General features: G+C 40.1%; 4 protein-coding genes and 2 long non-coding RNA genes across 55 annotated transcripts; 3 read left to right on the top strand and 3 right to left on the bottom strand.

Annotated features, from left to right (window-relative positions):
- The first annotated feature begins 49,459 nt into the window (after positions 1 to 49,459).
- Positions 49,460 to 75,760, top strand: NMU (neuromedin U). 2 transcript variants are annotated; one of them, XR_014811897.1, is made up of 11 exons: positions 49,460 to 49,709; positions 56,365 to 56,423; positions 61,467 to 61,514; positions 64,371 to 64,430; positions 64,831 to 64,860; positions 64,950 to 65,000; positions 66,538 to 66,612; positions 68,905 to 68,958; positions 69,544 to 69,583; positions 73,808 to 73,866; positions 75,507 to 75,696. XR_014811897.1 is itself a non-coding variant. In NM_001444702.1 (10 exon segments), coding segments are annotated over 9 exon segments (522 nt in total). In that variant the 5' UTR covers positions 49,511 to 49,600; the 3' UTR covers positions 69,580 to 69,583; positions 75,507 to 75,760.
- LOC102166140 (uncharacterized) lies at positions 64,750 to 77,973 on the bottom strand. Of its 2 annotated transcripts, none has more exons than XR_002346669.2 (3): positions 77,921 to 77,973; positions 73,834 to 73,928; positions 64,750 to 66,576 (listed from the first exon to the last, which is right to left on the bottom strand). It is a non-coding gene; the product is annotated as an uncharacterized LOC102166140 (long non-coding RNA). The 2 variants fall into 2 exon arrangements; XR_014813765.1 differs by lacking the exon at positions 64,750 to 66,576 and adding an exon at positions 70,212 to 73,382.
- A 43-nt stretch (positions 77,974 to 78,016) lies between these two features.
- Positions 78,017 to 110,264, top strand: PDCL2 (phosducin like 2). The gene is made up of 6 exons (XM_005666708.4): positions 78,017 to 78,203; positions 83,096 to 83,216; positions 84,382 to 84,472; positions 97,268 to 97,411; positions 106,572 to 106,780; positions 110,079 to 110,264. Exons 1-6 carry the CDS (start codon positions 78,156 to 78,158, stop codon positions 110,231 to 110,233), a joined length of 768 nt encoding a protein of 255 aa, XP_005666765.1. The 5' UTR covers positions 78,017 to 78,155; the 3' UTR covers positions 110,234 to 110,264.
- A 7,809-nt stretch (positions 110,265 to 118,073) lies between these two features.
- Positions 118,074 to 239,437, top strand: CLOCK (clock circadian regulator). 48 transcript variants are annotated; one of them, XM_084972278.1, is made up of 25 exons: positions 118,074 to 118,192; positions 119,231 to 119,314; positions 150,453 to 150,540; positions 173,136 to 173,227; positions 179,442 to 179,531; positions 182,010 to 182,069; positions 186,293 to 186,441; positions 189,237 to 189,328; positions 191,024 to 191,239; positions 195,461 to 195,550; positions 201,847 to 201,967; positions 205,865 to 205,978; positions 206,109 to 206,227; positions 208,162 to 208,244; positions 208,487 to 208,593; positions 210,968 to 211,115; positions 211,904 to 211,979; positions 215,832 to 215,973; positions 218,399 to 218,499; positions 218,978 to 219,067; positions 221,845 to 221,997; positions 222,835 to 223,044; positions 223,836 to 224,041; positions 228,468 to 228,777; positions 231,941 to 239,437. In XM_084972278.1, the coding sequence occupies exons 10-25, from the start codon at positions 195,488 to 195,490 to the stop codon at positions 232,103 to 232,105; spliced, it is 2,208 nt and encodes a 735-aa protein (XP_084828404.1). In that variant the 5' UTR covers positions 118,074 to 118,192; positions 119,231 to 119,314; positions 150,453 to 150,540; positions 173,136 to 173,227; positions 179,442 to 179,531; positions 182,010 to 182,069; positions 186,293 to 186,441; positions 189,237 to 189,328; positions 191,024 to 191,239; positions 195,461 to 195,487; the 3' UTR covers positions 232,106 to 239,437. The 48 variants fall into 48 exon arrangements, with proteins under 48 accessions (XP_084828404.1, XP_084828400.1, XP_084828397.1 ...); XM_084972274.1 differs by having other exon boundaries at positions 195,483 to 195,550; positions 223,839 to 224,041; positions 231,941 to 234,038; XM_084972271.1 differs by lacking the exon at positions 150,453 to 150,540 and having other exon boundaries at positions 195,483 to 195,550.
- Positions 227,319 to 229,602, bottom strand: LOC146400810 (uncharacterized). Its single transcript, XR_014812545.1, has 2 exons — positions 228,410 to 229,602; positions 227,319 to 228,356 (listed from the first exon to the last, which is right to left on the bottom strand). It is a non-coding gene; the product is annotated as an uncharacterized LOC146400810 (long non-coding RNA).
- A 969-nt stretch (positions 239,438 to 240,406) lies between the features above and the next one.
- On the bottom strand, positions 240,407 to 276,678 carry TMEM165 (transmembrane protein 165). Its single transcript, XM_021101337.2, has 6 exons — positions 276,275 to 276,678; positions 266,520 to 266,745; positions 246,072 to 246,247; positions 245,104 to 245,286; positions 241,763 to 241,868; positions 240,407 to 241,189 (listed from the first exon to the last, which is right to left on the bottom strand). The coding sequence occupies exons 1-6, from the start codon at positions 276,485 to 276,487 to the stop codon at positions 241,113 to 241,115; spliced, it is 981 nt and encodes a 326-aa protein (XP_020956996.1). The 5' UTR covers positions 276,488 to 276,678; the 3' UTR covers positions 240,407 to 241,112.
- Between the last annotated feature and the right edge of the window lie 11,680 nt (positions 276,679 to 288,358).

Below are 288,358 nucleotides of genomic sequence, written 5' to 3'. Positions count from 1 at the left end.
AGAGATTCAAAAAACAATAGAGAAAATTAATAAAACCAAGAGCTGGTTCTTTGAGAAGGTAAATAAAATTGGACAAACCTCTGGCTAGACTCACTACGAAGAGGAGAGAAAGAACCCAAATAAACACAATTATAAATGAAAAAGGAGAAATCACAAAGGATACTGCAGAAATACAAAAAACCACAAGAGAATACTATGAACAACTATACGCCAACAAATTTGACAATCTGGAAGAAATGGACAACTTTCTAGACTCTTACATCCTGCAAAAACTGAATCAAGAAGAAATAGACCAACTGAACAGACCAATCACTAGAAATGAAATTGAATACATCATAAAAATACTCCCTACAAATAAAAGCCCAGGACCAGATGGCTTCATAGGCAAATTATACCAAACATACAAAGAGGACCTGGTGCCCATTCTCCTTAAACTTTTTCAAAAGTTTGAAGAAGAAGGAACACTCCCAAAGATATTCTATGATGTCACCGTCACCGTAATTCCAAAACCAGACAAAGATACCACCAAAAAAGAAAACTATCAGCCAATATCTTTGATAAACAGCAATGCAAAAATTCTCAACAAAATTCTAGCCAACCAAATCCAACAATATATCAAAAAGATCATACACCATGACCAGGTGGGATTCATCCCAGGTTTATAAGGATGGTTCAACATACACAAATCAGTCAACGTCATACACCACATTAACAAAAAGTAAAAAACCATATGATCATCTCAATAGATGCAGAAAAAGCATTTGAGAAAGGCCAACATCCATTTATAATAAAAACTCTCATGAAAGTGGGTATAGCGGGAACATTCCTCAACATAATCAAAGCCATTTATGACAAACCCACAGCAAATATAATACTCAATGGAGAAAAATTGAAAGCCTTCTCACTCAAATCTGGAACAAGACAGGGATGCCCACTCTCACCACTGTTATTCAACATAGTACTGGAAGTCCTAGCCACAGCAATTAGACAAACAAATAAAAGGCATCCACATTGGAAGAGAAGAGATGAAACTGTCACTGTATGCAGATGACATGATACTATACATAGAAAGCCCTAAGGACTCAACCCAAAAACTACTTGAACTGATTAACAAATCCAGCAAAGTAGCAGGATATAAGATTAACATTAAGAAATCAGTTGCATTTCTGTATACTAGCAATGAAATATTAGAAAAGGAACACAGAAACACAATACCTTTTAAAATTGCACCCCCCAAAATCAAATACCTGGGAATACACCTGACCAAGGAGGTAAAGGACTTATATGCTGAGAACTATAAAACATTAATCAAGGAAGTTAAAGAAGACATAAAGAAACGGAAAGATATTCCATGTTTCTGGATTGGAAAAATCAATACTGTAAAAATGGCCATACTACCCAAAGCAATCTACAGATTCCATGCAATCCCTATCAAATTACCCATGACTTTTTTCACAGAACTAGAACAAACAATCCAAAAATTTATGTGGAACCACAAAAGACCCAGAATTGCCAAAGCAATCCTGAGAAACAAAAGTAAAGCAGGAGGTATAACTCTTCCAGACTTCAGGCAACATTACAAAGCTACAGTCATCAAGAGAGTGTGGTACTAGTACCGAAACAGACATACAGACCAATGGAACAGAATAGAGAACCCAGAAATAAACCCTGACACCTATGGTCAATTAATCTTTGACAAAGGAGGAAAGAACATAAAATGGGAAAAAGAAAGTCTATTCAGCAAGAATTGCTGGGAAAATTGGACACATGCAAATCAGTGAAACTAGAATACATCCTCACACTATGCACAAAAATAAACTCAAAATGGCTGAAAGGGAGTTCCCATCATGGCTCAGTGGTTAATGAATCCGACTAGGAACTATGACGTTGCAGGTTTGATCCCTGGCCTTGCTCAGTGCTATGAGCTATGGTGTAGGTCGCAGACGTGGCTCGGATCCCACGTTGCTGTGGCTCTGGCATAGGCCGGTGGTTACAGCTCCGATTAGACCCCTAGCCTGGGAACCTCCATGTGCCGCAGGTGTGGCCTAGAAAAGACAAAAAAAAAAATGACTGAGAGACTTAAATATTAGACAAGACCCCATCAAACTCCTAGAAGAGAACCTAGGCAAAACATTCTCTGACATCAACCTCATGAATATTTTCTCAGGTCATTCTCCCAAGGCTACAGAAGTAAGAGCAAAAATAAACCAATGGGACCTAATCAAACTGACAAGCTTTTGCACAGCAAAGGAAACCAAAAAGAAAACAAAAAGACAACTTACAGAATGGGAGGAAATAGTTTCAAATGATGCAACCGACAAGGGCTTAATCTCTAGAATATAGAAGCAACTTATACAACTCAATAGCAAAAAAGCCAACCACCCAATGGAAAAATGGGCAAAAGACCTAACAGACTGTTCTCCAAGGAAGATGTACAGATGGCCAACAAGTACTTGAAAAAATGCTCTACATCGCTGATTATTAGAGAAATGCAAGTCAAAACTACCATGAGATACCACCTCACACCAGTCAGAATGGCCATCATTAACAAGTCCACAAATAACAAGTGCTGGAGGGGATGTGGAGAAAAGGTGGGAATGTAAGTTGGTATAGCCACTATGGAGAACAGTATGGAGGTACCTTAGAAATCTATACATAGAACTACCATATGACCCAGCAGTCCTACTCTTGAGCATATATCCAGACAAAACTTTTCTTAAAAAAGACACATGCACCCGGATGTTCATTGCAACACTATTCACAATAGCCAAGACATGGAAACAACCCACATGTCCATCGACAGATGATTGGATTCAGAAGATGTGGTATATATACACAATGGAATACTACTCAGCCATAAAAAGAATGACATGATGCCATTTGCAGCAACATGGATGGAACTAGAGACTCTCATACTGAGTGAAATGAGTCAGAAAGAGAAAGACGAATACCGTATGATATCACATAACTGGAATCTAATATAAAACACAAATGAACGTTTCCAAAGAAAAGAAAATCATAGACTTGGAGAATAGACTTGTGGCTGCCCAGGGGGAGAGGGAGGGAGTGGGAGGGATCAGGAGCTTGGGGTTAATGGATGCAAACTATTGCTCTTGGAATGGATGTACAATGAGATCCTGCTGTGTAACATTGAGAACAATGTCTAGATACTTACATTGCAACACAACAGTGGGAGGAAAAAGTATGTATACATGTATGTGTAACTTGGTCCCCATGCTGTATAGTGGAAAAATAAAAAATAAAAAAATAAATAAAAGAGTAATACATTTAAACTTTTGAGTCTTTTAAAATAGGTGGATAAAGCTAATTTGATTCTTTCAACACATTTAATTGGCTTTGTTTCCTAATACTCCTGTTTTGTCTCATTTATGAAAGATTTCATTAAAATTCAGTACAAGCGCCATATAATTTCATTAACAAAGACTTCGTATTAATGTCATCCATATCCAGGCACTTACAACCATTTGCAAATTCCTCTTTCAAATTCTCTCACAATGACCTCTTTCCTCCTGCTTTCCCTTGGGCCATCCCAGTGACAGTGAAAATATCATGAACATCAGACCCAGGGACAGTGGCCTGTGCTGACTTCTTGGGATTGTCACTCTCTAGTTATATGTCCTTCAAGGCACTTCACCTGCATGAGCTTCAACTTTCTTAACACAAAATGAGAAGAACTCCATCCACTTCATGGCATTTGGTGAGGCTGAGGTGAGACCTGCAGTGTCTGATGCATGTCAGGTGTGAAAACGTGCCAGTTCCCTCCTTCCACGAACTCAGTTCATTACCAAAAAAAGTTGTATTTTTCAAAATGCAGTTAGATCATTTCAAAGAGTGAATCTTGTCTTCCAAAGCTGACAAAGTTACTTCAGAGCAGAGAGCGTTTGTCATTTATCTTTTCCACAGTCTCTCTCGCCTTCTAGAGAAATGTGCCTGACTGCTAATCCTTTTTATCAGGCATGTGTGTTTATAAAATATTCCTCAGAAGCTTTTATGGGTTATCACTGACTCTATACCTCAAGCAAAGCAGAGATTTTTCCTGGAACTTTGGGGGTCACCAAGGAAGTCAGGTGTTTATTATGGCCTTTGAGTGCTATCACCTTATGCCACACCTGTATGGACAGGGCCCAGGCAGAGAATCAGAAACAAAGCCCATCTGACCTCACGTTATCTGGCTTTGGACACGGACTTCCATTCCTGATGAGCTCTGGAGGGATGAGGCTTCCGATTCAATGACAGTCTTCTCAGAGCCCGCTATTCCGAGGCTGATCTATGCAGTATTTAATCTTTAGTTTGCATATATGTCATTAAAACAATCATTTTCAAACCAATGGTTAGGAGTCCAGACAACTGTAATTTTCAGATTGAGGCTGTCTGCGCTTCCTCCTACAAAAGGGAAATTCTCTCATTTGTTGAGCAGGAATGCTGCATTTGGGATTTCATATATGTTTCCTCATTTGATCCTTACAAAAACCCTGTAAGTTAGTTATTATCCCTATTTTATGTATTAGAAAAACAGAACAAAGCTGGTCTCCATGAAGTTTGAAAGACTTGGCCCAGGGTCCCTTAGTTACTAAGTTGCAGAACCAGGAATCTATCTAGCAGATTCCCTGACTCCTATTCTTATAATGATACCAATATTTTCCAATGATGAGGCAAATGGGCCGCAATGAGAAGAATAAACTTAGTAAGAACAGGCTCATGGGTGGTATAAAACACCACCTGGTTCAGATACATAATCTAGAAAATTGCAATATTCTATGTGGACAGAATTATTATAAAATGTTCTTTTTGGCTAAACCTGCATTTGATCAGAAAAATATTTCAAAAATAAATTTAAATGGTTGAGGAAGGCCAAAATATTTTAATTAATAATAGTTGTATTAAACCAGACAAACTATTCCATAACCACAGAGCATGCTTTGAAAAGTTCTATTTTTGCCTCTGTATTCATTTGCTTCAGAGAGGTCAGGGACCCCTACTTTGAGGGGCTGTCTCCTCAGCCTGGCTTTTGGGTTCCTCCTTATTTCAGATGTTTGCTTCCTGGGTGGAAGTGAGAGCTCGGTGTTGACCTGGCTGTTTACCAATAAGTGGTCCGGTTGCAGGTTCCATAACTTAAGAGAAAGGTGTGAAAACCTCATGAGTTAAGGAACGGGGGTCCTGTTTGGGGTAATAAGACTCGTGCAGAGTTACTAAGTAAATGCGAGTCAACTGAGTAAATGCGAGTCAACTGAGATCATCTGTGTCCTGAGTGAAACCCCTTATGTCCTGCAAGATCCAGCCTAAGTCCTACTAACTTTTTAAGTTAGTAATAATCATTCATTTTTGGTGTTAGGAAGACTTACTTAAAGCTTAATAAAAATAGATTAGCTGCTTTGGATGAGTGGAGTTTTGATTGGTGAGGTGACTCAGTCCTGGTAAGTATATGGCTCTCAGCTTGATGTGGCTTTTAGGATATTGTGAACACAGTTTAGATTCCCATTTTATTCAACTCTTAAAGAACCATGCGTAGGTTTGTTGTTGCAGAAGTGGTAAAAAAGGTCCATGTTTTGGATTTGACTCTTCTTGTCTGTTGCTTAATTCAATTGATAAAGAGTCACCTTAGATTTCAGTGACTGGGTTCCCTTACCATTTGGGGCATGGCCAAAATAGCAGGCAGTTCATGTAATCTCATCTGTGTCCAGCGAGAATGCATGCTCTTTCCAATGTGGTCTCTGAATCCTTCTCAGAAAAGTCCCATGCTTTGTCCCCCTGGTCAGCTCCCAGGAACCCACAGAGAAGATAGAATTCTAGCAGCGTCCCATAATACAGAATCCAAAGAGGAGGCTGACCTCGTGGGGACCAAAAACGTCAGCTTCAGAATTACGGGAACAATTTAAATAGAATGAATTTTTTTTTAATTTCCTTGGAATTTTATTTGATCTTACTCCCCCCCCCCCCCGCCAAGAATAAATACCTTTCTTTGAGCTGCCGTTTTCCACATCAACAGAAGCGTTTCTACTGGGACAGAGGATCAACTCGAGGAGAAAAGGCCCTTAGATAATAAGAGTCTGCATTCCAGGCATATCCAACCCAGGAGGTTCTTTCCTCCTCTTTGAAAAACTTAGAGGATTATAATTCATTCCCACCCTGCTACGGAAATTATTTAAGAGGCCCTAATTTCTGATACATTGGCACTGGGGAATAGCAATTTTAAAAAAGAATGAAAATGGCTGAACCTAAAGAAATAACCCTGCTGAACCTTGAGAGTGACAAAATGTTTGAGTAATTGAAGAATGAAACTAATATGAGAAAGTGATGGGTCTCATATTAGTTTCACAATTCTCTCCGTGGCACACAGGGACCTTCTAGACTGTAGACGTGTACACAGAGGTCAGAGGTGTGGGATCTGACCCCAGAGGAGAAAACAAAGACCTGGGCTAGGACCAGAACAGAGGCCCAGGACCCTAGTCCCTGAGGAAGGGTGAATAGTCACCATCAGACCCACACGCAAACTGCTCCAGAAGTGCCTCTCTTCCACGGAGGCCGTGTATGGCTGGTCCCAAGGGGTTCATATTTTCTTAACTGATCCTTTTCTATTCCTTACACAGAATCCCTTATGGTGTTGCTAAGAGAGATGTCAGGACTAGCTGGGCCCATCCTGTTTCCCCGAGGCAGACCAGCCAGCAGCTCCACACACACAGCACATCGTGTTGATTGATTAGGCCCTGGGGTCGTGGTGGGGACATTAACTCTTTCACTTCTATGTTTGATCCTGAACTATATTTCTTTTGTGTATTAAACAACCAAACATCTCTGTGTCCATTTCTCCTAGATGAGCGAGGGAGCAGAATGCATTTTTATTCCCCCAGACTTGCTTCAGCAGAGGCCAGCTCTGAGCTCAGGAGGACTGCTTTGGGGTTGTTCCACAGACAGGCATCAGGGAGCATCTGGTCAGACAGCAGGTGTGGAACAGGTACAAGGCCAGACTCAGCTCAGCAGTTGAATAGAGTGCTCAGCTGGTTTTTATTTTTAATGAAAAATCTTAGCAGAGGTTGACAAGCACGACTGGAAGTTTCTTTCAGTCTGTACTTTGAAGTGCTTCCGCTGAGGTCAGGACATGGGGTTTATTTGTGTGGCTAAATAAGTGGTGTGGTGCCCTCACTTGCTCAAAGCTTCGAGGGCTGACTTCCTCATTCCCAAACACATCATTGAAGCCTCGTAGGATATATTGTTCTTCATTGAATGGTGTGTTTAAGATTTAGTTATTAAATCCATATCAATTCACGTTAGAAATTGCTGTCAATATATTTTTTAGTGATAAAAGCAGTCAGGAAACTATGACTAATATGATTTCAATAAAAATGTGTATTTATTTTTATAGCATATTAAAAGGCCCACAATTTTAACAGTGGTAATCTGTCAATGGTACATTTGTGTGGTGGTTTTAACTTTTCTTCTTTGGGTATTTTTATAATTTCAAATATATTTTTAATAACAGAATTTACTTTTTTTGGTCCACACCTGCAGCATGTAGAAGTTCCTGTGCCAGGGACTGAACCCGTGTTGCAGCAGTGACTCAAGCCACAGAAGTGACAATGCTAGATCCTTAACCCACTGAGCCACCAGGGAACTCCCAGAGATTGCTTTCTTAATCAGAAAAGGGTCTTAAAATTTCCAATTCTGGCTAAGTTCACACTTCTGTGAGACAAACTTAGCAGATTCTGAAAGACTGACATAGTCAACACGAGGGAAAAGCTCCTAAGTAGAGCTTCAGCTGAATGGAAACTGTCTTGTCCCGGAGAAGTTAAAGGTGGTGTTATCGTGAAATACTTTAGCAGAGGATTTTGGGTGCCTCTCCCCTCCCCCCCCATGTGCTCTCAGCATGGCAGTGACTTCATCTGTTAGCTTTGATGTCCACAGTGTCCACCTCCTGTCTCCGCTCTGAAACTGGTGTTTTGTGGCTGACTTCCTCCGCCTCCCAGTGTTTCTGCGGTATATTGACGCAGTGCTCAAAGGGTCCTAGGCTAGTTGCCCATGGGACTAGTGAGCTCTGGCCTGGTGGTTTAGAATAACAAAGATTTCTTGTTTCTCAGAGTCTGTGGGTCAGGAAGCAGGGAGCAGCTTAGCCAGCTGGTTCTGGCTCTGGTGGGTTCCTCACAAGGTCAATCAGGTGTCAGCCGAGACTGTGGTCATCAGAGGTGTGACGGGATGTGAAGGATGCGCTTCCAACTCCCTCACGTGCCTGGGGTTAGGAGGGTTCCCCAGCTAGGTCTCTCACAATGTGGCTTCCCCAGAGATGGGGAAGAGGGCCTGTGCTCAGTGGAGGCTTGTCTTTTCTATGAGCTGATCTCAGATGACATATTGAGATCATACTGTGCTGGGGGGTGTCTGGAGGGACATTGTTTGATAATAAAGAGGTAGGGACCACTGGGACCATCCTGGAGCCTGGCCACCCCTGGTCCCCACAGGAAGAGGGAGCCATGGTGCACTCTTGGTTGTCTTTGTCTTCTTCCTTGTGTCACTGTCCCCATCCCCTCACTTCCTCTTCCTGCCATGACCCTCCCCCGTCCCCTCCCAACTGACCTCAACCTGAGCCTGACTTAGGTTCTCATTTCAGAGGGACCCACAAGAAGAGCAATCCTGGCCCATTGTGCAAAATGTCAGTCAGTCTTTCTTGAGAAAAAAAAAAAGGACCCACTTCAAATTTTTACCTTTTTATTTGGAAATAGCTTAAAACATAAAGTTGTAATAATACTGTAAAGAACTCCTATACACCTTTGCACAGAGTCACCAATTTTTAATGTTTTGCTGCATTTACTTTCATTCTCAAAGGCCTGGATTCCCAACCTACTTAAAATAGCAAGTTTCATTCAGGCTTTGCATTTATTCTATATTCACAATGTCATTTAGTTTGATTTCATTTTCATTGAATTTGTATCTTTCTTTGGGGAAATCTGTCAATCTATTTAACCTTGTTTTCTCTCCTGAAATGTGAAGATACTATGGTTTCAGGTTGTTATAAAGATTAGATGAGAACATGCAGGCAAAGCATTTAGCCCAGGGCCTGGCACACATGAAGTACTCAATAAATAGTAGCCTTTTTTTCATTCATTATGTCAACAAATATTTATTGAGAGATTGATGTTGTTATCTGTTCTTGATGACTGATAACCAATTCATCCCAGGACGTGAGCATTAATATAATAGTTAGAATTGTAGTACACAGACATGGAGGAAATAAAATGACATCTAAGCTTGGCTTCAAAATAATTTGCAAGGAGAACGGGTGATGGGTACATGAAGTTCCACTATACAATCTTTTTTTGCACATGTTTAAAAATTTCCATAATACAAAGTTTAAAAAAGTACAAAGATACACATACCAAATGAATCATTCTCAAATGCCTGATAAATGTCACATTTTCCCAGAACTGGATCATTTAATTGGCTTGAAAAATATTAAAATGAAACAATGAGCCTTGAGAGTCTGATAACCACAGAAGTCAGCTTCCTGTACTTTCACCATTAACTTGACAACTACTTTTCCTTTTTTTTTTTTAGCATTGAGCCTTGACACGAATTGTGTCCAGGTAATTACCCATTGGCTATGACTGGCTAGCACATTTTTTATTTATATCTTGAGTATTCTGTTTAGGCATTCAGAAGACTGCATTTATAAATGTGATTCTCAAATCTACCAATCAGTCCAATTAATAGGAACCCAAACAATTTCAAAGCAATGAAGCCAATATAGTTTAAATTTGTATTACAAATGGCTGTATTCTAAAAGCAGAATGGCAACATTTTGAATTATTATCATTTCACTATGTTGCTTCGATAAGAAGAACCACATACCAGCAGTAGAGGAGTGTGAACTTGCGGGCTCTCACTCAGAGCAGGCCTTTGGAAATCAGCCTTAGAGTGACTTTTCAGGTGGGTGGGCGTCTGTTAGCTCCCTCCCTCCTCCTCCAAAGTCTTGCTCCATTAATTAGTTCTCTCCCAATTGTATCTTCAGTCTTTCTCTACATTCTTACTTTTTCTGGGGTTTGTGGACAAGTCTGATGTGATATTTCTGATCTTAAAATACAACAAAACTCTTCCCAGGCACAAACCTCTTGCAGCTGCACAGGAAGGAAACAGGAGCCCATGCTCCGGGTATCGAGACACCTGGACAGAGAAAGCGGTGACTGTTGAGTGTCTCAAGGGCAGGGGCTGTGGATGGTGGCACTAATTTGCCTTCAAGCTGCTTTCCGTGGCCATGTCCAGGCAGCATGTTCCAGCATAAATGAGAGCAGATATGTATTTAATAACAATAGATGTGTCTCCCAAGACTAGACCAGTGAGTAAAGAATAAAATAACAAATTGCACAGAGAAAGAAATGGGCAGAGGATTCATTTGTTCTCTTTAAGACCAGCATCAGCCCTGGACTGCTCCTTCATGATCCTCTGTTCCTCCATCATCAGGATTTCCTCCGCTCACTGCTCCTGATGGCAGGAGCCAGAAGTCTGGTCAATCTGCCATCAGGGGTATAGTTTTAGGGTGGGAAAGTTACATTTTGAAAAGCATTGGATCCTTTTTTCTTTATTTTAGTGGCTGCTGTGCCACAGTGGAAACTCCCTAAAAGCAATGGATTCTAAACGGAGGCTTTCATTGCTGGCAACATCCCGGTAAAGGGGAATTTGGATTTTTTTCTTTTTCTTTTTCTTTTTTTTTTGGTTTTTAGGGCTGCACCTGTGGCATATAGAGGTTCCCAGGCCAAGGGTCGAGTTGGAGCTACAGCCTCCAGTCTACACCACAGCTCACGGCAACGCCGGATCCTTTACCCACTGAGCAAGGCCAGAGATCGAACCCACAAACTCAGGATACTAGGTGGATCCTTAACCCACTGAGTGACAAAGGGAACTCCTGAATTTTTTTCTCATGTCTGTCCGTACATATTCAAACTCCGTAGAAGGACCCAGTGGAAACAAACTCCGTTAGGCTTTGTTTATTCATGTCCTCAGTGGTTACTAAGAAAGGTTAGTCTGAATCATTGAGATGCTTCCTTACTTTAGTTCTCGCAGTTGCTTTCCACAAGATAGTAACTTAATTCCTCCTCTCCCACTCTCTGTTGATTGTGGCTCTGGCTCCCCAAAGAGGAGCAATTCCAATAATCCAGGTCCAGAATGTGTAGTTAATGAAGTTGGATGTGACTGTTTTTGGGATGAAACCTGGTGCCCAATATAGATATATTTTCTGTTTTTTTTTTTTTTTTTCCTTGCTTTTTCTGTCTTACGGTATTAAATGGAGTTGTTACATGGAATCACCAGCTCTTAGAACTGAAAGTTCTCTTATCCACCAGTGCAGGAATCCATTCAGAACTGCCTCCTCCACACTTACCACCTGGAACACAGCACATGTTTAGCTAATATTTACTGACTCCCCTGAGCTGCTTCAGACATGCCACCCGGCCCAGGAGTGTTTTCAACCTTTGCCTTGAAAGATGGTCCTTCACATATTCTACCTGAACTTTCCAGTCCAGGGAGGCTCTTTGTCACTCCCCGCCTTGCTCAGTAGGCCTGTTGCTGAGAGGGTCCATGTGGGTGCTGTGCTGGGCTGTGGGATGCTGAGCGTAACCATACGTGCCCTGCCCTCTGCAGTTACAGCTTAGCAGGGAGACCACCAGTAGTCAAAGGGCCAGACAAGGTGGGCGAAGCCACACTCTGACAAGTGCTAACCAGGGGGCCACAGGGGGCAAAACAATCTCCCCCAGGAGGTAGGAAGGGTTCCATGAAGATGGCAAAACTGAGATGTGAGGGGTGCATTGGAACTGGTTTGGTGTCAAACAGAAGGACCACTCAGGCAGAGGCACCTACATGGGCAAGAGTGGGAGGGAGAAGGGGCCTGTTGAGCTGCAGGGACTAAGGAGGGTCAGGTGCAGCTGCAGCAGCGGCCAGAGGGGTGGGCACAAGTGGGGGCTAGACACCAGCCCAAGGGCCCGTCCTCAAAGGGCTCGTAAATGCGGCTCAGGAACATGGACGTTGTCTGAGAGCACAGGAGGTGGGCAGAGGTGTTTACGGGGGCGACATGACCAGATATGCAGCCTACTCACTGTTAGACGTGTGTGTGTATGTGTATGTGCATGTGCATGTGTGTGCGCGTCTGCATAAGGTAGAACCTTTTTCCTTCCACTGACTTAAACTGCACTCATGTAATGTCTGTCCCTGGACTCGCTTCTGTCTGTCTTCTGGAGCAAGTCGCCTCCCTCTTCTCAGTGAGAGCTTTTCGAACTCCTGTTTCACCTTCTTAATGTCCTGATCATTTCCTCTGTACTTCCTATGTCATCAATCTTTCTAGTAAAATGTGGTTCATAGAGTTGAACATCCTGGAGAACAGAATGTTCTCCTCCAGTACATTCTGGAGAATAGATATGTTATTTTCTGTGATCCAGACCCTATACTTAAGTGACATACATGATCAACAGTTTCAGGCTAAGTTTGCAGTCTGTGAAACAACCCTAACCCCCAACTTCTTCAGGTGGAATGCTAAGAAACCAGGATGTCTCCATTATTCTGGTTTTGCTCCATTTTTTTTAAAAAATCAAACAGCTCTGGCTTTCAGCCCTTATGCTGCCAGCAACTCGCCATACAATCCTGGAAAGGCCGCTCATCCTGCTGGGCTTCTGTGCTTTACAGAGGGCAGACGTCTTCGCCAAACCTGCTGCTTCCCTCTTGGGGCTGGGAGCCCCATTCCTGAGCCAGCCCAGGGTCTCTGCACTCCTCTCACTCAGCCTACACAGAGGAGGAGTGACTTCATCCAATGGGGGTTTGGAAGGAGAAAGCAGACCTCCTTGGTGTAATGCCTTTCTCCCTCTTCTTCCCCGGGAGTGAGCCAGCCCACAGAAAGCCCCTGCTCTGGCCTGGCTCCCTGTGCTGTGCCTTCTGCAGGGGGTTTCAGCCCCAGGGAGACAGCAGACATTGGGGGCTCTGTATGGGAGGCCCATTTGCCTGCAGATTTGAGTCCGTTTCTTCATTATGGTCTTCTGCCATTGTCTTGTTTCTCAATTGGTCCAACTCAAGGCTATTTATTGGGCTCTTCTTAATGGTGAGAGGATGACCAAGGATCATTTTCCAAAATTCTTTGTCCCTAGGAGTATGACTTTACATTTATCCCATGAAATGTCTTTAGCTTGGGTCAATCCATTCTTCATTAGAGCCCAAATTAGTGCTAACTGGTATGCAAGGGTCTGGAGGAGTTAGCTCGTGTCCTTAACCAATTAGTTAATTCTGAGGAAGTGATATTAGCCCTGGAATCCATTCTAGAAAAAGAATTCAGTATGCTGGAATGTTGCCATAGCATTATTCTCAATGCAATATTACAATTTTATGAGAGCCCCATTAGTGAAATGTCCTTTCAAAATCAGATCTGCTCCATATTCACTTCTACTTGATTATAACTAATGTCCCATCAAGACCGAATGCTGCCCATTTGATGGATCTTTGAAAAGTTTGCCCACGGTGCCTGTCGTGTAATGGATGCGGAAGTAATGACACATCGATGAAGGTGGTGCTTCATGGTATTTATGAGTGGTTTCTGTTTGCCATGTGCTTTGTGTGGCTTAGAGAACATTCATGGACAATATTGCCCTGAAGCTTCCCAGCTGCCCTGTGCAGCAGACAGGGTGCGAAGTATGGTCTGCATCTTACAGGTGAGGAAACAGTCTCAGAGGAGGTGAGGAACATCACCCAAATCACGTGGAGGCAGAGCCAGAACACAAGCCTGCAAATATTGTCTAAAATTTGCCTCTAAATCCGGTACCTACTCCAATGGTCTATTACCTTCCACCCTGAATGGGTTCTTATTTATGGCCTTGATCTAGGCATAAATGTCACACATTCATCACTAGACTCGGTGCTCCTAGTAAGTTGCATCTTTGTGTGTTTCACTGGTGTCCATGGCACAGTGCCTGTCTGTATTAGACCCCAGGGTCCTCAGGCCGGGGGACACCTGCGTCTGTTCTTTCAACACCATACTTAATGTAGAAGAGGCAAAAGCATGTCTGACTTTTTAAAAGATCTGGGAGGAAATGTGTCTGCTCTCCACCTTTTCTTTTTCCTCTTTCGACTTGGGTTTATGGAGGTGTGAACATTAATGCAGAGTGGGGAATGTCTCCAAGACCATAAGTGCTAGAAACAGATGGTTTAGATTCCAGACCTTGGCTTAGGGCAAGTGACTGAAACTCCTTGCCTTATTTGGGGTTCTCCTGAGACAAGAACTTGGGCAAATTAATTTGCTTCAGAGGTGGCCCAGGAAGCAGAACTGGGGAAAGTGGGACTTGGAAGAAAGAAAAGCCAATAAAGGGGGTAGTCATGATTTGGTGCTTTGGGGGAAACTGAGACTCCGTTGTGCTGGGGACCCTCTGAGGACGTGGGTAGAACTGCCCTGTCACAAGTTGGGATGCTGGTGCATTTACCTCTGATTCCTGCCCCAGTTGGTTGAGAGCAACACTTTGAGCCCTCCTCTCCTCAACCTCTTCCACATGGCTGTATGGCCGAGCAGCTTCCCCAGGCTTCCAAGAAACTCCCGAGGCAGCAAGGTAGGGCGATGCTGAGGTCCAGAATTAATGTGGGACAGCAGCCACAGGCCTGGAGCTACACCCAGGACGTGCTACAGTCAGGTGTGGCTTCTCCACAAACATGCGCTATAGTCCTTAGGCTTCGCTTGTTGCACCTGCACTAAGCAGGTACTGTATTTCGCTTCCTAGAGTAACGATGAATAAATGACATATTCCTGGCATATTTGATAGACATTTTACATGTTAGTTATAATAGGTCAGTTATTTATCTTAAATTCATAGTAATTCCAACTAAATTACAGTCAACAGGCAGGTCATATTTTTGCCATTTCTATGTGATTGTATTATTGGTCTGATTCTAACTAATCTGGAACGATCTATCCTGCCCTGGCTGTGTGCTATATTGTTGCATTAAAGACTGCGTCTCCTTTTAAGTTAAGTAATCACTAAAAAAAGTAAAAATAGCAAGTGATATGGTGTGTATGTATGCCACCATATAATTGAAAAGAATGAATGTATAAGAGTACAGAAACCTAAGGATTGGGATGTACCTGTGTTTCTAATTTTAGTAATTCATGAAAGATGTAATCCCCCTACTCCCCTGTCCTCCAGTTAATGAAACACTGCGTCTTGTTTTGTGGCTGCCACTGCTGAGATTTCTTATTTATTTATCTTTTCTAAGGCCACACCCGCGGCATATAGAGATTCCCGGGCTAGGGGTCTAATCAGAGCTATACCTGTCAGCCTATGCCTCAGCCACAGCAACATGGGATCCGAGCTGTGTCTGCAACCTACACTGTAGTTCAAGGCGATGCTGGATCCTTAAGCCACTGATCGAGCCAGGAATCGAACCTGCAACCTCATCGTTCCTAGTTGGATTCGTTAACCACTGAGCCATGAGGGGAACTCCCAGCTGCTGAGGTTTCTGTTTTACATCAGTCTCAACTTGCATTTTGGTCATTTTGACAAAGAATAAGCCTAAAGGACAGACTTTAAGTCTTGAATAAAAAAAAAATCAGAAAACAACTAGAAATTCATGGATTGGAGAAAATGTTAAACTTTCATATAAAGACCGTGTAATAGAAAATAACAGTTTCTCATATTTTATACCAATGAAAAATGATGAAAATTATGATTTGTGTCATGCCTATTCACCATGACACTTCTTTTTTTATTTAAGATGGCCACACCTGCAGCATATGGCAGTTCCTGAGTCAGGGATTGAATCACTGCGACAACACTGGATCCTTTAACCCACAATGCTGAACCTGGGATCAAACCTGCGCCTCAGCAGCAACCCAAGCCGATGCAGGTGGATTCTTAACCCACTGCACCACAGCAGGAACTCCACCATGACCCTTCTTACATGACATAGTGATGGTTTAAGTAGTCTATTGTTGAACATCCTCTATGGAGGAAGACTTGGGTTGTTATTTCCGCACAAAAGGAAATGAATAACCTATAGTTGCACTTGAGAGATTTAACTGGTCTCTAACTTGGACATATCTGTGTTATTGGAACTACTCTGCACCCCAGAATACTGTTGCTAGTGAAAAGACCCATTTTCTTGATCCAGACCTTTATCCTTTTGATCATTTTGTTTCTTTTTGAAAAGAACGTTTGAATGATCTATAAGAGTACCAGGTCCAGAGCCCAGCTCTAGTGCTAAGTGTTCATTATTTTCTAGTTTCTGGTAGTAAAAGTCCAAGAAATATCTTTTAGTCTATTTGCAAAGTTTCCTATGTAGAAGCGTGAATTTCATCTCTTTAGCCTAAAAACCTCCAGTGAGCACCTACCTTGCACAAGGAGACTGTCGGGAGTTCTGCAGAGGGGTGGGCCCAGCTCCTAGCTCTCGGAGGTGAGGCTTCCAGGTGTAACTGCTGTAGGAATAATGAACATTATGAGAATGGAGGCATCAGGGCACGAGTAATGTCTTTCAAGTAGGGTAAGGCTTATGCTGGCCTTGAAAACCAGAAACCTGAGATTATGGCTTTTCAGAAAGTAGTACAAGCATGAGCAAAATCAAAGGACATTAAGCCAAATGTCTGAGGAACAGGACAGTTCCAACATGACCAGATGGTAAAGCAAAGAGACCAAAGAGCTAAGTGAGTGACTAGGTTCGCAGAGGAGGGACCAACATCAAAGACTATGTGAATGAGGCAGGTGGAGCCAGGGAAGTGTTTGAATCCGAGAAATCACACAGTTAGAATTGGGAAGGCTGGTATTGATACTAAAATTTTGTGCCCTGAAGTCAGATTTTTTTGGCTCTAGTCCTTACTCCATTACTCTTTAGGGGTATGACTTTAGATAAGTTACTTTAACTTTCAGGGTCTCACTTTCCCATCTGTAAAATGGAGTGATAAGAGGGCCTTTTTAGGGTCTGCTTAAGTGGAAATGAACAGTGTCTGACACTCAGTAAATGTTCAATAAAAGTTAGCAATGATGATGATGTTGACAGTGGTATTTTTGAAAGGATTCTGCATTAAGCGGGGTGAGAAGGGTAGGCTGGATATGAAAGCATGAAAGCAGAGAGAATAGTGAGGGGAATATTGGCGATACCAGATGAGACCTGAGGAGGACCTGAGTCACACAAATGTATTTTACATGAGTGTCCCCATAACACAGCTCCCTGCCAGCAGATGATTACCTGAGAGTTCAGCCCTTTGGGAGGAATGGAAAGGTAATGTGGCAAATTGAATTTTCTGAGAAGACTGCAACAAGCTCTCCCAGACCCTGTGCTCCTCTGAGAATGTGATGGTGATGGTGGTCCATCCAAAGGTGGGGTCTGTGTTCCCTCCCCTAGATTCTGGGAGGGCCTGTGGATACGGAGGTGACACTAGAAGACTTCCCAAGCCAGGTCATAAAAGGGATAAAGTTTCTGCCTGGCCCTCTTAGGATACTCATTCTTAGAACCAAGCCACCACGCTGTGAGGATGAAGAGTCGTCACCCTGAAAGAATGCATGTAGATGTTCCAACCAACAGCCAGCATCATTCACCAGATGCGTGAGGGATCAAGCCTTCTGTGAATTCCAGACCCAGCCGTTGGGCCATCTCTACCCTTAAAGTCTTCCCAGACAAAACTCCAGACATCATGAGCCAGAGATAAGTAAGTTGTCCCCACTGAGCCTTTACCAAATTCCTGACCAGGGAAAACTTGAGGAAAAACAATGACTGTTGTTTTAAGGACTAAGTTTCGAGGAAGTTCCCATTGTGGTGCAGCAGAAATGAATCCAACTAGGAACCATGAGGTTGGGGGTTCGATCCCTGGCCTCACTTAGTGGGTTAAGGATCCAGCGTTGTTGTGAGCTGTGGTGTAAGTCGTAGACTTGGCTCAGATCTGTGGTGTAGGGTGGTGGCTGTAGCTCCAATTAGACCCCTAGCCTAGGAATGTCCATATGCCCTGGGTGCAGCCCTACAAAGCAAAAAAAAAAAAAAAGAAAAAATATTTTAAAGATACTAAGCCATGGGATGATTAAATTTGCCCAGTGAAAGAGTATCAGGTGAAAAGAAGTTGAAAGCCAGAACTCTGGGAAAGCCCGTATTCAAGGAAAAAGAATCAGAATAGATTGAGGTGTCATCAGAAAGAAGGAAAGCAGAAGAAAGGCTTGGCATAGATACCAAGAGAGGTGCATCAGGAGGAGCTTGTCCTTGGGCACGATGCTCAGAGTAGCAGGTGCCATGTGAGGCGCTCTTGAGTCTGGCTTGTGGAAAGTCACCGGTGGTCTTTGATGAGGGGACATAGGAGATAGACGACTGGAGGTCAAGCTCTCGAAGGTGAGTAATCATGGAGGAACGAGGAAGCATAAATGCAAACCACTCTTTGTAGGGTTTTCGGCAGGTAAAGTACAGCTGGAGCTAGTGAAACTCCTCCGAGCTGTGGGCTGCATCAGGGAGCTGGGGAGTCTGAATGACCGTTGCTGTCCTAGCGCTGTAGGATGGCTCGCATGGGTGATCAGACAGGGCAAAGCTGGCTTTTATTGAGAACTGAGGTGTGACCCTGGTACAGGAGGCAGTGTTTGGTGGCCTGTAAAATGGCTCTGAGGGAAAATTCCAACATAAAGTTCCAAAAAAGTGTTTTGAACAGTAACTTTTGGGGGAAGAACATGGAGATTCTTAGGATGAATTTGTCTGTCTAAGTTCTGGTGCTCTGTCAGAAGCAGATAGTGCCATTATTTCCATTTTCCAGGTGAAAGTAATGGTTCAGAGTGTCCTGGCTCCGCTCCCTCCGAGGTCTGGCCTCTTCACGCTTTGTGTACACTGAGAAAGTTCTCTTTGGGTGTGTTTTTCCACATTTACTACCAGTTGTTCGGTCCGAAGGTACAGAGGTCTCCTGGGCTGGGGGCTGCCTGAGGCGTGTCCAGGAGGGTGTCTTGGAGTGGCCTGACCTTGGTGAGGGCACCCCTCTCCTGAGTGTGGTTCTCAGCTTTGGGACCCAGGGACGTCATGATCTCATCCTACCAAAGTCATCTGACCCAAGTGGTCTGACTTAAACCAAACTCACTCTATTACCAAACATTAACGCTGAACCAAACTGTTGGTCTGTGACAAGGGCCATTGTTTCCCTATGACCAGCGCCTTCTGCCCCCCAGGAAGCTCTTGCTGGTTTCATAATATCTTTAAGCCTGATGGACACAAATCAGTTAGTTGGTTGCTCTGTAACCATGAAGACAGAGCAGAAGGAGTTTGATAGCATGGCCGGATCTCTCAGGAAGCTGAGTGGTCTCTAACTCAGAGCGGGGTATTGCCCTTTAATAAGCCGATTTATTTTCCTTAGGGTCAGTGTTTTCTCTGGGAACACTACAGGATGGATAAACACTGCTAATGTTAGCTGTTCTCACTTCCATTTCCTTCTTTCAGGGTAGACTGCACTCTCATATTGCAACGTTCTTTACCGAAATATCTTTATATCACACAGATAAATTCTCTCTTTCTGTTTTTTGAGACAGAATGCTTTTGTTGTTTTTAATTGGCTACCTTCAGCACATATGTTGATTTTTTACTTTACAATCAAATCTTTTCTTTACCCCCTTCAGCTCCATACACTGGACTGCCCCCACAGACATGGCTTGGTCTGAACGGAGTAACTCACACAGCTTCTTATAAGAAGTTACTTTTAAAACTTGCATTTTGCTTACTAAGATAGCTGTGAAAACACTGCTTGGGGAAATTAAAGAAATAACATAGCACTATTCCCCATAAGCTATTATCAGAGATTCTAGCCATTTATATTTTGCTCCTTTATTGGTTTTTTCTCCATAAAACGTCCTTATGAAAACCTAGAGATTGTTGGACCACAGGCACACTTGCACCATATGGCTATTCAGGTTCTTAATACCTTTTTTCCTTTGAGGTGGACCCTCCCAGATCCTATCTGCTGACTTCTTTATTAACTTGATCTTTAAATGTCTTTCTACTTATCTTGCTTCTCTGTGACTGAAAGCCATGCTCTTCATTTGCAGTTTGTGCTCATCTTGTCTTGACTAACACATTTTTTAAAAATGTCTTGGTGTGTAGTGGATATTCACCTATTCCTTGAAGTTCTAACCTCATCTATAATGCAGACATAATCCTGGTACCAATTTATATTAGATTTCATCCATGGGTTCAATCTCATACCCCTTTCGGGCATCTAACCATGTATGTTCTTTAAACAAGAACAGGGAATTTTTGCTGTGATCTAGGAGTTAAGAAACCCTACTATCAAATGAGAAAGACTGGACACTTCCTCCTCCACAGCTGTGGGGGATTTCTTTTTTAAAATAATTTTTTGGAGTTCCCTTGTGGCACAGCAGGTTAAGGATCTGGCATTGTCATTGTAAGTGGCTCAGGTCGCTGCTGTGGCACCGGTTTGATCCCTGGCCTAGTAATTTTCATATGCTGTGGGTGCAGCCAAAAATTTTTAGTAAAGTTTTTAAAGTTTATACTTCATTTACTGTTATTACAAAATATTGATTATATGCCGAGGTCCAGCCCCAGCAGCCAGGGAGTGCCGAAGGAGAGGATGGGCTACAAACGGCGCGGAAAGAATTGGAGCCAACTCCTCAGCTGCATGCTGCAGATGACCCAATTTATTAAATGAAAAGCATCAGCTTTTATACCATTTCACAATCAGATTTCGTGTAAGATTTAACATTAACATTTGATTTAAAGCCCTTTTGTTCCCTCCACCCGAGATACAAAAAAGAAGGTTAGTTAAAACATGTTCCTTTCAACTTCAGATTTTCCGACAAGATTACAAACTTAAAGTTTCACACTGTATTTTTCGTAAAAGGTCAACAACAGTAGCTATTCTATTCTATATTAAGAACAAAGCTTTAATAAGTAATAAACTATGATACCTAACGTTCTTTAACTAAAGGTGTATGTGGTTAACAAAACGCATGAAAGCTTTGGGCTCATGGCATTCTTAAAACCACGATTTATTTGGCGCCAGCAAGCTAAGCATTTAACCTATTGTACTGATTTACGTAAGTTCCAAACCACCAATTTCAATAGAAAGGAGTATTATACCCAAAAATTAACAAATGCCCCCACAAGGGATGAAAGCTACAAGTGACACTGTTAAAAAATATATCTATTATAGAAAATAGCAATTTATAGGCCAAACAACATTTTCCCAGTCTCAAACTTCTTTTTAAGTAAAGGGACTGAAATCATAAGTTTCCCCTGAATACTCTCACAAAATAGGTGCCATAAATTGTTACTCCAAAACAAAGGCTTTTTCCATTACATTGTTTAAACAACTTCATTCTGTTTTGGTTCAAGTGTTTTACGTACCCAGGGCAAATCTTTAGCAGTAAGAAAGCTGTGAATAGAGATAGAAAAGGAAAGATAAACACAGAAAAATAGATTAACATATTTTTAGGGGATATCATTTTTATTTTCCTGGAACCGATGTCTTTCAAGGGATTGCTCTGCAATCCTTCTTCTTTCTTCAGCTTGTCTGTAGCTCTGCTAACCAGACAAGCCTCATGCAGGTGCTGACTGTGGCTTTGCTTTCTTTACTGGAGCAGCCCTATGGCTCCCGACAATTATATTCCCCATGTTGTAGCCTATCTCATACCCAGCAGTTCGTAGCTCCCACTCCCTCACCTCTATCTTACCCCTTGCCCCACTGCTAACCACTGGTTTGTTGTCTGTTTCTGTGAGTCTGCTTCCTTTTTGTTATATTCACTAGTTTGTTGTATTTTTTAGATTCTACGTATAAGTGTTGTCATACAGTATCTGTCTTCTGCTTTCTGACTTATTTCCCTTAGCATAATGCCCTGAAGTCCACTCATGTTTTGGCAAATGACAAAATTTTGTTCTTTTTTATTGCTGAGTAGTATTCCATCATGTATATATACCACAGCTTTTTAATCTACTCATCTGTTGATGGACACTTCAGTTGCTTCCGTATCTTGGAAATTGTAAATATTGCTGCTATGAACACTGGGGTGCATGTATCTTTTTGAATTGGTGTTTTTGTTTTTCTCGGATATGTATCCTGGAGTGGAACAGCTGGGTCATGTGATGGTTCTAGTTGTAGTTTTTTAAGCAGCCCCCACACTGTTTACCTCAGCAGCTGCACAGTTTACATTCCCACCAATGGTGTGTGTGGGTCCCTTTCCTCCACATCCAGATGTTGTCAGTGCTTCACCAGATTCCTCTCCTGCTCTAGCCCATTAGCTGCCAGGATATGCACCTCCTGGCCTGCGGGCTTTTCCAGAGCCCTGTGCCCCTCTCGGATGTAAAGGGTAGGCTAGAAAAGGGAGGAGTGGGAAATTAATATTCCTAAGCATCCTCAAGCAAGGCCTGATGGGACATGGTGTGAAAACACCCAGCAGCCTTTCCTCTGGGATAGACACTCAGTGTATATGATACCATCCCCATGTTTCTAGCAGCACTGAGCTCCAGTTGCCCACAGTGACAACTGGCTTGATAACTCACCCTTACTGCTTCCTTCCTTTCCCTGTCCCACTTCCTCGTCCCCTGCCAGTGCTTCCTGCACTTTGCAAATAAATTACTTTCACCAGAATCCTTATCTCAGAATTTGCTTCTGAGCCCAAACTGAGACATGATAGATGGAGAGATGCTACTGCCTAGCCAAAGGACCAATCAAATGGATATCCAGGAGTTACAGCTGATGACAGAGGCCTGGTACTTAACAATAATTGTTTTTCGAATGCTCTCCAAATAACCATTGCTTGTGGCCCTCCTCTCAGGAGTGCCTGATCCAGTGGGAGAGGTTGACATATAAACCTCGGGACTTTAAAACCTTGGAGTTAGTGTTACGGGGAGGTGGGAGAGACTTGCTGTGGGAGAAGGAAGGGGAGGCGACAGTTCAGCAGGATGGCACTAGGGGCTAAGAGGGGGTTTGGAAACGCTTTCTTGATGGAGTGATATTAGGTAGGGAAGCTGGAAAAGAGCATTTCAAAAGGAGGAACATGAAATACACACACATACACACCCCCCAAGGGAGGAGCAGTGACTGGGCTGAGATGGTAAGAGACCTCAAATGCCATGCTAAGGAGTGTTGGCCTCACCCTACAAGTGTGAGTAACGTGATCAGATCTTTGTACCAGAAAATCTTGTTTCCAGACATGTGCAAAGTAACTACAAGGTACTTAAGGCTATTCTTAGAACTCAGTTTACATAGATGGGATGCTGGAAAGTAAGTTGTTAAGTGCATGGGATGCCTTTATTTGAATCCCAGTCCTGCCATGTACTAATTGTGTGATTAAAATCACTAACATTAAAATTTATTTTTTCTTTTTTTGTATTTTATTTATTTATTATTAAATTATAGTTGATTTATAATTCTGTCATTTTCTGCTATACAGCAAAGTGACCCCATCACCATATATATATCCTTTTTTCTCATATTATCCTCCATCATGTTCCATCACCAGTGGCTAGATATAGTTCCCTGGCTATACAGCAGAAACTCATTGCTTATCCACTCCAAATGTACTAGTTTGCCTCTATTAACCCCAGACTCCCAGTCTATCCCACTCCCTCCCCCTTGGCAACCACAAGTCTGTTCTCCATGTCCATGAGTTTGTGTCTTTTCTGTAGATAGATTCATTTGTGCCGCATATTAGATTCTAGATACGTAATATCATATGGTATTCATCCTTCTCTTTCTGACTTACTTTACTTAGTTTGAGAATCTCTAGTTCCATCCATGTTGCTGTAAATGGCATTAGTTTGTTTTTTTATGGCTGAGTAGTATTCCATTTTGTATATATACCACATCTTCTTCATCCAATCATCTGTTGATGGACATTTAGGTTGTTTCCATGTCTTGACTATTGTGAATAGTGCTGCAATGAACATATGGGTGCATGTGTCTTTTTCAAGGAAAGTTTTGTCTGGATATATGCCCAAGAGTGGGACTGCTGGGTCATATGGTAGTTCTATGTATACTTTTCTGAGGTTCCTCCATAGTGTTTTCCATAGTGGCTTTACCAATTTATATTCCTACCAACAGTGAAGGAGGGTTCCCTTTTCTCCATACCTTCTCCAGCATTTGTTATTTATAAACTTACTAATGATGGCCATTCTGACCAGTGTGAGGTGGTACCTCACTGTAGCTTTGATTTGCATTTCTGATAATTAGTGATGTTGAGCATTTTCATGTTTGGCCATCCAGTGTCTTCTTTGGAGAAATGTCTATTCAGGTCTTCTGCCCCATTTTCAATTGGGTTGTCTGTTTTTTTGTGGCTAAGTTTTTCATATATTTTGGAGATTAAGCCCTTGTCAATTATATTTGACATAAATATTATATTAGTTTCAGATGTACAACGTAGTGATTCAACATTTGTGTACATTGTAAAATTATCATCACAATAAGTATGGTTACCATCTGTCACTGTACAAGGTTAATACAATATTATTGAATGTATTACCCATGTTGTATGTTACATCCCCATGACCTATTTATTTTATGACTGGAAGTTTGTACTTCTGGATCCCCTTCACCCACTTGTCTCCCCACAACTCCCTCTGCTCTGGCAAACACCATTCTGTGTTCTGTATATATGAGTATGGGTTTTGTTTGTTTGCTTTGTTTTTTAGATTCTACATATAAGTAAAATTATGTGGTATTTGTCTTTGGCCTATTCACTTAGCATAGCTTCATTAATGTCATTGTAAATGGCAAGATTTCCTTTTTTATGGCTGAGTATTGTATCTTTCTTTGTATCTGTCATATTTTTTCATTCATCTCTCAATGACTTAGGTGATTTTCATATCTCAGCTATTATAAATAATGATGTAATAAACATAGGGTTTCATATATCTTTTTGAAATAGTGCTTTTGTTTTCTTTGAATAGATACCTAGAAGTGAATTGCTGGATCATATGGTAGCTATATTTTTTAAATTTATTGAGGAAACTCCACACTGTTTTCTATAGTGGTTGTTCCAATTATATTTCCTCCAACAGTGCATGAGTGTTCCCTTTGCTCCACATCCTCACCAACACTTCTTATTTCTTGTCTTTTTTATATCTATCCTGGAGAATGCTCCATGTGCACTTGAGAAGAATATATATTCTGCTACTTCTGGATGTAATATTTTCCCTTTATCTGTTAATTTCATCTGCTCTAATGTGTCTTTAAGGCCAATGTTTACTTATTGATTTTCTGTCTGGAAGATCTATCCATTGATATTAAAGTCCCCTACTATTGTTACATTGCTGATAGTTTCTCCCTTTAAACGTGTTAATATTTGCTTTACATATTTTGGTGCTCCTATGTTGGGTGCAGGTATATTTGTAAATGTTATATTTTTTGCTGCATTGACTCCTTTATCATTATATAAACCCTTTTGTCTTTTATCACAATCTTCGTTTTAAAGTCTATTTTGTCTGATATAAGTATACCTACACCAGCTTTCTTTCTCTTTCTATTTTCATGAAATATCTTTCTCCATCCCTTCACTTTCAATCTGTTTGTGTCTTTACTTCTGAAATGAGTCTCTTGTAGACAGCATATAGATGTCTGTATTTTTTTAAATCTCTTCAATCACTCTAAGATGTTTGATTGGAGAATTTTGTCCATTTACATCTAAAGTAATTATTGAAATGTATGAATTTATTGGAATTTTATTGTTTTCTGAATGTTTTTATCATTCTTCTCCGGTCCTTTAGTCTTTCTTTCTCTCTTCCCCTGTAGTCTGATGACTTTCTTTAGTGAAAAATAATTAATTGAGTCTACTATGCACCTGGCATAGTTTACAGGTACTCAATTGTTAAGTCACTTGCCCTTCAGGTTCCCCATCTGCACAATGGAGATAATGTTATTTTATGTAAGAAAATATTATTTTGCGACAATAGTTTATGTAGCTGCCTTGCAGAATTGTTTATTTGTCTAAACTTGTTAAAATGGTTCCTGTTACATAGCAGATAACAGGTGCTGGGTTAATGTTATTATTATTACACTGCCTCTCTGCTCTCAGGACAGCTCATATGAAGGGGAATCTGGGGCTTTGCCTAGGTTCCCCTACCTCTGATCTCAGACATTACTGAATAGCGTTTCTGGCAGGCATCTGCCCTAGGTGAAGGACCGATAGGAAGCTGATATGGTACAATACTGGATGGCCTTATTTCCCTTATACAGCTCTAAGAATTTTTGTCCACTGAGAAAGCTGTTCAACTTAGACCAGAGCCTATGTCCTTTGGTGGAGGTGCTGAAGGAGTTAGGATAAGTTCTTCAGCTGCCAATGCACCTGAGCCATGTTCTGGGTCTTGGAATCTAGGAGGGGGGGAAAAAAGCATAAAACAGGCAGTGAGTTTCAGGATCAGGATTTGGAACAGCATCTGTCGGATGTACCTGACCCCAAGGAAGTTCTGCTCTGCTGTTTAAGGGGCTGTCTGTGAGTCTTCCAGTGAGCAGCTAAGAAGTGGCCTAGCCCAGGGAGGAGGTTTGTTCAGCTTTGATTGTCTGAGAAAAGGGTTCCCGAGTTTCCTTCTGGAAGACTTCTCCTGAGGCTTCAAGTTCTAGTTATGAACATCCCACTTGAAGTTATGACATCTTGAGTAACAGCGGGGACTGTGGAGTAAGTTATCCAGCTTCTTATCATCCAGCATCTTATGACACTGCAGACTCAGAATTAGGATTGTGGGCTGAGGCATCCATGAAAATCTTGGATTAGAAATCAACTTTGAATTTTCAGGAAACAAATGAGGTCTGGAAAGAGAGAGGTGCACTGATAATTGTGATTTGATTTTTATATTCATAGTTTGAACTAATTGTAACTTTTTCAGAAAAATGTTGCATGACCATACTTCTTGCCTCTATGTATCGTTTCTGATTTTTGTACTTTTCACCAAATCTTCCACCCTGAGGCAAGCAGAAGATGAGGAACTCAACTTTCTCAATAAAACATGGTGAGCTTAGGTCTTCAGGAGTTTCATGTTCACAAAGAACACTGAGTTTTTAAAACAATGGGAGAAGACTACCTACCTTGAATTGTACCCATATATAACTACTGATAATCTCAATAGTTCTCATGTTTTTGTCTTTTTCCTTTGGGTATATGTATGCCTCTGTGGGTGTGTGTGTGTGTGTGCACACATGCATGCGTATGTACTATTGACATCAATTTATATATGCTGGTCTGAAACCTGTTCACGTTCTTTTTTGAATAAGACATCATGTTATAAATACCTTTGACATTGTCCTAACTGTAAAATTTAAAAGGCTAGGGGTGAGGTATCATTTTGCAATCTGTGATCCATTGTGCCATGTAGGCAATAAATAATATTTTTGATCCCCATTCTCTTGTCTACTTTTTAAATCTAAACTTCAGCATCTTTTCAAAATAACGTATATAAAATATTTTTATTGGCTATTTCACTATGACAGAGTTCAATAAAAGAGAATTCACTTGTGTTTACAGTAATTTAATTTTTAAATTAAATTACTGTTTTTTATTACCCATCTGATTAATGTAAATTAATGTAAAATATGAACCAATCAGATTAAGTATCAACTAAGGAAATGACAATTATTTTGGACATAGCAATTATTATCAGTGAGGTAAGAAACATACTTCAGTACCTTCATGCTAAACATATCACTGCTACCAAATCACAAGAATAAAAAAGGTTGATATTCTTGCCACACAGCATCAGAAGCCATCCCACTCTCCCTTCACACCTCCAGGGAGCATTTCCAAGTCAGTTAGATAGAGGAGCCTCACAGACTTTTAGAATGAATTGCTTGTTACAAAATCTATTTAACAAGACATGAAGGTGTGAGTTTATGCATTAAAAAGTATATTTATCCATCCTGTGGTCTTGCTACTCAAAGTGTGGGCCCTGGACCAGAAACACTGACATTACCTGGGGGCTTGTCAGAAATGCAGTCTTGGGCCTCATCTAGATAGTCTGAGTCGGAATCCGCATTTTAAAAAAGATCTTTGGAGTTCCCGTCGTGGCGCAGTGGTTAATGAATCCGACTAGGAACCATGAGGTTGCGGGTTCGGTCCTTACCCTTGCTCAGTGGGTTAAGGATCCGACGTTGCCGTGAGCTGTGGTGTAGGTTGCAGATGCGGCTCGGATCCCGCATTGCTGTGGCTCTGGCGTAGGCCAGTGGCTACAGCTCCAATTTGACCCCTAGCCTGGGAACCTCCATATGCCGCGGGAGTGGCCCAAAGAAATAGCAAAAAGACAAAAAAATAAAAATAAAAAAAATAAAAAAGACCTTTGACTCGTTTGTATGCTCATTAAAGTTTGAAAGGTGTTGCACTGAGAAGACAAAATATTCCTGAAGGAAGATTTTAAAGTCCGCACCTGTCCAATGTTTGAGAGCTTAGAACTACCCCGCTGCTGAGTGCAAGAGAGGGGCCATGGTTTTCCCTTTCCATGGCATGTGGAAGTTTTCAGGCCAGGGATTGAACCCGTGCCACAGCAGTGACCTAAGCTGCTGCAGTGACATTGCAGGATCCTGCTGAGCCACAAGGGAACATTTTCCTGTATTCCTTCTCCACCTAGTGAGGTCTCCTGCCTTGGCTTGGAGGTATCAGGCCACCTCAACCTGAGCCCTGCTTTACCATTTGTGTAACTTCTGTGTCTCGGATTTCCCACCTGTATAAAAAGAATAATAATAGTACTTTGAGTAGTACTGGTGAGGATTAAATGAATTAATATTTTTAAGGCTCTTTGAACAAAGCTTAACATGTAATAATCACCCAACAAATGTTTCATTCCTCATTATCAAAGTCTGAGTCTTGTGAGCCATTATCTTAAAATCTCAAGTCTTCCTCTAAGTCTTCTGCTGGAAGAACTGTCTAGAGACAAGGCTGGTCAGCTCAGAGAATCTTGGGTAGATGGATTTGTCTGAAACTCTGTTTAGGTAGGTCTAGGCCTGGCCTAGAACTGCCATTTAGTAGCTTAGTACCCAAGTGTTATGACCATAGAGTATTAATTACTGACTTCTCTTTCCATAAATTCCACTGATTAAAAATCATAGAAGCTTTTTAGCCAATTCCCTCAAACCTTATTATCTTTGCTTTGTAAATAAGCCCCTTGAGTACAGCAGAGACCCACTGTGTATACATCTCATCACGTAAACTGATACCATTGATGGAATAGTTCTGGCATCTCCCCGTTCCTCTCTTTACCTCCTGCAAATACCTGTAAGTGGAGTTAAAATTATAGACCGAGAGAGATGGACACAGCAGGAACCTGATTCCATCCTTCACCCACCATCTCCAGGAAGAATGTGCCAGGCCAAGGAAAAATGATCAGCTAGAGATCTGGCCTCTAATTCCAAGCTGGGCCTTAGGGTACTAGGAAGATTCCTGATGCCCAGGTCACTGCTTCTGAAATTTTAATATACAAATAAATCACCTATTCTGAGTTAATCTAGCTGTGGAGGGCCTGATAGTCTGCATTTCTAAGAAGCTCCCACATGGAGTCAAAGCTTCAGATCCATAGACTATGTTTTTAGTGAGGCCTTAGCTGTAACAAGGTCAAAAGATTTCTTCTGCACCTGTCTGCCTTGAGCCCTTTAACCAACCGGTCCCCAGCCCTAGCTCCGCATTATACCACCTGGGGTACTAGTCACCGACTCCAAATATCCTGATTTAATTGGTTTGGGGTTATGGAAGAGACCCAAAATGGAAGAATCAGGAAGAGATAATTGATATGTAAAGTGGATAAACAAGGTCCCACTGTATGGCACAGGGAACTGTATTCAGTAAATCCTGTAATAAACTATAACGGAAAAATATGAAAAACAAAGTATCACTTTGCTGTATACCAGAAACTAACACATTATGAATTAACTATACTTCAATTTAAAAAAAAAAAAAAAAAGATGATTCTGGGAAAGCTTGGACTTTTCACCCCTTGGTATTAACAGTGAAATTCCTTCTGGGCACTGTGATCTGATAAAGAAAACCCTGCCCTTGATGCTGATCCAGATTTAGAGTAGAGGGTCAAGAGGATCCTTGAGCCTTTCATGGAGGTGAAGAATAGCTGCATGCCATCAACATGGGTGTCTAACCATCTGTAGAGCAGTTCCAGCGTCCTTTTCAAAATGTAATACTGAAACGTGCTCTGGGGAGAAAACTAGGTTCAGGAATTTTGGAAAGCTGATTTGCTCTGACTATGGCAAAGGGTCAGCCAAATATGTATTCACTTGGGATAAAACTGTATAAAATGTGATCTCCTTCTTTGAGGACCTCATGCTTTAGTTAGGAAAATAAGACCAATACATGCATGTGTGCAGTGAAAGGTTCACTTAGCACAGCTGAGTTTCCCAAAGCCTGTGCATTGCAAAGAAAGCCTGTCTCTTTGGGCCTGGTCCTTGGCTATAGCTCCTAGGAGATAACCTGCAAGCCCTCAGAATATCCTGACTGATAAGAGCATTATGCTAGGCTTCAGACCCGGCCCCATGTTAAATCCAAGCCGGAGCCCTCACGATGGTGACTGGCCATGATCTCTGCAGAAGACTAAGTCAGGGCAGTTAATGGCACAAGCTACAGCCTGGCTCTTGCAAATGGTCTCAAGGCTATAGTTGGTATTTATTTTCTGCCTCCTTCATTCATGCTAGACCCCCTTCACCCTAGGCCTGAACCTCGGCCAAAAAACTACAAGCTACGAGAAGTAAACATCTAGGACATTAAAAGGAAATATCAAAATTGTTAGAGGTCTATTAATACCCAAACTGATACACTGTATGGTTCTGTTGGACTCCAGGCATGGGAGTGGTTTCTGGTTGTGTAAATAAGAATTTATTTCATGACTTGCTATTACAAAAGGGACTATGCTGTATCCCCATGTGCTGTGAGGCACAAAAAGAAGATTGAAAGCTACTGATCCAGAAAACAGCTCATATTTGAAACTTGATTTAAATTTAAAATTTTCTAGAGAGTAAAGAAATATCTTGAATAATATGTACAACTCATCATCCATATTTATGAGACAAAAACATTTTTTATGCTTATATGAGAATTCTAGCCTGACATTTTCTTACTATCTGCTGAAATCCTATTTCACCACACTAATCGCTAAGGCTCTTAACTTATTACAATAGTCAAATTATATTAAGACAAGTAAATAAAAATTTAATACCATCCCTCTATTTCCAATTTGAACTAATTTCCATTTTTGGAAGTTAAAAGTCAGTTTGATGTCACATCTACATTTGACCAAGAGGGTTCAGAAGTCAGGAATTTCGTCATTTTTTTTCTTCCCTCTAAAAAGGACAAAGGACAAACCTATTCAAAGAAGTTAGGAAATGTTCACCTTATGATGACAAATGCAATAAAAATATATATGAAATTATTTTATAAAAAACAGCGATGAGATAAAACTATAGAACTTTTACTATCCTGGTTGCTACTGTTGCTGTGGTTGGTTTTCAGGCCTGTAATTCCTGGTCTAAATCCCTTGGAGCTAGATGTGTGTCCGAATTCAAAATTCTTTTGTTTTTGAAAAATAATGCCCTACATTTCCCACGTATTATAAAACAACTCCCATTTGGTCTGGGGACAATCCAATAATGAACAATAAATACCAATGCAGCAAAATGTTGAATATTCAAGTAGCTAGTATAAATAAGGGCTCTGAGAAGTTTTTATATTTCAGGCCAACTTTTGCCACCAAATTAATTCAGATCATGTCTGAAAGTTTGGGCTTCTATGACTTAAAAAATGCAGTTATGGGTTTGTGAACTGTGTTATTATTTTCATTATATAGCTCAAACTTGGATTTAAAGGGACAAATATCACCTGTGCCCAGAATGTTTGTTCGGTGTCAGTGCTTACAAGGCCCCAGTCACGGAGGAAGGAAATAAGCTTTCCTGGCAGGCACATCCGGGGATGAATCAGACCTGAGGATAAGCACTTACCGTCCCTGACTTTTTCTCATCTATAAAGTATGTATTTTAATTCTGTGGACCCTTGACCTGCTAGGCTATATCTTGAGAGCTTACGAAACTACAAACTTGTGAGTATCTCTAGATAATATAAATCTCCTCAAGAGATGTAGTTTATTGTTGCTGAACTCAGTGCTTATCCACTAGCTAAGTTGTGGCTGTTCACAAGTGGTGGGATGGTCTGGATGGTAGAGCTCATAGAACTTAACTTTTGCTGCATCATTGTTATCATTTTTGTTACTGTTGAGCTCATAAGAAATGATTATTCAAAAAGCAGTTGGGGAGTTCCCGTCGTGGCGCAGTGGTTAACGAATCCGACTAGGAACCATGAGGTTGCGGGTTCGGTCCCTGCCCTTGCTCAGTGGGTTAACGATCCGGCGTTGCCGTGAGCTGTGGTGTAGGTTGCAGACGCGGCTCGGATCCCGCGTTGCTGTGGCTCTGGCGTAGGCCGGTGGCTACAGCTCCGATTCAACCCCTAGCCTGGGAACCTCCATGTGCCGCGGGAGCGGCCCAAGAAATAGCAACAACAACAACAACAACAACAAAAAAGACAAAAGACAAAAAAGCAGTTGGAATAAAACTGACTTTTGTTGGTTTGTTTTGCCGCCTCAAATGCAATGTCTCTTTATCACTTCTGCAGAGGCACGTGTTGGTCTTTGTATGCAGCTAAATCTTGCCACAAGAAACATCCAAATATGAAAATAAAATATGAGGCTTAGCTTTGACTTTTTAGATCATGAAAGAAAATGCTTTTTGAAGATCTCTACTTGAAAAAAATCTGCGTAGAAAATGTTGAAAACAGTAGTCATTTATGTCGAATAACTCATGTCAAATAATTTGAACTGAAATTTCTCTAAGAGATTGAGGGGAAAATGGCAAATATATTTCAGATAATGGCTGCCAAAGCAAGGGAACTTTAAATACTTAAATCTGCAGAAAGTTTGTTCATAAAACAAACTTGTATAAACTTAAAATTTTTACTTTTTCTGTTACTTGTATTCTTATACCAAAAAAAGGCATTTGGAAATAGACATTTCACTGCCATTATTTTTACTGCAATATAATGTTATGATAAACACTATGACAGGTGCTTTTGTGATGTTTAATAATCCTTCACTTGGGGCGATACATGATGTAGGGCTGTCGTGGGCCAGTTCCATTTACCATGATCACTTACAATCCTGCTGAGTTTCATGAATCTAGTGTGGAACAGGGTAGTTACATAATTCAGGATGCCTGGAGTGTGTCCTTTTTTGGTGGGTAAGATTCAAAAGCAAGTCAAATGAATTTTAAGATTAGTGACACAAGAAAGTAACCCTTCAGTTCTATCTTAGGGAATTAAAAGGACCCTCGTGAAATCATATTCTTACAGAGAGGAAAGTCAAAGAACGAACTCATCAATCAAACCTTGGAGAAGAAAGGAGGTATTATCCAGTTGATCTCTATATAAGTTTTATGACTACTGTGTGTGCTTAGAAATGAAATTCCGGCTGTCAGAGCTGCTGACACACAACAAGAGCCTTCTTTGCTCTGTCCCAAAAGAATGTTAGTAAGTCTTAAATATGATGTTTAGAATGAGCTGTTTTCTCTGAGCTGTCCTTTGACATAAGAGTGATCAGTTATTTTTGTGTGACGGGATCTAGATGGTGACCTTTTTGGGGTGTCCTTACTGTTGTTTTGAAAAATGGCCATCATTATAAATGAGAATGCTAATGTTTGGCAGCTTTGATATCACTCATAAATGTAAAAAATAACTTCTAACAAATAATAACAGTATTTCTGTAGTCTGGCAGCCTCATCTTGGATTGGACCCCTAGCCTGGGAACTTCCATATGCCGCAGATGCAGCCCTAAAAAGAAGAAGAAAAAAAAATTGGTCATGATGAAAACCTAAGATCTGTTCATTTTATTCTGGGCAAATCATACATTCATTAAAACCAGAACAATAGTTCCCTTAATACTATAAAATATGAAGTTCTGAATCCCCTAATTGTTTACTTTTATGTAATTGATTTGTTTGGATTAGTATCTAAATAAATTCCATACGTTGCCCTGAATTGGTATGTCTCTCAAATGTTTTTTTTTTTCCTTAAGAAAAATAACAAAATTGATGTATAGGTAATGTATGTTTTGCCCATGCATTTCCTTCACTCCCTTTTTTAGTACTTTTTTGAGAAATAATTTACATATAATAAAATGCAAATTGTTCAGTGTATACCTTGATGATCTGTCGAATATGAAAATGTATTTCTAATTTAAAAGATAATTTGGCCACGTTATAAAACCTGTGAAAATGAGAGAAAATAAAAACCACCACGGGAGTTCCCATTCTGGCTCAGCAGAAACAAACCCAGCTAGTATCCATGAGGACATGAGTCTATCCCTGACCCCAGTCAATGGGTTAAGGATCTGGTGTTGCTATGGCTGTAGTGTAGGCCAGCAGATTTCCTTTTTTTTTTTTTTTTTTTTTTTTTTTTTTTGGTCTTTTTGTCTTTTTAGGGCTGAACCTGTGGCATATGGAGGTTCCCAGGCTAGGGGTCCAATTGGAGCTGTAGCTGCCAGCCTACACCGTAGCTCACAGCAATGCCAGATCCCCAACTCACTGAGTGGGTAGGAATCAAACCCATGTCCTCATGGATGCAAGTTGGTTTTGCTAACTGCTGAGCCACGATGGGAACTCCCAGATTTTTTAAATCTTTTTATCTTTTTTTTTTTTTTTTTGCAAATGCCTCTTAGTGAAATACTGTATACTTTATATATAAAGTGCTATTCTTCTTCTTTATTATTATTCTCATTATTCTACAGGCATATATTGCTGAGGAAACGGTCAAATTTGCAGCTATAAATCTTAGTAAGTCGACCATATTGAATCTTGAAGCCCAAGCCTGCTGGCTGATACTGTTCTACCGTGTTCCATTGTAAGCCACAGTTAGAGATAAAGGGAATACACGCGTGCAGAGCAGCTGGCATTCCCATCTCCTCATGGACTGATTTCTTTCTCTAGAGTCTTCACACACCTGTTCAGATTTTCCTGAGGATTGTCAGGTCTTTGTGTTGGATGCAGAGGAAAAGATACTGTGTTTTTCCTTCCATCCACAAACCCATACTCATTTTCCAGTATTGTTTTCCAGTTGACAAAAGAGTTAACAGTTCTTTCCTTTGACATTTTCAAGGTCTAAACGGAGTATATTTTCTTGAAAATGAAGTCGTGTCCAGCAGGGGTTTTGATCTGCCCTTGTTGTAGACTGACATACTCCTTACAGGGGCTTTTGGAAAACACTTCCATGTAATGCTTGAGGTGTTGATTTTTCTTGCTGTCTCATTAACTCCCACGTAAACATAAATGCCAGGTTTTGTTGAGGAAGAAGAATCTATGTTAAATGATGGGAACCTTGGGGCCTGGATATTATTTTTACAAGCAGCATTTTCCTCTGGTCTGGAAAAGGTCACAGCATTTCTGTTTTTTTAGGGGGGCTGATGTTCGCTTCCCTGAGATGTAATGAGATGCAATTGATCTGTCAGCAAACATGACTTTCAGAGGCTGCAGATACAGCAAAATCAAATCAAAGCAAATGAGATTATCCTAAAGTGACTTTTGAATAAAAAGTGGTTATCCCATTTTCTGAACAGCTTTGAAAATAATACCAAAAGGATGAAAATACAATCAAAGGCAACTTAATGTTCTTACAAGTTTATAAGAACCTTTTTCAAAAATGTGCTGGAGCAATTGGACATCCATAGGTCCAAAAATAAAAAAAAAATTAAAAAAAAGAAAGAGAGAGAGAAAGAAAGAAAGAAAAGAAAAAGAAAAATCAAAGACACTTTATACTTTATGTAAAAATTAACTTAAAAATAATCACAGACTTAATTAAGTATAAAATATAAAACTTTTAGGAAAAACATGAGAAAATCTTCAGAATCTAGATCTAGATGAGACACTTTCAGACTTGACACCAAAAGTATGATTCATTAAAAAAATTTTTTTGATAAGTTGGATCTCATCAAAATTAAAAATTTTGCAGTGTATGGTATCACTTGTGGAATCTAAAAACTAAAACAAATTAGTGAATATAACAAAAAAGACAGACTCACAGATACAAAGGACAAACTGTTGGTTACCTGTGGGGAGAGAGAAGGGGAGAGGCAAGACGGGGTCGGGGACTAAGAATCCAAACCGCGATATGTAAAATAAGCTACAGGATGTACTGTACAACCAGAGAATGTAGCCAACATTGTATAATAGCTACAAATGAAATATGATCTTTAAAAATTGGGTATCACTATGTTGTACACCAGAAACTTATGTAGTTATACATTAACTATACCTCAATACAAATTTTTAATAAAAATTGAAATATTCTAGGGAGTTCCCACTGTGGCTCAGTGGGTTAAGAACCTGACTAGTATCCATGAGGATGCAGGTTGAATCTCTGGCCTTGCTCAGTGGGTTAAGGACCTGGTGTTGCCATGAGCTGTGCTGTAGGTCACCGACACGATTTGGATCTTGAGTTGTGGCTGTGGTGTAGGCCGGCAGCTGAAGCTCCAGTTTGACTGCTAGCCTGGGGACTTCCATATGCCACAGGAGCAGTCCTAAAAATAAAGTAAAATAAAATAAAATAAAATATTGTCGATTTCCAAAAAAATTAAAAATTTTTCTCTTTATGAGGAGGATGAAAAGCCAAGCTACAAGCTGGAAGAAAAAATATTTGTGAATTGCATATTCAACACAAGGGCTTGTATCAAGAGTACATAAAGAGCTCTCAAAACTCAACCTAGGATTTCCCATCATGGTGCAGCATAAACGAATCTGACTAGGAACCAGGAGGTTGTGGGTTCAATCCCTGGCCCTGCTCAGCAGGTTAAGGATCCAGCGTTGCCATAAGCTGTGGTGTAAGTCACAGACATGGGTTGGCTCCCCTGTTGCTGTGGCTGTGGTGTAGGCCAGCAGCTGTAGCTCTGATTCAACCCCTAGTCTGATCTTCCAAATGATGTGAGTTCGGCCCTAAAAAGCAAAACAACAACAACAACAAACAAAACATTTCAATCTAATTAGGAAATGGGCACAAAACATTAACACATTTTATTGAAGAGAACAAACAGATGGCAAATAAGCAAATGAAAAGATGCATAACATGAATATCTATTAGAGAAATACAAATTAAACCCACAACAAGATATCATATACACGCATCAGAATGGCTAAGGTAAAAAAGTGATAATATCAAATGCTGGAAAGTGTACAGAAAACCTGGATCACTCTTTGCTGAAGGGACAGTAATATGATACCGACACTCTAGAAAACAGTTCGTCAATCTCATAAAATTAAAGAAGCACTTACCATATGACCCAGCAATTGCTCTCTAGGGCATTTAGCCCAGAGAAGGGAGAACTTGTGTCAACACAAAAACGGTTCACAAATATTCGTAGCAACTTTATTCTTAGTAGCTGAAAACTGGATACCCTTCTGTAGGTGAATGGTTAAATATAACATAATAAAGAGGAACAATCAATTGATATGTATACAATTTGAACTGATCTCAAGGGAATTATGCTGAGTAAAAAAAGTAATTCTGGAGTTCCCGTCGTGGCGCAGTGGTTAACGAATCCGACTAGGAACCATGAGGTTGCGGGTTCGGTCCCTGCCCTTGCTCAGTGGGTTAACGATCCGGCGTTGCCGTGAGCTGTGGTGTAGGTTGCAGACGCGGCTCAGATCCTGCGTTGCTGTGGCTCTGGAGTAGGCCGGTGGCTACAGCTCCGATTCAACCCCTAGCCTGGGAACCTCCATATGCCACGGGAGCGGCCCAAGAAATAGCAACAACAACAACAACAACAAAAGACAAAAAGACCAAAAAAAAAAAAAAAAAGTAATTCTCCTAAGGTAACCTATTATATGATTCCACATTTATATAATATTCTTTAATATTTTTATATAATATTCTTAAAATTAAAAAAAAACAATAGGAAAAACAGATGGCTGCTGGGGTTGGGAATGAGGAAGATAGGACCCTCTTAAAGGATAGTACAAGGGAGCTTCATGGTGATGAAATTGCTCCGTGTCTTCACTGTGGTGGTTATAAGAGTCTGTGCATTTAATAAAATTACATAGAACCACACACACACACACACACACACACACACATTCATGTAAAACTGATGAAATCTGAATAAGCTCTCTGGATTGTACCTATGTCACTTTCCTGATTTTGATATTATTCTATAGTTATGCAAGATATTACCTTTGGGAGAAACTAAGCAAAGGACACATAGGACTTTTGTGTGAGTTGTTCGGTAACTTCTTGTGAATCTATAATTATTTCAAATAAGACGTTTTAAAAGTTTATGAGAGCTTGAGCTGCATGCTTGGTGGAAAGCCTGGACAGTGAAGCCCACGGTAGTAATTGGTCCCATCTCCTTTTGCCTTCCTGAAACACTACTGGGTCTAGATATTGAAAGTTTCACTGAAGAAGTGAATTCTCCTCTTTCATGTGTCTGTTCCTCCTACTCCAGGCAGTGCCAGTCCTCATTGTGAAGTACACAAAAATGGAGTAAAACTTTAGAAGGTTTCAGAACCCTCTCTTCTAGTTAACAATTTCTCTTCCTCGTCCATTTGTTAATCATCACCAACATAGTAAAACTTACTGAGCACTTACTTTGTGCCTATCACTGTTGCAAATTTTAGAAACCCAACTTGAAGGAAAATGGGAATTTTTTTTTTTTTTGGTCTTTTTGCCATTTCTTGGGCTGCTCCCCCGGCACATGGAGGTTCCCAGGCTAGGGGTCTAATCGGAGCTGTAGCTGCCAGCCTATGCCAGAGCCACAGCAACGCGGGATCCGAGCCGCATCTGCGACCTACACCACAACTCACGGCAATGCCGGATCGTTAACCCACTGAGCAAGGGCAGCGACCGAACCCGCAACCTCATGGTTCCTAGTCGGATTCGTTAACCACTGCGCCACAATGGGAACTCCGGAATTTTTGATTTACTTAACTCTGAACACCAAAGAATGGACCTGGCTTCAGGCGTGACCAAATGCAGCATGCGTGACAATTTCCATGTCTCTCTCCTCCATCTCTCCACTTCTCATGGCTACTTAGTGTCATTCTGAGACCACGTGCTAGCCCACAAGGTCCTGAGATGTCGGACTCGGAGAAAGGCTTTGTCATAGCTCAAGGAAAATTCAGGGATCAATCCTTGAATCAGGTGAGATTCTGACAAAGAAAGAGGGGTTTTCCAAAGAAAGGGAGGTTATGCAGGCAAAAACAATCAGACACTCTTTTTATAAATGCTAAAAACTGGAGTTCCCGTCGTGGCGCAGTGGTTAACGAATCCGACTAGGAACCATGAGGTTGCGGGTTCGGCCCCTGCCCTTGCTCAGTGGGTTAACGATCCGGCGTTGCCGTGAGCTGTGGTGTAGGTTGCAGACTCGGCTTGGATCCCGCGTTGCTGTGGCTCTGGCGTAGGCCGGTGGCTACAGCTCCGATTCAACCCCTAGCCTGGGAACCTCCATATGCCGCGGGAGCGGCCCAAGAAATAGCAACAACAACAACAACAACAACAACAAAAAGACAAAAGACAAAAAAAAAAAAAAAAAAGCTAAAAACTGTGTCTTTAAAGGTAGATGATTATCCCTAATCTTCCAGCTAGTATGTGGTGCTGTATCCCTCAGAGGCAGACAGTCCAGTCCCACTTCCACTGCCCAAGTTCTCAGTCATGAGGTCATCCTGCCTCCAAGAACCTTTGCTCTCCTGGTTGGATAATTCCCCTTTCTAACAATGTTTCTATATTTATTTTTATTTTCTACCATATGTTTAATGACTCTTCTCTTTATAAATTCCTGGTTCTCAAGTCTCCCAGACTGACTAGAACAGAATAGAAAATAGGACTTAGGAGGATCCTGGAGTTTCCATTGTGGCTCAGTGGATTAAGGACCTGACCAGTGTCCACTAGTATCCACGAGGATGCGGGTTCAATCCCTGGCCTCATTCAATGGGTTAAGGATCTGGCATTGCTGCAAGCTGCAGCCTAGGTCACAGTTGCATCTTGGATCCAGCATTGCTGTGGCTGTGGCGCAGGTCACAGATGGAGCTCCTAGCCCAAACCTTCTGTATGCTGCAGGTGTGGCCGTAAAAAGGAAAAAAAAAAAAAAAACCTCAGGAAGATTCTAAGCAATATTTAGTGAAAGATCGCTTCATAGTTCTGATATAATTATAGGATGTATCATCACTTATATAGTGATGATATGCCAGAGTTGTATGCTATTATAAGTAAAAGTTTTGTAAATCAGTTACTTATTTTCCTTGTATATATATGTGTGTGTGTGTATGTATATAGATATATGTATATATATACATGTGTGTGTATGTATATAGATATATGCCTACTGTATGCCAACTACTCTTAACACCAAGAACTTGTCATAGAATATGAGAGTGCATATAAAATAAGTGTTTTTTTTTTTAAAGATAACAGGGTTAAAAACCTGAGTTGGAGTTCTCAGTCCAGTGAGGGGATACAAGTAAAAAGCTAACACCTGTATAGATAGAGATATCTAGTATGATAAGTCAGGTGGTAGTAAGTGCCACTGGGAAAAAGCTGTGAAGGAGCCCGGAAGTGCTTAGGAGGAGGTGCTTTTACTGTCAAGTGATCAGGGAAGAAATGTATATGTCATAACAGGGTAACATGCTTGCCTTGGATGCTTTGCCCAATATGGAATTAACTCACTGATCTTAAAGTCTCTCTTACATGCTGCAGCATGAAGTGGTGGGATAGGAAAGGAGTTGAAGGCAATTCTTTGATATTTTGGGGCACGTATTTTTTTTCATTTTATTAAGATTGATTGAAATATAGTTGATTTACAGTGTTGTGATATTTCCGCTGGACAACACAATGATTCAGTTCTGCGTATACACACATCCACTCTCCTTAGAGTCTTTCCCCACCTGGATGATCACAGAACACCGGACAGAGTTCCCTGTGCTGTACTGCAGGTCCCTGTTGGCCAGTCGTTCCATATACCTCAGTGTGCACGGGCCAATCCCCAATCCCCCGTCCATCCCTCCCCCTCACCTCATCCCCTTTGGAAAGAAAAATAAAAATCCAAAAGGACAGAAGGATGAGAAAAAGCAGCTCAACTTAGTTACAGATTGATCAACTACAATGGCCACAATCAAGTGCTGGTAGTTGAGCCATGAAACATATGATGTCATGATGAAACTATCAGGGGCAGAACAGCCTGGGAACATACCAAGTTAAGGCAATGATTGCCTAATTTTATTTTCCAGTGTTCTTTAAGAAGTAAATACCTTATCTGGAGTTCCCGTCGTGGCGCAGTGGTTAACGAATCCGACTAGGAACCATGAGGTTGCGGGTTCGGTCCCTGCCCTTGCTCAGTGGGTTAACGATTCGGCGTTGCCGTCAGCTGTGGTGTAGGTTGCAGACGCGGCTCGGATCCTGCCGTTGCTGTGCCTCTGGCGTAGGCCGGTGGCTACAGCTCCGATTCAACCCCTAGCCTGGGAACCTCCATATGCCACGGGAGCGGCCCAAGAAATAGCAACAACAACAACAACAACAACGACAAAAAGACAAAAGACAAAAAAAAAAAAAAAAAAAAAAGAAGAAGTAAATACCTTACCTTGTCTACTTCTGCATTTTCCTTTTAAACTGTCTGAAAACTCCTAACTTAGGGTTGAAACGAAAGATGGAAAGTAGCTTATGTCTGTACTAAGGGGTGAAAACATAGAAAAATAACTTGTGATTAATCTTTGAGAAAAAGGGATTTATTCCTTCACAGATGAACTACTCAATACTGACTAATTTTATTCTTCTCAGAAATGTCTTAAATTTCTCAAAATAATATCATCTAGTATTTAATTTAGAGCAACATGACATAGATAGATATAGAACTTTGACTACTTCATATCCGTGTGATCCAGTTAAAAAATCAGAGATAAAAAGATTTGAGATGCTAGAGATAAAATGAGTAGTGATTACTCCTTTTACGATACTAACTGAAACATCACTTACTTTTATATTCAGAAACTCATTCCAGGGCTCTTTTGATTATTTTATTTTAGCATTTTAAAAAATATTGAATAATACCAATTTTTTCTTTTCTTTCAATTACCTTTGGCAAAAAAATTATAACCCACCTATATAAAGAAATTATGTATTTTTCATAAATATCAAATGTCTTTTAAAAATACAATAATGTTTTGACTCTTTTTGTGTATGTGTCTTTTTTTTTTTTTTTTTTTTTTAGGGCTGCACCCATGGAGGTTCCCAGGCTAGCGGTCAAATTGGAGCTGTAGCTACTGGCCTACACCAGAACCAGAGCAGCACGGGATTCAAGCAGGCGCGTCTGCAACCTACACCACAGCTCACAGCAACACCAGATCCTTAACCCACTGAGCGAGGCCAGAGATCAAACCCGGCTCCTCATGGATACCAGTCAGATTTGCTTCTGCTGAGCCATAATGGGAACTCCTCTTTTGATTCAATTTTAAATATATTGAAAAACCCATGAAGTAATTTTTTTTAAATGACTGTACAACTCGTGCATAAATAATAAATTTTACTTCATCCTTGTATTTTTATAGCAGTCATTTAATTTGAGATTCCGTTTTTATAAAAATTTCATATGCTAGGAGTTCCCATTGTGGCTCAGTGGAAATGAATCTGACTAGTATCCATGAGGACACAGCTTTGATCCCTGGCCTTACTTAGTGGGTTAAGGATCTGGTGTTGCCATGAGCTATGGTGTAGGTAACAGACACAGCTTGGATCTGGTGTTGCTGTGGCTGTGGTGTAGGCCAGCGACTGCTGCTCCGATTCAACCCCTAGCCTGGAAACTTCCATATGCTACAGATGCGGCCATAAAAAGGCAAAAAATAAAAATAAAAAAATTTTAAAATCAAACTTGATATGTCTAAAAGTATCTTTTTTGCTTCCAGCTTTGTCACAATGTGATTCAATAAGCATGTCAAGAATATCTAATACATTTTTCATTACCACATATTAATATTTTAATTGCAGAGTTCCCATCGTGGCACAGCGGAAACAAATCCGACTAGGAAACCATGAGGTTTTGGGTTCGATCCCTGGCCTTGCTCAGTGGGTTGAGGATCTGGCATTGCTGTGAACTGTGGTGTAGGTTGCAGACGTGGTTCAGATCTGGTGTGGTGGTGGCTGTGGCTGTGGCTGTAGCTGTGGCCGGCAGCAACAGCTCCATTTAGACCCCTAGCCTGGGAACCTCCATGTGCTGCGGGTGCAGCCCTAAAAAGACAAAAAAAAATTTTTTTAATTGCAATTTAAGGAACAAAGATTCTGCATTCAATGAATTGGAATTTTTTTTTTTTTTTTTTTTTTTTAGCATCATGTTTCAAATTAGCAGTAATGGTGTTGCTTTTCTCTAACGGCTTTATCCTCTGATCATCTATCATGTGAAAATCTAGCCTTGCGGGCATCGATGTAACTGCAGAAAGTTATTGACTTTTTGCTTTTTAAAAAATTCTGTTATTACTTTTCTCGAAAGGAATTTATCTCTAAAGGCTCTCTGAGATAAATCTGGGCTGCTTTCTGGCCTGTCCTCAGAGAATTCGCCGACAGCACCTCCACCCACTTCCTCCTGCACAAAAGATTGAAGAGATGAAAGCTTGCTCCTTTTGCAAAAATATTAGTAAGAATGTCTCTTGGACATACAAATCTTTTATTCATTATTACTCCACATCACTGTCACTCTGTGATGAATCTGAAAACAACCTCAAGAGGAAGCACTTTTAATAACGGTGCTCATTATTCCTGTGAACTGTTTAAAATAAACTTAATCAAGTAATTAGAGAAAATAAAAGCTTTCCTCTCCTGTAAAGGATGTTTTATTTCTTAAATCTTGTGAGCTGCTATGTCATTATCAAGGCAAAGTTAGTTATCCTCCAATAGAAAGTCTGAAGAAATGTAGATGCATTTTGTCTGTGGTCTTCCATGTCTTTATTCATTATTCTTTTGTTGTCTTTTAGAAGAGTGTTTCTCTGGTGTTGATTTCTCAGTACAGTGTAGTTCATCCAAAAGTCTTTCTGGGTCCAAAGAGAAAGACAAATGACATATGATATCAAGTATATCTGGAATCTAGTATATGGCACAAATGAACATTTCCACAGAAAAGAAACTCAAGGACTTGGAGAATAGACTTGTGGTTGCCAAGGGGGAGGGGGAGAAGGAGTGGGATGGACCGGGAATTAGATGCAAACCATTGCATTTGAAGTAGATAAGCAATGGATCCTGCTGTATAGCTCTGGGAACTCTATCCAGTCACTGGTGGCGGAACATGATGGAGGATAATGTGAGAAAAAGAATATGGGTGTATATATATATATATATATATACTGGGTCCTATGCTGTACAGTAGAAATTGACAGAACACTGTTAAATCAACTATAATGGAACAAAATAAAAATCTTAAAAAGACAGAATTGTGAGGAACAAAAAAGTCCAGAGGTTTCCCTCAAAGCAGAGAGGTTGGTATATACCTAGTTTGAAGACACAGCTGTGAAAAGGAATAATTAGGATTACTGGAATTACTATAAAATGTATGACATATTAGTATTCAAAGAGAAGGCAAACTTAGTTATAAGCTGGGAATTCAACCAAATGCCAAAAGTGATTGTGGAAAGAGTTGAAACATATCCTTGTCACTAAATAATAGACACCCATCTTCAGAAGCAAATAGACCCCCACTCATTTGATCATTTTCTTGTAATTGCTACAAGTGACCATCTCCCCTTGAGCCTGACCTCTGTAGCTCCACAGCTGGCTTCTACCCTGAATTCTGTAGAGACCATGGGCTAAATTGAGCTTTTGGAGTCTCAAGTCTTTAAACTTGCTTTTAACTTCCATAATCTCAGCAAAATCTTTACTCTTCAGGATTAGATACCCTTCAGCAAAACTTTTCTCTAAATTTCAAATTTTAAATTAGGGTGGTATTTCAAAATGAATTAGCCTGCATGAACATAAGCAGTACATAACAGAAACATGGGAGATGCATGACAGGGTGCCGGTAGTCTCAGAAAAGTTTAAAAAAAAGACACAGGACTTTTACTATTTTGTTAGTCTATAAATCTTACAGGTGACACTGGCTTAATAAATACTTGCTGAATGAATGGATGAGTGTCCTATAAAACATTTAGAACAGGTCATTATTATTTCACAAATAGTCCACTAGCCATTTTTATATAATGATGCTATTCATAGTTTACAGTTATATCAAAGTGACTGTAAAGCCCAACATTCTCCAGCTGGGTTTTATGAAGTATTTTCTGCCCTGAAAATATTACAGTTAGTGGCAATAGTGTGGCGGTTGATACAGACACGTCCTAGGTGAATGCCTTCACAAAGTGCGAACGGAGGATTTCAGTTCCCAAGAACATCCAGGAATTAGCAAAATTTGGATATTTCATACCAAAAATAGACAAATTTTTCTTGCACTAGATCGCAGGGACTGCCACCATCCTCTGCAATGCCACCATCCTCTGCAATAGGTCATCATCATTGTTATCTAGCCTGGAATTCTTTCTTTTTTAAAAATTGAGTGAATAATGCACCATAAAGCTCATCCCCAATTCAATGATTTTTCTTTCATATCACCACTAATTCCAGAACATTTTCACTACTTTAAAAGGAAACTCTGTCTTTATTAGCAGTCACTCTTCTCTCTCCCAAGCCTCTAAAAGCTACTGTTTTCTGCCTGTGAGGAGTTGCCTCTTCTGGGTGTTAAGCATGAATTGAATCATACCATGTGAAGCCTTTGGTGTCTGACTCCTTTCACTTAGCAGAATGTTGCTGATGTTCCTCTGAGTTGCAGCATCAGTCTTTGGCTCTAGTGCAGACATCGCAGTGTTCTCCCTCTTCAGCTGCTGCTGCCTACTCTCCACTGAAGTCACGGTCATGTTTTTCAAGTGTAAATTGAATCATCTCACTCCTCTACGTAAAATCCTCCAAGCATTTCCCATTTTACTTAGAGAAGAATTTGAATTCCTTCCCATGGTGTTTCAGTGATGGGCTCCCTTCCTGCCTATTTCCCCAGCCTCAGGTCCCCACACTCACTTATTCAAGCTGTACCAAGTCTGGGCCAGTTACCCTGGCTTCCTTCTGCTACTGGAACTCTTCAGGCTTGGTGTTTCTTTCACTTTCTGCCTCAGGGCCTTTGCAAGTGATGGTCCCTTTATCTGGGGCTCTTTTTTTCACAGATCTTGCTGGGACTGGCTTCTTCTCACCTTGCAGACCTCTTGTATCATCCACCTCATTGTCTTGTATCAACCCGAGATAATCCTGAGTCAGGTGTCTTTCCTCCAACCCCAGTCGCTTTCTGTTGTTTCATTACCCTGTTCTAATTTCTCTGTTGCATTTCCTACTCTCTGAAATTGTTCTTTTTTTTTGTTTTTTGTTTTTTTTTTTTTTACATGTGCTTATTATCTGCCTCCCCTTGAAAATCTGTCAACTGACTTGGTCCCTGCTGTATTCCAAGCTTTTAGAGTGGAACCTAGAAGGTGACCAATCAACATTTGAAGGAACGCATGGTTGTCCTGCCTGGAATGACTAAATCTTCCACACCTTGTCCCTAAAAGCTTGGTGTCTACCTATTACTAGATTTTGCTATTGCCAACTGCTACCGGACTGCTTTTCCATCTCCTGCTGACTCTCATTCTGCTGACATTCCACCCTTCTCCCCTTCCTAAAGTTCCCCATGATGACTTTGCTGGGCATCCCGTCACAGGCTAGCAGGTCTCACAAATCTAGTCCATGACCTAGTTGAGCCTTCATTCTTATAGGTTATAAACAGAAAGCAAAGTCCTGTTGCCAATTTTCAAGAGATAAGCAGGTGAGAGGAACCAGCATGATACCAAGAATCAACGTTTTAGTCTTTTTTTACTTTCTTTGTTTTTAGGGCCACACCTGCAGCATATGGAGGTTCCCAGGCTAGGGGTCAAATCAGAGCTGTAGCTGCCGGCCTATACCACAGCCACAGCAATGCCGGATCTTTAACCCACTGAGCAAGGCCAGGGATTGAACCCACAACCTCACGGTTCCTAGTTGGATTCATTTCTGTTGCACCACGACGGGAACTCCAAAATTTTCATCTTGAAGAGGGTAAGTGGTGTTCTGTAAATGCTGCACCACACCTGCTGGTGTGTTACAGAAGTATAAGCTCCATTTAAATGAACGTGAATTTCTAAACACAGATTGGACTGTTTCTAACCAAACTGTTAAGCTTCCACTGCAGAGACCTGGGATCTAGCTTCTTTGGAATATTTGCACAAAAGAAAACTTTTGAAATCAGTCTTTCCTTCCATTTAGTCATTCGTAGAATTCCCCAACCTCACCTCCTATGTAGGTAAAGTGTCTATTTTCTCTCATTCTTCCATCCATCTTCTCTTATCATCCAAGGCACATAATAGCATGACCATTCATTTGCAAGTCTTTTCTTAAGCATCTTTTTTCAAAAATAACAACTCATATAGACTGAGTGAAGGAAAAGCCATAAATAGGGAGAAAATTGTTGCCACACATTTAGCCCACAAACGCTCCAGGTGCATAAAGCATTTCTATCACGTGGGTAAGGAAAAAACTGACAACCCAAAGGGGAAGAATGGGCAAAAGAGATAAATGAACTTTTCTCTAAAGAGAAAACAATAATGGCCAACAGATTTGTGAAAAGACACTTGATCTCATTAATAATGGGAATTGCAAAGTAAATCCACAATGAGATTCCACTCCCATCAGAATGGTGTCACTGCTGGTGGTGGCGTGGACAACACATAGGAAACAATATCAAGTTTCACTAGATTATCCCTTGTGACCCAATAAGTCTACTCCTAGGTGTATAACTCAGAAAACTCTTGCATATGTGCACCAAAGGCCATGTACTAGACCATCCAGAGCAGCCTGATTCATGCAGGAAAAACCTCGTAATACAGGAGTCATTTCTCCTCCTGACCTGAGGGTGGGTAGAAAAAGCACTGGCCCTGACCTCTCAGTGCACAGGGGGCAGAGACACAAGGAGGGCCGTGCGAGGCCAGAGGCACCCCCCCCCCATTCCACCGACATCGTTTGCATGGCTTTTTTTTTTTTCTTACTATTTTGAAAATAATCAAAGCAAAAGTAATCTTGACCCAAATTTCTTCTCATCCATCACTGAGCCTGGACCAGACTCTCTAACCTGGCCTTTCTCACATACTTCCTGGATATGAACAACTTTAAAGTGGTAGCCATCAGGGTTTTGTTTGTTTGTTTGTTTGTTTCACTTTATCTGTGAGGATTATTTTCTTGCCTCTCTCTGTTTCTGACACTATTCCAATGGACCTTTATAGTGCAGCTCCTTGAGTATGGGTTTGGGGTCCTTTATCAATTGTAATTTCCTGTAGGAAGATGGCTAAATGTTGCATCCTTAAGGACACGCCTTGCCTGTGGTGGATCACAGAGCGCAGGTCTGATACAGTAAAATCCCTGACTTAGAGGAGAAGCATCTTCCAGAATAGAATGGCCAGCAGCTCCCCACATGCTGATACCCTTGGGCAGGTTGTTTGAGTATCTCTAAGCATCATCAAATGAGAGTCAAGATAATTTTAGATCCCAGAAATGCCATGAATAGTAAAGGAAGTAGCATGGGAAGTGCCTGATATGAGAATGTCCCTTAAGAAATGTTAATGTCCTTTCTTCCCACCCTTTCCTCAGCGCTCCTTTCAAAAGGGGGTCAACAAGATCCCTCATGTCTTTTTGGAGAAGGAAATTAGACCCATTTCAGCCAGGGACCTGGAAGAGACTGTTCCCTGGATGTTTCCACTTTGGAAGGAGAGTTTGGGGAGGGATATCGAAAGTCAGGTCCCTCTGGAAATCAGAATACAACAGCCAGAGAGAGACAGCAGGGGAAGTGCATAGAAAAAGGAATTACCTTAGTCTTGGAATTCCGCGGGACCAGAGACCTCCCTGAATTGTTAGAAATGTGTGTGGTCAAGTCCCGGCAGGACAGCTTTTTCACCTTGACTTTAACAAACAACTGCTTTCTCTAAAGGGTCTTAGACCTTGCAGGAGTTGGGGGCACAATAACAACAACACAGAACCAGCACCGCTCTGATATTCTCGGGCGCTGAGCCCGGAGCTGGGGAGGAAGAGGAAACAGGAGAGGCGCTTGGCTCCTGGAGCTCTGGGCGGGTGAAGCAGGGGCGTCCGAACAGAGCATCGCTACCACCAAGTTTAAAACCCGGGATCCCAGCCTGCGCGGCCTCCTGGCTTGTCATCCCCTCCAGCTTCCCCTCCCTCCCTCTCTCCGGAGAAGGGAATAGATGTTCCGTTCTCCTTTGTTCCAGAGCCCCTCGGCGGGAAGGTGAAAGTGCGCGGTACCCTGAGTCAGAAACCTGTGCGGGGGGCGCGGGTCCAGCCGCTGGATGGAGCGGGAGCCCGCAGCGGGCTGGGAGTGACGCGTGGGAGGCCGAGGGCAGCGAGGTGACGCGCGAGGACCTCGCCGCCTCAGCCCACGTGTCCTCGAGATTTAAAAGTTGGCAGCGCGCGGAGTCGCCAGTCTGGCAGCGGAGCCGGGCGAACAGCAGGCCGAGGACGCAGACACGCGGCGAGAGCATCGCCTGGAGCGCAGGGTCCCGGGCCCCCAGCCGCCCTCAGGCGCCGAGATGCAGGGAGTCGCGAACCGCCGCCTCGGGCAGTCCCCCGCACAGGTGACCGCGGCGCCCCCGCTCCTGCTGCTGCTCCTGCTCTCCTGTTGCACGGAGCCTGGCCGAGGTGAGTCGACCCAGCGCCCCCCAGGCAACCGCGCCGCTTCCCCCTGCTGCGATCGCCGCGCTCCCTTCCCTTCCTTTCTCGCCTCTTCTCTGGTCTCTGGGATTCGCCACCCCTCGTGCCGCAGGCCTCCCCAGGCTCTCGCTCTGAACGCAGGTGCAAGTCCTCAGGCCCTGAGGCAGCCAGCGGCGCAGGTGCCAGTGGCCCGACTGGCTTGGCGTAGGTCCCCCTCGGACTTGGGATGTCCAGCCCCCCGTGTCCCCTGGGTAACGGGAGTTAGAATAGTGAACATTAAAGTGAACATCCTTTGATGGCAAGACTGGTGGGTTTGGTACCTTGCCTACTGAGGAAAGTGCTCAGCTTCCTTGGTGAGTGAGCTGTTCTGTTCAGATAACCTGAGCCCTAACCAGGCCCCATTCCAGACGCGTCTGAGGGGAAGGAGTGGACTCTGTGCCTCATTAGTTTTGAGGCACCAGGACAAGAGAAGAGACTTTCTCATGACGCAGAGCCAGGCTTTCAGTTAGTGCTACTGCCAGAGCCAGTGAAGGCAGGTGCCAGTAGCTAATGGGGACTTCCTGAGCTTGGCTTAGAGAAAACAGGCGGGCAAAGCAAACGCAATGTTGGGAAAGGGTGTCTGAGGCTTGGGAGACAGGGAGGGCAGATGCCAGAAGCTCCAATGGAGCGGTCACTCCCTGTTCTCTTAAGAGTACCTTTTCAGGGGACCAGCCTTCATCTTGCGTCTCTGAGCCAGGGCCCCTCCAGCACTAGCCACTGCCCTGCTAGGATCAGGAATTTTCCAGCTTTGCAACAGGTTCTCTTCAATTCCCTCTGCTCCCCTGTCAATAAGATAAAGGAGGGCCGACTGTTAGAGAATGTTAGAGACTTGAAACTAACTGCAGGGATGTTCCTTAGCCTGCAGTCTAGCCCTCAGTCAGAGGCAGGGGCGTGTGTGTATTTTTGTTGTTGTCATCTCATTGTTTTCCACCTTTCCTTGAGGCACTGGAGAGTGGGGAGGTGGGGACACCTCTGCCTGAAAAGCAAGGTAATTGGCTATGAATTCTAAGCAGTCAGAAGCTAGGAGCACTAAACCTTCTCCATCATCTATTCAGCAGTGATACCACAGGGCTACTGCAAAGTCATGTTCATCTTTTTCTATTTTTAAATTTTTATTGGTGAAATTAGGATGGTAATCTTCATCTACCTTATTAAGGAAGCAGATAACCATAGTTTAATTTTTCCCTCTGTAAAGCAAATGTATTTTCCATGTATATTATGTACAATATGCTTGCAGTGATTTTTGCACCATTGGGCAATAACTTCTTTTTGGGGCGGCAGGGGCATTTTCAGGCTTCTGGTGATTGCGTAGAAACTATAGAAAGTAGCAGCTGAATTTTTTTTTGTTTTTAAAGACAAGTCTTGGGTTTTATTGCCAAAAGACCTTATCTACTGATTGACCCACCTCTCATAAATACCCTCAATATTTCTCAGGTAAAGAGATGAGATACCACTTTTCCTACAGAGACCCCCCTAGACTACCCTTTTGTGTCTTCTTTCCCTTTCAGACCTGCTCTTGCTACTAAAGCATTAATGTTATCACTCTAAATATGTGAGGGGGCGGGAAGGGGATGAATTTTCCCTAGTTATCAGCCTTCATCTTCATCATCCCTAGTCACCTGTCCTGGTGACCTGCCCTCGTCCTGAGCCCCCAAGGATAGCACTGGAGGGGAAGCATGACATGCTGAAGCCAAAACTGAGGGATAATCACCAAGATTAATCATTATGCAAGGGACAAGTGCATGTACGGAAAACAACAAAGCAGCTGCCACAAAGCCAGAGGAAAGGAAATGTAAGTGCCACCTCCTTGGCAAAAATGAGTGAGCAGATCGCACAATAGCAAGGAGAAGATAAGGAGCCAGGCACAGATTCAGTAGCTGGAAACAGTTTACTCTTCTTTCTTAAAATAAAGAAGGAAATTTCCTAAAAGAGGGTCACATTTGGACACCTGCAATAAACTGGCACCCAGTGGAGCCTGTGACAATATGTGATCAAGTGCCTAAGACTAAGAAGTATCTTTTCCTACTAGGCCGCTGCTCATGGGATGGTTCTTAAAATGCAGTTAGCAATAGCTATGTCTCACTTCCAAATGCAGCACTCGGTAAATCCTAGCAGTGAGAAAAAAAAAAATCGGCACCACTGCTTTTTGGTTGTACCTGTGGCATGTGGAAGTTCCCAGGCCAGGGATCAAACCCATGCCACAGCAACAGCCCCAGCCACAGCAATGACAACACCAGATCTTTAACCCCCTGTACCACAAGGGAACTCCTGGCACCCCTTTAGATTAAGCGAATCTGGGTTTTTTCCTCTTACACATTGTATATTTATAGAGATACATGAGTTGCCTAGCTATTTTATTCGCATCAGTTAGTTAGATTGTACGCTATAAAACTAAAGATTTCACTTCACCAGGTAGTATGAAGTATAAATATCTTGAAACTGACTGCTGTTTTTATGATGTTAAAGATAGTGGCTTTGTCTCTGAAAGTATTTGGAAAAATAGCCTAGTGCTGCTCTTTGCCCACATCTGGAGTATCTTGAGAGGAAATCATATCAACTTTAGTTAACAAATAGACAAAGGGGGAAATTTTTTTCCCTTATGTTTGGGTTTGGTCATAGGATATTAATGGTTTTCTATAAATTATAAACTTGACGTAGTTTTGGTTTCTCTAACTTTTGCCCTGGGTCTGTGTTTACATGTTTGTGTAAGAGCCACAAGAGCCCCTTTCTGATTATATGAGTGCCTGGGACTGAGTTTGGCATAACAGCAGTTCTGGTGTGGCCCCTGCAAAGCCTGGGGACGTCAAGGAGGCCAACTCTCCATGGCCTTGGTGAGCAGTGGGGAGGTGGGAGCTTCCACTCTTCCTGAGGTTAGGGAATGGGCAGGAGAAGGAAGGGCATGAAGCTGTATTCTTTAAACAGGGATATGCCCTGTCAGAGATGAGCAATGACTCGTTTGATGAACGGAGGAATTAGAAGTATAGGCAGTGGAGATGGAATCCAGCACGTAGTGTTCCTTGTGTTTTTCCTTGTATCTCGCCTGACTTTGGTTCTCTTCTTCCAAATCCTGCTCTCTCCCTCCAATTCTCTTTGTGTTACCTTCCTTTTTTCAAAGCTGTTCACTCTTAGTAACAACAGATGAGTAAAGTGCCTCCAAGTTGTAAGGAAGCGGCCCATGGCCTTTTTTCATGAGAACATTCATATCCCCCTTTAAAGACATTCAGACTTGTTGAAAAGCCCAGACCTGAAATATCTGTTCGAGCTTCCTGGTCCTGTCGAATAAGAGGCATTGAGCATTTAGGCATTTTGCATTTCTTTCTGCCCTGCACTGCTCACTCATCTGGCCTGTCAGCATTATCCATGGACCAGCCGCGTCAGGATCAGCAGCAGCTTGCTAGAAAGGCAGGCTCCCAGGCCTGTCCCCCAGACTGAATCAGAACCTCGTTTAGAAGATCATTGGGTGTTCTGTATGAAATTTCCCTTCCTGAAAACAGAATCAGCTCAGACGACAGTGACTTTGGGATCTATGTTTGTGTTGGTGAGAAATACATTCTTGAGAATGTGTGAGGTCGTAGGTCCATTGTGCACAGTTGCCCGTGGGAGGGGTTCACAGACAGCAGCCCTCCGCCAGGGACTGCGGGACCCAGCAAATCACTTCCGATTTGGGTACAGGAAAGATAGTTAAGTATTCTTCCTTTTGATAGAACTTAGATTAAATAATAGTATAAATGTGTGCGAATGCAAGACAAGCCTTGACTGAAAAGTGGTAGAGTTAGTTGGGAAAAAAATCCATCAGAATTTGGAGTCAGCCAGACCCGGTTTGAAATCTGCTCCCGCTATGTATGTATTTCAATAACCTGAGACAAATTACTTAATCCTGCCTTCCTTCAGTTTCCTCATCTTGAAATGGAAATAAGTAGAATAGCTATCTTAAGAGCTTGGGATGGAGGTTAAATGCTTAACCTGGTGCCTGGCATCAAGTAAATGCTCCATCAGTTTTACTAGGTGCTGTCTTTCTTTTCAGAAAGTCCTTTTCTCCATTTTTTAAAGTATTTGATTTTAGTATGTTTGAAATCTTAGGCAAATTAATACTCTTCTACTAAGGGATGTTTTCTGGATTTTAGTAAATGTATACATATGAAAAATGAACAGTAACTACATTCAATATTTTCAATTTACATAGCATGAATTAGAAAATTAAACTTATGGAAAAAGTATTATTTTATAGGATGTGAGCTAGTTCACATTTTAATAATAATTAAGTCCTTAACAAGTAAGTCTTTTTTTTTTTTGTCTTTTTAGGGTTGCACCTGTGCATATGGAGGTTCCCAGGCTAGGGGCCTCATTGGAGATGCAGCCACCGTCCTACACCACAGCCACAGCCATGCCAGAGCTGAGCCTCACCTGTGACCTACACCACAGCTCATGGCAATGCCAGATCCTTAACCCACTGAGGCCAGGGATCAAACCTGCATCCTCATGGATACTACTCAGGTTTATCACTGCTGAGCCATGATGGGAACTCAAGTTAAGTCTTTTTTTTAAAGAACTTTATTGAGATATAGTTTATGTACCCTAAAATGTCTCTGTTTTAAGTATACAAAGAGTGATTTTTTTAAGTAGACTTAAAGAGTTGGGCAGCCATTTGCTTATTAATGTTTTCTTTTTTGTATTGATCTGAAGGAGTTCTACATTATAAGGAAGTTTACTATCACCTCTTATGGACTATGTTTCATACATATCAGGAAATTTTTTTTGCCATGCTTGATGGCACTCTCAGTTCCCAGACCAGGGACAGAACCCAGGCTGTAGCAACCAAAGCTCCAAATCCTAAACACTGCACCACTAGGGAACTCTGTACATTTTGGGAATTTTTTGTTTGTCTTTTAATTTAAATTAATCTGTGATTTATGGCATAAATAAATTTGGATGAAGGTGGTCAAAAGGAACAAACTTCCAATTATAAGATAAATAAGTACTAGAGATGTGACTACAACGTAATGACTAGTGAACGATGCTATGTGCTATATTTGAAAGTTAAGACAGAAGATCTTCTAAAACAAAAACAAAGACAGTAGATTCTGAGAGTTCTCATCACAAAGAAAAAAATTTTTTTCCTGTTTTGTTTTGCACCTATATGAGATAATGGGTATTAACTACGTTTATCGTGATAATCATTTCACAATATATGTAAGTCAAGTCATTATGCTGTATACATTGAACTTATACAGTGCTGTATGCCAATTGCATCTCATAAAACTGGGAAGAAAAAAACAGAAGAAAAAAAGATCTTCACTCATCATAGTTAATGTGCTATAACATCATACCATTTAAATGAATTTTATCTGATACTCATCATCCAAATTCTGTATTCAATATTAGGAATACCCTGGAGGCACTGTCTTATTTGAGAAATGTTATTTCAATTAGTTCAATGTTAGTTCAGTTAGTTCAGTTCTTTATAGGGTTTAGGTTAAACAAGGGCAACGCTAGATCCACACCAACAAGTATGTGTCCGGAATTAATTTCTGTTCCTGCATTATTCACACACAGTGGCATAGGTGACTCTTCAAGCATTCTATTAAGTAGAATTGATTTCTCCCTTTTTTTGCACTGCTGTGCAAGCCTTTTTATGTTTCTACTTCTCCTTGACAAATACAGTATTGAGCCATCTCCAAAAAAAAAACCAAAAAAAGGCGTTGTGCAGCCCTCATAGCAACACAGTCCGCATTACCCCCATGAGGGCTCTGTGTGAGATTGCAGTCAGCCCCCATCCTGCTCCCACCCCCAAGCACCACCGGTCTTTCTGTCACTATATATGTGCCTTCTCTGGACTTTCCAGCCAATTCCAGCTAAGTGGATTCATACAGTATGAATTCATACCTTTTTTTTGCATCCGGCTTATTTGATTTAGCACAATATGTTTGAGATTTAGCCAGTGCAGCAATATCAGCATTCCTTTTTATGGCATATTCCTTTTGTTTGTTTGTTTTTGTCTTTTTAGGGCCATCCCCCCAGCATATAGAGGTTCCCAGGCTGGGGGTCAAATCAGAGCTACAGTTGCTGGCCTGCATTACAGCCACAGCTTCATGGAATCTAAGTCATGTCTTCGACCTATACCACGGCTCATGGCAATGCCCACTGAGCAAGGCCAGGGTTCAAACCTGCATTCTTATGGATACTAGTCGGGTTCATTAACTGCTGAGCCATCACGAGAACTTTCCTGGCATATTCCTCTTTATGGCCAACAATATTCTGTTGTGTGGATGTACCAGATTTTGTTTATCTATTTACCAGACGATGGCCATTTGGATTGGTTCCTCTTTGGTGCTTTTTTGAATAATGCTATGCACATTCTACGAGTTTCTATGTAGACATATAAGTAATTCCCTTTTGAGAGTAATGTCTCTGTGATGCTATTATGGTTTATTTAATAATTATGTCACCTTATACTAAGTCAAATTCTGAAATATCTAGTTGAAATAGGAGGGTAGTGATGCACAATGAAAAATGAAAAATGTAATTGAAAAATGAATGATATATAAATATTTAATTTCAGAAGAAATACTATAACATTAACATGTGAGTATAACTTTGTTTTTAGGTGCTCCAGTATTGCCTCAAGGATTACAGCCTGAACAAGAGCTACAGTTATGGAATGAGGTAAAGAATTAGCCTTACACAAATTAGTGGAAACTTTACCTTTTTTAAAATTATCATGATAAAGTGAAACAATGTAGTTGAGCTTTGGGACCACTATGATTTTACTAACAGAAGTATTTGTTTTATTAAATGAAAGAAGGGAAGATGATAAGAAAGAAAAAAACACAGTAAGTGATAATGTTAGATAGCAGAAATAAATCCCAATAGTAGAATAATTATAGTAAATAGAAATGTGCTAACATACACCACTTAAAAGAGTCTCAGACTGGATTTTCAAAACAGATTCTTCAATATAGTCCCTCTAAGAGTCACACTTAAAGCTGAACACAAAAATGTGGGCTCTGACAGGGCCTGGGGGCAAATGCCCCACCACTGAGAACAGCCATCAGTTGGTGACCCAGAGGAGCTGGTACCTTAGCTGCCTCTCCCTCAGGTGGACAACTCTGAAGTCTGTTCTGCCTGGGCTCCTAGAGTCCACAGGCAGATTGAGTCCAGTTACTAATAGCGGTAACCTGCTTGATTGAAAAAAAATCTTTTTTTTTTTTTGTCTTTTTGCTATTTCTTGGGCCACTCCCACGGCATATGGAGGTTCCCAGGCTAGGGGTCTAATCGGAGCTGTAGCCGCCAGCCTACGCCAGAGCCACAGCAACTCGGGATCCAAGCCGTGTCTGCAACCTACATACACCACAGCTCACGGCAACGCCGGATCCTTAACCCACTGAGCAAGGGCAGGGGCCGAACCCGCAACCTCATGGTTCCTAGTCAGATTCGTTAACCACTGCGCCACGACGGGAACTCCTGAAAAAATCTTAATTGCAGTTTTCATCATGGCTCAGCAGTAACACACTTGACTAGTATCCATGAAGATTCAGGTTCGATCCCTGGCCTCACTCAGTGGGTTAAGGATCTGGCATTGCGATGAGCTATGATGTAGGTCACAGTCAAAGCTCCAATCCTGCGTTGCTGTGGCTATGGTGTAGGCTGGCAGCTGTAGCTCCGATCCAACCCCTAGCCTGGGAACCTCCACATGACACAGTACAGCCCTAAAAAGTCAAAAAAAAAAAAAAAAAAAAAACCCAAGTGAAGATTTCTTTCAACAAAGAACTCCATTGGGACTCCCTGTAGTTCAGCAGGTTAAGGATCTGTCATTGTCACTGCTGTGACTCTGGTTACTACTGTGGCACTAGTTTGATCCCTGGCCCAGGAACTTCCTCAAGCCATGGGCATGGCCAAAAACAAAACAAAAACAAACAAAAAACAAAGGACTCCCCTGAAAAGGTAAGACCTTTTGAAAGAAGATACTGACAATGTCTAAAACTGATAAGGGATTAGTTTCTAGAATGTCTAATAAATTTTACCTAACCAATCAGATAAAGACAGAAATCCAAAGGGAAAATAGGCAAAATGTAGAACAATTTACAAAGTGGAAACCCAAAAACCAACAAGCATGTATGAGATGCTCAAATTCATTAGTAACAATGACATTAAGACAACAATGACGGGAGTTCCTGTCGTGGCGCAGTGGTTAACGAATCCGACTGGGAACCATGAGGTTGCGGGTTCAGTCCCTGCCCTTGCTCAGTGGGTTAAGGATCCGGCGTTGCCGTGAGCTGTGGTGTAGGTTGCAGACACGGCTCGGATCCCGCGTTGCTGTGGCTCTGGCGTAGGCCGGTGGCTACAGCTCCGATTCGACCCCTAGCCTGGGAACCTCCATATGCCACGGGAGCGGCCCAGGAAATAGCAGCAACAACAACAACAACAACAACAAAAAGACAAAAAAAAAAAAAAAAAAAAAAAAAAGACAACAATGTCAATTTACACCCATTACCCATGACAGTGGCAACAAACTGAAGTTTATATAATGGCAAATGTTAGCAAGGTTGTGGGGTGTATGGGCCCTCATGCACTGCTGATGAGACTGCCAACTGGTGGAGCCATCTGGAAAACCACCTAGGTATCCTCATGGCCTAGCATCCCCTCTCGTGGGTCTAGAGCCTGAACATGTTCTCCCTCAAGACCATACACTGAGGACAGATGCAAGGAGCTTATGGGAGAAGTGGAGGGAACACAGCTGTCCATCACTGGGGAGCAGGTAGGCAACCTGAGCCGAGTATACATCAGAGAGTACCTATGGCAATTAGAGCAACACACTAGGTGTATCCAGAAACACGGAGAGCTCTCAAAGTACAGTGTTAAGTAAGAAAATACTGCACATTCACACAAAGCAACAGTACAGATCCGACAAGAATGTAAACAGAGGCTACATGTCAAATACATTAGAAAAGTCTGTGGGAGAATGAAATAGGAAATGGAAATATAAAATATAGAAGAATAGTTTGGGGTTAGTAGATGCAAACTATTCCATTTAGAATGGATAAGTAATAAGGTCCTACTGCACAGCACAGGGAACTCTATCCAGTCTCTTGGGGTAGACCATGATGAAAGATAATATAAGAAGAGGAATATATATAAAAGAATAGAGTCCCATCATGATACTGATTAGGAACTGAGAAGAATACACTTTATAACTAAGCCACCTCTAACATAATTCATAAAGGAAAAGGTAAGATCAATGATAAGGGCCAAAAACTAAAGAGTCCTTAATAGCACAGTCTATTTTAAGGGTCTCTGCCTTAGTATATCATAATACAACTAGAAATCTATAAACAAGATGAAGAATAATTTAAATGACAGATATTAATGTAGAATATAGAAACATTTATTTTAGCTTGAAATTCTCTATACTTCTGTGGGAAATCTTTTTTAAAAACTTTTAGGTGATAATGCTGGGAAAAAACTCAAAGATATTTAAGGAAGCATTGAGAACCTACAAGTTAAGCTTTCTGCTGGAGGTTTTAAAAATTACAGAGCTATTCAGACACAGGAAAAACAGTTTTCAAACCTTATATACGGAGACTTAACCACTTTCTAATGGATTCACCAATGGACTCTACAGAGTTCTCAAAAGCAATTAGTGGCACTTGAAACCATTAGGGCCATAAGCTAAGTAAAACAAACAAATGCTTTACCCAGAGGGAAGGTAGGCAAGCAGTGCTTCCTTGCCTTTCAAAGAAAGGAGGACAAAGACCAAAAGGCTTTGCAGTCAGCTCCTAATTTGATTAATTGTTGTTTGTTCTTATTCTGATGTTTTTACTCAAGCAATACTGATGCACCTGCTAGGTTCCAGGCTCCCTGTCCGTGGACATGGCCCCTCACACAGATGGGCAGCCTGGCCTGGGCACCCACCGCTTTCCCCTTGGGTGTGTAAAGTCTTCAGATACCTAAACATCACAACAATTTCAGGAGAGACCACTTCCTCCTACTCTGCTAAGGCAAACTAAGTCGTATTTGGAGGCAGTAAATTAAGCATTGGTAGCCATTCAGAACTTAAAAACATATCTTTTTAGCTTTCCCCTCTTAATTGATTTCTTTTTCACTATTTTTCCTGCAAGCTGAGTGCAATTTAATTAAAAAATATTGATTGAACATTTATTTGGGCATGTTAGTCCTGTCCTTAAGAAGTTTTCCGTGTGTGAGTGTGTGTGTGTGTGTGTGTGTGTTTGTGTATGTGTGAGTGTGCCTTGTGTGAGTGAATTGTGAGTGTGTGTGTGTATTTGTACCCGTGATTCTGGGCTTGTGTGGTCTAGAAAAGAGAGGAGGTGGTTGGACACAAGGACAAGTAGAATAAACCAAATTCCCCAATATTTGTGATACATCAAGAAGATGACAAGTTCTGTGAACATAAAAAGGAGACATATATTTTCTATAATACTCTATACCTTTCTTATTCTCAAAGTAGAGAATCATACATTTTAGTTCCTGTTCAGCTTGAAAACAATAAGGAGCTTGAGAAATTATGGCTGAAGGGTGTAATTATCCCTGCCTCAGTTTAGTGTGAAAATGGAAATTCAATTCAATTCAACACAGAATGCTGGAACTAGCAGAAGCCCCCTGAGGTGATATGCCATTAATAGGACTCAGCCTAAATCACCCCAGACAGGAATCAGTACTGTCTTTTTCAGTCCCATTTTAAAAGGCCACCAAAGAAATAAATGCCATAAATAATTCCAGACACCCAGCTTAGTGCTCAACTCCTCAGCACAGCTTCTTTAATGGTTAGTATAAATCTCTTACACTACAGTTCAAAGTCTTCTGAGTTTTCTTCCTAGGATGAAGGCCAAGAACAGCAAGTTGCTATCTGCAGTTCAATGAACCTTCATGGTAAAATAGAACCATTTTCAGAGTTCCCGTCATGGCTCAGTGGTTAATGAATCCAACTAGGAACCAGGAGGTTGCGGGTTCAATCCCTGGCCTTGCTCAGTGGGTTAAGGATCCAGCGTTGCCGTGAGTTGTGGTGAAGGTCGCAGACATGGCTCGGATCTTGTGTTGCTGTGGCTGTGGTGTAGGCTGGCAGCTACAGCTCTGATTAGACCCCTAGCCTGGGAACCTCCATATGCCGGGGGAGCGGCCCAAGAAATAGCAAAAAGACAAAAAAAAAAACCAAAAAAAAAAACCCAAAAAAATCATTTTCTAATTCTGTCTCCTTGGTAAAGAGGCAGAAGATGGCCTGTGTTGTGTAAGAGTTTTATCGTGTATTCTTTATCATTTAGCCTGTATGCTAATGTCATGTTAATCTAGATGCTAATATTAGATTTATCTGTGGTAAAGGACCACATGATAGCAGGATGCCTCTTACTCTTGAGGCCATTCTTTAGTCACTATTCCTGTTTCTCAGGCTGAATAATAACAGAAGTTTTTTCCTTCAATATTTGAAGCATCTTTATATCTAATGATCCCTACTGACTATTAACGGGAATGTGTACCTCTGTGGCTGGGGGTGAATCTTGGGGAAATTCCAGTTCTAGGATTTAGGAAGTTTAAAAGGTTCAAAAAAAGTTTATAAGACTCCAAAGTTCAGCATCCTTAATGGTCATGCATCTTCAGTTAATACTACAGAGGTAACTTGACTTTATAAAATCTGCTTTTCATTTTTTGCTATTTCTTCTGTTTCCAAGATGTAACTGGCATTTTTGCTTTCTCCAGATAGATGATGCTTGCTCATCTTTCTTGTCCATGAATTCTCAGCCCCAGGTAAGGCATTAGGTGGTAAAGCAAGACCAGGATCACAACAGATAACATTTATGAATGATAACTCAAATTGCTCGAGGAGCATTGATGGGTGTATAACTTGTGATGGATATTAATCAGCATACCAGCTTTTGCACTGTGTTTAAAAGTCAGGAACAATAGAAAAGAAACTCATGGACCTGGAGAACAGACTTATGGTTGCCAAAGGGGAGAGGGAGAAGGAGTGGGATGGACTGGGAGTCTGGGGTTAATAGATGCAAACTATTGCATTTGGAGTGGATAAGCAATGAGATCCTTCTGTATAGCACTGGGAACTATATCCAGTCACTGGTGATAGAACATGATGGAGGATAATGTGAGAAAAAGAATGTAGATATAAGTGTGACTGGGTCAATTTGCTATATAGTAGAAGATTGACAGAACACTAAACCAACTATAATGGAAAAAATAAAAATCATTAACAAAAAAATTAGGGGTGTTCCTGACATGGCTTAGCAGTTCCTGAACCCGACTAGCATCCATGAGAATGCGGGTTCAATCCCTGGCCTCACTCAGTGGGTGAAGGATCCGGTGTTGCCGTGAACTGTGGGGTAGGTCGCAGATGAGGCTTGGATCCTGCTTTGCTGTGGTTGTGGTTTAGGCCCAGAGGCTACATCTCTGATTGGACCCCTAGCCTGGGATCATCCATATGCCATGCGTGCAGACCTAAAAAGACAAAAAAAAAAAAAAAATTAGGAATCACTTTTATGTCTGCAATACTAACAGGATGAATTTTAAAACTCCCATATAAATACCATCAGGATAAAACTAAGCTTTTATTGGTTGTGGAAACTATGTACCTTTAGAGGAGGGCTTGGTAAATTTACTATGAAATCTTTTACACTGATTCCATTTTTTTAGAAATCATTAATTATTATTTTATAATGTGTATGACTGTCTGAGTAGTTCTTCAAAACATTTTTACCAAATAGAAAATAAAGGCTCTTTAAAAGGCCCACAAATAAAAAATAAAAATATTAAAGATATTGTCTGAGAAAAATCCTTCAAGAATAGCAGTAGCTCAGTGAATAATGGCCTCATGTAACCAGTTACTGAAGAAAATGCCATTTGTTTGGAAAGGTTTTCTGGCAGACCTCAGCCTTGCTGCCTCTTCTATATTTAGCTTAGAAGCTATTTTCTAAGGAGATACTCATAGATCTGAATTTACTCTTCTTTCAATTAAGAGATACATGACATCACTAGATTTTTTTTTTTTTTTTTTGGACTGTTTTGTGTTTTGCAGCATTTCTAGGTGGACCATAACAGGAAGTTTCAGGGATTTATTTCCAGATTTTTATGGGGTGACCTGTTTACCCTGAAAGGAAAAAGTGAGAAAAGCTGTATCAGTGTTTACTGTCTACTTTTTCTCTCATCCAACTCCCAGCCATAGGCTTGACAGTCAATACCAGTGCGATGCAGACATACCTATAGTCAGACGACCCAGCTGTGTCAGATGCTGGACCAATGACAGTCTCACAGAACCTTTTTTTATCCATGAGAATAAACAGTTCCCATCCTGTGTGTGTCAAGCTGTGTTTTCAAGATGAAATGTGAGTTATGTGTATGAAAGTGTTTTATGATTTATTGAAATACTATATAATCCTTCACATATGAAGGTCGAGCCGTTTACTATTTACTAATAAGTATCCCAGCTATTTGCCTGGAGGGCGAACAAATAGAGGAGAACAGAGCAGGCCTCTGCTGTGCTAGGATGTTCAGAGAAGCCGCTTCATGACCCCAAACTGTACCTCTAAACTATAACCAACAAGGCTGAGGACAGTGGTGTCCCCAATCCTTTATGACACTTCTTCTGAATTAGCAGAAACTGCAGTTGTAAATCAAGCTTTACAGGTCACACATTTTTAATGCTCCTATTGTGAACTAATTGCTCTGGATGCGGCACTATGCTAAGAGTTTTGCCTGCAGGTAATCCTTCCAAGAATTCTCCATCTATGTTTTCATCCCCTGATTTACAGCTAAAGAAACTGAAGTTTAGGGAGGTTGGGTAACCAGCCCAAGGTAACACAGCTGAGAGAAAGGGGCAATGGAATTGCACTGCTTTGGAGTTGCAGGTAGCTCAAATGCCCAGCCCCCACCCCCTCGACACTGTTTCAGCTCCTCATTCTTTCCCATATGTATTTATTAAGTACTCGGTTGTTCCGGGTACGACTGGGCTGAATTCTGTGCAAACAGGTTTCGCCCCTGCTTGTCCATTTGTGCTCCTCCTTACCGCACCCAGCTGGCTGCTAACCACAGAGCCCTGCCCTGCTTCTGGGCTCAGAGGCTTTGAAAAACCTGATCCTGGGGTGTGCATTCAGCAGCCTGGAAGGGTGGGAACTCACATTAGGTGCACCGTGCATGGCTTCTTGCCCTCCAAACCCCATTGTTTGCAAGCAATTGCAGGACTTTCAAATTGGCCAGTAGTGAGTAATATTCAGCATAGATCACAGCTTTGGCATGTGGATTCGGATGTGGCTACAAGCTGGGAAGAATAATCCCTCTTTTGGCCCTGCCCTCATTACTCTCAGTCACAGAAGTCGATAGGATTTCAGCAACAGTGGGAATCTTATATCTGGATCCACAGTGGAAGCTTAGTCAGGCACACACACAATGCACAGTTTTTCTTTCCTGGTTGGAAAGAAGGTTTTATTTTTAGGATCCAAGCTTTTGTCATGAGAGACCTCAAGAGTCCACGGCCATGGTAAGGACTCATTCTGGGGAGCTGGAATACCCTTGTGACCCTAACACTTTATGTCATTTCTCCTGCATAAATGGTGTTAAAGCAGAAGCCTCACCTGAGTATCTTCTCATTCCCATCAGGCATCCAGTGCACTGGAGGAGCTTTGTCTCACAATTCTGGGGACTCTAGCAAAGCCCCAGGTAAGGTTCAAATAGTATTTAATTTGTAGGAAAAAAAAAAAATTTGCTCAGCGCAACCCTGGAATTCCTCCTAGAAGAAAACATACCCGATTTAGGAAGCATACCAAGAGAAGCTAGAGGAGCATAAGCTGATTTTGGATGAGACAAATACTTTAGTTTCTCTGACACCTGAGAATTTAGGGTCATGTTCATGGAGTTTGCAGTCATTTAATTGAAAATCATATGTGTTTAACCCATTTGTCTTATTTTTATATGTAACATGTGTCATATGTTTTTAAAATTATGTAATCTTATAATAAATTATAAATTTTATACTGTATATTTGTAACATACATATTTATTATGATTGTATAATATAATTGAATGATATTGATATTTACGTATCTCCCCTTTTCAATAGGAAATAGATGAAAAAGATAACACCAAAAGGGTAAGATTATTTCCATAAATATAGACATGAAAAATAATAAAGGAAAGCACTATTCACCTATAGTAAAGCTCACTACTTTTTTTTGACAGTTCTTATTTCATTATTCAAAGACACGAAAGTTGGGCAATTCAAATGTTGTGGTAAGTTGTAGAATTACTTATTAGTAGTCACTAGTAGCTTTAAAAAAGTTTTTGCTGTTTATCTCATAGAGCTACATCAAAGTTCATATTTTTTTCTTTAAAAGTTTATACATGAATGGACAAATGGAATGCAGTATTTATTATACATTTATTTTATACCTCAATAGCTACAAGAACACTAAATTCATTCATTTATTCATTCACAGTTATTTACTGAGTAGCTACTGTGTGCCAAGCACAATTCTAGGTACTAGAAATATAGCAGTGAATGTCATGGAACTTAGATTTTAGAGGCAAAAAAAGCAAATGAGAAAACATATTGTTTTAGATGATGCTTAGTACAAGGGAAAAATAGATTTATCGAAAGTCATTTTAAGAATTATTTTAAAAGATGACTGTCAAAAATATAGGTAAATATAAGCAGACATATCCACTTGTATTTAATTTGAGAATTTACTAAGATTAGCCAGATACCAGTAACTTGAATTCAGTTCACTTATGAATTGTGTGGTTTTAGTGGTAGTTTTTCTTTTTGTATGCATGGATTTAAAAACTGCTAGCCAACCTACTTTGGTGTTTCAATCTAGAATGCTTAATTACTTGACTGTAATATTCTTTCTAAGCTTGTAACTCTCTACCAATTTATGGAATAAGGAGTGTAGTATATTTTAAATGTGTTTACCTGTGGGAAAGTAACTGTACACATGAACTCAGTTTTAAATGTTTATCCTGTTGAATATTCTTACATGTTAGGAGTTGAAAGATATATATACTTGCTTTAAGCCAAATACAACTTGAATTGATTAACATATAACCATTATATGGGGCTTAAAGTTATCCATTTGATGAATGACTTCAATATTTGTGAGAAGGTTCAGTTGAGGCCATGCCTTTAAAAGGAAACAGTATTGGGCAGCCACATGTCTCAAATGTGCTTTTTCCTTTTCTTCTGCTTTGGCATCTTTACATCTTGAGAAAATGTATCTTAGTCACATTTTTTCACTATCAATGACGCATTTTTTTTGTGTGTGTCCCCTGTTGTCCTGTTCCACATGTCTAGTTTTAAATGAAATATGTATTTTATAAAGGAGATTACTAGATGTGTGTACAGTATAATCTTCCAGATAGACATGTTCATGATGGAAAACTAATTCTCACAGAGTTGGTTTCATCTGTCCCAAACCATCCTGAGTTAGGTCTGAAAGCAGACAGATGGCTTGTTGCCTGTCAGAGATGCAGGCAGGAAGTGTTCTTGCTGGCAACTGATGGTGGAGCTCAGGTCCTCAGGAAAGAGCTTTGTCAACAGAATGACCAAGAAAGATCCCAGCATAGAAGGGCCGACTTTTATTCCATCTTGTGGCTTCTTCTCCATAGCTCTTTGAGATGCTCTCAAAGGACTGTCTTAGGTCAAAAGTTCTTGTTCTTTTTTGTCTGGAGCAAGAATAGTGGGTTAAAAACAAAACCACATAGGAATCCATCTTTATGCCCAATGCCAAGAAGCCTCTGTGCTCATTGTGTGTGTGTTCGTGTCTCTCAGTCATCTGTCCTGCATCCGCTGCTGCAGCTCGTTCCACAACTGCATGAGAGAAGAACGAAGAGATTCAAAGTGGACGTATGTAACACCAACTGCATGCTCGCTTTGCCACTCTGTGTGGGGCAGCCCTTTCTGCTAGTGCCCAGTGGTGGTGCTTTGTAAGATCTTCTGAATAAGCCCATGGAACACCCAGGTAGCCCTCAGGAGAGCATTTGTTTGCAGAACTGTTTTTACACTCAGGAAGAAGAGAACTGTTCCCTCCCCAGAGCAGTGTCGCCCTCCTCTTCTAGCTCAAGCTGTGGCCCTGAGGAAAGTGGGATTTGACTCCCTTCCCAGGGCCACAACCCTCCCAGTGGGGAGACCTACTCATTCTTGGTTTAAGAAGGGTCATGGCAGTGTGCCCAGTCTTTAGTAGAAACAGGAGGAAAGATAAAGGACTGTTTACTTCTCGTCTTATACAGGTAAGCAGATGGCTGGGATGACAAGCTTTCTATCCCGGTATTAAAGCATTAGTTAAGAGTAAGGCTCACAAAGAAAATATACCAGAAGTTAAATGTAGGTATTTTGTTTTTTCTACAATTAATGAAAATATAGCCCAAATTCAGTATCTCTTTTTAAGATGAATATAACCGAGTTAACACATTTTTAATCTAGAAATTGTGGGTTTCATTGTCCTTTGAAAAGACTCCTAACTCCTTCAATGATGAAAGTCTCTATGCATTATTTTTAAGTGATAATGTTGTTATGCATTATAGTTTTCAGTCTTATATGATCTCATTTTATTCTTTTGACAACTCCATTGGTATTTGTACAAATAAGTTTACAAAAAGGAAACAACTCAGAATAGTTAAAGGAGTTTCTCAATTTCACAGTAGTAAGTGAGATTAGAGATTACAATAGTCTCTTGACTTCCAGCCTAGGCAAACTTTTTTTTCACTATGTTTTTCCCTTTATAATCTAATCTTGAATACTTCTGTTATTTTAATTGTTAAATTTTTTCCTCATTTAGATACTATATTAATTTTATTCTTCTACTACCAAAAGTTTTTAAAATACTTTTTAAAATGCAGAGTTTAGGCAAATAAATTTCTCAAAATGTATTTGAATGGTCATTATTTCCTCCTAAATTCTTCACAGTCCTTTTATTTTTAAAATTATATATATCTTTTTTTTCCTTTTTTTTTTTCTTTTTTTTCTTTTTAGGGCTGCAAGTGCAGCATATGGAAGTTCCCAGGCTAGGGGTTGAATCGGAGCTACAGCTGCAGGCCTACACCACACCCACAGCCACGCCAGATCCAAGCCGCATCTGCAGCCTACACCACAGCTCCGGGCAATGCCGGATCATTAATCTGCTGAGGGAGGCCAGGGATCAAACCTGTGTCCTCATGGACATTAGTCTGTTTCATTTCCACTGAGCCACAATGGGAACTCCCTAAATTCTTTGCGTTCTTAAACCAAGCTTCCATCAAGGAAGACAGTACTGCTGCCAACAGTGAGAAATGTAAGAGGAACTGTAGTAGCCCCTTAAAATTTTAGAATTTCCAATTTAAAAAATCAGATTAGTTGTTATTGAACTTTCTAAAAATAATATATGCTTTTTTGAATTTACTTTTACTTTCTAGAGTTTGCTTGACTTACGAATGGTGTAAGAGTTCAATTTAAAGATTTGGTTTCTTAAAATACATCAACAAATTATTAGTTTACTGCAACACTTTGCTGTTATTACTTTCAAAACTGAAACTACTTAGTACTGTGGCCATCTTGGTGAATATTCCACCTTCAGCGAGAACTGTATTTCCAGGTCACATGAAACTGTAAACTCTGACTTGGTAATAATATCTTGTTGGACAAATGATAACTCCTACAAGTATTTTGCAGCATATGGAGGTTTCCAGGCTAGGGGTCAAATTGGAGCTATAGCCATTGGCCTACACCACAGCTCACTGCAACGCCAGATCTGTAACCCACTGAGCCAGGTCAGGGATCAAACCTGTGTCCTCAGATTCATTTCCTCTGAGCCACGATGGGAACTCCCTGAAGGGAGATTTTAAATATAGCTGATTATCTATGAAATGTCCTCTGCCTACTTATAGATAAATGTATGTACAACTGACAACCTTTCTGAAAATAGAATCTGTTAGACTGATAAGGAAATTACCTTAAAATACAACACTCTGATGATACTGTTAACATCATTGAAAACTCTTCAGATCTAAATATAAAAATTACTTATTGATATAAATGATATATTCAAGTCCTTGATTCTCTCTGTATTTAATTATGATAGTTGACAATAACTATACTCCCAAGAAGCATTTGCACTTATTTTTACTGTTGTTTGATTTGTCATGACTTCATTTTCTCTTCCAGGAAGAATTCCAAGGTCCTATTGTAAGCCAAAATCGAAGATATTTTTTATTCAGGGTATGCAATACTATCTCTTTTAAAAAAATCAATCAATATCAACATTAAAAATACTTTCACTGTGATTTATTTACATTAACTCATAAGTTCTAATTAAGTTTTAAAGTTTATCTAAGGATATTTGACATCAGGTGACATAGTCTGGGATTTGCTTCTGTAACCCCTTTATTGCTTTAATTTTATGGCATCGCTGATCTCTCTAATCCACTGCTCATGTTTATAAATACCCCAAATGACAGTCATCTGTTTCAGAGTTTGGTCCTATAACATTTCATGTGCAGGAAATGAGTGTCTTAGAGACGCATCACTCCTTCAGTTCCAGTGAAATATTTAGCTAAAGAAATATTATATGATGAAATATTTAGCTAAGGAATTTCAACTTTATTATAAAGTCTAAGGAGAGCTATGTGGTAAGGTTTGTATTTTGGAAACTAATTCTTACAGCAAATTGGAAAATGGATTGAAGGAAAGAGGAAGACTCTATAAGGAAGAAATGATACGACTCATCAAGATCATTAGGCTGTTTTTTATGAAAATTAACTTTCCCCTTTAGTTACACTGATTTGTTTTTAACTTATTTTCTAGCCGCGCAATGGAAGAAGATCAGAAGGTTACATTTAAAATGGTATGTGCTTTATAATTCAACCCAGTTTGAAAACCTCTGTCATTTTCAGATCTTCCGAAATCAAACTAATGCTCAGTATGTTCTATTATTTGATCACATGTGTACATTAATATTCTATAGAAATATAGGGACTGTGAGGACTTCATGTAATGGAAAATGCTATTTATTTTAGGGCCAGATTTGCTTTGTCCATGTCAAGTATTCTTCACACTATGTCACAATGGTGATCAGTTTTGCAGATGACCTAATAATCACCATTTATTTTGCAAGTAATGTGTCAGGGATCATCTTCTTTATTGTGGTCATCAGTGTCCACCACAGCGGGCTGGAACTCACAGACTGAATGCATTTCTGTCTTCCAAATGACCTGTATTCAAAGATTCTTTATAAGGGCTATGACTTACCATTTCTAGAGAACTAGGAAAATGTGGAAAGACATGGAAGGGTGACTTCTACTTTGGGACTCCCAGAATTTCCACCTCAGTACTGGAGATACAATAGACACTGAGCTGCTATCGAATGGCCCTCCATGTTTAATAAGTATGTTCATCTTAATATCTTCTTAGACTATGAATTTTGAAGTTAAACACAAATGTATGATGATAAATTTACACCACAGAAATGAAAGTATATTCTACTAACTTCATTTAATTCTAAATGCAGATTCTATGCTGAACATTTTTTGCAGATATTTCATTCATATCATTTATCTCAACCCTTAAGTACGTATTTAGCTTAAGAATGTTAAAATTCTTTTCTCATAGAAGCAAAAGTCAAAACACACTATTTCTAACTAAGGAAGATAACACCCAAATTATACAATATCTAGAAAATGAAGATAATGAAAACACAGCATATTAAAACTTATAACAAACTCTGACAAAGCCATATTCAGTGGAAAATCAAGGCTTTAAACATTATCAGGCAAGAACATGAATTAAGAATTTAAGTCAATAACTTAAAAAGAACAGCAAGGTGAACCTTAGGAAAGTAGGGGAAGAAAATTATAAAATGAAAAGTGAAATTAATTAATTATAAAATAGTAAAATAGAAGAATTGGTAAGTAAACCAAAAATCTGATTCTTTGCAAAGAATGAAATAAACTAGCCTAATTTTCCTAGCCTAATCAATAAAAAGGGAAAAACCATAAATATACAAAAATACAAATAAAGAGGGAAATTAAAACATACAGAAAAAGTAAGAAATATGAGTGCCTTGCAAATTCCTGTGCCTGTCAGTTTGAAAACCTAGATAAAATGGAGGATTATATATTTTGGTAGCAGTTTTGGTGATACAAAAATTAATCTCTAGTAAAGAAAAAAATCTAAATAAACTGACAGCCATGGGGAAAAAATTAAGGGCGTTATCTAGAAACTCTCCCCTCAAAAAGTACTAGGCCAAGAGATTTTGGGTTTTTTCAGCTCAAAGAAGGAAAAAAAATCTAAAGTGTTTTTTATGAAGTCAGCAAATACCAGTACCAAAATCCTACAAAGTTAGTATAAGAAAGGAAACTGTAGGTCAATCCTGTTTATGAATATCAATGCAAACATTTAAAAGAAACACTAATAAATAGTATTCAGCAATATAGTGAAAGAATTATATGATCCCACAAAGTGAAGTTCATTCCAGCAACTAAGATGATTCAACGTTAGGAAGTCTATTAAGGTATTGTCACCATTAGAAGGAAAATATAGAATCAACGCAATACAGGCATACCTCTCTTTTATTGCAGTTTGCTTTGATGAGCCTCATAGATATTAGATTTTTCACAGTTTGAGGGTTTGTGGCAACTCTGCATCTAGCACGTCTATAGGCCCCATTTTTTCAATAGCATTTGCTCCCTTCATGTCTTATGTCACATTTTGGTAATTCTTGAAATATTTTCATTATCATTATATTTGATATGGTGATCTGTGTGATCAGTGATTGTTTATGTTACTATTACAATTGTTTTGGGGCGCCATGATCTGCACCCATGTGAGACAGCAACCTTAATTGGTACACACTGCGTGTGTTCTGAGTGCTCCAGTGATCAGTCATTCCCGTGGCCTTTTCTTCTCTCCTCCGGCCTCCCTATTCCCTGAGACACCACAGTATTTAAATTAGGCCAGTTAAGAACCCTGCAGTAGTCTCTAAATTCTCAAGTGAAGGAAGAGCTGTCCTCTCTCATTTTAAATCAAAAGCTAGAAGCTTTCTGAGGAAGGGATGTCAAAAGCTGAGACAGGTCAAAAGCTGGGCCTCTTGTACCAAACAGTTAACCAAGGCGTGCTGTAAAAGAAAATGTCTTGAAGGAAATTGAAAGTGCACCTCCAGTGAACATGTGAATGACAAAAAGCCTTATCACTGGTATGGAGAAAGTTTCTGTGGAGAGGATCACACCAGACTCAGCAGTCCTTTAAGCCAAAGTCTAATCCAGAGCAAGGTCCTAACTCTCTTCAATTCAGTGGAGGTTAAGAGAGGTGGGGAAGCTGTAGAAGAAAAGTTTGATGCTAGCAGAGGATGGTTCCTGAGGTTCAAGGAAAGAAGCTGTCTGCATAGTAGAAATGTTCAAGTTGAAGCAGGAAGTACTGATGAAGAAGCTGCAGCAAGATCCAGAAGATCCAGCCAAGATCATTAGAAGGTGACTATACTCAAAAGCAAATTTTCAAAGTAGGCAAAAGAACCTTCTATTGGAAAAAGATGCCATCTGGGACTTTGAAAGCTTGAGAGAGTTCGGTGCCTGGCTTCCCAACGTCAAAGGACAGGCTGACAGTCTTGCTAGGAGCTAGGGCAGCTGGTAACTCAAGTTTGAAACCAATTCTCGTTTACCCTTCTGAAAATCCTTGGGCCCCTAAGAATTATGTTGAATCTACTGAGCCTGTGCTCTGTAAATGGAACAACAAAGCCTGAATGGCAGCACATCTCATGCAACAATGTTTACTGACTATTTTAAGTTCAGTGTTGAGACTTGCTGCTCAGAAAAAAGGATTCCTTTCAAAATATTCCTGCTCACTGACAGTGTGCCCAAGGGCCTGATGGAGATGCACAGAAGGGTTGTTTTCAAGCCTCCTAACACAATATCCCATGGCTTGAGAAACAGGAATAATTTTGATTTTAAGAAGGTGATAGCTACCATAGGTGGTTCCTTTGGCAAAGTAAATTGAAAAACCTTTGGACAGGATTCATCATTCTGGATTCCATTAAGAATATTTGTGATTCATGGGAAAAGGTCAAAAATCAACATTACTGGAGCTTGAAAGAGCTGATTCCAAACCTCATGGATGACATTGATGGGTTCAAAACTCCAGTGGAGAAAGTAACTATACATGTGGTGGAAATATCAAGAGAGCTAGAATTAGAAGTGGAGCCTGAAGATGTGACCCAAATTGCTGCAATCTCATTATAAAATTTGGATCAATCATGAGGAGTTGCTTCTTACGGCTGAGCAAAAAAAAAAAAAAAAAGTAGTTTCTTGGAATGGAATCTATACCTGGTGAAGATGCTATGAAAATTGCTGAAATGATAACACTTTGAATGATGGTGATTTAGTATATTAAACTTAGTTGATGGGCAACAGTGGTTTTGAGAGGATTGACGCCAATTGTGAAAGAAGTTCTATAGGAAAATGCCATCAAATACCATCGAATGCCTCAGAAAAACTGCTCCTGAAAGGAAGAGTCAGTCAATGCAGCAAACTTCATTGTTATCTTCTTTTAAGAACTTGCCACAGCCATCACAGCCTTCAGTGATTAAAACTCTGATCTCTCAGCAGCATCCACATCAAGGCAAGACTCTCAAGCAGCAAAGAGATTACAATTAGCTGAAAGCGCAGATAATGGTTAGCAATTTTTAGCAATAAAAGTTGGGGTTTTTTTGTTTTTTGTTTTGTTTTGTTTTTGCTTTTTAGGGCCTCACATGTGGCATATGGAAGTTCCCAGGCTAGGGATCCACTGGAGGTGCAGCTGCCGGCCTACACCACAGCCACAGCCATGTAAGATCTGAGTCCTGTCTGCAACCTACACCGTAGCTAATGGCAATGCTGGATCCTTGACCTACTGAGCAAGGCCAGGGATCTAACCCACATCCTCATGGATACTAGTCAGGTTCATTATCACTGAGCCACAATGGGAACTCCAAAATAAAGTCTATTTTAATTAAGATATGCACATTGGTTTTTTAGACATAATGCTATTGCACAATTAATAAACTATTGTATAGGATAAACATAACTTTTATGTGTAACAGGACACCAAGAAGTTTTTGTGACTTACTTTATTGAGATATTTGCTGGCACTGAAGCTGAGGTATGCTTTTAGATGCTTTTGGTAAAGTTCCATGTCACTTTTTGATTTTTTAAAGGAAGATCCTACAAAAAGAGATGAGTCTTTATTTATTTATTTATTTTTATTTATCTGTCTTTTTGTCTTTTCTAGGGCTACACCTGGGGCATATGGAGGTTCCCAGGCTAGGGGTCTAATTGGAGCTGTAGCTGCCAGCCTATGCCAGAGCCATAGCAACATGGGATCCGAGCCGTGTCTGCGACCCATACCAGATCCTTAACCCACTGAGAGAGGCCGGGGATCGAACCCGCAACCTCATGGTTCCTAGTTGGATTCGTTAACCACTGAGCCATGACGGGAACTCCAGGATGAGTCTTTCTTAACAGTAGTTATATATTCAGAGAGATATCAATATTTTCTTGCTATTTCCATCACATGATGGTCTCAGACAAAGTCAGTAGAAGACTTGATAGTAAAACACTTTGGAGCATCTCTGTTAATCTCAGGAAGAAAACGGGGATGTTCTGTCCACTTTTTTTCGTGTGGGTCTTATGCTGATTCAGTAAGACAAAGAAATAAGAGATACAAATATTGGAGAAGTGAACAAAAATTTAATGTGCTCATGGGGCATAATTAGGAACTAGAATTTTCAAACTTATATTTGTTATTAACTCTTTTCAATAAAGCCTTGTATGTTCACAACAAGAATATGAGCAAACATATTCCTATTTTTTCTTGTTTCAAGGAACTAAGAACAAAAAGTTAGTGGGAAAGAAACTATCTTTTATAATATTACTAATGTAGAGGTATTTACAAAACATGAACAAAAAATAGTTTAATACTAAATGAAAAAAAAATGTCAGTGATTTTAATGCCAAACTAAGTGTTAGAGTGCTCATAAATGTGAAATGGAATTTAATCCAAGATTTGATCAGGTTAGTAAAAAATTCTATTTGAAATTGAGAAAAAAGACTTTACTTGGATTGTTTCCAAGATTGGGGTCTACATATACTAATTCTTTCAGGATTTCATTTTAGGTCCTCAATAGAGAAACAGTCTAATAATCATCTTTCTTTGTTTTTCTTATCTGATTATCTGAGGTCTTACTCTGTTATAATGACTTTATTTAGAATGTGGACTAAATTCTACAATGACTTTATTGTAGATTTTAGATATAAAATAGGGTGATTTTATTACAAATACACAAGGAATAACTGTAACTCTTCCTTTCTCTTTCTTTTTTTTTGGGGGGGGGGCACATCCACAGCATGTGGAAGTTTCTGGGCTCGGGATCAAACCTGCACTATAGCAGTGACAACACCAGATCCTTTAACTGCTAGGCCACCTAACAGCAACATTTAATTCATAAGTCTTGTTAGCATCAGTGAGCTTTAGTAAATCTTTGGAAAATATTGGCATGCATGCAGAATAAATGTTTAATCAGAGAGAGATTAAAGATAGTTTAAAATGTGCAGATTGAAGAAGAGCTGAGAAACATCTTAGGTATCAATTTTATCATACATGACAAAATATTTATAGAAATGTCTATATGCAAAGGGAGTGTATATAGACTTGTGTAGATACTTTATATATATATGTATATACACACACAGTCACATACCCACTTATACTTGAGTCTAAATTCATTTTTTCTTTTTTTACAGAATGCCACCCATTTTTTGCAGGAGCAATGCCATGGAATACAAAATATACTGACTTCTTTTTTTCTTCTTAAAAGCAGTCCTTGCTAAGTTTACAAGTTTGAGAATCTCTGTATTGTAAAAGTTTTCAGTAAAAGCTGATTGATATTGTAAATGTTTAATTTGTTGAAAATTAAAAAAGCATCTTAAAATATTTTTTCCTTAGTGTTGTAATGAGAAATAGTGTATAATAAAGCTGTTAATAATGATGTTCCTTAGGGCTCTGAAGCCACTGATGGTACTCATATACAGTGTTCTTTTGTTATTTTATTAAACACATTTAGTAGAGACTTGAGTTTTAATTAGCTACTTTAGTTTATCCTATTTGGATTTCATCAATGACAAAAATCACCAGCTCTTATAAGATACCAGAAGGCACAATAGGTAACAATCTTAGAATGAGAATACCAACTAAAACTATCCTAATGTGGCCATGATCAGCCAATAATCCAATAAAGTTCTGATTTATATAGTAAAATAGATATCTGATTGCTAGAAACATATCAGGAGGCCAGCTTTTCCTACAAAATGTTAGTATATATTTTTTTTGTCTTTTTGTCTCTTTAAGGCCACACCCTCAGCATATGGAGGTTCCCAGGCTAGGGGTCGAATCGGAGCTGTAACCGCTGGCCTACACCACAGCTACAGCAACGCGGGCTCTGAGCCACATCTGCGACCTTGATGATATGGGGATTTGAGACAGAGACTATTGCCTGTTCCAGGTCTTTGTTCAAAACCCAGCAATGCCCACCTTTAGCATGGTTAACATAAATAGTTAAATATAAAGAGAAAAAAAGGAAGCAACCAGCTGGGACCAATATAGCAAGGAATCTAACCTCCAGTAGACCCTAAGTCTCATTATACTCTGATTTTACTAAATTAGTATATCAAATAACATACCTCCCAATAGCCAAAGCCAGATATTAAGGTTCAAAAAAGGATAAAACAAAAGAAAAAAAGGGGGTGGCACCCCACTCCCTGGAAAAAGCCCTGCTCCTTCCCTGGGGGACTAATGCACAGGGCTCCCCAACACCAGCCTCACCCCTCCTCCCTTTACTCTTTAAAATTAAATCCCTCTTGCCACGTGGAATTCACCTGTGGACTTGGTTCCCATTTCTCCAGTCTTTGGCCACTGCACATTCTTTGGCCTGTGTTGTATTGATCTCAGCCACCAACCAGATGAATCATGAGCCCTTCTGCACCAAGACAGAGAGCTTTGGCTACAATTGGGCTTCAACAGGGACCAAACGATTAACTTGGGAACCAGAGGGCTTCAAAGCCATACATGCCTAGAGCAACATTAGCCAGTGCTAGCCATGGTAATTCAACTAGCCTGATTAGGGATGATCAAAATAAGAAAGGGAGTTGACCACTAATTTAAGCAGCAGTTCCCAGGGCCTCCCAGAAACCTAGAGAGATTTAGGTCACTTACATTTGGGGGTCCCCACGATATTAAAAGGAAGAAGAAGAGAAGGAGGAGGGGAAAGAGAAAGGAAGAGGGGGAGGAAGGGAAGGAGGAAAAGTTGAAAATAAAACAGGGTTACAAAACTTGTAATATTTTAATACATTAATACCTTACACAAAAATACAGCAGAACAAAAAGGCTATTAGGAGGGTAGGATTTGTGTGACCTGGGCCCTACAGAGGGGGTTGCCCAAGTTTAAGCTGTGTCACTAAAAAGCGTTTTTTTTTTTCTTCTTTTTTACAAATCCTTTCATGTCTTTGCGACCACGGGTATAACCTTATTTGGCAAGAACATCAAATGCTTTCCTCATGTTCCTGTCAGCTCCCAGTAAACATCCTTTCCTTAACTTATGCACCAAGGAACCAAACTGTCTTGGCTTCCTTGGGAGCGCCTGTCTTCGGAGGTTTTTAGGACGGGGGAGGGGAACCGTTTGAGAATCTGACGAAAGCTCTGGTCCCTAAATCGCACCCAAAATATGTGTGCACTGAGGGCTGGGGGCTTGGCAGCCCCTAAAATCCATCCAAACACAGGCTATGGGCTCCGGGTTTAGAAATCCTCGGCTGAGAGGTTCTCTCCCCACGACTTTGTTCCTTGTCATGAAGACAGGGGACTAAAGGGAACCAGAGGCTCGGAAAACACGCCTTGACTTGGTGGTGGTGGAGGGAAGGTGAGAAGATGGGCAGCACCTGTGTCAGTACCAGGAGCAGGGGAGGCACCGCTTGGGACCTGTTCCAGGTCTTTGTTCAAAACCCAGCAATGCCCACCTTTAGCATGGTTAACATAAATAGTTAAATATAAAGAGAAAAAAAGGAAGCAACTAGCTGGGACCAATATAGCAAGGAATCTAACCTCCAGTAGACCCTAAGTCTCATTATATTCTGATTTTACTAAATTAGTATATCAAATAACATACCTCCCAGGCGCTCCAGTACCCACAGCCCCTTGCCTAGGCCACGCCTCCGCGTTGCCTGGCAACCGAGCTACGCCTGAGCAGGGAGTCCAGTCTCTTGTTCTCCGCTCTTCCTCTCCGCGGGCGGTGGGAGACGCAGGGGCGCGGCGGTCTTCCTGCTGCTTCTGAGGACCTTGGAGCCAGGAGTCCCCGCCAGGGGCTGCACAACGGCGGCGGTTGCGGGGCGAGGAGCAACGCCATGCAGGTGGGGTCGCGGCCTTCAGCGACCCTGGGGCACCCTAAAGAGGTGCCGGCTGGGCCCGAGGCTGAGCAAGGTGGAGGGGGTGGCCTTTAGAGGTTCGGTTCTCACATTTGTTTTGGATAAGAGCTAATTTTTGTGCGTCCCTGTCAGGATTGAAGAGAAATTCAGATCAACTCTAGGACAACACCTGTTTTTCAACACTCGAGATTTCGGTTTGTCGCTGGAGGAATTTTGGGGTTGCATTTCTCACCTGAAATTTTTACTGCCGCTCTGATTCTGACTTAAGAAATAGACTGTCAACATTAGCCCAAGTGTAATCCACTTTAAGTATCCTGCCCCACCACATTTTAAGAAAGATCAGAGAGGAAACCCTAATTGTTGCACTTGTTTTGAGAAAGACCAACTGTCCCTGGGGTTTTTCTTTTCTTTTCTATTTCCTTTTCTTCTCCCTCCTTCCTTCCTGCCTTCTCAGGGCCACACCCAGAGCATAGGAAAGTTCCCAGGCTAGGGGTTGAGTCAGAGCTGCAGCTGGCAGCCTAAACCATAGCCACAGCAATGGGGGATCTGAGCCACATCTGCGACCTACACCACAGCTCAGGCAACACAGGATCCTTAACCCACTGAGCAAGGCCAGGGATTGAACCAGCATCCTCATGGATACTACTTGGGCTCTGAACCAAAGTACTACTGCTGAACCACAACAGGCGCTTTCAAGGCGTTTCTCTCACTTGATCACAAAACCTGTTAGATTTCTATTAATTCCTAAGAAAGCTGCTCCTATGTTACAAGGTGCCTTATTAATCAGAAACCTGTGTTTTGGGAGTTCCCTTGACAGCTCGGTGGTTTACAAACCCGACTAGGATCCACAAGGTTGCAGGTTCCATTGCCTTGAGCTGTGGTGTAGACTGCAGACGAGGCTCTGATCCCAATGGCTGTGGTGTAGGCCAGCAGCTGTACCTCTGATTCGACTCCTAGGCTGCGATCTTCTGTATACCGAGGGTGTGGCCCTACAAAGCAAAAAAAAAAAAAAAAAAAAGCCTGTGCTTTTCTTTTTTTATCAGAGTAAAATTCTCACTTTCCAACTTCAGAAACAGCTTCTTCCCACTGGCTCCCCAAAATCAAAACCACTGTGATTTTTCTTGTTTTACATATTTAATTTTGGTAATCATGTGTGGTGTATAATTTGCTAGACTAGTTTGAACATAAATTACGTGTAATTTTTAAGGGGTATTTCTTTTGTCTTAATAATAGATTCCTAGCAAGTACATTTTGTTCACTATGTTAAAACATTGCAAATTTGTCTTGATTTGCATCTGCTCTTCAAGAAATAGGCTGAAATGTAATTGAGAGTGAAGGCAACATCACATTCATCTTTGTTCATTTATTTATTCGTTGATTTATTCAACAGCCAGTTATGCGGTGCTTATGTGTAGATATGGACTTGTTCTAAAAGAGGGAGTTCTTTGGAGAATAAGAGGGAGTCAGATGTAACTATTTATGTATGATAAATGCATAATACTTTTATCAAATAGATTGTGGTTTCTATTTCTATTACAGTTTCATAGATAATTTCTAAAAGTGAAGGGAAAATGAGAATATAGAGCATTTACTGTTAAATCCCACTGCAGCTAACTCCTAGATCAGTTAAGGAGAGCAGCCAGAGAGGTATGAATAAAACCCTAAGTACCTGACGTCATGAATATGAAGAAAGTTTTTCTAACAAGAAAATAATGACAAGCTCTCTCCAGATTCTGCTTACGAGCTCAAATACAAATGTATTTATCCATTGAAAATAATGTGGAGCTCATAGGTGACTTAGAGAAGTTTTGAAAGAAGTATTGGTGGTAGAAGCCAACTCTGGAGTAGGTTGAAGAGTGAATGGTTGGTAAATGTGATTATAGCATATATAGACAATTAGACAATATAAGCAATTACTAAAAGCTTGACTAGAAAGAAGAGAGAGAGAGTGGTAGGGGATGTGAAATGCAGGGAGGGTTTTTTAAAAAGTGACTGTTGTGTTTTCTGAAAATAATGGATTAGGATTTTTGGACCAACTCTCCTGCTGAACACAAGTAAAAATGCTGGCTAGACTGTAAAACATATCTCCTTGAAAGTGTCACAGATAACATGATATTAAACTATGAGACCAAAATCAAAGGGAAAGTGGAAAACCAGGTGAATGCATTTCCAGAGCTGTAAAGTCACTTTTACCCCAAGGGTGTCTTATCAATCTGCTTTTTGGTCCTGGGTATAATCACAGGGTGAGGAGGAACCGAAGGATATGGTAAAACCTATTACCAAGAAGCTGTGGCTCAAGACAGTTCTCACAACCTGAGACATATTTCTGGGTGATACAGCAAACTTCCAACTGTTAAGTTGTTATCAATTAGTTATATACTGTAGTGCTTGTAAATGCCTGGAAAAAATAACACATCCTCTGTTGAGGAAGACATCTTTTTCTTAGGCCTTAAAGAATTCCTGCAGGTAAGGTCTCAAGGACATCAACAGAAAACGGTCAGAAGTAACCAAACGCACAAGGGAACAGGGACACTGTGAGTATGAACCAACAAAAACAGACTTGCAGAGACTTGAGTTATTGGAATGATCAGGAGCAGGTTATAAAACAGTTGTGCTTATTATGTTTAAAAAACAAAAGACCAAATTGAAATCATCTTCAGGCGGTAGGAAAATATAAAAAAGTAACAAAATTTTGATGAAGACATTACTATATAATACAGTGAATAATTTTGAGCCATTTCATGTATGATTGCATCAAAAAGAATAAAATACTTAGGAATAAGTGTAATCCAGGAGACAAAAGACCTATACACTGAAAACTATAAAACATTGCTGAAGGAAATTAAAGAAGACATAAATAAATAGAAAAATATCCCTTGTTCATGGATTGGAAGACTTAATAGTGTTAAAATATCAATCCTTCCTAAACAAATTTACATACTCAGTGTAATCCCTATCAAAATCCCAATGACATTTTCTTGTAAAAATGGAAAAGCTCATTATAAAATTCATATGAAATCTTGTGACCAAGTAGTCAAAACAGTCTTGAGAAAGATGAACAAGGTTGAAGGACCCACACTTTCTGATTTCAGAAAGTATTACAAAACTGCTGTAATCAAAACAATGTGGTACCAACAGATAAACAGACCTGCAACCAACGGGTTAGAATAGAGCCCCAGGAGTTCTTGCTCTGGTGCAACAGGATTTGTGACATCTTGGGAGTGCTGAGACGCAGGTTCGATCCCCAGCCTGGCATGGTGATTAAGGATCGGGTGTTGCTGCAGCTGCAGCTTATGACCTGACTGTGGCTCAGATCTTATTCCTGGCCAAGGAACTCCATATGCTGTGGGGCGGCCAAAACTGATGATTTAAAAAAAAAAATAGCCCCCAAAGAAACCCTCACATTATGGTCCAGTGATTACAACAAGGGTGCCAAGACCATTCAAGTGAAAGGATAGTCTCTTTGACATATGGCATTAGGATAACTGGATATTCACATGCAAAAGAATGGAGTTGAGGAGTTCCCGTTGTGACGCAGTGGTTAACGAATCTGACTAGGAACCATGAGGTTGCAGGTTCGATCCCTGCCCTTGCTCAGTGGGTTAACGATCCGGCGTTGCCGTGAGCTGTGGTGTAGGTTGCAGACTCGGCTCGGATCCTGCATTGCTGTGCTCTGGCCTAGGCTGGCAACTACAGCGCCGATTAGACCCCTAGCCTGGGAACCTCCATATGCCGAGGGAGCAGCCCAAGAAATGGCAAAAACGACAGAAAAAAAAAAAAAAAAAGAATGGAGTTGAACTCATAACGCCTATTATAAAGAAAAATTTACTGAAAAAGAATCAAAGACATAAATGTAAGAACTATATTCTCTTGATTAGAAGCATTATGGTTCCCATCCATAGTTAAGGAGGGGGGATTATGCAGGATGTGACTATCCTGAGGTGGAGGTCATTCAAGGCTGTCTTAGGCTTTTTTTTGTTTTTGTTTTTTTTGTTTTTTTAGGGCCGCACCTGCAGCATATGGAAGTTCCCAGGCTTCCATATGGGTCAAATCAGAGCTGCAGCTGCTGGCCTACACCACAGCAACACGGGATCTAGCCGCACCTTCGACCTTACCCAGCTCGTGGCAACACGGGATCCCCAACCCCCTGAGCGAGGCCAGGGATTGAACCTGCATCCTCATGGATACTAGTTGGGTTTGCAACCTGTTGAGCCACAACGGGAACTCCTGTCTTATGGTTTGTTTGCTCTAGCGTTTAGGTATATATACTTAAGTTCTTCCTTTCTCCAAAAACCTCAGAGAAAATGGACAGTGGGATAGAAAGTCAACAGTTAATATATGACAGACAACTTGAGGAAGAGTAGCAAATAAAACATCAAAGCCTAAGTAACAAGGAAAACATGGTTACATTTCAAAGAAAGAATTATAGTCAGAAAGAAATTAAACAATGAAAAGACTCCTAACGTCTTCTAAGATTGAATTTGTGAGTAAGAGTTCCATGAAATTATATAGCTGAAAAGAAGCAAGTTTACCTGGAGGTCTTGGAGCCTATGTAGAAAAAGAAAACAGTGTTTTGGGTGACATGAACTGGTTTGGCCTATTATAGTCTTCGGAGAAAATTTCCCGTGATTTATAGTTTTCTTCATTAATGTTTGATGTATGTATTTTAAATTTGTTTTTTATTGGATATCTCAGTATAGCTTTGAGGGTGAAGGGTTTTTGCTCTTATCAAATTATGTAGTTGCATTAGTACTGGGTAATAGGGAAAAAGTTGGCCACTTTGTTCTATTAAACTAATTATCTAGTATATCTGTAGAGTTCATGAATAATTACATGGCTGGAAATGCTATATATCATTTTTTACACATACATAGTAAAATGCACCATCATGCTAATAGATTTTCTATTTTTTAATATAGGATCCAAATGAAGATACAGAATGGAATGAAATTTTAAGAGATTTTGGCATTCTTCCTCCAAAAGAAGAGCCCAAAGATGAAGTTGAAGAAATGGTTTTACATTTACAGAAGGAAGCAATGGGTATAGTTGTGCATTTGGTGGGCTGGGTGAAGGGAATAATACAATTATGATAGTGATCATGTATTTCATAACCTTAGAAGGAGAGAGAATATTAGAAATAATTTGGTGTAAATCTCACCCATGCTTTTAAAATTAGGATGCCAACACCTAAAATTCCTTAATTCGTGTGATAAAAATTGCATGCTAGTTAATATCAGAGCTGAAATGCCCTAGTATCTAACCTAGTGAGTTTTTTTTCTCTATTATATTTCTTTACCTTGTGATTCCCTTCTATTTTGATCATTCTATAGGATATATTATTTATCAAGATTTCCAGGGACTTGGGGAAATCTGAATTTATGAAACCTAATTGATTTTCACATCTACTTTTATTTTATTTTATTATTATTATTATTTTTATTTATTTATTTTTTTTTTGCTTTTTAGGGCTGCACCCATGGCATATGGAAGTTCCCAGCCTAGGGGTCAAATCGGAGCTACAGTGGCTGGCCTAGACCATAGCAACAGCAATGCAGGATCCAAGCAACATCTGTCACCTACACCATAGCTCCCGGGAATGCTGGATCCTTAACCCCACTGAGCAAAGCCAGGGATCAAACCTGTGTCCTAATGGATGCCAGTCAGATTTGTTTCTGCTGTGCCATGACAGGAACTCCTATTTTATTTTATTTTATTTTATTTTGCTTTTTAGGGCTGCACCTATTGCATATGGAGGTTCCCAGGCTAGGGGTCGAATCGGAGCTGTAACTGCTAGCCTACACCACAACAACGCAGGATCCGAGCTGCATTTGTGACCTACACCACAGCTCAGAGCTGCATCTTCAACTTACACCACAGCTCATGGCAACACAGGATCCTTAACACACTGAGCGAGCACAGGAATCAAACCCACATCCTCATGGAAACTAGTCAGATTCGTTTCTACTGCACCACAACAGGAACTCCTTCACATCTGCTATTAAATGTAGCCTGGTAGTTCTGTGAATAACACTTGAAACAAATATGAAGCAGTCAGCCACAATATAGTTTTACGTGTTGGAAAAACTGCAACCTAAAGATATTTTTGATCTCCATTTATCTAATATATTATTTTTTCTAGACATGTGACTATAAAGTAAAATTGGCTTTGCAATAACTCAATTGTCTATAATTTATTTTGTGTTAGTTAAACCATATGAAAAGATGACTCTTGAACAGTTGAAGGAAGTTGAAGATGAATTTGATGATGAAGATATGAGAGCTATTGAAATATATAGGTACTGTGATTCATTTGGATAATTTATGAGTTTTTGAATGAGTTATTGTAAGAATGAAACTAAGAAAAAGCTCTATTTTTGTCTATAGTCTATACTTTAAAAAGAACGAAACTGGAGTTCCCTCCACGGCACAGTGTAATAAGGATCTGACTGCCATGGCTCTGGTTGCTGCAGAGGTTCAAGCTTGATCCCCCACCCAGCACAGTTGGTTAAAGGATCCGGTGATGCCACAGCTGTGGTGTAGGTCACAGCTGTGGTGTAGGTTACAGCTGTGGCTTACATTCAGTCCCTGGCCCAGGAATTTGCATATGTTATGGGTACATCCTTAAAAAAACCCAAAACTATTTTAAAGTAACATTTTAAAAGCCTCTTTAGGTAAGATGGATTTTTTTCTGATCTTTTTTGCCATTGCTTAAATAAAAAACTATTCAATGATATACAGTAGAACTTCGTCAAGTTACATATGAGTAAAATGGAAAATATCAAGAGAAGGCCAATAAAAAAGGGCCATGATTTTCCTTCTAGTGTGATGTCTGTCAAGGGTTTCTGTCATTTAATGAATAATTAATTACCAGTCATAAATTTTTCAGAAATTAGAACAAGTGTATAGATTTCCCAGCTTATCTGATACCAAAACCAAAGAAATTAAAAAAACAGAATGCTACAGAAAAAATCTCTAATGAATGTAGGTACAAAAATTTTTATCCAAATCTTAGCAAATTAACCAGCAATTAAAAAATAATAATAATACATTCTGAACAGGAATCCATGGTTGTTTTAACATGGAAAGTATCAGCGAATTGGATTAGAAGCCACAATACTCTGTTAGCAATGAACACATCTAAAACTCAGCTCTCGTTTCATAATACCATTCTCCAATCACAGGAACCAGTGTTTCTTAGAGAACTGCTTTATTCCACAGTGTGAGTTGAGAAAGAACAGTATGAGTCTGGGATATTTTGTGATAACAGAAAGCTAAGGAAAGCTAAAAAAAAATTTTTAAGGTATAAGATCCAAACTAAAAAGATCTCACAATGGCCAGAGTTGGAACAAATTGAACAACAAAATTAATTATTACAAAATAAATAATAAAATGATTATTCTTGAGTCCATAGTGGTATAGATAAGTAAGTGAATACATGAACAAATTCAGAGAAAGTAATACTTCTTCCTCACTGACAAATTCCAATTAATACATGTCAATGGAATAGGAAAATAAAAGAATCACCATCAGAACACTGCAGTAACACTTGCACACTCATGGGCAAGATCTGCTGATAGATTCTAAAATGAATGGGTTAAAGTTTAAATAGAAACAGAATGTTTGTGTAATCTCAAAGTATCTCCCCCAAATATCTAATTGTAAAAGAGGAAATAGGTTTACAGTGTAAACTTTTGGAAGATCCCATCTTGGGGACATGACCAAGATTAACATCATCAGTAATACATGTTGACATCAAGTCACTCCTGATGGAATGTGCTGAGGAGGACACATCAGCTCTGTGGTATCCTTCTCAATAATGCATTGCATCAATCTAATCATAAGAATACATCAGAGAAACCCAAATTTGAAGGATTTTTCCCAAATCAACTATCCAAGTTGACACCAGGAAAAATGGCATGCTAGAAAGCTCCAGGAAGGAGTTCCTTATGGCACTTCAGGTTAAGGATCCAACATTGTCATTGCAGCAGTTCAGGTCATTGATGTGGCACAGGTTTGATCCTTGACGCAGGAACTTCCACATAACATGAGTGTGGGGAAAAAAAAAAAAAAAAAAAAAAACGAAACTCCAGGAACTCATCTCTCCACAAAGGTAACAATTGCACTGGCAGAAACTGTCTGAAGTAATAGCATTGGAACTCTGGAGTCTGTTTGAACCCTTGTAGCTTCCAGGATAAAGCTTGGCTGGAAAATTCAGTTAGTATTGGTTGATTTCAGTTCTCATTGTAGTAATAGCTATCCATCCCTCATTGTCAGCCCCATGGCAGGCAGCTGTTTTAACAGCAACATGTTTCTGGCACAGTTTGCTGGAGTCAGGGTAGGCAATAAGGATTTTGTCCTCAAACATCAAGGCTCTGTGTTCTGATTGCAGATTGCTGCTTCTGAATGCAGAGGTACAGGCACAGAGACTGGCAGCCATTGTGTCAACCTTCACTGGTTCAGGTGGCTTCCAGAGGATTTTAAGGAGCCACAACTTTTTTTTGGTTTGGGAGCTTTTTTTTTTTTTTTTCGACGTTCAAAAACAACCATATATATATGGGGGAATTTAGAAATTTGTGGGCAGGACGAAGGCTCAGAAACGAGCTGAAAAGACCATATATTTTCACCTCAAGCTGATTCCTGGCATAGACACATCCAATTAAAACAAAAATAGGGAATAAGAAGAATCAGATTTCTAGAGTTAACAATTGAATTGAATATTCAGTTTTCATCAACAACAAAAATCACAAAGAATAAAAGAAACAGTATAGTATGCCCCTTTCAAAAGAACAAAATAATCGATACAAAATATTTGTGAGGAAGCCAAAGTGTCAGACTTACTAGACAAAGATTTTAAGACAAAGTTACTCAGAAAGCTAAAGGAAGACATGGATGAAGACAGGATGACATCATATGAACAAAATAAGAATGGCAGTGATGAGTTTATTCTACTTGAAGTCTATAATTACTATCTATATCTATAATTACTATCTAGTAATTATAGAATGAGTTTATTCTACTTGAAGTCTATAATTACTATCTATATCTATAATTACTATCTAGTAATTATAGAAAAGGAACTAAAATGGTATTCTGAAACTAAAAAGTACAATAGTTGAATTGAAACATACACTACAGGGTTTCAAAAGCAGATTTGAACCAGCAGAAGAAAGAGAAAACTTGAAGATAGAACAATTGAAGGCATTGAGTCTGAGTAACAGAAAGAAAAAAGAATGAGGAAAAGTGAATGGAGCCCAATTGGCCTTTGTGGTACACTGTTAGGTGCAGTAGCATGTATAGTATGGGAATCCCAGGAGAAGAAAAGAGAAAGGGGCAGAAGGAATGTTTGTAGAAATAATGGCTGAAAACTTCCCAAATTTGAAAGTCATAAATCTATAAATCCAAGGTGCTCAATAGACTTCAAGTAGAATAAACTCAGAAACTCACACAAAGACACATCCCTTAGAAGATTATCAGCAATTTCTCATCATAAATCTTGGGGACCAAAAGAAAAGACTATTAACCAAGGAGTTCCTGCTGTGGTGAAATGAGATTGGTGATGTCTTGAGAGCCCTGGATGCAGGTTCAATCCCTGGCCCAGCACAGTGAGTTAAGGATCCAAGTTGTTATAGCTATAGCTAGGGTCACAACTGAAGCTCAGATATGATCCCTGGCATGGAACTCCATATGCTGCAGGTAGCCAAAAATGAAAACAAATAAACAAAAACCAAGTTATCAACCAAGAATAACATTTGGCAAACCTATACTACAAGGATGGAGGAGAAATTAAGACATTCCTAGATAAAATCTGAGTTTGTTGGGAGTTCCCATTGGTCTCAGTGGGTTAGGAACCCGACTAGTGACCATGAGGTTGAGGGTTTAATCCCTGGTCTCACTCAGTGGGTTAAGGAGCCAGCATTGTCACAAGCTGAGGTGTAGTTGCAGATGTGACTTGGATCCATTGTTGCCATGACTGTGGTGTAGGCTGGCAGCCACAGCACTGATTCTACACCTAGCCTGGGAACTTACATATGCCGTGGGTGTGGCCCTAAAAAGAAAAAAAATATTAGTTTGTTACTAGAATTGCCCTAAAAATTAACTAAAGGAGTCCTTCAGGCTGAAATTAAAGGGCAATAGGCAATAATTCAAAACCATATGAAGAATAAATAACATTGGTTAAAGTAACTATATAGGTAAATATAAAAGCCAATATTACTCTACTCTTGGTTATTAACTCCTTTTTTCTATATGATTTAAAAGGCAAATTCATAAAACAATGATAAATCAATGTTACTCAGTCTGTAACAATGTCGTCTGTAACAATAACAATATAAAAAGCGATGGGTGGAAATCTCTAGGAGCAGAGGGTTTGTGTGCTGTTGAAGCTAAATTGGTATTATTCACAGTAGGTTATTATGAGGCAGTAATTTTAATCCTTAAGGTAATCACTAAGAGAAAAGTAAAAGAATACAGAAAAGGGAAGAAAAAGGAAATCAAAACGGTATATCACAAAAATCAACCAGAGGACAAAAATATAAAAAGAAACAATGATGTGAGAATTGAGGAACAAAAAACATATAAGAAATAGAAAAAAAGAAAATGGATAAATGGCAGAAGTTCTTCCTTTTCAGTAATTACTTTGTTATGTCAATCCCAGCCTGTTGATAATGATGCTATTGGCTAGCAATACCTGAGGTGCTCACCTGGGCCTGAATTACTCATCTTTGTGGCTGGACTGGTTCTTGTGGGTTTTTTTGTTTGTCTGTTCATCTTTTTGTCTTTTTAGGGCCACTCCTGTGGCATATGGAGGTTCCCAGGCTAGGGGTCTAATGAGAGTTATAGCCACTGGCCTATGCCACAGCCACAGCAATGCCAGATCCAAGCCACATCTGTGACCTACACAACAGCTCACGGCAACGCCAGATCCTTAATCCACTGAGCAAGGCCAGGGATTGAACCCACAACCTCATGGTTCCCAGTCGGATTCGTTAACCACTGAGCCATGACGGGAACTCCGGTTCTTGTGGTTCTTCCTGTGATTATAGGATGAACTTCAACAAGAAACCATCAGGATACTTTGAGGAACAAGATTTATTCCTCACAAATCCTGAAGAAAACATGGCAAGCCTGAGGACCACTCAGCCAGGTCTCAGAGTAAGGGTTTGGGGGACCTGGGTCTGTGCCTTTACTAGAGTCCTTTGATGGGGTATCTAGGTTTCACAGGTTCACTCTTAATTGGCTTATTTAGAGCATGGGATCTGGAATTAGGGCACAGGGGTCGTTGAAGTGGTCAGATATGTAGGTTACCCAGGGCTTTCTGAAAGAACAGCCTGCATGGGTAGAGGCAGCCTAATTCCTTATCTGGCTGTTTTGCTGGTAGCTGTGTCATCAGCTGGCAATATGGTTTTCAAGATGGATGCCTTTTGAAATGGATGCCTTGGTAATCAGAAGCTTAATGTCAAGCACATGCAAATGGATTTTAACTTAATCCAATTAATCTCCAATTAAAGGCAGAAATCAGCAGAATGAATAAAAAGAAACACATCCAGATCCTGGGAACCAAGCCATCTTGAGAAAGAACAAAATTGTAAGACCAATTTTTCCTGATTTCAAACTTATTATAAAGCAACAGTGATCAAAACAATGCTGTAGTGGAATAAGGATAGACATACAGACCAGAGGGATAGACTAGAGAGACCAGAAAGAAACCCTCTCATAAGTAAGAACATGACTTTCAACAAGGGTGACAAAAACTTTCCATGGGGAAAAGGACAATCTTTTCAACCAGTGGTGCTAGAAAAACTGGATATCCACGTGCAGAAGAATAAATTGGGACTCCCACCTCACATCATATACCAAGGTTAACTCAAAATTGATCAAAGACCCAAATGTAAGAACTAAAACTATAAAACTCTTCAAACAAAACATGGGGGAAATGTCTATGACATTGGATTTGGGAGTGATTTCTTGGATGTGACACCAACAACACAGGTAACAAGAGGAAAAAATAGATAAATTGAACTTCATCGAAATTTAAAACATTTGTGCATCAAAGGACACTATAAAGAAAATGAAAAGACCATCCGCAGAATGGGAGAAAATACTTGCAAATTATATACATGATAAGGTATTACTAACCAAAATATAAAAGAACTCAAAATTCAACACCAGAAAATCAAATAACCAAATTAAAAAACATGCAAAGGACTTGAACAGACATTTCCCAAAGGAGGTATACAAATGGAAAATAAGCACATGAAAAAATGCTTAATATGGAGGAGTTCCCATCATGATGCAGTGGAAACGAATCTGACTAGGAACCACAACGTTGCAGGTTTGATCCCTGGCCTCTCTCAGTAGGTTAAGGATCCTGTGTTGCCATGAGCTGTGGTGTAGGTCACAGATGTGGCTCGAATCCTGTGTTGCTATGGCTGTGGCATAGGCTGGCAGCTCCAATTGGACCCCTAGCCTGGGAACCTCCATACCTCCATATGCCGTGGGTTTGGCACTAAAAAGCAAAAAACAAACAAACAAACAAACAAAAAAAACTTAATATCATGAGTCATTAGGGAAATGCAAATAAAAGCCAGAGTGAAATTCCACCTCACTCCCACTAAGGTGGCTATAATAAAGAAGCCAGAAAAGTCCTGAGAAACAAAAACCAAGCAGGAGGCATAACTCTTCCAGACTTCAAGCAATATTACAAAGCCACAGTCATCAAGACAGTGTGGTACTGGTACCGAAACAGACATACAGACCAATGGAATAGAATAGAGAACCCAGAAATAAACCCTGACACCTATGGTCAATTAATCTTTGACAAAGGAGGAAAGAACATAAAATGGGAAAAAGAAAGTCTATTCAGCAAGAATTGCTGGGAAAATTGGACACATGCAAATCAGTGAAACTAGAACACATCCTCACACTATGCACAAAAATAAACTCAAAATGGCTGAAAGGGAGTTCCCATCATGGCTCAGTGGTTAATGAATCCGACTAGGAACTATGACGTTGCAGGTTTGATCCCTGGCCTTGCTCAGTGCTATGAGCTATGGTGTAGGTCGCAGACGTGGCTCGGATCCCACGTTGCTGTGGCTCTGGCATAGGCCGGTGGTTACAGTTCCGATTAGACCCCTAGCCTGGGAACCTCCATGTGCCGCAGGTGTGGCCTAGAAAAGACAAAAAAAAAAAAAAATGACTGAGAGACTTAAATATAAGACAAGACCCCATCAAACTCCTAGAAGAGAACCTAGGCAAAACATTCTCTGACATCAACCTCATGAATATTTTCTCAGGTCATTCTCCCAAGGCTACAGAAGTAAGAGCAAAAATAAACCAATGGGACCTAATCAAACTGACAAGCTTTTGCACAGCAAAGGAAACCAAAAAGAAAACAAAAAGACAACTTACAGAATGGGAGGAAATAGTTTCAAATGATGCAACCGACAAGGGCTTAATCTCTAGAATATAGAAGCAACTTATACAACTCAACAGCAAAAAAGCCAACCACCCAATGGAAAAATGGGCAAAAGACCTAACAGACTGTTCTCCAAGGAAGATGTACAGATGGCCAACAAGTACTTGAAAAAATGCTCTACATCGCTGATTATTAGAGAAATGCAAGTCAAAACTACCATGAGATACCACCTCACACCAGTCAGAATGGCCATCATTAACAAGTCCACAAATAACAAGTGCTGGAGGGGATGTGGAGAAAAGGTGGGAATGTAAGTTGGTATAGCCACTATGGAGAACAGTATGGAGGTACCTTAGAAATCTATACATAGAACTACCATATGACCCAGCAGTCCTACTCTTGAGCATATATCCAGACAAAACTTTTCTTAAAAAAGACACATGCACCCGGATGTTCATTGCAGCACTATTCACAATAGCCAAGACATGGAAACAACCCACATGTCCATCGACAGATGATTGGATTCAGAAGATGTGGTATATATACGCAATGGAATACTACTCAGCCATAAAAAGAATGACATGATGCCATTTGCAGCAACATGGATGGAACTAGAGACTCTCATACTGAGTGAAATGAGTCAGAAAGAGAAAGACGAATACCGTATGATATCACATAACTGGAATCTAATATAAAACACAAATGAACGTTTCCACAGAAAAGAAAATCATAGACTTGGAGAATAGACTTGTGGCTGCCCAGGGGGAGAGAGAGGGAGTGGGAGGGATCAGGAGCTTGGGGTTAATGGATGCAAACTATTGCTCTTGGAATGGATGTACAATGAGATCCTGCTGTGTAGCATTGAGAACAATGTCTAGATACTTACATTGCAACACAACAGTGGGAGGAAAAAGTATGTATACATGTATGTGTAACTTGGTCCCCATGCTATACAGTGGAAAAAAAATTTTTTTAATTAAAAAAAAAGGGAAAAGAAAGCTAAAATTCAAGAAAAAAAAAAGAAGCCATAAAAGTAACAAAAGTGTTTGTAAGCAGGTGGGAAATTTGGAACCAGTATACATTGCTGGCAGAAATGTAAGATGGAATTAACTCAGATGATAAACACAGAATTACCATGATCCAGCAATTCCACTCCCAGAAGTATACACCCTAGACAACTGAAAACACAGAACATGTACATGAATGTTCATAGCAGCAGCATCCACAACAGCCAAAGAGTACAAAGAAACTGGTGTATAGATAAACAAATGTATCATATTCATCCAATGGAGTATTATTTAGCCCTGTAAAGGAATGATGAGCTAACATGTGCTGCGGCAGGACTGAACTTTGCAAATATTATGCTAATCAAAAGAAGCCAGTGACAAAAGTCACTTTTTGTGTAATTCCTTTTATACGAAATGTTCAGAAGAGAAAATTTTTAAGAGATGGAAAGGGCCTTGGATGGGGGACTAGGCAGTAACTAACTACAGATGGATATGGGGTGTTTTTGGGGACAGTAAAACATTCTGGAAGTAGAGGGTGGTGATGGATGTGCAACTTGGTGACAACTTTAAATATCACTGAATTATATACTTTAATAGTTGAATCATATTGTTCATGAATTACATTAAAATTTAAAACTAAAGATTGTGAAACTCTCATATGATCACTCTGGGAAATAGTTTAGCAATTTCTTCTACAGTTACATTTGCATTTAACATTAACCCATTAATTACATTCCTGGATATTTGAGAGAACTGAAAGTATATGTCACTACAAAGACCTGGACATAAATAAATGTTCCTAATAGCCAGAAACTGGAAACAACCCAAAAATCCATTAATACCTCTTAAATCTCATTTAATACACACATTCTTTTCCATCTCTTTTTCCCCTAGAAATTTCCTTGTGGGAGGAAACTAGATTGCTTGTCCAGACCTTCCCACCACCTGAATTTAGCTTAGTATATTATCATGAAATCAATTCACACAAGAAATCTAAATTTTTAGCAATAATGCTAGGTAATTATTTTGACTGACCAGCTTAAGAACTGTGAGTCTATTATTTCCTGTACTAGCCTTGTCTGATTGTGATAGTTGGATTATATTACCAATAAATATAACAATGTCATGTGTAGAAAATTAGTATGCTTTTCCATCCTTATAAAAATATAGGAATTATCTGTGCCTTGAAAAGCAGAAAAAAATCAGCCATACACAAATTTTAGGAAGCAGGCTGTCTTCTCATTTATGCTTTCTCTCTCTTAATGAGTCAATTTTAGAAATTATTTTTATTAAAAAATCATTTTAAAAATGATGTGTCTGGCTTCTTTAATTCAGTATAATGTATTTTTAATTTCACCAAAGTTATTGTATCAGTTGTCTGCTTACTTTCTTACAGAGTAGTAATCCATTTCATGAATACAATTTGTTTATTCATTCACCTTATATTCATTCATCCTATTAATGGACTGATCAAAGCTTAAACTGAGAAATTAAATGCTTTACAAACTCAGTGGAAAGATGAAGGAAGAGGCTTCAGACTGTGCTACCAGGAGTGACTCCCAGAACATGGCAAAGCTGGTGTGCCGGGAACAGCTTTCTCTGCTGCCATCCAGACACTGGGGAATCTGGAAGTAGTGTTCCAGTCTTGCCCTAGCATCAGACTGCTCTGGGGTCAGGAAACCACTGGAACAGCTGTTATCTCTAGGAACCTATCTCCTTAGCAAAGCAGGGGAGGAAATATTTGCAAAAGACATGTCTGAGCTGGACTGTTATCTGAAATACACAAAATTCTAAAAATTCAACAAGAAAAGAAACAGCATGATTTTAAAAATGGGCTAAAGATCTTAACAGACACCTCACCAAAGAAGACATACAGATGACAAATAAGCATAAGAAAGGATGCTCCGCATCTGTGTCATCAGGAAACCACAAATTAAAACAGTGAGAGGTCACTACACATCAGTTAGAATGACCAAAATTTGGAGGTTCCCACTGTGGCTCAGTGGTAACAAACCTGACTAGTATCCATGAGGATGCAGGTTCAATCCTTGGCCTCACTCAATGGGTTAAGGATCAGGTGTGGTCGTAAGCTGTGGCCACAGCTTGGATCCTGTGTTTCTGTGGCTGTGGTGTAGGCCAGCGGCTGCAGCTCTGATTTGACCCTTAGCCTGGGAACCTCCATATGCTGTGGGTGTGACCCTAAAAAATGAAATAAAAAATGAAAAAGTAAGAATGACCAAAATCTGGAACACTGATAATAACAACTGCTGGAGGGCCCTGGATTATCAGGAGCTCTCATTCACTGCTGGAGGGAATGCAAAATGATGCGGTCACTTTGGAAGACAGTTTGCCAGGTTTTTTCTTTATAAAACTAAGCATACTCTTAGCACAGGATCCAACTCTCAAGCTCCTTGATATTTACACAAAGGAGCTGAAAGCACATCGACACAAAAACCTGCACACAGATGTTCACAGCAGCTTCACTCATAACTGCCAAAAGTTGGAAGCAAGCAAGATATCCCCAGTAAGTGAATGATAAACTATGGTACCTCCAGATAATGCAATGTTATTCAGTGCCAAGAATACATGAGCTATCAAGCCATGGAAAGACACGGAGAAACTTACATGCATATTACTAAGTGAAATAAGCCAGTCTGAGGATCTACATGCTGTATGATCCCAACCATATGAAAAGGCAAAACTGCAGAGACAGTAAAAAGACCAGGGTGGGCAGGGGAGGGTATGAAGAGGGAGTCCACAGAGGATTTTCACTGCAGCAAAAATATTCTGTATCGTGCCATAACGATGGATGTATGTCATCATACATTTGTCCAAACCCAGGAATGAGCTCACAGACTTCAGATGGTCTGATCATCAGTGTAGGTTCCTCAGTTATAACAAATACATCACTCTGGTGGGGAAAGTTGATAATGGAGGAGGTGTATTAAAAATATATACCTTGCACTCGGTTTTGTCTGTGAGTCTGTTTCTGTTCTGTAGATAGGTTCATCTGTGCCATATTTTATTTATTTATTTATTTATTTATTTATTTAGATTTTTAGGGCTGCACCCATGGCATATGGAAGTTCCCAGGCTAGGGGTCGAATCAGCGCTACAGCCACTGGCCTACACCACAGCCACAGCAATGCAGGATCAGAGCTGTATCTTTGACCTACACCACAGCTCATGCAATGTTGGATCCTTAACTTACTGAGTGAGGCCAGGGACTGAACCCGCGTCCTCACAGATACTAGGCAGATTCTTTTCCACTGCGCCGTACAGGAACTTCATCTGTGCCATATTTTAGATTCCACACATGAGCGATATTATATGGTATTTGTTTTTCTCTTTCTGACTTACTTCATTTCGTATGAGAATCTCTAGTTCCATCCATGTTGCTGCAAATGGCATTATTTTGTTCTTTTTTATGGCTGAGTAATATTAGATTCAGTAACTTTTAAGATATTCGTAAATGCATCAGAAACCATCTGGAATTCAGGAATTCAAGAATTCAACAACTAAAAGTAAGAAGATTTTGAGAGAGTTTTTTTAAACAAAGCTTTAAAGTTCCTTATAGATGCATAACTAGATAACATTTAGTGAACGCGCATGTTTTGCCAGGCACCATCTTAAAAGAGTCACTGTTTACGTTTAATCCTGAGTAATCTCCTGCAAGTAGGTATTAGTATTGTTCATGTGGAGGAAACTGAAACTTGAAGAGATTAAACAATTTCTTGCCCAAGGGAGTTGCCATCATGGCTCAGATGTAACGAACCGACTAGTATCCATGAGGATGTGGGCTCAATCCCTGGCCATGCTCAGTGGGTTAAGGATCTGGTGTTGCCCTGAGCTGTGGTGTAGGTCGCAGATGCGGCTCCAATCCAGTGTGGCTGTGGCTGTGGTGTAGGCTAGCTGCTGTAGCTCTGATTTGAGCCCTCTCCTGGGAACTTCCATGTGCCACATGAGTGGCCCTAAGAAAAAGCAAAATAATAATAATAATAATAATAACTTGCCCAAGTGCATGCTACTAGTTAGTGGGAGCTGGCATTTAAACCCAGTATAGCCTGACCTTATAGTCTGTGCTCGTAATCCCTCTTCTCTACCACCTCCCAACCTACAATAAATTTATAACAGGTAATTACACATATTCACAAAGGCTTTGAACTGAAAATCGGCTTAGCCTGAGAGTTAAGAGCATGTAAGTTGGGATAATAATAGTACTAACTTCATAAAGTTTTTGCAAGGATTAAATTAGCTAATGCACTTAAAATAGTGCATACCAACATAATAAGCACTCATTATTATTACTATTATTATTATTATGTATACTCTCCCTTCATAAGTATTTAAGCTGTATATGAGAATTTGTTGGCTCAAAGCCTAAACTCTCTATAGCTATGATTTAGTCTTAAATAAAAATAAATTTAAATCAATAGCTAACTTATACTTTGTAATAACCATGATAAAGCAAATCCCCATATAAAAAGAGAAATTGGCAAATTGGCATGATAAGCCAATTAATAACAAGCCATTAATCAGTATTCTATTATTCTTTAAACCTTTTGATATGTACTAGCATTACATTCATTGCTCTAAATTATTAATGTACATAGAATGGACTAAAGAATACAATAATATTCTTTGTAATTTAATTTCATTGTTTTAATTAGAGAGAAGCGATTACAGGAATGGAAAGCTCTTAAGAAAAAACAAAAATTTGGGGAATTAAGAGAAATTTCTGGAACTCAGTATGTGGATGAAGTCACAAATGCAGAAAAAGATGTGTGGGTTATAATCCATCTGTACAGGTCAAGGTAATTATCATAGCTTTTTGCAAAAGGCTAATATAGTAATGCTTTTGGATACATATTTTTGGTTTTAATGTTTTATAAAGCTTATAACAAAGACCAATCAAATAAAAGAAATACAGTAAGTCAACTGTATGTCAATTAGAAAAACATATATATAGTCATTGGCTTCAGAGATTAAATTAGGTATTTTAATATATTTTCATGTCTGATTTAAAGAACTTGTTATACTTTTGTAAAAATAAGTACTCTTTGGCAGTTAATTTTAAAAACGTATAGAAAATTTCGGAGTTCCTGTTGTGGTGCAGCGAAAACAAATCTGACTAGGAACGAGGTTGCGGGTTCGATCCCTGGCCTTGTTCAGCGGGTTGAGGATCCAGCGTTGTTGTGAGCTGTGGTGTAGGTCGCAGATGCAGCTTGGATCTGGTGTTGCTGTGGCTGTGGTGTAGGCCGGTGGCTACAGCACCGATTTGACCCCTAGCCTGGGAACCTCAATATGCCACAGGTGCAGCCCTAAAAAGACAAAAAGACAGGAAAAAAAAAAAAAAAAACTTACAGAAAATTTCAAACATACAGAAAAGCAATAAGAATGAGAAAATGAGCGCCCTAAATACTGGCCAGGTAGATTCAATGATGACCATTTTGCCGTGTTTGTATCAGTGTTTGTGTATGTGTGTGTGTTTGTAAAACCATTTCAAAGTAAATTATACAATGCTTTACTCCCAAGTACTTAGAATGCTTCTTCAAAACATAAGGACCCTTTTCTATAGAACCACAATACTATTTTTTCAGCAAACAAAATTGATAAGAATTCTTAATAACATCTAATACCCAGCCAGTCTTTATTCACATTTCTCCAACTGACTTCAAAATCTCTCATAAATTCATATATTTTTGATCAGGCACTGCATTTGGACCTATCAATTCTGTTGAGTCTCATAACAGAGCAATTCTTTTGCCCTCCCCTCTTGCCCCAAGACAGACCATTTTAGAGTGCCTGCTTGTACTGAGTATGGCCCACATGTCCCCAGGCTCCCCCAGCCTGGTGTCACAGTAACCAGGGGAGTGGACGTTCCCTGACCCCCTGTCAAAGGAGCTGCCAGCTCCCACAGTCTCACATGTCTCATGGAACAGCCCCTCCAGCTTCTGGTCCCAGCCCTCTGCCTGGCTTCAGCCCCATACAGGAACAGAGGCCATGACAGTAGCCCTAAAGTCTTTATTCTCTGTATAAAAAGTTTCTTCTCCCTTCAGATCCTCAGAGAAATTCTGAACAGAACAACTTATGCAAATTAGAACCCTGCTGTTTACCAGTTCACCAGTTCCTCACACAGATTTTAGTAGGATACCATGCCCCATAATAGAAGACATTACTTTTATTGTAACTAAAAAGATTGGTAATTCATTTTTTGAGTAGTTTGAATCTGTAAGAAGAATCTTTTCCCTTTTACCTGTATCACTTATATGGTAAAACCAATGCGTAAATGCTGCTGATTTTAGTTCTTCACAAATAGGTATGAGAAACACCGACATTTATAATAATGGTATCTGTGTGTGATATATGTTATGTACTGAAGGGATTCACTGAATATCTTTTCTGAGACCCATTATTATTAGCAGAATAGATAGATGTCGGTTCTGAATGCCCATACCATGCTGTAAAATTTAGTTTAATGGTTATTTCTAGATAAATAATTAGTTTTGACAAATAATTTTCAAAAATTCATAGAAAGGGTTGAATATGTTTTAGTCTCCTCTGGCTATTTCAAACTGTTATGCTTCGAATCTGTCTTTATAATATTTTAAGGATTTATGATCTCAGAACATTTTTGAGGGAAATCTGTTACATAAAATATTAGCTTTCTTGACATTAAGACAATGCATTGTGTTGATATAATATTAAGAAAATTGGACTTCCCATCATGGCCCAGTGGTTAATGAACCCGACTAGCATCCGTGAGCATGCGGGTTCGATCCCTGGCCTTGCTCAGTGGGTTAAGGATCCGATGTTGCCGTGAGCTGTGGTGTAGGGTGCAGAGGTGGCTCAAATCCCGTGTTGCTTTGGCTGTGGCATAGGCCAGCAGCTACAGCTCCAATTGGACCCCTAGCCTGGGAACCTCCATATGCCGTGGGTGTGTCCCTGAAGAGACAAAAAGACAAAAAAAAAAAAAAAAAGAGAGAGAAGAAAATTAAGAAAATTAATCTATAATCAAATTTATAGAACAAAACAATTATTTGTTTTTGTTTGTTTGTTTTTTGTCTTTTTTCCTTTTTTTTTCCTTTTCTAGGGCCACTTCCCAGGGCATAAGGAGGTTCCCAGGCTAGGGGTGTAATCAGAGCTGTAGATGCCGGTCTACGCCAGAACCACAGCAACGCAGGATCCAAGCCACGTCTGCAAGCCACACTACAGCCCATGGCAACGCCAGATCCTTAACCCACTGAGCGAGGCCAGGGATCTAACCCTCAACCTCGTGGTTCCTAGTCGGATTCATTAACCACTGCGCCACGATGGGAATGCCAAAACAATTATTTGTATTACACATTATTTAGGAAAGCCTAGTTTTTAATAACGTTTTTATATTGTAAAGTAAACTAGAACTGTTCAATTTGTGTTTCTAGCTGCCTTATATAAATTTTACAGAAGGATAAGAGGTTTTTTTTAACTACATTCCTCAGTTCTGTAATTTTAGCATCTCTTTGCCATTAAGTCTATAGAACTGTGCCCACTCTTCATCCAAGCGAAGGTTCAGCCTGCTTTGCCTGCCTGGGGGAATCTGCCTTCCCCTGGGTCAGGGAGCCTTGTGGCTCCAACAGCAAGTCATCCTCGTTTCTGATTTTATTCACTTTTACACCTGTGTCTAATTTGGGGGTTCCACATTATTCCTATACCCAACTGCATATTTTGAAGCTCAGATGTCATAACTAGGCCCTTAATTTGCTTTCTGATAGTTCTTCTGGGGTTAATTCTGGCCCTTGAGCCCAGCATGAAGTTTGTTCCCTACCACCTGCTGTCAGAACCATCTTTAGGCAACCACCTTCTCCCTGCACCACAGCCCGGCCATGCTCTCTTAATCCCATGCTGTTCACTGCCACCCACTGCTGTTCACCGGTGCCCACTCGCCTTCCACAGTTCACACCACCCATCCCGTCAGTTGGTCATACCATGGACTCAGCTCTCCTTCTGACAGTAATGATACAATTCCTCTAAATTAGATGTTTATGGATTTATTTCACCTATTCGAGGAAAACTGAAACTTAAAAAGTCAATTTATGTCATTGCTTTGCGTGGAAAACTGATTTAAGTTAGGCAGTACATGTTTTTCTAATATTACTTTCAGTATGCCATCCACTAAAATAAAGCAGTATCTAGATTTGTGGCAGCTTATACTTATCAAAAGATATATATATTCTGAAATATAAATGTAATATATAGTGTATTTAATTTGTTTTGTGTAGCTTCTTGTTCCATGGATTGATGTATGCTATCACTTTTATATTTAAGATGATTTCTGAGGTTTTGTAGATGCTGGAGATGCAATGACATATAAGACATTGGTCTCTGCCCTTAAAGAAATTTTAGTATAATGGAGGGAGACAATTAAATGTAATAGTAAATCTTTTAGGTATTAGGATTGAATTCTGTGCATAGCAGAGTAAAGACGCTGAAGAGTTTTACCCTTGGAAGGTGGAAGTTCAGAACTTTCTGTAAAATAATTCTTGGACCTGGCCTCAAAAATTAAGAAAAGATCCCCCAAGTTTACATACTTGGAGGAGGTAGACAGGCTGACTGGGTATTTAGATGGAGTAGACAGCTGGAACAAAGGTACAGAGGTATATCATCTTGCTTTGGAAGCCTCTGAGTGACAAGGTAGCAGGCAGATAGCCTTGCTGGGGCTTGGGGAAAGGGGAGCCAGATCTCACAGGACCTGGAGGGCTGCCCTGAGGGGCCCAGATTTCCTCCTGCAGGTGGTGAGGAGCCCCTGAAGGAGCTCATGCTTGAGGGAAGGGCATTTTTTACACGATCAGCTAACTTTATCAGTAGGGTCAGGGTGAATTTAGAGAACCAAGACTGGAAACACAGAGGCCACTGGGAACAATATGATGTTGCTCAGATAAGACAGGAAAGGAGTAAAGCAACAGAGAAGGAGAGGAGGGGGATATGGGTGTGAGATGAGATATGACTTGATTACCTACTAGATATTGCAGAGGGAAGGGAGGTTTTATGGCTTGAGTGTATGAAGAAAATACCAAAGACAGTGTATCATGGCAGAGTTTAGATGAGAAAAGCTACAGAGAACTGCAATGAGCAGTCCATGAGCCAGTATTAAAGATTACTAAATGTATGTTTAGATGTTAGATGAAAATAAAATATTTATGTTAAAGAAGATATTTTTTTGTGATCCCTGATTTTGTGGGGGGGTTTTTTGTTTTGTTTTGTTTTGCTTTTTTAGGGCTGCACCTGCAGCATATAGAGGTTCCCAGGCTAGGGGTAGAATGGGAGCTGTAGCTGCCGGCCTACACTATAGCCACAGCAAGGCAGGATCGGAGCTGCATCTGCAACCTACACCACAACTCACAGCAACACCAGATTCTTAACCCACGGATCGAGGCCAGGGATCAAACCCGCAAGCTCATGGTTCCTAGTCACATTCGTTTCCATTGCGCCACAACAGAAACTCCTGATTGGACCCTCTTTCCCCAATGCCCCCACGGCCCATCCCCCACCTCTGGCAGACACCAATATGTTCTCTATGAGCTTTTTTGTATCTATGGGTTCTTTTTTTTCTTTCCAGATTACACATATAAGAGAGGTCATACAATATTAACCTTTCTCTCTCTGATTTATTTCACTTACCATAATGTCCTTTAGGTCCATCCGTGTTATCCCAAATGGCAAATTTTTAATCTTTCTAATGGCTGAATAATATTCCATTGTATAAATACCACAATTTCTTTATCCATTCATCCATTGATGGATACTTAGGTTTTTCCATATCTTGGATATTGTAAATAATGCTCATAAATATGAGGGTGCATATATCTTCTCAAGTTAGTGGTTTTTTTTCTTCAGATAAATAACCAGAGGTAGAATTGCTGGATCATATGGTAGTTCTATTTTTAATTTTTTGAAGAACCTCTATTTTATTTTCCATAGTGGTTGTACCAGTTTGCATTCCCACCAGCAATGCTCAGGGATTCTCTTTTCTGTATATCCTTGCCAACACATTATTTCCTGTCTTTTTATATGGCCATTCTAGGAACTGGAAGGTGATACCTCACTGTGGTTCTGATCTGCCTTTCCCTGATGATTAATGATAATGAGCATCTTTTCATGTGCCTCTTGGCCATCTGTATGTTTTCTTTGGAAAAAAACATCTGTTTAGATCTTCTCATTTAAAAATCAGATTGGTTTTTTGCTATTGAGTTATATAAGTTCTTTATATATTTTGGATATTTGCTCCTTATTATATGTCATATGATTTACAAATATTCTCCCATTTAGTAGGTTGCTCTGTGTGTGTGTGTGCGTGTGCACAGCAGGAGCTTTTTAGTGATATAGTCTCATTTATTTTTGCTTTTGTTGCCTTCGCTTTTGGTGTCAGATTCAGATAAATCATTGCCAAGACCTATGTCAAGGAGTTTATTGCCTGAGTTTTCTCCCAGGAGGTAGATTGTTTTAGGGCTTGCACTCAGGTCTTTCATCCATTTCAAGTTAATTTGTGTGGTTGGTAGAAGATGGTGGTCACGTTTCCTTTATCTGCCTGTGGCTCCAGTTTCCCCACACCATTTATTGAAGAGATTGTCCCCTCCCTGTTGTCTATTGTGGCTCCTTTGTCATAAATTAATTGACCCTATTAGTGTGGGTTTATTTCTTGGCTTTCTGTTCTGTTCTGCTGGTCTGTTTTTATGCCAGTTCCATAATGTTTTAATTATTGTTTCTTTGTTATACAGTTTGGAAATCAGGAACATGATACCTCCAGCTTTGTTCTTCCTTCTCAAGATTACTTTGGCTATTTGGATTTTTTTTGTGATTCTATACAAATTTTAGTTTATTTGTTCTCTTACTATGAAAAATTCCACCTGAATCTTGGTAAGGATTTTATTGAGTAGATTGCTTTGTGTATGGAGTATGGATATTTTAACAAAATTAATTTCCAACCCATGAGCACAGAATATCTTTCTATTTTGCTTGTTTCTTCTTCAATTTCTTTCATTAATGTCTTAGGTGTTTTTGTTTGTTTGTTTGTTTTTTGTTTTTTTTGTCTTTTGTCTTTTTAAGGCCATAACCTATGGCATATGGAGGGAGGTTCCCAGGCGAGGGGTCTAATCAGAGCTGTAGCTGCTGGCCTACGCCAAAGCCACAGCAACACCAGATCCAAGCCACATTTGTGATCTACACCACAACTCATGGCAACACCAGATCCTTAACCCACTGAGAGAGGCCAGGGATTGAATCTGCAACTTCGTGGTTCCTAGTTGGATTTGTTTCTGTGGCACCACAACCGGAACTTCAATGTCTTATAGTTTTTTGTTTTTTGTTTTGTGTTTTTTGTCTTTTTGCCTATTCTAGGGCCACTCCCGCAGCATATGGAGGTTCCCAGGCGAGGGGTCTAATCAGAGCTGTAGCTGCTGGCCTACGCCACAGCCACAGCAACACCAGATCCGAGCCACGTCTGTGACCTACACCACAGCTCACAGCAATGCCGGATCCTTAACCCACTGAGCAAGAGGGATTCGTTAACCACTGCACCACAATGGGAACTCCTCTTGTAGTTTTTAATACATAGGTTTTTCACTTCCTTGGTTAAATTTATTCCCAGGTATTTTATTCTTTGTGATGCAATTATAAATGAGATTGTTTTCTTTATTTCTCTTTCTGATAGTTCATTATTAGTGTATAAAAACACAACTGATTTTTGTGTATTGATTTTTTTATCCTGTAATTTTACCAAATTATTTTATTAGTTCTAACAGTTTTTTTGATGGAGTCTTTAGGGTTTTCTATATGTAATATCAAATCATCTGCAATTAGTGACAGTTTTATTTCTTTCTTTCCTTTTTGCATGTCTTTTACTTTTTCTTGCCTAATTGTTCTGGCTAGGACTTCCAGTATTACGCTGAATAAAAATGGCAAGACTGGGTATCCTTGTCTTATTCCTCAGCTTGAGGAAAGGCTTTCAGCTTTTCACTTTTGAGTATGACATTAGCTGTGATCTTGTCATCTATGACCTTTATTATGTTGAGATATGTTCCTTCTATACCCATTTTTCTGAGATTTTTTTTTAATTTGCAAAAAAAAAAAACTTTAGCAAAATATATTGAGAATTAAAGCCAGAAACTGGTAAAGAAAATCCAAATTAAAAAATATGCAAAGTCTTCCCCCAAACATTGATGAGAACTCATGCATTACCATTGATTTCCACTTTCAGGGTTTGTTTAAAATGGAGCAAGAACTCAAAAGTACATGCAAAGTGATTTGAATGAAGAAATCTTTATTCTTCCTATATCATGTATATTTGTGTGGTCTACAACAAACTAAACAGCACTTTTTTTTCCTTAGTGGTTCACCTTTATCAAGTTTTCTGCAAAGCATGCATTTTATTTTCTTAAGAACTACAATGGGCACAAATAAGTGTAGAGAAAAAAAGTAGACCAAAGTGCAGGAAGATTGCCGCTGCCTGGGGCAGGACATATGACCTGGCATAAACCACTTGGTTAGGAGAACTTTGACTTCAGCTATGGGTGGGACAGGTTTTAGTAGATGAGAATATGAAGGTGAATAAGATACTTTTATGGTACAGTACAAGAAGTCAAACACTATGTATATGTACATAAGTTTTGAAAACATATAACATGTAGTACAAAAGAAAAATTACTAATTTTGTCTGTTCTAGGAAATTTTCCCTGATTAACAGAGTTCACGCTAATCTTTCTTTTCTCAAAGGAGAGATACGCTTCTATCAAATTTAGATTTTTTTTTTTTAAGAAAATACTGATAAAAATCAGAGCTTTTTTTTTTTTTTTGGTTGAGGGAGCGGAGGGAGATGAAGTTCATCAGCTATTGATATCAGAATGGATAAGATTGCCTAGTGAATGTGTCTGACACAAAAATAGGGCCTCGGACACCATTACAAGGAATAGCTACATTTTGAGTAGAGACAGACAAGGAAGTCAAAGGGGTAAAAAGGAGATAATAGAAAGTGTTATCACAGAAGTCAAAAAGGAGAGCATTTTAAGAAAGGATGTGAACAGGACAGAGAGATTTTTATTATCTTTTTCAACTGGGATATGACCAAAAGGAGAGAGGGTAGTAATTAAAAGGAGGGAGAGTGGGAAGGGACTTTAAAAAATTAGTAATTTGACTATGTTTATGTCACATGGAGAAAGAAGGACTAAGACAGCAGGAAAGGAGGAAAGCAGAATAACAAATAAAGGCCCTACAGGAAGTGGGAGGAGTGTGGAACAAAGCAGAGGATGAGCTATGAAAGATTTTGCTAAAGCTGTGGGTGGGGGCTGTTCTGGGAGAATGGGTGTAGTGCTGGTTACATTATAGAGCAGGAAGCATTGCAGGTTTGGGTGATATTTCCAAGCAATTTTAGATTTTCGATGAATATGAATACTTCTGGATAACGGAGAACAGGGAATGACATGCCAAAGAAAAAGGTGGATGAAATTTGTCAAGGAATTTAAGGAAATTTAAAATAAGAACTTCAAATGTGATAATCTCATGTGAAAATAAACCCATGATGATAAGATCCCCTTGTTTCCGTTCAGAACTGCTAAGAATTACCTAGACATGTCCTGTTTTGTTTTTTTTTTTCTTTTCTTTTTTTCTTTCTTCCTCCATCCCCACCCACCATCCCCTGTAAACTGGGAAGTGGCTCCATTAAATTGATGCCAAGTCAGAGGTGGTTAGCCTCAGTTAGGCAGCAAATCCCTCTGGTACCAAGCCTCATTCCAAGGCTGTAATGGTTTTTGTAATAAAAATCAGAGAACTCTATAGCTCATTCAATACTGAAGGTAACAATAGAGGGTGAAAATTAACATACTCTTATATTGAAAGAATATCTGAAGGCATTTTTGTCATGGAGATGTTTCACTTATTTTATTAGACTGAGATGAGTAGTCTGTTTTTTAAAGATGTTATGTGTGCTCGTTCTCTTTTTAGCATCCCAATGTGCTTGTTGGTTAACCAGCATCTTAGTCTCCTAGCAAGAAAGTTTCCTGAAACTAAATTTGTTAAAGCCATCGTGAATAGCTGTATTCAACACTACCGTGACAATTGTTTACCAACAATTTTTGTTTATAAGAATGGTCAGATAGAAGGCAAATTCATTGGAATTATAGACTGTGGAGGGCTAAATCTCAAGCTAGAAGGTAACAATGTTATTCTTAAAATTTGTTTGTAAGAAAACCAGGTGAAACTTCCAAAAATTAACAAATATCATAAAAGTTTATTTCCATGAAATACAAGGTTCTTCCCTTTGTTTCTAATTTCTTCTTATATGCCTTCAGATTAATTTTCCTCCAATAATACTCTTATTGTAACACCCACTTGCTTAAATCCTCAAATCCTTAATGGTTCCCTGTTTCAAATAGGTTAAGAATTCAGAATCATCTGCTTGAAATTTTCAGCCCATCTATCCAACTCTGTTTCTCAATGCTTTCTACTCTATGCTCCAGCCAGGCTGGTCTTCAAGTACTTCCCCAGACACATTTCTCATTTGAAACTTTATACTCTTCCTCTGTACCCAGGACCCTGCCCTTCTTAATTCTTCTTTCCAGACTCTCTTCCTTCACAAGTCTCCCAGGTTTCCATTATTTCAATTCATGATTCTGGACCAACATATGATCTGTCTTTATCTCCTCTAATGAATAATGGGTTCTCTATAAACTTGTTTTCCACTTATCCATATACTATCAGATTTTGTTGGTTAATCAGTTCCCTTAGAGTTTTGTCTCCCTAACAAGTGCAAGGACTATGCCTATTACTACTTCCTTTTCCATAGTAAACAGCACTAGGACTTTATATTATCACCTCCTTTAATAACGTTTACTCCCTAATCTAGCCTAAGGCCATATTTTCACCTAGTCATTTCTTGGAACTGCTTTAATTCTATGTTATTAAAATATTTTTCTGGGAGTTCCTGTCGTGGCTCAGTGGTTAACGAATCCGACTAGAAACCATGGGGTTGCAGGTTCAATCCCTGGCCTTACTCAGTGGGTTAAGGATCCGTCATTGCCGTGAGCTGTGGTGTAGTTCGCAGACACAGCTCAGATTCTGCGTTGCTGTGGCTCTTGCGTAAGCTGGCAGCTACAGCTCTGATTAGACCCCTAGCCTGGGAGCCTCCATATGCTGCAGGAGCAGGCCTAGAAAAGGCAAAAAACAAAAAAATATATATATATTTTTCCCTTATTACCATCGTATTAAAGACATCGCAAATAGCTTTTTTTTTTCTTTTTTCTTTTTTTGCCTTTTTAGGGCTGCACCTGCTCATATGGAGGTTCCCAGGGTAGGGGCTGAACTGGAGCTATAGCTGTCGGCCTTTGCCACAGCCACAGCAGTGTGGGATCCGAGCCGCATCTGGGACCTACACCACAGCTCACGGCGATGCCAGATCCTTAACCCACTGAGTGAGGCCAGGGATTGGATCTGTGTCCCTATGGATATTGGTGGGTTTGTTACCACTGCGCCACTACAGGAACTCCATGAATAGCTATTTTTAATAGCTTTTCTTTCACTCTCTCATTATCCTAAAACTGCTTTTGGCCTTACCACAACCTCCAGTACTTTAATTGTTCCAGAATTTCCCTTCTCCCAGTTTCTAAGTCCTCTCTTTGTTTTATCACCTTGTTTTTTTCAGCTTGTACCTTATCCTTTTATTTAAAAAAAATACTTGAGTACAAACAATAGTACAGCAAACATTCCTGTCATCACCACCAAAAGTAACAAATGTGAACATCTGTTCATGTTTGCTTCAGCTATTTGTCTATTACTAAACATTACTACTATTGGTAAGGTTACCTCTATTTCTACTCCCAGTCCTGTCTTGCTCCTTGCCTCACTGAGCAATCACTGTCATGAACAGTGATCTGGTCCATGCTTTTGAAAATTGTTATATTTAATTTTTTTTGGAGTTCCCCAGTGGCCTAGTGGGTTAAGGATCTGGAATTATCACTGCTGTGGCTCAGGTCCCTGCTGTGCTATAGCTTCCATATTTGGCCTGGGAACTTTCATATGCCGTGGGTGCAGCCAGAAAAAATTGTTTTTATTTGCTGTAAAATACATATATCATGAAATTTACCATTTTAACATTTAAAAATATACAGTACAGTATTATTAACTATACTGTCCTGTACATTATATGCCCAGTAATTAATTTATAAATAAATATTATTTCATCATTTTGAAGTATATGATTAAGTAACATTAAGTATATTTTCACTGTTGAGCTGTCATCACCATTACCCATCTCTGGAACCCTTTGTATCTAGTGTAACTGTAGCTCTATTTCCTTAAAGAATAACTCCCTAGTCTCTGATCCCTCCAGTTCCTGGCAACCATTCTTTTTAGCTCTGAATCTAACTACTCTCAGTACCTCATGTAAATAAATCATACCAGTGTTTGTTCTTTTGTGACTAGCCAATTTCATTTGGCATAATGTCCTCAAGGTTAATCCACTTCATAGCATGTGTCAGCATTTCCTTCCTTTTTAAGGCTTCAAGGCTGAATTCCACTGTATGTTTTTACAGCACATTTTATATACCCATTAACCTGTAGGCATACAGCAAGGTTGCTTCTACCTTGTGGCTGTTGTGAATAATGCTGCTGAGAAGGTGGCTGTGTGAATAATCTGTTCTAGTCCCATTTTCAGATTTTTTGAGTATATACTCAGAAGTGGAATAGCTAGATCATATGGTAATTCTACTTGAATTTTTTTGAGAAACAGCGTACACAGTTTTCCACAGTGGCTGCCATGTCTTACACTCCCAACAGTGCACAAGGGATGGAATTTCTCTACATCCTCATTAACTCTTGTTGTTTGTTTGTTTTTGAATAGAGTATTTTGGTTATCAATTCAAGTCTTTTCAGTTTCTCTTGGATATGTTTTTGCAATTCACATTTTTGTTACAGTGTTTGTATGTCTTGGCCTACCTGTTGCACAGCAGTCTCGTGACTTGGACATCTTTATCTTGGTTAGGCTCCATGTCAACTCTTTATACTATTTGGTTCCTCTCTTTTTCCTGTGATCAGCTTTGCCCAAGCTGTGTCTATTAGTCTCCTCAAAGAATCAACTTTTGCTTTTGTTGGTCACTTCTACTGACTTTGTTTTTCTAGTTTTGCTAAAGTCTTTTCTTCATTATTTCCCTCTTTCTGCTTTCCTTGGGTTACTGTTCCTGTTCCTTTCCTAGCTTCTTGATTTGAACTTTCAAAGCACCATTTTCGGTCATTTTAAAATAAACATTTTAACCGCATTTTCTCCCTTTAAGTGTAACTTTTCTGTATCCAATGTGTATTTTGATGTTGTACTTTCATAGTAACCTAGTTCTGTATCATCTATAGCATCATTTCCACATTAACTTTATTAGAGTCAAACTGTGTTTCATATAGATGAGAAATTCTTTTCATTTTCCCAGATTCTTATATGATTTAATGATGGGTTATTTATTGCAGAGCTTGAATGGAAGCTAGCAGAAGTTGGAGCAGTACAGACTGATTTGGAAGAAAATCCCAAAAAAGGCATTATAGATGTGATGGTATCTTCAATTAGAAACACTTCTATTTGTGATGACACTAACAGTTCCAACAGTGATAATGATGACGCTTAATAAATAGCTTTAAAGTGTTTATATATGAAAAGTTTTGTTTGCCACTGCCTCTATAGTCAGAGATCAGAAAACTTATAAATTGATTTATTTTCACTTTTATATTAAAACTTATATGTCATTACAAAAACTTCCAGGTATTTCAGAATATTCGCTGCCTCCAACAAACCAGAATTTGTACTGAACCTTTAATATTTTTCTCTGGTTTATCCTTTTTCTGATCCTACTTGGACAAAAACAAAAATGTTACAAGTCCTCTATGTTGCCTACTCACTTTCAAAGAAGCCTATGAATGAAAATAATCAAGGAGAACCTTGAAATTCATCTCATTTATGTCAATAGATATTAAAGATTATCATTTAGGGGTTTTGAGTGAAAATACATAAATTTATGACAATACACTTTTTCTCTGAAATCTCTTACCTGTTAAAAAAAATTAACCATTCAATAGAAAAATGCAATTTAAAGATTTTGAAAAGTACATAAGAAACATCTTCACCCATTATTACAGTTTTTAGTAGTTCTATTATTAAGCTAGAAAATATTAAGTAAGTAATCTCACTAACAGATTATAGAATCATGAGAACTATGAGACATGTAAGTTTCTAAATCATGAGAAGTGGGAGAAATACGTTGTGGAGTTTACCTATGTTATAATAGAAGAATTCATCATGAGAAAACATGTAATCTTAGGACACTATAGAAGACCAGCTTAATAATTATTTTGACTTAATAATTAACACTGGTTTTAGAAAAAATGGTGGTAAATCCAGCATGTAATTGCGGGACTTCAAGCCTTCTCCAAGTAAATAAAACTCAAAAAGCCTCTGGCAGAGATAAGAATTGCCAGACCCTTATCATCCCACTGGTCTCACTGTCATTGTCACAATGTTCCTGAGGACCTCCCCACCATAGCACCTTGGCCTGCTCCTTCCTGCCTCACACTAGAAAAGGTATGTGGCCCACTCCTTACCCCTCCCCTATAGGGGAAACATATGCCCCCAACAAACCAGCAGGTGTATCAGAAGACCCCATCCTGCCCCAACCAATTAGCAGGTCAGCAGATGTATAAGACCACTCCTCCCACTCCTTGTCTCTGGGCTATAAAAACAGGACCATGTGCCCAGAGTTAGCTTTTCCTGACTATCAGGAAGTTGGCCCACCGTGTTAACAGTGCCTCTTGACTCATTAAATTTGCCTTTTCTACACCTTGGTTTAAATCTGAAAAATTCTTTTTCCACCTGCATGCAGAGGCCACAACAGTAATTAGTTCAATAACAGATTTTATCCTTCTACTTGGTATTGGCCCATCATTCTTTTTTTTGGTTATGTTGCTGTATTATTTATTTCATTTAATTCAAGTTCTTCATTTTTCTTTTTAAATTTTTTTGTATTATTGTTGATTTACAATGTTCTGTCAATTTGATGACCCATTGTTCTGATTATGGATATTCACTGATATTTGTGAGAGAATCTATACTCTTTAAATGGTTAGATTACACAAATAAATTGGTGAAAATTGAGGCAGTTAAACACAGAGTCAGAAAATGCTCTTTGCTGTTCCTGGGAGTGGGTAGGTATCATGGAGGCTGCTGAGAGCGATGAAGCAGAAGGAAAGTTAAAAACAGGTTGAGTAAGATAACAATTTATTTCACCAGATAAAGTCAAATGATCTAACTTTGGAAAGAATTAGGAAGACCCCCTTTCTTCTGAGATAGGAAAGAAAGGCTTTTGAAAATGTTCCTATTTGGATGAAGGGAAGGAAAGTTGGGAGCTGCATACAATGGCCTTTACTATAGCTTTATGCACCCATGTAAGAGAAATAATTACCTATCGGGTCCAGCTCCTGAAATTCTCTAGCAAGTGGATGGGAAAATTCCTACTGAGGATAAAACAGTTGTGGAAATTAAAGGAAAAGCTCTATTATCATAAAGTTAAAATGTAACTTTAATGCCACCTAATGCATATAATGTGAATATTATTTCCCCTTCAATTGAAACAGTGCAAAACTTTCCCCTAAGTGTAATCTTTTAGTAAATATATATTTACCTATTTTCTTTTTTAAGTTAAAATTGACAGAGGAAGTACTAATAGTTTTTAAGATGTCTGAATACAAATATCCATTATTTCTTTTTTTAACTCTTAACTCAAGTCCACCAGGTGGCAGTAGTTTTTGTACACAAACGCAGTTCATGAAAACTTTGTAAAATTCCTAAAATTATAGCATATTAGAGGCAGCTGGTTTTGACTCCAGGCTCAGCCCTTTTCAGATAATGCACACACATGATTTCTTCCATCAAGTACTTATGCTTGTAAGCATGGGTCATACCACTCCATACTGTACCTCATTCATACCTTCTCATTTAGGTTGCATATACATATTTGTTAGAATGTGGGGAAATTCTTTAATATTTAATATTGTGTTTTCAATTTTACTGAATGAATTTTTATTTAATGGTTTTAAAAGATTTTTCAAGTTGCCAATATTCAGCCATTTTTGACCTACAAAAATGGATATTTCATATATTCCAACCTAATGTTTTTCTCTATTCCTTGCTGCCAACTGTGCTCCACTGAAACACCCGCTCCCCGACTTTACAGCGCTTTATTTGTCAAAAGGTGGTCCTAGCATCAGCAGCATCCCCAAGGAGCCTGTTAGAAATGCAGAATCCCATCCCAGACTAACTGAACTGGAGCTTTTGTTTTAAGGAGATGCTTAGGTGATTAAGCAGTGCTAGGTAGCAAGTCCCTTAAAGACATCTCGAGCCAATTCTTTAACTCTTCTTTGTGCTTAGGGTTATTAAAAGTCTGTCTGGGTTAAAACTCCCATCTCAGTTCCTGGCTGAACCTGTGACTCAGGAACTCTGCAGATGGAAGACAGAGTTTGTGTTCAGCCAATTATTTCCCTCTCTTTTCAATGCCCATTCTCTGTGGTGATAGGGGCTGGGAGGGAGATTAGGGAAGAAAGGGATACAATTCTCTTACTTAACTGGGTAAGTACAATCCATATTGCATCAAAGTGTTCACTCTTTAGTGGTCACACTGTGTTCTCCCGGGAACTCAGAGGCACCTTCTCCACTGCACACTCCTTGTATAGGAGCTCCGTCTGGCACTCCCCCTGCCCCCCGCCCTTTTGATCTTTCAGTCCCCACTCCCAAAAGTATACCCAGCCTCTTGCTGCTAGAATTTCTTTTCCTCTTAGGTGTCAATATAGTTCAAATCTGGACAGCACTTTCCACTCAGCATTGATGGACCCCACAGAAACTTACATATCCTTGCCATGCCAAATTGTAGGAGAACACATTGCTTTTACTTCAGCCCACTTCCTGGCTGGCTGTTTCTCTCGCAGTCTCTATCTTTCTAGTCATGTAGGCAGATCCAGGACATTTCAACACATCTGCAAGGAATGAGAGGCCAGTCTCTTCCTACAGTCACTCCAGCTTCTCTAGCTGTTTCTGCTGGAGCCTTGTTCATTGAACTTGGTGTTGGAGGGGAATGAATAGAGAAGGAAAAGCCACAGTACTCTCCAGGAACCTAGTAAGACACAGCTCCAGTGATTCTCTCATCTTCCTCTTCCCATGTGTTCTGCGTAAATGGCCTGGAGGCGGGGGGATTGGAGGTTTTGATCATGTTGGGTCTAGTTTTGCCTAGCTTTCAGTTCTGGCTAAAAGATTAAATATCTGGCTCCAAATGCTGGCAGCTACTTAGAGGATGAGTACTTTATATTCTTTGTTCCCTATTTTGGACCTCAGGCAGCAGCCTCCTTTAGGTGTTAGCTGTGTCTGTTATGGTGTTACATATTTTTCTGGGTTCTCAAATATTTTTACTAACACAGTTCTAGTGTTTCACTAACTGTTTCAGTTTCTCTCTCCTTTATACTTCAATACACATTGCTACATTTACCTCCTGCCAATACTATAATCATCTACAATCATAATTTGGAATATAAGAATTACGCTAAAACTCTTCTCGCATGTTTTATCTTTCATCTCATTCATTAATTCAGTCATTCAACTCAGGCATTGAAATGGATGATGCATATACAGTGGTGAACAAAACACATGGTTCTTAAAAAAGCAAAAAAGCAGGCGTTCCTGTTGTGGCGCAGTGGTTAACAAATCCAACTGGGAACCATGAGGTTGCGGGTTCAATCCCTGGCCTTGCTCAGTGGGTTAAGGATCCAGGGTTGCCATGAGCTATAGTGGCCTTAGAAAAGGCAAAAAGACAAAACACACACACACAAAACCAAAAAAAAAACCCCAAAAAACAGAAACATGGTTCTTGTCCTGAAATTTACAGGGTGGTGGTGGTGAGATATTTAATAAATAAAACAAATATTAAAAAATAGTGCACTAATGGAGAATAACTGTGGTACTATGTGTGTTGGGGGGCAGGTGAGAGGTAGGAAGGAGATGTCTTAGATAGGGTAGTTAGCACTTTGAGGCATGAAGACTGAGGAGGAGCCAGGAGGAAAGGCAGGAGGGTGGTCCAGACAAGGGCACAGCAAGTGCCAAAGCTTGAGAATACAGAGATTATCAAGGAACTGAGGGATGTTTCTGGGTGGAAGGTGTTATGGGAAAGGAAGAAAATGGTAGGACATAAGACTAAAGATGTATGAAGGGCTGGATGAAACAGCGTATACAGCCATGATTAGGAATTGGGCTATAATGAGAAACAATAAGGATTTTAAGGAGGAACATGAGATTTCATTTATATTTTCAAAAGAATATTCTTGCTGCTCGTAGAGAACAGATTGAAGGAAGTATCCAAGATATTTGAGCTATTCAAGACGACACACCAGGTAGACAACTGGGCACTGCTTAGAACTCGAAGAGGAAGACAGTGTGGGCTGGGCTACAAACATGTGAGTCATTCCAGCCATTCCTAGGGTTCCAACGACAAACCATAAGAATTTAAAACCACCATCCTTATCACCCAACCTTTCTGTGGTAGTTCATAATTTACATTTGATCACCACCATTCTGAAATGCTTTTCTTCTCACTTTACAGATAAGTACCCTGATGCTCAGAGAAATTATTTAACTTGCTCAGTGTCTCTTAGTATTAGTCAGGATTTAAGCCTAGATTTTAATTACAAAGTCTATAATACCACCTCATATTATTGACTTCACTCTATTCTAAAGGGTCTAGAAAGGATATGAGTAACTGACTAAACTCTGAAGGATTCTTAAAAAACAAACAACTAACAGTGTATCTGCTATTATGCATATCAAACTTTCTGTGTTCCAATTCACCTTAAACTATAGTGGTAAAACTAGAAATGTCAATGAAAGGATGGGTGAGAAAAGCATTATGAAAGAAAGGGCATAGGCACATGGAACTAGGGAAAGAAATTGAACAAGAGATGTAAGAACTACCTAAAAAGGAACATCATTAATGATGATCAATACTAATATGGGATTTCTTATGTACCAGGTACTATTACACACACACACACCTCTATCTATCTATCTAATTGATATCTTCTCTCAGTCAACCTATGAGATGGGATTGTTAACTTCATTTTATGGATCAGGAAACTGAAGAATGGACAAATAACTTACGCAAGGTCATACAGACATTAAGTAGTGGGACTGGGATAAATCCTGGCAGTTTAGTTCCCAATTCTGTACTCTTAACCACTCTGTTGTATCACTTCCATCAAGACATCAACTATGAGAATCAGGGAGTTGGTAATGCTCAGTTTAAATAACAGTAAGGCAGGCAAGAAGAAACAGAATTACATAAATTGTGTTTTAAGGCGAGGGTTTAGGCTGGGGGACAAATTTAGGGTCTATGAAGCTATGAGGCAGGATTTTTGTTTTAGGGAAAGGTGGAATTTGGTAGTTGGAAATGTTATTAAAAATATGTGATACAGTTTTTTGCTTGGAGAGAATATGGGGAAAAGGTAAGTTGTGAACCCAGCCATGGGAAATGTTCAAGCAGTGTCATAGGACTGAGCAAAAAACAGGGGATTATCAACAGGTCTTGGTAAATGATTAAATACAGAAAGTGAGAGGGGAGTCAAAGATGAATATGATTTGTTCCCAGTGACTAAGAGGACAATGGAATCATTAAAAAGGGCAAAGGTATTTTGAAAATATGTGTTCCAGATGATGTAGAATATGAGGACATAGCACTTTCTCCAGCATAAAATCCAAACATCCACACCCTAGGAAAAGCATTCAGCAAGCTTCTGTACCCTCAGTATTGTTAAACTTACCTCCTCTCTTGCTCTGGCTATGTTAAGATTCTTGATTGCAAGTGACAGAAAACCTCTCATTGGTTTAAGCAGTAAATACATGAATTTATTGAATAATTTAACTGAAATTTCCAGTTATGTAGTCCACATTAAATTCAGGGCATCAAAACACGTTTGCAGCCCACATCTCCATTTTTGAATCTGCTTTTTTCCATGCTGCCTTCTTTCTCAGACTCTGTGAGTGGGAAGTTGGCTTCAGGCCTCCATTTTTCCAGAATTAAATCCATTGGAAAAAGAGAGATCACTCCTCTTGTTAAGTCCAGTTTAATGCAGAGGATTAACTCAAATATGTTTTCCCCTGGGGTGCTGCCCCAGCCAAAGGTCTGAGAGTGAAGAAAGGATAGTTCTCCAGGAAACTATCAGAGTAGGGAATGAAGGCTGACCGGGGAAAAATGTCTACTAAACTTCTGTCTGCTACTGATGACTCCATTAGAATTTCCCACTCGTGTCGGAAAAACGCTCATGTAAACGATCAGGGATCTGAATAAGTTCCTCAGTTGTAATGTTCTTTTCATCTTGAGTACACAGCAAGAATTTGAAAAGTTTACTGATATGAATGTTACCTTGAGGGGAGGATTTTATAGTCAAAACAGGTGTTTATTTTTTGAAACAGGACGACTACTTCTATTTCAAATCCAAAGAACATTAAAATGTGAAAACTACTAGGAATCAGGGCTGTAAAGACCTCTTTTCCAATAATTTTCAACCGCCGAAATACGTTTTCCCGTGCGGACCAAGTGTCTTAACTATCAAAGGTTAAGATAAGGACTATTAGGATAAGGATATCCTAAGATAAGTGCGCAGTACTCACACGTTTTTCTAACAAGGGAAGCGGTGCAAATTAGGGTCCTGGTTTATCCTACAGCTTCACCCCCCACTTTGCCTTATACTGTCACCTGGCCTTTAAGGCCAAGTAAGAAACTCCAAAGCGGCACAGCCGTACCTTCTTTTGCCTCCCTCCTCCAGCCAGGGCTCCCGCCCAGTTTCCTCAGGCCCACCTTCCAGCGAGAAGCAACTAAAGCAGTGCACCCCCAGGATAGCGCAAAGGAAGAGTCTGGAGCTCAGTCACCCTCACAAATTCCCTCTTCCAGACCCAAGAAACGAAGCGCAAGGGATGCTATTGGAGAAGGGAAAAAGCTCTTGCGCCTGCCAATACCGGAAAATTTCCCCTGGCGCTGGCAGTCATTCGCCTCTCTCTCTCTCTCAGAGAGACCCCTCCGCGGGAAGAAGGAGAGGGTGATTCCTCGGGACCCCTCCGCCTGGAACCACCCTCTCCTTCTCCCCGCTCCCCGCATCCAGGGTGAAAGCCGAAGCCGCCTCCCTAGAGCTGCCCGGGCCGGCCGCGCCCTCCGCCGACCAGGCCCGCCTCCCCTGCTTTCCTGGAACCGTGCGGGCAGCGGGGTGCGGGGAGACTAGGGGTTTCCTTCCCGCCCTGCGGCGGGCGGCCCGGGGCCCCGGGATCTCTTCGCTGCTCCGCGCTGCCTAACGGGCAAGTCGCATGCGCGCCGAGCCGCGCCGGGGAGATGAGAGCGAGGGGAGGGGCGGACGCACAGCGCCGGCCGGCGGAGCCCGGGGTCACGAGGACGCATGCGCCGGAGGGAGCGCACTCTCCGACGCGGATTGCGACTGCCCGCTTTGAAAAGGAAACCCCCAGGGCGCGAGCGCGAGGGAAAGCTGGCCCAGACGCGTGCGCGCTCCCGGTGAGTGTCGCCCACCCGGTGGGCCTTGGCTGGACGTCCGCCGGCGGCTGGCTTGGGCGGCGCATGCGCTCCCGGGGCCGGTGGAGGAGGGGAGGCAGGGAGGGGGAGGAGGAGCGGGCGGCGGTGGCGGTGCCTCGGGCTGGGTGGGGGGCGCCGTCCGTTCAGGTGCTGCTGGTGCTGGGGCCGCCGCGTATCCCGGACCCGGCCGGGTCTGCGCTTCCGAGTCGCCGCCGCCGGACCCCGGGGTGGGGTGGGGAGGAAGCCGGAGACGCCGCGCGCCACACGGTGAGGGCGCGGGGAAGGGGAGGGAGGGGGGGGCGGCGTGCGGGGCTGGGGGCGGTGGCCGGCGGGGGGCCGGGCGCTGGAGCCAAGTTTTGCCTCTCACCCTGGTGAGTGTTTTCGGGAGTTGGGCGGAGGCCCGGCGGCGCGGGGCCCTCGAGGACAGCGGGGTTACCTGCGGGGTAGGGGCGGGATCGGGGTGCCCGGCGGGGCCCGGTGGCCAGAGCGCTCCCTTGGGTTGGGGCCGATTGCAGCGGTCGAGCGGCCGGGACCGCCGGCGACCTGGTGCGGGGAGCGCTTTCGCCTGGGACCCGCTAGGCCTTGTGACCCACTTTATTCCTGTCACAACCCGGGCACGTTTGGAGCGGCGCCCAATGGGGCGCGGGGACGGCCAGCTCCTCGGGGAACCCCCGCCCTCCCGGCGTGCTGTCCGCGGGGCCGCCGCCCGAGGGCTAGTTCCGTTGGTGGTCGCGGTTCCAGGCCGGGTCCTCATGGCGCCTGCCCTTCCCGGTCCCTTTCCGCCTGCGGAGCCGGTCCTGGCGCCCTGGCCCTCGGATCGTCATTTCCACCGCCGAGCGCCCGGAGCTTAAGCCCCCGAGTGCGTTTTTGCCGGTGGAGCAGTCCACAAAGCAAAGCCTCCCCTCTGACCTGGCAAATGAGACGTGGAATCAGGTGGCGATTTCTTGCTGTTAGGATGCCACGCTAATACTTAACAGCCTTCTAACTTTAACCAAACCAAACCAGTGTTTTCTTTTACAGCGAAAGAAAAGCACCAGAAGTAAAGAAACTTTTACAGCTTTTGTTGATTTGGCTGTTAACGCTGATCCCCCGAATCAAAAAAAGGTAATCAAACTTGAAAGTTTGCATTTTAATTTGTAGCTTCATTTTAAATGATGAGAGGAGAAAATTGTGCAGTGTTTACCCTCCACTTGGTTGAAAAACAAAGGTTCTAAAAAGGCTATATTTATATAATGAGTGGGTTTCTCTGTTTAAAATCTTGTTGAGGGGGAAAAACTAACTCAGGTGTTAAGTAGTAAACTGATGAGAACGTCATTAAAGGTTAGCCTAAGGAAGATAGAAGGAAAGTTGTGGGACAACTGGTCATAGTCAGCTATGAAAGAAAACAATGAGGAAGGGTTCTGTGTACTGACCTGGGAAGAGCTCCAAAATATGTTATGAAGTGAAAAAAAGATGTAGGGCTGTGTGAATAATGTGCTGCTTTGTGTGTTAAGGGGACAGGCGAGGAATAAGAATACAAGCTTGCGTTTGCTTTTCTAAGTATAAAGCGACTCTGGAAAGGGAGAAACTGCAGAACTGGTAATGGTGGGCGAGAGGGGGAAGGAGCCTGATGAGGGGATGGTGGGAAATGACGTTGTGTATGTCTTATTTTTAAAGTATTTGGACTGTATTATGGATTCATAAACTAAACAGAAGTCCTTCTTTCCAAAATAACTTGTTATGTGTTTTTGTTTGTTGCTTATTTCTCTTTCCTAATTTATGGTGATTTTGGACATTTTCAACATGATTTCTCTTAATATTTTTAAGGAAAATGAGCTGTAAAATTCAAAGAAAGCTTAGGGTAAGTTTGGCTGTCTATGCCTCGATTTTTAAGGTGCTGGTGTCACATTTAATTTTTAAAGCTGTTTAGTCACATTTTACTTTGCCGAAATATGACATCATTTACATTTGGCATTATGGCTGGATTATAAAGATTTCAGAGCATGGTTTGCCTCCTTTTTTTTTTTTTTTTTTTCAGGAATCATACTTGCATAAAATTTGACTTTTAGTTTTTTTAACCCCAAAGTTGTCATGACAAATAGTTGGAGAGTATGAGCACTCCATTAAAATGGTAATAGAATCGTTTGTCCAGGTAGTTTGCTTTGCAGATTTGGGAAATGCTTTTCTCAAGACAATCAGATATGAACCTCAGTGACATGTAACTTTATATGTATATTTATTTTTATAGTACTTTCGGGGAATTAAAACTAGCAGTCAGTGCAGAACATCAAAATTTTTTTATGGCTTATTGATTGCTCCACACAGTACATGATTTGGGGAAGGGTACTCAGAACCTCTTGGATGCTAATATAATGAAAGTAGTGAATGTTGAGTAGTGGTTGACAGTTACTGTGGGCATTTTCGTTATGTTTCCAGTATTCCTTTTTATTTTGTACGATAGGATAATTATTTTTGTTTGACTTAGAGGTCTCTAGTCAAACTTATGCATATTTTTTCATTTGAATTCCATGTGGGTCTATTCAGTCTTTTTGAAAAAATAGAATTGCATTTCAAAATTTTACTTAAAATTTTGTTATTGTTTTTCAAATTATAGAAGTAGAGTGGTGTTCATGAGAAATTAAAACAATGCAGTGTATATGTACGTGAAGCAGCCTTTGCACGTGTCCACCTCTTCTCACATCTCTGCAGAAATGACTGCTGTTAACAGTGTTGTATAACCTTCGAGTTCTTTTTCTGTGCATTTACAAACATGAATTTTCAGTCTTGAGAACTGAATTGTCTTGTTTTGTCCGCTTGTTTGCCTTCAATGTGAGCTCTGTTAGTGTCACAGGTCAGGGAAATGACCTGGAGTGTGTCAGAAAGTTTAACATATAGTATGCGCCTTAGGACAGTCTCATCTTTTCACTGGTGAGGGGCTGGTTAGTTTGGGGCACAGTTACGGTTTGTAGTGAGCTCTCACTGTTGTGAGCTTTAATCTGATGTGGATTGAATTTACCTTTAGACTTAGAGTCCGTGGCTTTTATAGGACTCTTTAGGGTCCACATTTCTAGGGTTTTGACCTGGTCAGTAGCTCACAGGTTAAACTGCTTTTGTTCTCCTGCATGTGCGGGCCAATAGAAAACTACTTAGGTTCCACCAGCCTGTCCTGGTCTCTGGAGTGAAACTACACAGGTCTGTCCTTAACTAGGAGACATTGACTTGGAATGCAGCCTTGGAAGGGGAGAGGGAGCAGAGGCAGTCAGGTCTGGTTTGTCCTATAATGACAGCAGACAAGTCGTATGTACACCCCACCCACCCCTGGCCCCCTGCACAGAGAAGACTGCCTTTCTAACCAAGCTGCAAATAATTGCCAAGACTTAATTCCTTTTAGGTGATAGAAAGTTGAGTATTAGTCAAGACTACTAAACTAGGTGAGCTATATAGAAAGATGCAGTACAGTTGACCCTGCCCTGAGCATATTTGAAGTCTAGTGTCTTTAACATTGTGGTTGCCAAAGGGGAGGGAGTGGGACAGATGGGAGTCTGGGGTTAGTAGATGCAAACTATTGCATTTGGAGTGAATAAGTGACAAGATTCTGCTGTATAGCACAGGGAACTATATCTAGTCACTTGTGATGGAACATGATGGAGGATAATGTGAGAAAAAGAATGTATATATCTATAGTATAACTGAGTTACTTTGTTGTTCAGCAGAAATTGACAGAACATTGTAAATCAACTATAATAAAAAATTAAAAAAAAGTATTTGTGGAAGTTGCCATTGTGGCTCAGTGGGTTAAGAATCCAACTAGTATCTATAATGATGTGGGTTTGATCCCTGGCTTCCATCAGTGGGTTAAGAATCTGGTTGCTGTGGCTGTGATGTAGACTGGCAGCTGCAGCTCCAATTTGACCTCACCTAGGAACTTCCGTATGCTGCAGGTATGGCTGTTAAAAAAAAAAAAGAGCATGTATATAATGATTATAACACAAGATAGGAAATGATAGATTCTAGAATAAATACGTACATAAGATTGTAAGGGTGCGAATGTTTCCGCTTTTTACTTTTGTAGACGTAGGATTTGGAGGGAGAGTAGATACCTTAACATTTTTAAAATACAACAGACTTGGAAAGCTCAAATATCAGCTCTGAAGGGGTGAGGAAGTAAGGAGTTGAGTTGCATCCTCATGGCAGTCAATTATGACATTTATTTATAGTTGTTTATTTTTGTTTTTACTCTGTCCCACTGGAAAGAACCATTTGATGTTTTATTTGATAATTATCATACAGCCTCTCTAAGATTTCAGGATTTTAGAAATAAGAAATTTAATTGTACCAGATGAGTGTCGTCTATCATTTAATGTGTCAGGCAGTGTTAGTATTAAAAGTAAGTTGTTTTTTCCTATCATGTTTTTTTCCCCTCAAAGCACATATTTAATGTGCCCTCTCCCACATTTATTTGTGGTGCTGTGTCAAATAAAACATTTATAACCAAATAAATATTTTAAACTATGAAAGTGAACAACAATATGGTGAAAAATCCATCAAAGTTCCACATTACAGCAAAACTACCTTTTATTGTTTTGCAGATGCATAAAGTAAAAAAAAAATTTGAGGTATAGTTTCTCATATGCATCATACAAGTGGACATTGCGTTTTCTCCTTTTCTGAGTCTAAAATTCTAGATGGGAGTTCCCGTCGTGGCGCAGTGGTTAACGAATCTGATTAGGAACCATGAGGTTGCGGGTTCGGTCCCTGACCTTGCTCAGTGGGTTAACGATCCGGCGTTGCTGTGAGCTATGGTGTAGGCTGCAGACGCGGCTCGGATCCCGCGTTTCTGTGGCTCTGGCGTAGGCCAGTGGCTACAGCTCCGATTAGACCCCTAGCCTGGGAACCTCCATATGCGGGGGAGGGGGGGGCGGCCCAAAGAAATAGCAAAAAGACAAAAAAAAAAAAAATTCTAGATGGAGTTGTATGAATTATAGAATCCTTTTAAATGTCAGCAATTTAATTGTTACTAATTACTGCAATTATTATAATGGCATTTATATTTATAGGTTGCTTTACAACCATTTGTTAGTCGTTTTTATAGCTCTGTTAGGTGTAACTTCTGTAAATTTGGGTAAGAGGTTCCTGTTTTTCTTCTCTCTCTCTCTTTTTTTTCTTTTTCCTGCTTTTTAGGGCCGCACCTCTGGCATATGGAGGTTCCCAGGCTAGGGATCCAATTGGAGCTACACCACAGCCACAGCGATGCCAGATTCGAGCCGAGTCTGCGACCTACACTACAGCTAACAGCGACGCCGGATCCTTAACCCACTGAGCGAGGCCAGAGATCAAACCCACAACGTCATGGTTCCTAGTTGAACCTGTTTCTGCTGTGCCACGATGGAAACTCCTCTGTTTTTGATTATACAAATTTAAATTACCTAAACTTATCTTCATATGTATAGTGTCATTTTTGAGTTATTACTTATTTTAAGTGTGTATTTCACAAAGATGTAATTCTGCTTTTTTAAATTAAATTTTTCAATATTTTGCTTTTTAGGGCTACACCTCCGGCATGTGAAAGTTCCCAGGCTGGGGGTTGAATTGAAGCTGCAGCTGCTGGCCTACACTATAGCCACAACAACGCAGGATCTAAGCTGCTTCTGTGGCCTACACCATAGCTCACAGGAACACCAGGTCCTTATCCCACTGAGCAAAATCAGGAATCGAACCCACATCCTCATGGTTACTACTCCCTAACTCTGCCTATTTTAAGTCTTGGAAGTCTATAGAAAGAAATCACTTGTAGAAAAATTTTTTAAATGAATTTTTTGTCTTTCATAGGGTACTGTTAAGAATGCGATTTACCTTTTATTTTTCAGAAGTGTTTTTTCATTTTTTACATTAATAAGATCCAATAGTAAAATAAAGATTTCCATATTTTTCAAAGTTCACATTTAATTAGATATTTAAGTTTTTAATTCTCACCCATAATAGCAGACAATGAAATACAGATGAGTCATGTTCAAGGTTTTGTATTTTAAAATAAAACACAAATGGTTGCTCACCAGTTAGGGTTAAACCGTGTGGCTAGCTAAGAATTTATCATTTATATTAAAATATGGTATTGATGTCATTTATTTCTTAATCTCTTTCTCCCCAGTTATAAAAATAGTGTATCCTTAATGTCAGAAACTTGGGAAACACACGGTATGAACTGAATTTTTAAAGTATCGCTAGAATTTTCACAGTCACGAGATGTTATTGTTGACCCTTGGAAAATCTTCCCCTGCATCCTGTTTAGCCCCCATCTGACCATACGTAAACTTAGAGACATGGTGTTTGCAGAATGGGCTCATCGTGCATTTACTGCTGTTGAAACCATTCTATTCACTTAACAGCGAATTTTGAATGTTTTTATGTCAGTAGTTTTCTAAAACATTATAACATTTTTAATACCTATGTTGTAATCTCTTTTATGTTTGTGATAATTTATTTATTGGTCTTTTTTTGTTGGTCACAGGTTTTCAACTTTCAAAATTATAAATAATGGTCACTTTTAAAAGGGACTGCATTAGGAGTTCCTGCTGTGGCACAGTGGGTTAAGGATCTGACTGGTGGCTCAGGTAGCTATGGAGGCATGGATTTGCTCTCCAGCCTGGGACTGTGAGTTAAAGGATCCAGCATTGCTGCAGCTGTGGGGTAGGTCGCAGCTGTGTCTCAGATTAAATACTGGTCCATGAACTTCCATGTGTGGTGGGTAGGGCCATTTAAAAAAAGGTGACAGCATTAGTAATCGGGTAGAGTTGATACTTGAAAAATTTTCAGTAGGATAGTCTTGAGAAGAATTAGAATTCAAGTAGAATGATACTGAATTTGTATTAATATTGAGCTTAAACAAATTTTGTACTTTTTGTTGAAAATATATGCCAAAAGAATATGATAAATTAATAATGAAGAACCCAGCATTTTTATGATGGTATATCTTTTAACGTAGGTTTAACTTTGAGTTGAATTAAAGTAACTTTGCATTTCATGAGTGTACAGTATTTGGATAGCAGTGTTCTTGAACAGGCCTAAGGAGGGTGGAAGTTTGTGAGGCAGTCCCCACACACAATTCAAATTAAAGGTATAACTTTTTTTTTACAGTGGAACAGAGTTGAATTGCTCAAAAAACTTTCTTAAAAAAAAAAAATCGAAATACCAGGAAAGAGTACTTTCACCCAGAGAGTTGACATTCCCTTTTTATAGGATTGCTATGACATTTTATTCAACTCCTAGGTATCTATATATTCAACTATATTCTCCACTTTTAACTGGGGAGAAAAACTGTTCTGGTAAACTATTTTCAAGAGGAAGTAGATACGATCTTAAAGTTTAATGTGGTAGTTGTAATGTCTTCTGTTAGCTGTTTTTGGAAGTACATGTCTTCTTAGGTTTCTGTGAGTATTTTGATAGCAACTGCCTTTTACTCTTCCTTTTTTGTCATGAAAATAGGAAGTTTTTATAGGCATTTATTTCTTATCAGTGGCATGATCCAGATTCTTAAAATACCTGATTTTATTCTAAATAAAGCTTCTTATTTGTTGCCTAAAATTTAGTAAGAGAGACAGCAGACTTCTTTAACAGGGTCTTGATTACTTGTGATTGTAGCCTGGTGTAGTGATGAGCGTGTAGGCTTTATAACTAGCCTGCTTGGCATTCCTATTCCTGGTCCTGTTGCTGGTGGCTGGACAAATGTTACCTGAGTTTCTCATCTGTGAAATGAAGACAACACTAGATCATAATATTATATGAGAATTAAGCAATGTGAAGATTAAAACAGTGACTATTTACCACATAGTTAAGTGTTCAATAAATGTTAGCTGTATTATGTTTTTTGTTTTGTTACTTTCATAGTGTGTATCAAACATGGCTCTTAGCTTTTTTTTGGAGGGGAGTCCCAGTTAAGATAATTGTTTAGATAGAGAGTTTTGCAGAACTTGACCTTTTTATGTGACTCAGAACAATAAAAAAGTTATTAGAAAATGTTGCCAAGGTACATGGCATTGCATATTTCTTTGAAATCCTTTTGCCAAGTAGAGTTTTGAAAGACTGGTAACTGGTTTTCTTTTATGTTGAAACTTAAATTTTAGTTGAAATAATATTAGAAGTTATTTAGGGAAAAACCCACAGATTAGAATGGAAAACTTTGTAACTCAAATTTTATTTTATAACTTTAACATATATAGTTCTATAGATACCTCACAAAATTTTATTAGAAGCAGGAAGAGAAATGAGAGAAACATTAGTTGATGGAATAAAGCTCTTTCCAATTCTTAACCTGATAATTTTTGTCTCCATCAGGAACAGTAATGCAATAGTGTATTTGTAATTAATTATAAAGGTGTCTGTTTCACCTGTAGAGTTTATTGTGTGAAACAATTTACATTGTTTAGCTTCTTTTTACCTTTTCTCTTTTTAAATTTATTTATTTAGGCCACACCTGTGGCATGTGGAAGTTCCTGGGCCTGGGATTGGAACCTCCGCCACAGCAGTGACCCAGGCTGCTGCTGGATCCTTAACCCGCTGCACCACAAGAGAACTCCTTAGCCTCTTTTTAGACTTGATCACATTCTTTTTTTTTTTGTTTTTTTGTTTTTTTGCTATTTCTTGGGCCGCTCCTGCAGCATATGGAGGTTCCCAGGCTAGGGGTCTAATCGGAGCTGTGGCCGCCAGCCTACGCCAGAGCCACAGCAACGCAGGATCTGAGCCGAATCTGCAGCCTACACCATAGCTCACAGCAACGCCGGATCGTTAATCCACTGAGCAAGGGCAGGGACCGAACCCGCAACCTCATGGTTCCTAGTTGGATTCGTTAATCACTGCGCCACGACGGGAACTCCAACATTCTTATATTTTTCTTAAAGTCTTTTACTTTGTTAGGGCTGATCATTATTAAAATTTGTGATTTGATTTTTTTTTTCTTTTGAAAATAGTTTTGTGGCTTTTATAAAAATGAGTCTTGCTTCTTGGAAAAGAGTTAAAGTACCAAAAACTACAAAGGAAATCTATGATGAAAAAATTGCCCAATATCTCAAGGATAATATATTTTTTCAGCATTTTCTAAGGTATTTGGGCTGTGTGTTTATGTACGTGTACATGTTATAGTTTTATAGCAAATGGAATATATGCAGTTTTATACGCAGTTTTATCAACTACTTTTTTCCCCTCTCATCATGTTTTCTGGATATCTGTTTGTGAATTCAGATTTTCTTTATTTTCAACTAGTCTTAGTCTTTTACTTTGACGTTTTCAGTTGATCCCTGAGCAACATGGCAGTTAGGGGCATTGACCTCTACTCAGTTAAAAAAGTGAAAAATCTGTGTATAGCTTAGAGTTAGTGTTCCACGGATCCTGTATATGAGGTTCCTCAGGTTTTGTCAGCACCAGATTGTGTATTACTGTAGTATTTACTGTTGGACAAAATCTACATACAGGTGGACTTGTGCAGTTCACACTGGTTTTTATGCAGTTCATTAACATATTTGCTGATAATAGTTGAGTTTGTAACCACCATCAGCTTTGACTTCTCTTAGAGTCATCTCTTTTGCATTCCTTTTTGTCCCTCCTGTTGTGTATGGTTTTAATCTAATTATTTTTCTGTTTTTCCTACTATTTGTTAAATATTCTTTCTTTATACTTATGTGGTCATTCTATAGGTAATAGTAAGCATACAAATTACTTATGATAAAAATAATACAAAATAATTATTTTACCACTCCCCATTAATGACAGTTTCTTACACATTAACTCTTGTTACAATAATCTTTTTGTGTTATTAACATCCTACATTTTATTTATACATATTTTAAACTCCAGAAGACATTATTAGTATGGTTTTGGAAAATCAGTTTTTGTTAGTACTTACCTTTTCCTGGGTTCTTCCTCCCCTTTCTGTGTTTCTGTCAAATCATTTTCCTTCTGTCTGAGTAGCTTCCTTTGGTAATATGTGTTTTAATACTGGCCTACCTATTGACAGTGAATTTTTCCATTTTTGTTCATCTGAAAATACCTTAATTTCAACTTTTTTGAATAATATTTTCACTGCATGTGGAATTCTATCTCTAGCTATTTCATTGTCTGCTGGCTTTCTGTTAAAGTCTTATTTAAAGTAATGTAACAGCTTATAGTCTTGATAATGTCTTTTATTTTTCTCAAAGGCTTTCTCTCCTGTCTTAGTTTCTTAGCAGTTTGACTGTGGTGTGGTGAGGTGTGATATTCTTTATTTTTCCTTACGTTCATAGAGCTTTTGAATCTACAGCGTGGAGCCCTAGTTTTGGAAAGTTCTCTGTCATTACATCTTCAATTGTTGCTTCTGTCCCTCTCTTCTTTTAGGATTCTAATTGAAACATTTATTATACCCTGTCATATGTTTCACAGGTCTCTTACATTTTTTTTTTTTTTTTCTGTCTATACTTCAGTTTGGGTTTCTCTTCCTATACCCATCTTATAGTATACCAAAACTATCATCTTTTTCTCTAGGTCAATCTATTGTGTCTATTGTATTTGCTTTTTCTCCTTTTTCTTTCTTTCTTTCTTCTTTTTTTTTTTTTTTTTTTTTTTTTTGCCATGGCATACAGTGGCTTGATGTGGGATCTCAGTTTCCAGACCAGGGAATGAATCCTGACCACAGTGGTGATAGCACTGAGTCTTAATCACTAGCCCCATGGTGGAACTCCCAGTCTATTGTGTTCTTAATTTTACATTGTAACTTTAAATTCTAGCACATCCATTTGATCCTACTTTATAGATTTTTAATAAATTCCAATTTTCTTTAACATATTGATTACAGTTATTTAAATGTTGATTTCAATATCTGCACCATCTGTTAGTCTACTTTTATTATTTTTTTCTATTGGTTTTTTGGTCATGTGGTTGTGTGGTTCTGTCACTGAACATGTTTGCTGGATTTTTCAAGGAACTTGTCCATTTCATCTAAGTTGTTGAATTAGTAAAGTTCTTTATAAATGTTCTCTTACTATCTTTTAAATAGCTATAGACTATATTTTGAGTATAATATCTGTATAATCTGCAGAGATTTCGTATCATTCCTAATATTGGTAATTTGTGTCATTTCTCTTTTTACCTGATTAGTCTGGCTTGAGATTTCTTAATGAAGACTCTCAAAGAATCATCTTTTGGTTTAACTGATTTCCTCTGGTTCTGTTTTTTATTTCCTTATTTCTGCTCTGATCTTTATTAATCCTTTAACTTACTTTGGGTTTAGTTTGTTTTTCTAGTTTATTAAGATAAAAGCTGGTGTCATTAATTTGTGACATTTCCCCTTCTTGTATGTGTACTACATAAGTTTTCCTCTAAATATGCCTTATAAATTTTAATATATAAATATTTTCAGTTTAAAATACTTTTTAATTTACTTTTTGTGTCTTCTTTGGTCTATAAATTATTTATATCATTTAATTTCCACATATTTGAGGATTTTCCAGAGATTTATTATTTTTAAGTTAATTCTGTTGTGATGAAAGAACATACTTTTATGGCTTGGAGCCTTTTAAATTGATTGAGATTTGTATTATGGGCTAGGTAAGATCAGTCTTACCTAGGTAGGATCAATCTTGGTAAATGCTCCATGTGCACTTAAAAAGAATGTGTATTTTGTTGTTGGGTGGAGTGCTCTATAAATGTTAATCGGGTCAAGCTGGTGATTGTTTTTGTTTATGTCTTCTAATTTTTGATTGAATGCCAGATATTGTGATTTAGAAAAACAAAATGAAGCAAACATTACCAACTCTGTTCTGCCTGAGGTTGTATATCTTTTCTTATAGGCAGATAGAATAGGGAGCTAGTCACCTTAATTTACATGGAGGCTGGGTTGCTGTTTGAGTAGTTTAGTGGTATTCTTCTTTATGGTATTTGAAGAGTGTGGTTTTCTAGGACTTTCATTTCAAAGCTTAGTGGTCTTTATCCTCTTAGCAATGCCAAAAGTGGGAAATTTCACTTTGCCTCCTATCTTACACGGTTTTAAAATTAAGTAATTGTCCCACGAGAGGTAGTAGCCTTGAACTTGAGGTCCCTGCAGTTTCCCATTTTTGTCACTCCAGCCTTAGTGGACACCAAAGCTCTCCTGGCTTTTTGGTTCCGTAGCAGCAATGTTTTGTACTACAGGCCAGATAGTTTTCAGCTTTCACCATGGGCCCATAATTTGGAAATACCCTCAGGGAAAAGATAAGTGCAGGTCATCCAAACACCTTTAAAATGTTCCCCACTTCTTTGGAGTTTTAGACCTTCTTGCACCATGACATCTTTCTGCTGCCTTTAGAAATAGGATATTGGTGGAGTTCTCTTGTGGTGCTACAGGTTAAGGATCTGGCATTGTCACTGTTATGGCTTGGGTTTGATCCCTGGCTTTGGAATTTCCACGTACTGTGGGTATGGCCAAGAAAAAATATGACTTTTGTAATTTATTTTGCTTTTCTGTTTTCAAGAAGAATATTGGCCTGCTGCAGACTATTGCATTCTGCCTGGATGTGGACAACTCTGTACGGGCTTTTAAAATTTGACAGAATACTCACTTTTCCTGGGCTACTTTGTATTAATTATTCTTCTTTAAGGTTTTAGGTAGTTGGGTTTTAGTTTTAGACCTAGTATACTTTTTAAAACCTAGTATACTGAGGTATAATATATGTTAAAATTCATCTAATGTAAAAGTATACCTAGTATACTGAGGTATAATATATGTTAAAATTCCTCTAATGTAAAAGTATGCATGTTGAATTTTCATAAACATATGCATTCTTGTAACCGCTACTACAATAAAGATACAAAAAATCCTATCACTTTGAAAACTTCTCTCTCCCTGGCAACTACCAATCTAATTTTTGTTAATAGAATTTTACCTTTTATACAATATAGTATAAGGGAGATACTACAGTATATTGTCTTCTAGGTCTAGTTTGCACTTAGTATAATGCTTTTGATTTTCATCTATGTCTGTAGCTTCTTTTTTATTGCTGAATACTTTTATGTTGTATGAAATATGGCATAATTTGTTTATAACTATTAGTTGTTGGACTTTTTAATTGCTTCTGGTTTTCGGCTATTGTAAACGAAGCTGCTAAACATTTTTAGACATATGTTTTCACTTCACTTGGGAAAACATGCAGGAATGGAATTGTTGGATTGTATGGTATTCATATGTTTAACTTTATAAGACTCTAATGAACTGTTTTCTAAAGTGGTTTTACCACTTTACATTTCCTTCAGCAATGAATGAGATTTTCATTTGCTAACACTTGGTACTGTCATTGTTTTGAATTTCTGCCAGTCTAGTGAGTATGTAATATTATATCATTGTGGCTTTAATTTGAATTTTCTTAATGACTGATGATACTAAGGTTATTTACGTGTGCTTATTGCTCATCCAAATATTTTCTTTTGTGAGGTCAGGGATCAAACCCGCTCTTCATGGACACTAGTTGGGTTTGTTACCACTGAGCCATGGCGGAACTCCTGTTTGTCTCCTTTGAAGATTTTCTTTCATGTTTTCTTATAGAAGTTTTATATTTGTAGCTTTTATATTTAAATTCATGATTCATTTCAGTTGATTTTTATATGTGGTATGAAGAAAGGGTTGAGCTTCTTAAAAAATTTTTTTTTCACATATGTATATACAGTTGTTCTAGCACCATTTGTTTAGAGATTATTCTTTCTCCACTGAATTACCTTGTCACTTTTGACAAAAAAATCATACATGTGTGGGTCCTTTTTTGAACTTTGTATTTTATCTAGTGAACTGTACGTCTGTCTTTATATTAGTACCTTAAAGTCTTGATTGCTGTAGCTTTAAGTCTGGTTTTGGAAGTCTTCCAGTTTTCTGCTTTATCAAAATTGTTTTGAATTTTTAAGTTTCCTTTTATTTCATATGAATTTCAAAATCAGCTTGTCATTTTGTATAAAATGGCTGCTGGGATTGTGATTGGTCATATTGGAGCTATAGATCATTTTAAGGAGAATTGACATTTTAACATTACCAGGTCGTTTGATCCATACACATAATATACTCTTATATTCATTTAGGCCTCTCATTTCTCTCAGTGATGCTTTTATAGGTTTTGAATACACTTTTAGTAGTGGCCTCTATCCTATTCCTTCAGCAAGTACCTAGTGAGCATGCACTGCGTACCAGATGCTGTTCTAGTTGCTGGGGTTTCAGAAGTGAACAAAGCAGGCAAAGAAGGCCTGCCCTTGGGGAGCTTCCATTCACTGGGAGAAACCAGATGAGAAATTCTTGAGTTGAATGTGTATTAGGTGGTCATTAGTACTGTGGAGGAAAAGAAATCAGGGTGGCAGTGGTTAGAGTCTGGGCTTTGGGATTTACAGTTTTGAATTGCGTGCACAGAGAGGTCTTCAGTGAGAACTTGATATTTGAGCATGCCGTAGTCTGCTGTGTACCCTAATAAGGAGACAACTGAGAATTTAAGATGGAAACAAGGGAAAGAAAACGGGAGCTTGAGTAAGTGTGCTAAGTATGCCAGTTGCCTCCTAGGAGTCGTAGTAACTAAGAGTCAGTAGTATTAATAAAATCAGCAAATGTAATAATGGAAGTATATCTAACAGCTCAAAGGTAAACAATAAAAAAGATCATGTATTTGGTTGAAATCTGGTGATGAGAATGCTTACCTTAGCATAACTTATAGTAGAGAACTAATAGGTGACATGAAGAAATGGAAGACTAACCTCATTACATAGGATATTATTATGAAAATATTATTTTAATAAAAAATTATTAAAATAACAGAACTATCTATAAAATAAAAAGGCAAGGTGGAATTAAATGACACAAAGATGGGTATTTTGATTGTAAAGTTTATAATTTACAGAGAAGAAATTTCAAATATATGTGAAAAGTAGTAGAGCATTAATATTCAAAAAGTAAAAATGATTCTGGAAAGTTATTGAGAAAAACTTTACTGGTAGACTTGACTTGGGCTCTTAGATCATGGGGTATCAAATGGACAAAAAATTAAAGCTGTAGAACGGGTAAATACCCAAATTAATAAGCAAAATTTGGTGGATAAAATGAACCCTTCCTTGAAAATAGCCTCTGCCTTTCTTCTAACAACTTTCTTCCAAGAACTTATTGAACATATACAAAAATTGGTTGTAATACTAGATCATAAAAAAAACTTGTGCATTCCTAAAGGTAGGAATAATTAAGAGCTGCTCATCTAATATGAGAGCCACTAGCCACATCTAGCAAACTAAATTCATTAAAACTGAATAAAACAAATTGTGTCTTCTCAGGTGCTTAAATGTGATGGATTGTGGAGATCCCTGGTGGTGTAGGTTAGGGATCCAGAGTTGTCGATGCTGTGGGACAAGTTCGATCCCTGACCTGGGAATTTTTGCATGCCACTGTCACAGCCAAATAAAAAAAAAAAAAAAGAAGGATTGATTGCCAGTGGACTGAGGACAGAAGAAAGCAGATTGAAGACAGTATTTGTGAACTAAATCCTTCTGTTTCATAGCAAGGAGTCAGTAGACCTAATTTGAAATTAATTAAATAAAAACAGGAGTTCCTGTCGTGGCGCAGTGGTTAACGAATCTGATTAGGAACCATGAGGTTGCGGGTTCGGTTCCTGCCCTTGCTCAGTGGGTTAACGATCCGGCATTGCCGTGAGCTGTGGTGTAGATTGCAGACGTGGCTCAGATCCCGAGTTGCTGTGGCTCTGGCGTAGGCCAGTGGCTACTGCTCCTATTCGACCCCTAGCCTGGGAACCTCCATATGCCGCGGGAGCGGCCCAAAGAAATAGCAAAAAGACAAAAAAAAAAAAAAAAAAAAAAGAACAGGACTGCAGTTTTTACTGTTTTTCTTAAAATCGTGTGCATGTGTAATATGCAGGTCGTAAGAGACTAATAGGATATACAAGCAAAATAAAGCATACTATAAACTGTCTCTGCACAATAGCTTCTTATCTAATAAATGTTAAGTATAACTTTATTCCTTTGCATAATGAAAAAACATTCTAGCTTTTTTTTAGATTTGATTATAGTTTATACTGAAAGTATTAGAAGTTTTTTTTTTTTTTTTTTTTTTTTTTTTTTTTTTTTTCAGGCACTAGTTTCCACTCTTCCCTTCCACTTAGAAATGAGGATAGCAAGCAGCTTTGTGTGACTTTGGGCATATACTACCTATCTTTAATTGATAACCTTTTAACTTATTAGTCAATGAAAGGTTCATATAAAATATTTGGAGCATTTTGAGATTTTAATCTAGGTAAATATCTTTGAGACAACAAAACAGCACTCATGTGAGTCAGGAAATAAAATTCAAAACCTGTATTCACAGGCCCTGAGGATTTATATATTTCAAAGCCAGTATCTCTTGCAATTGTTAGGGAGTAGTTTAAATATAAGTGTACCATCTTTCACAGGGACATGTGACAAATAGTTATATGACTATTTTACCACTTATATAATTAAGTATTGGTTATTATTTAACATGCCACTTTATTATTTATTGTATTATTTATTCACAGCCTGTGCTGAAAATGTATTTTCAGAGTATATTATTACATCTTTTTCCAGATTCACTGTGTCAGAGGAACTATAGATAAGAGGGCAAAAGAGAAAGAAGTTTTGCTCTGTGATTTAATACTGCTTGAAAGCATATAGTTAGACTAGTGTACAGTGTCATTTGTTGAATGCATATAATGTTTGTTTTTCACTTTCCCAAGTAGACTGGCCAGACCAAGTTTAAAGCTTGATACTCTGAAACTATCAGTATACTATAGTCTGATAATTCAGATAACTTCATACATAAATAAGAAAATTAAATGTATAGGAGTTAAACCTAAACACTGATCTTAGAGGAACAGTACTACACAGCAAATCATCAAGAAGACCAAAAATAAATCCCCAGTGAGTGGAAGACTTAGGGAATATGGCATCACTAACTTATGTTTAATAAACTAAGTCTCAGTCTCCAAGTGCCATTTTCAACATTTAAACATTCATTATTATTAGGAATAATATTAGGATATTTTTCTGCCTTGAAATGTCATTTAAATCATTTTAACGACTCAGATCTTTATGATTATACTTAAATCAGTTACAAAATGCTTGCTGAAGGTGTAGGAGATTGAAGACTTGTCTACTGACTTCAAGATGCATCTAAAATTTTGCTTTTCTACAGATACTTGATATTTTCTTGTTTGTTGGAACACACTAATGCATGGAGTCTAGCTCCAGATGGGCCAACCTTGAGCCTGGATGTGTCAGGGACAAGTGGCCCAGAGTAGTTGGACAGATGCTGAGCCCAGTCCCTGGAGTTGTTGCTCACCTTTGATGGCGCCATGTTTCCCTGATTGTTCGTGACCCTTGTGGCTTGCATTTTTGAGGAAATGGGCACCTCTTCTCATCTTTAAACATGCTTCAGCAGGCAAAGTCCTTCACCAGTCCGCCCATCCAGAGCTTCCAAGTGACATATCAGGTGGTGTCCGTAGGCAAGTTTACTGCTGGAGCCGTGGGGCAGACAGGTGTGGTGCCAAGTGTGGTCAGTAGGTGGGCAAGCCTGGTGCTTGTATATCAGGGATCACCCTGGGGACTGGGTCCAGGAGGGAGAATCTGATTCAGGGCCCAATGATTGACCCTAAAGAAAGAGATCTGTGAACTGTCTGGCAAAGAATTCAAAATAATTCTCTTGAAGAACTTCACTCAACTATTAAAAAAAAAAAAATAGGTAAATGAAACTAGGAAAACAGTGCACAAACAAAATGAGAAGTTCAACAAAGAAATGAAAACCATTAAAAAACACCCCAAAAGCAGAAATTCTGGAGTTGAAGAATATATTGATTGAACCGAAGATTTCAACAGAAGTCTTCAGTTGCAGACCTGACCAAACAGAAGAAAGAATAAATGAGAAGACAGGTCATTTGAAATCATCCAGAGAAAAAGAGAATGAGAAAGTATGAAGAAAGCCTATGTAAATAATGGAACATTAAAAGAAACAGTTTACTCATTATTGGAGTCCAAGAGGAGAAGAGAGGGAAAAAGGAGCATAAGGCTGATTTCAAGAAATAATGTCTGAGAAGTTTCCACATTTGGGGAGAGATTTGGACAACCAAGTTCATGAAGATCGAAGCTAATAGGTCACCCTAGAATTTCAAATGATTTTCTGAAGACACATCATAATAAAACTGGCTAGGAATCCAACACAAATCCAATTTCTACAGCAAGAGAAAAAAAAATAATTTAAGGGAACCCCTGGAAAGCTGTCAGCAGAATTCTCATCAGGTACTCTACAGGCCAGGATGATATATTCAAAATGAAAGAAAAAAACTGCCAACCAAGAATACTTTACCTAGCAGTTTGTTTTATAGGCATGAGGGAGAGGTACTTTCCCAAAGAAAAACTGAGGGAGTTCATCACTAGACCTGCTTTTTAAGAATGATAAAGGAGTTCTTCAAGTTGAAAGGAAAGGATGCTAATTCGTAACATAGGAGCACATGGAGACATAAAACATGCTGGTAAAGGTAGGTATATAATCAAATTCAGAGTACTAGATAATATGAGAGTATTCAGAGTAACATGTGGTTAAGTTAATCACAACTCTGGTATAAAGGTTTAAAGGACAAATATTAAAAGTATAGCTGCAGTAATTTATTATTGGATGCACAGTATTAAAAGAGTAAGTTATGCCATCAAAAACAAAGTGAAAGAGTAGATGTTTTGTATGTTATTTGTAAGTTATTATAAAATAGACTGTTGGAGTTCTTGCTGTGGCACAATGGGATTGGTAGTGTCTCTGCAGCTCCAGTACACAAGTTTGATCCACGGCCCAGTACAGTGGGTTAAAGTATCTGGGGTTGCTGCAGCTGTGGTGTAAGTCATAACTGTGGCTGGGATCTAATCCTTAGCCTGGGAATTCTGTATGCTGCAGGGCAGCCAAAAAAGAAAAAAAAAAAAAAAAGACTGTTACTGCTGGTTGTTGTATGTGAGCCTCATGATAATCACAAAACAAAACCTGAAGTAAATGCACAAAAGATAAAGAGGAGGGAATCAAAGTGTACCATTTTGGAAAGTGATGAGTTCACTAAGAACAACAGCAAAGAATGAAGAAAGGAGCAAGGGGACTACAGAATAGGCACAAAACACTTAATGAAATGGCACTAGAAAGTTTTTACCTGTGGTAATTACTTTTTATGTAAGTAGGTTAAATTTCTCATTAAAACTCAAGAGTAGCTGACTGGACTAAATACAAGACTCAGCCATATGCTGCCTATTAGAGACTCATTTCACCTTTAAGGGTACATAGAGGAAGCAATGGAAAAAGATATTCCATGCAAATTGAAACCAAAGAGAGCAGGGGTAGCTAACTTTATATCCGACAAAATAGACTTTAAGTCAAAAAAGGTAACAAAAGGTAAATTGACAGCAGTGCAATAATAGAGCACTTTGGTACCCCTGCTTTTGGATAGCTCATCTAGAAGAATGAAGGAAATACTGTAAATAAAATGTACCTCAGACCAAATAGAACTAACAGACATGTACAGATGTCCTACCCAACAGTAGCAGAACACACATTTCTTCTTCTTCATGGAACACTATCCAGGACTGATCATATGTTAGGTCACAAAACAAGCTTTAGCAGCCCCTAAGAAGACTGGTATCATACCAAGTGTCTTTTCCATACAGAGTTGTGAAAGTAGAAATCAATAACAGGAGGAAAACTGAGAAATTCACAGATTTGTGGAAAATAAATAACACATACTTGAACAGCCAGTCAGTCAAAGAAGAAATCAAGAGCAAAATAAAAAAATAGCTTCAGACAAAGCACAGCATACCAAAACTGCTTACTTTAACAGTTTTTTGTTTTTATTTTTATTTTTTTGTCTTTATAGGGCATCACCCGCAGCATATGGAAGGTCGCAGGGTAGGGGTTGAATCGGAGCTGCAGCTGCTGGCCTGCACCACAGCCGAAGCATCACGGGATCCAAGCTGTGTCTGTGACTATGCCACAGCTCACAGCAGTGTCAGATCCATAACCCACTGAACAGGGCCAGGGATCAAACCTATGCCCTCATGGATACTAGTCAGATTCGTTTCCACTGAGCCACAATGGGAACTCCAAGAGTAGTTTTAGGAGGGAACTTTATAGCAATAAAGGCCTAGATTAAGGGGGAAAAAAGATCGCAGTAAACGTAACTACACCTGGAGGAACTAGAAAAAGAACCAACATACTAAGTCCAAAGTTAGCAGAAGGAAAGAAATAAAGACTAGAGCAGAAATAAATGAAAGATTCCAGGGTAACAATATAAAAGATAAATGAAACTAATGGCTGTTTCTTTTTTCTTTTTGAAAGGGTAACACTAACAAATCTTTAGCTATACTAAGGAAAAAAGACCGTCAGAAATGAAAGAGGAGACGTTACAGCTTACACAACAGAAATACAAAGTAAAATAAGAGACTGTTATGAATAATCATATGCCAGTGAATTAGTTAATTTAGAAGAAATGGATAAATTCCTAGAAACAGCCTACCAAGACCAAATCATGAAAAGATAAAAATTTGAACAGATCAATAATGGATAAGGAGATTGAAACAGTAAGGAGATTGAAACAGTAGTCACTGCAACACTGAATACTTAACCCACTGATCAAGGCCAGGGATTGAATCTCCATCCTCATGGATACTAGTCAGGTTCGTTTCTGATGAGCCATGGTCGGAACTCCTATAAATGTTTTTAAAAAATTGTGTTAGAAAAACGTAACATTAAGTTTACATCTTAATTATTTTTCAGTGTCTTGTTCAATAATGAAAAGTTGTGTAACAGACCTCTGGAACTTTTTCCTCTTGCAGATTCTTTACCCATTAAAATGCTAATCATCCCCCTCCTGACCTTTGGCAACCCACCTCTTTGCGTTCTATTTCTGTAATCTTGAAACAGATGCCTTATGTAAGTAGAGTCCTATGGTATTTGTCCTTAAGCTTATTTTGTTTACCATAGTGTCCATGAGGTTCATCCATTTTGTAGCATGTGACAAGAGTCCTTATCTTTTTAAAGGCTGCATAATATTTCATAGTTGTAGATCCCACATCTTCTTTATCCATTCATTTGTAGATGGACATTTGGGTTGTTCTTTTTAGCTCTTCTGAGTAATGCTGCAGTGAATATGAGTGTACATACAATTCTTCAAGATCCTGTCTTGAGTTTTTTTTAAATATATACTTGGAAGTATAATTGCTGTGTCATATGGTAAATCTATTTTTAATGTTTTGAGGAATGTCCATACTGTTTCCATAATAGCTGCCCTGTTTTGCATTCCCACCAACAGTGAACAAGGTTCCAATTTCTCCATATCCTCACTAAACCTTGTTATTTAAGTGTCCATCCTAATGGGTTTGAGACAGTATTTCACTGTTGTTTTGACTTGCATTTCTCTTTTTTTTTTTTTTTTTTTTTGCTATTTCTTGGGCCGCTTCCACGGCATATGGAGGTTTCCAGGCTAGGGGTCTAATCGGAGCTGTAGCTGCCAGCCTACACCAGAGCCACAGCAACGCAGGATCCGAGCTGCGTCTGCAACCTACACCACAGCTCACGGCAACGCCGGATTGTTAACCCACTGAGCAAGGGCGGGGACCGAACCCGCAACCTCATGGGTCCTAGTCGGATTCGTTAACCACTGCGCCACGACGGGAACTCCTGCATTTCTCTTATGATTAGAGAGGTTGAACACCTTTTAATATGTCTGTTGACCATTTGATTATCTTCTTTGGAGAATTGTCTGTGTTCTTTACTCATTTTTTAGTTGGATTATTTTGTTGTTGTTGTTGTGTTGTTCTTTATATATTTTGGTTATCAGCCCTTTATCAGATAAATACTTTGCAAATATTTTCTTTCATTCTATTCGTTGCTTTTTCACCTTGTTGATTTTTTTTCCTTCGATGGTGCAGAAGCTTTTTAGTTTGATGTAGTTCCGTTTGTTTATTTCTGCCTTTGTTGCCTGTGCTTTTGGTGTCATAGCCAAGAAGGCATTGCCAAATATGATGCCCTGAATTTTTCCTCTGTGTTTTTTTCTATGAGTTTTATAGTTTTATATGTTATGTTTAGCTCTGTGATCCATTTTGAGCTGATTTTTGCATATAGTATAAGATAAAAGTCCAACTTCATCTTTTACATGTGAATATCCAGTTTTTCCAGCACCATTTGTTGAAGAGACTATCCTTTTCCCACTGTGTAATCTTGGTACTCTTGTCGAAAATTATTTGGCCACATATGCAGTAATTTGTTTCTAGGGTCTCTGTTCTGTGCCATTCATATTCTGTATCTCTCCTTATGCCAGTACAGCACTGTCTTGATTATTATAGCTGTGTAGTATGTTTTAAAATCAATAAATGTGGAGTTCCTGTTGTGGTGCATCAGAAGTGAATCTGACTAGGAACCATGAGGTTGCAGATTTGATCCCTGGCCTCGCTTAGTGGGTTAAGGATCTGGCCTTGCCGTGGGCTGTGGTGTAGGTTGCAGATGCAGCTCAGATCCTCTGATGCTGTGGTTATGGCCGTGGTTTAAGCCGGCAGCTGTAGCTCTGATTGGACACCTAGCCTGGAAACCTCCATGTGCTGTGGGTGCAGCCCTAAGAAGCAAAAAAATAATAATAAAACAAAATCAGTAAGTGTGAATTCTTAAGTATTGTTCTTTTTCAAGTTTTTTTTGGGCTACTTGGGGATTATTTTAGGAAACGAGATTCCATATGAATTGATATGAATCATAATGAATATTTTTCTGTTTCTGCAAAAAACGTTATAATGGGCTTTTAATAGTGATTGCATCAAATCTATAGATCACTTTGGATAGTATGACCATTTTAACAATACTAAGTCTTCCAATTTTTTCTTTCTTTTAGCTACATTTTTTAGTTTTTGGTGTACAAGTTTTTACCTCTTCAGTTAAGTTTATTCCTAAATTTTGGGGTTTTTTTATGATGCTATTTTAAATGTTCACTTAATTTTCTTTTTGGATTGTTCATTGGTAGTGTTAGCAGCAATTTTTTTTTTTTTTTTTTTTTTTTTCTTTTTTTGGTCCACTCCAGGGGCATATGGAAGTTCCCAGGCTAGGGGGTCGAATCAGAGCTACAGCTGCTGGCCTACACCACAGCCATGGCAACTTGGGATCTGAGCCGCATCTGTGACCACCATAGCTCGTGCCAGCACTGGATCCTTAACCCACTAAGCGAGGCCAGGGGTCGAACCCACATCCTCACTAATACTAGTTGGGTTCATAACCCATTGAGCTATGTTAGGAACTCCCCGAGTCTTTTCTTTGTTGGGATCTGCTTTTTTTTTTTTTTTTTTTCCTCTCCCTGATTATTAACTTTAAATTGTTCTCTTGATTCTCTTAGAATAGATGAGGACTTGGCTGTACTTACGCTGTGCTTACTCTCTCTCCTCTCTTCATCCCAATGTCCAAAACTTATTATAATTAGTTCATTTATAAATGCCTTTGCAACTGTAAATAAAATGTTCCTTAGACACTGTATTTTAAATTCTTGCTATGTAGGATAGGATAGTAGGACCTTTATCTATTTCTCTGTCTTGTCCTTCTACTCCTTTACTTCCTGTTTCTACCTTTTTTTAGGATTTGACCAGGCTGATGACATCACGTTTACCTCTGCTCTGTAATGAGATTTAATTCAGACTTTTCAGTAGGTTGATTCTAAGAGCTGAATACAATAAATTGTAGTAATCATTGAGATATTCTGTTTTTCATGGGTACAAACTTATGATAATGAAACTCAAAAAATCAGAGTAAAGTTGGTTATCAATACTCACAGTTTACAAATATTTTCACGGTCATGCCACAAGTATGCTTTATATTTTGATTAGTTTAATATTGTTCATTTTCCCTGCCACAGTCTGTAATTACCTTTTTCTCCTTGGTAAAAATGCTTCCTGCTTGAATCACAGTATCTGTTCACTGGACAGAATTCCTCATTTTCCCAGAGATACCCCTTTTAGAGTTCTCCTGCTTCCTGTTTTAGTCTTCATGGATTGAAGCTGCTGTATATCTGTCATCTCGAGATATTCCTTCACTGCATTTCTGGGTTAGATTTACTGTTTCTTAGATATCACATCTTCTCTATCATAGCATTCTCTTTCTTTTTGGTAGAATCTCTTCTAAATTAACTTTAGTATACCAGGTATTTAAGATGTAAATTCTTAACATGCCTGAACATGACTTTTGCCTGGTTCATAATTGCTTGATAGTTTGAGTGTAGAAATTTAAATTTCCCTTAGAATTTAGGATTTTATTCTATTCAGTTTAGATCAGAATGTCTGATGCTAGTCTCTGTCTTGTTACTTCTTTAACGACCCTTTCCCTTTCTCTTTGGAAGCTTTAGTATCTTATTTTTGTCCTTGTAGTTCTTGAGTTTTATAGTTATGTATCTGGGTATGAGTTCTTGTCATTCTGTTGAAACTTCACAGTTGGTAGGCCCTTTCAGTGTGTCTCCCTTCAGGTATGGGAAATATTCTCTTATTATTTTGGGGGTAACATTTCTTGCTTTTCTATGTTCTCTCACTTTTGAATGCTCACCAGCAGAGTGTTGGCCTTTCAGTTTGAGACTTAGGTCTTTTATCTCTTCTCACCTTTTTGCCTTTTTATTCTGTATTCTGACAGATTTCTTGAACTCTATGTTCTTATCTTCTGTGGATGTCTGTAAGCAGATTGTAAATATTGCAGTAGCTTTGCTTATTTTCTGTGGGTTTCATTTCAAGAGACAGCATTGTATTGTAGTTAAAAGCATAAACAGTGGAAACTGTCAGTCTATGTAGGTTATGATCCCAGCTCCACCACCTGAAAACCCTGTGACCTTGGGTAAGTTATATAACCTCTCTTTGCTCAGTTTCAGTTACAAAATGGGAATAATTACTTTGTGGACAAAGGAGTTTATATTTGTTAAGCATTTACAACAGTTCTTGATGTAATGAAGTCTGTATCATTGTTAAATATGAAGCATTCTGGTTTTGTTTTATTGAATGCAGTTTCTTTAGGAATGTCTTAAGGATAGCTTTTATTTTTATCCTTTTTTTCTGTATCCTGAATGATCTGTGATATTTTTAGAGTCAGTTGATCGACTTATTTTCTTGGTCTTTTTCTAGCTGTGGTGTTTCGTTGTATGAGAATTATTATTCTTGGCTCGTGTATATTGCTACAGGGTTATCTTGATTATTTTAGGCAGCTGTGCTGGGTTTTTTTCCTTGTTGGATAGGTGGATTTTTTTTTTTTTTTTTTTTTTTTCCGGTGACCATTTCTCTTTGAAGAGACTGGTTGGTAATTCTTTGTACATAGATGGAGCATCTTGTCTGCTGGCAAGTTTAGGGTTAGAGCAGAAGAGCAGGGACTCTATTGCTATTCTTTTTTTTTTTTTTTTTGTCTTTTTGTCTTTTGTCTTTTTGTTGTTGTTGTTGTTGCTATTTCTTGGGCCGCTCCCGCGGCATATGGAGGTTCCCAGGCTAGGGGTTGAATCGGAGCTAAAGCCACCAGCCTACGCCAGAGCCACAGCAACGCGGGATCCGAGCCGCGTCTGCAACCTACACCACAGCTCACGGCAACGCCGGATCGTTAACCCACTGAGCAAGGGCAGGGACCGAACCCGCAACCTCATGGTTCCTAGTCGGATTCGTTAACCACTGCGCCACAACGGGAACTCCTCTATTGCTATTCTCATGAACTTTCTTTTTTCTTTTCTTTTCTTTCCTTTTCTTTCCTTTCCTTTCCTTTCCTTTTCTTTTCTTTTCTTTTCTTTTCTTTTCTTTTCTTTTCTTTTCTTTTCTTTTCTGTCTTTTTGTCTTTTTAGGGCTGCACGCATATCATATGGAGGTTCCCAGGCCAGGGGTCTAGTTGGAGCTGCAGCTGCTGGCCTATACCACAGCCACAGCAATGCCAGATCCGAGCCACATCTGTGACCTACATCACAGCTCACAGCAACACCTGATCCTCAACCAATTGAGCGAGGCCAGCTATTAAACCTGCAAGCTCATGGTTCCTAGTTGGATTTGTTTCCATTGCACCATGACAGGAACTCCCTAGTCTCAGGAGCTTTCCAGTTGTCATTGACTGAGCCTTATGGACACTGACATCTGTCTGGTTTTTTTCTCAGTGGTTTGCTAGATTTCTTTAGAAAAAAAATATGGTATAGTTTGGGGCCGAGTGACACTGGGGCTGCTTAGCCAGAGAAGAGTACAGAGAAAGGGGACAGGTAAAGCTTTGTTCCTAGGTCACCTGTACTCAGCCTCTTTACCTGCTAGCTCTGAGCCTAGAGTGTCAAGAAGATTGATTCAGATCTCCAGTGGAGTCCCTTGATGAGTGAAGTTATAAAAGAAGCCTAAAAACTATTTTTGTCAGTTGCTTTTAGTTTTCATTGAACACAGTTGGGAACAGAAACTTTCATTTCTGCCCATAATGGCAAAGAGAAGAAAAATGACAGCAGAAGACATTGCACAAATCAGCAGATGAGTGCAGAGAGAACAGCGGCTGCATTCCAGGCTCTGGGCCAGCATTTTCCAGTAGAGATATATAACATGAACCACAAACATAAGCCACATGTATGACTTAAAATGCACTTTAAAGAAGTAAAGCAAAAAGAAAATGGCGCAGTTGAGGAAAACAATAAATGCCTTTTGGGAATTCACATTCTCTGGGACAGACTTTGATGAATTGCTTCTGCCTCCCCTTTGACTCCGGTCGTATGAATTCTCTCCCTTCTCCTTCTCCTGGGTCACTCCAGACAGGCCAGGCTCCTTACGGCTCTGCAGAGCTTGGCAGCATACCACCTAGTGCTTGCTTTGTCTCTCTCTCTCTGTCTTTTTTTTGTCTTTTTAGCACTGTGCACCTATGGCATATGGAAGTTCCCGGAGTAGGAGTCGAATTGGAGCTGCAGCTGCTGACCTGCACCACAGCCACAGGAATGTCAGATCTAAGCCATGATTGCGACCTCCACCACAGCTCACTGCAACGTTGGATCCTTAACCCACTGAGTGAGGCCAGGGATTGAACCAGCAGTCTCATGGATGCTAGTTGGGTTCGTTTTCACTGCGCCATGAAGGGAACTCCTGGTTTGTCTCTTTACATGTCCTTCCCGTTCTCTTCTTCACATCCAGGCATTGAACCCTCCTTCGCCACAGTATCAGCTTGTCCATATGCCTCAGGCTGTCTTTTCAAGGTGAAATAGTGGCTTCCAAGCTATAATAAATGTATTTTATGTTGTGATCCAGTGCACGCACTCACACTCACACACTCATAAACACATACCTGAAATAACTGTTTTAGGAAATACTCCAGCCATTACTAGGTGTCTTATACTTTTCACTTTTTTTCTATCTTGTTTCAATTAAAAAATGCAGGTTACACCCTGTTATGTTGCTGGGCCAAAATGTAGGAGCATTCATATTTTTGTTAGTATATTGATACAGTGTTCTCCGTAAGTTGATACCAATTTATACTCCCACCAGAAATGTATGAGAGTAATGTCAAAGCTGATATTACAAATGCTTTGAAAATTCTGCCTCTAGAATGTGTGACTCTTTGGTGTTCTCAGACTTGTTCAACACCTGTCTTGCCTGGGGATGGGGTATCTTGGGCTTTAACTCCACTCCTTTTTCAGTATTAGTAGGTGAGGGAGAAAGAAGCCTTTGAGTTAGCTGAGCATTTTTTTAGGATTCCATCCTGATTTATTTATATTTTGATTCCGTCTCTTTGAATAAAGCTTTTTTTGGTGGTTCTAGGTATTATTGCATGTACAGGTAACTTATTCCAGTCTACTAGTTAACTCCCTTGACCCACCCCCTCCATTTCTAGTATAATTGCCTTTTTTTTTTTTTTTTTTTTTTTTTTTGGCTTTTTAGGGCTGCGCCCACAGCATATGGAGGCTCCCAGGCTAGGAGTTGAATCAGAGCTTCAGCTACTGGCCTACACCACAGCCCACAGCAATGCAGGATCCAAGCCGAGTCTCACAGCTCACGGCAACACCGGATCCTTAACCCACTGAGAGCGGCCAGGGATCGAACCCGCAGCCTCATGGTTCCTAGTTGGATTCATTTCCACTGCGCCACGATGGGAACTCCCTAATTAATTGCCTTTTTATATTTTCTCTGCATATACTGAGAACCATATCACATAGTATTATAATTTTTGTCATCAAAAATAATATAGAAGAGTTAAGTTCTGTTGTATTTACCCATATTCTTTCCATTTTTCCCTCCTGATTTTCCAGTATTCCTCCTTTTATCATTTCCTTTTTTTTGAAGAATATGCTTTTTTAGGGCAGATTCTCTTAGTTTTCCTTCAGTTGTCATGTTTTAGTTTCCCTCTCTTTCCTGAAGATATTTTGTCAGATAAAGGATCCCAGATTGGCACTTCTTTCAGTACTTAAAAAATGTTTCTGAGCATTGAAAATAGGAATAGGAATAGAAATTTAGAATGTTTATTAACTGTGACCATGATGGTCTGTGTTAAAGAAAAAGCTTTTAAAAATTATAATGACTAGGAGTATAACATAAATGTATTACTGATTCATTATCATTAAACATTACTAAACACACATGCATCTCTTCAGAGGGGACTGCTCTTTTTGTGGAATTTATGTATCCATGGAGGAATATTAAGTATGTCAGAATGAGACTGGTTTCAGTGGAAGTTAATGGTAAAAAGAGAAGATGGTCGGGTCATTAATAAGTGTGAGATTTACAGAACACTTGTTTATAATTTTGTTAAGGAATTTCTAGTAGAATTTATTGTATATTCCTGCAAGAATATGTAACCAAGAAAATAGAAAACTCTAACTTAACTTTGGCATATGTTACTTTGATTTGAAGAATGATGTGAGACTGATTTGGCAGAAGTGAGTGCCCTTTTCAGCTCCTTGAAATCATGTATTGTTTTCAGGTCCCAGACGCAAGACACAAGTGATTGATAGAATGTACTGATTTCTTTCATTTCTCTGATGATGATGAGAGCTAATACAAGATGCTCCCCAGATCTTGGCTTTGAAGTCATTCTAGATAATTTATGTAGGGAGTCTGGCTGTAAGCTTTTTACCGGGATGAACTAACTTAGAGCTGTTTTTAATGTTTATTATCACTCTTTTCATTGGATTCTCTCTCAGAGGGAGCTTGTTAATCAGAAGCTTTTATTGTTCCCACTTCCCGAGTTTTAACAGTGTGTCTGGGCCAGAATGTCTCCTTTTTAACATCATGTACTGTTCTTAACAGAAGTGTGTGGGAGAGGCAGAAACTTGACCACCTCGAGGTGGTCCTCCCCCGAGGCCATATTTCCTATCCTTCATGTGGTATTCTGGGCGCTTTTTCATTCTTTGTGAGTGTGTTCCTCAGTGAAGCAGACCTTTTTCAAAAATTAAGTTATACTTGGAGTTCCCATTGTGGCTCAGTGGTTAACGAATCCGACTAGGAATCATGAGGTTGCGGGTCCAATCCCTGGCCTTGCTCAGTGGGTTAAGGATCCGGCGTTGCTGTGAGCTGTGGTGTAGGTCACAGATGTGACTCTGGCATAGGCCGGCGGCTACAGCTCCAACTAGACCCCTAGCCTGGGAACCTCCATATGCCGTGGGTGCGGACCTAGAAAAGGCAAAAGACCAAAAAAAAAAAAAAAAAAAAAAAATTATACTTGACATACAGTACTCTATCAGTTTCAGGTGTACAACATAGTGATCAGTATTTTTATACGTTATGAAATAATCACCTCAGTGAGGCCAAGTTATCTCTGTCGTTATACAGAGTCATTGCAGTATTAACTAACTGTATTCCTGTTACATCTTATTGACTGACTTTGCAGCTGGAAGTTTTATTCATCTTAACTCCCTTCCCCTGTTTCATCCATCTGCCTCTGGCAACCACCAGTTTGTTTTCTCCATCTGAATCTGTTTAGTTTTTTGTTTGTTCATTTTTCTTGATTTTAGATTCCACTTTAGCTATGAGTGAAATCATTCACAGATACTAGTCTAACTCTGTCCAGCTTACTTCACTAAGCGTGATACCCTCAGGGTCCATCCACGTTGTCACAGATGGCAAGAGTTTATTCTTTTTCATGGCTGAGTCGTATTCGTGTGTGTGTGTGTGTGTGTTTGTGTACGCGCGTGTGCATACCACATCTTAATCCAGTTATATAGTGATGGATACTTAGGTTGCTTCATCATCTTGGGTATTGTAAATAGTGCTGCAGTGAATATAGAGGTACATATATCTTTTTTTCAAATTAGTGGTTTTGTTTTCTTTGGATAAAATATGCAGAAGTGGAATTGCTCAATCACATGGTAGTGCTGTTCTTATTTTTTGGGAAACCTCTATTAATAGCTGCTCCAGTTTACATTCCCACCAACATGTTATAAGGGTTCCCTTTTCTAGGAGCAGTTTCTTATCCTTCCTCTTCCTTCTCCTTTACCATATGTATATTTTAAATTTACAGTTCACTCCCCTCAGGTTTAGATTTTCCTCTGTTGCATCAGATTTCATCTATATGGTTGTTGATTCTTCATTCAGAACACTTAGACTGGGTTACAAAAACGTAATTGCCACAGGGTACCAATCTTAACTGTATTTTAGTAAGTAATACTCCAGGAGGGCAGCAATTTGGTGTTTTTTCCTCTAATCATTGTATATGTATAACCTGTCATAGTAAGTGAATGAACCAGCACGGAACAATTTCCAGCTCTCCCTAACAGAACTACTAGTTAAAAAAGAAACAACCAAATCAATGTTGTCAATCTTTTGGTTTTGTTAATTGATCATTAAAATGCCACTTTTTATGATTGAAGGGTAATTAAAATGCTTTTAATATTGCAATAAGTATCGTTATAATTTCTGATAATTTTTAATTACAAAGAAAAATTAATGGTGGAGTTCCCATTGTGGCTCAGTGGGAACAAACCCAACTAATACCCATAAGGACATGGATTTGATCGCTGATCTTGCTCAGTGGATTAAGGATCTGGCGTTGCCATGAGCCGAGGTGTAGGTTTCGGACATGGCCCAGATCCCTCATTGCTGTGGCTATGGTGTAGGCCAGCAGCTACAGCTCCAAATTGACCCTTAGCCTGGGAACTTCCTTATACTGCGGTGAGGCCCTAAAAAACAAACAAACAAAAATTAATGGCTATGGTTGGAGTGTTTCATAAAAGCATACTGGAAACGTAGGGTAATAAGAGCCTTGTCTCACCAGGATGCTGTGAGGACTGAATTAGCTTCTGCTTACACAGCACTTAGGACTGGACTTGACACTAGGAAAATGCTTGGCAGCTCCTGGATAGGTTTCACTTCCACACATGCTGTGTCTTCCTGCCCCTTGGCCTTTGAACTCCAAGGCTGTTCTGATGAACCTCCTTCGCCCTCGGGAGGCCCTGCTGACCAGCTTTTGGTCAGCCGTTGACAGTGGTGCTGGAACTGATGCCCTGCTCCCTGTGCTATGCGCAGGGGTCCTGATGTCGTCAGAGCGGGTCATCCAGTCCTAGGGAGGCTGGCTGGTGACCCCAAGCAGTTCCCCAGGCTCTGCAGAGCCCCCTGAGAGCACCGCCGTGCCCAGGACTTGTGCAGCTTCCTTCCCAGGGCTCACTTCTGGACCCCGTGGCTAGGGGAATGGTAGGAACTCCCAAATGGTTGATGTCTTGTAGTCCAGTGGCGGGGCGGTGGGGCGGGTATTAAAGGGCACTGCTGCCAGCCTTGTGTGACTCAAGGCCAAGTGCTTCTCTTCCTGCTTTCATCTCCCAGTTTGACCTTCTCCTCCGTTTTCATACTCCGAGCAGCTGCTCTGGACTCATTCTACTTGCACACAGATGCCGTGTTCTCTCCTGGCCTTTTGAACGGACTGCTCCTTTCAGTGAAGCAGCCTCTTCTCTCCCTTCTCTGCCTGCTTTGGTCAGATTGCATACTTGCACTAAATACCTCTCTTGTAGGAGGCCTTTCCTGACCAGTTCCCACTATGCCACTTTGGATCTCGGCATGCTCGCCCTTACACTGTCTTGATTCTTAATTAAAGCCTTGCCTCCTTTTGGAGTTGCCCTGCAGCCCGAGCCCCCAGAGGGTCAGGGGACTCTGACCTGCTCATGGCTGCACCCCAAGTCCTGGCACATAGAAAGCCCCAGCTAATGCTGGAAACGTGGATGGGGAAAAATATGGTAGACTCGTTATTTAGAATTTGGTGAACATTTCCACAGCTGCCCTTGTTTTACAGAATTTCTTTCTTTTTTTTTTTTTTGCTCCTGTAAAGCTGCTGAAACTTAGAAGCTGGTTTTGTCACAGAGTAAGATGCCTTTGGAGAATTCTGCATTCCTCTTAGATGAATCTTTTATAGCTTGGTGAGTTTCACTGCATACTTTAGTCTTCATTTTGAGCTCAGAATTACGGCATCTTTTTCTTCCTTTTTTCTTTTTTCTTTTCTTTCTTTTTGTTCTTTCTCTTTCTTTTTGGCATAATTTTTGGGTACAGTGTGAGGTTTGCAGTCTCTGGCAAGGACAGTGTAGGCTAATGTGTTATAAATATATTTAGGGCATGATCTGCTACCTTTCCTGATAGCTTTTTCTTTAGGATTTTTATTTCTATGAGGAGTGAAAAATTATTTATTGGCAAGATAATTAATATTAAGATATATTTTCTTTTCAGCAATTCTTAAAATTTTTCCGTTACTGCCTAGAAGTAAGAATCAAATAAGGGTTTTTTTTGAGATAAAGATGATGTGCAAATGACTGAAAAGTAGAGTAAGAATTATTTCCTGTCATATTTTAGGGTTAGAGATAAAGAATCAGGAAGTTCCAGTAGTGGCTCACTGGTTAATGAATCCGACTAGGAACCTTGAGGTTGCAGCTTCAGTCTCTGGCCCTGCTCAGTGGGTTGAGGTTCCGGCGTTGCTATGAGCAGTGTGTAGTTTGCAGACACTGCTCAGATCTGGCGTTGCTGTGGAGTGGTGTAGGCCGGCAGCTGTAGCTCTGATTAGACCCTGGCCTGGGAACCTCCGTATGCCGTGGATGCAGCCCTAGAAAAGACAAAAAGACAAAAAAAAAAAAAAAAAAAAAAGAATCAGCTGACTGAGGTAAAGAAGGGCCCACTGCAGCTCTGGCTTTTACAAGAGAGTCTCTCACTCACGGGTCTTCGTGGCACCAGATCTGGGCTGCTGTCTGTTTTTCTATGACTTGTGAACTAAGAACATTTTTTAATGGTTAGGGAGAAGAATCCTGAGGAAAATACTGTTTTATGACATGTGAAATTTATATGAAACACGCATTTTTGTGTCTATGAATAAAGCTTTATTGGAGGTCAGCCCCTCTTAGTTTTTATATATTGTGTGTGGCTGTTTTCAAGCTATGTTGGCAGTTAAGTAGTTGCATCAGAAACCTTAGGGGCCAGAGAGCCAGAGATATTTACTGTGTGACCTTTTACAGAATAAGTGAGCTGACTTCAGCTCTTCGTGGTTGGAGAAGTATTTGTAGATTGAGTGCTGAGGTAGGAGATGAGTGGGAAGAAATTAGAGGAGCTGAGAACTGATAGCGACTCTCAGTGGCTGACTGAGAACCTTTACCTGTCCTGTAAAGTGTAATCCGTATTCTCGTTAGACTGACCCATGTTGCCATCTTAACATAGAAATAAGGCAAATAAACTGCTTTTCCTCTAAAATAAATGTATATAGGAATATATAGAAATAAAATTGTGTTGTACTTTGCTTTATTTTTTTTAACCAGGTTTTAATGTTACTGTAATGTCTTAAGCACTTAAAAGATTGTATGTACCTTTTGTACAGTTTGTTTTTTCTATATATGGAGATTACCTGTTATTTTAACAGTGAAAGTACTAAGGCGTTGTTTGGAAACGAGCTGGTAACTGACTCAAACAAAGCTAGTAGGTGTGTTGGGCATGGGGCCTTTGAAAGTCAGTGGGAACATGGGAGGATATAAAGGAGCTCGTTTATGGTATGACACAGGCAAAGTCAGTCCTATATAAGGCGATGAAAGACGATTTGATTTTATTATTATTTTCTTTTTTAGCCACCCCGTGGCACATGGAGTTCCTGGGCCCAAGACCAGATCCCAGCTGCAGCAGTGCTGGGTCCTTTAAGCCACTGTGCTGGGCTGGGATCAAAACTTCTGCATCCTGGCATTGTAGAATTGCTACTGATGCTTTCACACCACAGTGGTAATAATGCCAGGCCCCGACTTTAGAATCTCCCTTTTTTGTTGCTCTAGAACATTTAATTGTTTTGTGATTTTGGACACATTTACCTCTCTGCATCCTAGTTGCTTCATTTTCAAAGTGGGGAAAAATAAAACTTTTCCTGTCTGAAAGCGGACGTCTTAGGTTTGCTAAATTATTTTTAAGTAGGTACTTCGTCTGATTTTTTAACTCTTGGATCCTCCTGTAGCTGTCATAGTTCTGGCACATAGTCAGTGTTTGTTGACTAAAAGAACAAGATCTGTCACACCTCCAGTAGCTACTGTATTTGTGCGTGATCATGATAATTCCACTTTCCCTAGAGCTTTGCTTACTGGGATTGGGTAGTTTTTTTGTTTACTGTAGAAGAGAATTTTGATGAAAATAGTAATTTTCTTTGAATCCATTCCTTACGGATAGCTATCAAATCAGTGACCAGATTTGTCTAAGTTGATTATATATTGTAAGTTTTTGATATGTTAAGGGGCAAGTTTTCAAAATCACCAATCCAAGAATTATCAGCTTCAAAGAAGTCTAGAGGCCTCCTCATTATAAAGCTTTAAAATGTATGTTACTAAAGTCATTCTTGGATAGGAAGATTTATATATTCTTCTCTAAGTCTTCTGAAACTTCTCCCAGCTCTTCTAGTAAGCCTCTTTTTTTTTTTTTTTTTTTTTTTTTTTTGTCTTTTTTCGCCATTTCTTGGGCTGCTTCCGCGGCATATGGAGGTTCTCAGCCTAGGGGCTGTAGCCACCGACCTACGTCAGAGCCACAGCAACACCAGATCTGAGCCGCCTCTGCAACCTACACCACAGCTCATGGCAACCCCGGATCCTTAGCCCACTGAGCAAGGCCAGGGATTGAACCCTCAACCTCATGGTTCCTAGTCAGATTCGTTAACCACTGAGCCACAACGGGAACTCCAAGCCTCTTTTTTTTTTTTCAAATAAAACTTCCCTATATAGTTTGTCTAAAAAATTTTTTTTAAAAATATTATCTCACAGAATACCTTGTAAAGATAAGATGGTTTAAAAGGTATTTAGCTGAGGAAAACTGTTCAAGATTAAAGGAGTTTAAGGATATATAATAGGTAAACTCAATACATGACTCTGAACTGGATCCCGGACTTGATGAACTGGATCCTGGACTTGAGTAGGAAGGAAGCCTTAAAGGACTTTTATTTGCTCTGTTAAAAAAAATTGGCAAAGTAGACATTAAAATATTTTAATTGTTAAATCTCAAGTTAGTAATTAAGAGAATGTCTTTCTTCTTAGAAGGTACACATTGAAGTATTTTGGGTTAAAAGGCATGATATATGCAGCTTAAATAATTCAGAAGGAGTTCCCATCGTGGCTCAGTGGAAACGAATCTGACTACTATGCATGAGGATGCAGGTTCCATCCCTGGCCTCGCTAAGTGGGTTAAGGATCCGGCATTGCTGTGTGCTGTGGTGTAGGTCGCAGACACAGTGCAAATCTGGCATTACTGTGTAGGTCAGTGGCTACAGCTCTGATTTGACCCCTAGCCTGGGAGCATTCATATGTCGTGGGTGCGGCCCTGAAAATAAAATGATAATGATAATTCAAAAAATATATTTGTATGTAAAGACAATGATGCAATGGTAAGTAGCAAAGTGCATAAAGTATGTATATATATATAAAGTAGTCTAATTTTAATATAGTTAAATGCCTACTAGTATAATTTAGAAGCTTAAAAAATCTTAGGTGTATATTAAGTCTTCATAAGTTGGATATGATTTTTTGTCATCCTATAGTATATTTTTTAAGTGAAAATGTAATTAGTCTATACATTTCTTTTTTTTTATTAGTCTATACATTTCTAACATAAAACTTTTTATAAGGTTAAAGAAAATTTCTCTAATGTTCATTTAAGCTTGTTTCGTTAAAAAATCTACTAAGTGGAGTTCCCGTCGTGGCGCAGTGGCTAACGAATCCGACTAGGAACCATGAGGTTGCGGGTTCGATCCCTGCCCTTGCCCAGTGGGTTAACGATCCGGCGTTGCCGTGAGCTGTGGTGTAGGTTGCAGACGTGGCTCGGATCCCGCGTTGCTGTGGCTCTGGTGTAGGCTGGTGGCTACAGCTCTGATTGGACCCCTAGCCTGGGAATCTCCATGTGCCGCAGGAGCGGCCCAAGATCAAGAAATAGCAAAAGGACCAAAAAAAAAAAAAAAAAAAAAAAAAAAAAATCTACTAAGTGTTCCCTTAGCTCTCTAATTATGCTTTGTTTTTAAAAGTAGGTCTGTTTTTCTTAAGTATTTTGAAGGCAGTTCAAGAATAAGGATCTATTATCATGTTTTTCAAACTGATGTGATAGTTGTAGACACTTTTGAGCATTTACTTTGTGATAGGCATTGTATTCTAAGCACTTTACATTTAGTAATTTATTCCACACCAACCTTATGCTGATGCCTCAGTTCTAACTAAAACTGAGCTTAGATGCTAAGCTTTAGAAGCTTCAAGTTTTCTTACCTCTTTTTTTCCACATACAAACTGCGGGAACTGGTGATCTGGAACTTAGTATAGAAAAATTGGTCATACTTACAGTAAATATTTCATCTAAGAATTATCTAGTTTGTGAATAGGAGATAGGTCTAACTTCGGGCTAGACTTTTGCCCTCATTATGTGGAAAGGATCAAGACTTCCCCAAGACTGTTCTTCAGTAATTGTCCAGAAAAAGGAAGTAAATAATGACTTTTAGTACTCAAATAAGAAGCAGACTGATGTAGAAACCTAGTTTTACTAGACTTTGTTTTAGCAAGTAAAATAACTGAAAAGTTAAAAATTTTTAAAAATCAGGGGACTGATATTGCTAACTTTAAAAATCTTTTATATTGAATTAAAACATGCGTATTATACACTACATAAATACTGAGTATCATTTGGATGAAACTTTATGAAGTCAACACTCATTTAACTAATACCAAGATGAAGATAAAGAACATTTTCATCAATCCAGGCGCCTCCTTCCTGCCCCCTGAAAATCATCACACACTCTCTGACTTGATTCACTATTCCTTAGGAGTGTCTGTTGTTGAACTTCTCATTTGTTTTTTTGATCAACCTCTTGTTTCTCTAAGTCATTCATGTTGACTATAGCAATAACCCACCACTTTTTGTTGCTTTGTGATACTCTATTATATGTATATACCAGAGTTTGTTTATCGGTTGTACTGTTGATGAGCATTTGGTTTACTATCAGTTTTTGACCATTATGAACAACTCTTCTATGAACACTCTTGAGTGTGACTCCTTTGGCACATATGTATGCATTTCTGTTGGATAAATATCCAGTAGTGAGAATGCTGGGTAAGAATATCTGGCTGTTTAGCTTTTGTAGATGCTCCTAGTTTTCCACAGTGGTTGGATTAGTCACACGTCCACCAGAAGTGCACATGAGTTCTTACTGCTCTTCCTCCTCACCAACTTAATGTTAGTGAATCATTCACTTAATGTTAGTGAACGGTTAGTGTTTCAAATTAATAACTCTTCTCTGTATATATAGTGAACTTTTTTGTAGTTTTAATTTATAATTCCCCAATAACTTAAAAGGTCTAGCACACATATGTGCTATTCTGTAGCTATTGATCATTTGGATATCCTCTTTGAGAAATGGCTATTCACGTCATTTGCCCATTTTTCTATTGGATTGTCTGTTTTATGGATTTGTAGGAGTTCTTTATTTCTAGCATAAGTTTTTTGTTGGATTAAGTATTGATATCTCTCCTCCACTTTTTTAATAGTCTTAAGGTAACTTCTTAATTTTAATAAATATGTTTTATCAAACTATTACAGTTAGTGCTTTTGTGTTTTAAGGGTTTTTTTGTTTATCTCAAAGCCAAGAAGATAATCCTGCTATGTTTTCTTCTATAAACTTGATTGTTTTAACTTTTGCATTTAGATTTATGCGTGGTATGTGGTAGGATTCATGGTTCCATTTTGTTTTACACTTGGAAATCCATTTAGTCTAGCACTGTTTATTGAAAAGACTATTCTTTCTTACTATAATACAGTAGTGCATTTGTTGTAGTCCAGGTGACTTTATCTTTGAATCTGTTTTTGGAATCTGTTCTAGTCCATTGGTCTGTTTGTTGCTGTGCCAGTGCCATACTCTTTTAATTATTGTAGCTTTAAAATTTCTAAATTTTGTTCTTTAAAATTGCCATGGTTCTTCTTGGTTCTTATGAGTTTCAGTAAAAATTTTATAATCAACTTGTCAGTTTCCTAGGCAAGTAAAAAAGAAAATTTCTTGCTTAATATTAAGTTTTATATTATTATTTCATATTATTATTGAGTTAATATTGAATCTGTAGATTAATTTGGCTATTAATTAAACATCTTTCCATATTGAGACTTTCAGCCACTATCTCCCTATATCTAGGTCTTTTAAAATTTGAAGGATAATGATACTTATAGGTCCTTATAGTTTACAGATTCATACTAGAGCATCTGCAGATGAAATGATAGAGTTTGGGGATTTGCTTCAAATAGTACAGAGGAGGATGGGAAGGGGAAGTTTAGATGAAACAGGATTGGCCATGATTTGATAATTGTTGAAAATAGGTGATGGATATATGAGTTAGTAATTATTCTTTTTGACTTTTGTGTATGTTTGAAATTTTCCATAAAAAGTTTAAAGAATATGTATAATGACTGAAGCACAAATTGAAGATTGAAGCACAAATCTATAACAATTCAAAAGTTTATAGTAATATTGAAAAAAAAACCCTCACAGGCACCAGTTCATTACTCTGAAAATCATTGGTAAATGAAAGAATCAACCACTGTCGTCTTTTTCTGCACCGATTTTATTTCAGGATAACAGTTAAGGGGAACAGTTTACTGTTATAGAAGAATCACAGCTAATAAGAAAGGCTGGGAGAATAAGATTAGAAACTCAGCAAAGTGCAGTTTCTAATAGAATTAGGGATCTAGATAATGACCAATGACTGCTTAGAGCCATTAGGTGAGAGTCTGTTGGGAAATGGATATAATACAATGGACAGGACAAAATGGAGTAAGCCTCTCTCTGATTGATTAGAACTAAAATTTCTCAATAGAATACCAAAAACAGCTATCTAAAGACTGAAAATTAATAATAGCAGGCAAATTAAGAAGGGAAGCTATAACTTGATGACTAGCCTGTGTAATGATGGATAATACCTTTTCTTTCCCAAGACGCACTTTGATCAGATGGTGGGCTAGCTTAGGGGACTGCAGAGTGGGTGTAGCACTTTGCAGAAACCCCCAGAGAAATCCCTGTTTTTAGCCAGAGGACAAGGAAAAGGAGTCTCCCTTTCCCTTCTTCTCTCCTGAGCCTGCCCTTAGACCATCTCCACCTCTAAAGTTGCTCTGCCATGGTGGGACAAGCTCTTAAAACTCTGAGAAAACCATTTTTGTAAGGCAGAGGATCTGGGGAGAAGCCCCATAGAAACTGGAACATGCTGTTCCAGGGGCTCAGAGGGAAAAGAGGACACCCACAGAGGGGTCAGTCATGGGATAGACCAGAGAAACACAGTGAAGACAGAGAACTGACCTATGGTACAAACCACCACTCGCATCCTAGACACTTGTCCCTGAGTGATGCATGCAGAGGATTAACCCACATAAAAAGTGAAGACTTTGAAAATGGAGCTGACAGTGGAACTGCCACCCTTAGAAGGTAGTAAATAACCTGTGGTATAAAACGTAAGCAAAAAAGTCAGATTCTCCAGAAAATGTTAACAGAATCTAGAGTTTCGTAACTTAATATTCAGAATGACTACGATATAATCCAAAATTACTAGACATACAAAGAAACAAAATCTGACTATTTTTTAGGGGAAAAGACAATAAATAGATGCCAATCCTGATATGATCTAGATGGGGGAATTATCAAAAAAAGACGTTATAGGAGTTCTATGATACAGTGGGTTAAGGAACCAGTGTTACTGCAGCAGCTTAGGTCACTTCTGTGGTTTTGTTTTGATCCTGGACCCGGGAACTTTCACATGTCTTGGGTGTGGCCAAAAGCAAAAAAAAAAAAGACAAGACAAGACTTTAAAAGCAACTGTTGTATCCGTGGTCCACAAGGCAAAGGTGAACATTTTTGAAATGAATAGAAAGATAACTAAAGACTCCACACAAAAACTATAAGTATTTATAAACAGATTCAGCAAGGTAGCAGAATACATGATTATACTGTACAGAAATTGATTGCATTTCTTTACACTAACAATGAAGTGTCAGAACAGGAATGTAAACAATCCCTTTTAAAATCGGATCAAGAAAAAATAAAATACTTAGAAATAAACCTCACCAAGGAAGTGAAAGACTTATATGGTGGGAACTACAAAACGTTAAGGAAATTAAAGATGACTCAAAGAAATGGAAAGATACCCCATGCTCTTGGATTGGAAGAATTAAAATGGCCATACTACCTGAAGGAATCTATAGACTTAATGTGATCTGTATCAAATTACCCATGGCATTTTTCACAGAACTACAACAAATAATTATAAAATTTCTACTGAACCATAAAAGACTCAGAATTGCCAGAGCAATCCTGAGGAAAAAGAGCAAAGGAGGTATAATCCGCCCATACTTCAGACTATACTACAAAGCTACAGTAATCAAAACAGCACAGTATCAGCCCAAGAGCAGACATACGGAACAGAATAGAGAGCCCAGGAATAAACCCACACGCCTATTAATGGACAGTTAATGTTCGACAAAGGAGGCAAGAATATACGAGGAAGACAGTCTCTTAAACAAGTGGTGTTGGAAAAGTTCAACAGCTGCATGTCAATCCATGAAGTTAGAACACATCTTCACACTGTACACAGAAATAAAGTCAAAGGCTTAAACACTTAAATGTAAGACAGGACACCGTAAAACTCCTAGAAGAGAACATAGGCAGAACATTCTCTTTCATACATCATACCAACATTTTGTTTTCTTTTTTTTTTTTTTTGTCTTTTTGCCTTTTTCTAGTGCCGCTTCCCATGGCACATGGAGGTTCCCATGCTAGGGGTCTAATCGGAGCTGTAGCCACTGGCCTACGCCACAGCAACATGGGATCCGAGCTGTGTCTGCAACCTACGTCACGGCTCACAGCAACACCGGATCCTTAACCCACTGAGCAAGGCCAGGAATTGAACCTGAAACTTCATGGTTCCTAGTCGGATTCGTTAACCACTGCACCATGATGGGGACTCCTGTTGTTTTCTTTTTAAGGCCGCACCTGTATCACAGAAAGGTTCCGAGGCTAGGGGTCCATTTGTTTTATTTTGTTTGTTTGTTTTTTATTCAATGAATTTATCACATCTGTAGTTGTATAATAATCATCACAATCCAATTTCATAGGATTTCTATCCCACAACCCAAGCCCATCCCCCCAGCCCCCAAACTGTCTCCTCCGGAGACCATAAGTTTTTCAATGTCTGTGAGTCAGCATCTGTTCTGCAAAGAAGTTCAGTCTGTCCTTTTTTCAGATTCCGCATGTCAGTGAAAGCATTTGATGTTGGTGTCTCACTGTCTGACTAGCTTCACTTAGCATAATTTCTAGGTCCATCCATGTTGCCAAAAATGCTGGTATTTCGTTATATTTTAGTGGCTGAGTAATATTCCATTGTGTATATGTACTACATCTTGATCTACTTCTCTGTCAGTGGACATTTAGGTTGTTTCCATGTCTTGGCTATTGCAAATAGTGCTGCAATGAACATGGGGGTACATGTGTCTTTGCGAGTCATGGTTTTCTTTGGATAGATGCCCAGGAGTGGGATTGCTGGATCAAATGGTAGTTCTATATTTAGTTTTCTGAGGAATCTCCATACTGCTTTCCACAGTGGTTGCACCAATTTACAATTCCACCAACAGTGTACTAGGGTTCCTTTTTCTCCACACAGGGGTCCATTTGGAGCTACAGATGCAGGCCTATGCCATAGCCGTGGCAACACCAGATCCAAGCCATATCTGCGACCTTTGCCACAGTTTGCAGCAATGCTAGATCCTTAACCCACTGAGCAAGGCTAGGGATTGAACCCATTATCCTCATGGATACTTTGTCGGGTTCTTAACTGCTGAGCCACAGTGGAAACTCCTTCAGTGTTTTCTTAGGTCAGTCTCCCAAGGTGATAGAAATAAAAGCCAAAATAAACAAATGAGACTTAATCAAACTTGTAAGAATTGCATAGTAAAAGAAACCATAAGCAAAATGCAAAGACAGCCTGCAGACTTGGGGAAAATATTTGCAAATGATGCAATTGACAAGGGCTTAATTTCCAAAAATATGTATAGACAGCTGATACAATTTAATGACAACAAACAACTCAATCGAAATATGGGCAGAAGACCTAAATAGATACTTCCCCAAAAAAGACATAGGCGGCCAATAGGTGCATGAAAAGATGTTGAACATCACTGTTAGCAAAATGCAAATTAAAACTGCAATGAGGTACCACCTCACTAGTCAGGATGGCCGTGATTAAAAAGTCTAAAAATAAGAAATGCTAGAGAGGGTGTGGAGAAAAGGGAAGCCTCTTAACACAGTTGGTGGGGATGTAAATTGGTGCAGACACTATGGAAACAGTATGGAAATGCCTCAAAAAAACTGAAAATAGAATTACCATAGGGAGTTCCCATCGCGGCTCAGTGGTTAATGAATCCGACTAGGAACCATGAGGTTGCGGGTTTGGTCCCTGCCCTTGCTCAATGGGTTAAGGATGCTGCATTGCTGTGAGCTATGGTGTAGGTTGCAGAGGCGGCTCGGATCCCACATTGCTGTGGCTGTGGTGTAGGCCAGTGGCTACAGCTCCGATTCGACCCCTAGCCTGGGAACTTCCATAGGCTGCAGGAGCGGCCCAAGAAATGGCAAAAAGACCAAAAAAAAAAAAAAAAAAAAAAAAAGAACCATATGATCCAGCAATCCACTGCTAGGCATCTACCCAAACAAAACTATTAATTCAGAAAGATACCTACACCCCGGTGTTCACTGCAGCACTGTTTCCATTAGCCAAGACATGGAAACAACCTAAATGTCCATCGACAGACAAATGGATAAGATGTGTGTGTATGTTAATGGAATGTTAGCCATCAAAAAGAATGAAATAATGCCATCTGCAGCAACATAAATGAACCTAGAGATTATCATACTGAAGAAAGTCAGCAAGAGAAAGACAAATACCATATGATATCATTATATCTGGAATCTAAAATATAGTACAATCTACACAATAAAAACAGACTCACAGAGCTGGCTCTAGCCTGTTATTTTCATACTACTACTTAAATTTCTCAACAAGTCTTTGTAGATTTATAGCACTAATGAAATTCTGTACTGCTTTTAGGTTGATATCATTCAGTCTGTCTTTTTCTTGAGATCCATCACAGAAGTTTGCATATACTTGCCTTTTGAAAATAAAACATTCTACAAAGGCTGAACATCTGTTTGATACTTGTAAATTATGCCATTTTTGTATGTGGTATAGCCCATTAAATATCCAGAAAGAAAAGTATGCTCTCGTATTCACTTGGACATTAAACAAACTTTTACCATTCAGAAAAACACAGATAAAGCCTGCTGCATATAGCAGTAAAATTGGACTTTCAGTTGAATTCATGCAGCTGGAATAATTATCCACATTATTGCTCAGTTCCTTTGAAGAAACATGAAAGGAAAAGATAGTTCAGAAATAACAAATTTATGGGCATGGTGATATAATCTTTCATCTGTTGGTAAATTAAAGTATTTACTATTAATCCACAAAAGATACTTTGTCTTCACCAAAGAGATTTCTATGGTCATGGTATGTGGTAAGCCATACCATGAGAGATGTCCTCTGAGATGTCTTCAGAGATGTCCATGTCTGAAGTTTGCAGAAACTGTGACTCTGTTAGGTTAAAGGGCAAAGAATGAAGGTTGCTGCTCAGCTGACCTTATAATGAGGGTGATTATCTTGGATTGTTCACTAGGGTCTCTAAGGCAAGAGGGAAGGAAGCAGGCGAGATGGTAGCCTGGAAAGGCTTGGCCTGCTGCTGGCCAGTCTTGGAGGCTGAGGGGAGCCCTGAGCCAAGGAGTGCGGGAGCCTCTTCAGGCTTGTGAAGGCAGAGAAACAGGATTTCTGATCAAGTTTCCTGAAGGAAATGGCAGCCCTGCTGACACCTGGAGTTTAGCCCATCGAGACCTATGCTGCATTCTGACTTACAGAGCTGGGAGATCATAGGGTTTGGGGTAATTTGTTAAGCAGCCGTAGGAAACCAATACACAGGACCTCTGTTTAGTTTTTCACTAACATGGCTTTACATATTCATGAATTGAATCCCAAGGTGAATGATTTCCTGTGAAGATCTGTCCTGGTTTAGTACACTAAGAAGTCAGATGTGTGGGTGAAAGGCTGATGGGCAGGCCTTTATTTTCTCCTTGGTAGGAATGGGGGCACGTTTAGTGTGGCCAAAGAATAGGGAGTAGGTGTGCAATGAGGCTGGAGAGACAGAACAAAGCTAGAAAGGAAAGTTAGGGTCTTAGAATGTGGCAGAGCTCCACCTGCTCTTTAATATTTGTATAATTTGCATCTCTATTAGTAAATGCTGTAGGTTGGAATTAGAAGTTTTTATTTTCAACTTAACTTTATATTAGAGTTGTAAGCAGCTATTGCCTTTTGCCAAAGAATGGCTCATGGAATGGCTTATCTATATGTTACACATACAAAAGAATCAGTGGCAAAAAGGAAGGCTAGAGTTTAGACAAAGCTGAAAAAGAATTAAGCATTTCTGATAAAGGATGATGAGCAACCTGACCAACAAATGCTGTCACTGTCTTTGATGTCCCCTGAGCATTTGATGAACTCACCTTGCTCCTTTGTGCCTTTTATGGGATGAGAAATTTTGAGGGCCCCAAAAAGATTAGGAGGCTAGGGTAGGTTTTAAAAAAATTACAAACATAAATAAATTAGAGTTATGTGAAAAAAAAAAACAATTAGAAAAAATGTTTTTATTTTTGTGGGTTTGAATCAAGCAGATCACATACTGTCCTACCTCTTTTGAGATATAGAGGGATAAACTGCTTGAAATTAAAACTGTGGAGGAGCATGTGATTACTAGAAATGGTGAATTCTAAAGTAATGCCAGGGGAATGAGTGGGAGGCGAGTTCAGGATCGTTAGAGAAGAAAGAATTGACTGGCCAAGATGTCCGGAGGATCACATATAGATTTCACAATTTAGAAACAATGGCAAACAAGGTTTTGGAGAGATAAACAGCCCTTAGGGAATGAGGGGGCTTATTCTGGGGGGTTTCTGAATGCTCACAACAAGGAGATGACAATAATTGATACAGTCTGGAGGCACGAGTTGCAGAGTGTAGGGAGGGGAGAAAGGAGAACAGTGCGGAAATGACAGTGAGGGACAGCAAGTCCCCCGCACACCAGGGCATCATCATGTAAGAGGAGAACAGCTTGGAGCTAGGGGCAGAACTCCTGGAGGAGAGTGGTGTCTGCACGTACAGGAAAAGTGAAGAGAGTGCAGCAACACTGCTGAAATAGGGTGTTTTGCTGATGATATACCATGAGTTCCAGAGGAAATTGAGAAAAAAAGGGGCAGGGGTCAATGTGGGTATAGACAGAGTGTGTAGGGACTAGAGTTGGGGTGATGGGCCTGACTTGAGAGCCTTTGGTCTCTGCTGGTGACTCATGTGAAGGGAAAGTAGGGTGTCATGGGCTTAGTTCTGATGGTTTCCTCCGTACATTAAATAGGGAGGGGGCGTTGGGGAAAGGCACATTTCTTAAGAGCAGCCATAGATTTTGGTCCAATATGAAATTTTTGTGCTGCCATAGAAACTTGCATAAACTTAATGGCTTAAAACAGCACAAATTTATTATCTTACAGTTCCGTCTCGCTGGGCTAAGAGTGAGCTGTCACTAAGGCTACGTTCCTTTCTGGCAGCTTCAGAGAATGTTGCCTTGTGTTTTCCAGCTCCTAGAGGCTGCCTCTACTCCACAGTGTGTGGCTACCTTATTTCACTTTCAAAACCAGCAACATTGCATCTTTCTGACTCTTCTGTCTGACAGCTCACAGCTCTCTCTGCCCACAGCCAGGAGAGGTTTTCTGCTTCTGCAGACGCCTGTGATTACATCGGACTACCCAGGTGATCCAGTGTAAATTGCTCCTAACCTTCATTGCACTTGCATGGTCCCTTTTTGCCCTGTAAGATACTGTATTCATAGGTTTCAGGAGTCGGGCTTGGTGCTTTTAGTGGGGTCGTTCTTAGGCCAGCCCCCGGCCTCTCTTCCTATGGATGCTGGTGCAGGGCACATAGGGTCAGGGCATGGCACCTGGGTCAGTGTGTAGTTCACACTGAGACTCTGGCTTGGGCTCTCCCTGCACGTTCAGATCTTTTGCGGGGCCCTTTTGAGGCTGGGGACAGGCTTAGGCCTCGGACTCATCTTGGAAAAGATGAAGGCCCTCAGTATTCTGTGGACCAGATCAGTCCATCACATGAAGGGCTTATGCGTTATTTGGAGAAATACATTAGTTGAATAATTGCAGTGAGTGGTCTTGTATGCTATATTAATTTTTTCAGTTGTTGATTTAATGGAGCTTCACAAATATCTCACGCCTAAACATCTGACAGGCTAGAATTTTGGTAGCATTTGATGTTTACCTTGAGCCAGAAAGGTCTGGTTCATGAGACTTTGGTTTGGTTTCTTGTTGTTAATGTCAGTTTTTTAGTTGGTCTTTGAAACTTCTGTAGAGTCAAGAATGTTTTTTATCTTGCTAATATTTTAAATCCGTTGTAGAGGTGAACTAATGTTCCCGTTCAGTATTGAATAAATTGAGAACTACTGTTAACTTTCATCTTTAATCATACATTAAATAACTAATTTTAAAAAACGTCTCAGTCTTTCTTTACAGATTAAAGTTGTTCTTAGAAATAATTACCTTTTAGCTATAATACAAACAGTAATCTGCAGAAGTAATTTTGAATTTTTCATAAATGGTGATAAACATAGCTAAGGATTGTTGGGCTTTGGATTACATTTCAGCACTACTTTTAATGTTAATAGATCCATCAGTCCCAGATATATCTGTGATAGAAGATTTAACTAACCTAAATTCCAAAGTAGGTCACTGGGTCAGTAGGTTATTAGGTCAAACAAAGGTTTATTGTGGTTTCCATTTTTTTAACCCAGATTTTTTTTTAATCTAGTTAACCATTTTAATTAATAATTTAGAATATTAATAATTATATAAAATTAAAAGTTTTTCTTTGAATTACATGAATAGTATGAAAATATTCTGTTACTCATGTTTTGTAGCAGTAACATGTTGCTTTGTTATTTGTGTTTTGTTCTCTGGAATGGATAACATGTATTTTATGTTCTTATGTGTAGCCAGGGTTCTAGTATTGAACAACTAAAAATGAACATTGGAGTTCCTTAGTGACTCAGAGGGTTAAGGATTTGGCATTGTCACTGCTGTGGTAAGGGTTCCATCCCTGGCCTGGGAACTTCTGTGTGTCGTGGGTGTTGCAAAAAAAAAGAAAGAGTAAAAGAAAACAGACATAAAATAGCAGTGGTTAAGTTTTTATGATTAAAAAAATAATTCATGTTCGTGGGGAGAAATTTTAGAAAATGCTAAGAAACAGAAAAAATGGAAAGAATCCATAAGCTGATTACTCAGGAATAACAACAGTTGATACCTCAGCGTATTTGGATTTATGTTAGATATATTTTGATGCCGCTCTTAGTGCTGTTGGATATTGAAATCTTCTGACTTTACTATTTAAATAATAGTGCCATGAATATAAAACTTTTGATACGTCTTTGAATATTTCCTTTTTTTCAAAGTGAAATTACTAGGTCCAAGGACATACGTGTTTCAAGTTATTGATACTTCTCACCAAACTTTTTTTTTCTTTTTTCTTTTTAGGGCTGCACCTGCAGCATATGAAGGTTCCCAGGCGAGGGGTTGAATTAGAGCTGCAGCTGCCGGCCTACACCACAGCCATGGCAACACAGAATCTGAGCTGTATCTGCGGCTTACGTCTCAGCTTGCGGCAACAACACTCGCTTAACCCACTGAGCGAGACCGAGGATTGAACCTGCATCCTCATAGAGAAAATGTCAGGTCCTTAACCCACTGAGCCACAATAGGAACTCCGTCACCAAACTCTTTTTAAGAAAGGGAGTCTTGATTTACTCTCTTAGTGTTCAAGTCTCCATTTCATGTCTCTTATCACCAAAGTTATGAAATTGTTACTAAATGTAATAGACACTTTGGAGTCATGTTTGGTCCATGCTGCTGTATTGACATTGTTGACTTTTTGCAACACTCTTTTCCTTTCTGTAACAACAAATCCTTCTTGACTTTGTTTTGTCTCTAGTTGATATTATATATTAACACTAACCGTACTTAAAACATATTGAGTGGATTTCCTGCGTGGCTCAGCTAAAATGAACCCGAGCATCCATGAGGATGCAGGTTTGATCCCTGGCCTCACTCAGTGAGTTAAGGATCCAGTGTTGCCATGAGCTGTGGTGTAGGTCACAGGTGTGGCTCGGATCTAGCATTGTTGTGGCTGTGGTGTAGGCCAGTGGCTGTGGCTCCAAGTTCCCTAGCCTGGGAATTTCCATATGTCAAGGGTGTGGCCCTAAAAAAAAACCAAAAACATTTTGAGCATTTTTTATTTACTATATACTGTCCCAAATGTGTAACATATTTCATTCTTAGAACAACTGAATGTGGTAGGTACTACTATTATCTCCACTTTAGAAGTGAAAAAAATGATTCATGGAGATGAAGTGACTAGTCTCAGACCCACAGCTGATAAAGGGGCTGATCCCTAAATCACACATAGGAAGTCTGTTTTCAGAGCTCATTTTTAAAAATTCTTTGCTCTACCTCTTCCCCACTTCACCAGCTACTCTTCTGCCTGTTTCCAAAGTACTAATTTTTTTTTTGCTTTTTAGGGCCTCAACTGCAGCATATGGAGGTTCCTAAGCGAGGGGTTGAATCCGAGCTACAGCTGCTGACCTACACCACAGCCACAGCAACTCAGGATCCAAGCCATGTGTGAGACCTACACCACAGGTCATGGGCACACCAGATCCTTAATCCATACATCGAGTCCAGGGATTGAACCTGCATCCTCATGGATACTGGTTGAGTTCCTAACCCACTGAGCCACAACAGGAACTCCCAAAATATTAATTTTTCATTGTTTCAGCCTGAGTCTTTTTTGTTTTTTCTCGTTTCATATGCTTTTCCTAGAGAAGCTCATCTAATCATTATCTTTAATTTTACGTATTTATGTTAATGGCTCCCACTTGACATCTTCTCCCAGTTCTTTCCTGAGTTGGGCCAAAGCCATACTTCAGTTGCCTGCTGGATACTTTTCCTCTTGCATGTCCCACAGATACTTTAAACACAACATGTCTGAAACTGAATCTGTCCTGAAAAATATTTGTGAGTTATCTGTTCCATAGTGACTAAGAACATCATTCAAGCTAAACAGTCAAGGTTCACTTCTCAGCCTTACTGCTGAGCTTGACCAGCTTTCCTCTTCTCTTTGTGTTTCAGTTTCCTCACCTGTAAAATGGAGATAATAACAGAGACTGCCTCATATGATTGTTGAGTCTTAAATGAGAGAAAACTTCATGAAGAGTGCCGAACACTTAGCATAGTTTGAAAAATGTTAGCTGCTGTTTTCAACATCATTCCTTCTCACTTTCTTCTAGCTTATTCTTCCTGTGTTACGTATCCGGCCCCGCAGACGGTTCTAAACCAGAAGCTGAGGGATATTATTGACTGCTCCCTGCCCCCAACCTCTGCTAAGTTGCCAAATTATGTCTCATCTTCTCAGTATCTCTTAATAGTCCTATATTTCTCCCTATCCTCTCTGCCTCTGAGTTATTTTGCCTGAACTGTTACAATACTCTACTTCTAGTCTCTCTAATTCTAGTCCTGCCTCCTTCTGTCCATTCTCTGTTGATGGCTCAAAAGAACAAAGCTATCAGTGCCACTTTCCTGCTCAAAACCTTTCAATATCTTCATTGTAGGGGGTGGGGTTGCCTTCACATGGCTTTTCACGATCTACTTACCTCATCACTATCACCTCTCACCACCACTTGTTACCCCCATCCCCAGGTTTTTGCTCTAAAAATACTAAACTGCTAATCATACATAGGCCACTTGTAGTTCTCTGAAACCACAGTTCCTTTTCATGTCTCCAGACCTTTGCTACACTGTTCTTTTGGCATAGATTAATTTCTCTTTCTTTGCCTGGTGAATGCTGATTTTGTTCTTCAGATCTTAGCTTACATATCACTTCTTCAGGAGGCTTCCTTGACTGCTGTGTCACTCCTCATGTATTCACAGAGCACTTTGTGCCTTTTCTCAGAAGCGCCTCAAAAACAGTGGCTGTGTTTGCTTTACCCTTTCAAAGCTACAGTATTGGACATTTGTATTGTATTCAGCAAATATTGCTGAATGATAAATATATAAATTTTTAAGGATTTAAAAGTTCATTTAACTGTAATATGTTTTTACTTAAGTTTCTTTGATTTCTAGTCAGGAATAATTTAATAGCCGTTTATTTTCTTTTTGGCCCATTTAGTTATACTTTTTGTTCATTATTTATTTTTGGTTGAGTTTTAACCTTTTTTGAATAACTTTTAGAGACCCTTATATGGTAAAAAGTATATTCACCTTTTGTCATGCTGCAAATGTTTAAGCATTTTGGGGGGTTTTTCAGTGTTGACTTTGTATTTGGTATCCTGTATATCATATCCTTTAAGTCCTCACAACAACTTCCTTAGGTAACAATTTTCAGGCTTACGATAAGTAAATAAAGTATCCAGAAATTTTCGTTCATGACTGTAAACTCATCTCTAGGTCTTAACTTCTGTACTCACTGCTTCTCCAGCATGCTGGGTTTGTTAGGTGCTTTAATTCTGACTATCTCTATCCCGAAGTACTTAAAACTAAGTAGGACGCTAGGATCTGGCTTCTGAATTTTGTTGCATGCACATTTTAGGAATTAAGTGTCATTGCTCTGGTGTTTTTGACTTAGACCTCTTATTTTTATTTGAGTCCTTTAGTATCCAAGGATATTTTTTGTTGTTGCCATTAAAAAAATCCTTTTTTTTTTTTTGCTCAAAAATACCTTCCTCCTTTTGTGCTATCAAAAAATAGCCCTTTTGTTGCTCTCATATTACATATACAGCATATTCTTGGTTTTTAAAAAATTGAGTATGGACATTGGGTGGGTCAAAGCAAATTCTGAGTGTGAAGTTTTGCATTAACATTTGTGTGGCAAGTTGGGTTGATTTTGGGTGATTCATGTACTCACAGTGCTCATTGAGTTTTTAGTATTTGTCAGACATTCTGACAGGTCCTAGAAATAGATGAATAAGTAAAGCCAAGGAGCTCATGATTTAGAAGAGTGTTAAAAATTAGAATATTATAGCGATATCTTACCTCTACAGTGAAAAATACTAAGACTACAGCAGTTCCTGATTTTCCTTATCAGTGAAAGTACATTGCTAATTGAAATTGACAGGTTTTTGAAGTTCTTTCCACAACAGAAATTCTGTCTTTTGAATAAATTTATCCCTAAGTGTTTTATTCCTTTGATGCTGTTAAGTGGGTGTTTTCTTCATTTCTTTTTCTGATTATTAGTGTATAGAAATGCAGCTGAGTTTGTTTTTATTTGTTTTGTTTTTTCAGGGCCACACCCACAGCATATGGAGGTTCCCAGGTTAGGGGTTGAATTGGAGCTGTAGCTGCAGGCTTATACCACAGCTCACAGCAACACCAATCCTTAACCCACTGAGTGAGGCCAGGGATCGAACCTGCATCCTCATGGTTACTAGTGAGATTCGTTTCCGCTGAGCCATGATGCAGCTGAATTTTTTTTTTTTTTTTTTTTTTTTGTCTTTTTGCCTTTTCTAAGGCCACTTCCGCGGCATTTGGAGGTTCCCAGGCTAGGAGTCTAATTGGAGCTGCAGCTGCCGGCCTTCGCCAGAGACACAGCAACGTGGGATCTGAGCCGAGTCTGCGACCTACACCACAGCTCACGGCAATGCCGGATCCTTAACCCATTGAGCAAGGCCAGGGATCGAACCTGCAACCTCATGGTTCCTAGTCAGATTTGTTAACCACTGCGTCATGACGGAGCTTCTCCCGCAGCTGATTTTGTGTCCTACTTTGATGTTTATTCTAACAATTTTTTTTTTTTTGGTAGCGTCTTTAGGAGTTTCTACATATAAGACCATGTCATCTATGAATAGAGATAATTTTACTTTAGACGTTCCAATTTGGATTCCTTTTACTTGCATAATTGTTTTAGCTAGTACTATATGTTGACTAGAAGTAGGGAGAGGTGGGTATTCCTGCCTTTTTCCTCATCTTAGAGAAAAAGGTTTCAGTTTTTCACTGTTGGGCATGATATTAGCTGTGGAGATTTTCATATATGGCTTTTATTATCTTGAGGAAATATTTCTATCCCTTGTTTAGTGTTTTCAGCATGAAAGAATATTGAATTACTTCATATGCTTTTTCTGTGTTAAGTGATATAATTGTGTGATTTTAATCCTTTGTTCTCAATGTGGCGTTTTCACATTAATGGGTTTTTATATGTCAAACCATCCTTTTATCTCAGGGATAAAACTCACTTGGTCATGGTATATGATCCTTTTAACATACTATTGGTTTTGGTTTGTTAATATTTAGTTGTGGAATTTTGCTTCTGTATTTATCAGGGATAGTAACCTGTAGTTTTTACTTGTGGAGTCTGTTGGGCTACGGTAACAAGGTAATATTGACTTCATAAAATGATCTTGGAGGTGTTCCTTTCTCTTCATTTTTTTGGCAGAGTTTGAGAAGGATTGGTGCTAATTAATTCTTTAAATGTTTGGTAGAATTCTTTAGTGAATGTTTGGTCCTGGGCTTTTCTTTGTTGAGAGGTTTTTGATTACTGATTCAGTATCCCTGTTAGTTACAGGTATGTTCAGATACTCTGTTTCTTCATGATTCAGTCTTGATGGTTTCTTTGTTTCTAGGAATTTGTCTGTTTCCTTTAGATTATTCAGTTTGTTGGCATTTAATTGTTCATGATAATTTTTTATGATCCTTCATATTTCTGTGGTATCAGTTGTAAAGTTTCCTCTTTTTTTGTTCTTTGCTAAAAAAAAAAACACTTTGTTTCATTTCTTTCTATTTTTTCACCTCTGTTTTGTTTCTGCTTTAATCTTTATTGTTTCCTTCCTTCTGCTAACTTTGGGGTTTTCCTAGTTCCTTGAGGGTAAAAAGTTACGGTCTTTATTTGAGATGTTACTTCTTTTTTAATGTAGTATTTACCACTGTTAAGTCTCTCTTAATGATACTTTTGCTGCATCCCATGTTTTGATGTGTTGTTTTTGTTTATCTCAGAATATTTTCTAATTTCCATTTTGATTTCTTCCTTGACCCATTGATTGTTCTACAGTTTGTTTAATTTCTACATATTTGTTAATTTTCCAGTTTATCTTGTACACTGATTTCTAGTTTCATTCCATTATGGTCAGAAAAGCCACTTGATTTGTCAAATTTGTTAAGACTTGTTTTACTACCTGAAGGTGACTGTCCTGTCCTTGTGAGTGTTCCTTGTGCATTTGAGAAGAATGTGTATTCTGCTGCTGTTGGGTGGAATATTTTGTTAAATCGATTGGTGTATAGTGTTGTTCAGCTGTTTCTTTTCCTTGTTGATCTCTGTCTGGGTTCTGTCCATTATTGACACTGGGATATTGAAATCTGCCCTTATTGTTTTGCTGTTTCTTGGTTCAGTTCTGTCAGTGTTTGCTGCAGATACTTGGGTGCTTTGACGTTGGGGTATTGCTCCATATATCTCTGTAATTGTTAAATCTTCCTGATGAATTTGACCCTTTTATTATTATATAATGTCTTTCTGTCTCTTGTAACATGTTGTGACTTAAAGTTTATTTTGTCTGTTAGAAGTACAGCCCCTTTTGCTCTCTTGGTTACCATTTGCTTAGAATGTCTTTTTCCAGTCTTTTACCTTCAGTCTCTGTGTGTCCTTAAATCTAAAATAAGCCTCTTGTAGATACCATATAGTCGAATCTTGCTTTTTTTACACATTTACCTACTTTGTCTTTTAGTTGGTAACTTGTCCATTTGCATTTAAAGTAATACCTGATAGGGAAGGACTTACTGTTTTCACTTTGTTCATTGTTTTTGTCTGTCTTGTAGCTTTTTGTCACTTTTTTTCTCTTTTGTCCTCCTTGTGTTTTAGTGATTTTTTTTTCTTTTTTTGTGTGTGCGTGACCATGGTTTGATTCCTTTCTAGTTTCCTTTTGTGTGTCCTCTATAGATGTTTCCTTTGTGCTTACCATGGGTCTGCATAGACGTCTCCCATTTCTAATAGCCTGTTTTAAGCTGATATTTAAGAACCTGCTTCTTACCTCCCTCCTTCCACCGCACTTCTGTCACAAATTACGTCTTTTTATATTGTGTATTCATTAATGTGTTTTTATAGTTACACTTTTTATACTTTTGTCTTTTAACTTCTATAGTAGAATTAAAAGTGATCGTTGTAGTTTATTTTCAGTTTGTTTTCATTTAGAAAGAATTTTTAGAGTTTAGCATTTGTTATGTGTTTTGACGTTTCAAATCTTGTTTCAAAATTATTTTAAAACGTTTTTTATGATAAATTTCTATGTAAGGTGAGTAAATCTAATAAAACTTTTCTTATTTAAACAGAATTCTGAGACTCATGGTCAGCCCTACAGAAAAATACACTGAACTTACAGTTTCTTGAAGAATCAGTTAAAAAGATCGCCGAAATACAAAAGGTAATGAAAGGGTTGCATCTGGGACTGTACTTTGAAATGACATTTTCTCAGGAAAATGGGAATTACACCAGCCTAAGAGAAAAGATCTGAAGATACTGACATTAACAGTTTCCTCAAAGAAATATTCCAACCTGTTATCACTACAATAAAGTTCACAGTATCCCACACTTAAATCTGAGCCTGCAGCCCAGGATCACTTGACATTTTAGGAAGCCTCTTTTGTGAGAGGCAAAGGCCAAAGCCAAAGAGAAAACACTAAGAGGGAATGGAAACCAGGTAGGCAAGTAAAAGTGGAAAGAAATGCAAAACTGTCATTGGATAGTTTGACAGGTGAAAGGAGGCTGAATCCATGAAACATGAGGGCGAAAAATAAATGAAATTAGAAATGGAAAACTCAGTGGAAGGGCTGAAAAATAATCCCAATATATTGGAAATAAAGCAAAGAGAAAATGGAGAGAAAAGATGAGAGAATTGGAGCAACTGTCCAGGATTCCAGTGTTTAAATGAGGTGTTTCCAGAAGGTGCACAGAGGAGCTAAGGGAGAATGAGAGACCAGAGGGGGATTCAGCAGAACTCTCCAGAAATCAGAGGATACACGTGTCCAGGTAGGAAGAGCCCACAGAGTTACCAGTACAGATAGGAAAATTAGTCCTCAGAAGGGCATATCACTGTTAAATTTTAGAACGCAGAGGAACATCCAGGATAAGAAAAATCATAGGTCATACATAAAGGATCAGAAATCAGAGTGACTTTGGGCTTCTTGAACCCGCACTGGAAACTTAGAAGACAGTGGAAGGAAAAATGATTTCCAATTCAGTATTCAGAATCCAGCTAAACTGTTAAGGATCAGCTAACGACAGTTTTAAACTTGTGGTAGCTCAAAAACTATCTGCCATGTTTACTTTCTGGGGTGCTTATTATTATAGGAGGTACTCAACAGAAATAAAGGAGTAACTGAAAAATGAAGCCATAGGATACAAGAAACAGGGAATGCAGCTGAAGTAGAGCCCCAGGAAATCAGCAGGGTGACGGTGAAGAGTGATCTGTGGTCACAACTGGTCACCACTCAGTCATTCCTCCTGCATGGGAGAGCCAAGAGAGAGAGCTGTAAGAACATTCATTGGGTAGACTTCATAATGCCTGTGAAGATAGGAAGAGTAGATTTGGACAAGGAAGAGCTCGAGGCTGCATTGATAAGTATATAGAAAACTAGGTACATTATAAAACAAAACAATGATTAACTCTAGGGGAAACTATTGAGAAAAAAAATTGTAACATACAGTATGGCTCAACTGTGAATTGCACTTGTAGAGTCATAAAAATGTTAACTCTGAAAGTAACCACCTCACCAAACTCACAATATTGGGAGTTTGGGCAATCGTGCTTGTGTATGAGCTAAGGATGGGGAGTCAGAATTAAATTATTTTTTTCTAGTAGAATTTGGCAAATGATGCCTTAACAAAAATGACCCTTTTGAGAGCAAAATCAACACTTTCAATAATTACGTTGGGACAACTTGACTAAATTTGGACTGTGTAGGCACGCTACCTAAAACAGAAAGGATCAAGAGATGATAAAATAAAAGTTATTAGAGAATGGGAGATAAGCCCTAAAGGAAACAGTTAAGGAGATGAAAGTGGTTGGAAGTATGAAATGAGGCTCAGAGGACTCCTTATATTTAATAGGTCTTGTAAAACTGTTTGGACAAGCATGCTTTATGAAAATAAATACTAAGTTTTAAAATAAGAGAGTGGAATGCATTAAAAATGTTGAAACACCAACTGTACACGACTCTGACAAGTGGCTTCACTGTGAAAGGGAGCAAAAAGTTGGGCAGTACCTGAAGGGGGTTGTTGGGTCAGGGAGTTTTTGTTCCTTTTAAGGTGAAATACTAAGGCATTTATCAGAATAATCCTGTTATCAAGGGAGGAATCAGTGATATGGAAATGGAAAGCCTTGAGTAATGCCAGCAGATGAGACTCAGAGGACAAGTAACACCATGTCATTAGATATTGCGTGATTTATTTATAATGCAGAATGTGTTATAAGAATTCTTTTCCAAAGATGGACAGTGAGATTTCCTATTAATTGTATGTAATGTTGCATGCTGAACTTAAAACATGCCTGCTTCTATAATTGGCAGAGTTCAAATTGCTTATAAAGTTTTAGTTATTAATACCTCCCTATTTGATTAATATTTTTTAAAACTTTTTTTTTTTTTTGTCTTTTTGCTATTTCTTTGGCCACTCCTGCGGCATATGGAGGTTCCCAGGCGAGGGGTCAAATTGGAGCTGTAGCCGCCAGCCTATGCCACAGCCACAGCAACGCGGGATCTGAGCTGCATCTTCGACCTACACCACAGCTCATGGCGATGCCGGATCGTTAACCCGCTGAGCAAGGGCAGGGATCGAACCCGCAACCTGATGGTTCCTAGTCGGATTTGTTAACCACTGCGCTACGAGGGGAACTCCTAAAACTTGTTTTTAAAATGATGTTCATAAAAAGCACATGCAGTCCTTGCCCTCCATTGTCATAATAGTAGCGTAGTGCCTACCCACCTGGGAAGGTGTGTCACTGAATGACTTGCAGCTCAAGTCGCTTATGTAAAGAAGCGATAGATGCCTAGTTGTAGCCTGATCCTTTAATTTGTGAACTTTGGGTTCCAGTGACTGTAACTGATCCTTTCAAAGACGTATTACTACATACCATGCTGGCCTATTAATATCAATATTTAAGAAAAAAAGGCTTTTAACAATATTTAATCTGTATTAGACTATCTGCTTGAAATGCCTTGCTGTGAGTAGGGCATCTTGTCTTAGAAAAGTGAATCTGAAGAATCCACAGCATGATAGGGTAACTCTGCCTAGTCTTCCTGCACTGAAAACCCGGGTCCTGGAATCATCCCCCACACAAGACCTTGTGGTTGTCCCCAAATTACCGCTTGTGTTGTTAAAGTTCATGCGACACTGTTTAATTGAGGGGGATCTTTTTTTTTTTTTTTTTTTTGTCTTTTTAGGGCTGCGCCTGCGGCATATGGAGGTTCCCAAGCTGTGGGTCCAATCGGAGCTACAGCCGCCAGCCTACACCACAGCTCACAGCAACGCCGGATCCTTAACCTGCTGAGTGAGGCCAGGGATTGAACCCACAACCTCATGGTTACTAGTTGGGTTCATTGACCACTGAGCCACGATGGGAACTCCAAGAGAGTACTCTTTTAAGAGTTGTTAGTTGGGCCTACTTTGCTTCTTCCTTTATCTTTCCCTTAAATACAGCATGTCTATCAATGGGATGGAAAAGTAGAGAAAAGATCTTAGTCTAGACTATTAGAGATGTAGTTTTATGTTGTTAGCTAGACAATAATAATGTCTGGAAAAATATTGTTATCAAGAATAGTAAAATACCCTAGTAAAGCATCTGTCTGTCTTCTAAAACATTTTGGATTCCCTCCCACTATAACATGGCCATAAGCATGACCCTTTAGATCCTGTATCAGATAAGCCCTTATTCTTGGGGTCTTCTTTTTCCCCCCTTGTTTGCCCTATTCTCCTTTCTGATAATTAAACAGACATGTACTTGGTGCCATATAAGGCTCAGATCTGGTCTTTAAACTGAGACTGTTCTTTTATTATTATTATTAATTTATTTTTGTCTTTTCTAGTGCCACACCCACGGCATATGGAGGTTCCCAGGCTAGGGGTCTAATCAGAGCTATAGCCACTGGCCTGCGCCACAGCCACAGCAATGCAGGATCAGAGCTGCATCTGCGACCTACACCACAGCTCACGGCAACACCAGATCCTTAGCCCACTGAGCAAGGCCAGGGAACGAACCTGCAACCTCCTGGTTCCTAGTTGGATTCGTTAACCACTGAGCCATGACAAGAACTCCAAGACTGTTCTTTTTTAATTCACCCAAATTGGTTCTTTTACCTTTGCGCTGTTCTTTTTTTTTTGTTTGTTTGTTTTGTTCTAGTGATGGAACTAATCTCTGTTCTTACCATGATGATAAGATGTGTTTTGGACCAGAGAGCTGTGCTTAGGTGATGTTGAAAGTCTGTTCTGACTCTAAAATTCTGTAATTTTGTGTTCCATCCTCTAACGTTGACCCAAACACTTAAAATCACTATTTTATCTTGGAGCTGGTTCTTGTTATTATTACCTCTCAGTCCCTCACGCAGTATCTTTTAAGAACTCAGCCCTTCACAGTCCCACCTCTGCAGCTGTAACCACATAGGCATCCCAGCATCACATACCCGGGGTTATTCTCTTTTCCTCTCAAATGTACATTTGAAAACAGTGAAAGAATGTTTTGGGGAGTTCCTGTTGTGGCACAGAGGAAACAAATCCAACTAGGGACCATGGAGTTGTGGGTTCCATCCCTGGCCTCTATCAGTGGGGTGGGGATCCAGCGTTGCCGTGGGCTTCGGTGTAGGTCACAGAATTGGCCCGGATCCTACGTTGCTGTGGCTCTGGCCTAGGCCGGTGGCTACAGCTCTGATTGGACCCCTAGCCTAGGAACCTCCACATGCCGTGGGAGCGGCCCTAGAAAAGGCAAAAAGACACACACACACACGAATGTTTTGGAATCTCAGGTCCTTTAATCTTCTCTGGTTTAGTTACACATTATTTTACACTATTTTTTAGATTTTAAATAAAAATATAACAGTCAAAATAGAATTTCTTACGCCTCAAAACTATTAGGATATTTATTAGAATTAAGGTGGTTATTCAATATTTAATTCATGGCTATAAAATAGAAGTATCTTGTATGGATAAAACCTGCCTTATACATTAGCAAAACTGTATGGGATATATAGAGACAAATTTTAGGTTTATGATTAAGTTCTAAAACAGTAAATTTGAATTCCTTCAGTGTGAGTATGAAACTATAATAAGGCTCTTCTCAGAGTTCCCAGTGTTGGTGCACCAGGTGAATCTGACTGCCATGGCTTGGGTTGATCCAGAGGTGCGTATTCGATCCCCAGCCCAGCACAGTGGCTGAAGGATCTGGTGTTGCCATTGCTGTGGCTGGGACTCAGTCCCTGGCCTGGGAACTTCCATTTGCTCCAGGTGCAGCCATGAAAACAAAACAAAAACAAATACGGCTCTTCTCTACTTGTCTTGCCTTCCCCCACCACTCCTATTCTCTCCCATACTCTCACAATTAAAACTTTCCTTTGTAACGTGCCTATTATTTTTCTCTAAAGAGGAAAGTTTCTCAATTATGATGCTCTCTTCTCTCATAAAAAGATCTGTGCCTTTGCCAGTTGCTATTCCTGTGGCTTAGAATCCTTTCAACGATTACCTCTTCCTGTTTTTTACTCTGTTATTTCTCAAATTTAAATGTTCGCACAAATCACATGGGGACCTCGCTAAAATGTAGATTGTGTTTCAGTAGGACTAGGCTTGGGGCTCCGTATTTTTCACAAGCTCTCAGATGGTGGTGGTGGTCCTTGAACCACATTTTAAGTAACAAGAATCTAGACTGCCTGGTAAACTCACTTTAATCCAGAATGTTTCTTGTACTATAATTACTCAGTTATCAGTCTCCCTATTTAATTGCAGATTTTGCCAGGAGTGGCTGTGTCTTTCTTCCTTGTGTTTCCAAAGCCAGCCATACAGTGTAACAGAAGACCAGGCTTTCAGCAGATGTTTATCACCCATTAGGTGTGGTTATTATATCCTGTTTACAGTGACATAGTCATGTAGACTGAATAGTAAAAGTGGCTTTAAAATTTTTCTCCCTTGTAGTCCTTTTGAAAAAGGAATAAAAGTGTTAAGATGTCCCTTAACTAAGGATATTTCCTTAAAAATGATGTCCCAGCCTTTGGTGCAAACATTTTGAGTCTCTGTGATAATTAGCATAATGTTTCTGAAGATGACTGTGTTTGTAGGAATGAGTTTTTTAGAAAACTGGAGTTCCCATTGTGGTGCAGCAGAAAGGAATCTGACTAGGAACCATGAGGTTGTAGGTTTGATCCCTGGCCTTGCTCAGTGGGTTAAGGATCTGGCATTGCCACGAGCTGTGGTGTAGGTCACAGATGAGGCTCGGATCCTGTGTTGCTATGGCTGTGGTGTAGGCCGTCAGCTGTAGCTATGATTTGACCGCTAGCCTGGGAACCTCCATATGCTGCGGGTACTGCGCTAGAAAACAGGAGGGAAAAAAAAAAAAAAGGGAGAAAACTAATGACCATTTATTTTTCTTTCCACCCAAGGAGAAGTGCAAATGTCTCCCACGAGACGAAAACGTGGTATGTTATGTTGTTTACCGTAAGCTGCAGTAAAATGAGCTCACTTGTTGACAGGTAGGTTTTTAGAGACTTGTTTATTTTGAATTATGTAAAGCTATTTTAAAATTTATTTTTAGAGTAATGGTATATATCAAACTGATAAAAGGAGTTTCATGCTTAATCATAATTGCCATTACTTTTACCTTCTGCACTGAGTAAATGTCGTGTAATGATAAGTAAGGTGTATCATTTAGGGCCAAGGTCAGCAGCATGATGCTTGTATTGGGATGGAACCTTGGGCTGTAATTTCGGGTGACTGGTCAGAGCTGCTCTGAAAGAAGACGTGGCAGTTGCAGATATTTCCTTGGCACTTTCTGAAATCATCTGCCTTCTTATCTGTTGGTTCTGACTTCAGCCCTTTTAAGCATCTTATGACTCATGGGAGGTAACTATAGTTAGGATTTCATTAGTTGAAATTACAACCTTTTTTAAATCTTACTCTTGGGAAAGGATAATCCTTCTATTGTTTTGATTTTAAGATATTCATTTATTTTTAATTTTTTTACATATTAACATGTCTAACATTGATATTCATCACAATTAGCTTATCATAGTGCTTTTGTGTGTGTGTGTGTGTGTGTGTGTGTGTGTGTGTGTGTATGTGTGGTCTTTTTAGGGCTGCACCTGCAGCATGTGAAGGTTCCCAGGCTAGGTGTTGAGTCAGAGCTGCAGCTGCCAGCCTATACCACAGCCACAGCAACGTGGAATCCATGCCGCATCTGTGACCTACACCACAGCTTGTGGCAATGCTGGATCCTTAACTGAGTGAGACCAGAGGTTGAACCCGCATTCTCATGGATACTAGTCAGGCTTGTACCGTTGAGCTGCAGTGGGAACTTCCAGCTTATCATAGTTTAATTGGTAGCATTTTTCTTTTTTAGTGGCACATAAAATAAGTCTTAAAGTATTGGTGTCTTAAATTTGATGAAATACAGCAAAGTTTTTTAAAAAAATGCCTACTCTCTGACAGCTAATGTGCAGAACACTTTTTGTATCTTGTTTCATTTAATTTCACAGTAATTCCATGAGATTTTCTAGATGAGGAGTCTGTAGGTCAGAGAGGTTAAATAACTTGTTTGAGGTCTCATAGTAAGTGATAAGCTGGAGTTATGACCATTATTGATCTGTTCCATTCTAAGGTTCCTGTGCTTTTGTTACCGTATACTGAGTGATTCTTTCATAAGGGATTCAGGATTTGTAGCTCCACTTGTACACAGAAGTGACTTTTGACATTTGGGGGCAGCTTTCTGTGAGGTACATAATGAAAGTAAATACTCTACCAGAGGAGTTCCTATTGTGGCTCAGTGGTTAACGAATCCGACTAGGAACTATTAGGTTGCGGTTCGATCCCTGGCCTTGCTCAGTGGATTAAGGATCTGGCGTTGCCGTGAGCTGTGGTGTAGGTCACAGATGTGGCTCGGATCTGGTGTTGCTGTGGCTCTGACGTAGGTCGGTGGCTACAGCTCCAATTAGACCCCTAGCCTGGGAACCCCCATATGCCGTGGGTGTGGCTCTCAAAAAGACAAAACAAACAAACAAAAAATACTCTACCAAAGCTGGAGACTTAAGGACCAAGGGGTTTGACCAGAGACCTGCCTGCACCACTGCCATAGAGTCGGTGGAAGCTGTGTGGTCTTCCCCTCAGAAAAGATGTTTATTCACTACTCCTGAGAGAGTAAATGTGACATTTGGCGTTTTGCTTCTGAATGATTGCCAATTCCCATTCTAGACCATATGACATCTAAGTGCTCAGACATAGAGAGTTCATTATCTCTCTGAATATCATGAAAGCTATGGACTGTCTCCTCAATAATAAGAATTTACATACAGAGTTTTAAAATAAATTGCATTGTACACATGGAACCCCAAAAGTCTCCTCATGGGCCTCTGTGGTAGAAGATTTGTAGATGATCTCAGCATGGGCTGGTGGGCACTTTGTAGGCCGCAGAAAGAGGTGGTTAAAGGTGTGTGTAGTGGGTTCATGACTCACTTGGGACTCTTTAATGTTGCTCCTCAGTAAAAGAGTTTGCCCCTGGTGCCCTTGATTCCCTTTGTTAAAAGACACTTGCCCCTGGTCTCCCCATAACCAACCCCTTCTTGTCGCTTAGGTCTCAGCTCAGGTGCTCCCACCTCAGCAAGGCCTTCCCTAGCCACTCAGACAAATTTCAAATGAATCATTTTATATAATGGCAAATACATTGATTTTCTATAGATTTCCACTGGCCACTAAAAGTTTGGGTTATGGTATTTAACTTCTGGTTAAATTAAATTCTTGTTTACGGTAATAATTTTTTAAAAATGTAGAACATAGCTGAACTTTAATTGTCTATGAATAGTAGAAAACAGGTTAGTAGTTAATGAGTTTGAATTTATGCAATCTTAACTCTACAAAAATCCCAGCATATAATTGATTTGATTTACATGTTGTTGTAGTATTGTTGTTCCTCAATGAATCTACTCTTATTTCTTCTATCCACTTTCTTTTTCTTTTAGAGATGATGGTAGTATTTTTGATGGATTGGTGGAAGAAGATGACAAGGACAAAGCAAAAAGGTAATTCAGTTTAAGATGTAAAATAATAAATAAATGAGTAATAAGTAAATGAAATAGTAAATAAGTAGTAAATCAGTGATTTCCAAAAGTTAATCTGCCTTAAGAACTTAGCTATATTAGCCAGCTGGAAAAGCTTAGAATATCAGTATGTAGTTTGTAAATTAGATAAAATTATCCTCTAAAAGTGCCCCTCTCACCGTGTCATATTACAGCACGTAGCATTTACGCAACGTCACTGGAAAGGTTAGCCTTCCTCTGTTGACCTAGGCAGGATTTGCCTAGATTCACCCTTACTGTTTCACTTAACCTGCTCTGCTCCTTGGAAGCAGTGTAGCTACCTGCAGAGGAGGTAGGGGATTAAGTCTCACCTCCCATGGGAAGGGACAGCTGCATGTTTGAAATTCTCCTCTAGAAAAAAGAGTTGTTTCTGGCCCGTTTATTTGTTTCTTTATGGACCCGTGTATGTTTACCTTGTACTTTAGGTTCTCTGCCACTGTATGTTATTTATTGTTGCTTGGTTTGTTCCAGCTTGGCCATTGGGAGGTCTTTGAGGATTTGCATCTGTGTCCTTTGACATGCCTCCATTCCCCACTAGAAGGGGAAGGAGGCGAAGGAGAAAGGAAGAGTTGTTGAGGAGGTGTCATTAAGTAGGCCATGGGATGGGATCTAGACCCCTGGTGTTGATGGTGGAGGTTTGACCATAAATAGGGCCCTCAGTGATAATTTTAGCATCAAGAGGGAGGCTCAGATCGCTTCAGCTGCCAAGTTTGTAGTCACTGAGAGTGAACAGTAAATACTTGATGATTTTTGTCCCAGTCACACAGAACCACGTGGGTGCTTAGAGCAGGGTAGAGAGGGTAGGATGGCATTATATACAGATACAGAACATGAACATGTAATGAGTAATAGTTCCCAAATAGCTGTATTTAACAAACATATGGTACTGGGATAATAAAAATAGTCACATAACCAGATAAAACTAAATACGTCAGTGAATGACTAAAATATATCTATAGAGAAGATTTGAGGAAGGCACTACAGCTTTATTCAAGGAAATAAAAAGACCCGATTTGAAGCTAAAAATGTATAGGATAACTTTTTTCCCTTAATCTCATTCTAATGGGGGAAAGTTCTTAACAAAATATTTCAAGGTAGAAATAGTCACTGATGAGATGGAAGTAATCAGTCTTTTCTGGAATGAAGAGGCAGAGCTCTAAGGAGTCGACTTGGGCAGTTTAAAGGCCAAGTTTATAGATGGAAAAGGTGAGCTAAGAGGGTTCTGTTTGCAGAGACTCCAAGGGTTAAATAGTGTTGTTAAGGGAATAGAAGTACTGTCTATGGCTGTGGGAAGCCTTGGACAGAGAGAAGCGCTGGAATTAAACCGTGTTGCATTCTGACCTCTGGGGCCTGTTACTTTTGAGGTCAGTACTAGGGCTGAGTGCTTCCAACCTGAGTTGGCAGTGATAGTGATTTCTGTATACTTCTTATGCTGGAGTCAGAATACCTGTTTTGAATTATTGCTTCATGGTAGCTGTATGATCCTGGGCGTGTTCTCTTTTAAGCCTGAGTTTTCATACCTATAAAATGAAAATTAATAACAAAGTCTTCTTCATAGAAATTAAATGAAATTTCATAAATGTTTCCAGTAGTGCCTAGCATATAAATAAAGAGCAAATAATGACTCTAAATTTTACCCCCATTCATGTCTTCAGATAGTTCATATATTCTAGTTCTCAGATGCTTATTTCCTAATTACTTCTTTCTAGAGGAATATAAGTAGGCCTAACTTCCTCTAGTTTATGTCCTTTAAATGTCAGACAGGCAATTTCACCATATCTAAATTCTCCACACACCACCTGTCCACCAAAACCAACATCTCATGTTCAATAGCATTATCCATAACTTGGAAGTCTTCAGTTTTCCTTCTGCTTCCTCACTCCAAACCAGATTTGATGTACCTAGAATTACTAGTCATGCCTGCTCACCCTCAGACCCACCCTGCTCTGCAGTGCTACCCCTGCCGTGGTTTATAGCCTGGAGTATTGCACTTGTCTCCTCAGTGGTCTCCTGGCCTCCACTTGGGCAACAGGGAGTTTCAGTAGTATTTGTTCACTGAGCCCGTTTGACCAAGCATTGATCCTTTCACTACTCTGAAGCCGGAAGAGTCTTTTTAAAAGGCACTTCTTTTCACATCATTTCTTTGCTTAAAACCTTTCAGTGCTTTTCCATGGCTTTTGCAATTAAGCTAAAATCCTTTTGTGTAGCATGAAAACTTGATGATTTTTTTCAGCACTTCTCCCTGCCACCCACCCACCCACCCACCCCTAATGCCGGCATAGCTGGGCACAGAAAGCCACATTGGGCATGCTGACCCACTTGTAACAGGCTTTCATCTTTGTGCAAGTTTCCTGTGTCTGGGTTGCCCAGCTCACACCTGCCACTGCCCCTTTCTCTCTCAGCCATCACCACTCAGTGCAGCACACTTAGGAGTTTCCATAGGAATTAGATGAATTTCTTGGAATGGCTCCTTTCCCCAGGATTCCTAGCCCTTGTTTATCACAGTCTCTGTCACTGGAACAAAGCACTCTCTGTTTGCTCAGGGAGTCAGCTAGTTTTTATTATGTTTCTTAAGTTTAAGCAATTGTATTTTTCCCTAGTATTAATACAGAATAAATGCTTTTTCTTTACTGAAAAAAAATTGAATTAAATTAATATAATTCTCCTGTGACCTTTTGGGAAAGTAGTATACTTTGTTTAAAACAAAAACTGAATTCTAAAATCTGATTTCAAGAGTTCCTGTTGTGGTGCAGCGTTAACGAATCTGACTAGGAACCATGAGGTTGTGGGTTCGATCCCTGGCCTCGCTCAATGGATTAAGGATCCAGTGTTGCCGAGAGCTGTGGTGTAGGTCACAGACGTGGCTCGGATCTGGTGTTGCTGTGGCTCTGGTGTAGGCCGGCAGCTACAGCTCTGATAAGACCCCTAGCCTGGGAACCTCCATATACCCCGGGTGTGGTCCTAAAAAGAAAGACGGAGTTGCCATCGTGGCGCAGTGGTTAACGAATCCGACTAGGAACCATGAGGTTGCGGGTTCTCTCCTTGCCCTTGCTCAGTGGGTTAACGATCCGGCGTTGCCATGAGCTGTGGTGTAGGTTGCAGATACAGCTCGGATCCCGAGTTACTATGGCTCTGGTGTAGGCTGGTGGCTACAGCTCCGATTTGACCCCTAGCCTGGAAACCTCCATATGCTGCAGGAGTGGTCCAAGAAATAACAAAAAGACAAAAAAAAAAAAAAAGACAAAAGACTAAATAAATAAATAAAAAATAAAATAAAATTTGATTTCACAGAGCAGGTAATTAAAGGTATTGTAGAATGACTAATGGCTCTGTAAATAATTGTATTTACTTCTCTCGGGAAGTCTCAGTGCAACTAAGAATTTGCTACTAGTTACTGCTTCTCATAGGACAGTAGGAATTATTCACTTAGCACAGGTATTTTGAGCACTTACTGCTTGTTATTTGTTATGCTTAAGTGCTTAGATGAAAGCACTGGGACTCTGTTATCAAGGAGCCCACAGTCCATGGAAAGACAGATAAGCAAATGAGCAGTTATAGCTTTGTGTTAGAGGCTGGGATTGGAGGAATGAAGAGGAAGAATGTGTGGGTAAGCCTGAGGGGGGGAGATTTTCTTTCTTTTTTTTTTTTTTAGATTTTCATTTTTAGATTTCTGTTTATAAATTAAAACTTACAAGAGATGGGTAACTTTTTCCTATTCAATACGTTTAAATTTGTATAAATAAATTTGTACAAATATTTTAGTAATGATACATTATATGTCCTTTCATAAAATGTATCTTAGTAACAATCATGATAAAATGAGTCTCAGTAGTCATCATAAAAACCTTTATAAGGAAAATATAAATTCTAGGTAAATATTAGATTAAATAAAACCTGAGCTTTGAATGTAGTTTGTCTTACTGACATTTTCATAAAAATATGTATGCCAAATGCTTGATACGTAAAAGTTCTTTAGCATTAAACTGAGAAGAAAAAGTACTGCTCTAATTAATTATATATCATTGATAACCTATGAAATTAATATTTATTACTATTGATATTGACAGAGGTAGATGCTGAGTGGTTGTGTCCATATTGAGCATTGTAGTAAACTGTATAGTTAAACAGATTGTTTGAAAACTGCTTATTTAACTTTTTTCCATCAGAGTATCTAGAAACAAATCTGAAAAGAAACGTAGAGATCAGTTTAATGTTCTCATTAAAGAACTGGGATCCATGCTTCCTGGTAATGCTAGAAAGATGGACAAATCTACTGTTCTACAGAAGAGCATTGATTTTTTACGAAAACATAAAGGTACATTTTTAATTTTGTAAAATAGATTTTTTTATTTTTATTTTTTTTAAAGAACACTCTCTTAAGATGTAATGTGATAGAATCTTGGCAGTGATGCTTAAGGCTGGATGCTTCCTAACCCTTTTTTAAGAAAAATAAATAATTGCCCTTTTAAAGATTTCCTGGTATGTTCCTTCTTTCATTCAACAAACATTTATTTAGTGCCTACTGTATTCTAGATTCTTGTGGGGCAGGTTTATAGTCCTGGCCCACAAGTAACTCAAGCCAAGGGAGAAAAACATAAAGAGCTAATTGCAATGCAGAGAATCATAATGTAAGTAGTGCTCATAAACTATAAACTTTTTGTGAGAATGCAGGAAAGAACGAGTCAGGGAAGTCTCAAAAATAGTTGATTTTTCAACTGAGTTTTCCTTTTAGCTTAGTAAGAAAAAACAGCATTTCACATGGAGGGAATAGCATGTGGAAGAACAGAGAAGCTGAAGAGTTGGGTTTACCTGGAGCGTAGTTTGAGTTGGAAAGTTAGGGGTATATTTGAGAGAAAAGCAAGAGTCAGATCATTTTAAGTGTCATTTTAAGAGTGCTTCACTGTAAGTCTAGGAAGTAAACACTGTTTTAAAGTGACTGTTAATCAAAGAAAACCACTCTAAGTCATGAAAAGAAAAATTTAAAGAATATGAAGTATCTTGGTACTTAATAGAAAATAGATGAAAAACATTTCCCTTTCAGATGCAAATGAAACTGCAGAACTTCTCAGAGGAGTTTGTAACTAGTGCCTTTGTTTCTCACTAGCTCACTCTGTAGTGCATGACTAGCTTGGTTTATTTATTTTCCACCACTCTTGAAAATTATTTTTGTTCATTTCAGCAGTGCCATGACCCCCACCCCCTCTGCCACCAGTAGAGCAGTGGCTTTTCCTGATGCCTCATCCTCTTCTGCATCTCTGAAGCACCGGCCTTTCCATCCATCCTAGTAGGCTGGCTTTCTCTTCTGTTAGCCTTAGTTGCACTGCACTTCATTCACCTCCCCTCCGCAGCTGAGCTAACTTCTTTATGCCTTTTCTGCCCTCTGAACCCAGCCTTTCTTAAGGTCTTTTGTGCTAGCCCTCCATTTCTCTGTGCTCCCTCCCTTGGTTATCTCATTTCATAGCTTCAGCTGTGGCTCTCTGTTAAGTTACTAAATCTTTGTTTTTAGATGCAAACATTTCAATCTGTTATTTCCAGGTAACTTTGAGTCTTTTACATGTCCTCAGAATCAGCAAATCTAAAACTCAGTTTATTTTCAGTTTGTCGCCTCTTACTCTCAACTTTCCTTTTTCCATTTTCATACCACTGTCCTTTCAATCCCCCAGGACTCAAACCTGAGAAAGTTTTGGATTTTTTTCATCTTCCTTAGTACGATATCACAGTTGCCAAATTTTGTTGATTCTTCTGTAAATGTGTCAAGATTGCTTGTCATCATTTTATTGCCTCCATTACAATTACATTTTAATCTCTACAAATGGAATTCTCACTGACGTCACTGTGCCCTGTCTTAGAGCACACTCACTCCTCAGATGTTACCAGAGCTCGGTGAATGATTGTTGAATGAAATGAAATGACATGCATGATAATCATTTCTCCCTGACAGTGGAGGACTAATTTTAGCATTAAGTAGATATTTTCTTCAAAATTGGGTAAACGATACTCACAAGAATAAAATTTACCTTAAACTGAAAGGGAATTCTTTTAACTCTAAAAATACATCTGGGTTTAACTAGATGGGATTTGCTTATGGATTTAAGCCCTTTTTTCTGAATGTACATAATTGATGTGAATTTGAAAAGCATGACTGTTTTCTACAGAATTAGCAGCTACACTTCTCACTCTTCATGTCTAGTATAGGCATTTGAAATATGCCAAATTTCGGGTGCCAATATAACATGCTGTATTTGCATATCTGGTAACAGAAAAATCAGAACACCTTAGTCCATTTTTTTTACTGCAAGGTAGAGTGTATTTTGTAGAGCAAAATTTATGACAGATTTTTATTTTACTTGGTTGTTTTTATAGGTCTGCATCTTAAAATGGAAAAATGTTTATTACGTAAATAGTTTAGAATTCATCATTTATGAATAGCTTTCATGTAACTAAGTCCACTAGAAGTATGTTGCAAAATAAACTATAATAGTTAAGTTAAAATGTGTGCCTTATGCCAGATTTTTGACCAGTTTTCTAAGAAAACGGGAAGAAAACACTAAGAATCACTCTGCAATGATTACTACAAAATTTGTGCCTAAAATCTTAATTTCCTTGCTTAGTTAAGAACAGAGCACCTGAGATTGGGAAGAATCCTTCTGCCTAGAAATAGGCCTAAAGTCTTCTTTTTAAAAAGTAGAATAACTAATCTCCTTGGCTCTTTTCCTCCAGATTCATGTCCTTAGGTGTGCTCCAGGTACTTCCACTTGAGTGGCAAAGAGAGGGGGAAGAAGAGTATATTCCTAATACTTGGTCTGATGTGCTTATTCTGGTTCTTGTTGGGTCTTTGCATCAGGCAGGCCTGTCAGCAGCACAGGCTGTCAAAAGTCCCCAGAGAAAATCTAGAGAGACTGGTGTTTTTTAAGAGCTCAAATCCAAGGAGATAACTTGCCACGTTAACTCAGATATTTTATCATACCAAAACTTGGACCTCCTGGTACCTACCTAGACCAATAAGTATCACTGCCTAAGATTCTTGTCTTTAATTAGAGTAGGGAGGTCGACTTGTAGGACTGCTGTACTGCCCCCACCCTACCCACTAACGTGTCAATCTCTTTACAGAGATCACTGCACAGTCAGATGCTAGTGAAATTCGACAGGACTGGAAACCTACATTCCTTAGTAATGAAGAGTTTACACAATTAATGCTAGAGGTATGTCCAGATTCAATTTTTGAAAAGTTTTATTTTCCTTAAAGAAGAAATCAGAGGGTTTACCAATTTTAGTATAGTTTTAAAAATATTAACTTTTTGAAAAATCTTAATTCAGTGTAAATCAGTTAGTTATCTTTTGTTAAATTAGCTAATGTAAGTATTGTAAGGAAATAATATGTGATAAAATAATGCCGAATCTTTGAATTTTCAGTATTATCTGAATTTTTGAGAGGCGTAATAAAAGTCAGGAAACTGTAACTACCAAGTTCTCTACCTGAACTACACTAACATTCAAACGAAAATACATATTAGGGAGTTCCCATTATGGCTCAGTGGAAATGAATCTGACTAGTATCCATGAGGACGCAGGTTCTGTCACTGGCCTTGCTCAGTGGGTTGAGATTCTGGCTTTGCCATGAGGTGTGGTGTAGGTTGCAGACGAGGCTCGGATCCCACCGTAGGTTGGGGCTGTAGCTTCAATTCAACCCTTATTAGCCTGGGAGCTTCCATATGCCACATGTGCGGCCCTAAAAAAAAAGTAATACATATTATTCTTCACATATTAAATACTACCATGCAATGTATTCTATTGGACAGTAGGATTTTTTTTAAAAAATTAAAATCTGCCTAGACATTTCTATTCTCATTGTGGCTCAGAAGGTTAAGGACCTGACATTGTCTCTGTGAGAATGCGGTTTCGGTCCCTGGCCTGACTCAGTGGATGAAGGATCTGGTGTTGCCTCAAGCTGTGACATAGGTCACAGATGCACCTTGGATCTGGTGTTGCCCTGGCTATGGTGTAGCTTGGCAGCTGCAGCTCCAGTTCATCCCCTGGCCTGGGAACTTTCATATGCTGCAGGTGCAGCCCTAAAAACAAAAAAATCCACCTAAACACAACATAAATGATAATAAATGAAGTATTTTGAAACTACTAAAATAATGACATGTATGTTGAAAGGCGACTCTTCTCAGTTCAAATAGAAGCTTTTAAAAGGAAATGAGTAAATGTTCTTCTTTGACAAAATTATTTTAAAAAACAGTTCATGTCGTACTTGCTTAGACTTGCAAAACTTAATACCTCATACAATCACTTATAAAATCTAAAAAAACTTTGAGTCATTCATACCTATCAATTTTACTTTTTAATCATTTCCTTTGTAGATTAATAAGGATGTCATCTATGCCCACAAAGTACACAGAGCCCAGTATCAAATTTCCATGAAACTTATAATAAACAAAGGTGGTATACTTTGGCAGTGACAGCTAAGGGTAAGAAGAATGGGTCTGCAAAAAGAAAGTAGACCTGGAAGGAGTTCAGGAAAGCATTTGAGATGGAATATGGAGGTTGTTAAATCATGTACATTTCTTATGCTGTTTGTTTTGGTCTCTTATTTTAGACCGTAAGAATTTATCTGTGTGGTATATATGTATATTTATATGTGTATTTATATGTATGTATGTAATAGCTGTGTCTCAAGTGTTTTTGCATATTGGCCAAAATCTAAAGCAACATTATTTTGCAAATTAATGAGTTATTTTTCTGTTTATACTTCAGATGAAACAGTTAATGGCTAGATTAAGTTTTTCTATATGCAACAGAAATTCTACTGTATGAGAATATGCTGGAGTATAAATACATTGTGTGTGTGTGCTTAAAATATGCAAAATAACCAAGCACTTTTCACATTACCCCAGCGAATCCTCACAGCAATCCCACGAAGTCGGCACTGTTAGTAGCCCTTTCCACTTCCAGATGAGGAAATTGAGGAACAAAGGGATCATGGAATTTGCTCCAGATAAAACAGTAATTAGCTTAGCTGGGGTCCCTGAAGGTGGACCAGCCTCTAATCCTCCGGCCCCGCGAACACCGCTGTTGACAGAACTTCTCAGGGAAAGCCAGCTAGGGCATGGGTAAGCAGCAGTTAGCTCTTTTAACTAGTGGACACTTACGTTACAAACCCAATAATAGTTCCAATTTTGTTAGATTCTTTTCTCTTCTGAAAAGTAGTTTGACATTGTCCAAAATTATCTCTTTAGAAATATAGGTAATATGATTCTGAAAGGGTATATGCAAGCTAATATCTACCACAAAAAGAAGAAATCAACTCATTTCACTACTCTATTTTATTCTACAATTATTTCTCAGTGCAATCATTTAGTAAGGTCTTTTGTATTAATCATTAGAAGTATTTACTTACCCTATTTTATTAATATGAAGAATTTCTTATAAATTCATACAATATTTATTACAAGTGTAGATGTAATCTCTACACTTAAGAACCTTAATGAAGGTAAATTGTCACATCACAAATAAGCTAAATGGAAAGCATTGCTTTCCAATTTTTCTTTACAGTGAACAGACTTTTTAAATTAATTGCCAAGACACATGTAGTGCATATGTTGATAAATATAAAAAATCAAGTGTAGAGATCATACCATTATATAAAATATACAACGGAGAAAATATAAACATGTTAAAATTTTGGAAGTGTAAATTAGTTGTCTCGTGATTATCTTCAGTTTTTAAAATTACTTCCCTGAAAAATATTAATTTATATATTTTTTAATTTTTTTTTTTTTTTTTGTCTGTTTGCTTTTCTAGGGCTGCTCCCTCGGCACATGGAGGTTTCCAGGCTAGGAGTCTAATCGGAGCTGCAGATGCCGGCCTACGCCAGAGCTACAGCATCGCGGGATCTGAGCCACGTCTGTGACCTACACCACAGCTCATGGCAATGCCAGATCCTTAACCCACTGAGCAAGGGCAGGGATCGAACCTGCAACCTCATGGTTCCTAGTTAGATTCGTTAACCACTCCGCCACGATGGGAACTCCTAATTTATATATTTTTTATACGTCAAGCATATTTTTGATTTTTAATGGATGTCTACAACTACTAATATGCATTTTAATGTTAATATGTCAAGATTGAAGGACATGTGTAAACGTGTGTATATGTAACCTGGGTCCAGCTCACTTCGTCTTGTTACTGTTGGCTAGTCGTGTTGATTGGATGACCGTTAGGCACGTAGATGTAGGTCTGGGAACGTTAGAATTGCTGCAGAGTAGCTGAGACCACTCAGCTCAGTCGCTTCATCCTTAGAATGAGGCATGGCAAGGTTGCAGCTTCTCTGGTCTTAACTGAAGAACTGAGACTGAGGTCTTAAAATTCTCTTCTACCTTAAGTGCTGCCCGTCTCTCTCCATTCTTCCCTTGCCACCTGTCCCTCTCCCTCTTGGCTCTGTGGCCTGAGGACTGTCTCTTGCTAACCTTGGTTGTGGTGGTTGAGAGTGGCCACGGTCATCACGGCAGTTTAGCCTGACCAGACCACTGGGCAGAGTAATCTCTTAAGGAGTTCTGTCCCCATGGCAGCTCTCCGCTCCCTCTGCCAGTGCCTGCTGCCTCATCACAAGGAGGTTCTCTCCTTCCCTGGAGCTTCATGGGGCCTTCCCAGACCACACACTCGCTGCGTGAACATTGGGGGTTCGCTGTGGGCCAAGTAGGCAGCAGGTAGGAGACAGGGTTTGCCTAATATCACGAGGCATGAAGCGGGAGCTTCATAGTCGTCAGGCCTGGGAAGACGCTGTCCTCGGTTGTGATCTTCCTTCCACATCTCTAATCTTTCTCCTTCAATTTTTTATTTATTTATTTTTGCTTTTTAGGGCCACACCTACAGCATGTGGAATTCCCAGGCTAGGGGTTGAATCAGAGCTGCACCAGCCAGCCTACACCACAGCCACTACAATGTGGGACCTGAGCCGCATCTGTGACCTACACCACAGCGCATGGCAACGCCAGATCCTTAACCCACTGAGCAAGGCCAGGGATCAAACCTGCGTCCTTATGGATACTATTCAGGTACATAACTGCTGAGCCGCAACGGGAACTCCTTTCTTCAATTTTTGATGTCTCCACCTGTTATTTTCTTGGGAAATTACATTCTGCTACTTGAAGTTTGAGCCCTAGATCCTTTCTTGTGTGACTTGGAGAGAGGCTGGTGGAGGCTTCTCTCTGCTGAATCTTTACCTGCTTTGAAAGATGGAGGGTCAGGCTCTGCCTCTTGGAGAACAGTCGACAAGAGTTCTGATTTCAGTTCATCCTCTGCACAGAAGTTAGCTATGTCCTAAGTCCTAGCAAGTAAAGATGGTCATAGAGAACAGTAACTCGCTTTCAACAATGACGTAATCCAGCTTCATGTGAGAAAAGCATGCTGTTAACATTATTTTGATCCTTTTCCACATGCAATAATACTGGCATTATTGTACCAAGAAGTTTTATAAAAATTTCCTTAATTTGCTTAAATTAAAAGGTTTTTGGAGTTCCCTTCGTGGCACAGTGTTTAACAAATCCAACTAGGAACCATGAGGTTGCGGGTTCGATTCCCTGGCCTTGCTCAGTGGGTTAACGATCCGGCGTTGCCGTGAGCTGTGGTGTAGGTTGCAGACGCGGCTCAGATCCTGCGTTGCTCTGGCTCTGGCGTAGGACGGTGGCTACAGCTCCAATTCGACCTGGGAACTCCATATGCCAAGAGAGTGGCCCAATAAATGGCAAAAAAGACAAAATAAATAAATAAATAAATAAAGGGTTTTCACCCCTCCCTTTACATTAGCCAAAAATGGCTTTGCTTAAGCCATTCTAGAAGGTAGGCAGCTATGCAAAATAAGTACTTTCTGAAATCCAAACCTCCGCCCTAATACAAAGGGATGGTTTTTTCCAAACACTCAACATATACCTCAGCAATGACTTAGAATTAGAGGGAGTTTGCTCTGGCTCCCAGATCTATCAATTACGTACAGGTATTTTTTTATTTGCCACTTGCAAATAAAAAAATTTTATTTAACTTCTGTTAAGTGCTAACAGATACAGTGTGGAAGAAGTTAAATGTCGTTTTTGTCAGAGATCATATCCTCTATTCTTAAAGAAGTTCAGATTTGGTGTGATAACTATTTTGATAGGAGAGGAACCCCCAAACCACCTTTCTTTTCTGCTGTGTACCTTCAACATCTTTTCCATTGGATCCTCTTTTCCTTCAGCCTGCCAGTAAGTTTAACTTCAAAAAAGGACTTCCCTTAAAGTGTATCCATTTGTGAACTTGAGAAGGGAAGAGAGGGTGGTTTACAAGAACCTTCTGAGCATTTGCCTGTCTCTAAACTCATTATCGTGTGACCTCACTACTGAAATAACCCTTGAAAGTCCCCAGAATTCACTTCTCATTTCTTCATTCTTTGTCTCACTTGATCTCATTTTATGCTGAACCATCCCTCCTCTTCCTCACTCACTTTTATCATTCTTTCTCTCATCTGCTTTTTTGTCACTTTATTTGGCGCTTCTCCTCCTCCTCCCCATAAAAAGGTAATCCCCCAAGGATCTGTCTGCGGCATTCTCCTCTCTTTTGCACATCTCATTTCTTCAGCAGCCGTCTTGGAGCCTGGAGTTCTCCAATGTGAAACTTGGCTGAGTTTAAAGTCCAGGCTTGTGTGATTATAAGTTCTGCTCTCTGGGCTGACTTCTCCCCTGAACGTCACATCTCTTGCTGCTTCCGAGCCTTTTCTTTATTCTCACTGCTCTCATTTCCCTTGGAGTCCCACTACCTTTCCTGACTGGTCTGGAGGCCACTGAGGTTTTCCTCTTCATTCACTTTTCCTTTGAAGTCCATCTCGCCTGCTTCTAGACTACTCTTGAGCAAAGTAGGCCTTTCGTGATCTGACCTTAGCCGACTTTTTCAGCTTCATTTCCCTTTCATTTATTCCCATGTATCTCCCAGTGCTTCGGCCACTACGTTTAATATATATAAAAGGTGATAATGTGTTCTTTTGTGTGCCAAAGACTTATCGATAGTATGTGTGCCTCGGCAATATTAGTGTTGTCAATTAAGGCCATCTTTATATACTGACATATGATGAAGGTCAAACATTGTCTTTTAGAGACAAACCATGCAGTAATGGCTTTTTTCCTGAAGCATTTGTAAATGCACAAAGATAAATTCTAAGGTATTGTAAAGGGAAAATCTAGCATTTTGACAGTGCTCTGGCAGCTTCCACAGTTAGGTCCTTTGTTGTTTATCTTAGATTTTTATTTCTGTCCAGTGAAATGCTTTTTTCTTTTCGTTTAACTGACCATTATGTTTAATTTCAGGCTCTTGATGGTTTTTTTTTAGCAATTATGACAGATGGAAGCATAATATATGTGTCTGAGAGTGTAACTTCATTACTTGAACATTTACCAGTAAGTATACAAATTGTATGATCTCCTTATTTAATGCCTATCTTAAATGTTCTAGAACCCTCAGAGTGTTGAACAGTAGTTAGAATGGGGATGAGACCTCTAAATATGTCTTTGTTTTAGCATGTCAGGTCGGTCATGATTAATTTAGAGTAACTAAATATTCAACAGCCACTTTATATAACCTCTACTCTTCCTGCCCTCTTTTATTCTAATGCTAAGCTTTTAGTATTTCCTTTTTAATCAGCATGGCGAAGATGTTGCTTAATCACTGAGAATATCTTGAGCATAACTGAATTTTCTGCTGAGATATTTGTTGTAGCTAGAGGAAGTCAGGAGTAATTTTCTCAAAAGAATGACTTAAAAGAATGTACTGAAAATTGTAGTTACAGAACTTTTGTGCTCTTGAGTTGATAACATTTTAATGGCCATATTCGATTTGTTATTAATGTGACCAAAAGGGTAGAGAATTAGAAAAGAATTATATGTATAATTTATATTAGAATGGTGACTATCTGAATTATGTGCTTGCTGTTTTACTTAACATGTATTTATTGAACGTCTACTCTGTGCCAGATACTGTGCTAGGTTTTCTGCTGCAATTGGCAGTTCTTATGAATTTGAAGCTTTTATAGAATATGTAGTGTTCTTATCTAAGATGGGGCTTGTGATTTAAATATTCTGAAGTTACTTATACATTACTCTTTTAATGCCTGTTTCTTGAAAATGTTAACAATACAAAGTCAGCTGTTCTGTAAAGGTCTCTTTGGAGAGATACTGAACAGTGGTATGTCCCTCCCTCTGATTACTCTGCTACTTTGTGCTTTGAGAATGGTCTCTATACTTAAAAGTCCAGATGCCAAAAGGGTACTTTGTTTCTGAAAGCCAGGCAGTAAGTAATTTGCTAATTTCTTTGGGTCACATGGAAAATGACTTTTCCTTTACTGCTTCTCTAGGGGCTTTCTTTATCAGTAAGCTCCAACAGAAGCTGATTAGCCCAACGTCTGTAAATTGTTTGTGAATAAACAGTGAGGTTAGAGAGAAAAAGGACAGACTGATTAAATTTTCTGGACAACTCTTTTAAAAAAATTTTTTATATAGTGTAAAAAGCTAGTGAAAGAAATCCTTCATAGAATTAGACTAAGATAAGACTAAGATAAGATTGACTAGTAGAATCTAATAAATGAAAGAATGTATGTAGCAAACCAGGAGCAGACTCACAGATGTAGAGAACAAACTAGTGGTTACCAGTGGGGAGAGGGTTGGGGGGTGGTCGTTAGGGCTGTTGGGATTAAGAGGTACAAGTCTTGTATAAAATAAATGAGCAACAAGAATGTATTGTACAGCAGAAGGAATCATAGCTATCTTTTATAATATCTTTAAATGGAGTATAATCTATTAAAAGTATTGAATCATTATGTTGTGTACTTGAAACTAGTAACACTAGTTTCAAATATACAAGTATACAAATATACTGCAATTTAAAAAAATAGTATGGAATAATTTCAAGTATAATTATATGCTTTTAATTTTAAACCATAGCCAATTGTATTGGTTTTTCTTTCAGTTATATATTTATAGAACCTGTATAATCTTTAATTTAGTTGTAATCAGAGCAAAATTTGCAGTGCAGTCACACTTTTTGCCTGCCTCTTGGCTACTTGCTCAGGACTCCATTTAGGATTAGACGCGTTCTTGTGTTAGCTGATACATACTGCCATCATTACGCTTAGAGTGAATGGTACTCTCCTGTCTGCGCAGATAATTATGGTAGGTTCAGCCTCTTCTGTCTATATGGGTAATTACAGTAGGTGTCAGCCTCCTCACTGCAGGGACTCTGTACTCTGGCTCCTTCCTCAGAGGTGCTTGGTAATTACTGAGTGTAAGAAAGTCAGTTTGATGTAGCTGTTTTAAAAATTCCTTGCTAGTGGCACACTGGGGTTGGATCTTTCATGAGGGGTGTTTACATGCATTTTGAAATAGACACCATGTTTATAGCAGATCTAGTTGAGATCCAGGAGGTTGATTATTAACATTCTTCCCTCAATGAAAACCCTCTCTACCTCCCATTCCCTCCTGGATTTTCTTTTAGACTTCTAACTTTTAGAACTATTTCGATAGTAAAGAGTTCCTATATGTCCCACCCAGTTTCCTCTGTTAATTTAACATCTTCTGGATCTTTTAAATTTTTGCGTCAACTAAAGCATATAGACTGGCAGGTGAATTTGGGGGCAGAGGAGATTGCTGCTGATCTTACAGACCCATTTCATTTCATTCCATTCCATACTGAGTTAATAGTATCCTTCATTAAAACAGATTTTTAAAACTGCTCTTCAGGAGTTACCTTGTGGCATAGTGGGTTAAGGATCTGGTATTGTCATGGCTTTAGCACAGGTTTGATCCCTGGCCTTAGAACTTCTGCATGCAACCCCCCCCCCAAAAAAAAACCCCCAAAAATCTGTCCTCCAGGTACAGTGGATACTGTCCTTCACATCACTGACATTGCTGTATTGTATGTTATTTGATGGCTTGAAAACAAAAACACAATGTGTTTTGAGAAAATAAAATTTGTTTAGGGTCAAACACAATAGGGGAAAAAATAGGTGATTTTCTGTTTTGGCTTATCATTAATAAACTGTAACAGATGCTAAACAAAAGGTTTAAAATGGTGGTGTCCCTTTTGTATTTTTTGGTCTAAAATAAAATTTTGGCTCTTGTGCAGAGAAGAAACATTATCAGATCTCTAGATGTAGGCTCTAGTGTTTAATAGAATTTAATTCAATTCTATTAAATTATAATTTGCCATCTTAATCAGTATTTAATGTGACTTAAAACTTAATTTTAAATCTGACTTAAATTTAAAATTAGATTTAGGAGTCCCCGCTATGGCGCAGTGGAAACTAATCCGACTAGGAACCATGAGCTTGAGGGTAAGGATCTGGCATTGCCATGAGCTGTGGTGTAGGTCGCAGACTCCGCTCAGATCTGGCGTTGCTGTGGCTCTGGTGTAGGCCGGCAGCTTTAGCTCCAATTTGACCCCTAGCCTGGGAACGTCCATATGCCTTGGGTGCGGCCCTAAAAAGACAAAAGACAAAAAAATAAAAATTAAATTAAGTTAAATTTAAAATTCCAAGACTGATTCAATAACTTTTTTCTTAACTTTGTCATGCTATATATACTTATAAAATTAATTTAGGTACATTTAACCTATTTGTGCCTAATAATCAGAAAAAGAAATTTATGGAAATTTTTCCTGATACGGCTTTCTATGATAAAATTATGGGGTCATATCACCTCAGTGCCAGAAGAAATTTTAGACATCCTTAGCCCAGCTCCTTTATGTTTGTCAGAAGCACACATAAAACCTAGAGAAATTGGACCTAATTATGCAGCAATTTAGTGGAAGTGCCAAGACAAAAAGTTGAGTTTCTTTACTGGGAACTTAAAATTTGTAAACTTTTACAATTTAAGTTTCTTTTCCTCACGATTTAAGATTACTTAAATGTGTTCTTGAGAAGTGAATATATTAAATTTGTTACCATGTAATATAGGATGGAAGAAGAATGACCATGTTAGAGCCTAACAGAGTCCAGGACTGAAAGTGCCACTGTTAGGATTCTAGATGAGCCTTTCCTTTTCTACTCTTCTCAATAATTTTGAAATATAAATATAAGTGTGTTTTAAGAAAGTCAGTACAACCTTTGGTATAAATGTGGAAGTAATGATTTAGAATTTTTTGGAATAGTTATATAATTATTTGCAAGTTTTTTGTTTGTTTGTTTTTTGTTTTGTCTTTTCTAGGGCCGCACCCATGGCATATGGAGGTTCCCAGGCTAGGGGTCTAATCGGAGCTGTAGCTGCCAAGCCTACACCACAGCCACAGCAACGCCGGATCCTTAACCCACTAGGCAAAGCCAGGGATTGAGCCCGCAACCTCATGGTTCCTAGTCGGATTCATTAACCATTGAGCCACGATGGGAACTCCTGCAAGTATCTTTACTGAGAAGATAAATCTTTGAAATAAGCAGATAAAGCTTATTTGCTAGGGCCAGAACTTTTGTTCCTTAGGCATGTCCATGAGGACCCTAGCTGTTTAGGAATGTGTAATAAATAGCCAGCATAGACGTGCTGTGTTTCTGGAGGAGCTTTCTGTCCCATCTGAGCAGGTGCTGTTTACAGCAGTTACTTGTTTAACTGACAGTTTTCTCCCTGAGGGAAAAGATAACTGGTAATAATAGTTAGTAATTTCCACTAGATGGTCCCATTGACCTAATGTGGGGAAAAAACAGCCTATTGATTTGTATCATATGACCGTCAGCTGGATTGACATTTCTTCTTCATGACAGCAAGTGAGGGAGACTGAAGGATCCAGAGAGCTGCCCTCTTATTAGCTCTGTTTTGTTCTTGGGAACTGAGCAGACGATGTGGCAGCATCAAGTGTAAGCAGCTTTTTGAGGGTCTGAACTGTGGTAGCTATACCTGAGAGGTTCACACAGAGTGAATAGTTGCCTACTCCTTCTGAGATTGCAGATTATTGAGGTCAGGGAAGCGTGGTGGTCATGGTCATGCCCCTCTGTATTCCAGATGACCACATTCTTTTCTCTGTGAATTTAGAGATAGAAAGGCAAGAGTAACATAGTCAAATCACAGTTTCCTGAAATAATAGAGGAAATTGTCAGTAAAAGTAAATAATAGTAGGAAACTATAATCATCTCCAAAATGAGTTTTAGTTCTCCAAGTAGGTGTCTTTTCTATCAAGACTATTTTCATATTAATATCAATGCCTATATTTGGATATTTTAATAAAAGGCAATTTTCTAGCTTTTTTTGTTCATGCCTTAATTTTTAGTTCATTTTGCCTGTTCTTGAGACTTTTCAGACATTCACAAAAAATCTTTATTAAAATGCTAATACATTTTTGGTGTGGTTACCCCTTAAGGCTTTATCAAATACCTCCTTAATTCAAAATCATTTACTGTACAAATAATCACTTGATGCAAAGTGATTTGAAGGGTGGGATATAGGTGTGAGAGATGGGCACTTTAATTTACCTGTGAGAATTAAATAGAGATTAAAACATGATTCAGTGTTTTTGATGGGAAATGAAGGATGTGAGTAGTAAGTACTAAAGGAACTTTATTATTTTTACTTGGATCATGCAGTTGAGATAATTTGTTTGAAGCAAAGGAAATTTGAGAGATGGAGGCTACAAACATGAGTCGGGTGGACCTTGGGGTCTGGAGAAGGAAGCATCAGTGTGCAGCTTCGAGGAGAGTGCAGCCATCCTCCCCACCTTCTCCATCCCTGGGGGCTTTCTGTGTTTGTGTTATCCTTTGAGGTTTTTTTAATTTTGTTTTTAACAGTCTTTACAATGTTTAAAATTCAAACAAAATAAAAGCGGGACTTGTTAGGAACCCTTAGCCCAGTCTTCAGGGCTTCTTTTCACTTTTTGTGCTCTCTCCCCATGAAAGAGACAGCCTTGGAGATGGCACTTCAGTAACCCAGGACCCACCGAGGAGTCTGGAAATGTAGAGAAATCAGTGGAGAGGAACAGACTTGGCAGGCAGTGTGCAGTTACTGAAGTTTTGTTGTCATTGGTTTTTATGACAGCACTGTCTTACCTTTGATTCCACAGGCCTGACGTTGTGGGCACCCTGCTGTTTGTCAGATCACTGCTGTTCATTAGCACTGTATTTGAGTGAGGAGTATAATGCTTAACACACCACTTGCCTTTTGCAGGGGAGGGTGCTTAGCTTAAAGCATGGCTTTTTGACAGCAGGCTACAGGGTAGATGGCTGAAAAAGATGAAATAAAAAAAGGACACATTGGACAATTGAAATGGCACCAAAGTCAGGTTTTCTCCTTCTGTAGCCCACGGCTGCTCCCATGTCCCTTCATTGTCGTGCTCTCACCATAACGTAACTCCCAGAGGCTGGGCTGTATGCCAAGGCTACATCCTGTGGCCACAAATTCTTTTAGTCAACTTTCGTAGTCCTGTTCTATTTTAAATGTTCAAGTTTGGTGAAATTCGCCTTTATCAATAATTTGTCAGACTTTCAGAGGTCTTAGTGGTTGTGGATCAGATGACGCTATTATCAGAGGTTCTGAGGTCCATGCTAGCCTTCTTCACCTGCTCTTGTTTTTGGAGTTGTGCTCCTAACTTGACATTTATTAGCTTTTACATATAATTGAAAGTTAACCATATGCTCATCTGATGTTTTAAGAATGATTATGTACTTTTAAAATAAATGTTTCTTGAACCACTATAATTATTTAATTTTTTAAAACTTCTTTTTCAGTCTGATCTTGTGGATCAAAGTGTATTTAATTTTATCCCAGAGGGCGAACATTCAGAGGTTTATAAAATACTCTCTACCCATCTTCTGGAAAGTGACTCCTTAACCCCTGAGTATTTAAAATGTAAGTAGTAGCTGTTAAGCAAAAAGTTAAACAGATTCGTTTGCATTGTTCTTCTCTTTTTGTAGTTTTTGACAAACATAGATAAGTTTAATTAAACACATAGCATCAACCAGATACCATATTAAAAATTAAATATATATACATATGGTGGAATTATGACCATATTAAAAGTGTGAACTCTATTCCAGAATACATTGAAATCTCATTTTTTGTTATAATATGCCATAAAACTGTACTTTACATATAAATGGAATTTAACAATATATTCTTTTTTTTGTTGTTGTTGCTTTTTAGTGCTGCAATTGCGGCATATGGAGGTTCCCAGGCTAGGGGTCGAATCAGAGCCGTGGCTGCTGGCCTGCACCATGGCCACAGCAACATGGGATTCGAGCCCCATTTGCACCCTACACCACAGCTCATGGCAATGCGGGATCCTTAATGCACTGAGTGAGGTCAGGGATCAAACCTTCGTCCTCATGGATACCAGTCGTGTTTGTTACTGCTGAGCCACAAGGGGACCTCCTGGCAATATATTTTATTAATTTTCATATAAAATCTTAGGTATTTAATGAGGAAAAAATTAAGCATTCTCATTTTCACCATCACTCACCAACTGAATGCAGAAACTGTGGGACAAAACTTCTGTATTTAAAAAAAAATACTTAGTAAAGGAAATCATTTGCTTGATTAATTAGACAGCATGAAACAATAATGTATTGGATATATGTAATGTGCCATATTATAAAAGTGCCAAGAATAGTCCCCACATTACTAAGTGTATACTCTGAGAAAAATTGGACAAATTGACCAGAGTATCTCATTTTCTTGAGTAAATTAGTCTGTGTAAAATATGAAATTACTATAGCACTACATTTAGCCATTGTTACTAGATGTCTTCTTTAACCACTTTTTCCATGATTTAAAAATTTTGACTTTTCTGGTAATACTGACATTCATCATTTTGAAGGTTCTTTGTATTTTGACTCTTCAAATTTTGTAGCACTCTAACCATTCAGGAACTAAGATGTATGAATAGTCACTTTGATAGGGATAGATAAATTCTATAGCACCCTAACTGTTCAGGAACTGAAATGTATGAATAGTCATCTTTGATAGGGATAGATAGCCTATCAAAAGAAGTTGAGAAGAACTGGAGACCAGCAGAATCCATTTGATGCTTATAATTGTTTATAAATCCAGTTCTTATGGCCATGACCAAGAGACTACCCTGTCTTTGACCTAAAAGAAAGATGTGGTGGGGTATAACAATACGGAGGCCAGTTATATGCCTGTAAACAGTATTTGAAGTCAGGGGTCAAGGTAAATATGTAGAGTGGGGAGGGAAGAATTGGAGAGGTAGACAAAAGAGAGTGTGCTTTAGAGACCTTCACATGGGCAGCCTTGGCCGGAGACGGAGTGAGAACCATGGCACAAAGACAGACCTTGGGCTTCGTTTCCAAGATCAGAGGGAAGGATGGTAACAGTACTTTGCAATAGAGAAAAGCCTGAAGTTCCCGTCGTGGCGCAGTGGTTAACGAATCCGACTAGGAACCATGAGATTGCGGGTTCGGTCCCTGCCCTTGCTCAGTGGGTTAAGGATCCGGCGTTGCCGTGAGCTGTGGTGTAGGTCGCAGACGCGGCTCGGATCCCACGTTGCTATGCCTCTGGCGTAGGCCGGTGGCTACAGCTCCAATTCGACCCCTAGCCTGGGAACCTCCATATGCTGTGGGAGTGGCCCAAGAAATAGCAAAAAGACAAAAAAAGAAAAAAAAGAGAGAAAAGCCTTAATTAAATGACTTGCCGACCTAAGGCTTAAAGAACTGATAGACAGAAAAAGCTATTTCCATAGGCGAACAGCATATATTTCATGCCAAAGGAGTAAACATGTTTTAAAACAGAGGGGAAATTGCTTGGAAAATTCAGGATTCTATAAATAGGTCATTTGGGCCATAGTAAGGGTGAGGTGGTACCCATGATGTGCTTCGTGTCTAGAAAAGGGAATAGGGCCTAATAGTTCATCATAAACAGTTTGGTTTTTATTTTTTCTGTAGTGAGGAGTCAGTGAAGGATGATTTGGATAGTTTTGAGATCTGAAGGGAAAATCTCTCCGGTGAAAAATTTTGAAAAATGACCAGACCGATAGATAGCAGTGGAAGTAAGGATGGAGAGGAACGCATGCGTGTATGTGTGGAGTCTTTAAATTCAGTAGTACTTGGTGTTAGACACAGGTGACCAAGGAACTAGGATCAGCAGTAGGGAAGATTTTAGGAAGAAGGCAGTTAGAGGTTGAAAGTGCTGAGTTTGATGGTAAAGCCATTTGTGCTAATGACCAAAGAGGATGAGTTTGATGCTGCGAGGGAAGGCAGTTCTTGCATGTTGAAATAATAACAATGGAAGTAGCCCAGGAGAAGTAGGCAGGATTGAGTCTGAGAGGCTAGAGTGTATAAGTGTGGAGAACACATTTTTGCAGTTGCCAAAGAGATGCAGAGTAATCACATCTGGACTGAGTTGGTGGTACTGTCTGCTCAGTTGGAAAAAGTGACTCATGAGAGCTTCCCTGGTGACATAAGTAGCAGATCCTGATTCTTAGTTTGCGAGCTGGTGATAGAGAAGAGACCAAATTGATATGATTTCTAACTAAGGAGATAAGCATACGCGGGACAAAGGGAAAAGACAGCTGGCTTAGAAAGAGAGAGGGATGAAGTCACCTCAAACTATTTTGAGTTTTTAAGTTATTGATGGGACAATCTAGTAGAAATGTGCTGAAGTCATATAGTGATATGAGACTTTATCTTACATAAAAATGTTAGGTTTGGGGAGAGAGGTTTACAAGTGAAAAAGTTTATCAATTATGGTAAGTTTATCAAGTATTATAGATTATGATCAAAAGAACTTTAGTAAATGCCCACAGTTCGAAGACTGATTAGCAGAAGAGAGAGAAATAATCAATATGGTAGGAAGATAAGTTTGGTACTAGGGAATAAAGATGTGAGTTTTAAGAAGAGGTAGAAACAATGAGGAAAGACCATTGAAGTTAATACAAATGTTGCTGAATTTTAGAAGAGCAGTTTTATAGAAGTGTGAGGGCAAAAGCTGTAGTGCATGAAGTTGAGAGAAATGAATATGTGGAAACTGGAGCACATAATGAAAAGGAAGGAGGTCTGTGTTACTAAAAAGCATAGCATGAAAAACCCTTTTTTATGTTTGTGATGGAAAGACCTGGGCAGATTTAAAAACAGAAAGTAAAGGAGTTCCCATCGTGGCTCAGTGGTTAATGAATCCAACTAGGAACCATGAGGTTGCGGGTTCAATCCCTGGCCTCGCTCAGTGTGTTAAGGATCCAGTGTTGACATGAGCTGTGGTGTAGGTGGCAGACGTGGCTCGGATTCCATGTTGCTGTGGCTCTGGCGTAGGCTGGCAGCTACAGCTCTGATTAGATCCCTCGCCTGGGAACCTCCATATGCTGCGGGAGCAGCCTTAGAGAAGGCAAAAAGACCAAAAAAAAAAAAAGAAAGAAAGAAAGTAAAAACCCAAAGAAAAGCATGTGTGTGGATGCTTAAGGAACAGGTACCAGTGGTATGTGTGACCCTGGTCAGGGCAGGGGTGGAAGTGGTAGCTTGGGAATAGGAAGCAGAGCCTTTCTGGAAATGAAAGTGGAGGATGAGAAGAAAGGACAGATAAAAATAGAGGAGTATTGCTTATGTGGGAAGATCCATTGTCTTTATTAAGAATACAGTATGAGATCAAGCAGATCATCTCTGCTTTGTGAACTATAATAAAATGTCATTGAGGACCCTCTGCTGGAGAAAACGATTTTAAACTTCAACTATTATAATCTTATTTTATGTGATAGATCATTCATCGTGATCACAAATATGTCATGTTTTTCTATTGCAGCAAAAAATCAGTTAGAATTTTGTTGTCATATGCTTCGAGGAACAATAGACCCAAAGGAACCATCTACTTATGAATATGTGAAATTTATAGGAAATTTCAAATCTTTAAACAGTGGTGAGTTAAAGTGGTTCTCTTACAATGTATTTTCACTTGTATTCGTTTAAGCTTTTAGAGCTATCGGAATATCAGTAACAATCAGATTTTACTGGAGTAACTAAGGGTACTCATTTCTTCATTGCTCCAGTATCCACCTCAGCACACAATGGTTTTGAAGGAATGACACCACGCACACACAGGCCTTCTTATGAAGATAGAGTTTGTTTTGTAGCTACTGTCAGATTAGCTACACCTCAGTTCATCAAGGTATGTTTCTAATTTTATTTCCCAAAGTGGTTTCATTTCATATAATGAGGACTATCTGTTGCATAATTTTGTTGTTTCCAGGAACTGCCTATAAACATTGAAGTAGTGGCCATGAGTCAGTCAGTATGTATGTGATCATATTTTTGAAGCAAATAATGAGTTATCAAGGCATGATTAAATTATGTAATTTTAAAATATATACCCTTTATAGGTAACCCATGGTTGTATAGCACCACTGTCCTGCTACTGAAAACTTTTTTTTTTTCCCTGCACCTGTAGCACATGGAAGTTCCTGAGCCAGGGATCAAATCCCAGCTGCAGCTGCGACCTGCACCACAGCTGCGGCCATGCCAGATCCTTTAACCCACTGTGCCAGGCCAGGGAGCAAACCTGCACCTCTGCAGTGACCCAAGTCATTGTAGTTGGATCCTTAACCCAGTGGCAACTCCATTGTGAAACATTTTAAGATGCATTTTTTTGTACAGTTCATAGCTACATTAAAGGGGAAAGGCCAAAAATCCAGATAATTTTAAAGATTGGTATTGAAATTTTCTTTTGAAATACTTAAGTGGCTTTTTACTACATTTAATACACCTTTTCAATTTTAAATTTCAGTTAAATAATTTATTTTTATATCCTGGACCTAGGATGCAGATGATGAGTAGGAAGGTGGGGAAATGAAAGACCTCAGTCACTGGAAAATGGCTGGAAATAAGCCAGGCTAAGATTTGAAATATAGGGAAACAGCATTTAATAGGACAAAGTCCTGAATTAGCAATTAGAAGACCTTAAACCAGTCTTACTATGCTTGTTTTGATCTTAGGAAATAATAGCAGTGGCTAACGTGTTTATCGAGTGCTTACCACATGCTGTATGTTTTGCATGCATTATCTCACTTAATTCTCATAAATGCTGGTGTGATCACCAGGAAACTGAGGCTCAGGGAAGTAAACTTACTTGGTCAAAGTCACAGCTACTGAGATAGATTCTAGTTCTTTTTTCTCTCAGAGCCCAAGCTCTTAATCACTGCCTTGTGCTACAGAAGGTCATTCAAGGACACTGAGGCAGGCTGGAATACATGGCTGAGAAAGACCAGAGTCTTGGGTTACTGTGTGTGCAGAGTGGCTAGGGACGGTGGGAGATGAGATTAGAAAAATAAGCAGAGGCCAGCAGTGAGGTGTGTCTCCTTTGCTCTTGTTTGTTTCTCCTTACTGCAGAGTATAGATTTATCCTAATGGGATGAGGAACCCTTAAGGTTTTCAAGCAGGGAACTTAGGTAATCATATTTGAGTATTTGTAAAGTAAAGGTGGCCAGAATAAAGATGAGTTGAAGGTCAGGGAGACCTGTTTGGAGACACTTTGGCGATAATGTGAGCCAAGCTGATGGTAAGGGTCTAGGGTCTAGACTAAGATCCTGAACGTGGAGGGATAGAATAGCTTTTTTAAAAACTTAGAAGGTGAAGTTGAAAGTATTTGGTTGTGGTCATTTAGATGGTGAAAGGTGAGAGTGAGTATGTTGTGACTATCAATTTCTAGACTCAGGGGCACAGCGCAGGCATGCCTGCAATATGGTGGAGCGATGTGTATCTGGGGTGAGGAAAAAGGTGGTAGTTCGTTCGTTTTTGGACACATCTGAGTTTGAGGTGTGGGGAAACATCCAGGCAGTTAGAAATAGAGAACTCTGATTCAGGAGAATGATCTAACTTCAGAATTAGAGTTTACAGGCATGTGAGTGAACAGAGAATGTGGAGTCAGAGGTACTCCCCAGAAACCTGTATCTGTTTGCTGCCACCTTCCTTGGAACTAGAAAATAAAAACATGAAAAAAATATCTAGGGAAAAGTTAGCTAATAATGACCTTTACAGCTAACAATATTTAAGACTCTGCCAAGGACACAGAAAAAATATTTCTAAATTTTAATTATTTATTTGTAGGAAATGTGCACTGTTGAAGAACCTAATGAAGAGTTTACATCTAGACATAGTTTAGAATGGAAGTTTCTATTTCTGGATCACAGGTAACTCCATTTTAAAATTCTATAAAAAGGTAATAATCATATTATAATTCTTGAAATTTATCAATTTCAAAGAAACTTTTTCTAATCAAGATGCTCAGTTCATTACGATTCATTATCCATCTAAAAAAAATTCATTATCCATCTAAAAAAAAAAATAAAAGTTCCTCCCAAAATTGATTTCTAGTTGAGTATTTTTCATTATGGAAAAAGTCCTAATATTGATTGTTTTATATGTAATTTAGGGCCCCACCCATAATAGGGTATTTGCCATTTGAAGTTCTGGGAACATCAGGCTATGATTATTATCATGTGGATGACCTAGAAAACCTGGCAAAATGTCATGAGCACTGTAAGTAGATTTGAACGTTTCCGGTGACCATAACTTTTTAATTTCTAACTATCGTGGCAATAGAAGGTGGTAAGCTGCAGACCTAGAAATATTTTTGTGTCTTAGAAATGTATTGGAAAATCTTATTTCATTCCAGTAGGAGTCCTACATCAAGTCTGAGTGAAACTTGTATTTTATACATTTCTGTCTACAGTAGTAAGTACTACTTATAATATGGCATCTAATTAACTTTGTTTTGAAGTGTATAAGCTCTACAGCTAGAGTAAGAGAAGTAGATCCCTTTGAAAATTGCAATAGTATGTCAAAATATTAGAACATGAGGAGTTTCCGTCGTGGTGCAGTGGTTAACAAACCCGACTAGGAACCATGAGGCTGCGGGTTCGGTCCCTGGCCTCACTCAGTGGGTTAAGGATCCGGCGTTGTTGTAAGCTGTGCTGTAGGTTGCAGACGCGGTTTGGATCCTGTGTTGCTGTGGCTCTGGCGTAGGCCGGTGGCTACAGCTCTGATTAGACCCCTAACCTGGGAGCCTCCATATGCTGCGGGTGCGGCCCTAGAAAAGACGAAATAAATTAAATAAATATATATATACATATATATATATATTAGAACACGATTCCATAAATTTTTATTTTCAGGCGTGTAAGTCTGCCCAGGAGATAGGTACACATTTAAAGAATCTCTTAGAAAACTCACAGTGAGCACTTCATTAATGTTACCTACCATTATTATATTAGCAGTAGGAACATTTTCATCTCGTTTTGCCCTGTTATAAACAGTTTACATATTCAGCTCTGTTATTCATCACCACAGCTGTAGAAAGTACATGCTGTTAGCATCTCCGCTGGTAAGCAGAGGCACAGTGAGGCTAACTTGCTGACTTACAGTCCCATAACTCACTGGTGGCAGAGATGGGCTTGAAATCTAGACTAGAGAGAAGCCTGCAGCTATGAACTCCACGCGTGATAGGGTGTGGCTCCAGGACCCTGCTTCAGACATGTAAGCTCCCCTCCCTTAAACAGTTGCTATCTCTTAAAAAAAAAAGAATCTAGACCAACCCCTTTGCCACTTGCTATTTATTCTTCATTTCAGAAGTTTGTTTTAATGATAGCTTTTATTTGCCTCTCTGATCCTACTCCCCAAATCCTTTTGGGTGTCCTCTAAAGCTTAATTACATATTTAAGATACTTTCATAATGTCTTTTTTTTTTTTTTGTCTTTTCTAGGGCCACACCCGTGGCATATGGAGGTTCTCAGGCTAGGGGTCAAATTGGAGCTGCAGCTGCTGGCCTACACCACAGCTCATGGCAATGCTGGATCCTTAACCCACTGAGCGAGGCCAGGGATCAAACCTGTGTCTTCATGGATGCTGGTTGGGTTCATTACCACTCAGCCATGAGGGGAACTCCCATAATGTCTTAGTCTGGTCTCATAAACCTTTCTCTCTGAAAATAAAGCATGTTATGTAGTATCTACTGTACGGAAGATTTTCAGAGTAAGTTATTATTTCACAAAAGAAACGTTCTTTACCTCAATTCATATGGGCAGTATTGCTCCGTGATGTATTAAAAAGATCTGACACTGTTATTAAGTAGCTAGGTAATTTTGGACCAGAAGTTTCAAGTCTGTAGATCTTGATTTCCTCATTAATCGTGAGCGAGAGAGAGTGATGATTCTGACCAGCATTTTCTAAGGTTTGTTCCACTGAATGCCGGTCAGTAAAAAAATGGATTTTATAGTCAAGGAAGCCTAGTAAGAGTTCATGATCAATGCCTATCTCGCCATCTCCAGAATCTTGACATACACTAGCATACTCAGGGTTTTGAGAAGACTTGTTTTAACAGAGTTTCCCAAGTTAGTTTAACCACAAATCCATTTTTTTGCTTAGTATCTGTTAAAAAGCTTCAGAACTTAAAATCTACAGAGAATGTTTTGGAAATTACTTTACTTCTCAGTTACTTTAAATAATTAAGTTGTTCTGGTTTGGGTTAAGGTTTAGAATTGAATGGCTCAGAGATGCCTGTGCCTGGGTCAGGGGGGAGAACTCAGTTCTGAGTACACACTGCTGTTACTCTCTGTATATCTTGGCAGGAGAAAGTCAGTAGATGAATCATTTGTTCTTGAGTATTTGGAAAGTTACCGTGTATGAAAAGTATCTAAGATCAGCAATAACTGGCTATAAGTTGGGTACTGTGGAAGATAGGATAATTGCTTGGGACTTTAAGCTGTCTCTACAGAATAGCATTTTTTATAATTTATATACTATATATTATTGAAAAGCCAGAAGAAGACTTGTGTATGTCGACTTAAATATGGATGATACTTTTTGGCTAAAAATATAATAATATGAATCAAAAAATATCTTTTTTTTTTCTTAGTAATGCAGTACGGGAAAGGCAAATCATGTTATTATAGGTTCCTGACTAAAGGACAACAATGGATTTGGCTTCAGACTCACTATTATATCACTTATCATCAGTGGAATTCAAGGCCAGAGTTTATTGTTTGTACTCACACCGTAGTAAGGTAATAGTTCTTATATAGAATTTCTGAATTACAGAAACACCAGTAGTGATTCTTGTAATTTTTATATTTGATTTTCTATGAAGTACAAAGTGATTTTTCCCCCATTTTCGATATTAAACTTATTAGATTTACTTAAAGGCATTATATAGAAATAGAATACAGGTATATAGAGATAAATAATTCCTGACATAAATTTTATGATTTAGAGCAGATGTTGTAACTGTCTTTTTTTTTCTGTCTCTTTAAGGCTGCACCCTTGGCATATGAAAGTTCCCAGGCTAGGGAGGGGTCCAATTGGAGCTGTAGCCACCAGCCTACACCACAGCCACAGCAACGCCAGATCCGAGCCGCATCTGCACCCTACGCTAACACCTGATCCTTAACCCACTGAGTGAGGCCAGGGGTTGAACTTGCATCCTCATGGCTGCTAGTCTTATTCGTTTCTGCTGAGCCATGATAGGAACTCTGTAACTGTCTTTTATGTACGACAGTCAGCCATGTAAAAAGAGAACCAGATTAGGTAAAGTATACTCTTCCTTTACTTAATTCCTTTTAAGTTCTGCGTAGTTACACATTAGTTACAGTAGCAACGTAAAATTTTTGAGGTATCTAGAAAAATGGAATTTGAATTAAGATAGTGTACTATAGCTATGTTTTAGGTTTGTGTGGTGCATAAAAAATAGTCTGGAGTTAGGAATGAACAAATAAGACACATAAGTGCTAAATGGTTGCACCTCTGCAGTATTTTAAATGAATGATCAAACACTGAAATTTTTTTCCGTTTGTAGTTATGCGGAAGTTAGGGCTGAAAGACGACGAGAACTTGGCATTGAAGAGTCTCTTCCGGAGACAGCTGCTGACAAAGTATGTATCTTACCGCTTTTTAAAATCATTTTATTTCTTCCCTGTGATAGATAGGACTCAGTAATTTATAGGAAAGTTATTTTGCAAATATTTCATTTCCTCACTTGTGACAGGATTATCATTATACTTCACTATGTATTTTTGTACTAAAATTACTATTTTGAAGCTTCTAAAAAAGATGTGAGGGAGTTCCCACGATGGCGCATTTGGTTGAGAATCCTACTGCAGGGGCTCAGGTGGCTACAGAGGTGCGGGTTTGACTCCCAGCCCAGCACAGTGGGTTGAGAGAGCCGGCATTGCCACAGCTGCGGCTCGGGTTCAGTCCCTGGCCTGAGAGCTTCCATATGCTGCGGGTGCAGCTTAAAAAAAAAAAAGATTTGATCTGCTGTTTAGTGATAATTATATGAGAGACTTGTATGATCACAGATTTAAACTTACATTTATTAGAATGTGCTAGGCTCTGACAGGTTTTTCTGTGAATTACAGATGTCATTTCTCAGACATCCTTATCTGATAGGTGATATCCCCAAATCAGGGAATAGTAAAACTGAGCATTAACTCATGGCTTGGAAAGTTATAGTCAGATTTTGAACTATGGTTTCTCTTTTCTTTTTTTCAGGTAGAAGTAGTCTGTTAGCTACCTAATGCTGTGTAACAGAACTTAATGGTGTGAAATAACACACATACATCGTTTCACAGTTTTTGTGAGTCAAGAATGCAGACCCAGTTTAGCTGGGCCTCTGCTTCAAAATTGGTCTTGAGGCTGCAGTCAGGGTGTCAGCCCAGGATCTGTCCCCAACGCTGTAGTCAGGATGTCAGCCTGGGGTCTGTCCCCAAGGCTGCAGTCAGGGTGTCAGTGGCCCTCGGTCATCTCAAGGGTCACCCTAGGCAGATTGTGTTTCCAGGCTCACTTAGCGGTTGTTGGAGGGATTGGGTTCCCCATGGGCATTTAGACTGGGGATCTTGGTTTGGAGATGGAGATAGAGGGTGTGCAGGAGAAATGGCATTGCCATGTCACCTCTTTTCTTGTGGTATACGTTACTTCGAGATCATTGTTTGTGTGTACATGTATGTGTGTGTGTGTGTACATATGTATGTGTGTGTGGATATGTGTATATATGTGTGTGTGTATGTGTTTGCAGTATGTGTGGATGTGTATATGTATGTGGATGTGTTTGTGTATGTATGTATATGTATGTGTGTATGTATGTGTGGGTGCAGATGTGCATGTGTGTATATGTATGGATGTGGATGTGTGTGTATGCATGTGTGTATATACTTATGCGTGTATATGGATGTGTGGATGTATGTGTTTATATGTGTGTGTATGAATGTAGGTGTGGTATATATATGTAGTGCATGTGTGTATGTGTATACATGCGTCTGCTCCTAGGCAGTTAGAGAGGAGAACAGGGAGTTGTTCCTAGTTCACTGCTGCACATGGAGGGCCTTGATGGGCCCTCATTCTGAACACGCTTCTGCTGTAATGAGGCGGACAGAAAAGATGGCTGTATTTGCATACCTGCTGTGTCAGTAGGCAGTTGGATGTTTGGTGATGTTAGATGTTCTCATCTATTTAAAGCAAGGCTGTCAGTTGAAAGAGGGGGAAAAGAAGTTTAAAAGCAACACGAAAGGTGTGGAATAATTGTCAAGAGTAGGAAAGTGAGCCTGCTAGAAACACAGTGTTTCTGTTCAGTGTTGAGTATGTATTTTAGGTTGACTTTAATTGTTTCCAAAGGAATGTCTGAGCAGGTGAGCTGGAAACCTTAGGGAAGTATGGTTTAAAGTGGGGTTTTAATTTCTGCTTTTAGAGGTGCTACAGTATCTGGTAATGACAGGTGCAGTGATTGAACAAGGTAGAGTGGAGGAAGAAGTTTATCAAAGATGAGGAACCATAGAGAGCCCAGGAGAGATGTGGGGGACTTGTCTGTACGGGTCAGTGGAGTAAAGGAGATTTTGAGCAGGGAAATACTGAGTTCCAGAGATGCTTAGAGTACTTCATCTATAAACTAAAGTGTCATCGTTATTCTGTTGGGTTTTTTTTTTTTTTTTTTCACTTTTTTTTCCTGATGTGAAATATACATAAAATTAACCATCTTAACCAATTTTAAGTGTACAGTTCAGTGGCATTAAATGTACATTCACACTGTTGTGAAGCATAACTACCATCCATCACCAAAATTTTGGTCTTTCCAAGCTGAAGCTCTATACCTATTCACTAGTACCTCCCAGACCCTCCTCTCTCCAGCCCCTGGCAGCCACTGATATGCTTCTGACTCATGTAGGTACCTCATAAGTGGAACCATGTAGTATTTGTCTGACTGGCTTATTTCACTTGGCAAAAGACCCTCACGGTTCGTCCATATTGTAGCATGTGTCAGGATTTCCTTGTAAAGCCTGAATAATACTCAACTGTGTGTATACCACATCGATGGATACTTGAATTGTTTTTGGCTATTCTGATCAATGCTGCTATGAATATGGCTGTGCAAATAGCTATTTGAGTCCCTGCTTTCAGTTCTTTTAAGGATATACCCAGAAATGGAATTGCTGACTCATATGGTAGTTCCGTATTTAATTTTTTGAGGAACTGTTACACTGTTTTCAGTAGTAGCTGTGCTATTTTACGTTCTTGCCAACACTGCACAGGAGTTCCAATTTCTCCGTATCCTTGCCAACATTAAAAAATAAAAATAAAAACTACTGTATATCATCCAGCAAGCCCACATCTGAGTATTTATCCAAAGTAATTGAAATCAGAATCTCGGGGAAATACTAGCACTCCAGTGTTCAGTGCAGCACTATTCACAATAGCCAAGACACAGAAATGTGTAAATGTCTACCAGCAGCTGAATGGACTAACCAAATGCGGCGTATACATGCAGTGAAGTATTGCTATTCAAACTGAAAAGGGAAGGATGTTCTGCAGTCTGTGACACAGGCAACTCTTGAGGACATTATGCTGAGTGAAATGAGCCAATTTTCCTTTTTTTTTTTTTGGTCTTTTTGCCTTTTCTGGGGCCACTCCTGTGGGATATGGAGTTCCCAGGCTAGGGGTCTAATCCGAGCTGTAGCCACCGGCCTATGCCAGAGCCACAGCAACGCAGGATCAGAGCCACATCTGCAGCCTACACCACAGCTCACAGCAACCCCGGATCCTTAACCCACTGAGCAAGGGCAGGGATTGAACCCAAAACCTCATGGTTCCTACTCAGATTTGTTAACCACTGCGCCACGACAGGAACTCCTCTATTTTTTTTGATAAAAGCCATCCTGATGAATGTGAAATGGTGTTTCTTGGTTTTGATTTGCATTTCTCTAATGATCAATAGTATTAAGCATCCTTTTTATATATTTACTGGCCACTTATGTATCTTCTTTGGAGAAATGTCTATGCAAGACCTTTGCATATATTTTAATTGGATTGTTTGTTGGGAGGGATTATTTATTTTTTGCTTTTAGTAGTTGGAGCTTTTTATATATTCTGGGTATTAATTCCTTATCACATAAACGATTTACAAATGTTTCCTCCCATTCCATGGTGCCTTTCCACAGTTTTAGTTCTTAATGTTTAGGTCTGATTCATTTTGAGTTAATTTTTACATGTGGTATAAAGTAAAAGTCTAAAAACTTAATTCCCTTGCATCTGTTGTTTCTTTACATAGAGAATGAAACCAAAACTTTCTGGCTATAAAAATATAAATGTTCATCTCTTTACCTAATATCATATAGGTACACTTGTCTTGTTATGGGTAAAAACTGATTTTAAGGAGGAGGGATTAGCAAGCAATATTGCTGATTTAGGGATCTCTGAACTGAACAAGAAAACATTTATTTTGTTTGTCTCCTTAGAGCCAAGATTCTGGGTCTGATAATCGTATAAGTACAATCAGTCTCAAGGAAGCGTTGGAAAGGTTTGACCGCAGCCCGACTCCGTCCGCTTCCTCACGGAGTTCGAGGAAGTCCTCACACACAGCCGTCTCAGACTCTGCCTGTGAGTGTGCCCTAGCTGAAAGCAGACATGCTCTGAAGAGAGTGCTTCTCCCTTGTTTGTGTTACTCGTATCAGCATTTTTCATCAGTTCCTAAGGAGTTAACCTTCCCAGGGGACAAGAGGCACATTGCTTACCTTTAAGCAAAGAATTAAGTTTATAAAGTAGCCTTTAAAATAGGTAGGTGGGTGGCAATGTTGGTACTATTTTTGATTATCCTTCAAAAAGAAAGCAGAACTTACAGTAATTCCTTTTTTATTGGTAGAGCCGGTAAGTGTTCTTTAAGTTCGCTTTTCGAAAGTGTTTTGTGTGTATTTTGTCTTTATGAAGGTTTGTATAATTGTCATTAAATTAGTATACTTTTTAATTTTTTACAAAGAGTTTAGCACTTTTATTTCTCAGAGTATTAAAACATGTAATAAGGAAAAGAGGGTTGTTTGAACCACTTAGCACCGTGGCTAGAATTTCTGAGATCTTAGGGAAAAAAATTTTTCCCTATTATAGTCATTTCTCTGCTTAAAAAAAAATGTTATCTTACTGTGGTAAGAACACTTAGAATAAGATCTGTTACCCTCTTAAATTTTTAAGTGTACAATGTGTACTTGTTGACTGTAGGTACAGTGGTGTACTGCAGATTTCTGGAGCTTATTCATTGTGCTTCTCTGAAGCATTATGCCAGCTGATTAGTAACTCCCCATTTCCCTGTCCCCTGGCCCTTGGCAGTCGCCTTTGTGCTCTTTGATTCAGTGAATTTGACTCTTTGAGAAAAATCTCATGTGATGGAGTCATGCAGTACTTGGCTGTCATTGGCTCATTTCGCTCAGCATAATGTCCTCAAGAGTCACCCTCGTCACAGACTGCGGAACGTCCTTCCCTTTTCAGTTTGAATAGCAATACTTCATTGTATGTGTACACTGCATTTGGTTAGTTCATTCACCTGTCGGTAGACATCCAGGCATTTCTGTATCTTGGCTATTGTGAATAGTGCTGCCATCAACACTGGAGTGCTAGTATCTCTTTGAGATTCTGATATCAATTACTTTGGATAAATACTCAGATATGGGTTTGCAGGATCATGTATGGTAGTTCTTTTTTTTTTCTTTTTTTTTTTTTTTTATAAGAGCCTCACCTGCAGCATATGGAAGTTCTCAGGCTAGCAGTTGAATCAGAGCTGCATCTCCTGGCCTACACCACAGCCACAGCAACCCTGGATCTGAGCTGCATCTGTAACCTATGCCCAGCTTGCATCAACAGTGGATCCTTAATCCATGGAGTGGGGCTGGGGATCGAACCCACATCCTCACGGATGCTACGTTAGGTTCTTAACTTGCTGAGCCACAACTCCCTCTGTTGGGAGGTCGTTCTATTTTTAACTTTTTTTGAGAAATGATCTATTGTTTTCTACAGCAGCTGCACCATTTCTCATCTCTACCAACAGTGTGCAGGGCTCCGCTTTCTCCACACTCTTGACAACACTCGTCTTTTGATTTTTTGATGATAGCCATGTTGAGAGGTAGAGGTGATCTGATCATGGTTTTGATTTGCACGTCCCTGATGATTAGGATATTGAGTATTATTTCATATCCTGGCTGTCCATCTGTATATCTTCTTTAGAAAATTATCTATTCAGGTCCTTAGGCTATTTTTTACTAGTTTTTTTTTTTTTTAAACTATTGAATTGTAACCTTTTTTTTTACATTTTGAATTAAAGTATAGTTGATTTACAGTGTTGTGCCAGTTTCTGTTGTACAGCATTCTGCTCTGGTCAGACATTTGTGTATATATTCCTTTTCTTTTTTTTTTTGTCCTTTGTCTTTTTGTTGTTGTTGTTGTTGCTGCTATTTCTTGGGCCGCTCCTGCGGCATATGGAGGTTCCCAGGCTAGGGGTTGAATCGGAGCTGTAGCCACCGGCCTACGCCAGAGCCACAGCAACGCGGGATCCGAGCCGCGTCTGCAGCCTACACCACAGCTCACGGCAACGCCGGATCGTTGACCCACTGAGCAAGGGCAGGGACCGAACCCGCAGCCTCATGGTTCCTAGTCGGATTCGTTAACCACTGCGCCACGACGGGAACTCCCATATTCCTTTTCTTATATTATTTTTTATTGTGGTTTCTCCCAAGAGACTGGATTGAGTTGTCTGTGCTATACAGTAGAACCTCATTGCTTATCCATTCTAAATGGAATAGTTTGCATCTACTAACATGGTAACCATTTTTATAGTGGAAGTTTTCCTATTTCAGATAATGTTTTTGTCCTTAAAAAATGAGTAATTAAAATTAATCTTTTTGTCAGACTTTCCTTTTATCGAATAATTTAAAAAAACTCAAAAACACTTTTATCCACTGAAATGCGTTTTGAGATTGTTTTTTTAAGATCGTATATGTTAAAGTACTAATGCTATTCTGTTTTTGTTGATGAACCTCAGCAACACCAACAAAGATCCCAGCAGACACGAGCACCCCTCCCAGGCAGCATCTGCCAGCCCATGAGAAGATGGTACCAAGGAGGCCCTCGCTTGGTGGTCAGGTACGCTCTTCTGACGGAAGGTTTTACTGAAGGGGAAAATCACCCAAATCTTGAGAAATTCATTTATTAATTATCCCTTTTCTATAAATTTTGAAATAGTTGTTGATATATAACACTTAAGGTTTTTTCTGTGAAGTAGTTGTCAGACATACTGATCCTTTTCATTATTTTTCAGGTGAAAATGTTAGATTTTATTCAGTTATGAAAAGCTGATAATTTAGAGCTATTTTATATCTAATTTCAAATACCAATCACTTTAGTGAAGTCCAGCCAGCAAGGTAATGTGGCTGACGCCTTGGAAGACAAAAAGATGAGTGGGGAGAAGGCCTTTCCAGCTTAGAGGGCACATGCCGGTGCGCAGCCTGAAAGGCGTGGGCTGCTTGGGATTCGCTTGTAAGACGCCGTGGTGATGCTTCTGGTGCAAGTGGTCGTGTGCGGGAGTGATTGTCACCCCAATCATTTTTTATTTTGCTTCTAGTCCCTAAATTCCCAGTCTGTTGGTCAATCATTAACACAGCCAGTGATGTCTCAAGCTGCAAATGTATCAGTTCCACAAGGCATCTCTCAGGTATTTTTGTTTGTTTCAGTTAAGTATTTTAAAATTTCAAATTGTTTTTAAGCTACTAGAGATTTTTAAAAATACAGATGCAGTAAATCTCACCTGTGGGCATTTAGACTACCTGGGGATATTTCTGAGTGAGGTTAGGGTATCACTGGCCCTTTCGTAGGCAAGGGCCAGGAATGCTGTCTTTGAGGGTGCATGACAGCTGTGCACAACACAGAATTGTCTTGCTTAATCCCTGCTGAGAAACACTGTAGACGGTAAGCTGTTAAAGGTGAAATACAGCTGTTCATTTGGTTCTTCCTGTGGGTGTTGGAAGAAGTGAGTAATTTTATTTATGTACTTTTTCATTTGTTCATATCCAGGACATTTATTGAGTTCCTTGTATTAGCAGATATCACAGGTGCTGGCGGTACAAATTTATCTCTACTAAGAGACTTTATTATTATCTAGAGGTAAAATGACAACTAGAATACAGTGTTACACAGTCAGTTCAAGATAAAAGACTGAGATAAGAGCATGTTAGATGGATACTTCATGTGGCCTAAAGAAGTGAAAGAGGACTTTCTGGAGGAATTGTTGCTGGAACTGAGTCCCACAGGAGGCCTCAATACAAAAACTAGCATGACAGAGGGGAGGTATTACAGAAGCCACATGTTTGATTATAACGTTGTGACTTTTAATTTATGATTCTTCACTCATTCAGAACCTTAGACATGTTAAAAATACTAATAAGTTGTACTAAAAATAATCTTAAATTAACTTTAACAGTATCTTCGTTTCAAATAGTGATAGTTAACAATAGGTAAAAACAATATTTTTCTAAAAATACCTTTTTCTTATATGATTATTTAAATTATACATGTATAATTATAGCTAGTATATATTATGACACTTATACAAGTATATCGACAATGTTATAAATTACCTAAATGTCATAATCTCAACTTCTAACAACATATGATTGTATGAGGTATTTATAAGAAGACAGTGTTATTGGAGTTGCAGTAGTTTTTATCAGCTATTTATTGAGTCCTCAAATGCTTTCTATTCTGAAATGTAACAGATTTTAATGTAAATATTTGATATATTTTCAGTATTATTAGTTCATTAATCTCAAGATACTGAATAAGAATTTCTAAACAGATATTGAATAAGAATTTCTTAACATATATATTCATGAAATAAACAGTATCTGTTGTGTCAAAATGTTAAGTTTCAAGTTTCATATTTCTTTCAATGACAAGCCAAGCACTTTGCTTCTTAGCTCTATGATTTTCTTAACATTCTGTATTCTGTGTTTATTTTTATTTTCTTATTTGCACTTAGTAGAAATCCTTTCAATGGTGACAGTGGAATGTTTACCTAAAGATATAAATAACTTTAGTTAGGATAAACTATATTAGTATAGCATAAATATAATTTGTAATATTTTCTCACACCCAGTATACTCTAACATATGATCTGATTACTGTCATCTTCATAAGTCAGAGTTGTATTCTTTGTTTTTGTGTTTTCTTTTTAGGGCTGCACCCATGACATATGGAAGTTCCTAGGCCGGGGTTGAATTGGAGCTGCAGCTGCCGGCCTACACCACAGCTATAGCAACACCAGATCCTTAACCCACTGAGTGAGGCCACGGATCGAACCTGCATTCTCATGGATGCTAGTCGGATTTGTTTCCGCTGCGCCACAAGGGGAACTCCCTGAGTTATATTCTTTGAAAAGTAATATTCACTATTCTCAGTGCAAACTTTTGAAGATAAGTAATAAAAAAGCTTTTGAGGGGCATTTGTCACTTTTGGATGCATTGTAGGAGACAGTTTCAAGATTTAGACAGATTTCTAATAAAGTGAAATTCTTTCTGCTCTTACACTGTATCCTGTACTGAATATTCCTGGAAATAAGTAAATGAACTTACACATACGTGTGTGTATATATATATATATAGAGAGAGAGAGAGAGACTTAAGAAATGGTGAGTCACCAAGTGTAGCTAGATTTCAAGCAGTAGTAAATGAGCTACCTAGAATGCAGGTGAAACAAATTAGTAAGATTGAAAACCTTTTCTTACTCTGGAAATAGAATAACTGTGCTTTTCATTCACAGATGCATTCATTCATTTATAATTGCTTAGTCTTAAAAAGCCTAGGTTTCATACTTGTCTGAGAACAGTTTCAGGTGAAAAGAAGGATAAAAATATTATGCTTGGTTATCTGTCAGATTTTTATTCTGAGTTTTGAAGACCGTAGGGATGCTGGGTGTAGAGAGCAGCCAAGGAGGAGCAGCTTGGGAGGCCCCCCCTAAACTGCTGCTCCTCCAGGTCAGGCCAGGCCAGGCTGAGGATCAGGCCCTACTGGGGCCGCTGTGGCTGGAGCCACTGGATGATAGACACTCTGACTGAGGTGCATGGACCAGGGCTGGAGAGTGGGACCACCTGCCGAGAAGCCACCCACTACGATGCTAGTGAGGCTGGAGCGCAGCTGATTCTCTGTAGGGCGCGCCCCGTGGTGTAAGAGCTGGAAGGAGAGCAGCAGGACCAGAAAGACGAGCACCTCATTTGCGGCATCCCTCAGCATCTTCTGCTGATGGGACTGCTTGTACTTACAGGGTCCAATCCAGTGTCCCAAAGCCGAGCCAAGAGGTGACTTAGGAGCTGAGAGGCAGTACATGAATAAGTGGCAAAACATTCTTATCTCACGATACACTGCTTAGCTTCACCGTGTACAACTGGGAGAAGTGCTTCTCAGAGATTTTACACTTTTTCCATTCACAATACTTCAGTTTCAGTTCTCAGCTCAGTTAGGAGCCATGCAGCATCTGAAAGACCAGTTGGAGCAACGGACACGGATGATAGAGGCAAATATTCATCGGCAACAAGAAGAATTAAGAAAAATTCAGGAACAACTTCAAATGGTCCATGGTCAAGGGCTGCAGGTTGGTTATATTTGAATACAAGCAAAGCATGCTGTCACATTTTAGATTCATAGGAAACAGTCTTGTTTAATGAAACACGTGGTGCCAAAGATACATTTCATCAGTTTAGTTCCATAAATACTTATTGGTTATACTCAGTATGATTTTGCATTTACAGTCTCGAAAGATAATTCATTCTGAGAGTGTCTCCATCCACATCCTTGTTTCTCCATGTTAAAGTCATCTCAGTTGCATTTTTAGTAAGTTTAAATCCATAATAGCAAAATAATATGTTACATAGACTTTTAGGTACATGTAGCTACCGAATTTACAAAATAGTCTTCAGTCTTTTTACAATAACATGCCAGTAGGAATGATTCAAATTAGTCTCTTTGGTCCAGCAGCAGGGCCACTCTAAAGTTATGCTTATCTGAAGAGACTAGGAATTTGGTAAAAGGAAACTTGAAGTGAAAACTACTCCTGTTTAATGCCATGCTTTTTTAGTGATGAATGATGCCGAGTCCCCCACCCCTGTCTGCAGACCTTTGAGTAGCTCTGAGTTAGGGTCTCTGATACAATAATCTCCAACATGTAAAATGTCAAACAAGTGAAGGTTTTAAAATTTGCAATACTTTTTCTGAAATTTGGAAACATGATAGTGTGAGGGTGACTGGAAGAATGAAAGTGAGGTATCACATTTTATTCAGTAATTGCTTATTGCTCATTGTTCATTCAGAATGACTTAGTTGTCTTGATATTTGCTCTTTAAACTTAATTTATAGCTGTTTTGCTTTCTTTTTTAATACTCATTCTTTTTAATTTAAAAAGATCATTTTAATGTGTTCTTTATTTTTAAAGATGTTTTTACAGCAGTCAACCCCTGGATTGAATTTTGGTTCTGTTCAGCTTTCTTCTGGAAATCCATCAAATCTTCAGCAGCTCACATCTATAAGTATGCAAGGCCAAGTTGTTCAAAATAACCAGATTCAAAGTGGAATGAATGCTGGACCCATTAGCACAGCTCAGCATGTGATACAGCAGCAGACTGTACAGAATTCATCAAGTCAGGTAACATGGCCGAGGACCATGGGCTGTGGATTGAAACGTGTGGTGTGCTAAAACAAAAATAAACCTTCATTTTGAACAATACCACATTTAAAACTTTAATAGTCATAATTCGAAAGTACAGTATTGAAGGTGATCCTTAAAATAATTTGTGTAGGAGTTCCCTGTTGGCATAATGATTAAGGGTTCAGCCTTGTCACTCCTGTGGCTCGGGTCAGGTTTGATCCCTGACCCAAGAACTTCGACATGCTGTGGGTGCAGCAGTTGTGCACAAAACTTATGAAATTGTTGAATAGGAATTGTTGAATATTAAGTGCTTTCAAGATTTTGACATTTTAAAAATTTTGCAGTTTGCTTAAAATGAACACAGAGACTACTTCTCTGTGTTAAAAACAAGTTTGACTTGCAAGAGGCTGGCCAGGACTTAGGTTACCACATGTGGAGACTGTATCGTTTGGCACGTGAATCTATGTAAACCCAGACTTCAAATGTCTAATGTCAGTCTCTGACCTTGGGCGTTTGACTGAAAGCCTTCACGTATATTTTCTTCATCCCTGTTGAGATCATGCTCCTTTTCTAAAGTCGTAGCTTACTTTCCAGCAGGATGTGGGAGACCACTTCATTCTCATTTTACTACACGTCATTCCTGGATGGTTAGCTTTCTTCCAGAGTAATGTGTTCTGCCATTTCTTTTTCTGTCAAGTCAGCTATTGTTAGAACGATGAGTAGTAGAAGCCTATTTCCTGAATACATTTTCTTCAGGTAATTTATCTGTAAAATCTTCTCTTCTCTAGCAGAGTCAACAAAACGTTCTGAGCGGGCACAGTCAACAGACATCTCTCCCTAGTCAGACGCAGGGCACTCTGACGGCCCCACTGTACAACACCATGGTGATTTCTCAGCCGGCGGCCAGCAGCATGGTCCAGATTCCATCTAGCATGCCACAGAACAGTTCCCAGAGTGCTGCACTGGCTGCGTTCCCTCAGGACAGACAGATGAGGTAGGTGTCACCTTGCACTAGTCATTCCAGAGAAATACATTGATGGATGAAGAAACAGTACATGGAGTTCTCGCTGTGGCTTACTGGGGTAAGAACCTAACTGCAGCGGCTCGGATTGCTGCAGAGGCTTGGGTTCAGTCCCCGGCCCAGCGCACTGGGTTAAAGGATCTGGTGTTGCTGCAGCTGTGGCTCACATTCAGTCCTTGGCCCAGGAACTTCCATGTGCTATGGGTGTGGCCATAAAAAAAATAATAATAATAAAATAAATTTACTTTTAAAAATGTGATTTTAATTTGTTGCTCACACTTGAATTTGAAATAAAAACACAGAATGTATCCATTGTTTAAGGACTTTTAATAGAAGAGTAGCAGCAAATTTTGTTTCATCTCCAAAAGTTTGCTAACAAATACTATAGTATCCAAGTTTTATGGGACACTGTTGTACAAGTTTTATAACGGGTTTTGTCCATATCACAATAAAACTTTAATTGTTTTAATACAGAGGCCGATGAGTTTCCCGTGTAGCAGCATTGGTTAGGGTGCATACTACCATAGTATTATACACGTTAGGGAATAAGAGTAGCTCATTTCCTTGAGTTTTAAGTATTGTACTAAGTGCTCAAAATATATTATGTCATTTAATTCTTATTTTAAAAAACAGGGGAGTTCCCGTCATGGCTCAGCGGTTAACGAATCCTACTAGGAACCATGAAGGTGCGGGTTCGATCCCTGGCCTTGCTCAGTGGGTTAAGGATCTGGCGTTGCCCTAGGTCGCAGACACAGCTCAGATCTGGCGTTGCTGTGACTCTGGTTAGGCTAGAGGCGACAGCTCCAATTAAACTCCTAGCCTGGGACCTCCATATGCCACGGGTGTGGCCCTAGAAAAAGACAAAAAGACAGAAAAAAACCAAAAAAAAAAAACCAAAGCATGTCAGGGTCTTTTATTTCTTGGTTAAGAAAAAAGTGAGTTGTTAATAACTTTGTCTAGGGCCTCTAGCTAGTTGGCAGCCAGGGGTGGGTGTGGGGGGTCTGAGTCAGACCTGGGTTTCTGACTTCAGAGCTCTGGTGCCTACTAAACGGTAGAAAATCCACTAGGTAGGACTTGTTTTAGTCATCCATAACTGATTTAGAAACAGATAATTTGGAGAAATACCTTTTTCAAATATTAGGAAGGTGTTTTTCAATAACTATAGGATTTGTATAGACCTGAAAATCCTATTTTAAATAATTTTTGTTTTTACTTATTCGAGTGCAGTATAAGTGAGGCTCCCCTTTTATAATAGCTTACTGTTGTATTAGACTGTGTAATAGGTTTTATTAAAGTCCTATTAATTTCCAGAAAGTTAAGAAGCTGCAGGATTGCAGGAGCAGTAAGAGCAAGGACCAACTCATTGCTTCTCTTTGGAACTCAGTTCCTTCAAGTTAAAAAGTCTAACTTCCAGCTCTGGCTTGTGAAAGGAAGTATCATGAATGTGTTCCATAGAAATATAGAGGTTTTTTTTTTTTTTTTTTTTTTTTTTTTTGTCTTTTTGTCTTTTGTTGTGGTGGTGGTTGTTATTTCTTGGGCCGCTCCCGCGGCACATGGAGGTTCCCAGGCCAGGGGTCGAATCGGAGCTGTAGCCACTGGCCTACGCCAGAGCCACAGCAACGCGGGATCCGAGCCGCGTCTGCAACCTACACCACAGCTCACGGCAACGCCGGATCGTTAACCCACTGAGCAAGGGCAGGGACCGAACCCGCAACCTCATGGTTCCTAGTCGGACTCGTCAACCACTGCGCCACGACGGGAACTCCAGAAATAAAGAGTTTTAAAGCCTGAGGAGACACTCATTTACGTTGAATGTTGACCTGCCTTTTGGAGGACATAATTTAGCAATGATTTGTAGACATCTGCTTTCTGAGCCAGGGGAACATTTCAGCAAACATTTGAGTACCTACTTAGACGAGTATGGCATATGCTTTATCCCAGGAGAAAGATCACACTAGTAAAAGACATAGAAAAGTAAACTAATCAGTATTATTTGATGTGATAAATGGTCACTAGGTCTTTAGGAAGGAGAAAGCAGTTTTCTGAGTTGAGATAAGCAGAGAGAGAGAGGAGTGTGGTCAGGGAAAGCCTTATGAAGGAAATACCTGGCCTGGTCCTAGACAGCTGGCTGCGTGCGTGTGGCGAGGAGCCCAGGATGGTGTTGCTGGCAGAGGGTGTGTAGGTACAGAGTAGATGCAGAATATCTCTCAGTGCCAGACACGGATAAAATACTCTCATCACAGTTTACCAGTGGGCATTTGGGCAATTGAAAAATTAATCTCTTAATATTACAGAGAAATTAGTGTTTAGCACTTCCGTGACTAAGTCACTTTGTAAATATTGTTTCTTTGGACTGACTGACTTTAGTCTTAAAGTATGTAAAATACGGTATTTTATTTTATTTTTAAGATTTGTCATGGATTCGAAAATAGATTTATTTTGTCTTGCAGAACATGTAAGGTATGTGTCCATGCTAAGTTTAATGCAGTGACGTACTGGAAACAGTTTGTCATTGCAGTTGTATCATGCTAAGTCTGCAGTGGAGTCATACCTCTTTCCTGACCATCAGTGATCAGTGCTTAGAAACAAACATCATCTTACTCACAGAAAAGGCAGATAGAAATAAAATTGTTCCTTTCAGAGGCATCCTTATTTTGTTGTTTTTTATTAAAGAATATGAAAGAGGGAAGGGGGGGAATATAAGTGAAGTGGAACACAGTGAGCACTGTGCTGCTTCATGAATTTATATACTGAGGGCACTCAGAACGTGCTGATAAGAGTATCATTTGGTTTTGAATTATGTTTATAAGATACAGTTTTGTTGATCTGTTCAGCTGTCTTTTGCTGTTGTGAGTAGCTGCTGTGACCATGGTGTCCAAGTATCTGAGCCCCTGCTTTCCATTCTTTTGAGTGTATACCCAGCAATGGAATTGCTAGATCACATGGTAGTTAATATTTTCAATTTTTTTGAAGTCGCTGTACTGGTAGGTGAGCCACTTCGTTCCTATCCACGGTGATCAGATGCCAGCCCTCCACACCTTGTCAGCACAGTTACTCTCTGGCTTGGGTAGTAACCATCCTAATGGAGGAGAAGTGGTGTCTCATAGTGGTTTGGAGTTGCGGTTTCCTGATGATTAGTGGTGTTGAGCATCTTTTCATGTGTTTATTGACCATTTGTGTATCTTCTTTGAAGAAATACTTTTCAAGACCCTTGGCCATTTTTTAATCAGATTGTTGCTGAGTTGTAGGGTTTCTTTGTCTTTTCTAGTAATTAACCCCTTGTCAGATACATGGTTTGCTAATACTTTCTCCCACTCTCTCACTTGCCCTTTCACTGTGTTGCTAGTGTTCTTTGATACACACATAAAATTTTTTTTTTTCATTTTATGGCCAAACCCACAGCATATGGAAGTTCCTGGGCTAGGAACTGAACCCCAATTACAGCTGCGGCAGCGCTGGATCCTTTAACCCGCTGTGCCAGGCAGGGGATCAAACCCACACCTCCGAAGAGACCTGAGCCACTGCAGTCAGATTCTTAACCCACTGTGCCACGGAAGGAACTTCCTGATATGCAAAAATTTTTATTTTTGTTTTCCAATTTATTTTTTCCTTTGTTGCCTTGCTTTTAGTGTCATATCCCCAATTATTGCCCAGTCCAATGTTACGAAACTTTCCGTCTATATTTTCTTTTAAGAATTTCATAGTTTTGGAGTTCATGTAGTGGCTTAGTGGTTAATGAATCCGACTAGAAACCATGAGCTTGCAGGTTTGATCCCTGGCCTCGCTCGGTGGGTTAAGGATCTGGCGTTGTCGTGAGCTGTGGTGTAGGCCGACGGCTACAGCTCTGATTCTGACCCTAGCCTAGGAACCTCCATATGCTGCGGGTGCGGCCCTAGAAAAGCCAAAAAAAAAAAAAAAGAATTTCATAGTTTTAACATTTATGTTTAGGTCTTCAATCCAGTTTAATTTTTATATATGGTGAAAAGGTCAGATTTCATTCTTTTGCCTGAGGGTATTTTTAAAAATTTTGAATTTTTGTTTGTGATCATTTTATCTGGCTCTGTGCATTTTTGTTTCACTGGTGTCCCAAAGGGAACATGAAACAGGAGTTCCTGCTGTGGTACCTTGGGATCAGCAGTGTCTCTAGCGCTGGGACGCAGGTTCCATCCTGGCCAGCGCAGTGGGTTAAGGATCGGGCATTGCCACAGTGTGGTGTAGATTGCAGCTGTGGTCCCTGGCCCAGGAACTCCACTTGTCATGCGGTGGCCCAAAAAGAAAAAGACAGGAACTGAAAGTGGAGCATGTAGCTTTCAAGAGTCTAACTTGAAGTGTTCAACCTACCACCTTTATCACGTATACCTTCTCCTCCTGACAGCCCTTCTCTCTCTCCTCCTAACAGATTTTCTCAAGGTCAGCAACTTGTGACCAAATTAGTCACTGCTCCCGTGGCATGTGGGGCTGTGATGGTGCCAAGCGCCATGCTCATGGGGCCGGTGGTGACTGCCTACCCTGCTGTGGCTTCACACCAGCAGCCACAGGCCCTGTCAGTCCCGCAGCAGCAGCAGCAGCAGCAGCAGCAGCAGCAGCAGCAGCAGCAGCAGCAGCAGCAGCAGCAGCAGCAGCAGCAGAGCTCCCAGGACCAGCCGCTGCCTTCCGTTCAGCAGGCATCTCAGGCTCAGCTGCCTCAGCCACCGCAGCAGTTTTTACAGGTAATTCTTCCTGAGGGAAGCTATCCCAAACCTGTTCACTTTCACATAGTGAAATGAGGGGTTAAATGAATAGGTAGTTTGGTAAATGATCTGAAAAATTCGTAAATGGTTATTGTACAAGTTCAGTTTCTACAAAGACCGGAAGCTTGTTGGCTGTTTTTTCTTCTCTTATTCTGTCTTTTGAAGACTTCACCCTGCCTCGGAGACACCCAGTTATCTGAACTGCTGCATGGAACATGTGGCTGCCTCCTGCCCACGTGAGGCATTGTCTTTTACACAGACTTGGCTCGGGCTAGAGTTGCTGGAATCCCAGCAAAGACACTTTTCTTTTTTCTCTTACTTTCCCTAGTGGCCCATAAAGCTATACTCTCCATAGGGCAGAAGTATTGAAAGGGATTTTTTAAAAAAATAGTATAGGAGTTCCCATTCGTGGCTCAGTGGTTAACGAATCCGACTAGGAACCATGAGGTTGCAGATTCGATCCCTGGCCTTGATGAGTGGGTTAAGGATCCGGCGTTGCCGTGAGCTGTGGTATAGGTTGCAGACTCGGCTTGGATCCCACGTTGCTGTGGCTCTGGTGTAGGCTGGCGGCTATGGCTCTGATTAGACCCTTAGCCTGGGAGCCTCCATATGCTGTGGGAGCGGCCCAAGAAATGGCAAAAAGACAAAAAAAAAAAATTAATTTTAAAAAATAAATAAAAAATAGCATAGACATAATCTTAAGTGATTTTATTGGATTCAGTTTTGTAATGATTTTTAGATATAAGTTACTGTCAGAAATATTGTGGAGGCATAGGCTGCCATGACATCCAGTCACTGCTGCACCTCCAGCTGTGTGACCTGATGGATCACTTCACCTGCTCAAATTCAGTTTCCTCATCTGTCATGTGGAGGTGCTAATAGTTCATAGCCCATGGCCAAGAGATGCATGTAAATCTCTGAGTGTGGTGTGAGCCAGCATACCTGGCTGGCTGTCAGTTATGACCTCTTGGTGAGTGTGAGACACTGGGATTAACCAGAGTGCAGACACAGATCTCATGGGGGTGTATCAGACAGAGTCTCCTTATCCAAAGGCTACTGAACAGAGTCACCTAGAATGGGGCCCTCGCAAGGAAATCAGGATAAATTTATAGCCCTCAGTGCTCTCATTTGGGGGCCCACAGTGCAGATTCTGGCATTTGGAAGCCAAGCGTTTTCCCTACCGGCCTAAGAGAGCAGCAGTCTTGAGTGTAGGCTAAGCCTGGCACCGTTGCAGGTACTCCAGGCCTTATTCTTTTTTTTTTTTTTTTTTTTTTTTTTTTTGTCTTTCTGCCTTTTCTAGGGCCGTACTCGAGGCATATGGAGGTTCCCAGACGAGGGGTCGAATCAGAGCTATAGCCGCCTACCTACGCCAGAGCCACAGCAACGCGGGATCCAAGCCACATCTGCAATCTACACCACAGCTCATGGCAACGCCGGATCCTTAACCCACTGAGCAAGGCCAGGGATCGAACTGGCAACCTCGTGGTTCCTAACTGGATTCATTAACTACGAAACAAACGATGGGAATTCCTTTATCCTCATTTTTAAAGTTACGCAAGATATCGTGTGAGTAGGAGTTTCAAGTATTATTCTGTATCCTCATATTCTGTATAAACACAGTGTTAATATATCACCATTGGTGTTCTGATGCAAATATAATTCTTACCTTGGCGACTTTTGAAAACTAAAACAGGATAGTTGCTTAAATATCTCTGAGAGTCATACAGCCCAGTCCCTTAGACCTTAAGCCTATAGTGCAGCCATTAATGACTGAGTTAGCTATTGTTAGAAATGAATTAATGACCAGAATTTATAAAAGGTTATACACTATTATCTAAGGGAAATGTAGTCAGTGAAATGGAAGCAAACTCTTAGAAAGGGAAGGGATTCGCCTTACCCTCTCGGTGTTCTGAGTCACACAGGGAATGAGGGAGAGACCTTAAAAGAATGAAGTTCTCTTTTCTTCCACTTTTAAAAAAAAATTCCAAGACTCGGGACCACTAAAGAAATAATATAGGCAATACCCTTTGGAAATACACTCATATAGAAAGAGAAATACACAAATTGTCTTTCCTGATGATGTAATAACTCCTAGTTCCAAAACGTACCTCCCTTGTAGGTTATAAATACCCTGAGTTCTTTATCTTACAAAAGCTTTTCCTAATAACAAAGAGAAAAAGAAAAGTTCTCAGTTCTTTAGCAAAGCTTATCACCTCTAAGATTCAAAGATCTGTTTGCGTGTGTGTGTGCATGTGCATACATGCAAAAGTGTCCTTCATAGACATTTGCAGACATCCCCCATCACAGGTGCATCCAGATAGATTGTCAGTGGTGAGGAAAGACTTTCATTTTAAAAATCCACTTTCTTTTGGCTTGTCTCCTTTATATCTCCAAGAGAAATTAGGCAAAAGAAACTGAGGCGCACACATTGTTGATTTTTGTCAAAGGCCACACAGCTGAGAAAGGGCCAGAGCAAGAGCAAGACTCAAATCCAGGGCTCCTGACTTCAGACTGTGTGCCCTGTTTTGTTTTTTCCTGTGTTACTTCACACACTATATAGGACATAAGTCTCTAGTTTTGCCCTCATTTTTATGGTACTTTTAAATAATAGTAATGTAAATATGTAATCTTTATAAAAGCCCAGTGTGGGAGGTACTGTGAGTATCCTTATTTTGTGACTGAGCTCTCCCCCACCCAAAAAAAACACCAACAAAAGTGAGTTCCCGTTGTGCTCGGTGGGTTAAGAACCTGACCAGTCTCCATGAGGATATGGGTTCCATCCCTGGCTTCATTCAGTGGGTTAAGGATCCCGAGTTGCCATGAGCTGTGGTGTAGGTCGCAGAAGTGGCTCAGATCCCGTGTAACTGTAGCTGAGGTGTAGGCCGGCAGGTGCGGCTCTGATTCGACCCCTGGCCTGGGAACCTCTGTATGCCATGAGTGTGGCCCTAAAAAGACAAAAGACAAAAAAAAAAAAAAAAAAGGAAAGCCTCATAAGCATTTTCCAAAACATTATTTTTACATGAGAAAGCAAAACTTTGGGACAGATCTTGTCCCTGTGGAGAGTGGGTAGCTTGAGTAGCTCTCAGTGTGGCCGGTGTGTCTGGTGGTCCCATGGTGATGCCTAATCCATTTGTGTGTTCAGACTTCCAGGTTGCTCCGGGGGAGCCCCTCAGCTCAGCTGATCCTCTCTGCTGCATTTCCCCTGCAGCAGAGCCCTTTCCCTCAGTCACACCAGCAGCAGCAGCAGCAGCTGAGTCGGCACAGGACTGATGCTCTGACCGACCCTTCCAAGGTTCAGCCGCAGTAGTGTCGGCGCATCCTCTGTGCCCTCCAGCTAGAAGGGCCTTGCAGTTGCTCAGATGATCTGAGAATGGGATGGAAAGTTCCAGCGGTTTCATGAGATTGCAGTATTGAGTGTTCTAGCTCCTGGAGTTTGTTAGCAGGGAGGACGCTGCCTCGTGCTGCAGGTGTGTGTCAGATGGCGGCCAGCGGGAGGGGATGGGGGCGGGGGGCCACAGCCAGTTCTCCCCCTGCTGTACTTGCCCAGAAATCATTTGCTGGAAGAAGAGTATGTTGCCAAACGTTAAGAAGCTCAGCTATGAAACGTGACCTGCGGTGAATCAGAAAGGCCCTGACAGTGACTTGGTGGTTCTGTGCCTGTGTTCACGTGTGGGAGGACGCAGCGCTGCCCCATCAGGGCTTTGCTTACAGTGAGGCCGTGATGGAATCATAATTCATTTCAGAGCCGTGTAGCTTTACGTTCTCTGTGTACAGATGCTGTAAAAACAATAGTATGTATATGTCTGGATAAAAGGACAGAAAGCAAAACATTTCGTATGCTGCATGCAGAGATTGTCTCCTCCGAGATGTGCGTACATTTCCCTAGATTCTGATGCCTCATGCAAACTGATAGAGCCTCTGTCTCCCCTCCTGTTCGCAGCACAGTCGTGTTGGGTGTGTTGTCCCTGGCACAGGGCTTTCTGTTCCTGCTTTGGCTGCGACGTCTCAGTTTGTTCAGGGAGGTGTGATGTGCTGCTGGAGATGGATGTTTTTTCAGGTTAAATGATTTGAAACAGGATCTTCAAGTTACTCAGAAATATCCCTCGTTTCATTATTTTTCAATTATGTTTGCAAATAGGATTTGCACTGTTTTCAGATAGTTGGGAGGTTTGATCACATATTTTGATCTAGTTTATAGTGGAAATAGTTGTGTAAATGGTTTTCAACAAGCCTGAAAGTAATTTCAAGAATGTTTCAGTTAGAAGAGTAAAATTTGCACACAAAATATTTTAGGCACTTTTTAGCATTCTCACTGGTGGGAATTTTAACTTTTAGGATTTGTTGGAATCTTTTTATTCTTCACAGTTTTAATGCTTCTTTTAGATATGATTCAGGGTTATTTGAGCGGAAAAAAAAAACCCATAGTGCCTTGATTTTGATTCAGGTGAGAATTCACCATCTTGAACTCATTGTCTGGTTTCAGTAGCAGTTTGGAAATCTTAGTACATTTTTAATAGCATGTGGATGTCAGTGCCATTAAGTTCCTGTGAAGACTGTTTGAGCCTCTTAGTTTAGAGGTTCAAGGAATTTTGAAATAAAAGGTGACATCCTAATGACACTCTCGGAGTTATTCATATGATCACAAAATTATTTTCCTAAATCAGCATTTTTCTTAAAGCTGTGTAATCATTTAGAAATTACTAGTAACTATTTGCTCAGTATGACCTTAACATCCTACAAAGAAAAAAGAAGTAGAAATTGGCTTTCTCTTCACTGCAACCCTAGAATATTTTAGCTCACATGCTTCATAAACGTGAACTAAGATTTCAGCTGGCGGCAGTATCATATTATACAGGTAGTAAGTTCCAACCAGAACTGCATACATTACAAAAATTATATATTTTATGGTACTAATAATTATAATTACAGAACAAAGAAAAATTAATGGGAAACTATCTTATTAGAATATCAAAAATGATTGAGGAAAGGCAAGCTTACTAAAGCAAGCCGTAATAAATCAAAACTGACCTTAAAAGAGAATGTATGACAGAATTAAGGTTGTTAAGCAGAAAAGGTTTTGAACAATGAAAATAACCTAATATGGAGTTGCTGCATAACAGCGGAGTGGGGAGGGTGTCAGTCCATTAAGACTTTTCTGTCCTCAGCTTTACTATTAACCTTAAGGGATGGACTTTGTCTTTCTGTGGGAAACCATACCTGGCCACACTTAAACTAGAAAATTAATGCTGAAAAGAAAACGACCAAAGAAAGTTGGTACCTACTCTCTATAAAAGGAGTGTCACTAGATGCCAGTCAGTAATTACATATCAAGGACTCCTCTTCTAGCTAAGTGATCATTGAAAGAGGGTGTTGACTTTCTCATGAATGTCAAGGCTAGAGTCAAAGTGAGCATGTGCTTTGTGCGTATTCGCACGTGGACACACGGCTGCCACAGACACACACAGCAGCCTTTCCCCCTTCGAGTCGCCTCTTACCTATGCCTCTCCGTGTGTTTCTGGGTTGTGCCTCGTTTGCTTAGTGGTGGTATGCAGTGATGCAGATTCAGCACACAAGCGACACGAAGAACTGTTAAATCCCCCAGTGTCTCCTGAGTCCCGTAGGTAAAAAGAAAGCTGGAGCCGTGAGCACCGTGTTCAGGTCAACACACGCCAAGCATAAGCCAAGCCACGAGGTAAACCTACCTCTAGACGGTTGGTTCACCGTCTCCTCTGCCAGACCTTTTGAGTATTGTCATCCTCACAATACTAGGGAAGAAAATTAGACAGGAGTTTGCTTTATAATTCTTGTTGTTCCTCGGGACAGGTTATTTTGTGTTTGTTCTTGCTTAGACCTGGTTGCTGCGTTTTGAAGAGCAGCTAGCCGCTTTGCTTTTTTTGCCTCTTCGCATGGCTTTCTTCCTCCTGTTCCCCTGGCCCTCTGGTTACAGAGCTCCCCCTCACACCCCCACAGGTGGAGACTGGAGGTGTCAATGAAGACCCAGCTGCTGCCTGATTTCATTCATTTCTGTAGCCAAAGTTGTTCATTAAAATTCCCAATCTAAGTCATGAAAAAATACCAAATAGGAGCACCTTTCAGTTACTTAAAAATCTTACTTCCCTCTGCTTTATTCTCATAGACATTCAGCTTTTCTTAAAAAAAACAAAACAAAACAAAAAAAAAACCACAGTATCACTGTTCTGGGCGGTAGCTGTTGGCTGTCCTGCAGTTATCTTCTTTGCACTGTGTGGGCACTGGGTTTTAACAACTACCAGTGAGCACTACAAGGCTTCATGAAGTTGCTGCCAGAAGTTGTCAGACCAGAACCAAGACCCTCGAGTACTTCATTTCAGTGAAAATATTTGCAGAACAGTAAACATGGGGGATGAGGGCTACAAGTCAGTCAGTCCAGTCAGTCGTCTCCCAGCTCTGTCCTGAGTTGAGGGGGTAATTGGAGTCCTGTGCTTTGCGTTATCACTTCAACGTGGTTTAGGAATGTACTAGTCAGAGGATGCCAGTGACTTTGAGGAGTGTGTCAGAGGATACTCAGTGCAGGGTAGTCAAGATGTTATTTGAGTTCTTCAGTAATTGCCTTAAAGCCATCTGTGTGAGCCAGGCCCCAGGCAGGGCAGCTCTGCAGGGGTCTCTGTGTGGTGAAAGGAGATGAACCTTTGCTCAGGAAGCCTTCGGAAGGGGCCTTTCTGGCAGCTGTTTGCCTGCCCTACAGACAGGTGAGAATTAGTTTAAACTGGATACTACTCAGCATGTTTTAAAATGTTTCCACTACATTGAGGTAAACTTTTTTAAAGTGGGCTACAAATAGCATTTTGCTGTAGTTTTGCTCATTTCTACTTTTTTTTTCCTATTTCTTTAGTGATCAGAAGTTTATTGACAAATATTTGTGTAAACTCACTCAAGTCCATAACCCTTCCAATATCTGTGCCCCTGTTCTCAGTTCCTCAGGAGTCAGTGTTGGAAGAGGTGGAAACACTGGATGTTGTTATTGCTGAGTCTAGCCAGGAATAAGCTGACTGGAATGTTTAAACGGAGGGAAGGAAACAGCACATAAGGCACTTGCCATTTTTATCGTGATTGGAAACAAGTCTTTTGTTTGGGGCGGGTAAGCATTCTTCTAAAAGGAGCTTCTGAATAATAGCAAAGGAAAAGAGCTGACTATTTTTATAGCATATTTAATATATTTGTATATAACTCAATACAGTAGGAACCCTTCGCACGCCTCCTGCCCTGGAATCCAGGTCCCCTTTGCCATATAGCATTAGCATAGCCTCCGCACTGGGGCTGCGGCCAGCCCCAGCCCCCAGCCAGTGCTGCTGCTCCTGAGACAGGTGAGAAGCCCCGACTCTCATGCCCGGGGATCCTTCCTATAGGAATCGCACACACTTCGCAAACAGCACACCACAGTCTAAGAGCATCATTTTAAAAGGTAACAAGCACTTTATTGTAATTATTCATTTTGATAAAGCTTATTATCTTAGATATTACCATTTCTGAAGGGTCCCCAAATCATCACTTAGATGAAAATTTTAAATGACATTTCTGAGAAATGTTTAGATCCAGTGAACCATAGTAGGTTTAGAGGAGTGACTGCAAGGTAGCCAAATGAACTTGGACTTTTGTCTTGAATGTGAGGGAGTTGAGACTGTAGATGCCTGGTTCTGTTCAGACACTATTGTAAACCTATGCTGCCTATCTATTGTGTGGACACCAAAAGAGACCATTGAGCCTGTTTGTTTTCAAAGGTCTGGGAAAACTGCATCAGTGTGAATAGATGTGTACAACTATCCTAAAGTGGTTGGTAGTAAGATTTTAGAATATAATAATTTCAAGAATTACTCTGGGTGTTTTAAATGTGCGCTGAAATGTTGGCATGTCGTTTCAGTGTTGCCATTTGAATTGCTCTTGTAACATTTTTGCACAAAAATGACTTTAGAAAGACTACTTTCGTTGAAAAAAACAGGAAAAAATTGGTCTTAACATCTCCTGTGGAAACACTGGGGATGGATTTTGTTGGTATAGCTATTAATTCAGGATATTTAAAACAGTATTGAACAGCTCACAGAAATTAAGTAAACGTGGATCATGAAAAACTAAGTTTCTTTCCATGTGACTGTTTTGCATACTTTTTTCCCCATGTCATAATTTAACACTACATTCCTTGTTTTTCTTAAATAAAACAATACTTTGCAGGTTGTTTTTGAGTAACTATGTTTTGTAAGCTGCCTGGGCTTTCCTATGGAAACGTTCTTTAGTGAAATAGAATGTAGTTTATGAAGAGATGTCATTAAGTAAAATTCCATCACCACCACCAGCAAACACTGAGGTGCTGCATTAAGTGACAATCAAAATAGTATTTATGAGAGAATTTAGAAAGTGGTTTTTAAAGAAGCAATTGCTTTGAGAGCAGTTCTCTGGGTTTCTTGAATAAAAATGGCTAAATATATTTATTTATATTTTTAAATATCTTTGTGTTCTGTTTTCTCATCAGAGTTATTTCACAGTGTCATGTATTTAATCGTGGTTTGTTTTGTTCTGCCTTGTACTTCTCCTTAGAGGACCGGCTCTCCTTACCTGGGGCTGTCCCTGGGCTGGTGACGCCCCTCTGTGGCCATGTCCCTGGGCTGGGGACACTTCTCCGTGGCCATCCATGTGTGTTCAGGGCAGCAGTGGAGCCCAATCCAGGTGCCCATGTGTTTCTCAACTTAGCTCAGAGAAAGTAAAGGTAACTCCTTTCAAATCTGCTTCATTTAGCTCCAGCCTTTTTCTGGTTTCACTTGCTGCCTTTTCTATTTTATGGGCATTTTTATATGGTAGCTTTCCCAACACAGCCAGAGGCCAGTGTGACAGAAGCCATGGCAAATGTTCCCTGTTTCACCCATCTGGGAACATATTATTAAAACAATCAGCATCTTCTAATGGCCATCACTATCATATCTGTATTAATTTCAAGTTCATCTGAAGTCCTTAAATACAAGTGGAATGGTGTACGCACACTGCAAACTTGCCTGCAAAAAAAGTTTCCTGTCTTTATAGTGTCGTGTTGCTTGGTCCTTTAAAAACAAAAGCCAAACCAAACCTTCATACATGGCACACGGTCCAACAAAGCAGGGTTGGACCATTTGGAACCTAGACATTTGAGGGCACTTGTGCAGGTCTGCATTAGAACAGAATTCAACTCCTTAGGGCGCCCAGAGCTTTTGAGTCCCACAGGCCAGGTACAGAGCACACACTAGCTTTGGGATCCTTTAGAGAATGGTAGTTAAAATGTATCAACCACAAGTTGGATTTAATGATGTAAAAAATATTTCTTCACCCTAAGGACTAAATTGAAGATGTGATGTTTTCAGATTATGCATTTAAATTTCTGAGGAAACAAACTGACATCATTTTAAAAATGCCATTCAGATGTTTTATGATGTGTTTTGAGTTGGCTGGTACTGGTCCAGATCCACTGCTGGCAATGGTTGTGCGAGTACTAAAGAGTTAAAATGTAGGAAAAGCTGTATTCAGATTGATGTATTATGTAACTAGGCTATCATCATCAAGAAGAAATAAATTTTGGCTAGGAAACATCTCTTCCTTCATAGATGTCAGCCAGAACAGCTGTCACCGACATCCTAGAATTGTCCTGAATGTGTCTTGTTGTGGGGTAAGTTGGGGACAGCCCTTGGTGTAGCCTTTTGCACATTATGTAGAGACTGAAGCCCAAAGACGAGTTAAATTCAGTGCTGTATTGAAACCAGTTAGGGCAAAAAAGTTTATTCCTGTAAATTTTTCATTGTTAACATCAGGTGGTAGTTGTGAAAACAGATACCACTCTTTCCAGTGTTCTGTGTGGTTCTTAGTGTGCTTCCTCTTGACACTGATGGGTCCTTAATGCTTGGTTTTGGTTTCTCAGTTAAAATTAGAGCCTGTCCTTCCTCCAGAAAGGGTGGAGCTACATATACGTGGCTGACCGATACTAGGTAAGAATACCTAGTTTTCCTAAAGCAAGCATTCAGTTGAAATCCAAATTGATCTGCGAAAACAAGACTGACAGTTTCCAAGTAACATCTTCAACCCGATCCTGAACTGCACAGAAGCACGATGGGATAGTGACTGGTTTCAACGGTGCTATTTTAGGTTCTCCTGATTTTCATGAGCTGTGTTTGGAAATGGGATACTGTATAAAATGTGGATCATTTTGTTACCAATATTGCTATTTTAATTTGGTGTTACAATTGGCGCACCTGCTTCTCACAGCTGCCCTTTGAGAAGAAGTACACGTGTTACCAGCCTGCCTCCACTCAGGCTCTTGCTGTAGCATCATTTTTCCAGGTGATGATGTGCAGTTTTAAACTACATGTACTATTATACTGCTCTTTCCCACAGACTCTTGTAATGTTTTCAGAACCTAAAATGACAGCAAAAGAGCCAAGCAGGAGCATTTGAGTTTCTTTTGTAAAATGTAAAATGACTAAATTTAGACTGTCTCTCCTTGTACAGTTTTAAAAATAAATACCTCAGTGCTGTTTTCCAGGATCCCCTGCGTTTCTCAAAATAATACCTGCTTCGTGTGGTACATAACTTGTAAGAACCACATTATTTTGGATTTTGAAGAATATTAAATATTTTAAAATCACTACCCATGACCATTTCCTTTCCTTTATTCAGCAGTGGAGTAGGATTGTATCAGCAGTTTTTACCTGGTAGCTAAGGTCTGTGCTGCCAAGTTCTCTGAGGAGTTGGATCCAGTTCTGAGGTGGTGGGGCCTCGGGAAGCTGTGCTGTCACCTTAACTTTAGCCCTGCGCCTCCAATGCTGGGACCAGGCCGCCTGTGATACTAGCTACTTGCTAACAAGGACAAAAAAGGATGTAAAATTCCTCGAAGGATTATGGGCACTTCACTGCAGAAAATGACAGTGTAGTGTGGAGACTTAACGCTGCTTTATTCCTATGGATGTTTTGTTTTTCACCCTGTAATACATACTTTCCATGGTAGAGAACTTCCTAAAGTTTCTTAAAAAATGACTTTCTTTTTTTTTTGTCTTTTTAGGGCTGCTAGTGCTGCATATAAAGTTGCCAGGCTAGGGGTTGAATCAGAACTACAGCAGCCAGCCCACACCACAGCCACAGCAACGTGGGATCCTTAACCCACAGGGCAAGGCCAAGGATCAAACCTGCAGCTGACAGCAGTGTTACTGCCTATGGCAACAGAACGTATCAGGCTGGGAGAAGGCAGTTATGCTGTCTGGATGGAATATAATTAGCATTCAAGTTAGAATATTCTGATTTTCAAATGCTAGTGATTTCTCAAGTTGCCACAATAAAGTAAGACAGCCTTGACCATAATCACTGATTAGTCTCTAATCTAATAGAGACTAACCTGTCTGGTTTGACCTCCTGCTCTACCATGTAAGCCTGGGTGAGTTACTTTTTAACTTCTCTTAGATACCTTCTCCTTCACAAAATGGTGTGAAGGTTAAGACAGTGCTTAGAACAATGTTAGGCTCTGTTCTTTGTATCCACTTTAGAAACTGGTCTATAAATATTAAGATGGCTTTGACAGACTGCAAAGTTATGAACTCACATGACACACATGGAAAAACCAGCATGGGTCATATCACTTTTATTTCTGTTGTGTCTGTTACATTTTTCTATTCAATATAGAAAAAATATGAATACACTCATAGTATTCTCTTTTAATTTGGTAAGTCCGCATGGTCAAATATTGACTGTTATTATATTGGGTTTCCTACCCAATTAAAAAGAGGAAGACTGGACCTGGCAAACAAATCTTATCATGTTATCAACAGTAATACTTTCTGAAAAGACTTCTGATTAAATCACTGCTTACCAATTCCAGAAAATACTTTAAAAGAGAAATTCATTCATTCTTCCCCCAAGAAAAATTAAGGTAAACCACTTAAAGCACCTCAGTGATGCAGGAGAAGAATGGTAAATTCCTTAAAAATGGGTCAGCTGAAAGCAAATCTAGTGCAGACAGACCCCAATGCCCAGTGGCTCTGTCCACTGCCCACCCCTCGCCCGAACCAAAAACTTGAAAAATGCAGACCATGTTAACCTAATTGTGCTGGAGGAAGAAAAAAATCCACGCTTTAGATAACAGGTTTCTTTTAAAAATTCATGTTGCAAATAAAATCAGTGATTATTTCTTTGGGACATAATACTTTCATTAAATGGGTCAAACTCACAAATTGATGCTACAAAATACAGTGTTTCCACCACTTTTAGTTATAATATACATATGTACATCGAGTTACCTATCTTAAAACTAAAATACAAAGGAAAATAGCTTGTTAAAAACCAGAATCCGGACTTATAAATAGTGCAGAAAATGCAAACGCCAAAAATACGATGCCTCCTATGATTGTCACTGTAAGAGAACAGAAAAAAGCTTAAGGCAAAAGTCCTCTATAAATTATGCCAGAATGTTACCTATTACTCTTCAAAAACACTTAAAGTCTCATTTCCAAAGCAAAATACTTAGCATGCCCAACTCTGAACAGTTAAGAATCAGTTTACTCCCCAGCACTGTTTTAATAACAGAAGCAACAGAACTCATATTAAAAACCCAGCTATAAAGGAGAATTTTCAACTTCTGACCAGCAGAGAGTGTTGTTCTTCCATCTTTAAGATCTATTGGCTACATAGGAAATTTTCATCAGAATCAATGACTATGGTTTCCACCGATGATTCTTTTAAGACATTTTCAAAGCTAATTCTCATATTTCCATGTGATTGTTTCACTGACTTTATTAACATGTGGACAAAAAGCTACTATGGCTCTAGCAATGCCTTTACATGATGTTGTATTTTCTTAACCTCCACCTGTCTGGAAAGCAGTCCATGTCTGAGATTATCTTAACAAAGACTGAGTCTGCTTCAAAAGAAAGGCTTTTTCTATCCTCAGTGATTCTGAAAGTTAAAATTAATGACAAAGACTCACCAGTTCTGACAGAGATTTTCTGGGCTACCATTCTTCCTCCAATCACTGCCAGTCCGGTGCATAAGCAGTGTCCCACCGCCCCGCCCACAGCCACACCGTAGGGATCCTGGAAAAAAGTGTAACTGGCATTAGTCTGAAACCAGGGTTGCAACTGCTACGAGAAAGAAAATAGGGTCACTACTGGCGACAGATTCAGGGCTCTGTAATTTATGAAACGTGCCCTAGCTACTTAAAGGGTTAAGTTCCAGTCACACCTAGGAGCAGGGATGAAAGCAGGAGAAAGTCAAATCAAGACAACCCCCTTCAACCTCTCAGCACTTGGCCTTAATTCTTGGCACCATTGGGCTCTTGGGAGGCTGCACGTGAGCCTGGGAGGGAACCGCGGGGCCGTCGGGGCAGGGTGACTGTGCCCCATCCTCCCCCAGGCAGCACCTGCCCAAGGCCATGGAGGCGTTTGGCAGACAGCGAGAGCTGCCCAGAAACAAGCCCTCGAGAGTGGCCAGTGGACCTGGTTGGGTTGGGGGCAGGTCCTGAGGACCCTCCAGGCGGGGAGCTCAGACTTGCAGGCGCTGACTGGTGTTCGGCTGGAGGGTGACAGAGAAGCTGTAAGCTGTAGGGGAGAGGACCAGGCAGTGACCAATGGGGAGGCCACTGCGATGGCTCTGGGAAGGAATAGGCTGGCCTGGACTGGCGTGGGAGACTCGAGAAGCCGAGGCACGACTGACGATCTTTGTGGTTAAGGGGCTGATACTCAAGAAAGAAAAATCAGGCCTGACAGAGTTCCACCCCCAGTTCTCTGAAGGAAGCAGCGATGTGGTTAAAAAGGCAGAGGCAGCAGGGGGCCGTGACCAGGAAGAAGGCAGCGCTAAAGGGACAACAGCTGGAGGAGCCCAAGGGAGACCAGCAGGTGGCTTAGCAACTAGCCGCTGAGAGGACCACGTAGGAGCCTCGCTGGCTGCCGTGGACGCAAACCACCAAATCCGCGTGACACTGCTGAGGTCAGAACGAGAGTGCCGTGTGCTTAGCAGTAAGTCCCCTCCCGGCCAAGCCCCCCCAGACTGAGGGAGGGGAGGAAGAAAGAGGCTTCTCTGGAGAAGCAGAACTGAGCAAGGGGGTAGGCCTCTGTAGATGAGAACAACAGTCTTGAGCACGCGTTTAGCTCACACCACCAAGCTGGCAGAAGGGCACCAATTTAAGTGGGAGCCCTGGGGCCACCATGAGTGACAGTGGCAATGAACAAACGATGTCTTCAGCTTTCGTGACACCGTGCAGACACCCCGGAGAATGGGCGCTGCATCCCAGATTTTGTCTATTACAACTTCTAAAACTACCTCCCAGAAGGTGGCCGCCTCATTCTATTTGAAAGCAATACTTGAAAAATCATTGGATTAAATACAATTCAGTGGTTCTTTTAATACAAGACTTCTCAGAGTCTTGGTTCTTTTGTATACTCAATCTTCCAAACAGATGTAGCCTTCAAAAAAAACAAGATATATTGTTTGCCAAATTTCTTTGACCCTGGAACCTGTTTTCCCCTTTTTTTTCCCGCAGTAGAAATTAATACCTCAACACTAGGACTCTGAAAACCACTGTGGGAACACTCATCATACTGGAAGCAAAAAAGATCAGACCAAAATGGACTGGACTAGCCTACTGCATGGTTTGTACAAAATTACCAACGAAAGGAGCATTAGGGGAACAAAGCAGCCAAGGGCACCTCTGCATTGCCTGCCCCTGCGCTGTGGGGGCTCCTAGCACTGAGGGCTGGCCAGTCGGGGACGCCGCCCCATTAGCCTGTTTCCCCCAGAGCCTCTGGGAAGCAGGTGTGGCAGCAGAGTGGTCAGCGTGTGCCCATCCCAAGTCGCCCTGTCACAAATGGCACAGTGATTCTGCCGTCATCACAGCACATGTGGCAGAAGCACCATCACCATAAAATCATCACTTCAAATTCTGGTTCTCTGGATGCCAATAAAGACTAGAGATCTAAAAATATAGGGCAAAGCCATTAAAATGACATTTTAAAATAAAGTTTATTTTTGAACATGGGAATCAAATGAAAACTTGAGTTCTTCCCCCCACCCCCCAAGAACAGCATTTTTGAGGCTTCCCTGACACAATAGCCCGGCCTCAACTATTTTCGGCCCTCATCTTTAACTCTTTTTTTTTCTATTTTCTAGGGTCGTTCCTGCGGCATATGGAGGTTCCCAGGCTAGGGGTCTAATCAGAGCCGTAGCCACTGGCCTAAGCTGCAGCCACAGCAACACCACAGCCAAGCCACATCTGCAACCTACACCACAGCTCACAGCAACACCGGATCCTTAACCCACCGAGCGAGGCCAGGGATCGAACCTGCAACCTCAAGATTCCTAGTAGGATTCGTTAACCACTCAGCCATTCGTTCCCACCCAGTTGATGGGAACTCCATCAACTCTTGTTTTATAGTTTGGACTGAAACCTACATTAAGTAACTGCTTGATTTCTGGTAGGTAAATACTTAGGAGTTAAAAAATTCAAATCAAGCTTCCTATGTAAAACCTTATCAGATTAAAAACAATATAATTTAGCAGATGTTTTTACAAAGAAAAAGCATTAGTTAAGATCCAGAAGAGCTGAAAGGCAGCTGGCCTTCCATTCTACACCATCTCCTAAGCAAGGCTGCATCTGCATGAGTATAACAGTCGCCTCATCTAAGACTTTACCATTCCCCTCAAATGAGATCAAGATTCAACATTTTCTTAGAAAATGGACAAGAGACAGCAGAAAAGCCTAGAGGCAAGCTCCAGCTCTAGTGCTTGTCCTCTGACAGTAACCCCATTGCTCCAGGCCTCGGGTTCTTTATCGGCAAAGTGTCAAATGAGGCAACCTGAGGGTTCTTCTCGCTTTCCATCCTAGGCCTGGGTATTCTGGGGCTAAGCCTTCTCGAATTTTATAAGTAATCTTTGCATCATTCAAATTTTTTTTTTTTTTTTAGCACAAGGAACTAAAAAGAAGAACCCAAAGCTACCTACTTTTAAGGCTTTAGGTATTTATCAAATTAGCCCTCAATAATAATATACAAATATATGTTCTCAAGTATACAAAGGGAGGTGCTGAGAAAAAGAAGAGAACTAAGCCTAAACAACTGCCACGCTGTCATCATGACAAAACCGCTGGGACGAGAAATCCAAAGAGCCATCAGACCAAGGCAGAAACCGAAGAGGCTCAGGCTCTGAGGAGCAGGGCTGTCAGCTCCAGAGCAGAGTCTGGCGTATGAGTCACCCCTCGGCCTGTGTCCTCCAGAGCAAAGCAGCTCTGGTGATGCCCACCTGTGAAAGTAGCAGCCGCCTCCCAGGACCACTCACCTCTCTAGCTGCCAGGACAATCGTAGTTAGCTGAGAGCGGTCACCCCATTCTGCTAAGAATGTTAATGTAAGAGCTTGAACAAAGATGGGTGAAATAAAATGCAGCCACTTTTTTTGAGGTATTGTTGTGCTTGTACCCGTTTCAACATCTCCTGGTCCATTTAAGAGTTTGGTTCGTTGAAACTAAAAAAAAAAAAAAAAAGACATTAAACCCAGGAATGCAAATGATACAGCACACGATTACTTAATCTTTCTTTAAAAAGTGTTTAAATTTTATGGGAATACACTTAGAGAAGCTAGTTACGTGAGTGACCCTAAACCTTTTTTTTTTTTTTTTTTTGGTTTTTAGGGCTGCCCCCACAGCATATGGAGCTTCCCAGTTTAGGGGTCTAATCAGAGCTACAGCTGCAAGCCTGCACCACAGCCACACCAACGCAGGATCTGAGCCGCGTCTGCAACCTACACCACGGCTCATGGCAACGCTGGATCCTTAACCCACTGAGTGAGGCCAGGGATTGAATCTGCATCCTCATGGATCCTAGTCAGGTTCATTACCACTGAGCCACAAAAGGAACTCCCCCAAACTTCTCTTTTGAACCACTGGTCTCACATAGCAACAAATGCTGTATTTTCAAATTTTCCACTTCTCCCCAACAAAATCAAACAATATTTACTGTCATTTGTTAATCACAGATGCTGTGGAAACAAACACATGAAATCACAGAGATTCCATTTTCAGGAGCTTATAATCAGTCTAATAAGGAGCCCGATTATAGCTGTAAGTATTCATCCCTAAGTCCTTTCTTGACCACATTCACACTAAGCCAGTGTCACACCACAGCACAACAAGCCACGTCTGTGTGGCCCACACACCACATGTGGATGAGCAACAAAAACCCTCTCAGCCATTTTACTCTTAACAGTTGCGTGCCTTTCTGGTCCAGATATTTGACAGCGCTCTGACTTACTTCTTCATCTTTTTTCTTTAACTCTGCTTGAACTTCTTCTAGTTCTTCTTGACCTTCATCTGGACTCATCTTTAAGCCTTCCCGAAGCATCCTGATGCCGAAAATGGCAAACAATGCCGTGGAAACATAGTATGTATACAGTCTGGGGATGACTGTGGTGGCGTAGCCAAACAAAACTGCCAGAAATGCAAGAGTACATCTGGTTAATTAGCAGATTACACACAAACCAAAGGATCAGAATTGACCACTCTTTTTCCTTTCTTTTTTTTTTTTTTTTAGGGCCACACCTGTGGCATATGCAAGTTCCCAGCTTAGGGGTCCAATGGGAGCTGCAACTGCCGGCCTGCACAACAGCACAGCAACGCCAGATCCCAGCCACATCTGTGATTTACACCACAGGTCATGGCAACTGGCGCCAGATCCTTAACCCACTGAGCAAGGCCAGGGATCGAACCTGCGTCCTCATGGATAGTAGTTGGGTTCTTAACTCCTTCTTGCTAAGGCGCAATGGGGAATCTCACCACTGTTTTAAAGGGAAAATAGTTCACATTAGATGTAAATCTAACACATAAAAACCTTAAATTTTACTTTCCCTCCATCAATATTGAGCCCTTAGGTCTATAGCCAGTGACTAAACACAGTTCATCAGGAAGTCAGTGGTGCAGGGAAGGTGGCAGGGGTACCACACAGCCCTCTCATGACAGCAAGCTCCTCTCCAGACACCTCTGGCCAGAGCAGGACACAGTACTTTAGTTAAGAGGTTAGCTTCGATGCCTTCTATGGACCCCATGGTCTTACATAACCTGGAAGCTATAGCACTGTCCTATGAGATATTTCTTCATCACAAATCTTTAAATTACAAACTTCTATAGTGAGGAATCATGACAAGATTCTCATGTGGCATGATTCTAATGTTGCTCTTTGCAACAACTTAAAGTTTATCTTTTGGAATAAAACTAATAATTCCATGTGTATGGTATGATACTATAAAGAACCCAAATCCTAAGAGTGAATGTAAAGAACCCAAATCCTAAGAGTGAATACATTTACATTGGTAATATGAAGTTAGTAATTAAAAACAACAGGAGGGCCAGAGGGTATTTCCATATAGATAGTAAGTGGATTACCCTTCACTTGACCAACTCTTCATAAAATAGACACAACACATATCAAACTGCCTGAACATCAAATGTTTGACTGCATAGGCAAACCACCCCCTGCTTCATTATATTACAAACGGAAAAAGATTTAGAAGTGATGTTTAGAGCAGGATCAAGATGGCAGAGGAGTAAGACGTGGAGCTCAGCTTCTCCCACAAAAACATCAAAATAACCCATCTATATGTAAAATGATTCACACAGAATATCCACTGAACATTGGCAGAAGACCTGAGAATTCCAAAAAGGTCAAGAAAACATCCACAAAACTGGGTAGAACAAAAGGAAAAGAGAAAGAAGACGGGAAAGAAGGAATTGGGACAGGACCAGCCCTCCTGAGAGGCATCGACTGGTGGGAAGGTGAGCCGAGTGGATGACCTCAAACCCTTGGAGAAAAGCACCACAGCCAGTGTGGGGAGGTAAAAGCAGAATGCTGCACAGACCATCGGTTCCACAGCCCTGGACACCACAGCCTGGGACTCAGCCAGAGACTGGTTCCAGGCAAAGGACTAGGGCTGGCTGTGTGGAGACAGGAAGCAGTGCTCCACAGGCTGGGGAGCATAGGAGGAGACCTGGGCCAACAGGAGAAGCAAGAGGAGGGGCAGGATTGCCCTAGGAATGTCCTCTGGGCATGTGCAGGCTCTCGGACAGCAGAGCGTCTCCTGTGTGGGCTCCGGGGGCAAACCACTGCAGCCATCTCAGTCTGAAGTAGGTATGCCCCTCCTCCCCCCACCCCCGGTCACCTCAGGGGTTGCTGCCCCAGAGGACCTGCAAAGGAGTGGTACCATTGCCATCACACTCCCACTGCTGCTGCTGTAAAAGGCTCTGGGTGCTGCTCCCACATCTCTAAGGGTCACTGCCACTGCCCAGAGCCCTGAAACCAGGTACCACCTGGAGGTGCTCCCCATTGCCCTCACCTCCCTGGAAGCACATGCAGGCTGTACACCTGCACACACCCTATCAAGGGAATAAAGGTCTGCGCACGATGAGGAAAGAGAGAGCAAACATTCAAACCAAAAGCAGCCCTTATGCACCCCTGCTGCCACCAAAAAAACCAGTAGGTCCTCAGAAGCTACCCAGGGACACTCCTGCATATAAATAGCCCTGAAGACAACAGTAGATAATTGTTTTCCCTAAAAACAAAGAATTAAAAACATATAAGCAAAGTGAAGAAGCTAAGGAGCCATTCCCAGTTAAAAGAATTCCCCTGAAGGAGCAAACAAGGAAACAGACCTCTCAGTCTAACAGACACCAAGTTCAAAAAGAAAGTAATGAAAATTCTAAAAGAATTAAGAATGGCTATCAAGAGTAATGCAGATTACTTTTAAAAGAAACTAAAAACTACAAGGAGGAACCAAGAAAAATTAGCAAATTCATTTGCAGGGACAAATGGTGAGTTAAAAGCTTTGAACAGCAGAGTGAATAATGCAGAGGAACAAACAACTGACTTGGAAGACACAATAATGGAAATCACCCATTCCAGACAGGAGATAGAAAACCAAAGAAAAGAAAAGAATGCAACTGAAGAGATAGAAAAGGGGACTGAAAACATATTTGAAGAAATTATGTCTGAAAACTTTCCAAATCTAAATGAAACAGATAGGAAGATACAGGAAGCACAGAGGGCCCCAAACAAACTGAACCCAAACAGGCCCACAGCAAGACATATTATAATAAAAATGGCAAAAGTTAGAGGAATCTAAAGCAGTAAGAGAAAAACAGTGTTAATTATAAGGGAACCTCCATAAGGCTATCAACTGATTTCTCTACAGAAACACTACAGGCCAGAAGAGAGTGGCAAGACACATTCAAAGATCTAAAAGAGAAAAACTGCAGCCTAAAATACTCTAGCCAGCAAGATTATCATATAAAATAGACGAGAGAAAGAAAGTATTTCTTAAACCAAAACTGAAAGAATACAGCAATACTAAACCCATTCTAAAAGAAATAGGTCTCCTCTAAATGGTAAAGAAATAAAAAAAGATATAGTATGGAGGATATCCAATTGGAAAGTAATCACTTAAATATACCAGTCTACAGATCAAAAAGAAAAAGAAAAAAAAAAAAAAAAACTTTGTGAAAGCAATAATAAACACAAGGAATAGCAAAAGGATAAACATGAAGATGTAAAAAAAGGACCTAAAAATCATAAAATGTGGGGAAGGAGAGTGAGAAAATTTAGACTTTCTTTTTAAAAAATGTGTTTGAGCCTATATGACTTACTTCTTCTAAAGCAAGAAGATATAGGAAGGGGTTAACATACTTGAAAAACAGGGTAACCACAAATCAAAACCTAACAATACATTCACAAAAACTAAAGAGGACACAGCATAAAATAAAAAGAAATCAACCAACCAAAAAAAGAAAGGAACAAAGGAGAAACAAAGTCAACTGGAAAACAAGGTTTGAAATGGCAATAAATACACATTTATCAATATATACCTTAAATGTCAATGGACTGAATGCACCAATCAAAAGACAGAGTGGCAGGCTGGATTTAAAAAAAAAAAAAGGGAGTTCCCGTCGTGGCGCAGTGGTTAACAATCCAACTAGGAACTATGAGGTTGTGGGTTCAATCCCTGGCCTTGCTCAGTAGGTTGAGGATCCAGTGTTGCCATGAGCTGTGGTGTAGGTCGCAGACGTGGCTCGGATCCCAGTTGCTGTGGCTCTGGTGTAGGCCGGTGGCTGCAGCTCTGGCTAGACCTCTAGCCTGGGAACCTCCATATGCCACGGGAGCGGCCCTAGAAATGGCAAAACGACAAAAAAAAAAAAAAAGTCTACAATAGGTTGCCTACAAGAGACTCACCTTGTAGGCAAGGACACATATAAATTGAAAGTGAGGGGATGGAAAAAGTATTTCATGCAAATGGAAATGACAGCAAAGCACGAGCTGCAATACTCATATCAGACAAAACTGATGTTAAAATAAAGGTCATAAAGACAAAGGACACTATTTAATGATAAAAAGATCCATTCAAGAAGGGGTTATTGGAGTTCCCGTTGTGGCGCAGTGGTTAATGAATCCAACTAGGAACCATGAGGTTGCGGGTTCGGTCCCTGCCCTTGCTCAGTGGGTCAAGGTTCCGGTGTTGCCGTGAGCTGTGGTGTAGGTCGCAGACGCGGCTCGGATCCTGCGTTGCTGTGGCTCTGGCGTAGGCTGGCAGCTACAGCTCCGATTGGACCACTAGCCCGGGAATCTCCATATGCCGCAGGAGCGGTTCAAGAAATGACGAAAAGACAAAAAAAAAAAAAAAAAAAAAAAAAAAAAGAAGGGGCTATTACACTTGTCAGTATATATGCCCCTAATATAGGAGCAAATACCTACAACAAATACTAATAGACTTAAAGGAGAAATTGACAGGAAGACAAAAACAGTAGGAGACTTTAACACCCCACTCAAAACAATGGACAGACCCTCTAGAGAGGAAATCAGTAAGGCAAGAGATCCTAAATGACACAATAGAACAGTTAGACTTAATTGATATTTTCAGGACATTACATGCCAAAAAAACAGACTATACATTCTTCTCAAGTACACATGGAACATTTTCTAGGACTGACCAAATACTGGGACACAAAACTAACCTCAACAAACTTAAAAGTACAGAAATTATTTCAAGCATCTTCTCTGACCACAGTGGCATGAAATTGGAAATCAACCACAGGAAAATAAATGAGAAAAAAACTGACTATTTAGCACAAGACCAATTAACATGCTACTAAAAAACCAATGGGTCAATGAGAAAATTAGAAAGGAAATTAAAAACTACCTTGGGACAAATGACAACCATATAAAATCTATGGGATCCTGTAAAAGCAGTTCTTACAGGGACATTCATAGCAACACAGGCCTTCCTCAAAAAAAGATGGAAGATCTCACACTAACAACCTAACCTACCATCTAAAAGAATTAAAATAAGAACAAACAAAACCTAAAGTCAGCAGAAGGAAGAAAATCATAAAGATCAGAGGAAATCAATAAAATAGAGTATAGGAGTTCCCACTGTGGCTCAGTAATAACAAACCCAACTACTATCCATGAGGATGCAGGTTTGATCCCTGGCCTCGCTCAGTGGGTTAAGAAGCCGGTTCTGCCATGAGCTATGGTGTAGGTTGCAGACATGGCTTGGATCCTGCATTGCTGAGGCTGCGGCATAGGCCAGCAGCTGCAGCTCTTATTCAGCCCCTAGCCTGGGAATTTCCATATGTCACAGGTGTGGCCCTAAAAAGCAAAAAAAAAAAAAAAAAAAAAAATTAACAAGAATTTAAAAGTACCATAGAGAGGGGGTCTTGAGGAAGATGTAGTAGGACATGAGGCTCATCTACTCCCACAAATATACTGAGAAAGCATCTACACATGCAACTGTTTGCACAGGAAATCTGCTGAACACTGACAAAAGATGTCAGGATTATGACAGAGCAAGAAAAACTTCACCAAACTGTATAGGACAAAAGAAAGAGGAGAAGAGACAAGAAGAAGGGGCCCTGCACCCCAGGAGGGAGCTGGAAGGAGGAAACGCTCTCGCACCCTGGGAAGCTCCCCCACCAGTGAGGAGACCAACCAGGACAGAAGAGGAACTTCAGAGTCTTAGAGTAGAACTCAGCAATCGGTGTGACAAATGGTCAGTACTATGGCAACTGTGTGCCAATCCCAGCAGGTGTTGTCAACTAAAACTCTGACCTCAGAGATCAAGAGTGAGCTAGGGCTGGCTCCCTGGGAAACAACTAGGCTTGGCTATACCGAAACAGCCTGGAGGGACTAGAACATAGGGGGACCACACTGGAGGGCAGTAACCTGAGGCATCCTAGTCAGGCTTAGAGCTAGGGGCCATCATTTGGGGGTGCTGGATGGAAGGGGCGGGGTCCACCACTACAGCCTTGTTCCCTGCAAGCGTCTCAGGCTGCAGGACCCTGTGTGCCTCAGCTCTGGGAGCCAAGGCAGCAGACCCGTCCTTAGGGCTACAGACAGTGTGACTGCCCAGGGGAAGAGCATAAGCTCTGAGGCTCCTGCCAATAGCTCCTGGGCTAGCAGCGCTGGTTCTGCGTCAAAAGAGCCCAAAGAGGGCCTCGGATGAACGTCTCCTCCAGGACCAGCAAGCACAAGCTCTGTGGCTTTACCCAGTGGCCTTGTGGGGGCTCACACTAGTGGCGCCTGTTCTGTGCCAAGAGCCATGAAAGGGCCACTGGTCCACATTCCCTGCAGGAGCAGTGGGCTGCACAGCTGGAAAAAAGCACAAGCCCCACGGCTGTGCCAGTGGCCCTGCAAGGGCCAGAATCAGCAGTGCTCCTTCCATGCCAAGACCCGAGGGAGGCACAGTGGTACACACTATGATCCTCAGCAGCTGCAGAGAGCACTCCTGCCCGCAGCCAGGCGGGGGGAGGGACCGCCAGAAGTGCTCACCCTTCAGCTACAGAGAGAGCCTTTTAGCAACAGTTAGGGAGGATACCCCCGCTCTTGGGGCTATAGAGATCCCTAGAGTGGCCAAAAAAGGGGAGTGACTGCAAAGCATTCATCCAAAAAGATACTCACACCCCTGTGTTCATCACAGTGCTATTCACAATAGCCAAGACATGCAAACAACCTAAACATCCACTGACAGATGAAGATGTGATAAATATACACAATGGAATACTACTCAGCCATAAAAAAGAATGACAATAATGCCATTTGCAGCAACATGGATGGAACTAGAGATTCTCATACTAAGTGAATTAGGTCAGAGGAACAAAGACAGAAACCATATGATATCGCTTATATGTGGAATCTAAAATATGGCACAAATGAATCTCTCTACAGAAAAGAAACAAACTCACGGACTGGAAGAACAGACTTGTGGTTGCCAAGGGAAAGGGGGAGGGAGTGGGATGGACTGTGAGTTTGGGGTTAGTATATGCAAACTATTCCATTTAGAATGGATAAGCAATGAAGTTCTACTGTATAGCACAGGGAACTGTATCCATTGGAATAGACCATGATGGAGAAGAATATAAGGAATATACATACACGCCCACATCCACACACATATATATACATATGAATGATTGGGTCACTTTGCTATACAGCAGAAATTTGCCTAACACTGTAAATCAACTACACTTTAATAAAAAAATGATGGGCCTTTAAAAAAATCATGTTTAGAAATGTAAACCTTTGTTTATATGAACATCTGTATCTGAACTAATATATGTGTGTATCTATGAGCCCCCATGATACAGATATATGTACTTTAGTTCTACTGAAAAGTCCAAGAAGCCAAGACATCTCAGTATAGTGAGCCAGCTTTGTATCCAGATCCTGGTTTCTAATACCATTTCCCAATAAGGGTCCACAGACAAATGGGCAAAGTCGTCCAAGATGAACCTGCACAATCTTGTTATACTAGAAAGGAAGGAAGAACAAAAACAAGTCATAGCATGTCACACGACACAAGAGTCAGCTTAAAAAGCTTGAAATCAGCCACCAAATCTGGGACAATTTAGGGAACAATATAGTTGAGTAATTAATTATAAACTACTAAAAAAAGCAGTTCATGAGTATGTTTACTAAACAGACAAATCGGTGGGAGGGATGCAGTAAGCCAGGGCTCCCTGGAAGGTGTGGATAAGGTATCAGAACTGGGCCATCCTTTCGCAGGTGTCAGGGCAAGTTTAGATCATGCAGGAGTCGTCACCTGATGTTAACCACGGGGAATGGGGAACCTGTATTGTCCTGAAGCGTCTCCCTGAAGACTGCATATTAGCTGTATGGGAAGAACAGAGTATACAAGAGAAACCCTGAGCCGGACCAGGTGACCAAACCCAGCATCAGCACGAGCGACAAATGGACGCCATGTGCTTCCCCGTCAGGGGACATCCATCACCTGTGCAGCATTCTAGCCAAGGGCCTGTAACCCCAAGTTATTTGAGGGGCCCACAAACACAGAATGAGCAACAGCCCATTAAAGGGGAGATGAGCTACATCTCAGAAAAACAACATTATAAAACACATACGAGGGAGTTCCCGTCATGGTACAGCAGAAACAAATCTGACTAGGAACCGTGAGATTGCAGGTTCGATGCCTGGCCTTGTTCAGTGGGTTATGGATCTGGAGTTGCTGTGGCTCTGGCGCAAGCTGGCAGCTGTAGCTCCGACTAGACCCATAGCCTGGGAACCTAAACGTGCCATGGGTGCTGCCCTAAAAAGACAAGAGACAATAAATAAATAAATAAATAAATAAGAAAAGGCTATAGAAATAGTCCAGATTAAAAGACTAAAAAGAACTAAAGGTACTACCTGACCTAAACTAGATCATCTACAGAGGGGAAAAAACTGCTACAGAGCATATGAGGGCAACTCACAAAATTAAATATGGACGATCAGTCTATCTATCCATGTCTATAAAGATATATAGTATATGTATTTATACACTTCACTTCTCTGTAGATATATGAACTGTTTGTATGTACATGTTACAGACCTAGAGACATATAAGTTATGTGTGCACATACACAAACATAATTTTATTTAGATGTAGATAAAGAGATAGGTCACAAATGCTAGAGCTAATGGGGTAAAATGTTATCAACAGGTGAATCTAGATAACAAGTATACTGCTGTTCTGTTTTACTGTTGCAAGTTGGTAAATTTAAAATATTTTTCATAAAATATTTAAATTTTAAAAAGAAATGAGGCAAAACTTTTAAAACCTCACAAACTTAGTTTTCCTCTCATCATTAGAAAACTTATGAGAACTGCTTACTGACACAATCCCACGTTTTCTGCCTTGACATCTCCATAGAGCAAAACACTACCTGGCACTCAAGCCTGTTCTTCTTCCGTGGTTTCTGCCCTCTATTTCCTCCTGCTTGGGAAACCCTTCCAGACACTTGAGTAGGTTTTATCTGAGAACAATGAAAGGTTATTTCTCTTTAAGCAAGTGCTCTGCATCAAGCCAGAAACCACTGATTTATAAGTAATTAAACTGAAAACATTTCACATAAGAACATTCTTGTGAGGGGACAAAAAAAAAATGGATAAAACTGGGGAGAATGTCAGTATCTACCGTACAGGAGTTCCTGTGGTGGCTCAGCAGTAACAAACGCGACTAGTATCCTCGATCTCTGGCCTCGCTCAGTGGGTTAAGGATCTGGCACTGCCGTGAGCTGTGGTATAGGTTGGACGCGGCTTGGATCCTGGCTTGCTGTGGCTATGGTGTAGGCCAGCAGCTGCAGCTCTGATTCGACCCCTAGCCTGGGAACTTCCATATGCAGCAGGTGCAATCCTAAAAAGACGAAAAAAAAAAAATACACATTTTTTTTTCAGAGGTAACTAGAAACAGGGAGTGTCACTGAAGCCAAGAGTATTAAAAAAAATGAGAATGCCCTTGAATGTGGTCTGAAGGGCTCATCAAAATGAAAACTGAAGTCTAGTTAGGAAAGGTGCTAACTGAAGCTTTTACAACAGTATTAGAAGGAGAAATCAGATTGCAAGTGGATAAGGAGTGAAATGGCAGGAGGGCCTTAAGGAAGTGAGGAACAGCAGTGAGGATAAAACTCTGAAGAGGAGGGGATCATTCTCCTTGAGGTCAGACAGCAGAGAAGCCAGGAAAGCCCCCAGGCAGGTGAGGGCCAAGTCCAGCCTGGCACTCAGTCCTCTGCTGAAGCAACAGAGGAGAGATGCAGATGTGCAATTTCAAGCTGGGATGGACACCACCCCCCGGGGGGACAGGGATGAACAGTTTGTAAAAGAATCCATCTGCACAAGTTCATATTCCATAGGTACATGTCTTCAGAACTCATCTGCCTGGTGGGCTGGAGACAATATGGCGGAGTAGATGCTGAGCTCACCTCCTACCAGAAGACACCAACACCACAACTAACTGCTAAACAACCATCATAAGAAAGACTGGCACAATGCCAATACCAAAAAGAAATATTCTACATCCAAAGACAAAAAGAAATCACAAAATGGTAGTAGAGGTGCATTCAAGATACAATCAAACCTCATACCAACCCCCCTCAGGGCTGGTAACCCACAAACCGGAGGATAATTATACTGCAGGAGTTGTAGAATTCTGAACCCCATGTCTGGCTCCCCAGCCTGGGGGTCTGGCATTGGGAGGAAAAGCCCCCAGAGAGCATTCGGCTTTGATGGCAGGTGGGGTTTGATTGCAGGAGCTCCACAGGATGAGGGAAACAGAAACTCCACTCCTGGAGGATGCACACAAGGACCCACACGTACAGGTCCCAGCACAAAAGTAATGACTCCACAGAAGCCTGGGCCAGACCTACCTGCTGGTCGTGGAGGGTATCCTGCAGAGGCAGGGCAGGGCAGGGGGTGCGGGGGAAACTGTGGCTCACTCACAGGACATAAAAGCTGGTGGCGAACATATCTGTAAGTACTCATCTGAAAGGTGACATCTTGCTTGGGACATGAGCACCAAGACCTGGCCCATCCAACAACCTGTAAGCCTCAGTGCCAGGATAACTCAGAACAACCAACCAACAGGGTGGGAACACAGTCCCACTCATCAACAGACAGGCTGCCAAAAGGCTGAGCCCACAGCCACCCGCAGACATGCCCCTTGACACAGCGCTGCCTACCAGAAAGCCCGTACAACCCTCTAGACCAGCCTCACCCACTAGGATACAGACACCAGAAGGGAGGAAACTACGATGCAGCAGCCTGAAGAACTGAGAGGGCAAACCAAGTTCAGAACCTACTATGGAGCTGGCTGCCCTTGGGTCACAAGTGGGGAGCAGACATCCCCAGTTCTAAGGTCAAGAAACTGAGCTACTATGTATACAAAAATAGAAACAAGAAATTTAAAAATAATGAGATGGCAAAGGAATATATTCCAGACAAAGGAACAGGACAAAACCTCAGAAGAAAAACTAAGTGAAGTGGAGACAGGCAACCTAACCAAGAAAGAGTTCCAAGAAGTGTTGTAAAGGTGATCCATGAACTTGGGTCAAGAATGGAGGCACAAAGCAAGAGGTTACAAGAAGCTGTTAGCACAGAATTAGAAAAAACAAAAAAACAACCAAGCAGTTGAAGAGCTCAACAGCTGAAAAGAAAAATACACTAGAAGGAATCAATAGCAAAATAAATGAGGCAGAAAAATGGGTAATCATCGCCTCAGAATGAAAAGAAAAACGAAGCATAGTCTAAGAGACCTCTGAGAAAACATCAGCTGCACCACCATTTGCATTATAGGGATCCCAGAAGGAGAAGAGAGAAAGAGCAAAAGAAAATATTTGAAGAGATAATAGCCAAAAACTTCCCTAACATGGGAAAGGAAATACTCAGGTCCAAGAAGCACAGCATCCCATAATGGATACACCCAAGGAAGAATGTGCCAAGATACATATTAATCAAATTGACAGAAATTAAAGACAGAGAAAATATTAAAAGCAACAAGGGGAAAATAACATCACATACAAGGGAACCATAAGGTTATCAGCTCATTTTTCAGGAGAAACCCTGCAGGCCAGAAGGGAGTAGTAAAATATATTGAAAGTGCTAAAAGTGAAAATCCTACAACCAAGAATACTCTACTCAGTAAGGCTCTCATTCAGATTTGATGGAGAAATCAAAAGCTTAGAGACAAGCAATAGCTAAAAGAATTCAGCACCACCAAACCAGCTTTACAACAAAAGCCAAAGGAAATTCTCTAGGTGGAAAAGAAAAGGCCACTACTGGAAAAGAAAATTACAAAATGAGAAAGCCCACCAGTAAAGGCAAACATACAATAAAGGCAAGAAGACATCCACACATAAGTACGATATCTAAACCAATAATCATGATGAGGAGAGTAAAAACGCAGAACATTTGAAATCCACTTGAAATTAAGAGATCAGCAAGTTAAGTGTGTGAGTATGTGCATGCACGTGTGTGTAAACTACTATCAAAACCTCATGGTAACCATAAACCAAAAATCAGTAATAATAGATACACATATGACTAAGAAAGAGGAATCCAAACATAACATCAAAGTAATCAAATCACAAGAACAAGAGGAAAAGAAGAAAAAAGACCCAGTAAAAACAAATCCAAAAAATTAACAAAGTGGCAATAAGGACATATATTTTGATAATTACTTTAAATGTAAATGGATTAAATGCTCCAACCAAAAGACACAGATGGGCTGAATGGATACAAATACAAGACCTTATATATGCATGCTACAAGAGACCCACTTCGGATCTAGAGGCATAAACAGACTGAGAGTCAAAGGATGAAAAAAATTATTCCATGCAAATGGAAATATAAAGCAAGCTGGAGTACCAATTCGCATACTTGACAAAACAGACTTTAAAATAAAGACTGTTATTTTTGGACACTACATATCAATCAAGGAATCAATCCAAGAAGCAGGTATAACAAATGTTAATAATAAAAAAAAATATATATATATATATGCACCCAACAAAGGAGCACCTGAATATAGAAAAGAAATGTTAACAGCCATAAAAAGAGAAATTGCCAGTGACACAACAATAACGGGGGAAGGGGGCACTTTGACACTCCACTTACATCAATGCCAGATCATCCAGACAGACAATCAATGAGGAAACACAGGACTTAAATGACACAATAGACCAAATGGACTTAACTGATATTTATACAGCATTCCACCTGAAAGCAGAACACATGTCCTTTTCAAGTGCACTTGGAACATTCTTCAGAATAGATCATATGCTGGGCCACAAAGCAAGTAATTCAAGAAAACTGAAGTTATTTCAAGCATCTTTTCTGATGACAATGCTATGAGACTAGAAATCAACTACAAGGAAAAAAAAAAAAACCTGTAGAAAACACAAACATGTGAAGGCTAAACAACATGCTACTAAACAACCAATGGATCACTGAAATCAAAGATGAAATCAAAAAGTAACTAGAGACAGATGAAAACAACCCTATGATCCAAAACCTATGGGATGCAGCAAAAGCAGTTCTACAAGGAAAGTTTAAAGCAATACAACCTTACCTCAGGAAACAAGAAAAATCTCAAATAAACAACCTAACCTGACACCTAAAGCAACTAAAGAGGAACAGCAAAAATCCAAAGTTAATAGAAGGAAAGAAATCCTGAAGATTAGAGCAAAAATAAATGAAATAGAGACTAAAAAACAAGAGAAAAGATGAACGATACTAAAAGTTGATTCTTTGAAAAGATCAAAAAAATGGTTTACCTTTATCCAGACTCATCAAGAGAAAAGGGGAGAAGGCCCACATCAACAAAACTAGAAATGAAAAAGCAGAAGTTACAACTGACACCATGGAAATACAGAGGATCATAAGAAACCACTATATGCCAATATACTGGACAACCTAGAAGAAAGGGATAAATTCTTAGAAAGGTACAACCTTCCAAGACTGACCCAGGAAGAAAGAGAAAATATGAACAGACCAAAAACTGAAACTGAATCTGTGATTTAAAAAACTACCAATAAACAAAAGTCCAGGTCCAGATGACTTCACAGGTAAAAACATTTAGAGAAGGGTTAACACCCATCCTTCTGAAACTTCCAAAAAATTGCACAGGTAGTAACACTTCCAAACTCATTCTATGAAGCCACCATAACCCTGATACCAAAATCAGACAAAGATACAACAAAAAAGGAAAATTAGAAGCCAATACCACTGATGAACATAGACACAAAAATCCTCAACAGATCCACCCCCTAATGAAAATGAAAAAATAAACAAAAAACAAAACAAAAAACCCCACAAATGGACCTAATTAAACTTAAGTTTTTGCACAACAAAGGAAACCATAAACAAAAAGAAAAGATAATCCACAGAATGGGAGAAAATACTTGCAAATGAAGTGACTAATGAGGGATTAATCTCCAAAATATACAAATACCTCCTGCAGCTCAATATCAAAAACAAAAAACAACAAAAATTAAAAAATGGGTAGAAAACCTAAACAGACATTTCTCCAACAAAGATACACAAATGGCCAAAAAACACACGAAAAGATGCTCAACATCACTAAATATTAGAGAAATGCAAATCAATACTACAATGAGGTACCATCTTACACCAGCCAGATGACCACCATCATAAAGTCTACAAACAATAACTGCTGGAGAGGGTAGGAGAAAAGGGAACCCTCTTACACTGTTGGTGGGAATGTAAATTGTTACCACCTTTATGGAAAACAGTATGGAGATTCCTCAAAAAACTAAAAACAGAACTACCATATGATCTAGCAATCCCACTCCTGGGCATTCACATCTGGAGGAAACCGTAATTCAGAAAGAAAAATTCACCCCTATATTCATGGCGACACTATTTACAATAGCCAAAGCATGGAAGAAACCTAAACGTTCAATTGACAGAAGAATGGATAAAGAAGATTTCGTAATACAATGGAATATTACTCAGCCATAAAAAAGAATGAAATAATGCCATTTGCAGCAACATGGATGGACCTAGAGATTTTCATACTGAGTGAAGTCAGAGAGAGAAAGACAAATAAATATATGATATCACTAATATGTGAGATCTAATTTAAAAAAAAAAGATACAGGGAAACTTGTTAACAAAACAGAATCAGACTCAAAGATTCTGAAACCAAACTATGGTTACCAAAGGGAAAATGTTGCAGGAATACATACACACTACTAGAGATGAATAGATGAGTAAACATGACCTACTGACTAGCACCGGAAAATCTACTCAATAGTCTTTAGTGATCTACATGGGTAAAGGATCTGAAAAGGAATGGATATACATATAACAGATTCATGTTGCTGTACACCTGAAACTAATACAACATTTAAACAATTTATGCTCTGATAAAATTTAATTAAAAAAAAAAAAGACATGGAAACAACCTAAGTGTCCATCAACAGATGAATGGATAAAGAAGATGTGGTATGTGTATATAATGGAATACTACTCAGCCATAAAAAGAAATAATGGGAGTTCCCATCGTGGCGCAGTGGTTAACGAATTTGACTAGGAACCATGAGGTTGTGGGTTCGGTTTCTGCCTTTGCTCAGTGGGTTAAGGATCCGGTGTTGCCGTGAGCTGCAGTGTAGGTTGCAGACACAGCTCGGATCCAGCGTTGCTGTGGCTCTGGCGTAGACTGGTGGCTGCAGCTCTGATTCGACCCCTAGCCTGGGAATCTCCATATGCTGCAGGAGCGGCCCAAGAAATAGCAAAAAGACCAAAAAGAAAAAAAGAAATAATGGATGGACCATTTGCAGCAACATGGATGGACCTAGAAATTATACTAAGTGAAGCCAGAAAGAGAAAGATAAATACCATATATTTCTTTTATGTGGAATCTTAAAAAAGGACAAATAGACTTATTTACAAAACAGACACAGACACAGAAAGAAACTTATGGTTACCAAAGGGGAGCCAGATCAATTAGGATAATAGGATTAAAATACACACACCAGTATATATAAAACAGGTAACCAACAAGGACCTACAGTATTAGCACAGGGAACTATATTCAGTATCTTGTAATAACCTATAATGGAAGAGAATACAGAAAAAATGTGTATTATATATTTATAACTGTATCACTAAACTGTACATCTGAAACATAACATTGTAAATCAACTATATTTCAGTAACAATAAAAAAAATTATCTGCCTGAAAACATGCTTGTCATTGAAGAGTCTGGCAGCTTCTCCTGTCTCACATCACTTCTTCCCTACTGCCTTCTCCGCCCAGGCTACAAAGATGCTCCTCCCCCTGTTGGGGAGGCTGGATATCCTAGAGCACCAGAGAGGGGGCCTGAAATACAGAAGCCCCCAGTCATGGACCACAGAGCAGGGGCAGGGCTCTGGGTCTCCCACTGGACAGGACGGGCATGGACAAGAAGTAGGGTATCTCAGCATGGCAGGGCCTTGATCCAGTCAAGGAGAGAGAGCATCAGAATGATACTAAATCCTGGAGGCTTGTTTCCTCAGCAGCTCATGCCTAGCTGGGTCCCAGGCCCAATCTGGCCAGCCAGCCTTTTTAGAATTAGAATTCTACACAGATGGCTGTCATGGGGACGTATATCACATTTATTAAATTCAAAAACCCAGTAAATGCTTTCTGACAGAAAATAAGCCTGATGTCCAAGGGTTACTATGGACCAACTGCCATGACAATTAAGAAATGTGGTTAGACATTTCCCACAGATGAATGAGCTAAATCTGATGCTGCAAGGCTCCAGAAAAATATATTTTAAACGTGTGGTATGACACCATTTCTTAAGTGAAATTCTTTATTGGTAAGAGTAAAATGAAATTAAAAATATTTGTTCTCAACCATTTCTAAATATATCCAGTTAAACAAGGAACTTCTAAGTAAAAGACTAACATATATAAGAATAGTCGTTTGGTGAAATTGAGAAAAAAACTATTTGTGATATACCTGATGGTTTCTAACTCTTGCTTTTAACAAAACTGACAAGAGGCCTTAAGTTGTCAGCTGGTAAACCATGAAAAATCATTTGATGACAGTCCAGCAGGTGATTTTTGGCATAAAACTCAGGAGTTCAACAAGTTGAGTGATGTGGCTGTAACAAAATTCTTTCTTGTCGACTTAATTTATGTGAATAAAACTTCTCAGCCCTTACATCTATTTAAAAAAAAAAATCAGAAGTGATTTTAAACGTGCCTTCATTCTAGCAATAAGTATCATTCATGGACCTATAAAGTAATTTTAAAAGAACAGTTCTATCATCTTATTAGATGTATTTCCAGCTGTTAAAAGTAGTTCATTTCAATTTGATATATTTTGCTCTGATCAACTGTATACTAAGTCTGACCGGCTGTGATCAAGTGTGTACTAAGTCTGCATGGGTCAGGAAGGAAATTGACTCTGACCTTGGAGTTGCTTCCACCTCCCCCACCATCCCTCTCTCCCGCCTCTCAGGCCTTCATCCAAATCCACCCTGGCTTTCTCTATGGTCCTTCCTCCAAAGGAACCAATTCACAAAAAATGAGAAGTTGCCTCTCTTGATGAATTTTAGAGAGAGATTTTGAAGAGCGGGAAACAAGAACACCTGATGGAGGCTGTTCGACACCAGGTCTCCAGGGTGGGGGAGGGGCCCGGAGGACGCCCCCTCACAGCCACTGCCCACCCCACCTCCCACTCCTGGTCACAGGCCCAACACACTTCTAGGCACAGAGTTCTAAACTAGTATTTGTTGAATTACTTAGCCATTACTGTAAATAATGTGAAAATTTCCCAATGAATGGATCAGTTGTGCCCGGGGCACAGGTGAGCCTGACCTAGACACGAAGCCTTTGTATGAACTACCTGGTGTGGAAGTCCCATCCTATACCAGCTAATTTGCTTGTTTTACTTCATTTAAAAATCTTTCTGGAGTTCCCGTTATGGTTCAGCAGATTAAGAGCCCAGCTAGTATCCATGAGAATGCAGGTTTGATCCCTGGCCTCGCTCAGTGGGTTAAGGATCTGGAGTTGCCATGAGTTGTGGTGTAGATCACAGATTCAGCTTGGATCCTGCATTGCCATGAGCCATGGTGTAGGCCGGCGGCTGTAGCTCCAAGTCCACCCCTGACCTGGGAACCTCCATATGCTGCAGATGTGGCCATGAAAAGAAAAAAAAAAATCTTTCCTAAATTCTATAAAGCTTGTACTATTGCTACCCTGAGTTTATAGCAGACAAAGAGTCTCTAGGAACTTAAAATAACTTTGAAAGGCATAATGGAGTAAAAGTATAATTTCTTCCAATGCCTTCTTAGCTTTAAACCTTTCCCCAGTAAATTTACACTTAGCACACAGATGACAGTCAATTTTTTCCCAAAGGAAGGACTGGAGGCTATAGCCCCCATCTGTGTACCTTCAGCCCTCACCCCCCTGCCCAGAAGAAAACCATCAGAACCCCTGGATTCAAAGCCAGACACAGCTGCCTTGAATCCCAGCTCCAGTGCCTGTGAGCCACAAGAGCATAATACGTCTTTGTTTTGTCTGTCTGTCTAGCTATAACAGGACAGGGGCTTGTCCTGAAGGTGCCTGATGCGTCTTGCACACAGATGGTGCTCAGCAAATGGCAGCCTTGTGACTTGTTCCTGTCTGCACAATGAGCAAGCCCCCAGCCCCAGACATCTGTGTTCCTGACTTTCCTGCCCAGCCACAGCAGTCCAAGCCTCTAAACAGAACTTGGGGAGAGGGCTTGGGACCCAAACGCTAGCAGCTGAGAAAGAATCTGGAAAGACAAAAAAAAAAAAAAAAGGAAGAAAGGAGTTCCTGTTGTGGCACAGTGGAAACAATCCAACTAGGAAACATGAGGTTGTGGGTTTGATTCCTGGCCTCGCTCAGTGGGTTAAGGATCCGGCCTTGCCATGAGCTGTGATGTAGGTCACAAACGTGGCTCAGATCCTGTGTGGCTGTGGCTGTGGTGTAGGCCAGCAACTATAGATCTGATCTGACCCCTAGCCTGGGAACCTCCATATGCCACGGGTTTGGGCCTAAAAATACCCCCCCCCAAAAAAAGAGAGAGAGAGAATCTGGAATGCTAACAAAAAAGCAAGAATACTGCGAAGGGCACATTCTGCAGAGGAAAGCAGGGAGCCCACACTAACAGCAGAATTACTGTTCTGTTACTGTTGCAACTCCCCAGCCCTGAACTCAACCATCCAGGCGGAATTGGTTCAGTGCAGACAAGGCTAATGGGAAAACAAATATGGCAAACAGATCTGACCAGCTGACTGATGAAGCAGTGTTTAACCTATCTGGAAAGACTGTTAAAAATGCATGACTCCCGAAATTTGTTTTGGAACTTCTTTTTTAATCAGTTTGCAAATGTGATCATGAATTTAATTATTTTATAGTAAGTATTAAAACACTTAGAAGACAAACATTAAAAAAACCAACCACAATAATTTTACACAATATACCAAAAATTAGATCTTTGCAACTCCTTGAACTTAAGGTGAAAAGTGAGAGAGAGTAGTTTTTTCAAAATTATTTTAAAGGATCCACAAGGAAGAGGTTTGAGGACCAATACAATCTATTCTTTCAAACAGTCCAGGTGAGAAGTGCTGCTGGTACCAGCAGCCAGAGGGGAGGCAGACCAAGGGTCAGGACAGAAGAGACAGCCCTGCTCACTGTTGGGGAAGGGGTTAACGGCACAGAAGAGATGGGGGCTGATGGAATGGGTTCCAGGGAGGAAATGGGCAGAGACAGGACAGCCTCTCGTTATCCTCAAAGCTGGAAAACTCCCTGCTATTATTCAAACTCATACCAAACAACTGACTTGGCCATTCACAACCTGCCCCACTTCTCCTATTTCCTAGAATCAAAATGTGCTTTGGAAGAAAGAATTGTTTGTTTTGAGAAATATGAATAATACTAATAACAAAGTGAAAAAAGTAGTCAAGTTATTTTAGCCAATAAAATATGCATTATCATATGTCTAAAAAGACAAACTTTAATAAGCACCTAAGAGCCAGAAATAGAACTTGTTCTGTCCTTTTAAGAACTGTGTCTCATGAGAAACCTAAAGCTGAGAGAGAGGGGTCAATGACTAAGCACTTGAAATGTAAGACCTCATTTTAATACAAACCACAGCTCTATGAGGCAGCTAGATATGAGCTCTGGTTTACAGACAGGGAACTGAAGCTCAAAGAGCTAGGTAACATCGTTAGGTTGATACACAGCAGAATCAGCTCCAAGTCTGACGCTGTGGAGAAAACTTGCTGTTTTCCATGCAACTGAGTGGTTCAAGGTAGCTTCTGAATCAGAGACTCAAGTATATTTAATTATTTAGTGTTCAAGATTACTTCCTCATGGGCTTAATTCTTTGAAAAATTGAAGTCTATATAATAACAGCTTGAATAGTAACACAAACTAGTAATTTAAGAATATTTCATTCCTTTAGTATAATGGATAAGAATAGCTTTAATAGAACACGATACACTGAACCTGACTCATTATTGATTACCAAATGTCCTTCAACAGGAAACATGCAAAATTCTCTGTAGTTGCTTGAGTCCTATCTCTAAGGTATCAAATGTAAACAAACTTATCTGGACTCACACACACATACAAAAAAGGCTAGGATGTCCATAGCAAAAGCAAGGATAAGAAAAAAAAAAAAAAACTAGCGAATAAATGAGGATTATGTATCTTCACTATGAATGACTAAAAATTTAATTTTACAAGTACAATATGGTTTTTGCTGAAAACATTTTCTGTTTATTAACTGATGGAACACAAACCAAATTCTAACATACCTAGTTGAATGATTCAGTGACGCAGGGCCACAAACCATACTTTCTCTTTAATTCAATAAACTCGTTAAGAGGAGAAACGCACACTCACCTGATAAGCACGTCATTAAGCCCAAGGCAAGCATAGCACCAGCCAGCACGGTCAAGCGGTTATAGCGCATTGCCATAATGGCTGCTATAAAAAATGTCTTGTCACCCAGTTCAGATACAATGATAACTGATATGGCAGCCACAAATGCATGGATAAATCCCAAATTAGTTTGGGTAGCTGGATCTTCTTTATTGGTATGAACTGGAGAAGCTGGTGTAAATACTTTCTGAAATAAAAAAAATACACATATCAGCTATTTTTTTTAAAGTCATTTTAAATTATTTTATTTTGTATGTGAATTTTGATTGTTTCTATCATGGTCTAATCACACTGAGCCATTAGTAATGGCACAACCTCTGACTGCTGACTGCTACAATGGAGATCCAAGTCCACAGAACAGAACAAAAGAGATTAGAAACCATCTCTATCCACACATAAAATCACCTTGTTTTCTACATTTGTGAGTTGGGATTTAGTTCTTGGCTATATCTCATTCATAACTTGGGTGTAAGACCAAGACATGCTCCTCACTCAAGTGACGGGAAGCTGAGAGAAATTTCATTAACACTTTGAAGAACAAATCAGGATCAGAAAGTTCTCAACAGGCTAGAGCAAGAGCTCGCTCTAAGATGAGGTCTAACATAGCTGGAAACATGGATGTTCCTTCACTGAAGTCTAAAATAGCCTAGGGTGTAATGTGGTCAAATAAAAAAGACAAGCCAGAGTCCCACCTGGTGGTAAGGTCATTTTGAGTGGAAATGTGACAAAACTCAAAAAAAAAAAAAAAAAAAAAGGTGCATCAAGCGCTTTAGAGTGAGTGACAAGCCCATCTTCTGTGCCAGCCAGTCCTGACCCAAATCTGTGCTGGTTCTAAGGCACATTTTAAGAAGGCACCGCTCTCCAAAGTTCACCCCAAACAAGAGAGACTCTAAAAGCAGGGGGTGGCAAAGCTATTGCTGAGAGTGATTTCAAGTCCAGCTGAGAATGGTTTTTACATTTTTAAGTGGTTACCAAAAAAGGGAAAAGAGGAGAGAGGGAAGCAGGAAAGGAAGATTAGGCAACAGAGACCTTGAGCAGCCTACAAACATGTGGCCAAAGCGAAACTATTTATTATCTGGCCCATTACAAAAAAGAGAAGAAAAAAGGTTGCCAACTCAGGCTCTAAAACAATCACATTAAGGGACCAGGAAGGACTGGGTGCCTACATTCTAGTAATCAAGAGTCTGTAGGAGACTCTGCAGAGCCCCGAGGGAGAAGGACACAGAGGTGGCAGGCTTTAGCTGACTCCTGAGATTTCTAACTCGAGCAACCCAGGGGCTGAACCGCAGGACGGCGGCAGATTCTCATCAGAATCCAAAGAAGTGAACCTCCACCTGCAGGAAATGTGCTCAGCTGAGGGCCTCAACCAGGGAACTCTGGGCAAAGTACAGGGACATCCCGGCTGTCACAGCTGAAGGGGAACCAATGGGGTCCAGTGGGTAGAGACCAGAGACGTTGCTGTGGACAGAACGAAAAGCACAGGACAGGGTCCCCTTGATGAAGAATGATCAAATCCAAAATACTAACAGTCCCCAGAGTGAGAGACCCTGAACTAAAGAAATAACTGCTAAAGGTCTCCCCTAACCCTAACTGCCTATCTTTAATTAATTTTTATAGCCCATGATTTTCCAGAAACTTAGAGATTAAAAAAAAGAAACCCAAGAACAGATGCGATTTGATAGTATAAACAGAAATACTTTTATTTACAAAGCCCCCAGTCAGAGATAAGAGTAAAATCCTAAATTTTTACTGTGCATGTCATATTCCCTAACACGTGATAAAGAGTTGAAACCCAAATTCCACAGGAAAGATCTGAAAGCTTTAAGCATTCCTAGACCTCTGAGCTAAAAATTGGGGAAATTTGACATTTTAGAAAATATTTGACTTTAGGGCTAAATCAAAAGCCCAGCCTTGGAAGCCAGCTCTTGATTAAATACGTACCATTTTAAGGGATTCTAGTTTCCTCTCCTTTACCATTTTTATTACAACTATGCTGATCTTTCTTTAAAAATGAGCTTCATTTCTCTTCCAATACCCCATAAGCATTAAGCATCAAAAAAAAATATAAGCATTTTCATTCAGCTTTCTAACATTTTCCTCTTGGATATACCTTCTGAATGAAGAAATTCCACTGCAAAATACTTGGGACCTGAAACCCAAGAAAAATTTTTAGGAAGAAATATATGCCATTACAACAAATTAGCTGCACTCTCAATCACAAAATGTTTACTTTAAAAAACAAACACAATAGCTATCAAATCCACAGACTCTCGCTGTTTTGTAATTCCCAGCTGTAAACCTGTGGCCACAGTACTTAGCTTCTCTGTTCCTCTGTTTAGTGATGAGGATAAAATAAAGTCTGCCTTACAAGCAAAAAGCAAAACAAAACTGCATATTCTTAGAACTTTTCTATATACAGAGCACAAGAAAAATCAACTTAAAGCTTTTGTCATATAGTGAGCTGGTCCTGGACAGCCAAAATCAATACTAACAAGCTACCCACTATGGTATGGTAAGAATTTAAAACCAAAGTATCAGGATATTACAGATTTCTAAAACTTAAAATGTTAATAAATAAATAATCAATTACCATTCATTCATTTGTTCTCAGTCAACAAGGCTTATGTACCAGGACAGCTCCTTTTCCGAACCCACCTTCAGGCAGAAGGCAGTAGCTACAGGTGAGCTCTGGAATCAGCCTGCCCTCTTCATAGCCCAGGCATCACTGGTTACTATGTTACCATCGGGCCAGGAAGTTTACCTCCTCTCAAAATGAGGGGTAACTATGCCTTACAGGACTGCTGTGAGGATTAAATGAATTACTAGATGTAAAGCTTAGGCTGGTGCCTAATACCCAATACACAGTAAGCACTGTGACAGTTAGTTACAGCAATCCACAGCATGACCCTTTAATCTTCCTAAAACTGATCTGATCACGTTACTTCATTCACTGTTTAAGACACTGTAATGACCTTCTTATGCTTAGAACATAAAATGCTAATAGTTACTTCTGGTAACTATCCAGTATCTCCCACCGAATCACATACCAACTCCCAAAATGAACCTTATACTCCACATTGAAGAACAAGCCAGAGCAACACTGTCTCGACAGAAAATAATGAAGACACATAACACAACTTTAACATTTCTGGTAGCCACATATTAAAAAGTAAAAACAGATAAATTATTTTTTTTATTTTTTTATTTTTATTTTTTGCTGCACCCACAGGCATATGGAAGTTCCTAGGGCAGGGATCAAATCTGAGTGACAGCAACGCTGTACCCTTAACTTACTGCAGTGGGCCCGGGATCCAACCCAAGCCTCAGCAGTGACCTGAGCTGCTACACCAACAACACAGGTTCCTCAACCTGCTGCGCCACAGCAGAAACTCAAAATACTTCTAATATTATTTTATTTAACCCAATATATCCAAAATAATACTGTAGGAATTTTTTTTTCTTTTTTTTGGCTGAGCCTTTGGCATGTGGAAGTTCCCAGGCCAGGGATCGAACCCGCAACACACCAGAGCCACAGCAGTGACAAGGCCAGACCCTTAACCTGCTGAGCTGTGTGGGAACACCTAGGAGTATTTTTTAAATAATTAATGAGATACTCTACACTCAGGTTTTTCTCACCAAAGCTTCAAACGCCAGTGTGCACCCACTTGCTGTACACATCTTACACACATCTCACTATGGACGTGCCACGTCTTTCCTAGCGCTAAAGAACCACCGCAGTGCAACTCTAGAGCACGGCAAGGTTTTGGTAACTAACGCCTTCTTCCCTTCCTACCCTCTCTTCCTCCTCCTCATCTAGATGCCTCAAGACCCAACCTCTTGAGCAAGGCCTACCCCCAACACCTCCAGCCTCTTAAAGGTCCCACTTGCCTCAAACTGAACACGTCCCGTGGGCAATGAGTCATGGCAGATACAGGACTAAAACAGTTTGTCAGGGAGTTAGCTTTTCTGTACCAGAAACACATATAAAGGTAATGTTATTATTTGTAATAATTAAAAGAGACAAAATAACTAAATATCCATCAATAGGGAACTGGTTATAAATAAACGGAAGCTCTATATGTTACACTATTATGGTGCTAGAAAGTTAAGAATGTTTTCTGTACACTAATAAGAAAAAAATCACTAAGAATTTTTAAGTTGAAAAAGTATGTCTTACGTATACTTACCTAATTCCCCACCAGAGGGGGATTAGGTAAGTACATAAAGTATATCACAGTTGCTAATGCCCAGGATTGCAGGAAACAGTTAACAGTGGCTATTTCCAAGGAAGGAACCAAGATGCCTAGAACAGGGGTCTGCAAACTTTTTCTTAAAGGGCCAAATAATTAACATCTTAGGCCATAAAGTCTCTTTGGTAATTACCCAAGGCTGATGCTATAGCCTAGGTCAGTCATAGGTAATACTTAAAGTGAACAGGCCTGGCTCTGCTCCAGTAACTTCACAAAAACAGGCAGTCAGCAGTAAACTGTGGTTTGCTGACTCCTGAGCTAGAATACAAGAGGAGACAGTCTTCACTCATTAGTCATTATAATTTTTCTGTACCTCTTGGATATTTTTTCTTTTTTTCTTTTCTTTTTCCTTTTTTTTTTTTTTTTACCATGCACATGATTTTAGAGACCTAATGAATACCACTTCAAAAATCTCCTGAACCAATCTCTTACTCCAGATATGGAAGACCAATTCCTTACAGGCTATAACTGGCTTCAGGCAGTCCAACACAAAGTATGTGCTCTGCACAAGCTTATTCACTACTCAGAAGTGTGGGGTGTTTGTTAACCCCCATGGTGCAATCTTTGACCAATGGGGGGAGTCAGTTCTGAGGTTCATTTCATAAAGCTCTTTGGAAAGTCTCAACAGGATTCATACCAGTCACCTGTGGAGTGGCTGACTTGAGAAAACATATCAGGTACAAGCATTCACCTCCTCCCCTGGACTGTCAATTTAAAAGAATCCAGGCATATTCTGAGAAAAGGGAAGAGAAGAAATACACAGGCTGAAAAGCCTGCATACTTATGGACCAGCAGAGAGGCAAGCGAGAAACAGTTTAAAGTTTTTGAGTAGAAGACACATGATTAAGGCACTCTGGCTAATAGATCAGGACAGAAAACAGAGAATACCAGCCACTGGACTAACTAATTAAGAAGTCAGCTGCACAAGACTAATGTTGAAAAAAAAAAGAAAAAAAATCTATGCATGATGAAAAGAAAAATTAATATTTTTTTCCAAGGGAAAGAATCAAAGATGATATTCATACTCCTACAAGATATGTGGGAAAGAGAAATAAAAATAAGAGGTGTGGTTTCAGACACGTTCAATTGGAGGATAAAAAGCTTTTCAGGGAATTCCCGTCGTGGCACAGTGGTTAACGAACCTGACTAGGAACCATGAGGTTGTGGGTATGATTCCTGGCCTCGCTCAGTGGGTTAAGGATCCAGCAGTGCCGTGAGCTGTGGTGTAGGTCGAAGATTCGGCTCAGATCTGGCGTTGCTGTGGCTCTGGTGTAGGCCGGCAGCTACAGCTCCAATTAGACCCCTAGCCTGGGAACCTCCATATGTCGAAGGTGCAGCCCTAGAAAAGACCAAAAAAAAAAAAAAAAAAGAGCATTTCAGGTAAAGGTTTCCAACAGGTTATCAGAAACCTGAGCTTTGGCCACCAGAGCCTCAAGGTATGTGTCTGGTTGCTGGCAGCCAGAATCTACCAGCTACAGCTTCTCAAGACCAGATTTCCATGGGAAAGGGCAGAGATCACATTAAAAAAATGAGCCTTGGACAACATCTATACTTAGGGAGAGAGGTGAAGGGGAGAAAAAAGAAAAGAAAACTGTCTTAGGTATTTAGAGATGCAGGCAGGAGACCACAGATGGCCAAGTTAGGGGCAATCACCATTTCACTGAGCTACTAACTAAAAGCCAGAGATTTTCCTATGCATTGTTTAATTTGATGCTCAAAAACTTTAAAGCTGTTATCTCAACATAAGAAGAAAAGCTTAGAGACAATAGGGTTAAATAATTTCCTCAGGTTCTCCCAACTGGTAGGACTCCTAAAAAGTGGGGAGTTAATCCTGTCAAAAGAGAACTGAAAAAGACACCTGGGTTCCGCAATGAATTTCAATGAAAAGACAGGGCCTGATGCAAGATAATGGAAGACCAAAGCCAAGTGATAAAGCAGCTAATTCCCCAGTTAGAAGTTTGGTTTATAAAAGTGAGGAGCAGAAGCTAATGCAGTCAAGTACAGTTAACCCAATGGCCTGTTTTTCCCTCTCCAAAGAGGAAAAGCCTGTGTAAGCAGACAGAAAGGAACCAAAGAAAAGGAGAAAAAAAAGACCCTGAGGAAGGAAAGTAGTGGGGGGTCAGAGGAGAATGGGCACAGGGACACGGAGGGAAGGTATGGAGAGGGGCCCAGGTGTGTTCACTACAGAAGAAAGGAGAGAGTCGTGGCGCAGAGGCAGCAGCTTAGGTGAATACAGGAGGGTCAGACACATGACCAAGTCTCTTTCTGCCATTCAGTTATACAGAGTTGTAGTAAGAAATGAAATAGGTGTTTTCCTTAGTACAAATACCTTTTCCAGTATCTTAATTTGGGTCTGAAACTCAAATTATTTACATCTTCAGGGCAGGGTCAACAACTTATAATTAAAAAACAAAAAGAAAAACTTACTGAATAAAATTCAAAGTTAAAATTAGTTGCAAATTGAAAAATTGTGAAAAAAGACCCTTAGTGTCCTTTTATTTCATGATCTTCAAGAAAAGGGAGAAAATAACAATTAACAATGAAAAAACAATTCCCACTCTAGTCCTACAGTTTAAATGAACACAGACTTGACCACACAGAAACTGCTACCTGCGTGGGCATCTCCACCTGCTCATGATGAAACTAGAGAAGATGATGTTTTCTTTGAAACAAAATCTACAGCCTGCTACCAAGAAAAAGACAATGTCCCTGCAAAAGTAAAACAAAAACAAAGTCTCTCAACGAAAGTTCCCAGACAAGAGGTGAGCTTTAAAGACAAAGAAATCACAGGAAAATGCTTAGAACTGGCTTAGGACTGTCTTCTTACCATTACTTTTTTGTAGGAAGTCAGAAAAACCTTTTTCAGAAGTTGGAAAATGTGCACAAAAATACATGTGTAATTTAAACCATGACATCAGGGATAAACTTGGTTTTAAAAGTCTGTATTAAAGAAACAAAATATTATAAATTTTCATCATATCTTATTTGTGGATGGGGTCGCTTGTTTTTTAAATAATATTTTATTTTTATGAATGTTCCATCAATATTAGAATAATATATTTAACAATTACAGTTTTAAAATACATTTTTATTTTAATGAATGTTTAACAGCTATGCTTTTATCAATATTACTGTTCTGTAATGTGTTTATAAATGTTAGCATTTGAAATGTATTAAGTGCATTTAGTTTCACTGATTTTTTTTTTTTAATGAATTGCTTTGACAGTAGAATACCGACAAATAAATGCAGTAACATCATGATCATTCCATTCTGACAGCAATCATGAGTCAGGCAATGATTATCTGACCGCCTCAGTCTTAGCTGTGAAAAGGCTAAAATTGGGAGTTTGGACTAGATGGAGTTTATGAAAATGGAAAAAAGTTTAAAATATTGTGTGGAAGGTCTTCTAGTTAAAAGATAATATATAAAAGAAATGCCAAGAAACAATAAAGCAGAAACACCAGTAAGGAGAACTTGTACTGGTCTGGTGGCTTCTGCGGCTTTACAACACTGCTAGGCAACCAGAGCAGAGCCCTTCTTTGGCTTTATAGAATGAGCAGCAAATTATAAATTACCTCTATTCAATCTACCTGATAAGCCCCAATTAAAAAAGCGAGTCTGTCAACACAGAGGCACACATTGCATAATGAAAGGATCCCAATGCGCAACAGTGCTTTTTGTGGGTTTTGTAAATGGGGGATTAATTTTAACTATAAGTTCAGAGTAAAGTCCCTCAACTTTTTTTTACCTGATTATAGAGAAAAAAACATACCCAACATAGAAAATCCCATGAGAAGTTCAGTAATCTTGCTTCAGAGTACCCTATAAGACACAACTACGTTTTTATAATACATCTTACATTTGATTACTTATCAATAAAGTTTTTCCTATCCTCTCCATTTTCAGAAATTCACACTCACATAGTGTATGAAAACATACATTTAAATATCCTACCCTTTTAAAAGATATGCTGCATGTAGCTGCAAAGCAAAACAGTTGAAAACTTCAGAGAATCAGTGATGCTGAACTCTTGCTTACACGGCTATTAAACTCAACTCTGACAGTATTTTACTTCCACCAAGTGGACAAAAAACACAAATGAAACTTACATTACAGAGTTCAGAAAACATGTGAAAGAAAAAAACCTCCCCATATACTGTAATACAGTAGAGAAAATAAAAATAACACAAAACACACTTGAGCCGTAACAAAAAGTTACATGCAAGCATAATTTTATGCTTAAACAAACTCTACTGCAATACAGAACAAATTAGCATAAATTCCTACTTAAAAAGAGCCATCACTTTTAGCCAGGAAATTTTAGGAAAGACTTCACAGAACAGAGATGTCTACTTGTTCCTTAAAGGTGGGAAAAATTCTGGCCAGAACAAGCTCACTAAAGCCCTTTTACTTAGAGGCCTTTTGTCGGAGAGACCAGGAACAGAGCACATGGCCTGTCTTAGGTCTGAATCAGCAAGTGGCTGAGAAAGGGAGTGGGGAATAGAAGCCTGGGGGCTTGGCTGGAGCCAGATTACCCGGAAACCTGAGAGGTCAGACTGAAATCACGTTAGGGGCTACCCATTGAAGACCTCTGGGGCGAAAAATGGAATTCAAGTTGGGGAAGATTAGTTGGGTGGATGGGGACAGGCAGAAGGCAGCCCGCCGTGGAAACGGGAGTGCAGAGCGCCCTGCTAGAAGCAGCTACACAGGGCCTGGTTCCAGGAATCTAAACTGGAAACGAGGAGAAAGCCCCGCACCCACAGAGGGACTAAATACACAAACGCTGCCCAGACTGTAAACCCAAGTGACTAGGTGATTCCACTAACATAAATTAAAATGTTAATTAATATCCATTTAATGAAGGCCAAAATGCAGGACTCTGGTACACTTATAAATTTAGTTTTGGCATCCCACACCGCTGCAACACTCCGCACTGTCTGCATTCCTTAGGCTACTCCCTGCAAGCCACAGCACGTTTTTCAAAAAGTGAAAAGTCACGCTTCATAATCCACACACATTTGGCAAAAATCACAAATCATGCAAAACTGAATTTGGTAAATAAACAGTTTGGGAAAAGCTGTTTCAGCAATGAAATGGCCGATGGTATTCAGAGACCATGAAAAGCTTCCCCACTGCTCTAGGTTAAAAACTTTCTGTTAGGGATGAGTATTTCCAGCTCTGCAGGATACACCTGACCAACAAGAGGCCCATCCCAGTTGCATCCTTACTTACCCTCCCGAGTTAAAGGCCGACAGAGGACTCCCCTCTCTGCGCTCCGCTCCCCTCCCCCAGGAGGAGCCGGGCGAGGCCAGGCCGGACCAGCAAAAGCGTACCCAGCGGTCTCGCCCCCAGGGCGCGGGCGCCGGGCTCCCCTCCCCCGCCGGCAGTCTGGGCCCAGGCGGGCGCTCCGCCCGCGCCGAGCCCGGTACCCGGCGCAGCCTCGCCCGGGGGTGGGTCCCACTCACCTCGGCCCGGGCCGGCTCGGGGCCCTGCGCAGCCGCGGGTTGCGGCTGCAGCTGCTGAGCTGGCGCCGGAGGCTCCTTGTTCCGGTGGCTGAGGTCCTCGTCGGGAACAGCCCGGACGCCGGCCGGGGCCCACGGCAGCGGAAGGAGCAGGAGCAAGAGCAGGAGCAGCCGGGGCGCGGATGAGCGGCCGCTCCCCGGGGCCACCGTCGCCATCCCGCCCGCCGAGACGGCCGCGCACCGGCACTACAAGAGGAAGAGCGGGCGCCGCGAAGTCTCGATCCGGAGGAGTCCCCGCGCACGTCCCTCAGGCCTCGCCGCCGCCGCTCAGGGAGGGGCCGGCAGCATGCGAGAAGCGGCTGGCGCGGGAGAGAGGCTCTAGGCAGGCCGGCGTCCGGCCGCAAGACTCCGCCAACTGTCTCGGCGCGGCCCGGCCCTGTTCTGCCGGGCCCCGCCCCCGCATGTGACGGCCTCCCATTGGCCGGGCGTCCGCCTCGGCGTCGTGACGTCCTCCGGCAGGTTGAGGTGCGGCTCGCGCCCTCCTCCCATTGGACCCCGCGCTTCCGAGGTACCCGGCGCCGCGTGACCTTCCTGGCCTGGCATCCTTCTGGCACCCCACCCGAGACCCTTTCGCGTACCCTCTCCCTGCAGCCCCAGAATCGCGCGGCTCTTTACTTCTTGTTCCCCCTTTTCCTCTGCTCTGATATCCACCTCAGCCTCTCGATTCTCTGAGCCTTTCCTAGCTGTCAAATTATTTCCAGCGCCCTGGTTACGTGGCACTTGCTACGGGAACTGCCACACCTTAGCCAGGTTCTGCACTTCTTTACCGATTCTCAGTAACGCCTCCGACCCGACGATCTACTGAGGACAATGTTCTTAGATGCGAGTATTTAAAACAAACTTCTGAAATAGGACTTAGGAAATAACAGACAAAAATTGTTAAGCCTTGTTTTAGATATCATTTGTTTGCCTATAAGCACTCCCAGACCGAAAAGATCTAACGTTACCCTTTTCTTGCAACACCTTTCTGTTTCACATGTTTTATGCAGCATCTATCTTAGAATGACCTTTGGCTTTTTGAACTTGAGTGTTTAGGATTTTTGAGGGATGGGGATTAAGGTAGGCGGGAGTAGAAAACAGGAAAGGATGGTGGGTTGAGAATATTTTTACAGCCTAAAAAATAAGTCGAGCTATTTAGTTATCCGAAGTTTGACTAAGATTGTGTAAACCATGTGCCAGGCACTATTATAAATACTTTATATATATATTTACATATATTAGCCTGTGCTTTGTGAAGAAATAAGGAAGGTTATCAAATACTGGAGCAAGAATTGAACCACCAAAACAATCTGCAGCAGAGGGAACAAACCTACTTTGAATTCGCTGAAGATACCGTATTATGTCATGGCTTAGTAGAGCTTTTGTCCATGAGGGTCTTCCTGTCTGTAGGGTCCTCCGTTCTGTCATTGTAAACTCCTACTCTCATTTCCAAAACCTGTCCAGGCCTGACTACTCAGAAACCTTCCCCCAACACCTCCTCTTACAGAATCCATCACTCCTCGCTTTACACTACTGTAGGGTAGCATATACATGCTTCTATTATTTTTAGTAACCAGGATACCTTATGGTTTGGCATACAACTATTGTGCCTCCTGATTCAGCCCTAGGGGTAAACATTTGAGCCCTCACAAACTAGTCATGACTAGAGCCCAGTAAAAACCAGAACCCAGAGGTGTGGACTACCCTCGCTCCAACTCCCTCTCCTGTATGCACGCAGCACCTGCAGAGCTTCAGGGGTAGCTGAGAGGCAGTCTGGTGGCTCAGTCTAATGGCAGAGGCAGAGACTGAATGTGGCAAAACTGGCCACGAGTCCCTGATACCTGGAAGGTGCTTGGCTTATTTTCTGAAGTGGACCCCCACACTACACAGCTTTGTAACAGGAAGTACTCCTGGCTGAATTCCCAGTCACCTCAGCAGATGAAACAAACTGCCAGATGCCTATGAGCCACCTGGTGATGGAGGGCAACTCAGGGGCAAGTCAGCAAAGCTGCTCAACAGATACAAAGTGAACAGAGATCAAGCCGATTGCCCCCGCCCACGCCCTAGGAGGGGACCTGCAGGGTGCAATTAGTGCAGTGTCAGTATCCCCACCAGCCAGGGTGGGCCCTTCTGGCCTATTCAGTGTTACCCTGATCCAAGGGCCCTCAGCCTCTGCCAGTTTAGGCTCCAGGTGTCAGATTCCCAAGTGATCAGCTCTCTCCATGCCCAAGGGTGCTAAATCAGAGTTGATTTAGAGCCATCATGGTTCTATTCCTCACAGGTGACCAACTCCTTTGGGAAAAACAAAATAAGACAAAAACCTGAAAGCACTCTTCTGATACCTTTCTTCGAAACAGAGCTACTTACTTGATCCTCAGTAAGGACTGGAGACTCAACAATTCCGAGATTTTTTTTTTTTTTTTTTTTTTTTGATCCTGGCCTGCATAGATATAGTCTCACTAAAATTTAATCACTGGTAGGCACCCTACTCGGAAGAACCCTACTACACTGTATTTTAATGATTTTTTTATTCCTCCTTCCTTACTGAGCTTAGGATGGTAAGATTATGTCTCTTATCTTTTCTATCCCCAGCACCTAGCAGATTTCTAAACTTGGTAATAGTGGCAGTCATCATCACAGTGGTAATAGAAGCAGCAAATCTTTACTGAGTGCTTATTCAACCCATGCAGTGCACTGAATGTGCTCCATGAATGATCCCACAAGGTAGGTAAGTACTCTTATCCTCATTTTTACAAATGTGCAATTTGAGACAGCTCAAGTAACTTTCCCCAAATTGCAGTTTGTAAGTGGCAGAATGGTACTTGATTTCTGCTTGTTGAACTTAACTGTGTCCTACTTAGGGAAAGGCCAAACATACAAAACCAGTCAGTTGATGGTGACCATTTCCACTCTCACTAGAGGAGGATGTTTTTTCTCCAGTGCAAGTTTCTGTGAGGAGAACTTCCTGGCTTCCCTCCCAGCCTAAGCGTTTCTTCTCTGATGATGTAAGGTCAATTTGGGCAGAGTAGCTGAACATACTGGGCTCAGTTCTGCCACCTTTTTCCTCTTAGGAGGTGCAGCCCACAGAGAAAAACAAATTTATCCCTCTCTCCAGAGCTGGCCTGCTCTTAGCCCAGGAATTCAGTATGAGCTCTGCACACCTACCTGGCTGCCAGATCGAAAATCACTCCTGGAGGCCTGTCTCACTCTTGGTTTCCTCTCTCAATGTTTCAGAAGTACGGAAGAGAGGAGCTCTTCCCTGAACTCTCTGAGACCTCTCCTTGTACTACAGAGTCATCGAAGAGTAGATTTCCACGTTTTCACTGGAAACAGTGCACAGAGGCAAGGCTGGTTAGAAAAGCCAGGGCAGGGAGTGATGAGAACGGAGAGAGTGAAGCAAAACCCAGAAACTTTCCATTAAGACTCAACCGAAGAGCATTCAAAATTATGGAGAACGGAGTTCCCATCATTGCGCAGTGGAAATGAATCTGACTAGGAACCATGAGGTTGGGTTAAGGATCCCTGCCCTTGCTCAGTGGGTTAAGGATCCAGCGTTGCCCTGAGCTGTGGTGTAGGTCACAGAGACGGCTCTGATCCCGTGTTGCTGTGGCTCTGGCATAGGCTGGCGGCTATAGCTCCAATTAGACCCCTAGCCTGGGAACCTCCATGTGCCATGGGTGTGGCTCTCAAAAAGACACAAGACAAAAATAAAAATAACAAAATTACGGAGAAGGTGCTTAGCAAATGAATATAAGTTAATGTCACATAGCCGTTTACAACTTGCTTGACCTGCAACTCTCTAAAGCACTCTTGTGATGTGAGTGAAGTACACCACCATCCACAGGGATGCTAAAACCCTTTAGATGATGGGGTCTGGACCTGGCAGGGGACCTCTGCTGGTCCAGAGCAAAGGGGAACTGCCCTTTTGGCCCATTCATGGACCTTCCTAGGTTTCCACAGTCTGGCTGGAAAACCAGAAAAGGAATACTAAATATGTGCTCCTTGGATTCTTATTTATCCAGCTACATGCTTGCTGTTTCCATCCAGATGTTACACAGGCATTTAAAATAAAGCATCGGTCAAATGGTTCTCTTGATTTTCCTCCAAAAACGTATTCCAGGCTTAATTTCTAAAATATACAAACAGCTCCTACAACTCAATAACAAAAACAAACAAAACCCAATTGAAAAATGGGCAGAAAACCTAAATAGACATTTCTTCAAAGACAACATACAGTGAAGAAAAAGGAACCCTCCTACACTGTTGGTGGAAATGTAAATTTATGCAGCCACTTAGGACAACAGTATGGAGGTTTCTCAAAAAACTAAAAATAGAACTACCATATGATCCAGCAATCCCACTCCTGGGCATATTTCCAGACAAAATTATAATTCAAAAAGATACATGCACCCCATGTATCCATGCAGCTCAGTATTCACAACAGCTAAAACATGGAACTGAAATGTGGAATGACAGAGGACTGGATTAAGAGGATGTGACATACACACACACACACACACACACACACGTATATACACAGATACAGTGGACTATTACTCAGGCATAAAAAAAAGAATGACATAATGCTATTTGCAAGAACATGGATGGACCTAGAGATTATTATACTAAGCAAAGTCAGTGAGAAAGAGAAAGACAAATATCATCACTTATATGTGGAATATAAGCTATGACACAATCGGTGGACATTTAAGTTGCTTCCACGTCTTGACTAAAGTAAATAGTGCTGCAGTGAACATTAGGGTGCATGTATCTTTTTGAATTATGGTTTTCTCCAGATATATGCTCAAAAAATATGCATCACTGAATCACTTTGCTATACTCCTGAAACTAACACAACACTGTAAATGATCTACACTTCAATAAAAAAGAGCACTGATACACAAATTGTATCACTTAGAAATCCATAATTTCATCAAAATTCAAGATAGAACTGAATTTGTTTTGGGTAGATGTGCATCTTCATGTTTCTTAATTCCTACAATAAAGTCATTTTATAGAATAATCATCACATAAAAAAACAATTATGAGGATATTTTTCAGCTTTATAGGAATAAAATTTTTTTTATTTAGTTTAGGTTCTTTCCCCTGATGTTTCATTTTCAAACGTAAGCCATCTCTGCTGTCATTTTGTATCCACGGTCAGTTCTAAAGACATGAAGAATAGAAGGGGGGCCCATATTATGGTGCCATTTCTCTGATTTTTTGAAAAATAATTCCCCATACTTGAAAATCACAGAATGCTGACAGGACAAGCTGACTGGGTGACTGCTTATAAAGTACCAGAGTTTGACCCTCGCATGAATGGACGTGTATCCTTGTTAGACTCAATGCTAATTTTCATGAAGGTGCCAACCCACTGGAGGCATTGCCCCAAATTATTATTTTGTGGCATCTGTTTTGGATCAAATGCAGATTTTTCCTTATGACAAATTCTGCACTCTGACCCACATTACTACACTATTACTTTTAACATAGATGCAATGCCTACTAGTTGATAGATTTTGTATAGGGCACATTAAGAGCACACATTTTCTTGCATTTCTTGCTCTTTTCTATGCTTATTAAGCATTCTTAGCCACAAACAGTCTTCAATAATGGCTTATGGTGAAAATCTGGGCATACTCTTACCTGACCAGGGCTGGCTACATAATTTGCTGGGCCCAGTGCAAAATGACAGTGTGGAACACCTGTTCAAGTGCAGGGGAAAAAAGTGCAGTTAAAGGTGCTAATACAATATTGGTAATGGCAATACATGAGTAACTTGAACTTGAAAATCGCAAAAATAATATTTTGGGGTCTGACATTCTACAATGGTTTATTAAGATGATATCTTGATTGATTATGAAAAATTTCTGGCTCACCTGTTTGCAAATTCATTAAGATTTATTTTTATTTGTTTATTTTTGCTTTTTAGGGCCATACCTGAAGCATATGGAGGTTCCCAGGCTAGCAGTCTAATTGGGGCTACAGCTGCCGGCCTACACCACAGCCGCAGCAACGCAGGATCTGAGCTGCACCTGCAAACTACACCACAGCTCACAGCAATGCCAGATCCTTAACGAGGCCAGGGATCGAACCCACAACTTCATGGTTCCTAGTCAGATTCGTTTCCACTGTGCCACAATGGGAACTCCAAATTCATTAAGATTTATACTTTTCATTTTATTTTCATTTTCACCAGGTAAGAAATTCAGGGAGTTCCCGTCGTGGTGCAGTGGTTAACGAATCCGACTAGGAACCATGAGGTTGTGAGTTCGATCCCTGCCCTTGCTCAGTGGGTTAATGATCCGGCATTGCCATGAGCTGTGGTGTAGGTCGCAGACGCAGCTCGGATCCCACGTTGCTGTGACTCTGGCGTAGGCTGGCGGCTACAGCTCCGCTTCGACCCCTAGCCTGGGAACCTCCATATGCCTCGGGAGCTGCCCAAGAAATGGCAAAAAGACAAAAAAAAAAAAAAAAAAAAAGAAATTCATTTCAAGCAATTTATTTCTCAATTGATATGACTGAAAGCAACATCAGTCGCTCTTGGCAAATACAAGATCACAAATGAATTTTGACCATTTCCATTTTGAAAAGGATCTTTTTGCTGATGAAACTGTTAATGTTTTATAGGATATGACAACACCTAAAATAAATTTCTAATGACTTATTTTGAAATATAAATTTCAGGACTTCTACAGTGGTTGATTCCTATGAAATTATTTTTCTAAACAGATTTAATTTTTCATATGAATTAGTTTTATGTAAGTCTGAATTTAATTTTAAATATAAATTTACATAATGGGAGTTCCTGTTGTGGCTAAGCAGAAACAAATGTGACTAGTATCCATGAGGATGTGGGTTCGATCCCTGGCCTCGCTCAGTGGGTTGGGGATCAGGCATTGCCATGAGTTGTGATGTAGGTCGAAGACTCGGCTCAGATCTGGTGTTGCTGAGGCTGAGGTGTAGGCCGGTAGCTGTAGTTCCAATTTGACCCCTAGCCTGGGAAACTCCATATGCCACAGATGTAGCCCTGAAAAGCAAAAAAAAAAATTACATAATGGCATTTTAATGTTTCTTCAGACTTGAGGAAATCTTTCTTGAAAGTTGTGGAAGTCGTAGGAGCAAATGAAAGTGACTTCATGATCTGAGTGTAATTCAAAAGGCCTGTTATGCTTTCTGTCATTGTAGCTTTACCTGTAAGGAAGAAAATTTAATTGCCTTCCTCATTAAAAATTGATTCATTCCCTTTTCACAGAAAAGAAAATCATGGACATAGACTTTTGGTTGCCAAGTGAGAGGGGGAGGGAGTGGATAGACTGGGAATTTGGGGTTAATAGATGCAAACTATAGCCTTTGGAATGGATAAGCAATGGGGTCTATGTCTGTTCACTTGTGATGGAGCATGACAATGTGAGAAAAAGAATGTATACTTGTATGTGTGACTGGGTCACCTTTCTGTGCAGCAGAAAATTGACAGAACACTGTAAATCAGATATAATGGAAAAAATAAAAATCATTATAAAAAAAAGCTATTGGTTCATTCAAACCTTTATAGGAAAATAATATTTTTTACAATTGAAGTGTAGTTGACTTCAGTAATATATTAGTTTGGGTTAAACATAATGATTTGATATCTTTATGGGTTTGATATCTATATAAAGTTACTGTAAAATATTGGCTATATTCCCAATGCTGTACATTACGTTCTTGTATCTTACTTTGTACCTAGTAGTTTGTACCTGTTACTCCTCCCCTACCCCTATCCTACCCTTCCTTCCACCCTCACCCCCATCCCTTCTGGTAACGCCTAGCTTGTTCTCTGTATGTGAGTCATTCTCTTTTGTTATATTTTGTTTACTTTTTAGATTACACACAGAAGTGAGAACATGCAGCACTTTTCTTTCCCAGTCTGACTTATTCCAGTAAGTATAATACTGTTGGGACACCCATGTTTTTGCAAATGGCAAAATTTCATGCTTTTTATGGCTGAGTAATATTCCATTCTATCTCTCTCTATATATAAACCACATCTTTATAGTGTTCTTTTCTGTAGAATGTGGTGATCTTTACATTTAATTTCTATTTCTACATGTGTGCTTATTTGCTTTACAATGTTGCAGCACTTTTCAAAACTAGAGATTCTGGGAGTTCCCGTCATGGCTCAGCAGTTAATGAGTCTGACTAGTATCCATGAGGACTCAGGTGTGATACCTGGCCTCGCTCAGTGGGTTAAGGATCCAGCATTGCCATGATCTGTGGTGTAGGTTGCAGGCTCAGCTCAGATCCTGTGTTGCTGTGGCTATGGTGTAGGCTGGCAGCTACAGCTCCAATTCTTGACCCCTTGCCTGGGAACCTCTATATGCCATGAGTGTGGCCCTAAAAAGCAAACAAACAAACAAACCCTAGAGATTCTAAACCCTTTGAGAATTCTAATGCTTCCCTGATGCGGTTTATTGCAATGTTCATGTATTTTGTCCTAATTTATTCATAAACTTTGCTGCCTGAGTGCCAGCTGCTCCTGTTCCAGTGTCAGGCTGGAGAGCTGATGTCCGTGCAGATGACAGGGATTGGCAAGCTGGCCTCTGCCTACCAGGCCCAGCACTGGCCCCATGCAGAGGCCCTTCCCATGCAGGAGCCAGGACTGCCAGAGCTGCTGCTTCTGCTTCTGTTGTTGCCACCACCATCCCTGGTTGCACTGCTCTGTGGCCTGGGTGCACCTGCCGGGGTGCCCGTGGTGCCCAAGCTCTCTGTACCCATGATGTGTACGCTCTGGTTGTGTTTCCACTGCTCATGTGCAAGTTCCATTGTCCCACTGGACTTCATTTACCCAACACAAGGTCAAAAGTATAATTAAGACAGTAACAGCAGAGATTAAACCAAGCCCGGGGCCCTTCTGACAGCAGGGTCCTGTGTGACTACACAGTGCACGTGGTCAAGAACTGCACATGGCTCTACCACCTATGAACTGTCAGGATTTGAACTGTAAGAAAGAGAACATGGAGTTCCCGTCGTGGCGCAGTGGTTAACGAATCCGACCAGGAACCATGAGGTTGCGGGTTCGGTCCCTGCCCTTGCTCAGTGGGTTAACGATCCGGCGTTGCCGTGAGCTGTGGTGTAGGTTGCAGACACGGCTCGGATCCTACGTTGCTGTGGCTCTGGCGTAGGCCAGTGGCTACAGCTCCGATTAGACCCCTAGCCTGGGAACCTCCATATGCCATGGGAGCGGCCCAAGAAATAGCAACAACAACAACAACAAAAAGACAAAAAAAAAAAGAGAACATGAGGTGGTGAAGACACTGACAAATTTCCTCTGAGACTAACTCCAGGCAATAAGCTTTTGATAAAGCTGTATCATCTATATCCTGAAATGTGTGCTCCTTGCAAGCAAGAATCTTGTCTTATATAAGCCCATGTGTGCCACAGAACCTCCCTCTGCACTTTGCACACAGCAGATGTAAACAAATTCGGTTGAAGAGATAAACTGCTATTCTGTTTTTGGAGGGGTAACATGTAAAGACCTAGACACGTGATCTTTTCCTACAAGTCAGTGAACTGATCGAAGTCAGTGCAAAAGCTCTGGTCTGACTGTCTGATCCAGGAGGAAGAATATCATTAGCCAGCACTGTGTCTCCTGCACCCACCCTCCAGATGGGCCTGAGTGTAAACTGCCTGAGTTTGGCAGGAGCCTTTCTGCCTTTGCCTGGACTTTAACAAGAATCTCATAATTGATTTCCATTTTTTTCTCCTTTGTTTCCTGAGAGGAATTAGTTCTTTTCCAGACCCAAGATTTGGAAACTCTTTACTCAGAGTTTCCAAAGGTGATTTTGTAAACGTTATCTTAGACCTCACTATGAAAGACTCTGACTAGAGAAATCTAACCAGCATTGAGAAATGCTGAAGGAAGAGGCAAAAGGTCTATAATTCTGCCTGCAACTTTTTATTAAAAATTGTCTCCGGAGTTCCCATCGTGGCGCAGTGGTTAACGAATCCGACTAGGAACCATGAGGTTGCGGGTTCGGCCCCTGCCCTTGCTCAGTGGGTTAATGATCCGGCGTTGCCGTGAGCTGTGGTGTAGGTTGCAGACACGGCTCGGATCCCGAGTTGCTGTGGCTCTGGCGTAGGCCGGTGGCTAGCTCCGATTCAACCCCTAGCCTGGGAACCTCCATATGCAGTGGGAGCGGCCCAAGAAATAGCAACAACAACAACAACAACAACAACAACAAAAGACAAAAGACAAAAAAAAAAAAAAATTGTCTCCTAAAAAAAAAAAAAATTGTCTCCTGTAATAGGTGATTATGGTGTTACTACTGTTCCATCAAGTAGCAGAAGTATGTGCCTTGGAGGCTTTCTTGCTTCACTTAATATATAAAAGCCTGAATTTTATGATACTAAAAGCACGCCTTGTTGAGTTGTGAAAATTGAAGGTAGGCCTGGATCCTGCAGGGAAGCTTCAATAAGTACTCAGTTTACAGGTAACCAGGCACTTTGCCAACCTCCACCAACCAGTGTTAAGGTCTATCACAGCCTGAAATTCACATTGATCTCGATAATCTGCATCCTATGAGTAAGTACAGTTTATTAGTATGTATGCCAAAAATGGCCTACTCGGATGTTACCTAATCATTCTGACAGACCCTCAGGTTATCAGGTGCTTCTGATTCTAAATTACCACACATTCCAGAGAATGCAATCCGGGGAATGCAAATAAAATGCATCTGAGTTAAGTGCCTATGCCCTTCTTAGGTAAAAGAGCAAGAACAGCAACAAAAGTTAACAACTTGACAATCAGGAAAGTTGTTTTGAGAAGGGAGGAATATTAAAGCATATAAATCATGATTGTGGGCAGGGTAAACTCTGACTTGTTCTACACATTCTGGAATTCTAGAATGGAAAAACAAAACTCTAGGAGAATTAAAGAGGGAGTTTATAAAAGAGAAAAGGTGTATAATAATTTAGAGGTCACAAGATCTTGTGGCCTCTAAATTTATCATCACTAACCTCTAAGTTCATCATTGCTAACTTAGATTATGAACGAGAGGCTCAAAGTGGATTCAGGTAAATTTATAATAGGTTGATACATTATTAAGAAAAATCAAGAGTTCCCGTCGGGTGGCGCAGTGGTTAACGAATCCGACCAGGAACCATGAGGTTGCGGGTTCGATCCCTGCCCTTGCTCAGTGAGTTAACCATCCGGCGTTGCCATGAGCTGTGGTGTAGGTTGCAGACGCGGCTCAGATCCAGCGTTGCTGTGGCCCTGGTGTAGGCCAGTGGCTTCAGCTCCGATTCGACCCCTAGCCTGGGAACCTCCATATGCCGTGGGAGCGGCCCAAGAAATAGCAAAAAGACAAAAAAAAAAAAGAAAAATCAGGAATTTTGATGTCTCCTCCATCTCTAAGCATTGAGCTTGATTTCGTTCATGGAAGGCACGCATCCCTAACAAGTCTGACTCTCAGAAATGCAGACTCTGGAGTATGAGCATGAGGAGAGGGACTCCATTCCTTCTTCACTGCCTCTCACCAACTGCTGTCATCTCCAGCTGCACCATCACCCTGAAATCTCAAGTTTACTTCCATATCTCAAAAGTAAAATCATGGAAGGAAATCCAATGGACAATTTTAGATGAAAAAGGAAAAAGATGAATTGGAAATACAATGTGGCCATGATAATGAGGTGAGGGGGAGATACAGCATCCTGATTAATCCTGATAAACTAATTTCCACCCTTTCCATTACTCTGGGCCACATCTGTACTGCAAATGACCTACTCCCACCATTTCAAAAGCTATAGGGGAACAAGTTCCTGCTATTTAATTAGATTGCATGGTTCCTGTGGTGTGGCTTTTTTTTTTTTTTTTTTTTAATCTCAAAGACTTTAAGCAGGAGTTCCCGTCGTGGTGCAGTGGTTAACGAATCCGAGTAGGAACCATGAAGTTGCGGGTTCGATCCCTGCCCTTGCTCAGTGGGTTAACCATCCGGCGTTGCCATGAGCTGTGGTGTAGGTTGCAGACGCGGCTCGGATCCCGCGTTGCTGTGGCTCTGGTGTAGG

This window comes from Sus scrofa, chromosome 8 (assembly GCF_054392235.1).
Source record: "Sus scrofa isolate SSC_HxYL_T2T_F1_AM1 chromosome 8, Sscrofa_HxYL_maternal_Yorkshire_Landrace_v2.0, whole genome shotgun sequence".
NCBI lineage: Eukaryota > Metazoa > Chordata > Mammalia > Artiodactyla > Suidae > Sus > Sus scrofa.
The sequence above is the reverse complement of the archived record's forward strand: the minus strand, read 5'-3'. Positions and strand labels throughout refer to the sequence as shown.

Bases quoted from the DNA above. Each gene is read 5' to 3' on its own strand.
- CLOCK (XM_021101324.2), top strand. From the start codon at position 179,485: ATGTTGTTTACCGTAAGCTGCAGTAAAATGAGCTCACTTGTTGACAG. The intron at 205,979-206,108 runs GTGAGTTAAAGT...TCATTGCTCCAG, and splicing joins TTTCAAATCTTTAAACAGTG to TATCCACCTCAGCACACAAT. The intron at 215,974-218,398 runs GTGAGTGTGCCC...GATGAACCTCAG, and splicing joins AGCCGTCTCAGACTCTGCCT to CAACACCAACAAAGATCCCA.
- TMEM165 (XM_021101337.2), bottom strand. From the start codon at position 276,487: ATGGCGACGGTGGCCCCGGGGAGCGGCCGCTCATCCGCGCCCCGGCTG. The intron at 266,746-276,274 runs GTGAGTGGGACC...TTTTTATTTCAG, and splicing joins CCGAGCCGGCCCGGGCCGAG to AAAGTATTTACACCAGCTTC. The intron at 241,869-245,103 runs GTGAGTGGTCCT...ACTTTTTTCCAG, and splicing joins TTGTCCTGGCAGCTAGAGAG to GATCCCTACGGTGTGGCTGT.
- PDCL2 (XM_005666708.4), top strand. From the start codon at position 78,156: ATGCAGGTGGGGTCGCGGCCTTCAGCGACCCTGGGGCACCCTAAAGAG. The intron at 78,204-83,095 runs GTGCCGGCTGGG...TTTTTAATATAG, and splicing joins CCCTGGGGCACCCTAAAGAG to GATCCAAATGAAGATACAGA. The intron at 84,473-97,267 runs GTACTGTGATTC...TGTTTTAATTAG, and splicing joins AGAGCTATTGAAATATATAG to AGAGAAGCGATTACAGGAAT.